This window comes from Miniopterus natalensis, chromosome 5, assembly GCF_054644295.1.
Source record: "Miniopterus natalensis isolate mMinNat1 chromosome 5, mMinNat1.hap1, whole genome shotgun sequence".
Taxonomy (NCBI): domain Eukaryota; kingdom Metazoa; phylum Chordata; class Mammalia; order Chiroptera; family Miniopteridae; genus Miniopterus; species Miniopterus natalensis.
Window position 1 is genome coordinate 34,920,467 of NC_142085.1, and position 288,358 is coordinate 35,208,824.

General features: G+C 35.7%; 1 long non-coding RNA gene and 1 pseudogene across 1 annotated transcript; both read left to right on the forward strand.

Annotated features, from left to right (window-relative positions):
* The first annotated feature begins 43,745 nt into the window (after positions 1-43,745).
* Positions 43,746-234,719, forward strand: LOC107532858 (uncharacterized). Its single transcript, XR_001602792.2, has 3 exons — positions 43,746-43,821; positions 167,897-167,968; positions 234,694-234,719. It is a non-coding gene; the product is annotated as an uncharacterized LOC107532858 (long non-coding RNA).
* LOC107532805 (protein SPO16 homolog pseudogene) lies at positions 123,528-124,072 on the forward strand (annotated as a pseudogene).
* Positions 234,720-288,358: the final 53,639 nt, after the last annotated feature.

The following is a 288,358-nucleotide window of genomic DNA, read 5'->3' on the forward strand; positions in this document are numbered from 1 at the left end:
ACTGGTTCAAAAGGCAGCTCCATTTCTAATTTTTTGAGGAACCTCCATACTGTTTTCCATAGTGGTTGCACCAGTCTGCATTCCCACCAGCAGTGTACTAGGGTTCCCCTTTCTCCACACCCTCGCCAGCACATGTCGCTTGTTGATTTGTTGATGGCAGCCATTCTGACAGGTGTGAAGTGATATCTCATTGCGGTTTTAACGTGCATCTCTCTGATGATTAACGACTTTGAACATTTTCTCATGTGTCTCTTGGCCATCTGTATGTCCTCTTTGGAGAAGTGTCTATTCAGGTCCTTTGCCCATTTCTTAATTGGGTTGTTTGTCTTCCTCTTGCTGAGTAATATGAGTTCTTTGTACACTTTGGAAATTAGCCCCTTATCAGATACATCCTTGGAAAATATGTTTTCCCAGACCATGGGGTTCCTTTGTATTTTGAAGCTGTTTTCTTTTGCTGTGTAGAAGCTTTTTAGTTTGATGTAGTCCCATAGCTTTATTTTTTCTTTTGTTTCTCTTGCCCTAGGAGATGTATCAGTGAAAATTCCACTATGTGGGATGTCTGTGATTTTACTGCCTATGTTTTCTTCCAGGATTTTTATGGTTTCATGACTTTCATTTAAGTCTCTTATCCATTTTGAGTTTATTTTTGTGTGTGGTGAAAGTTGGAAGTCTAGTTTCATTTTTTTGCCTGTATCTGCCCAGTTTTCCCAGCACCACTTATTGAAGAGACTGTCTTTACTCCATTGGATACTCTTGCCTCCTTTGTCAAATATTAACTGACCATAATGGTGTGGGTCTATTTCTGGGTCTCTGTTCTGTTCCATTGATCTATATGCCTGTTGTTGTACCAATACCAGGCCGTTTTGATTACAGTGGCTTTGTAATACAGTTTGAAGTTCGGTAATGTGATCCCTCCCACTCTGTTCTTTTTTCTCAAGATGACTGCAGCTATTCGGGGTCTGTTTTGGTTCCACATAAATTTTTGTAATGTTTTTTCTAGGTCTGTGAAATATGTTGTTGGTATTTTAATAGGAATTGCATTGAATTTATAAATTACTTTGGGTAGTATGGACATTTTAATGATATTAATTCTTCCAATCCATGAGCATGGTATATTCTTCCACTTGTTTAAATCTTCCTCTATTTCTTTTTTCAGTGTCACTTAATTTTCCAAGTACAGGTCTCTTACATCCTTGGTTAAGTTTATTCCTAGGTATCTTATTTTTTTATTTGCAATGGTAAATGGTATTGCTTTTTTAGTTTCTCTCTCTGAAGGTTGATTGTTGGTGTATAAGAATGCCATTGATTTCTGGATGTTGATTTTGTATCCAGCTACCTTGCCAAATTCGTTTATCAAATCTAGTAGTACTTTGATGGAGTCTTTAGGGTTTTCTATATACAGTATCATGTCATCTGCAAATAATGACAGTTTTACTTCCTCCTTTCCAGTTTGGATACCTTCTATGTTTTCTTCCTGTCTGATGGCTATGGTGAGGACTTCCAGTACTATGTTGAATAAGAGTGGTGAAAGTGGACATCCCTGTCTTATTCCTGTTTTTAATGGAAATGGTTTTAGTTTTTGCCCATTGAGTATGATGGTGGCTGTAGGTCTGTCATATATGGCCTTTATTAGGTTGAGGTATGATCCTTCTATTCCCACTTTGCTGAGAGTTTTTATCAGAAATGGGTGCTGGATTTTGTCAAATGTTTTTTCTGTGTCTATTGATATGATCATATGATTTTTGTCCTTCATTTTGTTTATGTGATGTATCACATTTATTGATTTGCGGATATTGTACCAGCCTTGCATTCCCGGAATAAATCCCACTTGGTCATGATGTATGATCTTTTTAATGTATTGCTGGATCCGGTTTGCTAGTATTTTAGTGAGGATTTTAGCATCTATGTTCATCAGGGATATTGGCCTATAATTTTCTTTCTTTGTAGTATCTTTATCTGGTTTTGGGATTAGGATGATGCTGGCCTCATAAAAAGTTTGGGAGTTTTCCCCTCCTCTTGAATTTTCTGGAATAGTTTGAATAGAATAGGTGTTAATTCTTCTTTGAATGTTTGGTAAAACTCGCCTGTAAATCCATCTGGTCCAGGACTTTTGTTTGCTGGGAGTGTTTTGATTACTGCTTCAATTTCATTAGTTGTTATCAGCCTATTCATGTTTTCTGCCTCTTCTTGATTCAGCTTTGGAAGGTTGTATGCTTCTAGGAATTTGTTCATTTCATCCAGGTTGCCTAGTTTGTTGGCATATAGTTGCTCATAATATTTTCTTGCAGTTCTTTGTATTTCTTTTGGGTCAGTTGTTATATGTCCTCTTTCATTTATGATTTTATGTATTTGGGTCCTCTCTCTTTGTTTCTTAGTGATTCTGGCTAAAGTTGCATCAATCTTGTTTACCTTTTCAAAGAACCAGCTCTTGGTTTCATTGATTTTTTTGTATTTTCTTTTTAGTCTCTATGTCATTAATTTCTGCTCTGATTTTTATTATTTCCTTCCTTCTACTTCCTCGGGGCTTTTCTTGCTGTTCTCGTTCTAGTTCTTTTAGTTGTTGTATTAGATGATTCATTATATCTTTTTCTTGTTTCTTGAGATAGGCCTGTAATGCCATGAATTTTCCTCTCAGGACTGCTTTTGCCATGTCCCATACATTTTGGGCTGTTGTCTGTTCATTTTCGTTACTTTCCATGAAGTGTTTGATTTCTTCCTTGATCTCCTTGGTAACACACTCATTGTTTAATAACATGCTATTTAGCCTCCACGTGCTTGAATATTTTTGAGTTTTTCTATAGTGGTTGATTTCTTGTTTCATGGCATTGTGATCTGAGAAGGTGCTTGATATGATTTCAATCTTCTTATATTTGTAGAGATTTGCCTTGTGCCCTAACATGTGGTCTATTTTTGAGGATGTTCCATGTGCACTTGAGAAGAATGTGTACACTGCTGCTTTGAGGTGAAATGTTCTGTAAATGTAAATTAAATCCATTAGGTCTAGTGAGTCATTTAAGGTCTATGTTTTCCTGTTGATTTTTTGTCTTGATGATCTGTCCAATGCTGACAGTGGGGTGTTAAATTCCCCCACTATGATTGTGTTGCTGTCAATCTCCCCCTTAAAGTCCCCCAAGAAATTTTTTATATATTTAGGTGCTCCTATATTGGGTGCATATATGTTTATAAGGGTTATTTCTTCCTGTTGGATTGATCCCTTTAGTATTATGTAGTGACCATCTTTGTCTCTTGTTATGGTCTTTATTTTGAAGTTTTTTGTCAGAAATAAGAATTGCTACTCCAGCTTTCTTTTCCTTTCCATTTGCATGGAATATTTTACTCCATCTCTTCACTTTTAGCCTGTGTGAGTCTTTTGCTCTCAGGTGGGTCTCTTGTAGACAGCATATATTTGGGTCCTGTTTTCTTATCCATTCAGCTACCCTATGTCTTTTGATTGGACCATTTATTCCATTTACATTTAGGGTTACTATTGATATAAACTTATTTAATGCCATTTTCCCTCTTTATGCTGATGTACCTTTCTCTCACTATTCTTTCTTTTTCTTAAAGCAGTTCTTTTAGCATTTCTTGTAATGCTGGTTTGGTAGTACTGAACTCCTTTAGTCTTTTTTTGTCTGGGAAGCTCTTTATTTCACCTTCAATTTTAAATGATAACCTTGCTGGATAAAGCAATCTTGGTTGCGTGTTCTTGCTTTTCATTACTTGAAGAATTTCATGCCACTCCCTTCTGGCTTGAAGAGTTTCTGTTGAGAAATCAGCTGTCAGTCCTATGGGGGTTCCCTTGTAGGTCACTGCTTGTCTCTCTCTTGCAGCCCTTAATATTTTCTCTTTGTCCTTGACATTTGCCATTTTAATTATGATGTGTCTTGGAGTGGGTCTCTTTGGGTCCCTCTTGTTTGGAACCCTCTGTGCTTCCTGAACTTGTATGGCTTTCTCCTTCACCAGCCTAGGGAAGTTTTCCATCATTATTTCCTCCAACAAGTTCTCTACCCCTTGCTCTGTTTCCTCCCCTCTGGTACTTCTATAATGCGGATGTTGTTTTGCTTTATGTTGTCCCAAAGCTCCCTTAGACTGTCCTCATGCTTTTTAAGTGTTTTTTTTCTTTTTGCTGCTCTGATTGAGTGATTTTTTTCTACCTTGTCTTCTAAGTCACTTATTCTATCCTCTGCTTCATTGAGCCTGCTTTTAATTCCTTCCAATGCATTCTTGATGTCAGATACAGCATTTTTTTTCTCTGTCTGAGTTTTGTTTATGGTATGTATCTTCACTAAGGTCCTTGATCTTATCATCTAGTGTCTTCTAAAGTTCCTTGAACATCTTCATAATCAATACTCTGAACTCCATTTCTGATAACTTGCTTAACTCCATCTCATCAAAGTCTTTTCCTGGTGATTTTTTCTTTTAATTTTGGGGGTGGTTTCTTTTTCTCCCCATTTTGGTAGGTCTTAGTGTTTGTATTTATATATTAGATATATTTGCTGTCTCCCAGTCTTGTGGGATGGGATATTGTCTTGTGGGCCCAGTGGAGCTGAGAGGTGTGTTTTCCTTATACTTCTGAGCTCTTTGCTCTTGTGTCCCTCTTGTGGGTGTCCCTTTTGTGGTTTCTTTATGTTCTCCTGTTGTGGTTGGGTCTAGATTGTCGTTGACCAGTCCTTGGGAGGACCCTCCTCTCAGGTTGGCTGTGTTTCAGCCGCAACCTCATCATGTAAGCTATTGTACGGGTGCTGGCAAGGCAGGACAACACACAACTTCCAGGAAACAAAAGTTATCTTACAAAATATCTTGACAATCACAATGAAAACAACCCACATAAAAATAGAACTGGGAGAGTGATGGGAGAACACACACACACACACACACACACACACACACACACACAAGTGCTTAAAAAAAAGAGAAAGAAAAGTAATGCTTAGAGAGAGATGTATATTGTTGTTAATAGTGGTGAAAATTTAGAAAATAATAATAGACTAAAATGTAAAAAATAGAAAAGCTACTGGGAGATAACAGAAGCAGAGAAAAAATTCTGAAAGAAGGGCCAGCAAAAAATTAAGGGAGAGAATAGGGATAGGATAATAGTTGAAAATGAGAAAACAAAAATACAATAAAGAGAATAAGAGAAACTAAGAGTTGAACAAAAAGACAGGAAGGCAGAAGGGAGGATAACAAAAGAATGAAAGAAAAGTAGAAAAAGAAAAAAGAAAAAGAAAAAAAGTTATGCCAATGGATCAAGAGGAGAGAGAGAGATATAGCCCAGGCAGGGAGGGAGTCCAGTAAGAGATTTGGTGGAAACTATAGAGGAAAGCAGTAAAGTTGGTTATAATGATAAAGTCCCAGTCATTAAGTAGAGAATATCAAGAAAATTTTGATAGTAGAAGTAAGAATAAAACAAAACAAAGCAAATAAAACAAAACTAAAAACAAACTAAGCGAGACAAAATTCTTTTATAAAAAAGAGAAAAAAATTTAGTTAAAAAATGTTATTTAAAAAAAATTATTATAAAATTTAAAAAAGAAGAAAAAACAAATTTTCTCTCTCCTTTTTCTAAGGAAAACAGAGAAAAAACCAAACACACAAACAAAAAATGAACAAAAAAATTAAAAACAAAAAAAACACAACCCCACAAAAAAATCCAAAAAACAAACCAAACAAAAACAAAAACAAAAAAACAGAGGGAAAAAAGACAGTTAATCAGGTGAGTTTCTTCTGGGCATCTTATGTTGTCTGAGGCTCACTGTTTTGTGTGCTGGTTTCAGTTCTCCTGGGAGGTACTTGTGTATCAGCCACTGTGAGGAGCGTCTAGGTTTGGCTCTGGTGTCCTTAGGTAGATGGTTGATCTGAGGCTCTCCGTGGACCCCCCTCCTCTTGTCAGCTATTTTGCAACCTTGTAGTTGCCTGGACTTACTCCAGAGTCTTCTGTAGAGTCTTTAGGGTGCAGGGTGGCTAGTGTAGCCCAGGGTATCATTCCCCTTCCTTAGAGGTTTCAGTGTCAGGCACTCACTCTGCGGGCGTTAGTCTCTGCTCCACCGCCAGCTCCTCAGTCCCTACCCTGTCCTCTGATTCTAGTTCCCCAGGCTCTGGCCTGCTGCAGCTTCAGATTGATTTCAGCCTGTTGCCTTTTCTGTCTGGGCCGTTTCAGCAGCCTGGGCTCAGTGGGTTCAATTAAAATAACATTCTGGTGAGTCCTTTGCCTGCCCAGCCCCCAGCAGGGGTTTTCAGTGTTTCCTCCAGTTCCCAAACAACAATCCCTGAGAGTCTTATTCTTGTAAAGTCCTCCTGTGAGCTGCTCTCCCTTCCCTCTCAGGACTGTGCCCTGGGGTGTGTCTGGGGCTTCAGTGAGCCGGACCCTTTCCTTTCCTATTGGGTGCCGTGCTCCCGGCTGCGGCAGAGGCCTGTGGGCTCCGCCCCTCCCTGCTCAGCTCTGGTTGGCTGGTCGCTCCAGGCCCGCCCCTCAGACCGTCCACTGTGCAGACCCCAATCCTAGCCTCTGCTAGTCTGTGTGCAGTGCACGCCGGGAAGGTGGGAACCAGTTCCATGATCAGACTCACAAACGCACAAAGCAACGCACAGGCAGAGAGTCCGCCCTGCAGGGTCCCACCCACCCAGCACCGAGGCCCCCAGCGGGAGGGGACCCAAAGTCAGCTCCACGCAGCTCCCCACACCGCTGGTCTCAGCAAAGCTGGCGCAGCTTCATGCGCCACCACGGAGCCCCTCAGGGCTGGTCACAGGTCCCAGCCTCTCCACCTGGGAGCTCAGGGCGGGAGGACACCCTCAGGACTGGTCACCAATCCCAGCCTCCCGGCACCGGGAGCTCAGGGCGGGAGGGCTCCTCCCCTCCCCTGCACTGCGCAGATTCAGCGTTTTCTGGGGCTCAACACACTGCCCCACAGGGAGGCAGAGGGTCCCCTCAGTGTAGCCCTCTGGTCCCTCACCACTCGGGTGCCACAGACCTTGGGACAGCCTTTCCCATGCTCGGCACCCTGAGCATTAGATGCTAGTCGCAGCTGCCACTAGAAGCTTTGTTCTGCCAGGAAGGCGCCGTCCGCCATTAGAGGCCTTGTTTCCTAGGAAGGCGCTGATCCCTCCGGGACTCACTGCTCCCCGGGGTCCCTCTGCCCTGTGCGCGGGGCGCTCCTTCCCCTCTCGTCACTCTGGGTGTGAGACCCCGCTTTTGGATGCCGTCCGCACTCCCAAGGGGGGGAGCTTTGCAGCCTCCAAGCCTCCGGGCCTGGAGCTCAGCACAGGCTTCTGGGGGGATCCCCCTTCCTATGCCCCCCTTACCGGACTCCGGGATGTGTCTTCGGTGCTCCCCACTCGCACTCCGTCCACTCAGGTATGTTTCTCTGGTTTTGCCAAGCTGGCTATGTAGGATTTTAGGGGTAAATTGAGTCCGTGGCTGGGAGCGGGGGCCTCTGCTGCTTCTCACAGGGCCTCCATCTTCCCAACCTCCTCCAGTGAGATTTTTAAGTTATTTATTACTTCACCCTAACCTGGCCTGATATGATAGAATGGTTATAAAAGCTGCTTTGGGCTATTTATATTCCCTGGATCTATTCAGGTTCCGAGCATAATTTTTACTACACTACCAGTGTTATGCTGCTACAGTGTTAACAGCTTGTATAATAACTATTGTCAGTCGATATAACTCTGAAATGTTGACTGCTATATGGTTATGCCAGTCAGTTATCTCTTGTGATATAAGGCTTGGGAGAAACTGAACATCAGTCTCAGTCTGGCTAGGGACTACCTCAGAGAACAACACTCACTTTTTATTGTGAAAATAAGTTATCATACTTTTTATATGTTCTTATAAGGTTATTTCGCTGACTCTGGTACTTCTTAAATAGATCATAAAATTTAAGAATGCCAATATTTTAGATAAGGCTAATTCTTTTATATTATTTTCTGATATTATTTTCCTCTAAATTGTGCGGTTTTACTTTATGTACTTCCCTTTTTCATTCTCTGGTTTAGTAATTTTTCCTCAACATAATATAATAAATGATATTCTAATAAAAAAGTGGCTACATATTTCTAAGCTTTATCTTATTGGCAAGAACTAATTTAAGTAGCAACACATATGATCTAATTTGTTAGTTTGAATATTTATTGTAAACATTAGCCTTCTATGTGTGCTTCAGATGCAATCTGTTTGTCTGAAATATTGTTGAAAGTAGTTAAATTATTTGTAACAGTGGAGGTTTCCACTCTGACTTGCCAGAAATTAAAAGAAAAATGCTTTCTACTGCAGCCAAAGCTTATATCATTAAAAAAAGTTTCCCAATAAAAAAATTTTTGCATTTATCATATGACTTAATGTGACACAACATAATGAAATATAATTCCATTTTCTATTATTTATTCTACCATGTCACAGTATATCACACTAAACTGATTTATTTTGGAAGAAAAGCCAGCTTCTGAAGTATTTATGGTATGAAGCAATAATTACTCTGTGGCATCACAAAGCTACTTCTGTCCTGACTTTAGAATTTTGAGACACCCTTTTCTAAGTTCAGAGAGGCTAGACAGAGTTCTGTCTCATTTGAGGCTGGGAAACACTGAAGGATCAGCACCAGAGGAGCTTGTGATGTTCTGTGTGATGTCTAGAGTGGAAAAGAGATCATGTAGGCCTCTTGAGAGGCAAAATAACTGAGTATATAGTAAGAAAGTTCATGTGCACTCCCAGGTATTCTCATGCAATCTGCCCTGGTTCTTTGCCTCAATAACATCTTAGGTGGAGAGATTAAAGATATTTATTGAACAGAAGCATAAGTACATTTCCCTCTTCACATCAAAATGTGCTCTTGAAGAGCTTGTAATAGGTACTGTTTTAGGACACTGTGGTTTTGATATTTGGAACTTTCGAGTGTAACAAGGGGAAGCTATTTATAATTATGCCAAGTAACATGCATAAACCTGGACTTAAAAAAAAGGTAAACCGGGATGTATGTACACATTTTCTCATTGAGTTTTAAACTAATTAGATAAATAAACATAATTATGTAAATAATTCACACAAAATAATGCAAAATACAAAAATAATTACATGAATAAAATAACTGCAGAGGCACTTAAGCTTCATTGAACTTTACACTCTGATTTAATGTTTAGCAAACGTGTGCAAATACATACGGCATTTCTGTAATAGAGGCTGTCTAGTAACCGCTTTCTTATCTGCACCCCTTTCTCCTGCTCCCACCCACATACTTGTATTCACGTCTATCCTTAGCACAGTCCAATGTCAGTAGCAGAAGTAGACTTTCAGATTAAAGCTACTTTCTCCCTAGGGCCTCTGGGTTAAGTTCCTCTTTTCACGCCTTCTTAGGGACATTATTTGATTGTTTCCTGAAGGCTGGGGAGTCTTCCTGAAGGTATAAATCTTGGTAGTAGTAGCAAATATTCAACTAAAAATTGAATGCAATGTCTCTCTTTTCCTTGTTGCTTGATACTGAGACATTCTCTTCCTTCTCTTTCAACTCTGAAGGTCACCTCAAATGGACCTCTTCCAGGGCTCAGCTTTCCTGGAGCAGCTGCAGAAAGCAGTGCTCGGGATATGCACTTCTGAGCTATTGACAGTAGAGAATTGTCTATAGAGGGAGAACTGAAAGTTTCTTATCTCTTTTCTCATGGTCCCAAACACCATAAGAAATTATGAAATGATGCCATTTCCAATAACATGGATGGATCCTGAGAATATCAGGCTAAGTGAAATAAGTCAGACGGAAAAAGTCAAGAACCATATGATTTCACTCGTATGTGGGATATAAAACTGAAAGTAACATGAATAAATAAGCAAACAAGCAAACAAAAACTCACAGACAACAATATGGTGGTCACCAAAGGGAAAGGAGGTGGTGGGGAGGTAGTAAAGGGTAAAGGGGGTCAAATATATGGGGATAAATGAAGACTTGACTTTTGGGGATAGACACAGCATGCAACATACAGATGATGTATTATAGAATCGTACACTTGAAACCTATATAATTTTATTAACCAATGTCATCCCAATAAATTTAATAAAATTTAAAAAAGAAAAAATACTCTTTCTCTGAATCTGAATCTTGTTTTGAGTAAAACAGTATAATACAGAGGGGGTATAAAATAAGCAAGCAATTAACACAAAAGAACCACAGACTCACAAATTTGAATTTTACCCCAGTGATTCAAAACATGTTTTTAGTATTGTAAAGTAGTAAATTGCTTAAATAGATCTCACTGGAATTTAAAAGTAGGCTAATCTCATAAGCTATAATTGAGGAAAGGACAGCAGGTCACGCATGTAGCCACATACACACACACAAAATTATTATTTCCAGCAGGATCATTTTTGCATAAAAAAGAAAAACAATATTTGTATTGTAATTAAATCTAAGAAGGATAACAATCTCAGGAGGGATTTATTGTAGCCTGACACTTTTAGTCATCTTTCCTTCTAAGTATCAGTGAAAACAAAAGAACATTTTTTATTGAAATAAGAATAACCCTCAACACAGTGTGTGCATCAATAAACCAACAACAAACAAGTGTTGGTGAGGGTGTGGAGAAAAGGGAACCCTCATATACTGCTGGTGGGAATGCAGACTAATGCAGCCACTGTGGAAAACAGTATGGAGTTTCCTCAAAAAATTAAAAATGGAACTTATGACCCAGCAATTCCACTTCTGAGAATTTATCCAAAGAAACCCAAAACACTAATTCAAAAAAAATATATGCACCCCTGTGTTCGTTGGAGGGTTATTTACAAGAGCCAAGATTTGGAAGGAGTCCAATTCCATCAGTAGATGAGTGGATAAAACAGCTATGGTACATTTACACAATGGTATATTACTTGGCCATAAAAAAGAAAGAATTTTTACTCTTTGTGACAGTGTGGATAGATCAGGAGAAAATTATGCTAAATGAAATAAGCCAGTCAGAGAAAGACAAGCACCATATGTTTTTACTCATGTGGAATCTACTGAACTAACAAGCAAAATAGAGACAGACTCATAGATAAAAAGCAGGCTAATAGCTGTCAAGGGTCTGGGGGGGGGGGGTTGAGCAAAAAAGAAAAAGAAAGAAATAACTTATTGACACAGACAACAGTGTGGTGATTGCAGGGGCTTGGTGTGGGTGGAGGTGGAAGAGGGTTTAAGGGAATAAATGGTAATGGAAAAAAATAAAGAAAATAAAAGAACAACCTCAAGTGAAATCATAGTATATAGCAGGGTGAAGATTGTTGAAGGGAAAGATTGAGCAGGGCATTAAGGATGTTTGGAAAAAGAGCTTGAGAAGTTGAAGACAAGACCATGCAAAGAATTATTTTAGTATAATTTAGAGCTGGAATAAAAATACGAACAACTGCTCATCGAATACCTGATCTAGTGCTCAATTATACTTCTAGATGTTGTTTTCTTTAATAATCACATTAACCCTCCAAGGTAGATATTATTCTTTCCATTTTTATATTTGACAAGCTGAGATTAAGAGAGAGCAAACCCAAGTGACACAGCTAGTTGGTGGCAGGATTTGAGTCTAGGTCTCTGACTTCATGACCTGTGTCTCTTTACTTTCTCCAAAAGGGTAAGACAAACAAAGAACTAAAGGGGTAACCTCCAAGGTCCTTCCAGCTCTGACTTTATACTTGAAGTTTTATTTTTTTTTCAAGATTATCTAATCAATATTATATAATATAATACTATAAGGGACAATTTTAGATTCACTGACAGCATTTTAAAGGATTTCATTCGTAAGGCAGTCCCATTTTTAATTTTTTGAGAAAACTCCATGCTGTTTTCCACAGTGGCTGCATCAATCTGCATACCCACCAATAGTGCACAGAGGTTCCCTTTTCTCCACATCCTCACCAGCACTTGTTGTTTGTTGATTTATTAATGGCAACCATTCTGACAAGTGTGAGGTGATATCTCATTGTGGTTTTAATTTGCACCTTTCTGATGATTAGTGATGTTGAGCATTTTTTCATATGTCTCTTGGCCATCTCTATGTCTTCTTTGGAGAAGTGTCTATTCATGTCTTTTGCCCATTTTTTATTTGGATTGTTTGTCTTTCTGGTGTTGAGTTGTATAAGTTCTTTATATATTTTGGAAATTAACCCCTTATCAGATGTATCATTGACAAATATGTTCTCCCATACAGTGCGTTGCCTTTTCATTTTGTTCCTGGTTTCTTTTGCTATGCAAACAAAGCTTTTTGTTTGATGTAGTACCATGTTTATTTTTTCCTTTGTTTTCCTTGCCCTAGGAGATATATCAGCAAAAAATATTGCTAAATGAGATTTCACTGTCTATGTTTTCTTCTAGGATTTTTATGGTTTTGTGACTTACATTTAAGTCTTTTAATCAATTTGGAGTTTATTCCTGTGTATGGTGTAAGCAGTGCTATTTACAATAGCCAAGATCTGGAAACAGCCCAAGTGTCCCGCAGTAGATGAGTAGATAAAAAAGCCGTGGTACATTTACATGATGGGATACTACTCGACCAGGAAAAAAAATCTTACCTTTCGTGACAGCATGGATGGACCTGGGGATTATTATGTTAAGTAAAATAAGCCAGCCAGAGAAAAACAAGTACCATATGATCTCAGTTATCTGTGGAATCTAATGAACAAAATAATCTGACAAAATAAATCCGGAGACATGGAAACAAGGAACAGAATGACAGCTGTCAGAGAGAGGGCTAGATGAAAGAAGGTGAAGGGAATAAGCGAAAAGCAGCATATAGATGTAACAGAGATGCAGACCATAGTGTGGCATTAGCCAGAGGGAAAGGGGGCAGGGGTGGGTTGAGGTGGGCAAAAGGAGGGGGGGGATGGGGCCAAAAAGAGACTTTGCTTGGGGCAATGGGTGCACAATGCAGTGTGCAGATGATGTTTTGTTGAGTTGTACACTTGAAACCTGTATGGTTTTGTGACCCAATGTCACCCCAATAAATTAAAAAAATAATCATAAAAATAAAGAATGTCATTCAAATCAACAGTTAATACTATCAGAAAATCCCATTTCAAGTATAAAATACTAAAATAGTATCTTTAATACTGATAAATTGAGAATATCAAAATCAAAGAACTTGCACAGTTTTCTAGTGAATTAAGTAAGCTGTAGGTAGATTTAAAAATCCCCCTTTTTATAATTTTAACCTCATTTCTCAATGTTGATAATCATTACATTTTTTGCTATGCGTCTCAGGAACTAATTTATATTTTTAAAAAGTTTTGAGAGCCTGCATTTTACTTATTGAACACTAAGTCACATTTTTGCTAGGGAAAGGATTATGTAAGCACATGCTATTTCATTTTTCCAGCCCTTGTACCAGTGTTATTGGTGAGTGGATAAGGGAGATCCCCAACTGTAATATGAATGCTTGTGGCCCAGGCAGGGTGTATTGTTAGCATCTTCCGGGCAGAAAAGGGATACTGAACCCATGAGAACTTGCCCAAACTTTCTATTTTCTGTGATTTCTAAATAACTGGATTCTGCTTTAATTTAGCATTCCTGCAGGAGCACATCATGACATCTCTAATTTATTGATCATGCCTTTTATTCAAAATTTTCTAGACACTGAATAAGTTTCAGAAATGATTGTTTTTAAAACTTGTCTTTGGCCCTGGTTGGAGTGGCTCAGTTGGTTACTTGGTTGAGTGTCATGCTATGCACTGGCTGGGAAGTGGGAGAAGTTTGGTTCCAGGTTGTGGGTTTGATCCCTGGTTGGAGCACATGCTGTAGGCAGCTGATCCATATTTCTCTCTCACATCAGTGTTTCTCTATCTCTCCCTCTCCATTCCTTGTTCTCTGAAAAATCAATCAAAACATATTAAAAAACCCCACATACTTGTCTTTGAAAGCAAGCATAATATAAAATGATGTAAAAAGAACTTTGTGTCATTAGTTCACCACAGTCCTCTAAAGATAAATGATATAGTTCATTTTTGTGGAATTACATATGAGTGTAAACACATTTATTTTAATCTATATATTTGTACAATAAAAAAAGTACTCACCCATTGCTGTGGACACTAAAGGGCTGGGGAATTAATCTTTTTACTACAAACTGGGTGTGTGCCCTGAGCAGTTTAATAAAAGCCTATGAACTTAAGGGTTACATTCTGGGTTGTTGAAAGTATATGGGGCTGAGCCAAGGTCAATTTCTTGTCCTCCCCCCTCCTTTAGCATTGTCAAATGCTTTGCACTTTTCTATTTCTCTGTTTTGGATATCACTGATCCCTCTCTGTGGAATGTCTTCTCTCGCAGGAACCCTATGCATGATTGCTTTTAGAGTACCAATGAGAAAGGACATGCTCTGATGAGAAAATAAAAATTGTACATGGATCATTGGAAGATGATAATAAGTTAAGTAGACATTAGACCCTGAAATGGCTTCATTCAATTTTTGAATACTTGCCGAACAATTATCATTGTCATACACTGATCAGAAGCCACAACTGGAAAACCAAGCACTCTCCGAGACCTCATGTTGCTGACAGTGTAGTGTGGAGGACAACCAGTGAGTCAACAAGAAGTTTATGCAGTTTCCTTGATGGAGTCTTAAAGGATGGTATAAATACTATTTTCTGAAGTAATAGAAGTATCTTCTTGATAGTCAATTACAAATATTCAATGAATTCAACTAGGTCCTAGATACTATGTCATTACAGAGATTAGGTGATAAATTAATATTTGTGTCTCACCAGCCAGGATGACATGTTACCCTTAAAGTACATCTTGCTGTGAGTGAGGTAGACCACCTGACCAAGTACAGCAACTAAAATTACTTAAATTTTATCAAAGGGATAAATGCACAGAGTTTAAAAATCAAATGATGTTTCAAAGTTTATAATAAAAAACAGTAGCTCCCTACCAAACCCCACCCTAGCTCTTCCCACCCCCATCACCTAGCTTCTTTACTAACGGCAACCTCTGGTAGACACTTTCAATACTTTGAACTCTTGTAGTAGCTTATTCTGGTATTTATCTACATACTTATATTGATATTTACCTATCAATTTTAAGTATTATATATTGACTAATTAAAGTAAATACGGATTTACTTTTTTAATAACATCTTATTCTCCTTTGAGTTATATCACAGTTATTGATTAAATTAACATTCAGTTTTTACATTCTTATGACATGATAATCATATTATTTCTAAATGAAATGGTGTATTCTGATGATATTTGCTGTTTTTATACAGCTTTTGTTTTCTCTGGAGTTAATAATTGCTTCATATTTTCATTTGCTTAGTTTTATATGTGTTCTATGGTATATAAGTTCAGATTCAGATAGAGAGATGGAAAAAAAACTAGTAGCTTTAGTAAGGTAGGAGTTTATGTAATCTTTGGAAACTAGAGTCTGTAGGTGCGCTGTTCAGGGTTCTTATAGTAGTACCATGATTATTAGTGTTTAAGGCTTCTTTTATTTTACTGTTCTTCTGTCTTCAACATACACTTCTACCTGATGACTCAAGCTCCATCTATTTCCCCTCATTACATCTAGAAGCAGGAAAAATAAATAAATAAATAAATAAGAGCATACCTACTTTCTTTGAGTTTACTTCCTAGGAGTTTCAAACATCACTTCTACTTCTATTCTATTTGCCAGAGCTTAGTCACATAGCTGCCCCTAGTGACAAAGGAAACTAGAAAACTTCTTGTTTCGAGAAGCCATGTGAGTAAGAATGCGAGAAAATATATTGTGGAACACTTAGAAGTTTTGGTCACACTTCCCAAATCACCCAATAAAATTGTAAAACCTCCCCACATTATATTTAATGAGCTTGAACACATTAGGTAATGCATTAGTATCTTTATCTCCAAAGAGCTGCCTCTGGGAGTTTTCAACCCTTTCACTCTGCATTGACCAGACTGTTCTCTAGGCCTGGGGGGATCCTAAAACTTCCCTCCTGAACTTTTTCTGCTAATTCCCTATGTGAGAGCTCTTGTTTCCTAGATTCTATGTATTCTTCCTTCTGTTTTCTTGTTCATTTTGGTGAAGCATATCCTTCGGTAGTTTCCTGAGAAAGAGTAAATAAAAACATAAAAGGTACCTTTTTTTGAGATTTGACAAGAGTTAAAAATCATTATTCTAGCCTCAAACTTGATTTATACTAGACTAGGTAAAATATGAGATGTACCTGAATCCTCCAACTTTTGGGATTGTTGGCTCCTCCTTCTCTGTCTGCAGATGAACTGGAATCCTCTAATTCCTGAGCCTTCTAGTGCAGGATTAGTAAATAAGTTTCAATATGTGTGTGCCACATTCAATTGATAATGATTATTTTCAAAACTGTGTTGATATAGATTCCTTGGGTAAGGTTCATGATATGATAGTGTAGGACTGATGGGCATGGAACATAAAGGTTTGGAGGCAAGGGTGTCAAGGAGTTGTGGAGAGTAACCAGTGATTTGATGGTATCAATTGAGAAGTTGAGCAGTTGATGTGTACTTAAAGAGATTGTCAGGTAGATTTTGAAATTAATAGTACAGTTATTTGCAACTTTTCTCCCACTGGGCAAATGTTTCCTGGAGTAGTAAAGTCATGTTGATGAAGATGACCCAAGAATAGTATTATATTATTAAAGACAGAAAACTGTATGGGTGTAGATGGTTTCATTTCTCACTAATAATAGTAAAATGAGAAGAATTCAACAGCCATTCCAGGAGTCTGACAGAAAAATATTGATTCTTGCTTGTATTAGGCAGGATTTTTTGGGTTACATTCCAGTAATCACTATCAAATTTCAGTGGCTTAATGTAAGTTAGTGATGCTGCAGTTCTATGTGGGTTGGTGGGAGGCCCTGCTTTATATGGATCTTGGCTATCAAAAGCTCCATCTTTCATCTATTCCCTCCGAAACTCATGGAGAGGATAAGAAAGGGAGAGAGAGAGTTTTATACCCGTGATTAAATGCTTTGGTCAGGGATGAAAGCAAATCACTTCTGGTCATAGCCTAGCAGCCAGAACCAGTTACGTGGTCCTGCCTAATTACTAGGAAGCTAGGAATGTACTCTTCAGTGTACACAGAAGGAATGGTAAACAACGGTTAGTTTACCACATTGTTTAAGAAATTGCTTAAGATTAATGAGATAACAAAGGAAGAGAAGAAGAATAATTAAGTGTTTGTATTCTGTCACCAATAAAATAGCATTTAAATATTTTTACATTTCTTAAACACTGGGTTGTATTTTTTTATTGGTGGGCAATTCTCCTGGACAGATGTTCATATTAAAACCCCAGTCTTAGTTTTTATAGGCAACATTCTAAGAACACTTTACTTTCTTTTCATCTCCCATTGATGATGACACAAGGATGGTAATGTAGAGCTGTTATTTATTCATTTTTAATAGGGCTGTCTTTACTAAGCTTAGGAATGAGGTCTTTTGCAATAACTGGAAAGGTAGGACATGAAAAGAACAGTGAAATTTGTATTGCAAATTATCTAAGCTTGGTTTAGCCTCAAAGGAATCTCCTATCTCCATCTCTCATATTAAATATGTTCCTGTTGTGGCATTTCCTGCACTAGCCTAGTAAAAAATGTTTTTGCTTCCATCTGGACTCAATTCTGAGCTATGTCACTGATGACACTGTCCAGACTATAATGCAGATGGGATTAGAGAAAAGGAATGTCTATAATCACACACACTAATGGTCTTACACAACAGAAGACCTTTAATCCAATATAGTCTTATGTAATATGCTCCATGTGTTTGAATGGGGCGCCATGGGGATATGGGTATTACTAAAAATTTACCTACTTGTTTTTGGAACATTATGAACTTTGCATGCTGTTTGTTAACAGTGTATATTTTTGGAGTTATATTGTATTGGGTTTTAGTGTCCATTCTCCTAGACAAAATAAAAGATAAATTTCCCTTTTAAAGCAGAGCTAAAAGCCAAAACTTTTTGAGTACTTGTTATTAGAAAGCATACTAAGTTCTTTTTATGTATAACTCATTTCATTCTCAAAACAGCCTGTGATGTTGATTGTATTATTATTTATCCATTTGGATATGAGATAGAAAAATTGACGCAGGGAGACTGAGTAACCTGTCCCAGCCACGTAGTTGTAGCGAGGTTCTGACTCAGGCATCTGACCACAGAACTGGTGCTCTGAGCAGGGGCCAAACCTGCTCCAGGGTTTAAACCACATATACATTCTTGGTAGCTGGGTGTTCCGTTAGAGTTTTATGAAAAGTGGGATTAGTATAGACAGACCATGTATTTAAACATAATTGTAGGGCACACTGAATGTGTAATATTTCCCAAAGACTTATTTCAATATCTCACAGGGAGCCTAAAATGAATTTTTAAAATATCCAACCCTGATTCTTGGTAAAAAAAATAAAAGAAAGAGGTGTGGTTTGTTAGGGTAGTAGTTACATACTAGAATTGAGGTATAAAGTCCAAATGTTTTATTTGTTTGTTTGTTTTTTAAATTCTGACTCTGCTGTTTTAGAATTCTGACTGCACGTTTTAAGATTGTGACTCTGTGTAGTCTTTGGTAAGTTAAATTCATTCAGTTTTAGTTTCTGTGTGTGAAATATAAGGTTATAACTACTGTAAATGCCATATGGAGTTGCTGGAATAATCAAATGTGTTTACAAAGGCAAAAGCACACATTTAATTACCCTCCTTCTCCCATACCTGACCCTTTTCTCTTATTTTTCTTCATCATCATTTGTTCATGTTTATTTATAGTAGTGGTTCTTACCAGAATGGAGAAATGCCTTTTGACTGAATTTATATTGTGTTAAAGTGAACATTTGGATAGGATCTATGGAATTCCTACATTTTGTAAAACACTTAACAATGAATTAATTTGACGTGTTTTTAAGAATTGAACAGTTGTTTTGTTGACATGTCTGGATGTTTTGATTCTATATAAACATAGCCTAAAGCATCATAGAACTGAGGCAAAACTGAGGTTTTTAAAGATCACAGAATCTCTGTATTATACTCTGAGAGCAGCAGGTGCTAGGTCAATAGCTGAGAATCAATTAGTGTAAAGATACTGGCATAAAATCAGGCATATAGATCAATGAAACAGAATAGAGGGTCCAGAAATAAACCCACATCTTTATCGTCAGTTACTATTTGACAAAGGAGGCAAGAACATACAATAGGGTACATAGGAAAAGATGCTCAATGTCACTACTCATCAGAGAAATGTAAATTAAAACCACAATGAGATATCATCTCGAGCCTGCCAGAACGGCTATTTTAAAATTATGGAATGATATTAAGAGCTTATAATGATTCCTGAAAATTTTCCTTAATCAACAATTTTAGTAGAACATTCAAGTTACCAAAAGCTAAGATCAGAATGTTTTTATTTGCTATAAGTTTTTAATATTCAGGAAAGTGTATTTTGAAGTCAAAAGCAAATTTTCAGAGCTTAGTAAAGATTTTTTCAGTCTGTACTGATTGTGTTTAGACTGTATTTTTAATAATTTTTTATTTTGCCAAAATTTTAGCATTTTTACCATTTATCTTCAATTTCTTAAGTAGCATATTAATCTTGGATTATTATTTATAGCAATTAACACCTAAAATTTATTATTAATTTCTATTATAAGTTTTTGTTTATCCTTTTACCTTGGCAAATTTTAAAACAACTTATTTAAAAGATTTCCTTTATCATTTTATTTATGACTATCAGATATAAAATTTAAGTACCAATCATTTGATTAATATTAATAGCCCTTTCCTGGTTTTCCTCCTTCCTTCTTTTCTGTTGGGTTAATGGTTTTCACTTTTATTTATACTTTCATGTCTCTTTTTTACCAGTATACCCCAATTGCTCCTTGTAAAGAAGAGAAAATTAAATATTCTACTGTATGAGTATTTAGTTACTTCTGATTTATTTGGATGTTTTGAATGACATTTCCATTTTTCAGACTCTCAGTTTTTCTTTTCATCAATTCCTCATATAGCATATGAGTCAGAATCTCTGGAGAGAGATCCCAAGCATCTGTATTTTAAAAAGTTCTCTAACTGAGTCTCATTTGCAGTCAGGGTTGAAAGCTATTGGCTAGGATGATGATTTTCATTATATCCAATTTGCAAGGTCCTTTTTCAGTGGAACCTGGTGTCCTCACTCAAGAGACTCTGAACAGCTACAAGCTTGGCAAGGTAAGAGGCTGAGAATTCCTGTTAGAGAGACTAGAATCAGGTTACAGTCTACCACACCTTGAAATTTCCCAGTTATAAATATTAAGCTATGCCTGCAATACTTTTATTCCTATGTACCCCATGATCAATTAGCCATTGCCACAGATTCCTGCAAGTCAAAACACTGTGATTATTGCCCTAGCCCTACAGCTGACATAGCTCTGGTGGTTAGGCCTGCCCAGCTGGCTCCTGTCATGCCAGAATCTCATGACTGCCATTGAAATCAGAGAGCCTGACTCTTTTGACTCATCTCTCCCCATCATCTATGATTTACAAGAGACAGACTTCAAAGAGCTTTGCAAGAATATTGTTCCCTCCCTCACCAATGCCTTTCTTAGTGCCTTTGTGAAAGGGTGTCCCCTGAGCCTTCCCAGGGGTTATGTGATTAGAGTGACTGGGCAGACTGGGCATAAATAGATCAAGCCAAGCATTCTCATCTTCATGGGATTTTGGACTCCTTCCTCTACAGAATGTCAAGGATTTACCTTCTGGCATTTCAGTCTCACTCATTATAAACCACAGTTGAGTCCAAGCTTAATTAATCAACTTAATAGACTGTTACCATTACTCATATACATTAAATCCCCAATCCAGGGTGATTGTGCTGTATCAACTTATTTGCTCCATTCTAATGTAATATTAGAATTCATCCATTTTTATACACGCTCTTTAGATATTTGCTGGTACATATTGCCAAGTTTCTGCATTTCTTTAGGTGTGCAGGCTATCTTTCTGGGCTAGACTTTGTTCTTCTCTGACTGAGCTCTGCTGAGATCTGACTCTTATTATGAACCTAGAGAAAATGAGGGATAGCGAGAATTTCCTCAGAGGAATAGACACCTTCTTGTTAGTCAACTGCCCTGGGGAAGGTTGGCTCCTCTCTGCCAAGAGGGCTGCTTCTGCTAGTAGGAAAAGTACAGGGAGATTGGAGGACTCAAAATTCTCAGGCTTATCTTGCCTGTCCAACGTCTTCATCCCATTTGTCAAGGTTCCACTTCTCCAACAAAGCCTTTGCCTTGGTATAAAGGACATGTCAAGGTTACACAGTTATTTGGCATTGAAACTCCTAAATCCTGAACTTCAGGCTCTTAACTTGATCTTTGACCATATCTGCTCTCTACAGATAAGGGACTCTTTTAAAACTGCTACAGAAGCTTTCTGATTTCCGACTTGTGCTCTGTGTTGTGCATTTGAAGTTGTGAATTTTTCTTTTTTCCTGTAATTTTCTCTAGGATTATCCGAAGAAGCATTACATGATAGAGTTTTTGTAATCACCATTATCACTATAGCAATTAAATGCCACCTTCACTTGATCTCTCAATTTCTTTCTCTCAACCTGCACTCTCTTCAGTGCCACCATGGATAATTTGAGTGATCATGTGACTACTGAATGCCATGGATTACTAATATTTCATCTCTCTCCCACAGCAAGTAATAATGCTGTTTTTATGCCTTTTAAACATGTAAGCAATCTATCCTAGGATCCAATTTTAAGGTTCTGTTTCCTTGGGTCTGTCTTGATACCACTTACTATAAGTTTTAGGATCCTGAAAGAGAACAGAAGCTGTATGCAAAGAGAGTGATTATGCACTATGTGACCCTGGATTCAAACTTGGACCAGAATTTTTTTTCCCTGTAGGAGAAATTATTAGGTCAATTGGGAAGATTAGAATAAGATCTATAGGTTAGAAAATAGTATTGCATAAATGTTATTTTTTCTTGTTTTCATAATAATTTTATGGATAAAAGGGGCATCAGGCATGCATGCAACTTTCAGATAATTCAGGAAAAGTTATAATAATTATATATATATATAATATATAATATAATATAATATAATATAATATAATATAATATAATATAATATAATATAATATAATATAATATAATATAATATATATATAGAGAGAGAGAGGGAGGGAGAATGCCAATGTGTATGACATTAAACACTGTGACATCTGAGTAAAAGGCATATAAGGGATTTTTACATTATTTTGTTACTTTTCGTTACATTTCAAAATATATCAAAATAAAAAGAAAGGGTCAATTGAAGAGAATTTAGTAAGGGGGTAAGGGGACAAAGATATGTGCAAGGTTAAAGGTAACTAACAAGGGATGGTGAATGATGAAACATCCAGGGTTGGCATCAGGAAGAAGCTGCTATCTACTCTTAAGTCTGAAAGAATAAGTGGACTGAGAAGTTACCAGAACCCAGAAAATCCTGCAGCTGTTAAAGAGAGCAACCTAATAGGAGCTTCCAACCTGTGGCCTAACAGGAAAGAAGGCAGGGAAGTGAATACCCTTAACTTTTTATCTTATCCTTTATATGAATTCAGGCTCTCCAAGGAGATACCAAGATGGAATGAGACATGCAGTAATTTACTGGGAACAACAACAAAAAAAAAAAAAAGAGAGAGAGGGAGGAGGCTATGAAACTTGTCAGGTCACCATCTAACATCTGTAGAGAGAGGGGAGGAAGGAAGATTTGGTAGGACAAGTCAGGTTGTAATGCAGTTCTAATAATATTTGAAAAATCCATTGGGAAGTCCTCAAGCCAAAGCCATCCATTAGTGGAGTCCTAGGTCTTATGTGATGAATATTCTTAGTTTCTCTGCTATGCTCAATGATTGCCTAGGCGTAGCACATAGGAAGTGTGCCCTTGGCAGAGATGTGGTGATGGATTTCAGGATGCACCAACTGGGGCTGTCAGTTAATTATACTCCCTGTAGTTGGAGATCTAAGAGGTGCATCTCTGTTGCTGCCATACTCTCTATCACCTTGCCCAACCAGGTGAGTGCAAAGGAGTGAGGTTAATATGGTTAATAAAGGTCCTGTGTCCTAAAGAAGGATGGAGAAAGATGGAGTAGGATGGAGCTGAGTTGATCTGCAGAGTCCAACAGAGCCCATGAGTCAAAAAAGAGATATTTTCACACAGATGCAGGGCTCCTGACAACAGCCCTTGGGTAGCTGTCCTTAAAGGTTGAGTGCAGGTAAGAGGTCAGGCAAGGTATGACAAACGCTTTGCAATTGAGGCTTAAAAAGGAAAGAAAGAAAACTGTCCATTTCCTGGTAGTGATGAAAACTAGGAGGAAGTAAAGAAGACAAAGATTCCAAGGGTAATATGGGGAATAGCTACATGTGAAAATATAAAAAATTACTCAAGATCTAAGATTTGTGACACTAGAGCCCAAGTGAGGTCAGCTTACTTGAGTAAGCCAGACCTGCAAAGCAATGGATTGTCTTCCCTCAAACCCTGGAAATGGAAGATGGGACAATAATCCTTTACATTTGAGCATATTCTAAACCTATTAGCATCTTTGTTGCTAAGGGGACTAGCTTAAAACACTGGCATCCTTAAGACAACAAGAAGACATAGCAATAGTGGGGCCCTGGGTTTCTCACTAACTCTGGACAGCTTGTCCAGTGTGGGGACAATTCCAGGCCAACACTGAGCCCTTAAAATCTTCTCTAAAAAGTTTGAAAGGGATTGATAAATATGGGCACAAAAATGTTTATGTCTCATATTATGCTCAACTGCAAACAATGATCTCAACCCGTAGTTATAGACTAGCAAAGACATTTTTGGACTTTTTTTTGTTTTTCATACAAGGAGAAGGAAAATGAACAAGTAAGAAAGTAAGTTTCAAAGCCAGGTGATAAGCTAAGTTTCTTGAACCTTATACCACTAGTTGTTTAGGAAGGTCATGCGGAGACCCTAGGGGGATAGAATGCAATGATGAGAGGGAGAAGGGCTCAGGGGCAGAAAGGGGAGTCGTTGATTTTTCCAGTAAGATATAATGAAATAGCAAGGGGTGCAGGTTGAGAAAGACAATACATAAGATGTTGGAAGCTTTTTTCTTCCATGAAAGAAGCTGTGATTTAGTGTTATCAAAGCTCAACCCCCTTCTACAAAAGAAAAATAAATGTAAATCCTGTGGTCACTTTAGTTTTACCACCACTCTAATGACGTATTATCTAATTTCTAAGGTTTTCTACTTGCGATTTTTGGGGGAAAAGGTAGGGAAGTAAGCATTTCTTATATAACAAATTTTATTATATTTCAATAATTAATACCATTTTGGGAATTAGTACCATTTTGGCAGCTCCTTCATTAATGAAAAAAGGATTATCCAGTGAATATTTTCTAAGATTTATAACAGATGGAGTTGCAAAATATTAAAATAATTTAGTGTCCTAACAAAAATACCTATGAAAATTTATAGCTTTGATGTTCTGTGACATTTCTTTTGGAGGACAGGGTGTAATATAACACACATGCTTTTTATTATACTTATTTTAGATTTGTTTAGTAAAATTCCTAACCATAATTTTTCCTAGCTGAAGATTTCACTTAACTCAATTATATATTCAGATGGCTTTTCTGATGAGTTTCTTATTTTATGTGTTACAATTTTGTTGTTGTTATCTTCTCAGTTGCTCGTCAATCAAGGCTTCCTGACACTGGCACTCACCCATTTATTTCACTTAGCCTGGAGCATAGTAGCTGGCAAACAATGATTCTTGTTGGATGAATGACAATGTGAATAATCATAGAGAATGAATAATATCCTGGAATCTACTGAAATATTAGAAGTGTGAGTTTTAAAGTATTTTATGCCTTTGGGTTTTACTTTATTAATTATATTTCAATAATTAATCCACAATGTTTCATTGACATTATAATTCTATTTTTATCTATAGGCTCAGTTGTAATACTTTTCAGTATTTATAGATATACAGTTGCAATTTTAACTTGAATACTTCAAACCATTAAAAGTAAGACTGAAATGTCAGGAATCAAGGGATTTCTCTGATTTAATATTTTCATTACAAATAACAGTTACGTATACCATATAAAATAAAACATGGTTTTATAGGAACCAGGGCCATGGTAGTTGTTATCTAAATGGTTGAGTCTTTCTTGTTAGGCTACTGAACCAGTCAAATGAGTTTCATCAGCCAAACAATGGGTCTAGTATGTAAATATTAAGTTCAAATTTGTCCTTTAACTTTACTAAAGAATTAATCTTTAGTTGATTCTTTAATCTTTGCAGTTGACCTCTGTATTTTTGTGTGGTCTTAAAATTTCCATTCCTGGCACTATCCAGTAGTTAAATTATTGTGGAATTCTTGGGTATGTAGCTCTTTTGAACTATTATATTAAGAAGAAAATGTTGATAACTTATACATACTAATTTATCAGTATGATTGTTATAACTTAAGGTATTATTTAATGTTGACCTCACTACCACTACCATTATAAAAACATTAGGTATTATTCCTTTCGAGCTTTGTAACCATGCTAGCATTTACACAAATTATTTTAAAAAGATATTATATTTGCTCTTTGTGGTTTCTGTGGTCTTTAATCCAAACTGATGGTATTGACCAACAGTCTAAAATATTTGAAACTATTGACTTGACAGAATGAGGTATGTTGGTGTTCAAGTAAATATAAATGGGAAAAAACTCTCCAGAAAAAAATGGCATGGACTTTTTTTTTTTTTTTAAATGTGATTACTTCTTGATGAATTTGGGAACAGACTTAAGATAAATCACTGAATCCATATTAGAAAAGTTTCATAAACTGGTCTGTCATCTCTAAACTGAGGGGAATTAACCTTTGTTTAACCCCTGCTCTGTGCCAGAAATTGCACTGTGTTATTTGTCTACTTTATGGACTCTTTCTATCTGAGTTCATTTTTGCTGAGCATTTGTAGATAATTTATAGCTCTAAGACAATGAACTGAGGTTATATTCACTGTTTTATACAGATAAAATAATTTCATTTTTTACTTAATTATAAATCTTAGACTGAATTTAGATGGCATAGGCCTTAACACTAGAAGAGATAATTTTATGTAAAGCTAAAGACTTTTGAAAAAAAATATAGTCTTTTTTTTCACCTCCCTGGAGTGCGTGAAAACTAGAAGACCGCAGAAAAAATTTTTGAGGTCACCTTTCCTGCATCTGTTTAGCTTTAAACTGAAGTGAATTATAAAGAAAGTAATGTTAACCATTTACAAACAGGATTAAGTCTTCCAGGCATTAAACAGTGACTAGGAAAGGCAAATTACAGTTTTCATAAGAACTTGACTAATGATTATTTATATAAATGTAAAACATCTGAGAGAATTTTATTATTAATGTGAGGAAAATCTTTTGAAAGGTGATAATGTTTCTAGTATAGTAAAGTTCTCTGATCTATTTATTTGCAGTTCTCAAGAAAACATATATTAACTTTAAGGTGCTGCCACCAATAAAAGTCACTTGAGAGCATTTGACTCCTTCAACCAGAGTTTAATGTGACAGCATAAGTAAAATGTACTTGTTGCAAAGACTGGCTTATAAGAGACACCCCATGTTTATTGAAATTTTTGGAAACTCAGATTTGATTTGGTACATACTGCGTTTTTTAAATAAAGGGGACAAGGTTGCTTCCATGTTTATTTCTTCTGATATGTCACTCTAGCCATGGGTCTCTTCCAACATTGTAAACTACTCTCTTTACTTTATCTCTGCTAAGTTTAAAACTGCTTCAATCTTCCTAATCTTTAACACACAGACTACAATCTTCCTTTAATCCTGCCTCTCTCTTGAATTTATGTTTGTTTCTTTTTGTAATTTGCAACTGCTTGGTGTTCTTCTCCATCAACCATTTGTCTTCAAGCCAACAAACTGGCTTTGGACACCACCACTTGGTTGAAATGGTTCAACCAATGGTTCTCTGAAGGCCTGCAATGCCCTCCTAGTGGCTGTTTTTCATCCTCATACTCCTGACTTCTTTGAAACCTTTGAAACTCATGAGACTTTACTCTTTCTGGGGTTCTGCATGGCCTCAGTCTTTGTGACACCATGCTCCATGCTTTGGTTCTCCCATTGCTCCTTATTTTCTTTTGCTGTCTTTTATTTTGCCACTTGTAGGATAACCAAAGATCACATTTTGCTGGGGCCATCTCATGGTTAGCACTGAAAATCCCCTTTTCTAGGAAACCACTCAATCCTGCTCAAAGTAAGAGGGCTGGTCACCCAAACTTGGCCCTTAAATGTTGGCATTGCCCATACTTTTGTCCTTAGTTGTCATCTCTTTCTTTACTCAGTAAGAATTTTTGTCTTTTGCAGAGGCTTCGACGATTTACCATGTTATCATTGGTGACTAATCTTATGTCTCTAGTCATAAGTGATCTACTGAGCCCAAAACACTTTTTCTGAGGACATGGGCTCTTGGCTGGGCTCCTGAAGTCCCTAAAATCTAAACCATACAGGCTCCTAAGTGTGGAGCCTTGCATAATTTATTTAATCTCTCTGCATCATAGTTTTAACTTGAAATACGATAATGCCCAATAAAGGGTTGTTGGATTATAGCTAAAAATTTTACAGTTCTCAGTGCAGTGCTGGTCCAAAGGAGGTATCAGATAATATTCAGCTATTTTCACTTATTATCATTGGTGCTATATTTGAATCTTTTTGTTCCTGGCACTATTTCTACCCCAACTCATCTTAAGGATCTAAAAATCCTCCATTCAATAGAATGGCTCACTATGGCAGAGATTTTCAGTAGGTAAGAAGAAAAGAGATATGTGTAGTTTACAAAAGGTCCCCAGGTGGTCCTGGTATCAAGCTCTTGGGAGGTCAGTATCTCTCCAACTCTCCTCTTCCTATGCTCTTGATCTAGCAAGTTTGAAAGACTATCTACAAATGTAAATTTAAGTAACATAATGCAAAATAAAATTATAATCATTTCCTTGTATCCTCCTTACATTCCTGAATATTTTTAAAACCCCATTCAGACAATGTGTTTATTCAATCACCTAACACCCATTAATTAAATCCAAACTGAAGGTTAGTTATGTTTAAATGGCTTGAATTTAACTTTTGTTCTGCCTACTTTGCTTGACTATTTACAAAATGCTCTTTGAGTGAAAATGCTCGCTCTTTTATTTTGTAGATCTGAGCAAAAAATTTAAATGAACAGCTTCAAAGTCATACATGTAGTAATGGCAGCTCAAGGAAGAACATTCAGGGCTTCTTGGATTAGTACATTTCCTACTCTATCCCATCTTTCTTAATATTGTAACAATTCAGTTTATGGATGGGTGTATATTAGGTCACTATTAGTATAATGACAGTCCCAGAGCTATCTATGGATTTCTATATTATATAGAATTATTGACTATGCCTTCCGGTATAGAGACATCCAGCTAGGTAAAATAAAATAAAACACTGCAATTTTCCCTGTGATCCAAATGATTGATTTTTGGAAACTCATTATTACTAGTGGGATTTTTTGCTTTTTTCCTTGCTTTTCTGCCTGTGAACATAACCACTGTTTGTGTGTGTGTGTGTTTTAAAAAATTACTGCAGAGTAGAGCTGTGTGCAGAACGTGTGTGATTGTCAAATGGGGAACACAGAACATTTTAACCTAATGAGAGCTTTCACTTCCCAGGGTGACCTGTTTGTACTCTGTGCCAAAAGACCTCTAAGAGGCCTACAGCTGCTTTCATTTTGTTATTTCAGACATGAAGTGCAGCCCCTCCAGCAGCTGCAGAGCTCCCTGGACCCTTGCTCTGCATATACTCAGCAAAGTGGCTCTTTAATCTGGGCTTGAGAAAAGAGTTTATTGAGAAAAGAATGGGGCCACAGAATTCCTGGGGTGAGCCTTAGAAACACAGCAGGTGGTGGCCAAGAAGCCATGACAAAATTAAGAAAAAGGATTCAGAGTCTTTTCAAGGCTATGCGTGATTAGCAAAGTGCGTACATGTGGCATACAGCTGTCCCTTAGGGAAGATCACATTTTTCATCTCCAAGAATGAAGGGCGACTTTCCATCTAATGAATTTGGAAGATCTCTTGGCAGGTTGTTTTGCTCTAAGTTAGCTATCTCCAGTTATACTTTGTTTTTATTCTTTTGTAAAACCAACCCTGTCCAGACTAGCAATTCTGAAAGCCCTTCTAAAGTTTGCAATAGGAAATGAGATTTCTTTTCCTTCTTTCTTCTTATTATTTTATTTTATTTTATTTTGCTTTATTAAATGTGGTTTTTATTAACTCTTGGAAAAGGCCTCTGTCTGTGTTGCATCAATCTCAAGAAGACCTCCTGGTGGTGATGTCTGTCTGTCATTCTGCTTCCAAAGTAAACTCCCTGAGTATTGAAGCAGAGGCAGAAAAGACAGGGCAAGGGCTAATACCAAATGGCAGCAGGTCTTTAAAGGCTTTTTAAAATACCAACAACACTTGCCAATTTAATAGAGAAAAGTCGACCACCAGGTTCATTTCTGTACACACCCATTGGTGACTCCTTATGACTATGGCATCACCAATGGTGTGTGTGATTTCCAGCAGGTCATGTCTAATGAGAAATAAGGGGAGTTTGATTTTTTTTTTTCTAAATCAAGATCCTTTTTTCCCCTCTTGCCTGTGGGTATTTAGTGTGTTTGCATCCTGTGTATGTTATCTTCAGGGGCACCAGTTATTTAAAGTAAAATAAACATACCAACTTCTCTGATTGTAAAATGCTATTGCATTCATTAGTCACTGATGTGCTTTCCAGATATTCATAACGCTGATTTATTTGTATTCACATATCTGCCAACGAAAACAATTAGGTAGCATATAAAGATACAGATAAAAATAATTTGCAAAGTATGGTACATAAAAGAATATCAGAGTCATTTGAATACTTGCTAGAAATGCAGAGTCTCAGGCCCTACTCAAGAACTGCTGAATTCAAATCTTCCCTTTAGCAAGATCCCAAGTGATTCATATTCACGTTGAAGTGTAAGAAACAATACTGTATTATACTTAAAAGTTGCTAAGAGAGTAGATCTTAAATGTTCTCACCATTAAAAAATGATAATTATGTGAGGTAATGGATGGATTAACTAACTCTGCTGTAGTAATCATTTTACAACATATACATGTATCAAATCATCATACTGTATACCTTAAACTTACATAATATGTGTCAGTTATATCTCAGTAAAACTGGAAAAAATAATACTATCTTCCTTCAGACTTCTGGCTATGTGAGAAAAATAAACCACAATTGGTTAAGGGCCTGAGCCTCTGCATTTCCAAAAAGTGTTCAGATTACTCTGATATTCTTATTTTATGTACCATACTTTGTGTAGTAAGGGAATGAGTCATTTTGATCAGAAGTATTCATAGCTGAAACATCCTAATTGATTCCCTACTACTGGATGATGAAAGCTACTAAGCTTCCTACAGCAAACAATTTCTGGCAAAGAACAACACAATAAATTTGAAGAATTTCTTGACAGAATGTAGAGTTTAATGTATTTAGCTAAAGCTACATACAACAATGTGCTGGTAAAAGATAACATTCCTAGAACAAAACATAGGGATTGGTTTCGGGAGAGCTTGGATTTAAAAAAACCTACTGTCTCGGGAAATGAAAACAATGTCAACTTCCTTCATGTGAATACTTCCCCACCAAGTCTGATTTCAAGTTACTAAAGTGGCATCACTGAATGAGGAGTGGGAAGAGATGTGCACAATTGGATCTCATACCAGCCAGCTCTACCACACTGCTGGCTCCATAGACCACATTCCATTAAATTAACTACTTTTACACCAAAGAAAGTTCTGATTTAAAAAAAATATTCCTTTCTCTGATTATAAAATAACATATAATTACATGAGTAATAAACTAGTATAAAGAGGAAAGCAAAATTGACCCATAAACTTTTCAGATAACTTACACTTAACTCTTTAGTAAGTATTACTCTTAAGTCAGAGTTCTTGATTATGAGCAATAGAAGCTGATTCTGCTTCAGTTAAACATGAAGGAACACATTAAGCGAATGTTGGGTAGTTTAGAGAATTATTGGGAGTCTAGGAGAGTCAGATTTAGTAAGTATCCAAGGCAAATAGCTCAAACCCAGAACTAGTTCTTTAGGAGGAACTCTTCCTGCTGCCATAAGATAGAATACTTTGTCTCTCATCTCTTGGGACAGTAGCTCTCCAGCCAAAATCGGACAGTTACACAAACCAATTGACATGTCTATTCCTTAACTACAAAGGAATGTGGGAAAAGGAATATGGGCTCCTAGTATTTGAAGGCCACTCTTGCTTCCCACCAGGACTTAAAAGGCCCCAAATTCTCTACATATTGGAAGGATATTGAGCAGTCAAAAAGAATAACATATTTTCACTATTATATTAGAATTGGGATCATACAAAATATATAGTTATATATTTTGATTTTAAAATTAGCATTGTATCATTAAGTGTTCTTGTCATTAAGTGTTCTTTGAAAACATGATTTTAATGATTGCATAATAGTTCACCATACACTACTTCTCAATTGCACAAATTTCATTTTTTAAAAAAAATACCAATTTAAAAATATCTCTTTAGAGTGGAATGTTCTGTAAATGTCAAATCCATCTGATCTAGTGTGTCATTTAGTCACTGTTTCCTTATTGATTTTTTTGTCTGAAAGATCTTTCCAGTAAAGTCAGTAGGGTGTTAACATCCCCTACTATGACTGTATTCTGAGGTGGGTCTTTTGTAGACAGCATATATTTGGGTCTGGTTTTCTGATGCATTCAGCTACCCTGTGTCTTTTGATTGGGACATTTAATCCATTTATATTTAAGGTTATTATTGATAGGCACTAATTTATTGCCATTTTATTTCTTTATGCTTATGTTTCTCATTCTATTTCAACTTCTTATTACAGCAGTCCCTTTAACACTTCTTGCAATGCTGGTTTGGTGGTAAAAAATTATTTTAGATTTTCTTGGTCCAAAAAGATCTTTATTTCACCATCTGTTTTGAATGATAGCCTTGCTGGATAGAGTATTCTTGGTTTCAGATCCTTGTTTTGCATTACCTTGAATACTTTATGCCATTCCCTTCTGGCCTGTAGAGTTTCTGATAAGAAATCGTCTCATAGCCTTATGGGAGCTCCTTTGTAGGTAACATAGCTTTTCTCTTATTGCCTTTAATATTCTCTCTTTGTCTAGAATTTTTGGCATTTTAATTATGATGTGTTTGGGTGTGGGCCTCTTTGGGTTCTTCTTGCTTGGAACTCTCTGTGCCTCCTGAAATTGCATGACTTTTTCCTTGACCAGGTTAGGGAATTTTTCTGCCATTATTTCTTCAAACAGGTTCTCTAACCCTTGCTTACTTTCGACCTCTTCTGACACTCCTATGATGCAAATGTTGTTACATTTCATGTTGTCCCACAGCTTTCTTAAACTGTCCTCCTATTTTTTAATTGTTTTTTCTTTTGGTTCTCTGACTGGTTTTTTTCTACCTTGTCTTCTAAAGTGCTGCAGAATAGGCATTCTCCTTAAGTGCACATCAAACATTCTCAAAGAGACCACATGTTAGGATACATGTGGACACAAGTCTCTACAAGTTCAAAAAGACTGAAATTATATCAAGCATCTTTTTGGACATTTACACAATGGAATACTATGCAGCTGTAAAAATGAAGGATCCCTTACCCTTTGAGATAGCATGGTGGGACCTGGAGACTATTATGCTAAGCAAAATAAGCCAGTAGAGAAAGACAAATATCACATGATCTTATTCATATGTGGAATCTAATGAACAAAATAAATCAATGAACAAAATAGATCCAGAGACAGAAGCATGGAACAGACTGATGAATCTCAGGGAGAAGGCAGGGGTGGATGGGTGGATCGGGAGAGATTAACATAAGAATTTATATGCATATATGCATAACCCATGGACACAGACAATAGTGGTGTGAAAGCCTGGGGAGCAGGGGTACAGGAAAGAGGGAATCAATGGGGAAAAAAAGGGGACATTTGAAATACTTTCAACAATAAAGATAAATTAAAAAATATGTGTCTTTAAGCTTTTGCTACTTTTAATTTCAATGACTTACCAATATTTGACTTAATATTATTTATCAACTCTGGAGGTCAACTTTCTTGGTTTCTTCGTCTAACTTCTCAGAATTAAAAAAAATTCAGCCATCTTAAGTTTTTGGCATATGTATTGAAGGAGTGTGTTTCCAAGAAGGAAATAACTTTGTGGAATCTAGTACACAAATGATGCTATAATGTTACTTTATAGGTATGCATTAGCTGGCCCATGGGAAAGTTCTGCTAAACTCTAGATTTCTTCACCTATTATTGAGCAGTATCTCCTAAATAACTATCAAATCATTTGGGTTCTTGTTTCTGAATAGTTGGAAAGCAATCTTTTAATATTTCTTAGAACTATGGTCTCAAATTCATAATTTTAACTTTCATCTATATGTTGCATAAGTAGTAACTACATATACCTAGAAAATTATAACGTCAGCATAAAATGCGTCTACTGCTAACCAAACTGGTCTTGTGAGAGGTAAGCGTTCCTAGGTTACTAGTGTTCCCTGGAACTCTTTCCTTCTATTTGCTCACTTGCTTATGTAGACTAATTTATAACTTTCTCATGCAGAAATCAAATATTTAATTTCTTAAAATTTTATTATATAGCTATGCTGATTTGCCATTAAATTCCTTCAATTGCTTACAGAAAATGACTATTGAAGGTCTGAATTAATGTTAAATGATGAGAGAGGAAAACAGTTATTATAGGACTTTTGTTGAAGTTTAGCAAGTATATTTAATGTATGTTAAGTTGAATTTATGCATGTTTATGAATGTCAAGTTCATTCTTTCATACTTGCTTCAGTCTGATTTTGATAAAAATGTCATCATTTTTAATTTAGATATTTTTCATTTTAATAAGAAACCTTTTAACAAAGCCTTTCAAATTAAAAACAGCTTTTGTTTATTATCTATCCAATAAATATATCCTTCCCTTATTTGTTTGATCTGTATGTAATACTTCTGTAATATACTTTATATAATATGCTAATATTGATATTGGTAAAATGGTAAATTGTTTTAAAAACCATATAAAAATTTCTGGAAAATTTGAATATTTTTTCTGAGTTCAAGGGAAAAGAGTCACTTAATTGACAATCATTTCTATAAATTTTGATTTTAACTAAGGTGTTAAGGTATTTTATCTTAATTCAAGATAATTAAAGTATACTGTAACTGTTAAGTTTAGCATTAAAAATGTATTCATAAAAGTATAGGCCCAATTATTTAAGTAAGAAAATTGTTTTATTTTCAGAGAGGAAAAAATTTCAGAGAAGCTAGTAATAACAGTTCATCAATTTCTTTAACTCAGCTTCCAAATTTTGGTATTTTAAAAAATAGAATATTTTTATAATAATCATAAGCTGTCTATTATTCAACTTCTAGAATGAAAATATAAGGAGACAAATATGGAAAAGATTAAGACAGAAGTTTTCACATGATTAATTTTACAAGCCATTTCTTAGTGACATGGAAGTCCACAGAATCTGTTTCCCCAGTTAGCAACAGTGCTTGGATGGTGGCTGGCACCAGTTGACTGATGTGGTAGAAAACTGAATTCTGAGCTCTACAGGTCCAGATCTTTGTAATCAAAAGAGATGACTTTAAGTTTATTCCATTTTATAATGTGAAAGTGGCACTGGCCCACCATCTGCAGGACATGTGTTCTGAGATTTTGCTGACAGTGGAAATGAATTTACAATGATTGGGCCACATTTCTTGCCAAAAACCCACTTATGACCAACAAGTTGGCCAGGGTTAGGGTCTGCTGGCTACAGAAATAGATCACAGAAAAACTAACTGCCTTACTTGGGTTTGAGTGTTTTCCCCCAACCTAGTATTATAACCAATCAGAATCTTTAGAAATACTGAACTTGTTCTGAACAGTAGAGTCTATGGGGAAAATCCACAGCTATGGCCATGCAGGTATACCATGTCTGCTGTAGGCATAGTTTTTCTGGCATGACTTCTGAGAGTGGGAAGGTACAACAGGAGACCTCAGTGCTAAAATATTTTCAAGTCTCTGGAGGTATTTTGGGTATTAATAATGCCTGTCAGTCTGTCAACAACACAAATGCTTTTGGAAGAGTTTGACAACATTAAACAAATTATTCTTAAAAGAAAGGCACCTGAGGAAAATTGATAATAAAATATATAAAGAATACATGCACACACACATATATAAGCACATACATAAATAATATAGGCATGTGCTAAATATTCAGCTGAAAATAACAGCTAAGTACGGGAATTATTTAATTTTCCACAAATCTATGCCAGAAGTACTTCTCAGTAATTGATCTTATTAACCATTATTAGTCAAATTTTGGAAACTATTTTAGATAAAATTCAGACAGATAAAAACTAAATTGTAACAAAAATAAATTAAAAAATAAACTCATGGTCCTAACATGTAAACCTGCTGCTCACGGATTACCTTCTGTTTCATGGAAGTTGTACAAGATGCACTTCTGTCCAGTTGTTCTATGTGCTATATTTAGACTGTGATTTGCTGAAGAGTAAGAAGTTCTCTACTTGCTTTGTTCACACAGTTAAGTCTCCTGCAAGATTATATATATTCCCAGGGAAGGAGATCAACTACATAAAAAATTTGATGTCACTGAAAAACTGTGTTGTTTTTTAAACATATTTATTATTTTTTCTTGACCGGGGAAACTTCCAAGTAGGTTGAATAAATACCTAAGTAGTTTGAGTAAATATCCAGCATTTATATTTTTTCCCTGAGCATGTGAGCAGTGAACTTGAAATACAATTGCCATAAGGCTCATGTTTAGGAAGACAACATTTCATCTTTGCCACTTGCATTAATTTTACTCAGATACTATGGAGTGATTTCAACTTTTAACTGACTTCTTTATGATCTGAAAAATATGATTTGTTTCCTATTTGATTTCCTTTAGAGAGTTACATTACTCACCATATGGGTCAATTCCATCATAATTAGACTTTTTTTTTTTTTTTTTTTTAATATATCTTTATTGATTTCAGAGAGAGGAAAGGAGAAGGAGAGAGAGAGAGCTAGAAACATCAATGATGAGAGAGTCATTGATCGGCTGCCTCCTACACGCCCCCGACTGGGGATTGAGCCCGCAACCCTGGCATGTGCTCTGACCGGGAACTGAACCCTGATCCCCTGGATCTCAGGTCAACAGTCAACCGCTGAGCTACGCCCGGCCAGGCATAATTAGACTTTTTAGTTTGGTAATATATAATTTATTTTCTTGGCCTAGTAATAAGATATACTTTCACTAGGTGAATGAATTAACTCTATTATAGAAATTTTTCTGTCAAATAAATATTAAAATATACATTTATATTTAAACATTTTCTTCCATTTTATAATGGGCTTATTTTCTGCTCTTTGTATAACCAATTAATAATATCGTTGTTTTTTTTTTTTTAAAAAATATCTTTATTGATTTCAGAGAGAGGAAAGGAGAGGGAGAGAGAGAGATAGAAACATCAATGATGAGAGAGTCATTGATCAGCTGCCTCCAGCATGCCCCCTACTGGGGATCGAGCCCGCAACCCGGGCATGTGCCCTGACTGGGAATCGAACTCCGATCGCCTGGATCCTAGGTCGAAGCTCAACCTCTGAGCCATGCCCGGCTGGGCAATAATATCTTTATATAAAATTTTATTATAAAGCTATAAACAAAATCAAGCAGGGATATCTTTACCCTACAACCAAGTCCCACTATTGCAATATAAACTAGGTTGTTTCAATATTTAGCTTTATAGTGGTTATCTTCATAACTTCAAATAAATTTATGCATCTATTTCTATATTTACATATTTAATCAATAATTATAGATTCCTTCTAGGAAAGATGTTTAAGCTGATAGCCCTCCCTTCAGTTTATCATTGTCTTATTCATAGTTATTTTAAATTCTTTAATTATTTTAAAATCTCTTATTGATTCTTTTTAAACATGAAATAATATACGTAGAACTCAACTTCCTGCACCTGTATTTCTTGACTCCAAACTATGCAACAAGATGATGTTTTTAGTGCTATAATTACCTTTACTCCCCATCCACACTTAACTTCTGATAAGCCACTTTTTATGATTAAAGCTTACAGGTTTATATTTTCTCTGTTATACTTAGTCATTCTGGCTTATCTGTAGAGCGAGTTTATAAATTGGTAATAAGTAATCAGTGATTTTAATAATATAATCTTTTGATATTATCATTTATTTATAATATTATTCAGTGAGGGCACAAGTAGTATAACTTGACCTTAGAAAAGTAAATGTAAAATATTTTGCTCTTGGCTATTATACAATAGGTAGTTTGGACCAATTCTCCCACTTAAACAATTAGATAAAGTAGACAAAATTTTATTTTAGGGCTTAGAAAGTTAGCAAAGCGGTAAGGAGTTATGGGATTATTATCTAGGGGAGGACAGAACTATAGAAATGTGAACCTAGAATTTAGAGCTGCTTTTATCCTGAAAAATCTGCTGGTTCTGAAAGTGGTGGCTGAGCAGATAAGAAGCCGAGGAAGTCTTCCAACAGATGTCTTAGTCTATAAGGGCAAAAATGGAAATCAGAGCCTGATGAAGAAAAGCACTGGTGGGGCGGGGGGTTACCTAAATGAAGTTTTGGTTGGGTTCCCAAATAGCTTCCTTCTAAGAGTAAACCATTAAAATACTATCTCTCAAGGGATTTAAGTTCAATTTCAAATCATCTCAGCATCTAATTTAAGATGATTTAAAATTTCTATTTTTCCAAGTCTAGCTTCCTGTCAAAAAAAAGTAAATCATCTTAGGCAGATATAACATAATTCGGAGCCTAATATTATCTCTACTAATTTTCAAATACAGTGTTCCAAAAATGAGGTACCACTGTATATATATTTGAGCAACAAAATAAGAATAAAATTGGATTATAACCATGGATTATATCCATGAGCCCATACTGATATAACTAAATGATTGGATAAATAAATAAATGAGAAGGAAGAGATAAATCTCCCCTGCAGAAGAATTTCAAATAATTTATCTAGATACTCCATACTCAAGGAGTGATGCATAATTTAAGTATGAGGTGTGCGTAGTGACTTTCTTTCAAAGAATATAGCATGGAAAGAGTAATTTTATAGTGGAGAAATTTGACAAACATAATTTCAGCTAGGTGATCAAGGTCAACATTAACAGTGACAAGTCACCTTGATAGCGTATACCCTAGATATGATATCTTCTGTATTCTTCTACACAACCCATAATTCCAATTTAATTATGAGAGAAAATCAAGAGAAGTCCTAATAGAGGGAAATTCTTCAAAATATCTGACAAGTATTTATACAAATTGTCTCTATCATCAAAAAGAAGAAAAGTTTGAGAAATTGCTACACTCAAGAAGAACCCAAGGGAAAATGACAACTTAAATGTGTTGTGGTATAGTGGATGATATTCTGGAACATAAAAAGAAAATTAGGTGAAAGCTTAGGACATTTGAATAAACTATGGACTTTAGTTAATAATTAATCAATATTAGTTCATTCATTGTGACAAATATACCATGCTACTTTAAGATGTTAATAATAGGGGAAATTGGGTATGGTGTATATTGACACTGTACTATCTTAGCAACTTCTCTGTAAATCTAAAAGTATTCTAAAAACAGTTATTTTAAAAAAGTGATTCAGAAATGTTTGGCTTTGAATTGTTTTAAAAACAATTTAACACATTTAAAAATATTTATTATATATTTTAATATATATTATATAATAAAACTCATGTCTAAATAAATCTAAAAACCTTTAAAAACATTTTTTTATAGAACATTTAGAGCATATCCAGTAGACAGAAAAATATAATGGACTCAAATGTGTTTATTACCTGGATTCCAAAGTTAATAACTTCCTGTGATTTTTGTTGTTTCTATCCTTGCTCCTATATATATTTTTTTCCAGTGGAGTATTCAAAATCACATGCCAGATATCATTTCATTCTTAAATTCTTCATTTTGTATCTCTAACATAAAAAGAATTAAAAACCCATAACCATCACACTACTATTTCACTCACTACTATTAGTAGTTAGTAATTCTTTAATAAAAACTAATACCCCGTCAATATTCAGTTTCCTCTGGTTATCTGAAAAATTAACTTTTACAGTTGGTTTTTTGGAATCAGGTTTCAAACAAGATCTATACATTGCATCTGGCTAATATGTCTCAAGTTTCTTTTACTCTATAAGAGTTCATTCTTTCTTCATGCCATATATATATATATATATATATATATACTTTTTTTTTGGTTAAATAAATAGGTTTATTTTTTGTAATATAAATTTCTCACATTTTGTATTTGGCTGATTATATCTTCATGATGTCATTTAACATGTTCTTCTAAAACAGCTCTTTCATTAAATATAAAATTGTAAATAATAAGTATTGTTATAATTTAACTAGTGGCATTTTGTTTTATTTTTTAGTACTTTCACTATTGAAATTCATGTTGCTGGTTCTCCAGCTCATTTTATCTTTCTCTACTTCTGAGAATTCTCAGGTATTTCTCTATCCCTATATAATTTTTAAGCTGATAAATTTGTCACTCTTTTTGTCTTTGCACCCTCATATTAACCACACTGATTATCAAACAATCTACTCCTCTGGGAAGATAAGGGCTGGGGGCAGGTGGGAAAGTGGAAGATTTTCTTCATAGTAACAAGTAATATTTTACATATACATTTATACTGAATTCATGCCCTTATGAAGTACCTATTGCATATGTGCCAGGAATTAGGCTACCTTAAGAATAGTGACAAACAATATCTACTTACTTTTCTCATGAATTTATGGTCAAATTATTTACATGCATTAGTAAGATGTCAAGGTTATGTACAGAATGGAAGTCAGTGTGGAGTGGCTAAAAAAAGATAACACTATTCACAATTTAATGCACTTTTGCAAATTCGTGGAACATTTACATACTCCCTTAGGGTTTCTGGGTGAAAGCAGGCTGTAGTGAAGCCAGGACTCTCCTGCCAGGATTCCATCTGGAATTACAGGCTGGCTCTGTGTCCTAGTCTGCACTGAGAGCCAGGACAAGGAAACTTTGCCACAGGAAATGAGATAATGCATCCACAAACTCTTCTCAGGAAAATACGTTACCCCAAGATGTATATTAATGCCCTAGACATTTTAACAGATACACAGAAGTTAAACTCAGTTTTTCTTCTTTAGTATTACTAATTCGCAATCATAATTAAGACTGTTAAATATACCGCTATATAAAACAGAAGAAACTTTTTCCAGTTTTCTAGGTAAAACATTTCAAAATTAAATATTTTTCTATAAAAGACAGAAAGATGGGATAGAGCACACAGGCTAGGGTGCTATAGAGTTAGAAGATCTACATGGATCTTAGTCTTGATTTTGCCATTTAAAAGCCACATGACCTTGAGCAAATCCCTTAGCCTCAGTTTACTCATTAAACAGGAAAAAGGGAATCTCTGAAATTCGGAGAAATTTTGAGAGGATTAAACTAAGTGATATGAATGCAAAGGTTTCTGAAATTACAAAGCATGTGCAAACAGAGACTTGGTCCTTCAGTCTACTGGGAGCAGACTTTGAGCCTTAATGCCCCTCCTTCAGGTTAATACCCAACAAACATTAAAGAGGTAGTGACATCACTGTCTGTGTTGAGTCAGAACTCAGTTTCAATTCAAATTGGTCAACCTGTGTATATGTGGGAGAATTTCCATTCAAATGGGAATACTTCACTAGCCCACCAACAGCTTGGTTTCCTGTTTACCTTGAAATGGATGTTGTGGTTTGTTCTTAATGATTGGAGGAAGTTCCAGGTCTCACTGGAATGATCTCATTTAAACAGAGCAGGATATGAGAAAGGACAATTACCTTGTGCTTCTGATTGATGTTGTATATTTTCGACACAGCTGCATAGATCTACTTATGTAATAATTAACAATTTCTTTAGTTAATTTGTTTTTTCCTTCCTTGTGTATTTATTGAATACCTATTATGTCCCAGGCATTGTTGTAGGGACTAATAAAAACAATGACAGAACATAGTCCTTGCTTTCAAGGAGCTGATAATTTGGTTTAGTAAGCAGGCAAGGAAATTGGTGACTATGGTATAATGTGAAAATTATATTTTTGGAAGTTGGTGTGATCTGTTTGATATTAGATGTTTCTCCGCCACTGCCTCTGAGGTCATTTTTCCTGGTGATGCATAAGAATTATAGTGTTCAACAATGCATGCAATTGAAGGTTTACTTTTCAGCTCAGATTCTTTTATTGTTTTCCCATTCCACTATTGCCCAGCAAATACTTACTGGGTCCTTATGTGGCAAACAGTTTCTGATGCTGCTTCCCATTATAAATCATTTACAGTGTTCTTTCTCTTGTTCCATATTTTAAAAATTTCTGCTGGTCCAGGGAAAACTTAGTCCCCCAAAATACAAACATAGATTAGTTTAAATATTTTACATTAATTTAAATAGATAAGGATCTTGGAACAATGCATATACACAGCCAATTATTTTCTTGAGCAAAATGGAAGGAAGCTAAAACTTTCATAGAAACTGGCTATAACAATTCAACATTTAAAAATTGTACAGTTGACCCTTGAACAATGCAGGCTGTTTAGGGGTACCAACACTCACGAAATCGAAAATCCTTCTGTAACTTTTGATTCTACCATCTGTCCTTTGTGGTTGCAGATTCAACTAATCGCACATCAAACCAGTATTTTCCATCTGTGATGGGGAGTCCAGGGTTGGGAATTTGCAGCTGGAAATGTGAAAATACTGTTTTCAGTCTACCTTTTGGTTTGTCGAATCCTAGGATGCAAAACCACCAGTAGGAAGACCTGGCTGTATTAACTGAAAAAAATTTGCTTGTAAGTGGACCAGAGCAGTTCAAACCCATGTTATTCAGAGGTCCACTGTAATTTGAAAAGGTTCAAGGAAAAGGTGATTTCTTGTGAATAAAGGCCCTGAAGCAGCCATATCAGTGTTGACAGCAGAGGACAAGAGGGACACAGAGAGGTTTCAGAAGAGGCGAGCATCTTTCTTTGTCTTGGTTACCCTGGTCCAAGTCGTTTTCGTCTTACTTTCTTAGCCCTCATTTTCCTTGTTGCTAGGAAACTTTATCTAGTCAATTCCAGATGAGCTCAGGCATCTTTCAGAGTTTTACTTCCCTTCAGGAAATCATGTGAGGTCTAAGGGCTGACATAACGGGCTGACCTAGGGAAACCTCTGTGACCCATGTTGTCATCTAGTGAGATGCCCGCACTTGCAACAACCTGGGTTCTGCTCATTTGGCTACATGGCCTTTCCAGATCTCCAGATCATTTCTCAGGTGACTTCCAGGCTTTTGTGCTGTTTTGCTGATGGGACTATAAAAGGTTCCCTGGGAGCCCAGCGTGGGCCCAGGCTCTCCCACAGCCATTGATCCCCTACAGCATCACAGATAGATGGAGCTTTGGCTAGGTTGCTGTCCCAGAGCTTCAGACAGGCACACAGATATGCTCCTGGGCTCTGGGCGTCCTCAGAATGCCTCCCTCCCTGGAGCTCTGCCTGAGGAGAGGTGGGCATGGCCATCTCCTCTACCTTCCAGGCTCTAAGGGTTTTCAGCTGGTTTGGGCATGGGAGACAGTGATAAAAACTCTGTGCCTGATCGTGTCTTTTTTCAAATATTACTGTAATACAGCTGGACTGTGCTTTTGAAATAAAAAATCTGAGCATCTTATGTCTTGCTTGTGCTCTGATTCTGCTCTCCTTGAGGTGATGGAGTACTTATATCTAGTTCAGTCATGCGATGTGGAAAAACATATTATCTTCCCTTTCCATTAAATATAAATATATATCATGAACTGAAGAGGGTTCTCATTATAAAATGTGCAAAAAGTCATTCTTGAGAAATTCTACTGTTATTTTCAGAAAGTACTAAGTTTAATAACGCCTCTAGGTATCTTTACAAGTAAATATGTTCACTGGTTTCTTTTACATATGAGGTTTTAATGCCCAGGAAGGGTAAAACTGATGAGCACTATCCATGGTGAATTCTATTAACAGGTTATCTCTGTCTGGATAGTAACAGTTGCTCATATGAAATGAAGAATCATAGAAGAGGGATTATGTTAACATTTTAATTGAGGAACACAGCAAATAATGATTTATCTAACTTATTTTATTACCTGTGCCTCTTTGAATATGGCGCTAATAGAAATTTATACCTGCAAGATCTAAAATGACCACTCTATGGGACACTCCTAAAGAAAAGTCTATATATTATAGAATCCTATTAATTCTTACTGTTGAGGAATACATAATAGACCCTTAAATTATGTTGTGTGAATATAGTTTCAGGCTACTATAGTACCTAGTTGCCTCTAAATTTTGTCAGATGATGTTGATATTTTCCAAGTGCATTCCTTAGCACACAGTCCCAGGAAAAGCCAAATGACAAAAAAATAAAAATAAAAATAAGATAATAACAGAAGACTTTTTTGACAGGTATGTTTGAGAAATAGCTGCATATCACAGGCACCTTTGAGAGGGTCTTTTGATTAACATTGTTTCAAAATTCCTTCTCTTTTTCTTTCTGTATCCCCTTTACTGATACTCTACTTTCTTCCTTTTCTCACTTATTAAACATTGGAATTTAATACGCTAACTTTTTTCTTTTCTGTTAGCTGTAGCTGATCATAACCAGTCACGACCTACTCAGTCACAAGCTATGGAACTCGGGTGATAAGAAGAAAGCAAGGTAAGTTTTGTTTATCTTCAGTTGTTTCAATCATATTGCTTCTTAACCTTTTAAATAACAGTTTTTGTGTGAGACAATATTCAAGGTTGGAAAAAAAACCCATGTTGGAAATCCGTTCAAAGTCGTAAGAGGAGTTTCTAATGTATGACACAAATTCCAACAATTAAGCAGCTTAAGGAGTTTTCTTATCACTCTCCGATTTGTTTAAAATTTAAAAAGTAACCTCCCTGATTTTCTTCATGGCTATATTTGACTGCATGAAGTTGCTGTTACCTAGCCTTCTGTAAACATGTTATTTTTCATTTAGAGCTGCTAAATTAAAGGAAGGAAGATGCCATAAATTTTTAATAGTAATATCCTGAATGCTAAATATGAATCACCACTTAGATTTCAATAATTTATTAATTCTATTTATGTACCACCCTATTTTGAAAACAATTTGAAGGGGCTTATTATTTCACTACAGTTGTTTTTTTTATGAAGACCATAATGAATACAGTGAGCACAGCTGTAATTACTATTCCAGCCCCGAAAGCCACTGTGGTGAAGTCATGGAATTATGATCTCTTCTAAGCTTATAATTGTGTGTGAACATATGTACAAGTTTATATTACTGCAGTGGGATCCTCAGAAAGAATTACACTCTGGAAACATTTAAGACAAAATAAGTCTTTCTGATCTGTTAATAAAGTAAACAATCTTTGAATTAAAAAGAATAAATCATATGTTAAGGACCAAAATATCAAGTTCTTTGTGTGGGGTCATAATTTAGTGTTTTCTTCTCTTCAGAAATGGAAAAAACAGCTATGCAGTTGTTTTTTTATTGTTGAAATGTAAATAACTCACATCCCAAAAGGCTAAATCAGCATCATTTTAAGATAATTATTTTTAAAAAAATTTCTTTGACTTTGTACTGAGCTCTGAACTTATCTCTTAGAATAGGTAGGACTTTTCTCTAGAATAATTGGGACAGCAGTTACAAGTCAACCTTTTGGGCACAGAGTGGAAAGAAAACATTTCAGGGCTATTAGACACCTAACACCCACTTCACAAGAGGCTGTTCCTGGTGAGAAAAGGGCCTGGACATCCAAATGTCTGCACTTGGAGATTCTGCAAAGAGGCCTTCCCTTACAATGATGCCTTTATATAGTCCATGCTGGACTGTGCAAAGTGGCAAGACAGAAATGAAAACTGCGAATTGATTTACCTTTTCAGGAAGCCAGACTTATAAAAGAAAATAATTCATTTGACCTTCTGACCTCTTCACCTTGTCCGGGGCACCAAAAGTAACTTGGCCTTTTTCTCTTACCTTTTTTTATGCTTCTGCAACTTGTTATGAGTTGTGAATTTTGCAACAAAGTTGAGTCTCTTTTGGCATTAGACTTATTCAGGGAAAAATATATCCAAGGACCTGTAATTCTGGACTTACAAGGAAAAATCCTCAATGAAACAAACAATGCATTTTTAATCAAACATGAAAGCATGTATGTCATAAATTACTTAAATAGCTGAGTTTTACAACATTAAGAATTCATTTATTGAAATAACTTGTACTTTACATGCTTATTGTACAAAACTTGAAAAGTATAGAAAAATTTAAAGAAGTAAAACAAAATTAACCATAATTCTGTTAACTTTTTAGTCTTTTTCCTAAATAGATATAATAATAGGCACAAAATATAAATATAATTTTTATGTATTCTGCAGTTTTGTCTAACTAGTCATGATAATCTTAGCAGTTTATGTCAGAAAGAACCAGAACAAACTGAAAAATTGCTGAATGTCTATTATAATAAAGAATAAATGACATGGAGAAGTACATTGGCTATGGGGAGATCTGCATCGTTTAATATTCCTTCTAACAACTACATGAGTGAGCTTGGAAGCTGATTTCCAAATGCAGTTAAGCCTTCAGATGATACCTCAGCCATGGCCAATATCTTGACTACAACTTTATGAAAGACTTTGAGGCAGAGCGTAATTAAGACATAGCATAAAATGGTTAAATGAACCTTGGTCATTACACAGACTCTACCACTCAGTTTACCATGGAATGTTGATCCAGCCATTTAACCACTTAAGTGACTCTTCGTTTCTTTATTTGTAGGGTTTGACCAGATTAATATTGCCCAAAGCTGTCATTCATTTAAGAATTTCTAATATTTTCCATATCCACTTACAACCTCTACTGTTTTTTACTGAATTCTTTGAATTTTATCATGATGCAAAATTACCTTTAAGCCAATTAGGCCATTTAGCAAACATCTCTTTGGTAAATATTGCTAATCCTCCAGTGGTTAAAAACTGGTAAAGGATATTTTCCTCTACCTGACAATTTTCTTACCAGAAGATATATTACAATGAATGGAAGTCTCAGATCAAATTCTGTCAAATGTGCAAACGTCTACCATATTTCACCAAAATTAAGATACCATCTATTGTAAGATGCACAATAATTCTATTGACCACTGAGAATGACAGAAACACAGCTAATCCTAATTATAAAGTACTATTGATTGTAAGACACATCCAATTCCAGGCATGTGAAAATGTGAGAAAAAAGTACATTTTATTTAAAGAAGTAAGGTATTAGCAACAAGCACCAAAAGAGGCCATCCGTTTTACTCAGTCTTCTGTCCTAAGTACCTTAGACCTAACAAGAAAGTCTTACTCCAATAGGGATGTCACAGTGTTGGGATGCTAGTGTTTTGATCATAGTGTTCTTATTACAGCCATTTTTATAATAAGATCAGGCTACAGGGTCCTCTGTGAAGTGGAAGGGTGCAGGATATACATGGCTGAGTATCTTGAGTAAGACACTGTGGCTTTGCAGTGCCCAGGCAAGGGTAGGAGGGCCTGTTCACTATTCCCAACTCATCACCTCTCCTGAATAACACTCCTTTAAGCTAATAAAGATGATTTCTAACAAACCTCACACTAATTAACAAAGCATTTGGTATAGGTTTGATTAGGGACATGTTAGCTTTTAAGTATAGCTCTGTTTAGGCATTGAATCCTGATTAGGGCCTCGAATGGTAATTGACTGTTCCTGGTGTGTAGATTAGAAACTTGTTCAAAATAAATATCCTACTTTTTACACTAGAGCAATCTAAAATAAATTATCATATCCACAGTATAAAAACACTTTTATTTTACCAAAGTAAATTTATCTAGGTAGGAAACTACATATCACTACTGCAACTGGAAAATGGGTAGCAATGCTATGAATAGAAGTTACATAAACACATAAGAACAACACTTTGTACCATGGCCTCCCTAGTTAGGGCTCTAAGCTGAAGCCAGTTGTCTCTTTGTTAGAAAGGACCAGTAATTGAGATTCTTTTCCTTGACTTAATCAGGAGGGGAAAAACTGAAAAGAGAGTCATTTCCTTAGAATGTTATTCAAAGTTATTTAAAGCTCTGTAAGTGTACCACCAGGGTCTAGAGCTTTCATTTTGTGAAAAACTGGATGAGATGATTTCAAAGTCCCTGACAAGTTTAATATTCTTTGAAATGTAATTTTTCTCATTCATTTTTGTAAAGCTGTGGGTAGAAATATATGTCATCTCAGAAAATAGTACCTAATAGTCATTGACATCTTATGCAGATTAGTTGCTGTGAATTCTCAAATCAGTGAAGTATTTATTTTTCTAATGAGCTCATTAATAAATGAGGGCATTATAGGCAATTACGTATTTTTTCCTCATGGTGTTTATATTATACATTTATAATATTTATATTACAGAGTTTTAGGCTGTATTAAAAATGCAAACTCAAGCCTTCTGGTTTTAGAAAAATAAAAAACAAATGGTTTATTTGTCTGAAAACCCTCAGGATTTAATAAGCTGTTATTTTTCCTTCTATTTATTTATTTATTTTACCTGTCAGTAATGTACAACTTGGTTTTAGGCACCACTTTATTTTTACTTCATAGTTATAGTGGTCACATGCTTCATTGGATAAATACTCCCAACTGTCCCTTACACAAGTAATCATGATGTCAGCTGAGCTAAAACAGCCCACTGATAACCAATAGTTTGGTTTTCCATCTTCTTGGTGACCTGTTTGGCAGAATATCTGCATTCTTGATGACTCACTGCAGAAGAGTATTGTTCTTTGTATAACTCTTATAGGAAAATGAGAAAAAATATTTTATGACTTTGGGGATTGATATAGGTGCTGGTGCCTGGGATTAGTCACCTGTGGACAACTGTCACCCATACACTTCCAGTGGCATGAAGGGGAGTTCAGGAACACAATTACACATTTCTCACCATTTGTTTTAAAGCTTTTTCTCAACTATACATTTTATTAGCTGGACTAAAAGTTGGACAGAGATATCTGAGTTCTTTTTAAAAATTCTCTAGCAGTGTAACTGAATTTGACCAAGAAGAAAAAGTGGCCTAACATTGGTGTTTCTATACAGAGTTGTACTGACGACTAGTAAAAGGGTATCTCTTGATGATACTTTTTGATCTTCAATAGTCTTACATCTTATTTTAATATTTTATTGCATTTTAAATATTTTTGAAGCTTACTATTGAAATTAGTTTTTTTGTATCTCTTTAAAATTATAATCCTTTCAAGGAGGATTTTTTATAGTATTTTCATTAAGTATTAATAATTAAAAATAAGTTGTATTAGGGACAACAAATAAGAGCACAGCAACCAAAAGTAAAATTAATAATTTATTCTTAAAACTTTCTTCAGTGCTTTTGCAAACTCCTGGCAGCACTCACTCATTTTGTTTATTGATTCTCAGTGTTTCTAAACTCCCACCTATCAATATTCATATGCTCTATGTCTCACTTCCATATGTGATAATGATAGCTTAACCATCTCTACCAATTAGTATTGACAGCTACAATTTCCCTCAAAGGCAACAATGCGATTTGGCAACTGCTCCCCCGCCCCCTTTTTAAAAATATGTTTTCATTGATTTTTTTTTTTTAGAGAGGGCAGAGAGAGGGAGAGAAACATTGATTGGCTGTCCCCTGCACACCCACAACCTGGGCATGTGCCCTGACTGGAATCGAACTGATGACCTCATGGTGCATGGGGTGATGCTCAACTAACTGACCAGGGCTTACAACTGCCTTTTATTCAATTCAGAGCAGTAACCAACAATGACAATTTTGGCCTGAGGCAAGAAAGCGACAAAGGGCTTTTTGTTGTAATTTGTATAGGTTTTATTTGTTTGTTTGTTTGTTTTTGGAATGCATCAAACTAGACCAAGATGTGTAAATATGGCACAGACTCATAATCATTTATTATAGTTAAAGATTTTTCTCACTCTGCTAACAAAGCTTTTTTTTTTTTTTTGGCAAAAGAATTTGTTTCTCATTGAGATACAAGCATGCCAAGTCTGAATCTTAAAATCCAAAACATACTCTATTATCTAAGAGCAAATAAAGCTTTGGAAAAAATTATCTGATGGAAAATTGTTAGATTGTTTTTTTCCCTGGTGCCCAATTTCTTTAAACACTTATCAGCTAATCATTTTGTAGTTTTAGGGCAATTAACATTTATTTGGGAAAACTTATAGACTATTAAACTTATAGGCTATTAAACTCAGTAATGGCAAGAATTTCCAAAGGATAACCTTGGAAATTTATACTGCATAGCCATTTCAGGGACATTAATGTTGCCATAAATGTTTTAATTTCTAAATCCATGTGATTTATTGAGCTCCTTTTCTTTACACTGAGATATGCAATGGGTAAATAATAAACCATTTTGTAATGTAAGTCCTGTGCAAATTATACCAACTTGACAACTGTGCAGGTGGATATGCAAAATAATGGATTGTTGGGTGTATGTAGGTTGTATTGCATGTATATAGTTACATTTACTATAGCATTTATTAACAGTTGTACTTTTAACAAAATGTTGTTTAAATGATTCCTACCTTTTATTTTACTTGCCCTATGACCTATCTTGTTCTGAGGTATAACCAGTTTCTACACTGAGGACAGAAAGGCCTTACTGAGGGCAAGAGCAGACAATGTAGTGAGTAATTAGTGACATGGATTCTGCATTCAAAGAGCCAAACTCTGTCTCCACTGCTCCTTATGGAAGTTATTTAACTTCAGTGGCCTTAGCTGTAAAATTGGGATTATAATAGGCCTGTGATGGTGAAATACATACAGCAAATAACACTGTGCCTGGCAAATTGAAGGTGCACAACTAATGCTAAATTTTATGTACTTTTAATCTTAACAATTACAATTGTTCAGCAGTTGCTGGAGATTGAGGGTATGGTGGCTGGGATAGTGCTAGATAGAAATAATAATAATAATTTCAGTTTTACTGACATGAATTCTATATACATTCTCTTTTCTTAGTCAGATTCACTTTTTCAGAAATATTTTATTATTTTAGTAAGACCGAATTAGGTATGTGATCACCTGGCCTCTGGGTTCAGTGGAGTTTGTTTTCAGACATGGCTCTGCCACTTTTCTGCTGGGATTGAGGGTGGTCTGCTGTGAGATCTGTGACTACACCAAGTGTGGGGTTGGAGCACTGACCTAGGTAGGTCATCTATGTTGTCTCCTTTTTTCACTTCTCCTGGTCTGTTTCTTTCAGAGTCAGGAAAGATAGTGGTACAACTTGGAATTAAAGGACATTTGGTCAGCAAGGTTCTTCACAGGGGTGGAGAACCTTTTTATTGCCAAGGACCATTTGGATATTATAACATTATTTGTGAGCCATACAAAATTACCAACTTAAAAATTAGCTTTGAAAAAAGCTCCTAGATTTATTGAATTTCAAGACCCACCTATGGTTGTCTTTGCAGGGCCAGACCAAATGATTTCGAGGGCCATATATGGCCCGAGGGCCTGACACGGCCTGTGGCCAGACGTTCCCCACCCCTGTACAGTTAGAACCATCCTTAGTTGATTGTTGACCTCACTTTAGGATAGATTGTTTTCTGTTGCCATCTCCACAGCTGTTCAAAACTGTGGTTTTCTGCTTATTAGGTACTGCAGAAGTGCTTTCTAGCCCCTTAAATCTAATAAATGTCACATAGTACTTTCCACTCTTTCTAAGTACTATTCTATTTTAACTTGGACATCACAGCATCCATTCTGAGTCAGAGTCTCACAGATGATGCTGAAACCGTATGGTTCTCAAAAAGTAAAATGAAGCCCGGCCTGGTGTCACTCAGTGGTTGAGCATTGACCTAGGATCCAGGAGATCTCAGTTCGATTCCCCGTCAGGGCACATGCCCAGATTGTGGGCTCGATCCCCAGTCGGGGGCGTGCAGGAGGCAGCCAATCAATGACTCTCATCATTGATGTTTCTATCTCTCTCTCCCCCTTCCTTCCTCTCTCTGAAATCAATAAAGATATATTTTTTTAAAAAGAAATTAAAATCCTAAAAAAAAAAAAAAAAGGCAAAATGAAGCAATTAAAAAAATTACCTCCCCCACTAAACAATTCTGAAAGCCATGTTAAAATATACTCTTTGAACCTTCCTATAAGCCCAAGTCTGTTAGTAGTTCTCCAGGCTGGAGAAGTCTATCAGGGAGTCTGAACTCAGCACCAAAAAGTTGTCGTGGGTAGAGGCTTACTTCATTTTATTGTGCTTTGCTTTACTGCACTTTGCAGATATTGTGTCTTTTTACAAATGAAAGTAAGAGCCTCCACCAGCAAAAGGACTAAGACTCACTGAAGGTTCAGATGATGGTTAGGATCTTTAGCAATAAAGTGTTTCTTAATTAAGGTATGCACATTTTTTAGACATAATGCTATTGCATACTTAATAGACTATGGTATAGCATAAACATAATTTTTACATGCACCGGGAAACCATAAGATTCATGATTTGTTTTATTGTGATACTTGCTATAATGACCTGAACCTACACTCTCTCCAATCTATTGCCACATCCAAGACACCCTCTTCCCTCAGGTACATCTCAGGGGTATTTGTACATCTTGGCCCAGGGCACGCTAGCTTACCAGGGCTTTATCAGGGTTTGAGGTTATTTGGTTATTTTTGGTGTTTCTCTGGGAATTTCATCCTTTTATCCAATTCTTCCTCTCCACCCACTTTCCAAAGTGTCAAACAACTACTAGTATATGATTCATGAGGATACTCTAATGAAACTGATGACATTCACCCACTTTTTGGGAATGTGTCATTTTTGTCAGTGACCTTTTTTAGGACATGCAATGGATTGCCTTTGGTTTCTAAATGCAGAGAATGTCCCCCCTTTCCCCCAACTCCACTGTTTTGTTCTTTTTTTTTTCAAGTTTGGGAAGAAAGAGAGGCAGAGAAAATAAGAGATGGCATTGCTTTTATGACGTTTTAGAGATAGTCATCGACTTGCCTATTAAAACTTGCTCTGGCATTTTATGTTTTTCACTCTTTTGTATGATCATAAGAATTTTTGTGAGGATAGGTTTGTTTTATAATAATTGTCAGGGTCATGATATGGCTTTTCATTCTAAAAGAAAAATGAAAGTAGGACTTGGGGGAATATTACATTATTTTTTAATTTGAGAAAACTCCCAGGGGCAGTTCTGTTTACTAACACCTGGATTCCCCAGTTGTGGTGAGTTTAGCATCCTCCTGGCCCAGCTTGTCCTTGTTCCTCACTTCTAATGTCTATTCCCAAACAAATGACACTTCCAAACAGATGTTCTGGCTCTGCACTAGGATTCCCACCTAGCAGCTTTTGGCTTCTGCATCACTTGTTTCTCAACACAAGTTTCTCTCGGGGCTGAGAAAGGCCAGATGCCAACACCTGGGAAGGTCTTTTAGTGACCTTTGCTCTTATAATTTTCTACTTAATCACCATATAATTCACTTCTTTCTATTGATGCTACCCTTTCCCCACCTCTCATTCCAGAGACAAAGGCCCACCTGTCCTAGAAGACATAAGATTTTCTTGCTGCTGCAATTCAGAATCAGAGGCAATATTTTACTAGTTTTTAAATCTTTAATATGCAATAGTAACTAATACATAGTGGGTTAAATTTGTTAATAAAATTGAATAAAATCCACAATGTTGCTAAATGTACATTTCAGAAATTACCAAATTCTCTAAGAAAAATATAAGACTTTTATTAAGTTTATTCATTTCCTTACTAAGTGTCCATTTTATACAGTTTACTTTTAGTCATTCTCCTAATGGATTAGAACAGAAACCATATTCATTAATATGAAATTGAATCCCCAACCCATTTGCCTTTGGAATGTGTGCTGTGTTTACAGGCAGATTCATATGTCTAAAGCTGGGAGAGACACTGCTAATAAATCATATTTGGACATCTCCCAATTTAGGAGCAACTGGGAATATCTCCAATTCTCTCCTCTATTTTTCTTTCTCTCCCCCTCCCCATGCTATATCGAACAATCCTATCTCATTCTGAAGTGAAGAATGAGCAGAAGTGCCCTCTCAGACATTTACTAGAAAAGAGAAGCATTTAAATATTTGGGGTTAAAGGACTTCTTTGCATGGTACATTCAAAATAATTAGACTAAGAACCCCTTAGACAATCAGTGCTTCTGAGCAGTGTGCTACATGCCCAGGGTGTTAGGAAGATAATGAGAGAACCTGATCTTAATGCTGAGGTGGGGCAAACCACTACCCACAGGAAAAACTACTTGCAAGACAGTAACAATAGTCATCTGCTTGACACAGGTAATAAAAGCTATGAGCCTTCAGAGAAAGGATAAATCATTTCCCCTGGAGGCAAAGAGGAGTGACTATCAGATGGGGCAAATTTTACCTAGCCCTGAGATTATGGAATGATTTGTACTGGTAGAGTGAGTTAAAGGCATTCTAGATGGAAGGAATGGCTTGAACCAAGGTGTAGAGGCAAAACATAGCCAGTTGGGTCTAGAGAACAGGACCCATGCATGAGAGTGGTGACATGTCAGAGAGGAGAAGAGCATAAAGATTTTACAATATGTTTATCAATGTTGAATGAGCAAGAGAGTGAAAGACAGAATAACTAAAATGGAAGATACTTATAGGACAACTAGACAACTGGTGTCAGAAAAGCCAGCTAGATAGTACTTTTAGTAAGAGAAAAATATATAGTAAAAAGTCCTTGATTAGGGTGACACCAGGGCCAGCTTCATGATGTGGGACCTGTGGAGTCCCACATAGGGTCCCAGTCTGGAAGAGTTGTGTGCTTGGTTTAATAATTTGCTCTTGCTGTCTTGAAATTCTTAATTTTTGAACAAGGGACTCTACATTTTCACTTTGCACTAGGCCCTGCAGGTTAAGTAGCTGATATTGCTGTTGGAAATTGGAGATTAATGAAGGGAACATGAACAAGGGCATGAGGAAGGAAGAAGGGACATGAGTGGTGACAGAATGTAGAAATCTATAGGGTGAGAAATTTGGAGTCTCTTAGCACAGGCAATGGGTGAAGAATGGCATCGGGCCCGGGGGATTACTCTGAGAAGGTGATCTGGAACCATTGTGTTTCAGCATTGAAGCCAGAAGCAGGTATGCATGACAGAATGGCGAAAAAGGGGTAAGTTAGAAGCTGAGTAGAAAGTGAAGGAACACATGCATTGTAGAAATAAGGAGAGTCTGCTGACAGAGAAGAAAGTGAGTAGACTCGAGAGGCCCCAATGATGGTGACTCCATGGGGTAGAGCCTCCTGTGAAGGGTGGGAGAAGCTCCTCTCCTGCAAGAAGACATCTTCAAGGTTAGTCCTGATGGAGGAGGTTGACCCAAGATAGGAACCCAGAAACTGGGTTTTTGTCAGGAAATGGAGGAGCCACTTCTCTTTCTAGTCCGGTGCTTCTCAAAAGGGATGAAGCTTCTCTGGTTTTTAAGGCAACAGGAAAAGAGGTGCACATTCCTGAAGCATTCATTTTATGTGTAGATGTAAGGAAAATTTTACATTAAGACAAACATTGTTAAATTACAAAGTTGGAAGAAATATTCACAGGGATGTTTAATATAAACCTTAAGGCTTCCAAGACATTTCTGCTCTCAGCCACTTGCTTGCACCCCTCTCTCTAGTTTTCCAGGCACACATTCAGGGATCGAGTGTCAGAGCTCTCCACAGCGGCTGGGAGCTAGAGAACCGTCTCGGGAGTTTTTAAAAATTCTCCATTCCTGGAGATTCTAAGTCGAATTTGTATTTTTAAAAAGTTTCACAGGTGATAGATACATGACTGCTGTAGGGCTTCCTTTTCCCCCTCTTCCCTCTCTACTTCCCTCCCTCCCCCTCCTTTTCCCCTCCCTTTCTTCTGTTTCTTTCCCCATTCCCCTCTCTAATATGAAGGAACCTAGCTGTGTTTTGGGACAGTCCCAAACAGAATCTACCAAACAAGGGCCTTCAAGCTGAAGAAGAGTAAGCTACAGCTTTTCAATTAAGCCTAAGTCATTGAAAATATGCCGTTATTTCTGTTTGTGTTTTGTTATTCAACATGTTAATAAAATATTATGTAAAAACATTACAACCAACTCATAATGCTTATAAGGTATTAAAGGAAGAGTCATATGTTCCCCCAAACCAGGTCATCTCACAGAGCAATCTCTAAGGGAACCGCTAAGTGTCTCAGCTACAAAGGCCAGCTGCCCTCTCCACTAAAGAGCCTCCTGCACAGCTGACTTTGGAGAGTTTGGGAGCATTTCATCTTATTTAATAAAACAGGAGGTTTCTTTTCTTCTACTTTTTTTTTTTTTTGGCCTAAGATATAAAGATTTATCAACTTCATTTGTATATTTGTTTGCAGGTTTCAGAAACTCAAGCTACCTTAAGGTATTGAAAGCATACTGAGATTCAGCAGATACTTTTTATTTGTGGCAAATTAAAATTTTTGAGCTTCTTCCCTGCATGTTGGTAATTTATGAGTTTCAACTTCTCAAGAAAATTAGAAATCCCAGTGTCTTTTGTAGCTTGGAGTGGCCCTGTGTCCTGGTGGGAGTCCTTGGGAGAGCTTCCTGTGTCAAATAAAATCTCAGAGAGGAGGGTTTTGTGCTTTGTCCTGTGCCTGCTCTTCACCCTGCCTGAAATTCAGGTGCATCACCCTGCAGAGTCGCACCAAACCTAGGAGGTGCAGCAGCCTCTTGTGCCCATGTGCACTTGCTCTAATCTGAGCAGTGGAGCAGGGGACTGGGGGAGCCTGCGTCCTTGATGTCATCCTTACTTCAGCCCTAGATGTCCTGTAATCTGAGATAAAACAAAAAACAAACTGAAGCTACTATTGACTTTTCTGTTCCTCATAGCACAGTAGGTAATTCCTGGCTAATGTGTGACGTGTCTCAGAGAACCTAAGGTCAATCATGTGATTCTCAAGAACAACCAGAACAGAAATGAAGTCAGGGCTCTCTTCATTTCCACTTTCCCCCTCTACTTTGGCTTTATTCTTTACTTGCAGCAGAGTAGCTTTTGTGGTGGAAACCATGGCAACGTCTAGCTCCCAGTTTTACATGTTATAGCTCTTGCCACCAGGTCCTCAAATCTGGAAGAATGGTTACCTTATCTCGGCTCAGGTGAGATCCCATTTCTATATCAGTCAATTTTGGCCAGAGGATTAAAATCTTTTAAGAACTTACCAGTTCCTAGAAATACCAGAAATAAATGGAGAAAGTGCTGGGAAAACTCTCAGAAGGCATTGGAACTGAGGACATTCTGGGAACATAAAACAATAGCTCTCCATTATAATCTGCATTGGTAACAGGAGCAAACTGTATTGCGTATCTAATTGCCTTCCATGAGCTATGTATTTTATGTAGAAGGAGTAGTTGTCTCATCCTTTTTTAAAAAAAACAACAACAATTTTGTGGCTTATTTTTAGTACCCAGGCTTAATAAGGTTGAACAAAATAGGAGATATCAGATTTCCATGACATGATCAATTTTGGTAATTTCAGAAAGCAGAAAATACTGAAATCTTTTCCATCCAAGTGGTTCTGAATAGAGCTGTTCAATTTGTATGTTAACGAATTCTGCACTGCTGCCCATAAGAATCCATAATAAACCTCACCAACATTTGAAGATGCACCCCTCCCCCCGCCTTTTGTAACTAGTAATAGAAGCTTCTATCTTTCCACATCCCTTTAGTGATCTCACTGTTTACTGTTGAAGCTACATAGGGCAGCTGCTTATTTGCTTGTGTATACAGTGGTTCATTGGAATGTTCTCTTCAAATTGGAATTATTTCTGTTTCCAAAATTATATTCACTCACAATCTATGTAAAACTCTGCACAATTGTGTATTTTTTCCCCTGTGGACACTGTATAAATAATATTTAAAATAAGAAAGATGTGTCTCTTTCTCACATATGTTTGTCACATTATTATTACTCTAAGTCTGTTGATATTAGTTAGTGTTGCTACCTAGTAATGATAATCTTTCATGTGTGACACATTCTTGATGAAATCCAGCCTATGGCAGACTGTATCTCCTAAAAAGAGCCACATCCATGTGTAGCCCATCCCACATGCTATTCTTACAATGTGACATGCCACTCTCTATCTTAGGTTGGGGATAATGGTCCCTCTGTTTGAGTCTGGGTGGACTTTTGAAATGCCTGGACCAATAGCATGTGGTAGAGATAAAGCTGTGTGATTTCTGAGGTTAGATTATAAAATATAACATGGCTTCTTCCTCACTCTCTCTCTTGGGATGTTTGCCTTTGAGACCTAGCTACCATGTTGTGAGGCAACATGGAAAGGTCACATATTCCAGGCTACAGCTGCAGCTAAATTCTCAGCTGACAGCCAACATCAACTGTCAGTTTGTGAGTACACAAATCTTCATATGAGTTCAGAGCCCAACCTTTTAAGGCCTTGGTTATTTTATGCCATTAGGTTTGGGGATAATATTTTTACATAATATTAGAACTGGGCCAGGGTTCATTCTGTTTCTAAAAGACATTTAATAGTAAAAGTATTAAAAATAAATTATATCTTTTTCTAATAACATGAGATGCCTTTATTTGGATCACAACTAGCTCTTCCAAGAGGGATGTTTAGATACAACACCCATCCTGGAACAGCATCTGCTTACTATTAGATTATAAAAAATTATCTCAGGATGATCATTTTCTGTTGATTTGGAATGTTAGAACTAAAATAATTTAGAAAAAAAAAATATCTGGGAGAAAGATGACTGAAGGACATGTTCCTGAGATGACATACTGGAATAGGCTACTGATGGAGGCAAGGCCATGTTCAGCTCTAAAACTGCTTGAGAGTAAACAAAATTTAGCTAGCCTAGTTTTATCTGGAGAGTAGACATATAGACTAAAAGAATTTTTGAGGTCTTTTATTCCTTTATTTTCATGCTTTTGTAAAATCCTCAATTTACCCATTACTTATAATGGATGCTCAACTTGGTAATGCAGAGAATTGTACAGATTAGCTGTGCAAAACCTCTTGTAAAAAAAACACACCCAAACCCTTAAAACACAAATAGTATGCAATAAATGAAAATAAAACTCTTTTAAGAAAAGTAATTCGGAAAACAAGAACAAGTCACTCTGTGAGCTTGCTTTCATTCCAGCGGCTTAGTCACAGACTTGTTCGTTCTTCCTATTCCTTCACATACCAGAAAACTGACACTCTCCCTGGTGTTTAGTATGTCCCACAGGGAACCCATTTATTCCACTCCACCAAAATAAAAACTGCCCCCCCTCCTGTATATTGTCTCAATTATGAGACAAGCGAATATTCAATTTTGCAAGCCAGGGACGTATGGATAATCCTAGGCCTTTCCTTTCTCAACATCAATTCAGTTCCTTTCCAAATCCTGATAATCTATCTCAGTAACCATTTCTCAGATCTGCCTCTTCCCCGTTTCTATTTGACACTCCCCTCCCTGTGATCTACATACTTGTAGCATCTGTTTGATAGTCTGTCTCCCTGCTCAGCTCTTGCTCTCTTTAGATATGTCTCCACTAGGACATCAGAGGGATTTACATGAAGTGCAAATCGAATCCTGTTAGTGCTCTGCCTGTAAACCATTCAAAAGCTTTCCACCACCTGCAAGATAAAGTGGAATCTACTCACATGGCATACAGAAACCTCTATAATTCTGTCTTTCCAGTCTCTTTCTTAACAAATCATGGATACTAACCTTCCTGTGGTTCCCCCAAACACCATGAATTTTCTGTCTTTGTGCATTTGCTCATGAGGCTGCTTTTATTGATGAAACCCTGTCCTCTTTACATTCCAGCTCAGGTAGCACCTGTTCCAGGGGGACTTTTCCGTTATCTTTAGCCACAGTGTTTCTAATCTGGGAGCCCATAAAGTACAATGACTACTTCCTTCATAGAACTTACTTCATTATACTAATATTTTTTATTTAGATGTTGGTCTCCCTTATGAGGAGTGATTTTAATTTTTGGAGCCATGGAAAATTCTGTCTTTGTTCTACAACTCATGGTACAAATACTACACATTCAATAATTCTGTTGACCTGAGTAAACTGAATTAAAAGAAACATGCACTGTAGTTTGACTAATCACAAAGTCCTGGTTAGTAGAATCTGAGCATTCAATAAATGCTTGTTTTATCTAACTGCATGGATGTATTCAATTATTTTTTCTTAAAAAAATTGAATGAATATTATTTGTAACAGGCATTATTTACTGGTTGGGTTGAGATAGTTTTAGAAAGTAAAAATAACTCCCTGCTCCCCACAACCTCTACACATCTGTACTACCTTATGGAAGTGTCACATACTTACTGGCTTAAAAACAACAGAAGTTTATTATCATATCGTTCTGAAGCCCTGAAGCTTAAAATGCATCAGCAGTACTGTGCTCCTTTTGGACCCCCTCGGGGAGAATTGTTTCCTTGCCTTTTCCTGCTTCTAGGAGCTGCCTCACTCCTCGGCTTGCGGCCAAGCCGATGCATCATCACATCTCCTTCTCTGGTTCTCACTCTCCTACCTCCCTCTATCCCCTAATAAGGGCCCTTGTGATTACATTGGGCCTTCGTGTACAATTGGATAATACTTAATGATGGTAATTTTAACAAGAAAGAAGGATAGTTAGGCAAATTGTTATAGCTCCTTTAGAAACCAGTTTGGCAATATCTTAAAAAGTTAAAAATGCGCACAGGCTGTGACCCAGCAATTCCATCCCCAGGGTATATTCCATAGAGATGCTATTGTCTGTTTGAGCCAGGAGTGATATATGAGACCATCAGTTGCTCATAAGAGTGAAAACCAGAAACAATCCAATGTCTTTAATAGAAGAGGTGAAAAATAAATATTTGTATATTTATATAATGAAATTCTGTGCAGGAGTGAGAATGAAATAACTATAACTACACACAATGATATGTATGAATCTCAAAATCATACAATGCTAAGCAAAACAAACAAACAAAAAGGCAAATGAATACATTGAAATGACTCCGTTTACCTAAATGACAAAATGGGCAAAAGTAAACAATAGCAAGCATGGGTGCATCTGTGTCTCTGTGTGGTCAATTTATTTTTAAATGCAAAGGAATGTTTCTTTCTTTTGCCCATAAATTGTATACTTTTTGGAACCTACCTTTGGCTTGCTGCTCTCTTTCTCATTCCAGTAACTAACTTACCTGCCATGTGCTTCCGTAGACATATGTTTCGTTACACTAAATTGGGCTTAATTAATATGTTTGCATGGCTATTTTTCTCACTGGAATGCAAGTTTGTTCGGGACAGGGACTTCATTATATTCGTCATTGCATTCTAACCACTTACCGTGTCATGTACACAGAGAGGGACAATACACTTTTGTTGAACTGAATTGAAATGAACTAGTGTAGGGATAAGCCAGAAAGAAAAAGTCAACATTTAAAAACTTCCTATAGGAAAGAAACAAATTATTTCCACACAAAATATTTAAAAGCTAAAAATATTTTTGGGGAGAAATGAGTCCTAGAATGGGAATAATCCAATTTTGCATTCACGAGATAGAAATAGACCAACCTAAATGGATAGAATTATTTTGATTCAAGACAGTAAAACTTACAAAATGCTTCTCATCTTGGTTACTTTTTTCCCTCCTCTAAATATACACTCCTCTCTTTCAATCACTCTAATGAATTAGGAATATTTTTTAAAGAGTTGGGTTAAGCTATGATTTTGACTGTATGGAAATTTAATATTATACAACTGCGGATTTTTCTATGCCTGCATTACAGGGTAAGTGAAATATTGTTTTGCAGCTAGGACTTAATAGATTAGGTTGGTAATAGAAAGCAGTTTAGTGAATTTACACAAGTAAATTTACTCCAGTTTTTGGGGTGAAAATATGGGAAAATTGAACCAAATTCTCATTTTATTGTTCAGGATATATAATATTAAGTACACTTCAGATAAATAAGAATACTAAGCTTACTCTGTTGCTCTAAGTTGAAGTAAGTGAATAATAACAAGTTTTCCCTGTGTTTTAAGTACCTTTCTAAAATTACAGAATTTGCAGATAGAGATAAATTTAAAAGATAAAACAACAACAACAATAAAACAAATAAGTAAAAAAAAAAAAAGAGAGAGGGCCTCTGTCCTTCATTATCAAAGAACCTAGTAAATGAACTGGGAATGCAGTAGGGTTTTATTATCAAGGTAAAAATGAGTTCAACATCTTTTTAAACACAATTTTGGACACAGTTCACTAAGAGGCAAAGTAAGAAATCTATTTGTTAAAGAGAAGTCTTCATTAATTCCTGCTGGTTCCTTCATTGTTCCTTCTGTGTTCCTTCATTTCTTTTTCTCTCTCTTCAGGACTGACTCCTAGTATTTTCTACTTAACACAAAGAGCTAGGAATATAGAGCCTTGAAAAGTAATAAAGGAATCCAATTAATGTTCTTTTACTCAAGGGATAATGAACCAGTGTGTGAACTGGTTAATTTACAGTCCTTCACCTCCATTTCCTCTTTAGTCTAAATATTCTAAAAAGGTTTGGAAAATGTTCCCTCTTTCAGTGCTGATGCTATAATTGGAGTGTTGTGGGCAGCAGGAGCAGCACCGGGTGTTAGTCTGACGGGATCAGAGCAGACTTGGGTTCAGCAACCTAGGTACTTGGGTTCTGGTTAGGAAAGAATTCAGAGCAAAGACCCAAACTGTAAGAAAACATTTATTTCATTAATCACAGAGGTAGAAGAAGTAATTCCTAGAAGAAATGGGCTTCGGAAACAAGTTATAGAGGCAAAGGAAGGGCTCTTGGAGCTTGGGAGTGAGGAAGCTAATGGTAACGGGCTTTGGGGGGATGGGAGAGGGAGGGCGCAGGCATGCTTCCAGGAGGGAGAGCCCTGGGTCCTCGGTCCTAATTGTTTTAAGGGTGGGGATTTTAGAGAAGGTTCCAGGGGAAGATCTCATTGTAATATTCAGCAGCTTTATAGGTGTTCAGGGCTGTTGTCTCCATTGATTGATTGGTCAGCTCCAGGGTGGGGGCCATCATTCAGTGTGGCTGGTCCTGAGGTCAGCTGTGGGTGGTTTTGTTGCTCTTCTGGGCTTGGAGCTGAAATGCAACTGAGACCTAGATGTTATCTCGAGGGAGGAAAGGTCAGAGGGTCCAAACCTCATGACCAGTGATATGCTAGGGTAGGAAAGGCCACCCAGGGGCTGAGGTCCCACCTTACAATTGTCTGTTGCTAGGCACCTGGGACTTTCCACCCTGATGACCTTCTGTACCTGGCCCATCATCCCTGCTCTGCTTAAGTCAGTAGGACTGGGAATTGAACGTGATGGCATCTGATAATTCTATTTAGTAAATAAATACATAAAAAGTATGTGGAGCCATTTGAAGAAACAGGAACTGGGTATGTTGAGTCAACATGGGGGCAAAAACTCACCCAATCAGTTTATCAGAATACCCATGTTTACTTAATTTGATGCTTTTATTTTGGTTTTTAAATTCATCCATATTTAATGAAACACTTTTATAAAAATTATATTATTTTGGTTGCTCATAGAGAGGGATTTATTATAGCAATATTATTTAACTAGAAACAAAATAAAAGCAAAGGGAAGATAAAAATTTGGAATAGTAGCTATGTAGGATGGAGAGAGGGGGATCCTATCACATTAGGGATAGGAGTCTTGAAATCTATTATGGTGATATTCTATTTTTAAACTATAGTGGTAGAGGTATCTGGATATTTATTTTTTATAATCTTATTGTTTAAAATGAACATGAGTTATATATATATACATATATAGATATGCTTATGCATGACATATTTTACAATAAAAATATATATTTCAAAAAATTTAAAAGAACACTGGTAAAAAACTTTAGAAGCCCAGGTTCAAGTCTCAGCTGTGCATCTAAAAGACCGTTTACTCAGGCAAATGTTTGAGTCTGAGTTTCCTCATCTATAAAGATAGGATATGAAATAGACAATCTTGAAGGACTCCTCCAATTAAAGTTCTTGGTGGTTGTGAGATATTCTTTTTAACTTGACTGTTATGATTTTAAAAGGCAGAAGGATAAGAGTCCTCTTGGGAAAGATACAGTCTATTATGTGTCTCGTAGATGGCCCTAATGAATGTGAAGGCCACCAAGCGGTTCATCACATTTCGACCTGTCTCATTTACTAGTATCTTACTCAGTATTTTCACATTGGGCTATAAGTCATTCACATAGATTTCCTATATTCTGACTCTGGTTTTTTTGTAGCCTAAGAGGAAATTTAAATATATATGCTTATTTTGACTCTAGATTTATACTGATGCTAAGTGGAGGTGGTTGGAGAGTGATGTGATGGATTTATAAATGTCTTTCAAGAGTATATCGGGCAATTTACACTGGAGGTATTGTGGGAGGGGCTACCTATGATTACTAAAAGAAATTAAAAATTTACAAAGCCCAAAAGGAGAGTGTAGCTATCACATTGAAGGGGTTTTTGCTTTACTGGCAAATTCATCCCTGGCACCATCTACAAGCCATAGGCTTTGTTTATGCATGGTATCTGAAAACAAACTCTGTTATAAAGTGGTTTAACATGCTGTTCAGTAGTGTGCCATCATACTGGAGTTTAGCCACAAAATTATTTAGGGATGGGATACTGTTACTTACAATAAGGAAAACATTTTTTCCTGTGATTTCAGGAAACCAAGAAATTATCTTGCATACCATGCTACCACTCTGAATACAAAGCTTATAAAACATTAGCTGTATTTTTATGAAATAAAGTATACATAACAAAACATATCCTCCCTATATATCTCTAAGATCTTTTAAAAATATATGGAATGCACATAAAAAAGTAATGACAAGTTTGGAAAATAATTTAGGTTTCGAGGCAATACATAAATAAATTCGTAATTAAAAAATACATAGCCTGCATTGTATAGCTCCTCTCGTCTAGCTACTAAACGAGGATCTCTATTGTGGGATCCTTTCAATGATCAAAATCACATTTCAAATCTGAAAAAAGGAAATAAAGTGATGTTGCAGGCTGACTATATATCACTTGAGTTGTGAGCATTCTGTTCTAATTTTCCCATAAACCCAAAGTATTACGTGTCATGCTGACATCTGCGGCCTGAACACATAGTTGACGGAAATCAACTTTAATGGCTTTTCCCACTCTAAAATAATGTCTAGTTTCAATCTGGTATTAAAAATAATCTGGAGTGTCAAAGTAATATATGCCTCATGTTTCTGACCATGTTGTGTTTTCCCATCAAACATATTTTCACTGGAATCTAAGTTTTTTTAAAAATTTGGTTTATAGTGATGTTTTGTTTTCATGTGCTCTCAACTGTTCTTTATGTTAAAGATTCAGAGCCATGAGAGTTTTAACAGTCATCCAATATAACATTTTAGATTTATATCTGCCGAAAAAGAGCTTCCTTTATTCCATAGTGTCTAAGTCAGTGGAAAATGGAAACATTTTTCTGTATGTAAGCTCACATGTGGTGGTAGCTTGTGTTTGTATACTCTGGGCAGGTTGCTGAGAGCAGTAGGGTACAACTCGTATGGCTGATTATATGTGCATATATGTGTATAACAGGATTCTTACTACCATCTTTTGGTTAGACTTCTCTACTTTTGAGGGAGATCGCTTCCACAAGCCCACAGTCTTTTCCCTGCTTACTGCCGAAACTGCACTCTGAGATGTCTCTGATTTCTGATCCCCCCCCCCCCATAGCCTGTTCTTTGCGTTTGCTTTTGATTCCAATAGGGAATGAATGCCTTTTGATTCAACTCATCCCTCTTTGGTCCTGTTTCTTCTAATTTTGCTGTTTGTGGTCACATCACTTTGGTTTCCCATCCCACATTGCTACAGGGTTCAGCCATCGTCTCTCAACCACATACATACAGCAGAGCTCAGCTGAGTGCTGCAAGCTTGGTTTCTGGGCCACTACACACCAGCAGTCTGATTTGGTTCCTTGGGTACATTTTTTTGTCTTGATATTTGCTGTTGATGTGGTTTCTAGGTGACCCTAATGAAAATGTCCAGGAAGTTGTGTGTGATGTTGCTGACAGTTTCAAGCCTAACAGCTGCTTTTTAGGATACATGCCTGACTTTATCTGGTGCCTGATGGTTTTGTTGTGGTTTAGCATTCCACTAACTGGATTGTGTGAAGTACTGTTCAAACAGATACACAGTTTGGTCTCTGCCTTCTGGGAGCTGATGCCATCTAATTCACAGAGATTGAAAGGGCACAGGGCCACCCTCAGAATGTCTGGAAAGCCAGTGTAGTTTCCCTTAGCATTCTCTGCTTTTTGAATGATTTCTTTTTTCTCTCCTTGGTGGCATATATCTTAATCTCACACCCTTCATACTGAAAAAGAATAATGTACCCAAAACAATAAAGAATTATTCCTACTGAAGTTATTTGAATGTTAACACTGAGCTAATCTCAGTCAAATAAGAGTAAATTGTAATATTTGAATCTAGAGCATCGTATGTTAGCTAGGGCCCTCCTCTTGCCACGGAGTTTTAGCAAAGGCTTCAGATCTGGGAACGATGGATTTTAAGTGCTCTTTTGTTCTGAAGACCAGTACTGACATTTCCATTGGAATAGCTAAAAGGAAAATTAGCAATGATCTTATGACCATCTTAGCCCATGTTACATGAGATGATAAATTTGGAGCGAAGGAATCTGCTGGTGGCGGAAGTTGTTTTGAAAAGGATTGTTGGAGGGAGCTCTTTTCCTCTAACTTGAGACATGTAAGGTGGGTGTCTTCTTTCAGGGGATCCCTTGTGGTGAAAGGAAACTGACCTCTTGCCCCTGGCTGGTTGCTGGCTGTCCTGCAGAAATGCGTATGCCACCAGAGTGGAGTAGTTTGGTAAATTCTTAGGTGATGTTGGTTTATGTTCTCTGGCTTCAGCAGGCACTAAGCACAGATTTTAGATTTTTACTTTGAAAAATCTAAAATAAGAGAGGCTGCCTGCTGTCACTGCTGTAAATCAAGCGAGGAAAGAAGACTGCATTTGGGGCAACTAACTAACTCCACTAATCGGAGAGCAGGGGTGTGTTTCCCTGAGCCAGAGAGGGCACCTGGAAGGATGCAAAAACAGGGCCCTTTAGAGACAACATCTAGTGGGGCAAAGTGAACTACAAGTGGAAGGTGTATGGGGTGCCACTAGGAACAGAGACGGAGGGTAAGTACTGAGCGGAGAGGCTCCTGCAAAGTGGCACTGAGGGGCTGGCTATGAGCAAGAGGGGGAGGAAGCGTCTAATGCCGACTAACTGCTGCTGTGTTGTTGCACACACACTGAAATGCACAAAATGTTGCCTCACTGGTCAGGTGTGAACAGGTCTGAGCACACATGACAATAAATGATGACAAGTCAATAGGCAACGTTACGGATGCTTTTCTAGACACCATAACCAATAATAATTGACTGTGGTTATTTCTGATTTCTTGAAGAATCATTTGGAATATTTTAATCCCTTCAATCATGTTACCATTAACTTCTGGTATTTGAAAGTACACCTGGAACTATGGTTGTAGATAACAAAGAGCCTGAAGTCAAATGATATCCAAGAGGAAAGTACAGTTAAAATTGATGATGCTGGTCATAATAAACACATTACAGTTCAAGCTTGTTCTAAGTCTCTTTGCATTAATTCATTTACTTGGATATACTTGCTTTGTCATAAATTGGCAAAGATTTCCTCAACATTTTAATACATCTCATTTTATTTAAACATTTTCATATTTGTTCTGTCATAGACATCCCATTTGAACATAACTAGTTAAGATTTTTTTTGGAAAAGCCAGATTTTATTTTTATACTTCAGAATCACTATTTATGATACAATATTGCAGTTCAAACAAAATCTAAAATCTATTACTGTTCAAGTTTTTTTAAAAAGTGTCATATAGGCTCATTTCACAAGGAAAGGTAGAAAAAATTTCCTGCTTTCTACAGTTTTGCACTAAGAGCTCAGTACAGTTTTGCATGAATATCTTTTAAACATTTGAGACTTTTCACCCAGAGGGGGTGTTGTTTAATTTGAGGTTTGTGACTCACTCATTTGTTTTGATTAAACATACTTTACTATCAATATTAAGTATGCTTAAATGATATGGTTTCCATTACCATAAATGGTAGTTTAGTGTACGTACTAGTTATTTAAAACAGACATAGGAAAATAAAAGGACCTGAACAGGCACTTCACCAGTGAGGAAATACAGATGGCCAATGGCCATATGAAGGAATGCTCGATGCTCAGCATCCCAGCTCATCAGGGAGCTGCAGGTTAGGGCCACAATGAAAGATCACCTCACACCTGTCAGAATGGCTATCACCAATAAATCAACAAACAACAAATGCTGTGGAGGGTGTGGAGTAAAGGGAACCTTTGTGCACTGTTGGTGGGAATGCATACTGGTACAGCCACTGTGGAAAGCATTATGAGTTACCTCAAAAAATTAAATATGTAACTGCCTTATAACCCAGAGAGTACACTTCTGGGAATATATCCAAAGAAACCCGAACACTAAAAAAGCTGTGGGGCATTTACATCATAAAATACTACTCATACATAAAAAAAAGGGAAATCTTACCTTTTGTGACAGCATGGATGGACTTGGGGGGTATAATGCTAGGTGATATAAGCCAGTCCGAGAAAGAAAAGTGCCATTTGACTTCACTTATATGTGTCATCTAATGAACAAAATAAACTAATGAACAAAACTGAAACAGATTCATAGATACAGAGAACAGACTGAGAGCCGTCAGAGGGGAGGGGGGTTACAGGGCTGGGTGAAAAAGGTGAAGGGATTGAGCACACCCCCCCAAAACCTAAAAAACTCATAGACACAGACCACAGCATGGTGATGACCAGAGGGAAAGTGGGGGTGGGTTGAGATAGAAGAGGGTAAATGGGGAATAAGTGGTGATGGAAGGAGACTTGACTTGGGGTGGTGAACACACAATACAGTATACAGAAGATGTATTATGGAATTGTACACCTGAAACTTGTATAACTTTATTAACCAATGTTACCCCGATAAATTCAGTTATAAATAAAGATTTATTTGGGGGAAGAATAGGGTTCCTTCAGAGTACAGAATACAAAGACCAAATGGAAACATACCTACTTCACTGCTCATGGTTTCTGTACTTGGCTCTGTTGGCTTACCACTTTATGGTTACCAGATTTATATCCTTTGAAATTATGGACATTGGATCAAATTCTCATGTTGGAAAACACTCTAAGGCGACATTAAATGAGCATGTGATTTGAACGACTTACAATTTTTACACAGGTTTGGATCACCAAAGTAAAAACATTTCCCATGAAATTTTGTAAATTTGCTAAAATTTAACACAAACCTCCTATGATATAACAAGGATAGAGAAACTGAGTTTATTATTGAAATTTTTTTATATCTCTTCTGGATTTTATTTTAAACACCTTCTAGGGAGAAACATCTCACAAATATGAAAGAAATATATCATCAGTTCGATTCAAGAGGTTATTTTTAAACGAGTGGCTAACATGACACATTATCAAAAAAGATTGTTATTAAAATTACAGAATCTGAGTTGGAAAATGCTTAGACAATTTATATCCACTATTTTAGGGGGCCTATTTCTCAGATTAGTCATAACTGATCCAGGAAGTAGAGTTATAAATTTGTAAAAAAAATTTTATTGCTGTATAACAGATTATGACAAATTTAGTGACTTAAAACAACACTTATTTATTATCTCACAGTTGTGTAGGTCAGAAGTCTGGGAATAGTACAGCTGGATTCTCTCCTTAGGTTCTCACTAGGCTGAAATCAAGGTGTGATCCAGGGCTGCAGTTCTTACCTGGGGCTAAGGTTCTCTTCCAAGTTCACTGGTTGCGCGTAGAATTCATTCCTTGGGGGTGTAAGATTGAGCTCTTTGTCTGCTAGCTGTCAGCCAGGAACTACTCTCAGCTCCTAGAGCCTGCCCTGAGGTCTTGCTCCCAGATAATCTTCTTTTGGCCATATTGTGTTAGCATAATCAAAGGACTGATATCTCATCATATTTGTATTGCTCATACTCAAGAAGAGAAGGGTTTTTAAGGGCATGGGCCATTTTGGGGTAGGCGGTTATCTTAGAATTTGCCTACCACACATCTGTGTAGACACTAGTGACTACAACTTTGTATTCTGCGGGACTACATGTAACGGAAATCTGCACTCTGGACAGTGGTCAGGAACTCTGGCTTGTTTGGTTATTACTGTTGGTTGCCACTTGATTTTATTCACATATTCCTGGCCTTAAAGTACTTTTGGGGAAGTAGACAACATCTCCTTTTCCTTACTTTTGGCTTATTGGTGCCAGCATTCCAGGCTTAATCTTCTTTACCTAATTTCCATACCAGAGACTTCTTCAAAGTCCATGACAAATGGATAGTTTCTAGTTCCATTGTATTTAGAATAAAGTGCCCATAATTTTTACTCATAGAAATATTTTCATTTCAGAAATTTGTATAGAAGCACACTAAATTGGTCCCCTTCCACCCCACCTTTTTTTGGGTAATAAAACAATAATATTTGTCCCGTGATCTAGGATTCTCAGAAGAGTATATGCCTGAAATTTCCTGAAATAAGCTTGCTCAGCAACAGCACATACTCATTCCTTTATGTTAGTGTCCCACTAGTTTAGTGGAAGGTAAAATTTTGTTGACTTGTAGGATTTGCTTTGATTTTTTCACACACATTTTCTAAGAACATGCATATTGAGGTCGGTGGGGATTACTATACATAGTGGGTTTATACTTATGTTCTTTTCTGGCCTATTTTTATTGGAAAGAAGAAGACCGACTTGCCAAGGGTCTTTGATGCGTTTAGACAAATGCATCTGAATATTTTCCATTGAGCGGGAGGTAGAAAATTAAGCTTGGGTTTTTCTCTTTACAGTACTGCTGGCAAGAGGCTTTTGGAATAAAATTTATGTATTCCTTCTCCAGCCTGGTAACCACAACATCTGCTTGTCTTCATTGGCTTTTTGCCAACTGTCTACTGTCTTCTGTAGAAGACACCCACACTTTCTCTTAAGACCAAATGATGATGAGAAACAAGTTCTCAAATGATTTTAGTCATGGAACTAGTCATAGCCAAAGCGCGTCCTGGTTACATCACCTAAATTCACTGAAAAGGGGCTTATTTGGGGGACTGAATTATTAATAGTACCTTTTTTTTTTTTTTTGAGCTGAGAAAAGATGAAGAGATTTAGACTGGAATCCAGCAAACACACTCCCGGCTTATTCAATACAGTGCAGGGTGTATAGATTTACTTCTTAAAAAATTCTATATTGTTGAAAGTATTACAGGTGTCCCTTTTTCCCCCCTTGGGCCCCCTCCACCCCCTTCCGCCCCCCTCCCCCAGGCCTTCCCTGCACTATTGTCTGTCCATGGGTTATGCATATATGCGTATAAATTCATTGGTTAATCTCTTCCCGATCCCCCCAACCTCTCTGAAATCTGTCAGTCTGTTGCATACGTCAATGTCTCTGGATCTTTTTAGATTTACTTTTTGACCGAAAGAATTTAGTTGATTTTTACAAATTTAGAGTATGAAATTTTAACTAAAATTAAACATATATTCATATAATAGAATTGTACACCTGAAACCTATATAATTTTATTAACCGATGTCACCCCAGTAAATTCAGTTAAAAATAAAGATGTATTTGGGAGAGGAACAGTGTTCCTCCAGAGTACAGAATACAGAGGCCAAATGGAAACACACCTGCTTCACTGCTCCTTTTCAAAAATCAATACATTGTTTTGTCCAAGTTTTTTTAAAATGTTTTTTCTAATATGTAACAATAATAGCTCATAATTTTGATACAAAATTAGCGCTACTTCTAAAATGGTGATTTGCAACTCTTAGGCAGAACGAGGTGAAGTTCAGGAAAGGCCATTGCATATGAGGTTGGTGGTATCCCTACCTTCCAACAACAGCTTGGAGTGTGCCAAGCTGTGCTTTGGTCGAAGGACTCTCTTGCTGTTGGTACCTCTCGTTGGGTTACTACTCAGTTTTTCTCTGTCCTGGCCGGCCTGCCACGCCCGGACCACCTGTGACAGATCATTTAACTTTTCTTCCCTCTCCTCCTTTCCCTCCCCCTCCTCCACATTCTCCTTCTCTTGTGTAACTGAAACTGTTTAAATTGCCCTATAGCAGAAATAAACTGGGCTTCTTTAGAAGCACGAGGACTTGGACTGAGAATCCAGGCTAATGCTGTGAAAATTCCTTTTGAGGGTCTTGATCGAAGCACTTTCCTTTAGGCTTCTAAGGTGAGGTGCTCAGGTCCTCATTTGCCTCTGTCTCCAGTCTCAGCATTTTCTCTGGTACATCTGCTTCGCATTCTATGCTCCTGCTTTCTGCTGTGGCCACCTTCTGCTATCTCTTGTGCCTACTGACACCTCCCAATTTCTGGCTCATATTTCTCTTCTATGGTTCTTTCATATGACCTTGGTTTGTCTCTGGCCCAGTTCAGTCTGCCCCCTTGACCTCTCTTCCAGTTCGAGCTTTATCTTTTAAATTGCGCTAGAGCTGAGGAAATCAGGGGGAACAAGATAAGTGCGATATCCACCCTCAAGGAACCCACAGTCACTCTAGACAGTTTTGCTCAATGGTTAGAGCATTGGCCTGAGGACTGAAGGGTCTTGGGTTCAGTTTCAGTCAAGGGTACGTACCTTGATTGCAGGCTGGATCCCTGACCCTGGTTGGGGTATGTGTGGGAGTCAACCAACTGATGTGTCTCTCTCACATTGATGTTTCTCTCTCTCTCTCTCTCTCTCTCTCCCTCTCTCTCTCTCCCTTCCACTCTCTTTGAAAAGCAATGGAAAAAATTTCCTCGACTGGGAATTTGAAAAAAAGGGACCTATAGACTAGTTGGAACAGCAGACTTTAATTAGTTAATTAGAACATTAATCCTTCAATGCTCTAATTCTAAATTATCTAAAATTTTGCAACATTTTTTTTTCTGTTCAGCTTTCATGTTGCTTATTCCTAAATAGTCCAACACTCATATTTAAACTAAGGTTATTTTCTAACCTGGCTGCATCTCTGCTCCGGAGTGCTCACCATATCCCTAACTTTCCAGTCGATAGTAAGAAATAAGGCTTTGAGTAGGTAGATTTGCTCAGAGGCTGCCCTTTGTCATGAAAGTATCCTGATCCCTGAGCTTCAACTCTCAGTGGTTCTTTATACCATAAAAAGTTTCATCCCTATGAAAATTTTCCTCGGTGACTCCGCATGCTGACTGAAGAGAAATTAGGAAGAAAGAAATTTAAGTTGTTGAAGAAATGGGCGCTTTAGTATAGTGATTTTTTCTCCCCCTGTTTTTAACCTTTATAATTTTGCCTACATTATTTTCTGGAAAACATCTTAGAAAGTATGCAGAGTGTCTTAGTTACATTTATGGTAAAATCAAATATGGTGAGGTTAAAGAAATTGTCTGGGGCCCACACAAAGGGAGAGGTGATATCAGAATCCCCCACTCTTGTGTTCTGGCCATTGGGCTTCTTTCTTGTTCTCTCTTTGTTCTAACTGCCAAGGGATGACCAGGTCAGAAAACATCCTCAACCAATTAGCTGAGCTCCCCGTTTGGTGATTAACCTGGTTTTGAGAACATCTTGTGTATTATTACATTTGAGGCTCCAGTTGGAGCTTCATTCACTGTTGGGGGGTAGCTCTTTCCAAGAAACTGACCTTCTGGCTGAGCCAGGAGGAGCTGGGTTAAGCTTTTTTTCAGCTGGAAGTTACACGTTACATATTTGAAGTGTTTGGTCACTTTGCATGAGGCAGGGGCGGAGAAGGCTATGCCTGATGAACTCCTAAGTGTATTTCCAATCCTGTAAGTCCAACTTGGTGGCTACAAGAGTTATCCTCTTATAAACCTTTATCTGGCATCTTTGTACTGTCAATCTATTATAAAAAAGTACCATTTCAGTATTTTCACTTTTATTCTTTGAAAACCCAGACTATTTCAATCTGGTTATGTTTAGCTATCAAACCAAAACCAATTTATTACAGTGTTTAAAGATTTCAGATTGTCCAAAATCTGGCAACTATGAAAAAAATATTAGCCAAAAATGAAGTTTGTGTATTTAGTTTTTAGGTACTAACCTTCGTCTCGTATATCTTTTTTTTCTTCCTTGTTTTGTTTCTCTGTTAATTTATTGTGTATTGGTTCATGGCCTATGCAGCCATCAGTCTCTGAGTCTCTGAGTCACTGAGAGTAAATCAGTGACAGTAAAACTGATTTACACCTCCACACATTTCATCTAACTCTGTGATGACAAATTCCTGGTACTTATGTCACTGCCTCCCCTCTTATACCCATGACAGATGTCATCAAGAATGACAGTACTCTTTCCTACTGAGCTATGGGTTTGGCCTCAGAATCTTTCTTGGCACAGTGCTGCCTGAACACTATCAATCTTGTATCATATAAGCTTTAACCTGCTTGCCATTCCCGCTCCTTCAGCGTTCTTGAATACTGTTGAATAAGAAGTGGAAGAAATGAGAAATGAAAGATGGACTACATTCAATAAAACCTTGTCAACTTAGGATATCGTAGCCACTGATGGATGAAAAGATTTAAAATAATGCTTTAGAAATAATTTTTGTATTGGATGCTTGTACTAGACAACCTCTAACAGTAGACCTTTTTGACTTTGAGTATTTTCAGAAATAATTTACTTTTTAATGAAATAGCTTATTCCACATTTGAAAAGTTTAAAATTTCTTTATACTAGACTGAAATTGCTTTCCTTATACCTTCACCTGTTTTATTCCTTCAGTAGAAAGGTGAATTTAAAAAATGTTTTATATTTTTAAGATATAATTTACTGAAGATAAAATACATAGATCTTAAGTGTTCAATTTGATGAGTATTGAAGATTGAGTACACCCATAACTATCACCTAATATAAGATATAGCACGTTTCTGTCACTCCGGGGAGCCCCCTCAGTGCCCATTTACAGTCAATTCCATAACCCTCACACTCCAAAGAGAAACACTCTTTTTCACAGATTAGTGTACTAGTTAGGGTTCTTTAGAGAAACAGAATGAATAAAATATATAGAGGTACATATAGAAGACTTATTGTAGGAATTGGCTCTGGTGGTTATAGAGTCACCATATTTCTCTGAATCACCATTTTCACATCTATTAAATGGTGGTGGTATTATCTGTTTTGTCTACAACATAGGGTTGTTGTGATGATCATACTAGATGATGTGTATGAAATGTTTTATAACTGTAAAGAATAATACATGTATAATCTATCAAAAACTTTTATTTTTATATCTTCAGTATGTAGCATAATGTTTGTACCTAGTATGTGCTCAATAAATGTTTATTAAACAAATAGATATGTTGCTGGTGGGAATAGGGTTCTTCCACAGAGTCACAAGAAGAGCATTTTGGGGACCCATGCATGGGAGGGTGGTGTGTAGAGGTAAGATTTATTGGAGCAAAAATAAAGGACTGCTGCCAGGTACCCAGGGTCTCATATTACCCCCAACTCCGAGGCCTTCTCTTATTTCTCCAGCAGTAGTAGTTGACAGAGTCAGCCGCACACTTTTCCTCTAACCTCTCCTCATCGCTTCCTGGGCACCACACTCCCCTCCCACTTCTTTCACTGCTCTCTCGCAGTCTCCTTGGCTGCCTCCTTTTCATCTCCTTGTTCTCCGAGTGGTGAACACATTGCAGCTTAGCCTGGGGGGCCTCTGCACTTTCTATCTGTACTCACCAGCTGGTCATATCATCTAATAACAACTTTTAAAAGTATCTATATTCCAAGGTCTTCCAAATTTGTATCTTCAGTGTGGACTTCTCACCTAAACTCCAAACTCCTCTACCCCTACTTCCTTGACATGACCATTTGGATATTAACTAGGAATCTTTGAATTTCACATGTCCAGTATCAACCCTTGATTTTTTTTTAAAATCTAATTTTTCTGATCTTTATTATGTCAGTAAACAGTACTTCTTTCCTTCAAATTTTCAGTGCAAAACCCATAGTTATTCTTGACTGCTCTCTTTCCCTTCATCTCATAATCATACTGTCAGAAAGCTCTATGGGCCCTACCTTCAAAATAAACACATCCAGAATCTGAACACTCTTCATTTCCCTCAACATTACCACTTAGTCCAAGCTACCATTATTTCTTGCATAGATTATTACAAAACTCTTTTGATTGATCTTCCTGATTCTTTTATTACCCCATAGTGTCTGTATTTGGTGCTTAAATATGTGAAAACTTAAGTCAGATCATGTCACTCTTTTATACTCAGAATCCTCCAATAACATACTATCTCATTAAGAATCAAAGTCAAAGTCATTACAATAGTGAATACACCATTAACAGAAGTTCTGGTCCACTTCCCTTATACCTCAGGCTCATCTCTCTCTCTTGCTTTCTCTTTATTTTTTCTTCCCAGCTGCAATGGCCTCCTTGCCTTTCTGTATTCACTCACCTCAAGAATTTGTATTTGGTGTTTCCTATACTCCAGCTATCTGCAAGACTCACTCTCTTATCTCTGAGGTATCTACCCAAATATCCTCTCCTCAGTGAGGCATTCTCTGACATTTTGCTTAAAAATGAAATTTACTCTCCTCCCTGCCCCAGGCCAGCAAGCCCTTTCTTATCTTCTATTTTTATTTTCCTCCGTAATACTGAAAATCAAGTGACTAAATATTTATTTTTATTATTTATTCATTGTCTGTGACTTCCATTCAAATGTAAGTGTCATGATAATAGTAATTTTTGTCTGCTCTACTAAGGGCAGTAAGCAATGCTGGGCACATTGTCATCTACTATAATCAATGCATATTTTCTTATACATTTATTTATATAATTGCTTGAATGAACTCTTAGTATTTAGTATCTTAAGGGTGGTAAGAGGTCTTTAGAGGTCAATTGATGCAACTTTCCATTGGGATTTCCTCATTGGTATATGCAAATTTCCATATTCAAATGTTATAGCTCGCCAACTGTATTGTAAACTTTTGGGGGACATGGGCCTTGTGTGGCAATATTTGTATTACCTACACTACCTTAGGGCAAAAAATATATATATTTAGAATAAATGAATAGGTAAAAGCAGATAAGAAGTGCCTGTAATGTGCTATATTTTCTACTTTTATGTGATCCTGCCCCCCCAAAGCATTTGTATTTGGATTTGGGGGCAGGGTATAGCTATAGTTGTGTTTCTAAAAGTGCAAAGTAGAGCACATTTTTACACCTACTTTCCATTATATTTTATAAAAACACTTTTGAAATGCTAATTCACAAGTCTCTTCAATTTTCTAAGTAAATTAAAAATATAAAAACTCTCCATTTTTTCTAGCAGCATAAGCAATAATTATTCTATAACACAGATTTATTTGCACCTATGCCATGGTTTTCTTTATTTTATATGCCTTTAACTAATTTTAGAAAAGAAAAATAACTTTTTATGTTCACACATGTGCACACACACACGCACACACATGAAAATAAAGGACTTTGAAACAAATGTTGAAAGAAGCTGAAGAATTCCAAAATCAGTTTTAATCCAGAGGCCAGCCAAGTCTCACTTAAAAAACAACTTATACACTTAATTATGTCCCTAATAATGTGTCAAGAACTTATGAGAAATTGCTCACCATGAGAATGAGATCTGTTTTGCGTCAAGTAAAAATTCTTCTCAATGAAGTTGAAATATATATGTGTAAATGCGCCTAATATTAACTCAGCAACCTAAAATAGAATGACATTCTATTCGCAGTTATAAAAATTAGAGGGAGTTAAAAAAGCAAGCTTGTAGATTTAGAAATGAACAAGGCAAAGGATTAGTTTAAGAATTCCCTCTAACGCCCTCCTTTGTGTAGTACACAGCAGCTGGTGAGGGCTGTGACTCTGCCTTTGTTATTTCCAGCACTACCAATTTTCAGAAAGTATATGTAGAATAAATAAATAAATACAAAAGAAGTTGTAGGCTATGATATCTAGAGGGATTGTGAGTTTTCCAAGATCATACAGACATTGAATGGATTTGCTGTAACTAGCACCTAAGCTCTCCTGATTTCAACGTTAAGTAAAATAATTTTAGTTATATAAGTAATACAATACTTTAGTTCAAGAGGTTATAGTTTTGATGAATTTAACAGATTCGTTTAAAAACATATAAATAACAACTTTGGAAGTGTAAAATATCACTATTTTTATTGAATATGCAAAGAATTTTTAGATTAAGATGATGTTTAGATTAAAAAAAAGAAAAAAAAGAAAAACATTTAGAGTAAAATTTACATACGTAATTTTAATAGAAAAAATAGAATTGAACTTTCTTGACTTTTGATAAAATAAACTATTTAAAATATAAATTACAACTTCAAATTTTAACCCTGGTTTTTCTCAAGAATTTGACATGAAGTATTTTGAAAGAAAAAATCTTAATTGAGCATACCATTTTAATTTAAAAATTGACCATATATAAATAAATCACCTCATTGAATGTGAATTATCTTTATTAATGAAAGATTTAAAATAAATTTTTAGAAAATAGTTAATTTTAAAAGATTCTGAAATGTGAAATATACATTACAGAGTTTAATATTATACCTTCTGAGAAAAGAAAATTATAAAGATTATGTAACTGATTTTAGAAAATTAGTAACCTTATGGATATCTTTTTAAGGTAAGTCATATCCAGTTCCACTTTTTACTACAGTACATTTCCAGAACCACTTCTTTAACAAAATTTTCCCCATAGAATTAGTATTAAAACTGGAATTATTATTTCTGGCTGTAAGTTTGCCAAAAAATAATTTTAAAAATGCATTTTATGATGATTACATAGTGAAACAGAAAACTGATTATATACTTTTGTATATTAAAAAGTTTAAAACTATTCACCATTTCTATTGGATGGTCATGGATATACGTACATGGGCAAAGAGATATCAATTACAGAACTGCAAGAACTCTGAGGTTACGTGGAGAGAAGCTCTTCCAGTCACATTTTCTCTGAAATTAATTTCTAGTAATAATAACCATTAAACTATTTAATAGCCAAAAATTTGATGTGCACTTTTAGAAATTAAAAGAAATGGAGTATGGTTGGGTGGGGATTTGGATATTTGAACATTGTAAATCTTTAGTAAAGATTTGGAGCAAAGGCCTTGAAAGGTCATCCTTTCCTATGCTCTTCATTTCTCCCTAACCAACAGAGGCATTCTAAATAATGGCATTGTTTGTAAAGCTGCTTTAAGTTTTTGTACACAATAATTAACACTTTGTTGTTGCTATTAGAGTAATGGATATCTCTACAAAGCCTTGAAAATGTTTACTATGCTTTTGACATGATTTTTTTTTTAAAAGAGAAATTTAAGTTTGTATGAGATCTGCCTTTCTGGATGGCTGGACATTGATTAGAAGGGTGGCATTTTATATGTCAGCCAGTGGAATTCCTGTTAACTGTTACTTAATAGATTTGTCTATGAACAGCCTCTGGAAACAGGCTTGTCTTTCCTGGAGATGCTTGGAATTTTCAGCAAATGATAGTAAAGATAAAGAACATGGCTTATAGCATTTAGGATTTTAATGAATTAACAGCGTCCCACTGTGAGATCAAGTGGGCTTCATCCTCACTGCCTTGTGCTTTGCCATGTGAAACGGGGAAAGCCTTGGAGACCATTTTCCAGATTTCCTTAAAAATGTTCCAGTTAGATTTTGTTGATGGAAAACACTAGGACCCAGTTTGGAAGTCAAAAGAGAAGTAAAAAAAAAAATAAAAACACACCATCATTTTCTAGCAGCAGCTGTGGGCAGGTACACGATGAACAGAAGTGAGGCTTCTGGGAGAGCTCTCGTGATGGAGCTGCCCTGTGATTTGGACATGTCTTAATTTCATGCACTCTGCCAGCAGTCCCCCTGGTCCTTCTTTTGCTCCCCTAGTCCTTCTCATGATTGTGTAACCCCCTAATTCCCTATAGTCAACCCCTTCCTATTTGATACCTATAGGTTTTATATTTTCCAGATAAAATTTTGAGTGATAAGCCCCAAACTTTTGAAACAAGTCCTTGTTTCAGCAAATGCAATTAGAATTGTCTGGAAAGTACTTAGCAGACTGTGTGATAGGGAGACTGCATAGACGCACATTCTTTTTTTCTCACAGTTGTCTTTGGTTGTGTTCCTCCCAGAAGCACATTCTCACATGAGGATTTAGTATAGGTAGTTTATTTGGAAGATAATTTCAGAAAGCACTGGTAGGGAAATCAGAAAGTAACATAAGTTAGGAAAAGAAGATAATACAGGGTAAGGTTACTTAGCGTGTAACTGATGGGCTATTGAGGCTCAATCATGTTGGGCACCTCTGGGGAACAGTATAGACCAAGCCTCAGGGCTGTCCTATGAAAGGGGCAAGAAAGCTAGTGCAATAGTCACCAGTTCCCATCATTAGTTGAGAGCATCTTCTGGGGGCATATACTCCCTAGTAACTAGGATGTGCTCTGTGTGCTAATGGGCCAAGCAACCTTTGGTAGCCAGAGAAAGCTCTTAATCAGAGAGAATCCCAGGCCCTTGCAGTAAGAAACAATCAAATGTTCAAAAAGTTGTGAGTGTCAAAGGGCTATGGATTCTGAAAAGCTTCTGTTACAACCAAAAAGTATGTACATGGCTACATTTGAAAGCAGAAATAGAAATTATTGATGGATAATAACTTTGAGTAATCCCTGAGAAACTGAAAGCAGGCAGGATCCAATTAAAAAAAGAAATGGTAGCTAAGAACCTATTTGGGGTCTCTCTCAGGAGAACAATAGGATAAAGCAGGGTGATACCATGGCACTCCACCCACAGAGTTAGGGGTAGCCGAGCCGGGGGGGGGGGGGGGAGGGCAACAAGAGGGGTGGAATCCAAGGTGAAATCAACAAAGAAATTAAGTGGGAACCACAGCAGGAAATGCTAGGTGGCCTGACCCCTGTGGTTACCTTTTCTATTTCCCCAAGAGCTAGGCATCAGCCGTGGGGTTACCACCAAACAAAGCAATGCTCAAGAAAGGCAGAGAAGGCAGTGCCCAGTGTGGCTGATAGTGACCAAGGGACCTGGGAGTAGCCAAGCTCAGAAGGCTGGATAGAGAGGTACTCTGCCTAGTGCAGGTTTTTACCTCCGGGACATTGCTTGTTGCTTCCTCAGGCATAGTATCCAACTTATTCTTCTATCACCTATATTTTCTGTAAACTAGAAGTTAAATCTGAAGCCTTGAATACATTCAAGTTTTTTATTAGGATTTATCATAATTCCAAACTTCTAAGAGCCTACACTACATGAAAGAGAGAAAACAGAAAAAAAAAAAAATACACAAAAAGAACTTACATAGACCTCAGGGAAGGGCCAATAGACAAACCAGAACACTAAAGTAAATATATTTAATATTCTCAGAGACAAAGGGAAAATATAGCATCTATGAAACTGGAAAAGAAGTTATGAACATAAATTAATTGCAGATTTTGGAAAAAACATATTATTGTTGACATAAAAACTCAAGATTGGCCAAATGGCTGAATGAACACACCTGAAGATTGAATTAGTGAGCTAGGAAATAGAAGCAAGGGATTCTTTAAGAATAACACAAGGAATAAAAAGTATGAAAGCAAAAAAGACATTAAGAGATATGGAAATTAAATCTGAAAATACCAAGGTTTGCTCCAGAAGATGATGGAAAGAATAGAAGGAACTCCCTAGTTGAAGATGTAGAGCCTGAAACTTCCCAGAAACTAAGAAAGGTAAATATCCTGCCAATAGTATAGTTTTAAAATAATTAAAGAAAATAATGAACAGAAAAAACAATGAAAACACCCTGAGTGAAAAATAACACATTAAAGTAAGAGAGAAAAATACTAGAACCTATGATGAGAGAGAAAGAGAGGGAGAGAGAGAGTATTGATTAAAAGGTACAAAATACAGATTTAAATCAACTTTCTCAACAGTTGGCAAGAAGACAATGATTCTAATTTTTAAAGTACTAAAGGGAAAGGAATTTGGATTACAATTCCGTACCCAACCAAGCCAGCATTCAAATGTGAGGACGAAATAAGGGCCTTTTTACATGTAGGACTAGGGAAGTTAATTTTTCACAAATCCCCTCTTTAGTAGCAACACCTGAAAAAGAAAATGTCATCTACAAGGAAGGTGTGAGATGCAAGAAGCTATGGTGAGTAGTCAGATTAGTAAAAGCTTTGCTCTTTATGTAAAAAGTATTTAGAAGCTATCCAAAATTTTAAAGTCGATTTATGTTTTGAAAAGATTACCCCTTTTGCTTGTAGAACTCTCAGGTGATTGACCATATTTTCCATTGCTTTTCAACTGGTGGTTGTATGCGTACTGGGAAAAAATGTTAGCTTACATTTGTAAGAAATAAAAAAATTTTATAAAATTTCACCTCAACTTTTGAAACGGAAAGTCATAACTCAGACTTCAGATGAGAAGATAAAATGCTAAAAATGTGAAGATCTGTTTTACAGTTAAATCTTTCCTTGGCATTTCCTCTGTCTCCACATAGTCGTCAGACACTTGACCTAGTTTTTATAAATGAACATTACTAATATTCTTTCGTCCCCATGGGGGTTATGTATTTGCACCAAAGAGGAAAACCATGTCTGAAAGGTTAATCACAAAAATAGTGAGGTATATAGTTGAGGGTTAAAATATTAAATGCTTCAAAACGGTATAATTTGAGATTCTGCGTATGAGATTGAGTGTGGATGAATCGAAAAAATAAAGTAGTTTTCATTTGTTTCTGAAAAAAATGGAAGCTTCCTGTTCAAATGTTTAGCTTTTTTAAAAAAAATTGTTAAATTTATTGGGGTCACACTGGTTAAGATCACATAGGTTTCAGATATAGATTTCTATGATACATGATCTGTATATTGCATTGTGTGCCCACCACCCAAAATCAAATCTTCTCCCATCACCATATATTTAGCCCCCTTTGCCCTTTACTACCCCCCAACCCCCTTCCCAGTAACCATCACACTGTTGTCTGTGTCCATGAGTTTCAGTTTTATATCCCACATATGAGTGAAATTATATGGTCCTTAGCTTTTAATATTTTATCACTGCATTATTTTCATTTTATTATATAATACTTGATATTTTCATTAGCATTAAATTTTTTTGTTTTTTATTTTTGTTTAAAATATCACAGATGTCCCTTTTTCTCTTCAATGACCCGTTCCACCCCATCCCACACCCCTCCCCAGTCCCTCTCCACACCACTGTCTGTGTCCTTGGGTTGTGCATATGTGCATATAAATTCTTTGGTTACTCTCCCCCCCTCCACCCACCTGCCCTCCTCCATGCCTCTGACATTTGTCAGTCTGATCCATGCTTTTGTGTTGTCGAATCTATTCTGTTCATCAGTTTATTAAGTTCTTTAGATTCCGTATATAAGTGAGATCATGTGATGTTTGTCTTTCGCTGCCTGGTTTATTTAACTTAGCATAATATTCTCCAGGTCCTTCCATACTGTCCCAAAAGGTACGAGATCCTTCTTCTTTACAGCTGCATAGTATTCCATGGTGTAAATGTCCCACAGCTTTTTTATCCACTCATCTACTGAGGGGCACTTGGGCCATTTCCAGATCTTAGCTATTGTAAACTGTGCTGCTATGAACATAGGGGTGCATCTATTCTTTCTGATGAATGTTTCAGGATTCTTAGGATACATTCCTAGAAGTGGGACCACTGGGTCAAAAGGCAGCTCCATTTTTAATTTTTTGAGGAACCTCCATACTGTTTTCCATAGTGGCTGCACCAGTCTGCATGCCCACCAGCAGTGTACCAGGGCTCCCCTTTCTCCACACCCTTGCCAGCATGTGCCATTTGTTGGTTTGTTGATGGTGCCATTCTTACAGGTGTGAAGTGATACCTCATTGTGGTTTTAACATTAAATATGTTTTTAAAAAAATAATTTTTTTTTATCTTTAGAAGAGCCTTCTCTGAAATTATGTGGCAACCAGTTAATTTTAAAATCAAAGGGAGACCAGAACATTAATTTTCAAGTTATAGAATTCCTAACAAAGGTTATAGCTAAGAAAACACTCACTCTAAATATGTGATTAATAGAAAGATACAGTAAATATCAGCAGTAACAAGCTTATAAATTATACTTTCATTGTATAGTTTCATGATCAAATTTCTTGTTTTCTAGGAGTACCAAAAACATATAAAGCATGAAATAGACAGACATTTAGTAGTTGGTGAAAGTTATAATTCACACACACACACACACACACACACACACACACACACACACAGTAGAACTGCACAATGAAAAATGAATGACAATGCAAACAAGTGGGTGGTTTGGTGAAATGATTAGAATTGGAATAAAATGCTTACAGCATGATGTTAACAGTATTAGGTTAGTTACTGTTAAAATAAGAAAAATAAAAAATTGCTTTCTAGAGGTTAGCTAGGTGACTAGAAGTGAGGAACCAGCCTGAGTCAGATCCAGATTCAAGTCTTTGTGTGCAGACTCAATCTGAAAACTTCCTTTTTCTTTTTTTGCCCAGGATTTTATGAAAGAAGTAGCTATATTATATGTTAAAATATCTGTTATTCTTCCTTTAAAATGTGAGATTCAGAATAGTCCATTGCCTCTTCCACTCAGAAATAAACGTATTTAATTCACACCATTGCTCACGTTTGTGTTCAAAGGCAGATAAAGGAGAAACAAGGAGAAAAGCGTTTACATGAGCTGATAAATATCTCTAAGAAAACTTTAAAAGACATGTTCAAATTTACATGTAAATTTCATTAATTTTTCTTTGACCTTCAAATGTAAAAAATTCTGCTATTCAAAAATATTTTCCCTCTAGAATAAATAGCATTCAAGGATTTTAAATATTTACATTCTGAACTATAAAAATATTAGTCCCTTGAAAGATCTCTTTATTTATAGATATTTCTGTTACTAGTATCAGACATGCCAACTCTACAATTGGGAACTTAGGAAATTAGTTATTCATGTACAAATTCCCCCTCATAAATTCTGGCTGCCATCACAGAAGGCTTTCACCAAAAGTGCTATCAATTTCCACCTCTCTTCCATTCCCATACTGTTTTAGAAAAACAAAAGGAGAAAGAAAAAATAATCTAAAGATTAATTGACTATTCCACAAATTCAAACTCAAAATTAAAACAAGAACATTTGGAGCCACATAATATACCCTCCCCGCCCCCAAATCTCAAGAAAATTGGAAATAATTATTGTTGTGCATAAAAACACAGACCTAATTTCCTATACATTAGCTGGAACACAACTGGTTTTTTAAGAGAGTGAAAATAAATAGTACGTTTAGTACTACAGCCTCTTGGGATGCAAGTTTTATTGATGTATGTGGGACTCCCTTACCTCCCGCTGGAATGCTTCAATTACCCTCCACTTTGCTTGATGGATATTTATAATCACACTGTATGATTTTTTTTTCTGGTGAAGGTTCCTGGATCTCTGTGAATGAAAACAGAACATTGAGGGAGTTTGTACCATGTTCTTAGAGATGGACAGATCAATACAAGTATTAAAGTATTGTTGAGGAAAACATTCTTGCCTGTAGAAACCAGTCGAGAAAGACCTAATCGTTCACTTCCTTTATCTGTTACTTTCAAACATTTGTTTTATTTTACTAATAATATTGTTGATGCAATGTTAACTTTTAAATTTAATATTCAACTTTTAGCAAGATCAAAATAGCATGCCACAGTTTGGTAGGAGAGAAGGTATAAATTCATCAACAAGACAATTGTTACAGCTTTAGAGCAAGTTACCAGTGACATGTTCAGTCACCAATATCTAATGGGTGTCCTAAGGGGATGCTTTTAATTGCTCCATTTCATTTGTCCTGTGTAATTTGCTTTATGTTCATAGATTTAAGAAAAAAAACTCCCAAGGAAAACTTGAGTACATTTAGCACTTTTCCCCAATAATGATTAAAATGTTTCCTTTAGAACAGTAGGCTTTTATTTATTTGGAGAACTAATGACTAATATTCTTACTTTCTCTAGGTAGCTAGTGAAAGTGCTTAAATATGTAAAGATAGAACTACAAGGGAAAAAGTAAGTACTAAAATAGTACTTTAATGGATATATCAGAGCAAAACCAATTGTAGTCTTCAGTGAGACCAGACACCATGACCTTAAAAATTATATATTCCAACAATGAGAAAAACTTTAAATAAAAGAAAATATTCTAATTTTAATAAAAATATACCAAGTTACATCAAACCTTTTCTTCAGCCACACTTTATCTAGTATGTGTACTGAGCTATTCATCTTAAGATTATGGTAAGAAATCTTTTAATGCTTTGTCCTAATTACACAGAAAATGCATAAATTTTAAAAAATTCATTTCTCTAGTAAACTTAAATTTTTAATTCCTACATGGAAAAATAGCTAATTTCTTGAAAATTTGTGTTATCTTACAAATATTATTTGATATTTTTTTTAAAAGTTAAAAACTATAGCTTTAAATTTATTTTTACTGACATTCTATGCTGTTCAAATTATAGGTCTCAGGTATCTTAATAACATAAAATTGTTTAAGATAGAAGGTCATCTTTGTAGATAATGGTATTTCATGGTTTTAGAGGGGTTTTGTTTTATTGAAAAATGTGCTTATTTAGAGCTAACAAAATATGTGAAATCAAGGCTTACCTTTTACTGACTCTTTGATATGTTGCTTAATCTCTTTGGGCTCGAGATTTCTCACCTATAGAATGGAAATGGTAATAAGCAACATCATAAGGCTGTTTTTAAAATAAATTTATAAAGAAACAGTTGTGCTAAAGTACATAAAGTTAGACATTCTTCATAACAAAACTGCATATTACCATTTTAAGAATAGTGAAAACACATTAAAAAATTTGAGGTATTGTCTCATTCAGAAATAGAGGTAATTTTTCATAGTTCCAAAGACATCAAAGAATGGATGGAGTTGGGAGTAATATAATATATTGGTTTCTATAACAGGTAGTTATAGACCAGTAAAAGTGAGTCTGTATGATGAAGCAATTACATGGACATTTTCAAAAATTTAAAACTAATTTAATACTAAGTTCTCCTCTTTCTTATCTAGATATTTTAACTAAAAAATATACCTCAGCAATAAATTATCTAATGTTAACACATTGTTGATTCCATTTTCTTTGCTAATATAATATTTGGTTATTGTTTATTATTATTGAATTACTATTGAGATAATAGATAACATACAGACCTTAATTTATAATATATTTCAAAGAAAATATTTTAAAATTTTGTTTTTTTCATGTAGTTTCTTAATCATGTATTTTGCCTATTCCACAAAGGAAATAATAATTTAAAAAATACACCTAAGATTTTCAGTTTCTATTTTTTATTTTTTCCCTTATTTAGAACTGACCCTTAGCAACACCGTGGAGTGGATTTATTTTGTTTTCCTCCCAGTTTCCATTCCCGTATATGACACTATTTATCCATGGCGCCAGGGCATGTCCTTGGAGTTGTTTTTCAAGTAGCGGTGATGGATTTACATTGATCCATCTACACTCTTTGGCCCAGTCTCCTTTGTGGATATCATCCTGTGCTCACCGGACTCCAGGCCAGTGAGTGGGTTGCCTCACAGCTGAGGAAAATGAACTGTCCCACCTGGAGACTTTACTCAGTGGGTCCCAGGGAAAACAAAATTAGGGTTGTCCTTCTCTCAACCATCCTTCCTAACCTTTCTAACAAACCATCCATGTGCCTGAGCTCTAGGGATTCCAGGAAAGTTGTCTGTTTAATCCCATCCTCTTTGCAGGCATGACTAGGAGGCCAACACTTAAGGCAAAAAGCCCCGAGTGATGTATTTTAAAAAGACAGCCTACAAATTACAAACTCCAGACAAGTGGGTAAGAATATTTTTAATATTCTTTAGGTAACTGTACACTTCAGTTGTACCCTGCCCTACTAATGGTAATAATGCCTTCAACATTATAATAGAGCCACCTTTCATGCTGGCTTGTATCCTTTGACAATTAAAAAAATTCGTATTTTTTCATTCAATTAACTTTTAATTTCCCAACAATTTACTCATTGGAGAGCTCTTATATATTTCTAAATTCCTTGCTTAAACAGTGTTTAGTCAGCTGAAGTGTCCAATTAACTGACTTTATACAGGAGAGGTTAAAGTAGGCTTACAGTTGTCACTATGCAAAACACAGTTTATTCTTGTATTATTATTTATTAATTACTGTATTATTTTCCATAGGAACAACTGGAAGCCTACTTTTGCCCTACCCTGCATTAACTTCAGGTCACAAATTCTGAAAACAATAGAAGCATTATTAAATAATCCACTTCTCATCCCTGACAGAAGATATTCACTGCCCTACCTAAAAACATAGGCCTTTTTTAATATGTCAATCTTTGTATTTTCTTAATATACACATGTAGCTCATTTTTTACCCTAGAGAATTAGCTCTCTTGATTCCATCATTAGGGAATATATTTTCTCCTTTTCCCTAAGTACATTTTGCACTGTGTATATGTAATGCTGTTCGTAGAAAAGAAAGACCTAAATTTTTCTTTAATCTATAAAATATAGAAAAATATGTAATATTCAAATTAAAACCCCAACTCATGGTGGTTGTCAGGGGCTGAGGGTGCCAGAAATGGGGAGATGTTGGTCAAAGGATACAAACTTTCAGTTATAAGATGAATAAGCTCTGGAGATCTAATATACAGCATGGTGCCTACAGTTGACAATACTGTTTGATATACTTGCAAGGTGCTAAGAGAATAGATTTTAAATGTTCTCCCACAGTGAGTAATCTGACTAGCATTACTCTATGTAAATAAATTTACTTACTTAATCAGTCCCCTGTTTGGAACCAATCTTGCACTGCCAGTGCTGCCCCTCTTCTGCATAGATGCCCTCCTCACTCTGCTCTGGGCTCTAAGACAACACACTTGACCATACCCCCAATATGGGCCCCTACTCTTCACAGAGGCCCTCCTCACCTCACTTGGACTCTGATGCCCCACACTTGGCAGCTCTCCTACACAAGCACCTTCCTCCCCCAGGCTTTGGCACCCACCTCTGGAGCACTGCAGCTCCCCTGGCTTACCTGGTGCCCCCTGATGCTTTTAGGTCTGAATTTCCTGGGAAAGAAAGGGAACAAGAAGAGGAAGAGTCATCTTTGCATTAAAAAAATTCAACTTCATCTAAAAAAACACTCTTTGACATTCCATGGTGCCCTCTGGGATGTCTTGTTTATCTTGATCTCTCTCACTACTATTGGACAATTTAGACATATTTTCCTCATTTTTCTTTTGAAACACTTTTCTCTCTTAGTTTCTAAGGCAACAACAAGACCTGATAATTTTTCTTTGTTAATGACCACTTTTTCCTAATCTTCTGCGTTTATTTCTTTTCTTGTACTTATCCATTAAATAGTGATGTTCTCCAGATCCTCTCTCCAGTCCTTTTATCCAGGCGGGAGCCACTTGATTGGATCCACCAATGACCTACATACTACTCACTTGAAAATCTAGTTGCTGGGCTAGACTTAAACATCTCATAGCCTGGAGTTCACATGAGGCTCCTACTTTACCATGCATGGCCCCTGAACACTAAGTGCCCTTGACAAATGAGCTGCAGGTTTATCTGTGGTACAATGGGTAACCCAAGTTCTCGTGAGCATATGTATGGATCTCGTGTCCAGGCATAAAGTCAGAGCACCGCCTAGTTTTGGCAATGACTTAGCTACACAGACACTGGGTTTCAAAGTTGATGATTTGTAGCTCATGAGATGTGATTGCTATTACCATAGGTTACCTAGTGCTTTTCAGGGTTGAGAGAGCTGGTAGTAAGCAAAGTTGTGTGAAGAGGCTGTGGACCCAGATCAGGAGAGCCACAGACAAATGCAGGGGTCTGGAATAAATGGCAGGCAGGATGTCCAAGGAATGCTAAAGAGGACAGTTGCTGGCATCCTGGAAGGCGAGGCATCAGGACTGGGCATGTGAGTACCCAGGTCAAAAAATAAGTGATTATTTTACCCAGTCTTGCAGTTTGAGGTCAGAATATACTTTGTTAACATGACCTTGTCTCTGTTTCTCTTCATTAATTAGTGAAATTCTCTTTGTTTTTCTACAAAGGGAAAAGAAAACATTCCTCCCCCCCAATTTTAGAAATATACAAATATATCCTTTGTGCAATCAAAGGCTAAAACTGAGATGAAAGTAAGGAATTTCAGCCATATAACAAATTGATGTGTTAATCTCAACACAAATAAGAACAGAGAATTTCTGTGTCTTACATAGTCCTTGTCGCTGTTTTTGATTAATCAGTTTTAGATTGTCCACTTACCCTCAAAGGAATAGCATGTGGCCCATTTCTTTTGTATTTGTTTGCCTGTTTGAATAGAAAATGCTTTTAGAACTGCTTAGCACATGTAGAGAAGCAATTCTTATTCTCAGGATCAGGTAATTTAATTGTAACTTTACAGCAAAGGCATTAATGTGACTAAATAACATTTTTTAACAGAAGTTGAATCAACCAAAGCAGGAGTTTGCAAACCCTTCTGGCCTTGTCCTCATTTGTCTCATTTTGGACATAATCTCAATGATAGAGGAGTAAGGACAGGGTGAAAGGCCAGATGTAGAGGAAATAAAAGAAGAAAAACAAAAGAGGCTGAGCTCATCTCCAGCCTGGGCGGCATCTTAGCACTGATCGCATTTATCAGAGTTCCCAAGTGTGGTGGTGACAAATCCTTTTTCCTGGCTTCTTGCCTTACACAGGATTAATAAATAATGAGCTCAATATTTTAGGAAAGAATTATTTCATTATCATGTCTTTCTAAAACATTTACTTTGGTTACTAGCCATTATTGATTTATATTTAAAACACAAAATATTATGCTAGATATCCGTATAAATCTCAGCTGGAAGATAGCACGACACAGTATATATATGCATAATGCATGTTTAATTGAACACAAAGATATTGTTTTGACACGAATGATAATCAGTTTCTATTATCAGCTTATAATTATATTTTTAAAAATGTTTATTTTGATTTCATAGCTAGATTTGAAAAAGATACCTTGAAAAATGTATATTTCAGAGAGATTCTAGGAAGTTAAGTCTTCTGATTTCTCGCATCTACCAGCTGAAAGCATCGTTTCTGGGGTGGCGGGAGGAGTGGGCATAAGTAGATGGAAGCTAAAAGTGGCTCTAGGCATGCATGGGGAACTTGTCCCAGCAGGGTAGACCACAGACAGGAACACTGGTTTGATAGTCATCTTTTCAAATCAGTCTTTCCCAGAGAACAACTGCCGCCATTTAGAGATTAGTTATCTCTTTGCTGATTTATTATCTGGAATAAATAATCACAATTCTCTTCCTAATGAGCAGAAATATTATATATATTTTTTGATGTCAAAGGAAGAAAAGTCGCCAAAAGCATAGATGAATGCAATGGTGTAATATCTAGCAAATACCCCTGTGCATCATGGACACTAAATTCATGATAACTTTCATCCAAAAGTGGGATTAATTTGATCCAAACCAGATGAATGAGGAAAGTAGCTACTGTGTAAATAGTTCACTTGTTACTTGTCCAGATAGAAAACAAACTAGCTATAAATCCCTTTTGGACTTTTTAAAAGGCTCTCATAGTTTTGTCAGGATAACATTAATTTCTGGAATTTTTAGAGTGTAATATTTTCCAGAGATAAACTATGAAGGGTTAGATGAACAAATAGACACATAAAAATATTTTAAGTGATACAGCAGCGAATTTCTCCCCTATACTTTTTCAATTTTAGGCTGAGACTGTTTTTTCTAGGTAATGCTATTAGGGTGTTATTTTAAATAGGCATAAAGAAGCCAGTATTTTGTTTGTAGACCCAGTGTTCCATGACACATCCACAGTAGAAGAAGGAGTCTTTGTGGTGTTTGTCTTAAACCACCATTTCTTGGCCACATATCCATTATCTACTTCAGCAAAAAACAAGCCGTGAAGTTCTCTATGGAGAAGGCCACTATGTAACCACCTCTCAGCGTGCAAATGACCTGAGTTGCAGCTAGGCCCTGAGCCTGCTGTCAGCCCCTTTCCCTCCCATTCCCTTACTCTTGGGATGGCCAAGACCAGGGGAGAGGAAGAGAGGAGCAAAGAAGGGGCAGAACATCTCTTTAGATACAATTTGAACCCTTCCCCTCCAAAACCAAAATTCTTTTCCCAATACTTATCCCAGCAAATCGTTTTCCTTCTTTCCCCCATTGTCTTTGTACTTACCTTCTCTGTTAGGTTTAGTCTTGTGCTGAATTTTTAACTCCCTCTACTTTCTCTTCCTGTCTTCCCTTGGATTCCGAAGCCTGAGATTTTTTCAGTAAGTGATGGACTGAGTCAGTTCTGTTTCTTATCCTGAGGCTTCATATCCACATGCCTTGGGGATAGAGGCAACCAAGAGAGTGCAGCACCGTTTTATTGAATGTTAGAATGAGGTATTATCTTGAGACTCGGTTCTGTTTTACTCACTTTTATACTTCTCCCTCTGACATATGGAGCAGTTAGCACAGCGCTTGGCACACATTAAAAGGCGCTCAATAAATAATTGCTGGAAAGTGGAGTCAGCTACACTTGGGTTCTAGCTCTGGTTCTCAATAGCTGAGCCACAGGGAACTTTTGTTTCTTCTACTATAAAACAAGAAAAATGCAGACCTTATGCAGTTATTATTGTAACTAAATGAGATAACTTATTTTAAAAGTGCCTTGCAGAGTTCCTAGAACATAGTAGGTTCTCAATAAATATTCATTCCCTTGTCTTTAGTCTAGTCATTTAATTTTTCTGAACTGTACTGTCCTTATACGGAACTTCCTGACAGGGTTGTACTGAGGATTAAATAAGTTTAGATTTGTGAAACTCCTTTTATAATATCAAAGAAATATGTTATTATAAAGGTATTGAAATCCTCATCAATCAGAGGCTAATAAACGAATGAACTAAAAAATGCAAGAACAAGGCTATTGTGAGAGATTCTTTTCAAGAACAAAGTGAATATTTATACTCATAAAAATGTTTATGTATAACGTGTGTCTACAATGTATAACGTGGTGGCTAATGTCAGGGTTGTGAGGCAATTCTGTTTGGGTTTGAATTCTGGCTCTAACACTTTCAAGATATATAATCTTGGGCGACTTTCCAATACCTTAGTTTCCTCATTGGCGAGGGGGCAGCAGTAAGAAAACTGACCTCATGGGGCTGTGATGACTAAGAGACAATGGAGAGAACACGCTTTGAGCAGAGCTTGAGGACCATTAAGTACTAGTCAACATATGTCAGCTATTGCTTTAAATAGAATCATTTTTTTTGTGTGTGTTTTCATTTAAATTAGGAATATATCTTGACAACTTTAAATTGTTGGTCAACTCCTTTTCTCATCCCCCTTTATGTGAGAAATATTACACCATGTTTTGATCCAAACAGAAGGGATGTAAGGTAAAAACAAAACAAAACAAAAAAAGGGAGGCAACTGGGGATCCTTCACTTCAGTAAATTAATATTTTATATAAAGGCTAAGGTGTTGTTGTTTTTTTAACTTTTTAAAATCATTGTCATTTTTAACTATTGATGATCATAATAAAATTGAAGATCATTTTGGTGGGAAAAATGAAAATGTTTTGGACAATGTCTTCTTAGTTGAAATGAACAGAAATCAGAAATACACATCCAGTTGTGTAAGCTAGAAAGGGACTTTTGTGAACGAATACTGGGCATTTCACAGAATCCAAAATCAGCTAGGCCAAGGGAGCACTAATTCCAGGAGTAGATAGTATGCTCAGTCCTTTGTTTCTACTTTTCTCCTTGTGCTATCTTTTCTTACCTCTCCACAGACATGTTTCCACTGCCGTGGCTTGTGTTTGGTTCTTCTTCCAGGCTATGGTGTGGGGTCACGAAGGAAAAAAATGGTTGCCAAGGGACCACCACTACTAGGTGGTATGGGTCTTGAAATGAGAGTTGACTGTGTGCTGAGCAACACTCAGAGTTTTTTACCAGAGATTTTCACATAAAACAAATATATATTATAATGTCAAAACAGAAAATCTTTCAGGGTTATAACTTTAAAAAATTGTTTTCAGATACCCATAAGAGTAATAATAATACTGTACTGCAATCAGCTACATATATTATTCCAAAATGGGAAGTGCTCGTTTGTTTACCGACTGAGCATGTATGAGTGTCAATGTGCTTTTGACGTCTATTTTGAATGGAAAACTCAATGCTGTTTAATATTCATTTAAAAAGCCAAATAAAATATAAAAATTAGTTGAATTTTAACAGTGAGCCAGAAAATGATGTGTTGCAAAATTCCTACAAATTTATAAAACCTTTATATTTCAAGTTGATTATTTGGTTTTTCAAGTAGAATTTGTACTCAGGGAGTAGCTACGATAACTCACTCATGTAAATCACTGGTTGGCCACATCTTTAGTCTGCCCCTAAATTGTTTTTGGAGGCATCTTAATCTCTTCTAGTTTGATGGACGTTGGCAAACAAGGCTGCAGGGAGCTATTGTGTATTTGTCTGTTGATTTAGGGCCAGAGCCCCTGCTCCTGTCCTGAATTAGGTTTATTGACAACATTCCTCTCACCACCACCCTTTGTCCTCAGACTTTATTTTAAGACTTTTAAAGTTCCATTGGATCCAAAGAGCTTAGATTTGGGAAGTGAGTAGAGAAAGTCAAGATGTGGGAGAATGAGTGAGAGGAAGAGGCAGACCAGGAAAAGTCTATGAGTTTAGATAAGTTGTCATTAGCCTGATAACATCTCAGCACTTTAGCTTATAACCCAGAAATATGTTTATGTATCTATTTTGTAAAGATATGTGCATGTACTGTATGAAATAAAGCACATGACATTTATCTTCAGTTTTTAGTAGCACTTACAGTTTGCAACGAAATAACAATATATGGTTTCTCTGGCTAAAATTACTAATATGAATTTAGCAATGATTATTAGAACATGCAATTATTTGGCAAGTCCAGCATTGGACAAATTAGCAGATAATTTTAAACGTCTCTCCACCGGGCAGTCCAGGGTGGAAATAGAATTCTGTGTTCCATCATTCTGAGCCATCACCAGGGTCCATCCATAATCAACGCTGCCAATGACAGTGGAAAGACATGTGTGCACATGGCCACAGTAACAGGTTTCAGTGACATTATAACCGAACTGGCAAGAGTCCCTGAGTATAACCTGCAGGCTCTGGATGTGAACGACAGGTATCCATGGAAACTCAAAGTGCTGGGAACTATCACTCACCTTCTCCAAATGTTAATCCCAACTGGAAGAACATGCTTAAAGAGTTATCCTTAAAAAAAAACTAATTAGCAGACAGAGCCTCTCCAGTGATTTATTTTGCATATTGGTTTAATTGATGGTTGATGTCAAGGAGTGCAAATAATTGATGATGATGGTAAAATCAGCCGCCATGCCCTAAGTCATGAAAACTCTTTTCCTAAGCATTAAGAGAAATGATCATTTGGAAGTACACAGGCAGCCTTGGAGGAAGCTTGCAGTGAATGATTAGACCTCCTACTTCTTTATGACACAGCTTATTTTCAAAAAACAAGACGCTTCATAGTTTACTCCAAGCTGCTATTATCTCTTGTACCACACACATGACCTTTCAGAATTTTATAGATTGGGTTTCTTTAATCAAATCTCTGATTCTTCTTGGGCAAAAATTGAGTCCAGGAAGTTTTCTTTCTTTTCACCTATAAAATAAGTATGCAAAATGAGATGATCTATAATCTTAAAAGGTTTTTCTTCTAAAGAACATCTAAAGTGCCATGAATAGTAACTAAACCTGTCTGCAAAGATTAGTGGAAGGAGGCAATAAACTTGATTTTGAAAGCCAATAATTCTATATGCTTGAGATCCAGTTCGGAAGAACTGAGAATATAGCAGAACTTGCTAGAGGGGATCATGGAACTGGCAAAACAAAATGGGGCTTCTCAAAATTAAAACAACAATAACAACAAAACCATGTTTTGTTCTTTTCCCACATGTATTTACTTTTTAAAAAATTCCCTTTAAGATTTGCTACTGTTAAGAGTAAGCCAAACTATGGGTCTTAACTTTTCATTTTCATTTCAGGGTTTCTTGGACATGGGGTTTATGCCTGAAATTCATTTATATTTACCAAAACCAATATAGGGATGTTTTTGTTTTTGTTTTTTTAAAAAATATATCTTTATTGATTTCAGAGAGAGAAAGGGAGAGGGGGAGAGAGAGCTGAAATGTCAATAATGAGAGTCATGGATGGGCTGCCTCCCGCACGCCCCTGACCGGGAATAGAACCCCTATCTCCTGGACCCTCGGTTGATGCTCAACTGCTGAGCCACGCCCGGCTGGGAAATATAGGGTTTTTAAAAGAAATTTATGTGATTGAAAAAAAAAATTATAATCTCAACTATTTTAGCATATAATTTGCCCACAGCCTATAAGTTGCTCTAGCCATGCCTGTGTATCCGGCACGTAGTAAGTACTTTAAAAGGAGTTTATTAAATAAATTAATTCTGCCCAGAGATAATTCTCTCAGCATTTGAATAGAAAACAATTTCAAAAAGGACTGAGTAGGAACTTATTCTGAATACAACTGCCCACATGAACAATTGAGTTGCTAGATTTATTTATAGTAAACAAGACCGATTTGGCCCAAGTTAACTCTGTTTTAAAGAAATACTAAACTGTTTTAGCCCCATTCCCCTCCCCTGCTGTTTGTCTCCATTGTCTCTCTTCTTTATGTTCTTTCTCTCTTTTCCTCGGTGCTTTGCTTTCTCTTCATTCTTTCTCCTCTTTGTTCCCAATTTTCCCTCCCCTTTACTTAATGTCGTCCTTTTTTTTTTTTTTAAATAGTCATAAAATGAAGCATTTTTTTATATTTAAGCTTAATTTCTTCTAACATAACATTGCACTAGTTTTACATTTTGCCAATACAATGCATTTATGGTACTTCCTACATCTTAAAAAAAGCCTGTTTCCCCCCCATTTTTAACCATTTCCTCTTTGAATCATTCAAACTTTTCCAAAGGTACAAACATCTTGTTAGAACAGAAGTAGTTAATCAGCATATGTGTTAGGCGGGAATCTCTGTAATTTTGCACATTTAAAATGACTATTTAGAAAGAGATCATAGAGAGGCTCTTCAACTCCAGAAAGGCGTTTTAGAGAATCATAAGCCTAAACCACACGGTTTCCAAGCTACTTTACAAATAGAACAGTAGCAAATACTTTCCTCAACACCAGCTTACTACTTTTCTAATGAATCAGTTCTACGTGAGTAAACCCATCGCTGGTTGGAAAGGAAGATTAGCATTTCACTTTCTATAGTTCTTTTCAGTAAGCAGGTGGATGGACACACAGAGAACAGAATAGATGGGAGCAGGAGGCGAGAAATAATAGTTCCCCAAGAGGACAGAAGGAATATGAAGTATGTCCTTAGGTGCACTCTAGACTTACATTTAACTGGTTCCCTCTTCTCACAGCAGGGTCACACCTGCACAACTGCCCATGTTCCCAAGCTCAGTAACCACCTGAGGTCACATCTGATTTGAGCAGGATGGAGACGAGTCCAATTCCAGGGGAAAATGTCAGCAGGATAATGCTGACCCGCATAGTATTGCCCATGAGGCATTTAGATATCCTAAATGGGATTTCCCACATGGCAGATGAGAATCCAGCACCCATGACTCCAATTGTAGCAAATTCTTTGGAGGGACATAGTACAGCTCTTTTCCCCACACCCCCCACTGAGGTTAGGTGGGAAATATCATTTACTCTCGTAGCAGAAATTTACTGTAATTAACAGGCCGTCTTCACTCTTCCCTTGGCTTCTGTAACTCTTCATTCTCTTCATTTCTCTCTTGCTATTCTTTATATCTTAAAAAGAAATTCGTTGTTTAGCAAATATTAATTTTTATTTTATATGGATCAGTGATCCTCCATGAAGACTATTTTTCCCCATGTGATATTTGATGAACTTTATGTTGAATTAACTCAGGATACAGAGACAATGGGATAAAGTTGAAACTAGTCTGGGTTGGGGTGATTCTAAAGTGGTTCACGTTGATGTTGTATTGGGTCAGGACTGAGAACTGTTTAAATATTTCAAAGAAATAAAAATGGAAGTTTTATTTGAAACCTGTAAAATATTGTTTAATATCCTGCTAACTTCTTCTGGAGGAGGTAAGGAATCTGAAGGGAAAGCATTTAGGCAGAAGACATTGTATTATTTATTTTCTTTTGCTGACATAATCCTAAGAAAATAAAATGCAAATGACCACAAAGGATTATAATCTGAATACCAGTCACAGCATTTATCTGTTTGGATTAGATAAACATGAGCCAAAGAGCAATATTTCTACATGTTTTTGTCTGGGCGTGATTAAACTAAAGTACTGTATGATTTCTGAAATATGATTATTTTCTCGGTCTTTATCTATGCCTGCCGAGGGCCAGGTTGCTGTTCCCTTTCTTGCTGATTTACTCAACTGCTCTAAAGTCTTTCTGCACCTCTTTCTTGCTCCATAATAAAAATTGTTGCGCTTACACAAAATAACAGCTTTAAAGAATAGATATGTGATCAAGGAAATGGAGATAACATGTAGAATTAGACATATCAGATGGAGCAACCCTTAAGTATTTGAATAGTTGTGATTTGAAAGACAGGTTTATAATCCAGTTAGCATTTATTATTTGGTTATTATGTGGCAGGCATTAAGTTCAGTGCCTCCACACAAATTGCCCTATTTAAGTTCAAATAAACATTATTAGGCAGGCGCTATTGCCTATATTATCACATTTCCCCCTGTTTTTCAGATAGACAAATCCAGGCACAAAGTGACTCAGTAATTTTCCTGAAGATTCAGTAACTTTCCTGAATGGGGCCAAGATTCGAACCTGGCCGCAGGGCATTGACTTAAACACTCCAGCTCACAATTTCCTTTGCTTTGTATGCCACTGGCCAAGACAAGAAGCACTGACCAGTGGAAGCCACAGCAAGGCAGATAAAAGCTGAATATAAAGAACTTGCCAATGATGAGGTCTGTGTCAGGTAGAGGGGACTGCTTTAGAAATGATTGACCCTGCTTGTTCAAGATGTTTAGTTCAAGATGGAATGACGATTCACTGGAAATGTTGCAATGGATGTTTTTACTTCAGGGCAATGCTAAATTATTTTTAAAGCTCTTCTTCTTCTTGTCCTGGAATCTATGATACTATGAAAAAAAATTATGTGGTTATGTCTGTGTGTTACCTTGCCATCAGGAGTAGCTGTCTTTTAAGCATTTTGCACAAAGTGCCCCCCTTTACTGGATCTAGCTCTCAGTTTCTTTTACAAAGGTCTATATTAGGTTAGCAGATGGAGTCTGAGCATGGAAGAGGAAAGATAATAAACTTCAAAGCATGAAAAGAAGATGGAGAAAGAGAGGCCAAATGCAAAATAAATGAGAACAGATAAGCCTCTGTTCTGGTTAAATCAATAGTTTAGAATTTCTTCTAAATTTCTTAATTAAAGTGGGTATCTGTGTAGTGATGCTTCTTAGTTTATAAACATAACAACTTTCAAAAAGCTGTTTGTTAGTTCCATTTGTTTTGAAGTTCCAAGTGACTAAGTTAGATTCAAGTCCAGAATATATTTTTATAAAATAGGCTAGCTAGTGAGTTCTTCAAAGATTTACCATTTTGCATGTTCCATCCCAATATGTCTCTCTTGTTAAGGATTGCTTTACAAAGTCAGTATTGTGTATGTTGTTGCTAAGAGAAACCTACATCCATTACTTGGACCCATGATATCAGATACCAGTTATACTTTTGTAATGAAAATTTTTCAGTGGTATTTAACATGATTGGCCTTTAATTTCTCAAATTTCTATATTTCTCCTGAATTAATAGTAGTTTTTTTTATTTTTTATTTTGTGAATTGTCATCACTTGCTAAGTATCAGTTGCCTGGACACAAAATTTTTTCAAGTGAAATGATTTATTCTTTATCGTTTTGAAATATTATTACCTTTGAAGCACTCATTCTCTATGGTTTGTGCAATATTGTTTGTCACTTTTATTTAAAATATTTTTTTATCATAATCACATGTCCCTTTTTACTGACATGTTAAAGCTTCTCATTTCTTTTAAGTTTTATTGGAAAAGACAGTGTATCAGTCAGGATAGTTTCCTTTATGCTATAGTAATAAAAATGTCAAAGTTGCAATGGCTTAATAGGACTAAATTTTAGTTGCTCCTGTGGCATGTTCGTTGTGGGTGGGTGGTGCAGGTGGGAATTTGATATACCAAGCCATTCCTCACTATCTCTTCTGTTCTGGCTCCATTACAGTGTGATCCTTAAAAGTTCTCAGCTTCTGAGACAAAGGGGCAGAGTTTGGCAGTGGCAATTAAATGCTTCATTCCAGAATTGCGGGTGTGACTTCCCCTCACATTTTATTGACCAAATCAAGGCATATTACCACTCTTGACTTTAAGGAGGTGGGAAATAGCCTTTGTGTAGCTGAGAAAAACAGGTGATTGGTAAACATTGCTAATACACTGCGTTTTTACTTTTCTTAAACACTCTCAAATCCAAGCACAACCACCTAACACATGCCTCACCTGGTTAATATGCAAGGCGAGGGCGGAAACTAAAATGGCCACACTGAAAACCTGTGGCCGGGGCCAGAGTTGCTGTGCTCTGTTCCAGATGGAGACTGTGTGTACCTGTGAGAGCACTGTAGTTGAAAATACATTGATTTCAGTAACACGAATCTGGCACGAACTCATTTGCATTGACCTTCAGTGGTTTCCTACGATGCAGACCTGTTTCGGGAGAGGTGGTCAGCAGGTCAGCAAAATCTCAGAGAAACATCTGAGCTGCTTCCTGGGTACTGAGAACTATGACCCGATGCCTACTTTGTAAAAGCGATAGGGAAGCAGTGACGAAGATATTAACAATTTTACTAAATAATAAATACAATTAGCTCTCCATATCCACGGTTTTGCATCCACAGATTCAACCAAATGTGGATTGAGAATATTTGGGGGGAAAAATCCCAGGAAGCTTCAAAAAAATAAATAAATTTGAATCTGTTGTGTGCTAAGCACCTGTGTTAAATCCAGGTGGAGGAAGTGATGTGTAGGGATACTCTACTGAAGCCTAGAGCAAATATAGGTTATATGTAAATACTATGCCATTTCATCATTTTAAATAAGAGACTTGAGCATCAATGTGTTTTGGTTTCCTGGAACTAATCCCCTATAGATACTGAAGGACTACCATACTTGGAAAAGACATTAGCCTAGTGGTATAAGGTTAAAATTTTGCCATGATCTCCAAAAAACAAATTCAGAAATGGCCTTATTACCCTTTGTTAGTTTAAAATGAACAATCTTTTAAACCAATGTTTCAGGGGGTAGGTCAAAATGGTGTTTACAGAGCCTTCAAGGTCTCTGAAAACTTCCCCTACATGTGTTTATTTTAGAGGTACTTAAACTTAGACATTGTTTATGCCCCATACCCTTTTCCTAAGAATTCATACTCTTTACACAGTTTACCTAAAACTTGATGAAGATTGCTAAAAGTTAACAAGTCTGAAGGTGATAAGCCTTAGAAAGAAGCTAACTCACGTTTATTTCTCCAGCGATGTGAATGGCTATTGCTTATGAAATCCTTCAACAACCCCAAGGATGGCCAGTTAGCGTCAACCCCTCCTTCCCCTGTTCCTTACTTTCTCTCTCTTCTCTTTCACTTCCTCTCCATTTTATGTCTCTTTCTTTTGGGCTTTCTCTCACTTTTTTTTCCCTCTTGCTTTCCTTTATCTTTTCTTTCTTGAGCTAACAAGAGATAAATTGTTCTTTCCGAAATGTTTTGCTTAGCCTTAGCTGGTGTGCTCAGTGGTTAGAGCCTCTGCCCACCGACAGAAGGGTCCTGGGTTTGATTCTGGCCAAGGGCACTTACCTTGGTGTTTCTCTCTCTCTCCCCCCCTTTTCCACTCTCTCTGTAAAAGATATCCTCAGTGAGGATTTAAAACATTGAAATGTTTTGCTTAGCAGCCCAGCACTTACCCAAATATTATTTGACAAATATTCTCTTAGAGAACGATTTTAATCATTAGAGAGGTATATAACATACTCAAACTAAGTTCTTCTTGTCTTTACTTAGATAATTATTAAGAGTGTTTGGTAATTTGAAAGAAAATGAAATGTAAGCAGTAATTAATTAAAAGTTGTTTCTTTTTTCTTTCTCTTAACTTTCTACTTCTTGGGAAGGATATAGGACATAATTTTGTACTGTTGAATAAATCCTGGCTAGAAAGAAACTTAATATGATGGATGATCGCCTAGGTTAATCGAGAGAAACTGTAAACTCCTTTCACCAGGTTAACCCAGCATCACTGCTGACTAGGGAGCCCTTATCTATGATAAGACTATGCTCTCAATTTAGACTCTTGAACTTCCCAAACTTTCTGGCATAAAACAGATCTCACTTAAAGTTAAACACATAATTTCCTAAAGGAAATTTTTTATATCCACAATGGTAGAAATAATTCCTGTTCACTAACAGGAAGTAAATGACATTTTTAAAGAGAAAACAGATACAGCTACTAAATGACCCTGATATAAAAATTAATTCTAGCACATTTCCACCAGGTGGCGCCCCCTTTTGAGCTTTGAGAACTGATTCTGAAGGTGAAGGAAACCCACTCTCATTTTAGAAATGGAATTGGTTCTGGAAAAGATTCCTAGCCAATGGAGTTGAATCAATAGAAAATAATACATAATACTACTTTAAAAACTATTCTAACATACTCCCAAGTAAAATGCATAATTAATAATATGCTTAATTTGGGAATAATTCAGTCTATGTCAATAAAGCCAATCCTAGCTTAATCTGAACTCCCCAGTACTTAAGATCCACTAAATTGTAATTTTCATATGATCTTTCTAACTCGCTCTCATTTGAGTGCCTCTTTTAACTTATAAGAAAGCACAACAACTGTAGTGTATTTAGAAATTGAGTATCTTAAACGAAGACTTGATTTAATTTGTAAATCAACTATCAACTTGCCAGTCAAAAATTCCTAGGTAAAACCTTTAACATTCTGCCCAGAACCGTGGGATTGGCAGCGTACATCTTCCAAGTTAAACAATATGGGGCCAAGTCTGCTGGCTGCATACTTCTTGTCCATAAACGTGGCTCTTTCTGAATCTCTGGCTAAACTCTTCTATTATCCTTATTGCTCTTTTCGGTGGCCTTTTTGTGTGGATCAGAGCATAACGCTCCTTACCAGATGTCACCCCAACACAATCAGTCAGTGGGAAAGCATCTCATTCCATAGTCCTGTATTCACTAAAGACATTAAGTTTTACTAAGTAGAGTTCAAATTCTATGATGTCTTTGTTTTCCTTGGGTGATAAACAAGCATGCTGAGAACTCAGGAACAGAGCTTTGTCATTTAGCGAGAACAAGAACAAGTGAGAAAGATCCAACTAAAAATAATTCTTTGAGTCTGAAAGGCAAGGGTTCTTGTATCTCTTGCCACTCCTACGTGCTATATAGACTATGTCCTGAGCTTGGTGAATTTAGTAAAGTTATTGAGGGCTGTCAAAGAGGAAAGAGGGGTCCCAGGACAAGACTTACTGTCTTAGCTGGAACTAGGAAGATTTCTCAGAAATGCCTTTTATGACCCTTGCTTAAAAATGAGATGGCCATGGTTTCCCATAATCCCCTACATATGGATGCTCAGTTTGATAATAATTTTTTCTTACCTCTAAATTTTTTAAAAGACAACTAGTATTTCACCTTATGAGATAAAATGGAAAAAAAGGGAAATTTAAGAGTTTTGTAATGGTACTATTTCTTCAAATAGTGTTGCTTTTTTCCTAGTACAGCCTGTACTTTAGACAAATGTCACATTACTTGATTTCTAGAAGGAAAGTATCAATTGTAATATTTGATAGGTTTATAGAAATTGTATTTTTGATAAGGCACCTAAAAACTTCTATGGGAAAAGTAATTTGATTCAGCCATGATAAAATCATCTTAATCTGACTATAAAAAACATGGTTGCCATATAAACAAATAAAAATACAATATGCCCAGTTAAATTTGAATTTCAGATAAATAATACCTCTAAGTTTTTAGCATAAATATACCCCAAACACTATTTGAGACATATTTATGTCAAAACTATTTGTGCTTTATCTGAAATTCGAATTTAACTGGGTATCCTGTATTTTGTTTGCCAAGTCCACCTGGTAGGTGAATCTTGTAGATGTGACCTTCCTCACAGTTGCCACAGCAAGGACTGTGGAAAACCTTTCACAAAGACCCACCCCTTAAGACCTCTCAACCTTTCTGTCAACATCTTACTCTTCAAGTGTGAGCTCCTAGTCTTGAGAAGAAATGCGCCACTGTAGTTTGCTGTGCTTGCAGGAAAATTCCACACTCATTTCATTTGGAAATGCAAAGCCAATATGATAGAAAGCTGCTAGAATGGTTCCTGGATTCTCTGAAGAAAGTCTCCTGAATAAGAACTATGCCTGGAGTAGCTGTCCAAACTTCAGTTCACAAGGTTACATCAAATATATTCCCTGAGGACCCCTGGGTTGTGAGTATTCAGACTAACCCTCATCTTGATCTTACCTAGCAGGAAACAGGCCCAGGAATGAGTTATCTAACATGATGATCCTCATATTTTACCTCTGCCTTCCATGTCCCCATGCCTTGCAAGGGGGAAAAGCTGCAGAGGGCATAATTTATCATGCTAGTCACAGAATTTGTCTGGGAAGAATTATGAAACCAACCCCATGTTGTTTCTTTTCTTTATTAGTACAGGAAATGACATGGCCTTAGGCAAGTATTCAAAGGTACATCCTGGTTCACATATTTGTTTATCTCACTCAGGGTAACCTGATAACCCTTCTTTTAGAAATATTGCAAAATAAGTTTTTCTTGAAAATTTATAGCTTTAAAACCCTCCTTGTAACTCATTTATAAATAACTAATTTTGCTTTAATATAGACTTAAAATATTTGATAGTTATGTATATAGCATTATTTATAACCTGAGGTTATAATCTAACAGGGGAGGCTGATATATGCATATGAATTAGTTAAGCAATGATGCAAAGTAATATATGAACAAGTGCCAAAGTTGTTCAGAGAAAGAACAAATGTACAGTAGTTCACTGTAGTGGGAAATTCAGGTAAACTTGAGTAGACCTTGAGGGACAGGAAACAGCATGAAAGAAGGCTGACAAAGAGCAGCGGCACTTGAGGGTCAATGAGGACCAGGTCTCCATGGAGGAGAGAGACCCTGTTCAGGCGAATGTGTAGATAAATTTGTATAAGGAAAATGATGCAATATTATAAGAGGGAAGGAGTTTGTACTTGGTCTTATAGGCCATGGGGAGCTTTTGGAGAGTTTTGAATTACAGAATGATGTGATGAAAGTGCTCTGGCAACAATCTGTAAGCTGGAAAACAGGGGAAAAAGATGGATTTTGCATAGTGTAGGTGTGAGGTGATTGTGCACATTCATTCAGTGTTCATCTGAAAGCCAACGAAAGATTTTTTAATGCCTATAAATCACTAAATGTAGAGCACACTAAATGTACACAGAGACATGTAAAGCATATTCTCTGCTCTCACCTTCCCAAAGAGCTGCTCTTCACTGTGATACGCAATCCCCAGGAGAAGCACACTGAAAGCTGAGTGAACTTCTTACCCTACCCCTGTTCTTTGACCTACCTGCATCTAGGTTGTATTTGTGTTCATTCTGTTTCCTGGTATTCCATCATCACTGTATTGCAAAGGGGTAGGGGTGGGAGAACTATAGTTCTTGTATAGGAAGAGTTTCGTCTTATTTTTTTGAAGACTCTTCAAGGCCTCATGATTATAAGTACATTTAAATCAGAAACTGTTCTCTCTTTGTTATATAGTTTAAGAGTCTTTCAAATGACGTGGTTAAGTGTTAAAGAAGATCTTACCTGTAGTCAATTCCAGAACAATTTCTAAAGACCTTAAGAATGCAAAACCCATTTATTGTATGCAAATGAGAAATAAGTTGTCTATAAAAACCAAAACAAAAAACATACAACATATGCATTTTAAGAAAAAATCAAATAAATCTAGCATGTTGAGAAATCTGATGCTTTCAATTAAAAAAAGGAAGCATACTGTAAATAACACATGGGTTTGAAGATTGATTCTAACTAGTTTTTCCAGAATCTTGAGAAAAAACAGAATAGGAATAATGTTATTATTTCAAATATTTGAAGTTCCAAAAGATTTCCTGTTATTGTAGTACCTATAACTTCTTTTCATTTATTTATTGCTTGCAAGTTAATCTTGATTTTTATTGTTGCTTTAAGTCCAAAATCCTCTGGGCTAGATCTCTACAATGAAATAAAAATAGAGATGAAAACTAGATTGATTCACATATTTGCCTCAAGTCTCTGGTAGGCTTTGGCTAATCAAGAAATCAATCTCTGTGTTAGTTAGGGCTCTTCAGAGAAACAAGAAATGAGATATATTGACATCAGGGAGACCAATAGTATAAGTCCCAGCCTGAGTCCAAAGACCTGAGAACTGGAGCTCTCAAGTATGAGGCAGAAGATGGATGTCTCAGTTCAAGCAGAGAGTGAAATTGTCCTCCCCATGCCGTTTTTGTTCTGTTCATCCCTCAAGGGTTTGGGTGATGCTTATTTGCATTGTTGAGGGCAATCTTTTACTCAGTCCACCTATTTGGAATGTTAATCTCTTCTAGGAACACCCTGTCAGACATACCCAGAAATCCGAGCATCCCCTTAGCTCCTTTAAGTTGATAGATAAAAGTAACCATCACAATCTCAATGGCTTTAGTGTACAAGTAGGTAATTCAAATATGACTCAAATGGTGATCTTTCAGAAGATATTTAACTCCGCTTTTGTCCCAAATAGCATTCAACTTTATTCAAATTTATTTATATTTGGAAGTGGGAAGGAAGACAATGAACACTTCAGTAGTCCATTATTTATGTACTTAGTATTCTGATAAGTACTATAAAGGAAAATTGTAGCTTGATGTTAGATATAGGAGGAAAACTTGTGTGCATGGGAATTCCCTGAGGAAGGGCTATTTAAGCTAAAATTGAAAGATTGGTCAGTTCTAGATAGGTGAAGGAAGATGAGTAGCAGGGAAGAAGGCATTCCAACAGAGGGAACTGCGTTTGGGGAGGACCTAAAGCAAGAAGAAGCTGGCACACGAGAAATGGATAGGGCAATCCAGTGTTGTTGAAGCTCTGAAAGTGTGGTGAATTCTATACACACACATACACATATTTACAATTATTAATTTCCTATCTGTCCTTGGATGCCATCCTACCCACTGACTTTAGATTTGGCCATATGACATTCTTTGGACAATGGGATCATATGAGTGGACATGACAATTTTATGTATGAGCTAAAGCTTTAAATGCAATGGTATGGTTTAGCTGGGGCCTTCTTTCTTCTTCTCTTTGCCTTGATAGTACAGCATGCTCTAGACAGGGGTTGATCCTTTTGGCCTTCATACCCAGTGTGAAGACACTGGTGAGAATCACATTTCCCCCACTGCCTGGAGAAGAGTCACAGAGATTTAGTTGGCCCAGAGTTGACACATATTGTGAATGACAAATGACCCTTTGGGGTTACAAGCCATAGAGACTGGAGATTTTGGCGTCATGGATTCAACAAAAACTGAGTGAGACTGAGGAAGGAAAAATCAGAGAGATACAAAACAGCCAGCATATGTAGGGAATTATAGATGATATTAAGGATTTAGTTAATCTCAAGAATAGTGGGAAGTCACTGAAGCAAGGTATTAGTATAATTAGAATATTATTATTATTTTTAAATATATCTTTATTGATTTCAGAGAGAGGAAAGGAGAGAGAGAGAAACATCAATGATGAGAGGGTCATTGATCAAGCCCACAACCGGGCATGTGCCCTGACCGGGAATTGAACCCTGATCGCCTGGATCCCAGTTCCACGCTCAACTGCTGAGCCATGCCCGGCTGGGCTAATTAGAATATTATTATAAGAGAAGAGAAAAGAAATTGTTTTGGCCATACCTCCCCCCGCTACTTTCAAAACAAGGACAAGAATCCAAGTAACCTTGGTAAGTTATTGCAGTAAGGAAGACTACCTAAAATTTATCAAGTACTTAAAATTGCCAGGCTCTCTTTTAAGCACTTTACCTGGAATAGCTCATGAAATCTTCACCATGAGGTAGGCTATATTTCCCCTATTTTAAAGATGAGGAAACTGAGGCACAAGGAAGATAAGCAATTTTCCCTAGGCTCCAGATGTATTAAATGGCAGAGCCAGGAATCAAACTTCAGCACTATCACTTTACTGCCTAGTTGTCAGCCACAGAGAGCCAGAGGAGAGAAGAACCAGCGTTGAGGGAAGAGACATGGAGAAGTAGATGGAGTTGAGACACAAATTAGAAATATCAAGACTTGTTTTTTTGACTAGCTATGGGAGATGCAAGAAGGATATTTCAAAGATGATTTCCAGATTTGTGAAATGGCTAATAGACTGAGAGAAGGGATAATGAAGAGGATAAGTTGGGAGGTGAAAGTCTTAATTTAGACTGTAAACTGCTTAAGGGTAGAAACTGTGTTATCAAGCTTTTGCTTGCGTGTTGTAATGACTCAGTGATGACATAAATTAATGGATCATATATTTACAAAACTCCATTTTTGTATAACATTTTTCTTGCATGAAGATGAGTTTTTCTTAAGGGTTTCTGTTGATAGAGTTCACAGATTTGAATCAGAGAACATTCATGTTTGGCATGAATATTTCCCTCATACACACGAGGTCAGAGTCTGTGCTGTAATTTTGTACTTCATCACTACCTCTTTTTATTAGTAGAAAATGCTAATTCCTGAGATGTAACTACATATTATTTGGCAACTTTATTGGTACATTAGAGCAAATTTAATGTGATTCACAGTTTCAACACAAAACAGCATTTATATTGTAAATTTAGTAGTGAAGGAGCAAGCATGTATTCCGGGAGGCTCGGCGCCAACACTATGTTAACAGGTTATCGCGAGGTTATTTCATTTAGTCCTCACAATACTTCTTTCACAAATTGCAAATGCTCTTGCCTTGGCCACAGTTCCTTTGTATTGCATTACATTTCTGGATTATCATACTCATTAGATTATACTATTGTTTTGAGCAATTTTTAGTATTTTGTAGTATTCATTAAGCAGAAAAAATAAATGTAAACTTCCTCTAAACTCACAGAAATTCATATAACCAAATTATGCTGCTGGTTTTTTAAAGAAATCGATTAGGGAAGCTTGCGTCTCTTAGAATTAATACCACCAAATTATTCCATACATTATAGGGCCCAAGAAAGGCTTGGTGCCCTCACATTGTAATGACATATACTATCCCTTTGTCTGTCTCTCCCTCCTTCTTGGCTGGGGTTAGGGTCACCTAGTCGTCTTCTGCTGAGATACTTAAGCACAATATGGAAGCAATGTAATAACCAAATGCACAGAGAGCCATGGGGCTGTCAGGCTAGAAGGAAACAGATAACGGAGTAAGATTGATGTGGGGATGCCAGGAAAGAGATCTTCATTTGTGTATTGTCTGTCTGTCTGAGGTAAATATGTGTGGTCCAGGTGACATATAAAACATCCACCATCGGTGTGGCAGAACTACCTACAATCATAACAGATGCATCACCAATTAGAAGAGAAATCAATCACCAATTATAATGGATACCAACCACAAATAATTGCTAGGTCCTACAGGTGTTTTCTAGCTGAATATCAGTTTTGGGAGTAGTTTACTAAAGGTGGTATGTGTGCGTTTTAAGAAGGCTTGGGCTGCTTACACTTTATAAAATTATATACTTGTCTCTATAATGGGAAATAATTGATTTGAGAAGGAAAGCAATGACATGTTTTAACAGTCAAATAGTTCACCCTTAATAAAGGTATTTGTTAATAAAATTTAATTATTTTATTATCCCAAGACCTTGTGAATATATTTTTAAGATTCTATAATTTATGAAGCACTTCCATGTCTGCAGTCTCACCTGATCTTTACAAGAATCCAGAGAGGTAGACAGGGTAGAGAGGTTATTTGCCCAAGGCTACATGGTTAGTAATCAGTGCACTCATGAAGAAACATGGGTTCTTTTAGAAAGACGTGAAATTGTGAAGATTAACCCTTGGATTTCTAATAAAAAATTGAATGGCTTCTGAAAAACATAGGGAGGTTCAAAATTATACTGAAAAGTAAGTAGTAACTAATTTTTTTCCTTAGGAAATAATAGTGAAGTAAGATAAATTCTGACAATGGCTGTGTTTGTGCTTATGAAAATAGATAGGACAGCACATATTTGTTAGCCTCTCAAGATAATTGATCTTAATTCTGTGAAAAAAATCTATTTCTATCTACTGTCTAGCTGTTGATTTCTGAATACCATTTCTCCAATAAAATGAATGAGGAGTTTTGGGAGAAATGGTTGATTCTAGAGCTGGGAGGAGAATAATACAAGATTAATCTGGACCATTTTACAGAGGCAGGAAGTAAAGAAGTATGGAAAAACATACACACAACAGACAAAAAGACAAACAGAAACAAAAGGATGGGGCATGTACAAGGGACACCAGGAACCAATCTGAAAGGGCTCCCAACGACCAAAGTTGGAACAATTAGAACAATAAAACTATTAGATTGTAATATAAAATATAAAATAAATGTCCATGAGTTCATATTAAATAATCTAATGTTGAGTAAATAAATTGGTTCAAAGAGACACATCTTTGTTACAGAAAATTTCTAAATAAAATAATCCTCCCTCCAGGAGATAGAATTTACCCTCTTCCCATTTGAGCATGGGCTAGTTTTAGTGATTTGCTTTCAAAGAATAGTTTATGAAAAGGGAAAAAATAGTAACTTGACAGTAGAGAAACCTGGCAGACCCTGCCCTATCCAAATGATCCAGGTTAGCCTTAAGTCATGTTCATATCACGTACCCCGATATGGCCTGTTGCAAGGAAGGGCACTTTAACTTTGATGTAATCTTTCCAAAAACCTATACCCTTATCCTAATTATAAGGAAAATATCAGACAGACTCGAATTGAATGGCATTCTATAAAATATCTGACAGAACTCAGAACTGTCCAGGTCATGAAAAACAGGAAAGATTAAAAAACTTTCATAGACAAGAGGAGCCTAATTAGAGATATAACAAATAAATATATTGTGGAATCCTGGATTGGATACTGAAATAGAAATTGGACATTAATGGAAAAACTGGTGAAATCTGCATAAAGTCTGGGGTTTAGTTAATAATAATGTAACCATGTTGATTTCTTAGTTTTGATAAATGTACTATGGTAAATTAAGTGGTATAAGGGGAAACTGAAACCAGGTATATCGGAATTCTTTGTACTACCTTTGCAACTCTCTGTAAATCTAAAATTATTCCAAAATGAAAAAGCTTATTAAAAACAAACTATTCATTTTAAAGAAAGCCCTTGTGTACACATGGCTCTATGTAGGGGTCTGCATGTGTGTGTGTACATGAGTGTCAATCAGCAGAGTTTAGCATATTACTGATAATTCCATAATACTGAGTCATAGTGACAACTATTTTTAGTTTAATGTTTCTATTATACTTTGTCCATTTTACAAACTCACATGGCTTGTATGTGCATATTTTCATACTCACACATATGTTTATTTTCATTCAGCTGTGAAATGAAAGTGTTTTAAATGACAGCTTTTTTGATCACTAAAGATCCTTCTATCCAGGAAGAGGAGCCAGTGGGCAGCCAGAGAACATATATGTTTTTATTTCTTATGATTAACAAAAAGAATCACTGTTCTAAAAACTCAACACCAGAGGCTCTGTATCCACTGCTAATTCTGATGGGAGTCAAAAGCCTCCTGGAAGTTCTAATGGATAGGACAGGATTCCTGTCTTTCAGCAGCAGTGAAAGCATCAGATCAAAAATTTTACACCCCTCTGGAGCCCTCAGTCCTTACCCAGTTTTTCTCTCTGCTGACAATCAAATCCCGAAGTCATCATAATGGAAAAGAGTGCCTCTGGCTTGATGAGCAATAGCTTGGCATGTATCACCCTTCTGTAGTGATATGAATAGGATGAATAGAAAATTGTGAAATTTTATTAAAATGAGTGGAGAAATGTGGAATGCCAGTATTTTCTGCAAAGCTTTGTTGTTCATCAAGTTCAATTTGGTATTTATTGGATAGAAGAACAAGAAAGATGTATTGAGTTCCCTACTGCTGAACTTATTACTACATCAATACCACCAGCACATGGCTTTTATATATCTACACTAATCTGGCCTGATATGAGCAAGCTACTAATCCATTTTTCATGTCTAAATAATTTCCAAAATGACTCAACATTTTTGTTTATATTCCCAGATTTTCTCAGTCAATTCCCCTGTTTTTCTGTGTATATATAAGGTGCCAAGTCAAAGTAAATTCAGTGAAAAAACCCCAACACATTCATCCTGTTGGGTGTTGTTTTGACAAAATGACTTGTTGATTGATGACTGCTCTTGTTCCAATCTATTGAGTAGTTGTGTAAACACAGCCTAGAATTTCTTCTTGACTTGAATGATTTGTCAGTGTCCACTATGTAGATCTATTTCTCACAATATATATTTTTCATATATATTTCATATATATTTTCTCATATATATGTTTCTCATAATGCCATACTTCTAGATAATGATGAAAATATCACTCTAATTATCCTAATATATGGAAATATTACTTGATAATTTGTTGCCTTTTTTACTTTATATTCAATAACTTTATATTGATTAGCTGCCATTCTTATATAAAATTTTAGGTAAAATAAAGCTGTGAAATAAGCTAATTTATAAAAAAAAATAGAATAACCAAAAATTTTAAAAATACAGAAACTAAAGCATTAAAATCCATCATCACATCTACAGTGCTTCTCAGTAGTAAAATAATTACTAAACCATGAAAGGATGCATTCGTAATTGTTAATTATCTTACTAAAAAGGTTATTAACAAAAATTTCAACATTAGCAGCTTTTGGTTTCTGATTTTACATATAAGATTTCTTTTTTTTTTTTTTAAAGAAAAATAATTCTTTGGTAAAAAAATGTCTTCTCTGAAGAATATAAACTTACTTCTTGAGGGTATATTAGGCAGTTTTTACTGCTTTTTTCATTTCTTCCTCTTGGGTTATGGGCTCTCAAATCCGATCCTTAAGATTTGTGCTCTTGAATATGAGGCTAGTGAGATACAATTATTTCTTATCCAAACTCTCTGAAGTCAGTTCCCACTGAGCTTTTCGGGACATTTAGTGAGGCATCTATACACAGGATGGGGTCTTCTACTTCGAACTCTGGGAAACTGTCCACTCTCTCTAGGTTAGTGGTACCAATGCAATAAACATTTGGGGGTAAGAATAAGGGAAAAGGGATAGAATGGAAATTTCCAAAGCTTTTCTAGCAATAAAATGTTTAACAAGGATGTTTTCCAGAGTTATCTGATCATTGGGTGTAATAGTAAGATTCTGTGGAAAATTGTACAGTAATAAGCATTTGTGTTAATGGGCTCTGAAAGAGAGGCAACAAAATGTTCTCTTTTTTTTAAGTTTCTTTATCTTTACTGTTGAGACTATTAGATGTTCCCTCTTCTATCCTCACTGATCCCTTCCACCCCAGATCCATCCCACCCCCAGGCTTGCCCCATACCAATGTCTGTGTCCATGGGTTATGCTCATAAACATATAAGTTCTTTGATTAATCTCTCCCCACCCACTCCCCCCTCCCCACCTTCCCTCTGAGATCCCTCAGTCTGTTCCATGCTTCTATGTTTCTGGATCTACTTTGTTCATCAGTTTATTTTGTTTACTATATTCCACATATGAGTGAGATCATGTGGTACTTGTCTTTCTCTGACTGGCTTATTTCACTGAGCATAATATTTTCCATGCTGTCCCAAAGGATAAAAGATCCTTAATTTTTACAGCTGCATAGAACTCCATGGTGTAAATGTACCTCAGCTTTTTTATCCACTCATCTACTGATGGGCACTTGGGCTGTTTCCAGATCTTAGCTATTGTAAATTACGCTGCTATGAACGTAGGGGTGCATAAGTTCTTTGTGATTGGTGTTTCGGGTTCCTTAGGATATATTCCTAGAAGTGGGATCACTGGGTCAAATGGCAGGTCAATTTTTAAGCTTTTGAGGAACCTCCATACTGTTTTCCATAGTGGCTGCCCCAGTCTGCATTCCCACCAGCAGTGTACTAGGGTTCCCCTTTCTCCACACCCTCGTCAGCACTTGTAGTTTGTTCATTTGTTGATGGCAGCCATTCTGACAGGTGTGAAGTGATACCTCATTGTGGTTTTAATTTGCATCTCTCTGATGATTAGCGACTTTGAGCATTTTTTCATACATCTTTTAGCCATTTGTATGTCCTCTTTGGAGAAGTTTCGATTCAGGTCCTTTGCCCATTTTTTAATTGGATTGTTTGTCTTCCTTTTGTTAAGTTGTATGAGTTCTTATATATTTTGGATATTAACCCTTTATCCGATGTGTCGTTGGCAAATATGTTCTCCCATACAGTGGGCTCCCTTTTTGTTTTGTCGATGGTTTCTTTTGCTCTGCAGAAGCTTTTTATTTTGATGCAGTCCCATTTGTTTATTTTCTCCTTAGTTTCTCTTGCCCTATTCATTTATTTCTGCTCTGATCTTTATTATTTCTTTCCTTCTACTTACTCTGGGCTTTCTTGTTCTCTTTCTAAGTTTTTAAGTTGTAGGGTTAGAGAGTCTATTAGAAGTTTTTCTTGTTTTTTTTTGAGGTAGGCTTGTAGTGCTATGAACTTCCCTCTCAGGACTGCTTTCATTGTGTCCCATAGATTTGGAGTTGTTGTGTGTTCATTTTCATTTGTTTCCAGGAAGTTTTTTATTTCTTTCTTGATCTCTTTGATAACCCATTCATTGTTTAAAAACATGCTTTTCAACTTCCATGTGTTTAAATGTCTTTTAGTGTTTTTATTGTAGTTGATTTCTAATTTCATGCCACTGTGATCCGAGAAGATGCTTGATATGATTTCAACCTTCTTGAACTTGTAGACACTTGTTTTGTGTTCTAACATTTGGTCTGTCTTTGAGAATGTCCCATGTGCATTTGAGAAGAATGTATATTCTGCAGCTTTGGGGTAGAATGTTCTGTAAATGTCAATTAAATCCATCTGATCTAGTGTGTCATTTAGGGTCACTGTTTCCTTGTTGATTTTTTGGGGTGTTAAAGACTGTATTGCTGTCAATCTCTCCCTTATCCTCTAGAAGTTTTTTAAAATAAATTTAGGTGCTCCTATATTGGGTACATATATGTTTATCAGGGTTATATCCTCTTGTTGGATTGATCCCTTTAGTATTATGTAATGACCTTTCTTGTCTCTTGTTATAGTCCTTATTTTGAAGTCTATTTTGTCTAATATGAATATTGCTACCCCAGCTTTTTTTTTTTCATTTCCATTTGTATGGAAAATTTTTTTCCATCCTTCACTCTCATCCTATGTGAGTCTTTTGTTCTGGGATGGGTATCTTGTAAACAACCTATATTTTGGTCATGTTTTCTTATCTATTCAGCCACCCTATATTTTTTAATTGGGGCATTTAATCCATTTACATTTAAGGTTATTATTGAAAGATACTTATCTACTGCTATTTTGTTTCTTTATACCTATGTTTCTCCTTCTCTTTATTTCTACTTCTAATTATAGCAGTCCCTTTAACATTTCCTGTAATGCTGGTTTTGTAGTGATAAAGTCTTTTAGCTTTTTTTTCTTTTTGTCTGGGAAGCTCTTTATTTCACCGTCCAGCTTGATTGATAATCTTGCTGGATAGAGTAGCCTTGGTTTCAGATCCTTGTTTTGCATTACCTTGAATACTTCATGCCATTCCCTTCTTGCCTGTAGAGTTTCTGAAGAGAAGACAGATGACAGCCTTATGGGGACTCCTTTGTAGACAACAGATTGCTTTTCTCTAGCTTCCTTTAAGATTCTCTCTTTGTCTTGGATCCTTGGCATTTTAATTATGATGTGCCTGGGCATGGGCCTTTTTGGATTTTCTTGCTTGGGACTCTCTATGCCACCAGAACTTGTGTGCCTTTTTCCTTGACATGGTTAGGGAAGTTTTCTGCCATTATTTCATCAAACAGGTTCTCTCACCCCTGCTTACTTTCAACTTCCTCTGGCACTCCTATAATATAAATATTGTTACATTTCATGCTGTCCCACAGCTCCCTTAGACTGTCCTCCTGTTTTTTAATTGTTTTTTGTTTTGGGGTCTCTGATGGAGTGATTTTTTTCTACCCTGTCTTCTAATTCACTGATACTATCCACAGCTTCCTCTAATCTGCTGTTTATTCCTTCCAATGTATTCTTTATTTCTGCTATGTCATTCTTCATTTCTGACTGGTCATTTTTCATTGTTTCCATATCTTTTTTCATGCTGTTGAGCATCCTTACAATCAGTATTCTGAACTCTATGTTTGAGAGATTGCTTATCTCCATTTCATTTGACTCTTTTTCTGGAGACTTCTCTTGTTTTTTCATTTGGGGCTTGTTTTTTGGTCGCCCCATTTTGGCTACTTTTTTGGGTTTGTTTTTAAGTGTTAGGTAGATCTTCTAGACTCAGTCTTTTTGGAGGGTCTCTGGTACAGACCAATGTCAGATGCAGTTTGTAACTGGCCCTGAGTACCCTGTTTGGAGCTATGAACAACCCCAGGTTTGAAGTCTCCACTACTGGGGCTGGATGCATTTGGACAGGACCAAGATGCACACCAAAGGCTGCTTTTCTAAGGCTGGGGTCGAAGCTGATCAGGGAAAGACTCAAGCACCCTGAGGTCTGCCTCTGCCTGCATACTGATTAATCTGGTTCTCTTAATGAGCCTCAGGCTGTAGAAGCTCCACAGGGCAGGGCCAGAGGCTCTCCAGCAGGGTGGGGCAATTGCTTTCCCCCTCAGGCAAAGCCAAAAATTCACCTCCTAAGAAAGATGTCTCCCACAGTCTGGGGGAATGACTCTCCCCAGACTCTCCCCACACACCTCCAGTCCACTCCACTACCCCTCCGCCAGAGCCCAAGGCAAGTGGCTGCACACGAAATGTGTGTTGGCTCTCTAAGAGGGTGCCTGCATTTCCAGCCATCTCTCCCTGGCAGACAAAAAAAAAACCTAGCTGCTTTTCTCAGCCAGATGTTATGTGGGCACCTTTCTCAGTTCTGCTGCTCTTGGCTGGGGAGCCCAGCCTGGGGTTTAGGCCCCAGAGTCCTCAGTGGGAACCCCCCCAGCTGAGATCTCCCTTGTGACCTTCAGCTGCTGCCTGTGGGCTCGCGCCTCCGCACTTCCTGCCAGTCTCTATGTGGGCTCCACTTTTCCTCCTTGGTTATGAGGGTGCTCCCCAGCTTGTCTTCAGTTGGTTTTCAGAGTGGTTTTTCTATGTTTTAGCTGTAAATCCAGATTGGTCCCGGAAGAGTGTTAGTGTAGCTTCCACTCAGTCCACCTCCCTCTCTCTTTTGTTTGTCTCAAATGTAGTCCTTATTCAGAATTCTTGCTCCTGATTTCACCCCCTGAGTGTGTTTTGAGAGTAGGTTTAGTGAAAACTAATCTTTTTTGCTTACCTCTTTGACTAATGGAGATATCTTATAGATGAATATTTTTGAGGCAGTAAATTTTAAAATATAAACTCTTGGTTCCATGTGAGCAAGGTAACTTTTTCTTTACTTTTTTTGGGGGTATTCTCTACCATTTCTAAATCCATTCTGATTTTTCTCCAGAAACTGTTTTTTGAAAATATAGAGAGATCATGTCTAGGATCTTGTAAAGTCATGCCTTAGGAACTCAAATGTAAGTAAGTATCTTGATCCTGGCTCTTTGGGAACATGAGTAAGACAGGGAACAAAGGATGAGTCACTTCTGTCATCCAGAAAACGAAATGTACTGAATCTTTTGAGAAACAGCAAGTGTGATTAAAAGTTCTGAGGATGTGTAACAGAATTTATATGCTCTTGTTTTTGACGTAATATACATTTATTACATATATTTAGAAAATATAGGAAAGGAAAAAGAAGAAACTATTCAATCAAAATCTTGTAGAGATAAATAATGTTAACATTTTGGATTTTTTTCTTTAAAAGATTTTTTTTTACAAAATTCTTAAATAGTTTTAATACTTATACCTTTAAAATTCTGGAAGAATAATAATCTTAGAGTAATTTTATTTTACTTTTTAAAAAAGTGAAGCAAATACTTTTTCTTGTACCATTAGCTTTGGTTTAGTGCTTCTTTAAGAGTGATGCTTATTTATTTCTCTTAAAGGTTGACTTTTAAAGAAGAAACATACTTATGTTTTTCTTTATTTTATTATTTTATTTTATTTTATATTGAATTTATTGGGGTCACATTGGTTTGTAAGATTATATAGGTTTCCATAATACATCATCTGTATATTATATTGTGTGTTGACCACTCGAAGTCAAGTCTGTTGTTGTCAGACAACAAGTCACTGTTTCCACCCCCATTACCCTTTCTTACCTCTCCCTACCCTCCTTTCCCTCTAGTAATCACCATCCTGTTGTCTGTCTGTGAGGGGTTTTTAGTTTTGTTTTTTGGGTTTTTTGTTTTTTGTTTTTTTTTTTTGCTTAATCCCTTTATTCTTTCCACCCAGACTTGTTTTACTAAAGCATGCCATCTATTTAGATATAGACTTTTGAATCTCAATCCAGTCTTTATAATAAACTCAGAATGAAGAACACAGAATTATCTGATATTTGTCTTTTGATTTTATTTTTTATTTAATTTATTGGTGTAAGTAACATTGGTTAATTAGATCATATAGGCTTCAAGTGTAGATTTCTATGATACATGATCTGTATATTGCATTGTATGCCCACCACCCGAGGTCAAATCACCTTCTATTACCATATATTTGGCTCTTTTATCTTTTACTACTTCCCCCCCCCTTCCCTCTCGTAACCATCATACTGCTGTGTCTGAATTTCAGTTTTATATCCCACATATGAGTGAAATTATATAGTTCTTAGTTTTTTGTGACTGACTTACTTCACTTAGCATGATATTCTCAAGGTCCATCCATGTTGTCCCAAATGGCTGTATTTCATCCTTTCTTATGGCCGAGCAGTATTCCATTGTATATCTACCACATCTTCTTTATCCAGGCATCAGCCAAAGGGCACTTTGGTTGTTTCCATATCTTGGCCACTGTCAGTGGTGCTGCAATGAATATAAGGGTGCATATGTCTTTGTGAATAAATGTTTTCAAGTTTTTCAGGTTGATACCCAGAAGAGGGGTTGCTGGGTCATATGGTAATGCTATTCTTAATTTTTTGAGGAACCGCCATGCTGTTCTCCATAGTGACTGTACCAGGTTACATTCCCACCACCAGTAAATGAGAGTTTCTTTTTCTCAACAACCTTTCCAAATCTGTTATTGCTTGTCTTGTTGATAACAGTCATTCTAACAGCTATGATGTAGTATCTCGTGGTAGTTTTGATTTGCATTTCCCTAATAGCTAGTGAAGTTGAACATCTTTTCATATATCTCTTAAGTGTTTGTGTTCTTTGGAGAGTTGTCTGTTCAGGTCCTCTGTCCACTTTTTAAATTGGATTGTTTGTTTGGTGTTGAGTTGTATGGGTTCTTTATATATTTTGGATATTAACCTCTTGTCAGAGCTGTTGTTTGCAAATATCATCTCCCATTTGGTTGGTTGTCTTTTTGTTTTGTTGGCAGTTTCTTCTGCTGTGCTGAAGCTTTTTAGTTTGATATAGTCCCATTTATTTATTTTTGCCTTTACTTCCCTTGCCCCTGGGGTCAAATTCATAAAATATTCTCTAAGACCAAGGTCCACAAATCTTGTACCTATGTTTTCTTCTTTGTAATTTATTGTTTCAGATCTTATACTTAGGTCTTTAGCCCATTTTGAATTAATTTTTACATGTGGGGACAAGCTGTATTCTAGTTTCATTCTTTTGCATGTGGCTTTCCAGTTTTCCCAGCACAATTTATGGAAGAAGCTTTCTTTTCTCCATTGTGTGTTTTTGGCTCCTTTGTCAAAAATTATTTGCCCATATACATACATGTGGTTTTATTTCTGGGCTCTCAGTTCTGTGTCATTGGTTTGTGTTTCTGTTTCTCTGCCAATACTATGCTGCATGGATGACTGTTGCTCTGTAGTATAATTTGAAGTAAGTAGTGTGATACTTTCGGCTCTGTTCTTTTTTTCTCAGGGTTGCTTTGGTTATTTGGGATCTGTTGTGGTTCCATACAAATCTGGTGATTTTTTTGTTCTATTTCTTTAAAAAAATGATATTGGGATTTTGATGGAGAGTGCATTAAATCTGTACATTGCTTTGGGTAATATGGGCATTTTAACTATGGTGATTCTTTTGAACCATGAATACATAATATCTTTCTATTTCATTGTGTCTCTCAATCTCTTTTAATAATTCTTTTTAGTTTTCAGTATAAGGGTCCTTCACATCCTTTGTTAAGTTTATTCCTAGGTGTTTTATTTTTTTGGTGACAATTGCAAAAAGAATGTTTTTTTTCATTTCTTTTTCTAAAATTTTGTTGTTAGTATATAGGAAAGCAGTGGGGTTTTTGTACATTTATTTTTGTATCCTGCGACTTTATTGTATTTGTTTATCGTTTCTAATAGTTTTTGATGGAATCTTTAGGGTTTTCTATATACAGAATTATGTCATCTGGAAAAAGTGACACTTTTACTTCTTGCTTTACAATTTGGGTGCCTTTTATATCTTTCTCTTGCCTGATTGCTCTGGCTAGGACTTTCAGAACTGTGTCGAATTAGAATGGTGGGAGTGACATCCTTGGCTTGTTCCTAATTTTAAAGGAAAACTTTCAGTTTTTCACATTGAGTATGATAGTAACTGAGGGTTTGTCATATATGGCCTTTATTATGTTGAGGTACTTTCCTTCTATACTTATTTTATTGAGTGTTTTAATAATAAATGGATGTTGCATCTTATTAAATGCTTTTTCTGCATCTATTGATAGGATCAAATAATTTTTATTCTTTGTTTTGTTAATACTGCACATTAACAAAACAAAAGATACATGACATTTTTCTTTTTTAAAGGAAGACAGTGATGAGGCAAGTTACATTGGATGAAGATGAAATAGGAATACTCTGAATTCTGTGTAAACGTTGTTTACTCAGGATTATTCCATGGGCCCTGATATTTTGTTTAAAGTCATCACAAATCTTAGACTTAGATGGGGTATCCAAGACTTTAGCATTTTTGCCATCAAAATGAAGAATCATTGACCCAAGACATTAACTCACTTTTCTCTTGGAATAAGTTAGAGGAGGAGGTAAGAGGAGGGAGAAAGTGCTGTTGAGTCCAGCACTTTGGTCCACTTATCATCACTATTTTCAATAACCAGAGATTGAACTGCTAATTGCAGCCAACTCTCTCAAAATACTTGTTTTGGGTCACAAAGGGAAAGAAAATGAGGGCTCATGAGTCACTCTACGTTCTTTAAAGTTCCTAGCAAAACGATTTTCCTAAGGAGGGGCAGTAGTGCCATCTTTAGCTTGAAAGAACACACCTTAAAAACTGCATAATGTGTTGAATTTACAAAAAGATGAGGCAGACATTGTCAATTTATTTAATCAGAGGTTCCAGCTGTTATCTTCTTTTATAGCTAGGATCCACCACAGCAGAGTAGCAAGAGTTCTGGAATTTACTGGACAGCCCTGAGAAATACAGCTGACAGTGACAGCTTGAGATTACTTTACCTAAAGCACAGTTGCTGGTTGTCACCTTGAAGCAGTGGTTTCTAAGGTGGAATTATTGAAAGAAGGTTGTGCTTTTGACTAAGGCCAGAAACTTTCCAAGCCAGAGCCTGCCCCCTTCATGTCTCTGAAGAAAGAGCCTTCAAAGGAGAGGTGATCTTGAAGAGTTTAAGGTCTCTTTCTACACAGGCTCAGAATATGCTCTACAGGACAGATAATAGGTAACTTCATAGTAATAGATTAATTATCAGCCTCAGCTGATATAATTATTTATGTGGATTAATTGGGTAAAACAACTACATACCAAAGAGTAATATAATTCTGAGAATGTCATGAATTGATTAGAAAGAAGAGGTTTATAAAAATGAAACGATGGCACCCATTTTAGATTGTTTCTGTACAAAAGAAAGCAATGCAATCCAACGAAAGTGTTGTTGAAAAGTGTCTCAGGTTTATACAGAATGTTTCCTAAATTAGATGAAAATACATAGATTAATTTCTAATTTCTATTAGCTTAGAAAAATCAGACATCACAAGAAAGGAAGTAATACCTTAGGATAGGCAAAAACCCATAGTATTACAAATTAAAGTTTTATTTTGATATCAGTAATTTTTTAAAAGGAATAGGGAAAACAATAAAGCTGATTTTTTTCTCCTATAAAATAGGCTTTCCATACTATTGTTCATATTTTTAAAAAATTAAAAACTTTTCTAATATACAAATTTCTGCTCAAATTTAATAATGACAAAGCAGAGTCTTTTTACCAGACAGCTGTTTGCTATTAAAATAATGGGCTTTGAACTTCAATCATTAAAACATGTGCAAATATTTATTTATATGCAACTTAGTAAAAATATTTTTCCAACACTGCTTAACAAAAACTTTTAATCTCTGCTTTATATTTTTATATTATTGTAACATTTCAGGTGTCTCTTAAGAGACAGTTTAAGCTTCCAGCTTATAATAATATTGGTTATGTCAAGCCAAAATTCTGAGGTTATTTAGTAGTTTCAGATTATTTAGTCAAAGCTGACTACTAGGTATTTGTTCATCTTTTTTGGTCATGTTTTTTATATAGCTTTAGTTATTCCCAAATAATTATGAAGTGTTATATTATGAATTGAAAAATTCAAATTTTTATCTGAAAAAGAAGTTTTTTAATCACCTAATAATCTTTTTTTTTTTAAATATGTTTTTATTGATTTCAGAGAGAGGAAGGGAGAGGGAGAGAGAGAGAGAGAAACATCAATGATGAGAGTCATTCATCAGCTGCCTCCTGCATGCCCCCTACTGGGTGGGGATCGAACCCGAGACCTGGGCATATGCCCTGACTGGGAATCGATTCTCAGAGTCCTGGATCCTAGGTCATGCTCAACCACTGAGCCACGTCTGGCCAGGCTCACTTAATAATCTTGATTTGACTGGAGAGTCAACAGAGATGGTTCATTAGAATCACATTTTTGTATCATCTGTTGCTTAGGGTCTATCACTTCCCTCATTTATTAAACAGTCTGGAATGTCCACGAGGGACGGAAACTATGTTAGGTGGTAGGCTTACAGAGATAATAAATAGTTCTTGTCTCTAAGAAGTTGAGAATAAATTATAGCAATGCTGTGTTACATTAAGTATCTGCAGATGATGTTATTGGAGTTGAGGGGGAGACAGAATAAGGATATTTAGTTCTGTCTGGGTATAGAGGTAAGGACATACTTCTAAGAAACGGTGGTATAATCTGATATTTGGAAACTGAGTATAACAATTTCTGTTATGGCTAAAGGCCAAACTCAGGTTAATAGTTTCCATGCTAGAAGGAGCATTTACACATTTACACAAGTGTTTTGTATAGATCTGGGTACCCTTTGTCTAGGCTCCCCTGATTAGTCTTCCTGCTTATGTTTAATCATGTAATTAACTAATTTCAGAATTTTATTTATCATGTATCCCAATGGTTCTCAAATTTTGTTGTATCAAGATTACCTGCATGGATTATTAAAACAGAGATTGCTAGTATCCATCTCCAAGTTTCTGATTTAGTAGGTATAGGATGGACATAGACAATTGCATTTTAAGTTCCCAGGTGATGCTGATGCTTCCATGGACTATGTGGCCAATTATCAGAATCAAGTAGACATTTAAAAAATATATAGACTTTTGGGATCTATTCCCAGATATTCAAATTTAGTTGAACTTGGGTAGAAACAAGGAATCTGTATTTTTAATATATTTCTGCAGTTGATTCTGTTTATCAATAAAGTTTGGGATCCACAGACATAGTCCATGGTGTCTTATTTCACAAATGATAAAATTGAGATATAGAAAAATTATGAAGCTTGGGAGCCATCAAGTTGGCACCAGGATCCTACTGATCAGATTGTGGCACCATCAGAAGCTGGGTTGGCCCAAAGACAGATGGCTGAAAGCTCTGGAAAGAAAAAAAAAACAAAATGGACAACCACCATTATTATTAGCGCATCTCTTAAGAGTTGTGAAATTGCAACTGGCCTAGAAAATTGAAGCCACAACGTTCAGTATTCAGATTCAGTGGAAGATGGATCAATTATATTTTCTTGTACTGGATTTGCATTTTTATTGATGGATGCTAAAGAATGCTTTATGTCAGCTGAAAAAATGTTTCTAGCCAAAATTGAGAAGTTTATTAACATTCGCCAAAATAGTTCTTTGGTTCTGTCTTCTGCCCTCCATGGGCTCTAGAAATGGAAACTGATGCTCAGGATTCAGCAGAGATTTTTGGTAGTAATTTACAGATACTTCCAGTACACAGCACAGTAAATGCTATTAATCTTATGTGCACTATAGCCGAGATCACCTCCAAATCATGCATAGATAGCATCTGCTACAGAATGATAACAACTAAAGCTTACATCATTGAGTAAAGCCCTGTTTGGAAAACACTTCAAAAGATAAAACTCGGTGACTTATTTAACCCCAATTAGAGTATCAATTATTAATGTTCTTTAGGGAGAATATTAAAATAATTAGACCAGTTGAATTATAATGTTCAAATATATATTTACTTTGAAGATTTTACTTAAAATAATAAAATATATACAATTAAAAGTGAAAAAGGGGAGAAAAGTTATGAGAATTTATCAAAATTATACAACTTAAAAAGAGTAGAGCAAGGTCTCTTTCCCAGTCTACCTCATTTTTTCCCTTTCAAGGAACTTTAATGAGATTTTATTCTCTACTGAATCAAGTGAGTATTCTTACTGTGACATTCAGTGTTTTCCAAAATATCTTCCTTATAACATATTGTCCCAATAATTAGTCTTGGATATAATTAAACCATCCCCAAATCAATGAACGTGAAAAATATCTACTGTAGTCTACAGGAGGAGTAGGAGGATTCAGATTAGAATAACAGTCTCCTCTTTCAAGGAACTTCCAGACAGGTAACAGACACCACGTTCCTAAACATGCACCAATGTACATCCCCACATGGTAAAATCAACAGGTTAATAGTGAGTGCTAATGAAGAAGCACAAAGTATCAGATGAGCTTCAGCATGATGAAACAGATATTTATATAGATCTATTTCCAGACACTGTGCTAGAGTTTTAGAGAGGCAAAAAGTATTGACTTAATTTTCTTTCTGAGGAAATCATAATACAACTATGCAAAAAACTCCGTATGACTCTATACTGTAACATAACTAATCTATCATAATTGCATGAATAAAATGCTATCAGGAGATAGAAGTGGGAGTGATTAATTCAGCTAGAATATATGGAAATGTTCACAGAAAAAATAGTAGAAAAGGAATGTTCACATTTATAAATTGGTTTTGTTTAGATTTGGGTTCTCTCCCTTTAGTCTCTCCTCTTGATTTGTCCTTACTTTGCCAGATGAAGGAGAGGGCAGAGCAAAAACACAAAGGTGAACCTGCAACATGGACTTTTCAAAAATAGGTAATGGGCACAGAATTAGGGCTAGAACACAAAGCATGTGGAATCAGGATGGTATTCATGAAGGTAAATTTGAACTGAGCTTTGAGGAATGCATAGAATTTGGTAAATAATATTAACTTTTGTATGTTATTAATTATACTCTTTTTTAGAACTTTTTACCCTTTATTTCTAAATTTTAGAAAATTTTACCCATTCTCCAGGGTCAAATAAAGATCCTTACAAGTTCCTACATTGGTGTTTGTCAACCATGTCCCAGCACCACAATTATGTCTGGTGCTTAAAAAAATACAGAAGCCCTGGCCCCACTTAAGAGGTTTTTATTCTGGAGATTTCTATTAAAGATGTCTGATGGAAGAATCCTAGGATCACTTACTGATAGTTTTTCATGGCTCATTCTGATCTGAACCACTGGCCTGACAAATGACAAAACCTAATATTACTTAAATATATAATTGCTGAATTGAATGTTTCTTTGCAACCTAAATACTAAAGCAAGGCATCTCCACAATTTTCTTTATACAAGAAAGATTCTTTAATGTATGTATTTACTATGAGGTCCTCATAGGTCAAATCAAGAAAGACTTGCCTACATAAACATTTTGGGAATAAGAAAATTCAATCTGTTTATCCTCATGTTCACATACCTGTTTCAATCAAGAAATGCCATCCCACTATCCCATTTGGAGTATAACAAAACAAGGATTCTAAATTAACATGGTTTTAAAATCACTATTATTCATTCATAGCTCTAAGATGAATTTTAACCCATCAACCAAATTGAACCAAATTGTTCAAATTGCATACATATTACAGAAAAGCCAGGAAGCAAAAATGTCTACTTAACCCCTATTGGATATTGAAGAATTAATTATTGAGTATTGCTGTGTTTCTAAATTCTGTGCCTTGGCACTCATTCACTTTAGTCATAGAATTTTGTATATGTGGATAATGTGATTAGAGCAGCTGTTGATGACTTGTTTTTCTTTGACCACTTAGTAAGCATTTTTAAGAAATAAGTTTTGAATTATTTGTATGCCCTCACAGGTCATAATAAGTGCATCATCTCAAAATATAAATAAAGTATTTTTATTTCTGAGACATAATGTTCTAAAAGGTCACATCCCTTAGCTGTCTATTTAATTAGCTCTTGCTGGATTGGGATTTTATTTTTAGCATTCCATTAACTTAATACTCAAGGTCAATGTAGATATGACTAAGAAAATTGTGTTTTCTCATAGACAAACAATGTGACCTTGGAGAGCAAAGCAAAACATATTCATAATCTAGTGACATTTCAAAATAGTTTATAATTATTTTTTTTCTGAGTACTACAGATACTATACTCCCCCACCCCCTGTCCCAGCCCTTCAATGAGAGGAAATTTAAGCATACATGATACAAAAGGACTAATATTTTGGTACTTAACTTATGTAAAATTAGTAGAGTATAAAATACTATTCCAAAGTATAGTGTTTACGATCTGTATCATGTGTGTGAATCATTTCTTCTGTTTATTTTATTTTATTTTTTAAAAGTGTTTATTCTTTTTTATTTTTATTGATTTCAGAGAGAGGAAGGGAGGGGGAGAGAGAGATAGAAACATCAATGATGAGAGAGAGTCATTGATCAGCTGCCTCTTGCATGTCTCCTGTTAGGGATTGAGCCCAAAATCGGGGCATGTGCCATGGCTGGGAATGGAACTGTGATCTCCTGGATCCTAGATCGATGCTCAACTGCTAGCCACGTCCCCTCTGTTTATAGTATGTAATTTACATATATTAGGTATCATATTTCAGTGTGTTGGTTTAAAAAATGAGATTTAGTATGGCAAATCAACATAGGTAGAAATTAACAGAACCCAAGGTATTTTATAAAGTGACAATAATAGATACTATTGTTGTAATGTAAACTTGAAGTACTATCTGATATGTGTGTTGTGATGAGCATTGAAAAATAATGGAAGCATTCTATTCTGACCCAACTCAGGGTATTTATTAGGAACAGCTGATTGGATACTTGTCACTACTCTAAAGTAGTCATTATTATCTCTACCTTACAAATGAAGAACTTGAAGTAGAAAGTTTTTAAGTGATTAAGCTTCATAGTTGAATAAGTGACAGCTGGTATTTGAACCTAGGTAATAGAATTTCTGATCTTAATCACAACACTACACTGAGAGAAGAACTTGTATATATAACTCTTTACATTATGATTCAGGTTGGGAGTAAGGAAGCCTCTTATAAGATGAAGGAGTAAATTCTGCAGCTATGTAATGTTGAACAAATTATTATAATACCTTGCCTGCCTCATGAGAAAGTTCATTTGCTAAAGTAGAAAAAAATATGTTTAAATTAAAAAGAAATAAAATATAATGCCTATGAATTTTTAATATAATGGAAAGAATATTAAACTTAGAATCAGGAATTCTATCTCTATCTTTGTCTAGACCCATGGTTCCCTAACTGTGCACCAAATGACCCTGGGACATGGGCAGTGAAGTCATGGGGCTACTGAAAGACAGTGACACTTGACATGTGTTGGACATTGCACAAGCTAGCTCTGGGTAGTTCACAATTTTGGCATTATCTCACACTATAGTCCTTCAATTACATCATATTTTTGTGAAGCTGAGGTTTCAGCAGTTACTATGATAAAATAAGTAGCACGTGAAAATCAATGTGGAACAGAAAATGGGGATGACAGTATACAACCTGATTCCAAGAAATCTTGCAGAGCCTCGAAGAAGAAGCATATGGCCCATTAAAAAGTAATTATGGTTAAGAGTGAAGTAAAGATGGTGTTTTTTCTTTCAATGAACATGTATGATTTTGTTTAAATGCTCTAAGTTGTTAGAGCATAAATAATTCAAGTTGTTTGGGTGTAACTACTTAATAAAAGGAACTGTTTGGTGTTTGTTTTGTACTAGGAGCAGCACGGAAAACTTACTGAGAACCTAAGGGTTCTATGAACTGAGAAAGTTTAGGCAACTCTGGAGCAGAAGTTTGTTTTTTTTTAGTATATTGAAGTGGCTTTTTTCTTGGCTTCAATTTTCTTATCTTAGGAATAAATGGGACACGGAAGATGGTCTCAAATTCTTGTCTAATCCTAACAGGTAATGATTCTATGACAAGGTAGATGGTAATTTAGGTGACTGAAAATGCCATGCTCCATTCACCTATAGTACTGAAACTTATAGTATCTTAAGTTGAGAATAGCATAGAATGTAGCTATCCCATCTAATGATTTGCTAATATGTGTGTGTGTGTATATATATATATGTGTATATGTGTATATATGTATATATGTATATATGTATATATGTATATACATACATATTTTTTATTGATTTTTTTAGAGAGAGGAAGGGAGAGGGGGAGAGAGAGAGAAACGTTGATCAGTAGCCTCCCACACCCCCCCTACTGGGGATGGAGCCAACAACCCTGGGCATATGTCCTGATCAGGAATTGAACCTCTTGGTACATGGGATGACACTCAATCCACTGAACCACACAAGCTGGGTGATTTGCTAATATATTTTAAATAAAACCTTATAAAACAAATTAAATGTTGGATATAAATGACTTAGTCATTTTATAAATACATCTCACCAAATCTTTCATCTACAAAGCTTGTGGTTTTTGGTGGGTTTTTTGTTGTTGTTGTTGCTTTTGGCATTCAGGAGTTTTCTCTACTTGTTAACACATTGAATTAGAAAGTTCCCAGAATAAGTGAAAATCTGTATTTTGTAAATATTGGAAAATCTAGAGTGTCTGCCATACCTAAGAAAATATTGTCACATGAAAATTTCAAAGCAAAACAAGTAGCCCACTGTTTCCAATAAAAGCTCTGGCTGATAATCACACCACAATTGCATTCTTTCATATTGCCAACTCACACGAGGAAATGATCATTTAGAAAATCTTTGAATATGTGTTTATAAAATATAGTACTTGTTACATGGAACAGTATTAGATTCTTATTAGGCATTTACCAAATAATTACTTCTTTCTTTGAGGTACAAAAGGTTTGTATTTATTTGATTAGTATGTTTTTGGGGGGTGTTTTTGGCTAAAATTATGGGGCAAAAATAGGTGTTATGTTACATCCAGATGATTAACTCATTTGATTTTATTGGCAAAGCCTAAAAGAAAGAAAATTGCAAAATATTTGTAAGATATTTGTGCTCTTGGATTAGTGAATTTAGAAATACAGAAAGAAATCTTTTATTTTGGATAACTGCATAGTGATAGAATGGCTCTGTGAATGGAGTGTGAGTTCTTGCACAGTACATGTTTGCTGGGTGTTAGCTGAATTGAAATGACCAAAAAAAGCTCCCAAAATTGCCACTCATTGATTTAATTCTATAGTAAAGTGCATACATGGAAACAAATAAGAAATGGTTCATCGTTGATTAGTATGAATAAAAGCTGCAGAATATTAAAAATATATCAGTTTATTTTCTTTCTTAATAGTAATAAAGATTTCCTCAATGAGTGGATATAAAAATGTGATTTTACACACACACACACACACACACACACACACACACTGGAATATTATTTAGCCTTAAAAAAGAAGGAAGTCCTGCCATTTGTGACAACATGGATGAAACTGGAGGACATTATTTTAAGTGAAATATGGCAGACATAGAAGGACAAATACTACATGATACTGCTTATATCAGAAATCTGAAATAGTCAAACTCACAGAAGCAGAGAGTGGGATGGTGGCTGCTGGGCCTGGGGGAAAGGGGAGGTATTAGTTAAAGGGTACGGAACTTCAGTGCCTATAGTTAACAATATTGTACTGTATACTTAAAATTTTGTTAAGAGAACAGATTTTGTGTTGCATTCTTCTTACAAAATAAGTAATAAAGAGGGCAGGAGGAAATGTTCAAAGTGATGGATATATTTGTAGCATGTATCGTAGTGATAGTTTCCCAGGTGTATACTTATCTCTAAACTCATTAAGTTGTATACATTAAATCTATACAGCTTAGAAACGCTATAGGGTCTTGGTTGTATCATACTAAGGGTACCTATCTTAGAAACAAATTAGCAATTAGTTGTTTTTTTTTACAAATGAACAGAATAACAGTTCTAGCCATTTTTTTAGCAGTCTGTTCAAGTGTTTATGTTTGGTTTCAAATACTATTGCTATAATTTGAATTAATTAAGTGTATTAGTTTTCTATTGTTGCTCTAACAAATTATCATAAATTTAGTGGCTTAAACAACACAAATTTATTATCTTACAGTTAAGGAGATCAGAACTCTCAGTGGGAAGGAACCAAGGTGTTAGCAGAGCATTTGTCCTTTCTGAGACTCTGGGGAGAATCCATTTCCTCGCTCTTTCCAGCTTCCAGAGGCTGTTCTCATTCCCTGGCTGTGGTCCTCTTCCATCTTCAAAGCCAGCAATCGCCTCACTCTGACCTCTGTTTCCATAATCACATCTTCTCCTCTGACTCCCCTGCGTCCTCCTTTCCCTTATAAGTACTCGCATGATTACACCATTCCCACCCAGATCTACAAAGTCGCTTTTTCCAGGTAAGGTAACATCTTTGGGAGGGGGGTGGTGGCGCAGTGTTATTCTGCTTATCATATTAAGGCATACCTTGCTTTATTCTGTGGATATTCTATGAAGGCTTTAAATTGACTAGATTAATCCCCTCTTATTTGACACATAGAATGCAGGCTTACATTTGGTAGAATGATTATAAATCATACCCTAATCAGATAGTACCACATACTTCTTTAAATGCAGTTATAAGTTACAGCAAGAAAGTGAAATGATGAGACCTGTAGCATGAAAGATTTTCTACAGTTTGAAAATAGTTTTTAAGTCTAAAGTATGTATTAGGTTCATGTTTACTTGAAATAAGCCTAAAGATCATTCATCAATATTTTTATAGTAAATGAGCAAGCTGGATAAATTAGAAGTTAATTCTTATTTATAAAGATAGAACATCTTTAGCTTGTGCTCCAGAAAGAAAGTTCTTTACTACCAAAAAGAGCTTATAGTTTCCCATCAATGGCATCACAGGTAGAGCTTGTTGATTTAACAGATTTCAGCTGCCAACAGCACAATAGCATTAGAGAGAAACAGCAGTAACATCACACAACTCTTGACTTGCACAAGAAAATCTGCTGGCCAGCATTTTCTGCTACAGAGGTCCTCAAACCTTTATATAGATAAATATTACCTGGGGACTCTTGTTAAATTGAAGATTCTGGTTCACATCTGGAGATTCTGTGTTTCTTAGGAGGTTCTGAGTGATACCGATGCTATTGGTCTCTGAACCACACTTTGCATAGCAGGGTTGTAGAACCTTCTGTAAAGGAACAAAGGCTATGATAGAAATCACCAAAGAACTTATAAGCATGTATGCATAGCCCATTGACACAGACGATAGACAGGTGAAGGACTGGGGTGGGGTGGGAGATGGAGGGGGGCAAAAGGGGGAAAGTGGGGGACATCTGTAATACTTTCAACAGTAAAATAAATTTTAAAAATCACCTTATAAAAGCATGATTCTTATCACGTTACTTTGAATGAACACTTAACACCAAAATTTTTGATATGAGTGCTAAGGAGAAACAAGAAATGAACACCTCAGGAAAAACTGGGCAGGACATATGGTTATCACCTTTTCTTTAGTGAGGAAGCAGTGAGATTATCTTTTAATTAGAAGCCTCTGTATACACTTTCTAGTCAGTTGTGAGTGCGAACATATGGTAAATATGGTTTACATTATAATGCATGAATTTACTTATTCTCAATAGATCTTTTCTTTTTTGGTTTAAAGAATACCTTATATTATTGTTACGTATGCAGTTAATACCACTCACTGGTTGATTCTGTTTCTGGAATCAAGTCTCAATGCCCAGAGTGGGAAAAGCTAGGTGAACCCAAATCTTTAACAATTTTATTCTTATTTTTATAGGTTAGTTATTACAGAGCTCTATTTTAAACTTTATATTTGCTTTTTAAAATTGAAATAATATGATAATAAAGCAGCAAACAAATAAAAAATTAATACAATTTTGGGCAGTTGGAAAAATACAGGGGAAAAGAATCGAGAATTAGGGGCTTGTGTTGGACAGAGATCAAAGTCAGACAAAAGTCTGGTGTGAAAACTCTAGGCTGGAAGTAATAGCAGATGGAAAGACCTTGATTGAAAGAACACCCAGGCTTACCTGAGGAATGGGAAAGTCAGTGTGACTGGAGTGAAGCGGAGAATGGAGGTGATGACCTTGCAGAGTTTATAGGGCCGGATGATGCAGTGCTTTGTGGCCTATAAAGTTAAGAAGTTTGGATTTTATTCTTAGTGTGAGTAACAGAGGTAAAAGCAACAGATTAATGACTACAGATCTACAAGTCTCTTGTTATTTGACCTCCTCTTTCCCTGTTCCCCACCAGGGCACCTATCACTCTATTTCCTGATTGTTTATTTCTTGGCCTAATATGAAGTATAAGGTCCTTGCATTTTTATATTGCTCATCACTGTATCCCCAGTGACCAAGACACAGCTTGAACTGTGATAGCTTCATAGTAATTTGTTGTTTTCTGAAGGTCTGGGAGGTAAGACTTGGTTGATGAGGTCAAGGAAAAGTACAGAAGGAAAACTCCCAGGGAACAGTTATTAATGTGATTTAATAGGTTTTCTGCGAACAAGTCACAGGATCCTTTTTTCATCTCTTTCACAGCCTTCGTACTTCCCCACGTCTTCATTTAAATCTCTTAGCTGTTTTCAATATGTTCTTATAGCCAATTTTGTTATTATAACGATGATTTATTATAATAATTATCTCAGATTTTATATATTTTGTATTTATTTTAGTTAATTGTGTATATTTAAATTTTCAGCATGTTCTTTTAACTAATTTTCTAATTTCATTTATTTGAATTTTATCTTTTATTGCTGTTGTCCTAGAAAAAGCTAACATAGCATGGAGGTAGGTATATGACAGGTATTTGAGAGGAATACCTTAGGAATTACCATGCCCTAAAAAACAGTGGTGTGCTATTTGTAGTCATCCATCCCTATTATCAATTGGCTTTATATCGCTCTCTTAGCCTCCTAGTTCCAGACTCATAAAAATAAATATGAATTATCATAACAGTGCTTTTTTTAATATCTCACACAAATAATAAATAATAATACTGGGCATTATGGTCTGAATTGTGTCCTTCCTCCCCAAATTTGTATGTTGAAAACTTAATCCCCAATGTGACTGGATTTGGAGACAGGGCCTTTAAGGATGTAATTAAAGTTAAGTGAGGTCACCCTGGCCAGTGTGGCTTAGTTGGGTAGAGTGTCATCTTGCACCAGAAGGTCACAGGTTGAATTCCCAGTCAGGGCACATATCTGCGCTGTGGGTTTGATTCCCAGTTCGGAGAGTGTATGGAATGCAACTGATCTATGTGTCTCTCTCACATCGATGAGGCCTCTGTCTCTCTCCCCGCTTCCTCCTTCACTCTCTAAAATCAATAATAAATAAATAAATAATGTTAAATGAGGTCATAAGGTAGGACCTAATCCAATATGATTGATGTCTTTATAAGAAGAGAAAGAGACACTAGAGCACAGAGCTGAGGCCATGTGAAGACAGAAGAAGAAGATGGCCATCAGCAAGCCAAGGAGAGTGGCCTTAGGAGAAACCAAACCCGCTAACATTTACTATGGACTTCTAGCCTCCATAATGGGGAGCAAACAAATTTACCACACAGTCCATGATATTTTATTATAACATCCCTAGTAGGCTAATACACCAGGTTCTAAACTACACTGCTCTAAATCAAGCTTGCTTCCTCTCCTAACCCAATTGGCAGAGCTAGACACATGGCTCTGCCTGACACAAGGGAACCAGGGAGTGTAGTGTGCCCCGAGGAGAGCAGAATGGGGTATTGGGCTGTGCCTGTGATGTGTAACACATGCCTAGTTGTTGGTCGTTTCTCTTAATTGATTACATTACTTTCTCATCTTCTTCATATTGCCTCTCTAAGACTTGGTGCTCCCGTTGACTTGCATCCACACTTAATTTCACTCTTTCCACTTATAAAATTGATCATAACTGGCTATTCAGTGCTATTGTTACATAGGTGACTTGCTCTATTTCTCATCACAAAATAGTTCATTTTCAGAATATTAAAGTTAAAATAAATGTAAGAACTTGTGCTTAATTAATAAATGTACACAGAGCTTAATTAATAAAGATACAGAGTATTATATGTTATAATACACACATATAATACACACATATATCTCTGTTATGACAACTGAGAAAAACTAAAAGAAAAAGGGAGGGGAGGTTCTGCAGTCTGGTCTTCAAGAGCTCAAAGTCTGATAACCAGATGGCTAATCTTCTATGACGTTACAAACAGCTCAGCCCATTCTTGGGACTGGAGAATGGTCAGCATTCCTGAGGCAAACTCCTGGAGGGGGTCAGGGTCTGGGAACAGCAACCAAATCAAAGCATGTCCTATCCTTGGTCTGTTCTCAAAATGTATTTTTTTTCTGAGTAATGGGCCCACCGAGGCATCTTATCTTTTCACAGCCTCCAGTTTCCCAGGGTCTGTAAGAAAATGTCTCATCTATAGTTAGTAAGGTGAATGACAATTAAACAACTGTGGATCTATTTTTATTACGTGCCCTTTCGCACTATCAGTTTTACTTGCTAGTGAAAAAGAATAAAAATATGGAAACAATAAGAACAAAACAAGGCAAAATAATAAAAGAGGAATCTAACAGTAATTCTACAAATATCTAGCAGAAATTGATAACCACTATCAACACTGAAAATTCACAGGTTCATCCCTTACATTACAGAAAATCCTGTTATCTGAGAATTTGAATATCAAATATGAGTTGCGTTAAGTGATTTGTGGTGTCAGAATCCTTAGTAAATGACACAATATGATGCCTAAGTAAAGTCATATTCTAGTTTTAGTTTATATGCAACCTTTACAACTCATTTAGTTGGTTACTAGCAGGTAGGTAGCCCTTAGTCTTTTAATGCTTAGAAAGGTAACCAGTACTATGTACTCAATATATAGTTGTGAAAGGAATAAAAGAGAGAATAAATTAAAATGAATGTTTATGAAATTTTGAGTCTTACACTGGTAAGAACCAAAGATTTGGGTTGTACATGGATCTTATTTTTAGGCAGGCTTTAACTAAGTCAAGGAAAGCACTAATTTATTATGTTAATTAAAATGTCTCCGGTTAGGTTCCTTGAGAAGTAGACTCAGAGATGGGCTTTAGCATGCAGGATTTTATTAAAGAGCAGCCTGAGATCAACATTCACTGTACAGAGGGAAGGAAGGAAGATTAATAAGAAGGAAAAGTTAAGCTGTGAGGCTGGTTCAGCTACTTACATAGCTTTAAATGCCATCTGTATACGGACAACTCCCCAAGATGTTCACGTTCCAGCCTAGCACTGTCCTACATATCAGACTTTTACATCTGACTCCCTACTTGATAGCTGCACTTGACTGTAATAATTATCTCAAACTCATAATTTCCAAAACCAGACTGGTCTTTTTTCACCCTCAAAACCTGCTTCCTCATGTCTTTTTTCAAATTAAATTTATGGGGGTGACATTGGTTAATAAAATTACATAGGTGTCAAGAGTAGTTGGATGGGAGTCCTCATTTCTCTCTCTCTCTCTTTCTAATCCTCACCCAAAGATACGTTTTTATTGATTTTAGAGAGAGAGGAAGGGAGAGAGAGAGAAACATGGATGTGAGAGAGAAACATTGATTGGTTTTCTCCCAAATGTACCCTAACTTGGGATCAAATCTGCAACCTAGGTATGTGCCCTGCCTGGAAATCGAACCACAACCTTATGGTGTGTGGGGGTGACATTCTAACCAACTGAGCCACCTGGCTAAGGCAGGCCTCATCTCATAATAACACTACATCCTTCTAGTTCTTCAAGGAGATACAATGAAGTTATATCTAAGTGCTGCCTAAGTCTCACCTCACATTCAGTATGTCAAGAAATTCCCATTACCTTTATCATTAAAATATATCCAGAATTTGACTACATCTCACCACCTTCATTATAATCACCAAGATGAGAACCACCATCATCTCTTGCTTGGATTACTGCAAAAAAAAGTCTGTGTCTTCTTGATTCAACTGTGGCCCCCCTAGAACCTCTTCTCAATAGAGCAGGCAGAGTGATTGTTTAAAATGTAACAAATTTTGTCAATTCCTCTGCCTAAAATTCTGCAAACGTTTTCATTTTTACTCGAGAGCAATTCTTCAAATATATATTTGGGCCACTGAATCATCTGGGGTAGTTGTTTAAAAGTAAATTGCTAAGTCATATCCGGTGATCCCCAAAGGTTTTCTATGTATAAGGAGAAAAACTTGGGAAAATTTCAGGAAGGAGGTAGAACTGAAATGATGGACTGGATCTGAATCTGGAAAAAAATGAAAGATGATGGAGAGCATTGGCACTTTAGAGAAAACCATCAGGTTGTTGTTTATATTTTCCTGAGGATACCAATAGGTAGATGTATATGATGGGCAGTCCCAATCTGTGCTGCATAAAATTGCATTTGAGACCCAGTAAAGGTTGTGCATATGCCAAACCAGACTGCTAGGAAAACTGTATCTTCCCGACATTGACAAGAAATATCTATGAGGCAAGCCATCAGCATACCTGCAGGTCCATCATAGATGTTCTTTCTCAGCCTCACACTGGGGCAAAGCACATTGCTAAGGTTTTGCTCCCCTTGGCCTTGAGGACTTGGAGGCCCTACACAGCCCCTGCTCCAGCACCTATGTCACTTTATATTTTAATATCAACTGAATATAAACCAAAGGCTATTTATCTTCCCCCAGTTTACTTCCAAGAAAAATGCTATATAAACATGTATTTATAGTTAACTTACCATATGCAATTTAAATTGTGCAGTTTGTAAATGGTACATATTGCTTTCTGGTATATATAGATCGGACTATTGGATAGATTTGATATTATTTTTATTCCCTTAGCACTAGAAAATACAGAGATGAAATATGTTATGAAGTTTCCTTTCCTTCTCTTTCCCTTTCATTTCTTTTTCATTATTTTAAGAATATTAAAACTATTGAATTTTTGGCCATTACACACTCTCCAGTTTTATTTAGATTTGCCACAACCATAATGCACATGAGAAGCATATAATGTGTTGCTTTGAATGACAAGGGAGTGTAAATTCCGAATGTGGTTAATAAAGTAGTTGGAAGTCCTTTGCCAAGAGACATTAATCAGAAAAATTGTTCAATTTTCTTGAAAATACCTCCCAAAGAATGCTGACTTTAAGGTGTGCAAGACCCATTGACAAAGTCTATACCCAAGAATTCTTTAAAATAAATCTAATTAACATGTGTCCAGAGTAGTCCAATGTAGAAATTGTTGTAACTAAATAAATGTAGGAAGGAACAATTTTTTTAGCTTCTTTTTGTGAAATGTTTTTAAAGAATTAACTTGTTTTTACCAGTAGCGTAGTTCTATAGGGGAATTCTTCAAAAATTTAGCTCCTAGGTCAATAATTTCCTAAATTTTGGAAGTTGTATATTAATATAATGTTGTAGTAAATGAAGACTATGTATCTCATTGTAATGTGTAGTGTAGAATATAAACTGTATTTAGGAATACGCTTTCTAGTGCTATTGAAAACACTTAGCTTAATTATTTTTTCTATTCATTCTGCAGTGTTTCATTTAACATCAATTGTTTGTGAATCAGAGAATTTCTTAAAAATTCGAAACTGATTTAGAAGTATAAGCATTTTTTTCCAAATAAAGTTTGTGTTCAAGAAATTAAGTAATACCTAGTTTGTTTTTCTGTAACTGTGTATGTAAGAAATATTCAAAATAACTAAAGATTTTCTTAATTTCTTTGTAGATTTTGGAAGTTTAGTTCACTTGAGAGTTTTCTAGCCATTATAAAATATTTTATTTTGAAGGGAAAGGACTTTTTCTAACATATACTATAAGATATAGCAATGTATTAAGAAAAATGTTCTTATAGATTCTGAGAATGTTAGCTCTCCCAAGGGATCTTTCTTGAGCACCAGCAACTTTCATCCCAAAGCTAGAGCCAGGCTTTAATTCTGTAATCCCATAACCAGCCTCGCCTGCTTTTATCATAACTATTTGCTTTCAATTTATCACTTACTATGCCTGTCTCACATCAAGGGCAAAGACAGAGTTTGTTTCATCTCTATATGCCCAATCTCTAGAATCTCATCTGCCACAGAACAGACAATCAACTAAACTGACCTGAATTGTACTATATCTCCTCTCTTGCCTCATCAACAAATCAAAGTTGTTGGCCTAGGCTTTAGAAGATTGCTGGGGTCTCTTCTAATTCTAAAATGCTATGATTCAAAACATGCACTCCCCACATTTAGAAAAAATGCATGCTATCAATTTTAATTGATATGACTTTCCCAGATCTTTCCAATTCAATCAGGCAAAACCTTGTACCATTAAAAAAAAATTTTTTTTTTTTTTCCTTTTAATAGCCACATGTGGCTAGAGGCTGTTGTATAGGACAGTGCAGGAATGTACATTTGGGTAACTTGTATCATTACAATTACATTTTGGTATGACTAACAGAAGACAAAAATAACAATGATTTAAACAGGATAAAACTATTTTTTTCTGTTTCACAAATAAGTCCTGAGAAAGACAGTCAGAGCTGGTGTGGTTCACCACAGCGTCTGGGGCTCTGTCTCTTTCTACATTAATTTTTGCTATTTGTGGCCTTTGATCCCAGGATCCAAGGTAGCTGTTCAAAATCACATTCACATCCAGCAAGCAAGAAAGATGAAAGAGAGGAAGAAGGCAGGCCTCCAAATCCTTCTCTTCAAGGATATTCCCAGAAATTACACATACCATTTCTGCTTACATTCCATTGGCCAGAACTTAGGCACATGTCACACCTAGTTGTAAAAATGAGAGATGGAAAATGTAGTTATGTAGTTTTTATTTCTGGCAGCCAAATACCTAGTTAAAAATTGGAAGTTCAATTAGTGTAGAAGAATGAGAGAACGGAACGGATATTGGAGATAACCAGTATTATTTGTCAAACTCTCTTTTCTATCAATCTTATATGATGAACATTTGTCCATTTCCTTCGATATTCCTTTGAAACATTCCTTTTAGGGTGGGAATAGTACTTTATTATATGGATGTAACATAATTTGTTTATCACATCCTAAATCATTGAATATATAGGTCATTGCCAATGCTGTGCCCTTAGAAAATCTTGCAGGGATCATCCTTGTACCTGTTATCATTATGCACAGCTATAATCATTTTCTCACTTTTTTATCTTTTCTATTATTTGTAATTCCATCATCCTACTGAAAGATATTCTAGTTAAGATGCTATGTAAAGATGCTATAGTTCTGAGTTCTTTTCAAAGGTGCATGACAAGAGATAACTTGATTTGACGTCCAGCTTATCTAATTTTGAGATATCTGCCTTCACACATTTCATCTGCAGGGGAAATGATTCCAAACAATTGGAAGTGGATGTTAGCAGCACTTACATGGAAAATAACTGTAATCCTTCTAATGATATTAAAGTTGAATTTTAAGCTCAGACCAGTTGAAAGTTTAAAGATGCATCCTGAGCCAATCCAGGATGCAACTGTCGGTTTCCTGTAGCACATATACATTACAATGTGCATCCAGGGCCAAGTCCCCTGTTACCTCCTAAGTGATACATGAGGAACTTTTTCAGAGAGGCAGACACCTTGGTCTAGTGCCAACTATCAGGACATAGGAGGGATGTGTATTGTATGTAATCTCTCTCAGAGAGTTTGCAATTATGTGACCAAATAATATTATTGTCAGAGAAATTCTAAATGAGAGAGTATGGGACCAAAGCTAAGGCAAGTGCCATCCAAGGAGGATGGCTACCTTTCTAAGGCCTCACTAGGTGGCTTCTTATTTATTCAGTGGCTCTTAAATATGGGTTCCTGACTTATGTTGAGCTCCTCAAAAGTATCTACAAGGATTTATGGGAAATTTATATATTAAGAACTATACCCAGCTATACCCAGGAAAAACTGGAAATAGGCATGAAAGTGAGGAAGTGGGACCAGGGAGAGAAGATGACAAGCAAAGTCCTGTGGAGGGTCAATAGAATGAGACCATTCTAGAGACAGTGTGGGTTAAACCTTAGGCTTGTCCCAAACAGGGAGCAATGTAGCTAGAGAATTTATATTCCAGCACACAGGAATAAATGTAAATTTCCAGACACTTCTTGCTCAAGTGCCAAGCAAAGAGGATTCCAGCAACCTAAGAGTAGCCCACTCACAAACAGACACAGGATCTCTGGAAGCCAGTGTGCACAAAAATGTTGAGCAAATTTTTGATCAGCAATTTTTTGGTGATTCCTATGATTCAAAATGGGCAGGACATTGCTTCTAGCCTCTTTGCGCAAACCTTTCCTGGACTTCTAGATGATGCAGTCAGCACTCAGTGTCTGCATCCTGCTCTCCACCTTTGAATATAATATGGGAGAAATCATACTATATCATGTTTCTCCCTATTTTTAATCATGCTACTAGTGCTCATATAAAAATCTCTCAAATTTTCTTCTTAATAGTTGTCTCTCAGGCCAGTTGCCCTAGTTCATAGTCATAAACCTCTAGAACAACCATTTCCTTACAGATATTCCACCTTCAACTCCTCCTCCATTCAGTTTCCTTCATATGTCACAAAATAAACTCTAACGCAAGATTATTCCTCTTTACTTCAGACCCACTGATCCTACTATGTTCTGCAGCTAACAGGCAGGCAATGGAATTCCGCAAGTTATCAAGCACAATATTAGTCAAATAGTTGTGGTAGACCAGTAGGTGATTTTTGAGATGGGATTGCAAAAAGCTTGAATTTTGACTAGAGTATAAATGAAGTATCAACTAATTTTTCTAAAACAAGGAAATATGTAACAAATATCATAGGAGAGTTCAAGCAAAATGCTGTAGGAGCCTGCAAAGAGGGTTCATTTCCATCAAGGTGACCAAACAATGCTTCATAAATTACTTATTAATTGGGCTACCCCTGGAGAATCAACAAGTTTGTGGTAGGTGGAGATAAAAGGGAAGTGAAGGGCAGATATAAAAGAATGAGCTGAGTACAGAAAGACTTGGAGAGTAAGAAGCGTGTTACATTGCTAAGTAGCTTGATTTGCTTGGAACTGTACAGGGAAGCACCTGAGCTTTGGGTAAGCAAAATCGGTCAGAAGGGGATCACAGAGAGACTTCCATGGTTCAAACAGAGAAATTTAGAGTGTATTCAGGAAATGGGCTATACAACACTGATGAACTTTGTGAACTGCAGAAGAGAGTCTGAAGCAAGGCACCCTAGACTCTGAGTGGGAGACTAGTGGGAGGGCTTTAGACCCTGCGCCATGCCCTCTTGCTACATGGACAAGGGTATCCTTCTCTTCAGAGGTGAAATGCATAGTGTGCAGATTACATTTTACCAAAGTAAAGGGAGGATAATATTAGTATATTTTTCATCTGGTGATAGTATGAGTTAAAAGAGATGAGTCATATAAAGCACTTTGCATAATAACTGTCCATAATAAAATATTAAATGATCAGTAAATGTTTACTATTATTAAAGTATTTTAAAGATAACATGCAATTGCCTGATTTTTGTTGTTGTTGTTTATGCAGTGAATTTTAAGTACTACTCAGATTTGTCCAGCCACCCAGAACAATTACCTGTCATCTTTCCCCATTCCAAGTAATGTATTGTATATGTTAATATATGCATAGGGGAAAATTCTAGGAGGCAGATACACAAACTTGCTAATCTGCTAAGAGATGCTTCTCAGGGCGTGAGGTTATAGGGCGCTCTCACTTTCTATGATAAACATTTCTAAGATGTTTACATTTTTAAACAATCACTAGTTAATTTTATAAGAAAATAACAATGAAAAAATAAAAATATATAATAACAGGCAAATGGATGCTGTTTTAGTTATTCTCTCTCCTAGTAACAAAAATACAAATATGCATTGTTAGTATCCCATGCATGTGTGTGTGTGTGTATGTGATGGAGAGATAGGCAACTTCCTTTTAACAACACCAACATGACATAATTGTTGGTTGAACACTGAGTATTATATGTGGAAAGAAATTATGATATCAGTGCCATTTCCTGGAAGTGACTTGGCAATAAATGTAGGAGAAAGCAAATTTAAGTGAAGCTAGAAATGAATATATCATTGTATGTCTATCATCTTGAAATACCCAGAAATTCAGGATGTGGATAGTAGCTTATGACTGTGTATTACTACTGTATCTTCTATGTAAATTAGTAGAATAAGGAGATGGAATTTTTATTTCTGTAAAATGAGGAGAGAAATAAGATTGAAAAACACACAACAACAACACATTTACTCTTTTCCAAAGTACTTATGCATCTGAGAATACCTAATCTATTTTCTTTCCAGTAGAGAGCAGTCAAAGCCCATGATGCTCTCATGAAATCCATGCCTCAGAACTTCAGCACATGACTGTTAACAGGGGATCATCTCATCCAGGTCCCAGCTGAGTAAGGGCCTACCAGAACACTGGCCCAGTGTTCTTTCCTATATACCACATTCTTCCTCATACTTGTCCTTCATATTAAGTAAACATTTACATATAGATTTATATGGAAGTTTATTTGGACATGCATGAAGACATGTGTCAAGTTTGTGGTCAATTACCATGCTTTAAAAATTTGTAGGAACACAAACTATGGTGTTGGAAGAAGTTGTTACTATAGGGACAGACTCACAGCTTGAAGGGAGGGTAAGCTTAGAATTCCTGGAAAGAATACCCTAAGGACCACGAGGCAGACAAGTCTTGTAATTACCAGCAGCTAATATATGACATATTTATGGCAAAATTAGTGAAATACAGGGATTTTTGACTGAGAAACAAACTAAGGAAAAATTAAACTAAGAATCACCAAGAGAAGATTGAGTGATATAAAGGAATATGCATGTGGATGATCACCAAACTCCATCTTTGTCACCTTTCCCTTGTTCTTTCAGTGTCCAGAGGAGATTAAAATGCGGAGGGATGCTATCCGGGTATACAGCTAGAAAGCACATCTTATCATTTTTTTCTCTCAGCTGTCTATTTTGTTTGTTATTGTAGAAAACCTTTCCTTTGAGTACAGGTCATTTCTGCTTTTCAGACTCAATGTGTTACCAGAAAATAGTGCTGAAGGAGGGCTGCCAAGGGGCAGCATTTTGAGAATGTACACATTGTCCTAATCTCTGTTTAACCTCGTTGCCAGATTCCAATCTGCGACTGAGTAAATGTGACTAGAAAGAAAGAATGAGGTGTGTCAGGGAAGTAGCATCATGAAGAGTTTTTGTATATATGTGTTTGGGGCCCTGAACAATGCGTTCATCTTTTCTCTTTATAAAATTAATGTACAAGAAGCGTAGATTCACAGAGTATGTTAAAATGTCTTCAATATTGGTTCATCATCAGTAAGGCATAGAGTTTGAAGTAGTGTTTTTCCAGTAGTAATGTTGTCACAAGACAGCTACGTTCTTTGATTTGGTCATCCTTACAACCAAAGTCATGCACTGTAATTGGTAGACAAGATTTAGATGTGTAATTTGTGGCCATGAAGCAAACTGGAACTAACTATCCCACATGTGGTAAGCTTGAATGTCAGCCTGATCAGCTCTATTCTTGCCAGCTGAGCTAGCATATCACAGGGACCATTGTGAGGAATGATTTAATTACACTATTGACAACCTCTTGTACTTTCCTTTAAAATGTAAGCATTCATTGAGATTCAAAATTTTGGTTACCAAGGAATTAGCAATGTTTAAATTTGGTTGTTAAGGTTTATTTAAAATATCAAGATTCCTCAACAAATGAAATAGGAATATTTTTTAGTATGTTGGTAGGTATCTTTATTCACCTATTATGGAATTTACTAAAAATTTCATTTTCTTGGGCAGTGTTTTATGAATTAAAACAATTACTTTTAAAATTATAATTAAGTCATACTCTGGATCGATTTATAACCACATTAGCTTTATTTTAGAAACAATACAGAGATACATTTCATCATGTCTCCTCATCTTTACACTTGAATGAGGCAGTGTAATATAGTGACAAGAACTCGAAATGCAGAGTTAGGAGATCCAGTTCTTATGCTAATCCTGTAATCAAAGACCTTTATGCTATCAATACACCATGCTTTCCACTGCACAAATAAGAAACCATGCTTGGTATGTACTGAAATAGGGCAAATTGAGTCGTAAGTATCAGTGGCAACAGGGGTGACTTTGGTCAAGTTTAGCTCCCATCACCCCCATAATTGTCATCAGCCCTTCAACCTCCTCTTTGATTAAGATAATGAATATTTTCCCCTGACTTTATTTGAAATGCTATACATGTGAAGCCTCAAAACAAGTCCCGTAGCCCCACCTTCCTACATATAACTTCCCTGAGCCATTTCTACAAAGAAGTAATTCTGAAATAATAAAAATGATGATAGGGTTCAAAAGGCAAGGCCATATTCCAAACCTCAGTTGGGGTTTAGAGTCAAGGTTTGGGGAGATCAGCCCATCTGAATGTACAGTCTTGATGAAATGACATGGATCTAGGCCAGGGGTGGACTCTGAGACAGAGTTAAGAACTAGAGCCAATAGACATTTCAAGGAGGCAAGCTGGGTGGGATTTGTTACATATGAGAACATGTGACACAGTAAGAGGAAAACATGGAAGATGACTGCACAATGTCTGGTCTGTGAAGAGAATCATTTTGAGGAGGAGAAAGATGAATCTAATTGTAGCCATGCTGAGGCCTGAGTGGCCCTATGGCATCATAAGATGTTCTTTAGAAATCTTTAGACATGGGTTGAAATGCAGGTCAGAGGTTCAACTGGAGACATAGACTTAAGTGTAGATGAAAGACAAAATCACTTATCTTTATTTTTCCTCTTACTATCATAGTTGTAATTCTCTTTGAGCCTTTGACAATGTTGGGAGTTAGGATTTTTGCCATTACTTAGTTCAACCTATTTCAGTGTTTTGACAGTTAACAGTGATTTCCATAATTTTGGTCTCCTACACCTGACCATGTGGATGCCTACAGGTGATTCAAGGAGGTATGTTTCCACCACTTTCAAGGCTGTGCTATTTTCTTTCTGACCTCAGAAGGCCTTTCAAAGCTTCATGGCAAGTCTGGCTGGCACTGAAAATTTGATGGGAGTAAAATCCAAAAATACTTAACAAATCTCTTTTATACATTATATAGGCAAAGCAAGCATATAAAAGGATTAAGATTTTCCAATAGCAATTTATTTTACTAACCTGATGTGATTATATTTCATTTCCTCTCAGAGTTTGTATTTTGCGTTTAAGTGGTATGACTAGTGTGATTATTTTTTCCCAGCAAATATTTGATGAGCTTTACTATGCTCCAGATAGTCTTCTAAGAGCTAGGGAAATAGTGGGGATTAAGATATGTAATACCCAGATTTACATACCAAAGATGTAGACAGGCAAAATACATGTGAACCAATAAATGGAAGGTGATTTCAAATAAAATTATGGCTATAAGGAATATACAATGGGGCTTCCTAATACAGAGTTATAAGGATGTTGGGTTTAACTTGGAATGGGTAGTCAATAAGAAGGTGAGTTTTGCATTTAATGCTGAAAGACAAGGATGTATTACCAATGTGAGGACATGGAGTCAGCATTCCAGGGAGAGTGAAGAGAAAGTGCAGAGACTCCAAAGCTGAGACAAAGTTGACTTTCCGGGAACATAAGCAAGCACATTGTGGCTGAAATGGTGGGAAGAGAGAGGCAGGAGAAATGGCTGGTGAGGTAGCACACCATGCTTCAGACTCAAGCTTTCTACTCAAATAGTCCTATGAATGAGGGTTATTTCCAACTAAAGTGAATTATGTTTTGTTATTATGCACATGTTGGTTTTAATTTATAAATTTACAAGTCAAAATTATGTTTCCACCAAATTATTTCTTCCTAAGAATTTTCTCATGTGTTGTTCTGATAAAAACAATTGAATATGTAGTCTTGTAGATTTGTTTTTATTTTTTTGGTTTGGATCATTCTGAATTTTTTTCATGACTTTACAATGAAATGAAAACAACAATTTAAGGTCTTGATATTCAATTTGTGGTTTAAATGCTGACATTAAGAAATGAACAGATCTTATTTTTCTGAAGACTACTATTATGATGCAATTTCCTTTCACAGGGCTTTTAAAAAATGACCAACTCAAGCTTTTATTGATTTATAGAAGATGAAATCATGTTTGTATTTCAAGAGAAAAAAATAGCCACCAAGTTAAAAAACAACTCTTCAGTTGCTTTACATTCTCAGTAGTTATAGGTGGGCATTTAAAAATCAATATGCTCCTATTTCCTCCTGGAAAAATCTAATGGAGATATTTCTCTCCCTGGTTATAAGAAAAAAGCATACTAGGAAACTTTGATCATTTGCTGGTGGAAACTGATATTTTCTGGTGACTTTTGCACTGATTGTCATTTTTCACTGGAGCGCTTCCTTCACACTATGTGTTTACAACAATTATTATCAGTGTTACTCTTAAAAAATAATTCAGAGAAAGTGTCAAAACGAAAAGATTTCCCCCTCACATAGCACTAATGGAAAAATTGGATACAGTAGCAAAAATTATATGTGTATATGTATATACAGTCAATCATAGGCTTTCAAGAACTCTGTATTTGCAAATCCACCTCCTCTCTAAAACTTATGTGTTACAGCAAAATCGACACTGCCGGCATTTGGGGCATCATTTACAGCCATGAGCAGAGGCCTAGCCTCTATTTCTTCCATATATTTTATGTATACCTACTGTCTGATTACCCTATTTATTTCCCACTAACCCCACCTAAGGAATTCACACACCTGCACCTTGAGGACTGAAGCACCAATCATAGCACACTTGGGTGTGAACCAAGTTCAGTTTTCCTCCCATTGTTATCGAAGATGAGGAGTAGGTGGTCCCTAGCTGCTCCTGCCCAGTGCACTAACATTTTACGGTAAGCACCCTGTAAGATGTCCTGGGAACCAAGGTATTAGTTTCTCACATCAAAAAATAGTTGAGAAAAGAAAGATGATAGATTCTGATAGTCTTTAAGATCTCTGTGTACTTCATGTATGTCTTACACACAACTAGATAAGAAAGACCCTGGCATAAGTTATAACTACCAAGTGGAGTACCATCAAACCCATTAAAACTTATTTTAATGTAGTTGTTAATAATAATATTTGGTTAAATTTTTTTTTTTTTTTAAATCCTGGATGAACACTTAATCAGATAGGACCTCAGGGCACTAAACGTAAACCAGGAACACTGGCATACATGGTTATCCTAAAAATGACTGAGCTTATGGGAACTTGATCTTATTGGAAGTTTGATAACTGTAACGATCCTTAAAAGCAATTCTTTAATATTTTGCTTTTTGTATTTATATTTCTGTGTGAAGTGAATGTTGAGCATAGTCATAGGCAGAGGAAATGTAACAAATCACAGTGTCATGTCCTTCCAAGACTGATGTAAAAGTTGTATATGTAGGAAATCAGTAGTTTCTTATGTCTATCAGATTTTAAATAATTATTATTTACCTTTAAATCTTTCCACTTTGCTGATTATTTTCTTAAATTTTCAGCAATTGATTCATTTATTCAAATCACATTAGAGTATTATATCCTAAATATAACACTATACACTTAGCCATAGGCAAGACCAAAATTTACCAGACATGGACCTTACCTTCAAGAACTTTATATTCTGGAAGGAGAGGTATAACGTTTTGTTTTTACACATGAGTGCACACACCTTAGTATCTTGTTCATTGATGCTCTTTTTATCATTACTCATATCATCATTCTTGCTGCTGGCTACCTCCTTTCTGGTCTATCTGGTATCTTGGTCTCTCCACACCTGACTTCCTTCACTCCAGTGATGTTTTTTCCTTCAACTAACTCAGCCACCCACTCCCGTGGTCTTTCTGTGACTCTAGTCAGTAATGACTATATAAACTCCAAAATCTGTTTTAGGAACCTGATTTTCTAGGCACTGCTTCCTATCCATCTGGCTGACTTATTCTAGTGCTCTTACACCCACAATTTCTCAACCCCTGCAGGAACCCTAACCCTTTGCCTCTCTATTTCACTACATAGCATCCTATTTATAGTTCAATTTCTTCTTTACTCACATTGAATTCCTTGATTCTATGGTCCATCATTATAATCACTTTCTTATAAACAGCCTTTCTTCTATATTCTGGGTTACTATAATAACCCAGAAAAGCCTCAGCCTTAGACCCAACTTGCTGGAAAAAATAACTCTTGTCAATGGTCTCACATTGAATTAAAAACCATAAATCCCAGGTGCTCTGTCTCCTGCACTGGCTCTCCATTCTTTTACTGAGTTTCCATTCCCACATTCTAAGAAAGTTATTTTACACCTTCTCTTCTTCATACCACTTCCAACTCTGACATCACCTCAGACGATACATCACCGATCAGTTATAAACACACTGACAAGACCCATCTTATCTCACCACTACATCTACAGACTAAGCCTCATCCATTCCAAGATACTTTGCTCCACCTCCTGTTAAGATAAAGAGTTTGTGATTCTACCAAAAGACAAATACCCTACCCTTGTCTACTCAAGCACTTTGCTCGTGTTATTATTGCATCTCCCTCTCTTTTTCAATTTCAATTTCTCCCTATATTGAATGGCTTCTAACAGCATATAAAAAAATGCCTTAATACATTTTATCTAAGGAAAAAAACCCAATGCTTATTTTAAATCCTTCCATCATCCCATATCTCTACACTTTGCAGAAAACTCTTCTCAAAAAGATTGGTTACTCTTTTGTTTCCCTTTCTTCTCTCCTTATTTGTTCTTTATTTTATTCTAATTAGGCTTTCTTCACCAATCCACAAAATTAGTCATTTTCAAGATAACCAGTGGCTTCCATCTACCCACCGATCATGCTCTCTCCTCCTTTTACCTGATTGTTCGGCAACATTTGACACAATGGAATAACCTCTCCTTGTTGAAACTTTGTTTTGCCTCAGCTGACACCAGCGTCCCGTGTTCTCGTCTACTCCACTCACTGCTCCTTTTCATTTCCCTATGCTGATTTCTTGTTCTCATTCAAAAGTGCCCCTGGAGTTTAGTTCTAAGCCCTCTTTCTTTTCTTTGTCACAGAGAGAGTTTTTGACCATTCATCAGACTCTCCAGGAGCATTTGTCAAAACACAGAGGGATGGCTTCCAGCCTCAGAGTTTCTGATTTGGTAGTTCTAGGTTGGGACCTAAGAATCTGCATTTATAACAAATTTCCAGGTGATGACTGATGCTGCTGGTCCAGAGAAGGCTCTTTGAGAGCCCTTGGTTTAGAGAATTAACTAAGACAAACACTTTGGAATCAGCCTGGCTTTTAATCATACTTTCACCTTTTATTATATGTGCAACTCTGGGGACATTATTTAACCTTTAAGTTCCTTAATATGCTCATTTGTAAAATAAAGACAATACAGGTTGTTAGCTCAAACATTGTGAGATTTAAATGGGATGATTAATGGCTACAATATTTTTCCAAAATTTGTTCTTCCTGCTTGTACTCTTACCTCTCTCAAATTGATTTTCTGAAAGACAGCAACAATGTACTTTTAAAAAATAAATTATGTCAGAATCACACTCCATCTTGTCATTCAAGTGTACCCAAAGTAAAATGTCGGGGCCCATCCGAGACCATGGTGTTCTTGATTCATCATGTCCTGTCATGTCATTTTCTGCTCTAGGAAAGGTTACTATTTACTGCATACAAAACTTCTCCAAAATTTAGTGGCTTAAAATCACAACCATCTTATCATTTCTCACAAGCTTGTGAGTTGGGAATTCCAGTAGAGCTTGGCTGGGTGATTCTTTTGCTTCCATGGTGCATTCAACTGGCTGCTGGCCTGGGAAGGGGCTGTCAAAAATAGCTTCTCTTATTTGTCTGGAGCCCAGAGCATAGGCAGGGAAGGCTGGGCTCAGATGGGCCTCTTTATATCTGTCTCTGTTTGTAGTCTTAGGTGCTCTCCCTGTGTTCTCTACAAGAAGGTTAATAGAAGTTACATATCTGCTAAGGGCTCTAAGACCCAGGTGGAAGCTGCCAGTTTTCTGAGAGACTAGTCTGGAACTGGGACAGCCTCACTTTTTTGGTCAAAGCAGTTGCAAGTCTGCACAGATTCATGGAGAGGGAAAGCAGATGCCACTTCAAATCTCAGCCCAGCTATCACCACCTGGTTACAGAAAAGCTTTTCTGACTGCCTTATCTAAATGTGCTTCCTCCTACCATCATTATGTACTCCATCACCTATTTCATTTTCTTCTGAAATGGCCTGATTAATGACATGCTGCCTCCCACTAGAATGTCAGCTCCACAAGAGCAGAAACTGTCTTACTTGTCAACACTACAGTTCCAGAGCCCAGAATGGTGCTTGACATGTAGAGTTTTCCCAATAAACATTTTATGAATGAATAAATTAATTATGAATATATAATTTATTCATAGATATATAAAGAAAATATTTATAATTATCATAAAATGAGTTTTGGTATTACTATCTGTACTTAAGTTTTCTGAGTCTAAATATTTACATATATAAAAAACATTATTTTTCTTTTAGTTGATTCCCTTTTGAAACTGACCTATTAGATGAAATGATGGTATTTTTGAATAACATATGGTACCTTTTTCTTCATTACATTTTCGAGATGCATGTATTTGAATGACACTTTACCTAGAATTACTTTTTGGTTGGGGGATAGTATACAAACTTTTACTCTACAAAAACAATGTCATACATTTTAAACCAAGCTAAAATTTACATTAAGGGCCACCTATACCTACTAAGTTTTCAAATTTCTTCTTGCTATGTTAAAAAACACACATTAATTTCAGTGAAAAACAACACACTGTGGTCTTTCGTATAGTTAGTTCTTAAAAAGCAGTATGAATTAAATGAAAGAGATTAGAAAATGGTTTCATGTTTTTTCAATATAAACAAGCATTTGATGATTTCCGAGAAAATAAATTTAGATTTTTATAAAACCAAAAATGTTTGGAAAACATTTTAAGTTGCTTAGTCCAACATGCATCTGATTTCACCTTTCCTTTAGTACATCCAACATTTTCAAGATTTTCTAAACAACCAAGTAATAATTTTGAGAGTAAATTTATAAATAGGAATGTTTTTTATGTTCAAGGCCAAACATTGGTAAACAGAGGGATAAATCATTTTTTGCTTTGTGATATAGCCAAAGTCATGGCAAAACACAAGCCTTTTGTAAGTTTGTTCAACAAATAGATCAGGGTGGTTGTTTTTTTGTAATGGCTCCTCTAGCGGATTTTGCCTTCCTTTATTCAACCATTACTTCATTATAAGTGCTCTGCCTTCCAAATGAGAGTCTGATTTGCACATAGTTGAGACTCAGTACATATTAAGTCAATTGAATAATTATAGAAGTATCTACAAAGACTTTTATGTGCTTATGGCAAAACTTATCTATATGCTGGTGCAAATATTAGCCAATGTAGCACTATAAAATTATCTCATTTCCTCCACTTTTTTCCAGTCTTTATTCCTTTGGATTAGGAAAGGATGATGAAGTAAAAAGGTAGCAAACCAGGAAATACTACAGGGACAAATGTAGAATAGGAGAAAAAATTAAAGTAAGTGGAATAAAGGAAAGTATGTGATGGGCCTCTGTAGTAAAAGATGTATACTAGATTATTCAAAATATGGTGTCTTATTTTGCAAGTGAAGAAACTGAAGTAAGTATTCTTTAAACCATCTTCCTTCCTTACCCAGCCTGTGTTGCTCAGTGGTTGAGCATCAACCCATGCACTGAGAGGTTGATGGTTCGATTCTGGGGTAGGTACATCTCTCTCATAGATGTTTCTATCTCTCTTCCTCTCCCTTCCTCTCTCTAAAATAAATAAAACATTTTTTTAAAAGATCTTTCTTCCCGATGCACTCAATGTCATGATTCCTGAGTATGCTGGCCCTAAGTACTGCAGAGTTTTAAGACCCTCAAGAAGTTTTAAGACTGCAGTGATCATAGACACATCACATTAATTTTGGTTTATTAATTATTGAGAAATGGATGAGCTAGTTTATGCTAAGTACTGTACTCAGTTCTCTAGGAAAAGCAAAATAAAAACAATTGCTTCTTCCTCAAAGAGTTGGTAGTCTAGTGAGTAAGTAAATATTAGTAAATAGATAATAGATAACATAGAACATAGTTTGTGGATTGGCCCTATAGAAAAAAAGCATTAAGATTTATCTATTTTGATAATGGTATATATTACATTATGGGAATCAACAAGAGGAGAGCACAGTAGGGAGATACGAGGTACAGAATATTAGAGTCAGTTGGAGAATTTGGGGAAATAGAAAAAAATGAAGAGTGAGAGAAAGTCAGTAGGATCCTAGAAAATTAGAAATGGAAGAGACATTAACAGACGTATAACAAACTTTCACGCCCACACCATTTCTTTCTTACCAAATCGTAACATCCCAGAGTTGGAGGCGAACTAAGGCATCTTATTTTTTTATTTCTCTGACCTCATAAAGCACCCTCAGCAAATTGATACCTAGTTGTGTCAGTTTGCTAGGGGTGCCATATAACATACCACGGACTGGGTGGCATCAACAATAAAACTTTGCTTTTCTCATTAATCTGGAGGCTAGAAGTCTGAGATCAAGGTGCTGGCAGCATTGGGTTTTCTCTAAGGCTTCTTTCTGTGACTTGCAGATGGCCGTCTTCTTTTAGTGTGTTCACATGCTCTCCCCTTTTAGCCTGTTTGTCTCCTAGCCCCCTCTTCTTCTAAGGACACCAGTTATATTGGATAACGACCTCATTTTACTTCTTCAAAGATCCAACCTCTCAATATAGTCACATTCTGAGGTACTGGGGGTGGACACTTCAGCATATGGATTTTTTTTTTTTTTCAGCATATGGATTTTGAAAAGACAAAATTCACCCCATAACATATCTTAATTTCACTATGGGGAACTTTAACTCTTAGGCATGTAATTTCTAATTTTATCGAACCCTAAACTTCCTCTATGTAACTGTTACTCAATCACTATATCGCTACCATTTCTATAATGCCCATTTGGACCAGGTACACTGATAAATGTGTCTATGGGAGGAACTGTTGTCACAAGGAAAAAGAGTTTGCAGAACTGGGATAAAATGAATTGAGATAAGTAAATGAGTTATAATTAATATCCAAACTTTAGATCTGATTATAAATTACAGGCATATATTTTTTAATGTTTTTTTATTGATTTTTAGAGAGAGTGGAAGGGGGAAGGATATATAGAGAGAAACATCAATGATGAAACATCACTGATTGGCTGCCTCCTACTGGGGAATCGAGCCAAAACCTGGGCATGTGCCCTGACCGGGAATTGAACTGGTGACCTCTTGGTTCCTGGGTCAATGCTCAACCGCTAAACCACACAAGCCAGCTTTAAAAAACATGTATAATACCTTTTTCAATTTGTTAGGCTTATCTTCTCCCCTCTGAATCTTCTATTGCTTTTAGAGATTTTAAGGTAAAGAAAGTCCATGATGTTTGGAACTTATCTTAGGATATGTTCATATATGAGCAAATTAAAAAAAAAAAAAACACACAGCAAAAAAACACACAACAAAAAACAACACAAAAACACACACCACACAACACAGATCCTTCTTGTTCAGATGGTTTCTTTTACAGGTTTATGTTAGGTTCTTCAAATGACATATTGAATCGGCCTGAATTGAAGCCATAGATACATTCAGATTAAAATATTTAGAACTTGGATCAACCTCTATTTCTAATTTTGTGAGACAGTTAAATAGTTCAGTATTTAACGAGTGTTCAGCTATTAAACTAATTTTCTTCTGACTCATTTCACTTTTCTCTTGAGCTCCTTAGTCTACTTTTTTCTCTCTGCTGTTTTCCCCTTTTTACTTCCTTTATAATTTGTCTTTCTTCAGTAAGTTACCTTGATGTTTAAGTTTAGGTTTAACATTAAATCTTTATTTAACATTGAATCCTCCTTTTGGTGAGTCTGTGAATCAGTTTTGAAACATGACATAAAACTCTCCAAAAGCACACACCAAAAGATGAGGCTGTTAATATTTATTCAAGTACATGCTACATATAATCAGGCAACAGCTTCTTTTGGCTTTACTGAGAAAAACTACCTAAGCTGTGATTTTAAGTAAAGTAAAATTTGAAAGATAACATCCCTATAAATGCTCTGTTAGTTGGCTCAGGAAAGTATAGTATGCTTTAAAACATTCTAGATCTCTGTTGGCAAAATGCTTTTGCAATTGGGAAGAAATATATGGACTCATTCTTTCATCTATAATTTGGGGACATTAACTATTCAAACTAAAACTGGTCTCTTCTCGTGAAATCAGAGGGTCCAAATGAAAAGCATCGCTATGGGGGGGCAATGTTCTTACACCCAAGGGAAGGAGAAAGAAAACTAATATTTTTGGCAACATAACATGAGCTATCCCTGAACTAAGAAATTTCTAATACATTCATAATATTATATTTTTGCAACATTATTGTGATCAGTAGCCCATATTTAAAGATATTTCAAGTAACTTGCCTAAACCCTAGAAATAGCAAATGGCCAACCTTCAGTCTCCTTAGTTCCAAAGCCAGACCTTGTCCCATAAAACCAGTTATCTCCAATTTACTTTATAAATAATAAATCTTTTTATTATTCTTGTGCATGATTATTATTATTATTTTAATCCTCACCTGAAGATGTCTTTTCCCTTGCTTTTCAGAGAGAGTGGAAGGGAGAGAGGGAGACATCGATGTGAGGGGGACACATCGATTAGTTGCCTCCTTCACATGGCCCGACTGGAGCCTGCGGTTGAGCCTGCAATCAAGGTACATGCCCTTGGCTGGAATCGAACCTGGGACCCTTCAGTCCTTAGGCTGACACTCTAACCACTGAGCCAAACTGGCTGGGGCACTGTGCATGATGATTTACACAATTATTTATCAGTGAAGGTAATGACAAAATTTAAGACAATTTTCACCAAAAAAAATGAAGGACTGAGATTATTTTAATGCAAATATAACATTCTTGAGAATTATTTCTATAATGTTCAGAAATTAAAGCAAATTTTATAATGGTATTGAAAAAAGTTGTGTAAAAATAATAGTAAATTATACAGGAAAATCATCAACTTATATGAATAGCATTTTATAAAATGACAAACCGAAATTATTTTCTAAACTGAATGAAACTATTTTTCTTAGTACAGAAACTAACATGTCATGCTAAGTAGCATTTACTAAATCAAGAATTTGGTGCAAGATGATTTAAGCAAATGATAGGATTCTGCATTGGCTACTGATACTAGTTCATTTTCATAAGAGCTTTCTTGAGCCAAAGCTGGATTCCTTCTAAGTGCTGGGCCAGCCAGGTCTTAGAGAGTCTTTTCTGTTCTTGAGTTAATTGATATGATGTAATTGTATTTTAGGCAGAAGCCAAGATTATTTCCAAAACAGGGGAAAGAATTATGATCCCTTTCTTATGAATCATGGTTATAACTTTCTCAGCAGACTAAGGATTGGGAGGGTTGAGTTTCTATACTAGGCTTGTAACTACCTTCACAAATAAACCTAAAATACATATTCCCTGTATCTCAGTATTTTCATCTCTAAAATGGGCATATTTCTATAAGGAATGTCTTTTGATCTTTAAAACTGTTGAATGCAAAGTTGCTGAGGGAGTCATTTGTGATAAGTACTTAGAAATGAAATATAGGGAGGAAAGTAGGGGAAGAGAGAGAGAGATGATGGGTGAGTTTCAAGAGAAATTCATCTATGGAAATAGGCATTTCTCTATTGAAATAGGGATTTGCACGTTTCAGATAAATGTTACCTTTCTAAGAAATTAAAACATTTGCAATTTTTAGCTGCTACCATCAGAACACTCAATAATTGGATGAGGTGGCTTTAAATTCATGAAAAATATTTAGGAGGACACAAGGCAGGTAATATAGAGCTCAGTTTTAGGAATAAAATCAGATTAAGAAATAGTCTAACATTCTTTAAGTCAACTTCACAGACAAGTCCAGGACCATCCTTGTTCTTATCATTTTTTATCAGACTGAACTTGAACTGTGAGAGCTCCCTAAATCCAGTCTCAGAAAGAAGGGTGTCCCTGGGGCCCTGCAGGGTCCTCTGTAAGCACAAAGGCATGAAGTGCTTGAAGCATCAGAACCAGAAATTACTTGAATCTAATTTTCAGGTGTACAAGAGGCCAATGTAACACGAGCATTACAAGAAATGGAAAAAATGAGATGTACTGCAGAATTTTGGATGGACTTTAAGCATGTGATGGATGAATGGAGAAGGGCAGCCAAGGAGCTGTTAAGTGAGGACTGGAGCTGGAGCCAGAATCTTGGCAGCCAACAAGTGAAAGCATCAGCAGATTTTGAAAAGATTAAACAAATCACCATGAAAGGATAATTCTGGTGATAAGGTTTCACTGATAACAGGTTCTGAATGTCTAAATGAAGAATAGGAAGAACATTTGAAAACCTTTTATTGTTTTTATTACTTGTTTTTATTTTGTAATTTTTTAATTAACAGAGACCTGATCATTTTTCTGCTAAGAATCATTTTTCTTGGCTCCCTTGTCTACTAAATTAAAACAAACTTTTTAGCATGCAATTATAAGCCCTCCATGATCTGGCTGGCTCTGACCTGCCTTCCCAGTTCTTTGTCTACCACCCCGCGCAGTCTCTATTGTCTTCTGCAACACCGACCCAGTCACTGCTCACTGGAAAAGTCCCGCATTGTCCATCTGTAGGCACTTCTTTGCTCATAGGGTTTCCTTCATTTCTCATGTTTTCCTCTGTCTCCTTTTGTCTAAATCCTAGTTTGAGGCCTCTTGCAAGAAACCTTCCTTGATTCTTCCCTAAAGAAATGATTATACCTCCTTTGTTCAGTTGTAAGACTTTGGCTTCTGATTATAGCACCTTAGAAATGACCCCGGCATACTTCCTGCTGACAGACTTCGTGAAACTGTCAAAATGGGGTGGGTGTATTTTGCTTAAGACATGACTTGCTTTGTTTATTTCTCCATCTCCAAATGCATAATAGCACATCTGTCTTATTTTTGCATCAATTGATGTAGAAGATTTTGGGTTTAGGAGATGACAATTTAAGTTGGAAGAAGCAGCTATGGTTACTACTCTGGCTTTGACTTGTCATGCTCTAATCACAGCATGTGGCAAAATATTAAGCATGCATGGTGATATCAATGTTTCCAAAACCTTAGAAAACAGAACAGGCCATATGTATGTGTGTATAATCTAAAAAATTTATCTTAGCCTTTTTCTTGACATTTTATACAATGAAAATGGTCATTTAAAGTGTAAAAAGAGCTGAGCAACACAGGTTGACGGTGTTATCCCTGTTTCCTTCTTTACCCTGACTGCATGAATTTGAGTCAACTATTAATCTTTTTGAGATTCCATTTCCTTAGCTGTGGAATAAAAGCATTGCCGCAGTGATGATGTCCAAGGTTAGAAATACGTAACACCATCATTTTATTATATTCCACGCTAACATAAATAGCAATTTAAGGTTTACATTCATCTTTTTCAGTTTGCGTCATATATACACTCATGTCTACTGGTCATACTTGATTCGTTGGGGTTTGGTGAGGAAGAGGAATGGGCTGAACACATGGAGAAAGGCAACCAGGCGCCATCTGTTGGTCCTTGGGAAAATACAGGTCATCCCTTGGCTCTCCAGGCTCTGACTGAAAGACATTTAGGGTGCCCAAGCTGGGTAGGAGAAATGTTCTGGGCTATGTCTTAGTAGCTTAGGCTATGCTTTGCTATGACCAAAGACAATAGACTGAGCGGCTTAAAGAACACATTTATTTCTTACAGTTCCGGAGGCTGCAAAGCCCAAGATCAAGGTGCTGGCAGGTGCAGTTCCTGGTGAGGACATTCTTCCTGGCTCGCAGACAGCCCCTTCTTCCTGTGTGCTCACATAGGGAGAGAGAAAGAACTGTGCTCTCTCCTCCCTTTCTTCTAAGGGCACTGATCCCATCATGGGGCCCTATTCTCATGACCTCATCTAAACCTAATAACCTTCCAAATACCTCATTTCCAAATACCATCACATAGGGGCAAGGGCTTCAACATAAGAATTTTAGGGGGACACAAACATTCAGTCTGTAACATTCCGTGATCACTTCCTCTGGATGAGTCTGAGTCCCAGGACCAGGGGGCTGTCAGTAAGACAAACAAAAGGCAGGTCACTGAGGAAGTTTCATGTGAAGCCAAGAGCCCAGGGTGGAGATGTGCATCTTTCATACAGATGGCTACAGCAGGTAGATGCTCTAGCAGGGTTAGCCCCCTCTAATATCAAGATTTGTTGCTTTAGGACAGTGACCACTGAGCCTAAAGCCCAATAGGAATGTGGAAGCCAACTGTAGTTCCCAGACTCTGCGCTCACCTTCACTGCTTTGGGGCAGACACTCAGCAAGAAAGAGGCACCAGTGAACAAACCAAAGAGAAAATCAAAGTTATTTTTTATCAACTCATTTGATTTTTCTCCTGCTTGATTATTTATCTATTCTGGTAGCACTTAGGGATTGATGATGAAACATCACAGGGATCATTTTAAGGCTGCTTCCAACTCTAATTTTCTATGTCTTTAAATACAAATAGAATTTAATAGAAGAGAAGAGGAACACAAAGGGAACAGTTAGGCTTGTCAACATAATTAAATTTACTACAGCTGTGAAATTGTGACTTTACAAGTGCAGCAGAGTATCCAGGGAGGTATACCTGAGACAGTAGCCTTGTAATAGTCAAGAGTTCTTTATTTCTATATTCAGCAAAATGTACTTATGTAGAACATGAGTTTAAGATATATTTTTTTAAAGAAAGCTATGATTTACATTCTTGAAACATAAAAAGAACTAACTTTGAAGGGGAACAAATCACCCTATGCAATATACTATGCCTATGGTGAGTATGTTTTTAAAACTTAAAATAATAAACAGACTTCCAGGAGATTAAAGATTTAAGAGAAACTCACTTTCCCCCATAACTGTGCAGTGTCACTGTATTTTTCTTCTTGGTCCCATTTTTTACTTCATTTGTGATTTACCATTTGTTACAGACTTTAGATGTCCTTCCTGGACACCCAGAGTTGTTTCCATTTTCTATAGTCAGCATATGAAATGTTATTTAAAGCCCACATTTTGCTTTTAAATATTACCTAGTGGCTTCAGTTCTACAGAGGTCAAATTTCAACCCCACTCTTTGGACTTCCAGGCCTGGAAACCTTTTAGAAAGTTGTTTCTGTTTCCATCTCCTGAAAAAGTTGTCTCTGCAGACAGAGGTTTGGCATCTGCATGCCTCCCTCACATATTATATATTACTTATGAAACTTCAAAAAATATAAAATACTTCATAGATGGAAAACATAGGAGGTATGAAAATCCCTGGATATCTCCATTCAGATGTTCAATATTTCCCCATTCATGAAGTTAAAAATAGAAATTAAAACTTGAAATCAGATGTTTTAAAGAGGGTTAGAACACATGCCTTTAAATGGGTAGTGAGATTCGTTGTGGATGTTCAGAAGCAATCTTGAAACCTGGGCTACAGTGTATTTTCTAAGTGATCAGATTTTGTTTCCTGGTCATCCTACATCTCTTCTGGTAGAATGTGGTCCTATATTTTTGCCACATTAGGTCAAAACTAAATTTATTATTGCTCTCTCAGCTGTCTAGTGATAAAATGCTGCTTACAAAACTCCCAGGGTCCAAATCTACTCATGGTTGAATATCTGCTTCAGTGTGGATAGGTCCTATTCGGTGTATTGTGCAGCGTGGTTTGGTGACCTGAGGATAAGCCCTGAAAAAGTCAATCATGTCTATGATTGGAAAGGGAAATAGCATTACTATTTCAAAGGAAATAGTCAAATTTTTAAAAAGACATAATCCTATTTTCATTCTGTCTTTATTAAGTTTTGTTATTTAAAATTTTATCTATCTTTAGAATTCTTGAGAAAGATTTCAGAATTACTATGAGTCTTACTTTTAGGAGAAAGAAAGCAATGAGCAGATAAGTAATTCGAAGGCTTTCTGTTTCCTTATTCTGCAGTAAAATACTTACCCAAGGGTTTTGGAAATATTAAATCTCTACCTCCTCTTCTGATTTATTATGGTTACTGTTTACATTGTTACAATGAGAGTTAGGGTGACTACTAAAAGGACTGCAGAATAAGTGTCTATTACATTTAAAATTTTATAAATGTGTATAAAATAATGCATGCTTAAGACAATATACATAGTACTTTTTGGTAATTTTAAATTCCCAGTATCTGTATTTTTTATCCTTTCTTAGTTATGTTATCTTTCTTTACTCTTTTTCCAGTTACATTAATTTAAGTTTGTGCATGTTATTGTAAAATTATTTTTGTTCAAAGTCTGTGTTCTCAAATTATTTATATATTTAACTATTTTGGTTTTAATTCATTTATTCAGTTATCTTTTCTCATTCCTACTTTATCTTACAGGTTTCTGTTTTATACTTATATTATCTAACTCCTCATATTTTTAATAACAAAAATATTTAAGGCTATGAATTTGATTTTGAGAAAATCTGTGACTGTACATTGTTTTTAATAATTATTTTCTCAATATTATATAATGTCCTTTTTCTCCAAGAGCTCTTTGTGTAAGAATTTCTTATTTTTGAAATTTAATTTCCATGTGGTTAGTTCTTTATATTCTCATTTATTTTTACCTACCTATTCTGTGTACTGCTGCTTTGTTTCTACTGATATTTCTTGCATTTCTAAATCTTTTTGTTCAATTTTAATACTATATTCTTCACAATATTTGATCACTACTGTAGACATATTTATAGATTTTATATAAAGTGATGTTTTAAAAATCTCATCCTTGTTTATTTCTCCTGAATTCTACTTTACCAGCAATTCCTCTTGAGATTTTTGTGTGTGTATATTTTTATATAAATTTCCATAATCTTTTAAATTTTCCATATAACTTTAGATGTGTTTGTTTTAAAAAGAATATGGTTGGCCTGGCTGACATGGCTCAGGGGTTGAGCTTCGACCTAGGATCCAGGTCGAGGTTCAATTCCCTGTCAGGGCACATGCCCCGGTTGTGGGCTTGATCCCCAGTAGGGGGCGTGCAGGAGGCAGCCAATCAATGACTCATCATTGATGTTTCTGTTTCTCTCTTCCTCTCTCTGAAATCAATAAAGATATATTTTTTTAAAATGTTACTAAAAAAATAAAATAAATAAAATAAAATAAATAAAAAAATATGGTTAGATTTTTTTTTTTTACTCAATCTAGGAATCTTTGCCTTTTTGGTAGAGAAATTAAAACATTTGTATATATTGTGGACAGATTTATCAATATTTACTTATATAAATTTATCCATTCTTTTTATACTCCCTTTTTTGTTTTCTGTGTTTTGTATCTTTTATTTTATGAGTTAAGTTTGTCTTGTTTCTCTTTAAAAGTTTTCAAGAGTAATGCAGAAGTTAATGTGTTTTGCTTCTATTCTTTGTTACCATGTTTGAAAATGCATTTTATTAATCTTTCACTGATTTGATTCTTAATTCATCTATTACTTGAGGCTATTTATCATCCTTGTACTTCTCATCTGCTTCCTGTTCTTCTTAGTCTAATCTCACATTTGAAATAAGGTGTTAAATTATTGTGTTTCGCAATTTACGTCTTCTCTCATATGTTTAAACATTTGAATAATTTTGTAATTATATTTAGAGAAACTATTTTAACTCAGTAATTAAGTGGACTTTTTTAATGGTCCGTTCATCTTTGAGACTATTTTCAGCTTGGGATCACAGGTAGAATATTGCCTTCATCTTTATCCATCTCTGATAATGCTTATTCTTTTCTCCAGAAATAAGAAAACAATTTCTGAGTAAAAAAAAAAATCTTGGTTTATAAAACATTTTTACTCAAAACTCTGTAGTCATTGATCTGTTTCAATTTATATGTAAGAAAGATTAAATAAGAAGCAGTCTTAGATTTATTTTTAAAGATTTTTTTAATTGACTTTTAGAGAGAGAGAGGAAGGGAGAGGGAGAGAGCGAAACATCAATCGGCTGCCTCCTACACGATGACCTTTACTACAAGCCTGAAAATGTGTTAAGTTAGTCCAGGAGAAGAATTAAGAAACCAATCTGAATTTTCTTCCTTGGTTTATTTGTGCACTCTGGAGCGCAGCAGGTATTGAATCACATGTGCTAGGCTGTGTGCCAGGTGCTGGGTAGATGTTTGTTTACTCAGAAAGCTAATAACCTAAAAGAGGGAGAAACACCTATAAGCATGTGTAACAAAGAAGAAAAAGTGTTGTCAGTGTGATGATAAGAGCCTTCTCAGGATATTATTAGATCAAAAAGGAAAGAGCATGGTCAATTCTGAACTAGGAGGTCATCAGTCTCAGGGACACTAGTACCGTGCCCGAAGTTTATATACCAGTCCCATCTCCTTAACAAAAACTTACTCCTGATGAAGCCCAGTGCTTCAAAGCTGAAACCAGGAATGTTTATTCTCTACAGATTTAAATAATACAACACCGTGGCTGAGGGATTGGGTGACACAATTGGGAACAACATGTTTTCTTTTTTTGTTGTTGTTGGAAACCAGTTGTATCCAAATTTCAACAAGCACAGAAGGCAGAGGAAGGGTGGACTTGTGTGCGCCATACGAAACCACAAATAAAATAATTTTAAAATGTTGGTTTTGTCGTAACTTTTGGCTTTATTTATTTTTTATTGTAAAAATCTGCCAATTGTAAAAAAACCCAAAACATTTATTGGAATTATTAGTGAGAGGAGAAAATAGCTCATTGACGTGTTTCTTAGTGAAAAGGAGCTCAGCAAACGAACATCAACTGGATGAGCTCACATAACAACGGATACTGATGGATTGAGCCCATGCTCGTACAAATATGGGAAAAGTGTACAGATAATTTAAAATTTGAAATTATCCTTTTTGTTTTCATAAACTTCATGCCCAATGACCTAGCCCAAAAGTTAAACCACATGTAAGCATCTGTCCCTTTACTCTGTCTTCCTCTTGCTCCAGCCATTCCTCAATCCAGGGCCACTGATCTAGGGTCTTCAGTCCTGACTGTGAGTTCTAAGGCCCGGGAAATGTAAATACCAGAGCCCCTCTGACTCACCTCCGTAGAACAAACAAGCAAGAACGATTCCAATGAACAGGCCTGCCCGGGGGTTTAACATCAGTATTAAAATTATTCTTATACTAGAGAAGAGAAACTATACTAAAAATCTCCATGTAGGCAAACAGCTTTTAAAATTCCCTTTTCTATATAACTTCTTATTCAATGAAATAATATTATTTAGGTCTCCGTACAAACTGTAGGAAAAATTCACCTAGAACTGATTTTCATGCCAGTTTCTACAATAAACTTAAAATAAATAGTATTTTGAATTATTTTTTTTACTTTAAAAAATGTCCCTAGTGTTGTATTGGAGTAGATTAACTCTTTGAAGAAACAAAGACATCCATTTACTTAAAATGAGAAAGAGAATATGGAACAGAAATGATCACTATCACAGAATTACTTGTCGAATATTTGAAATGAAGTGTGTATACTCTGGACAGGTGCATTATGAAGAATAGGTTTGGTAGCTGCTCTTTTGATGGTATTTGAGTTTAACTCTCAGATTCAACACTTTCTCAGTGAACCTGGATGAGCATTTAAAATTTCTAAGCCTAGCCCGGCCAACTGTGGCTCAGCAGTTGAGCATTGACCTAGGATCCAGGGAGATGGAAGTTCGATTCCCGGTCAGGGCACATGCCCGGGTTGTGGGCTCGATACCCAGTCGGGGGCGTGCAGGAGGCAGCCGATCTATGACTCTCATCATTGATGTTTCTCTCTCTCTCTCCCTCTCCCTGAAACCAATAAAGACATATTTTTAAAAAAATTCTAAGCCTACCTGCTCATCCTTAATGATAATTATATACTGTTGTTTTGAGGATTTAAATTTGTGCCTAGCACATAGTAAGAACTTAGAAAGATCAGCCATATAAACGCATGTTTCCCTTCTCCTTTCCTTTGTCTTCTGAGCAGTTTTGCAGTTTAACTTTCCCAAGGTCAGTTAGGTATCAGCCCCCCTGCCCAAAGTCAGAGCTTTTAGGGTATTTCTAGATTGTAAAAACTATTCTCTGTGTCTTGTAATGTTCTCTCTAAAAAAAAAACAAGCAATCATGGACAGTATGCATGGAGGAAATCGGAGGTGACGCAAAAGACTGAGTCAGCCAACTGCTATTTTTCCTAAAATTGACCCCAGATGTAGATAAAGATTCAGAGTTTCCATCAAAATAGTATTTTAAATTTAGATGGTGGTGAAACAGTATGCAAAATCAAATCAGTTCTATTGATTCCCTTTTTTAAAAATCAAGATCAGAACATTTCTGGTTTTCTACACTTGATTTATTATCTACTAATAGCAGTAAGAGCACAATATTAACTTGTAACTTGTGGACTATTCCATTTTTACAAGAAAGATTCCAATTTTTTAGCCTAATGTTTAAATGCCAAATCAGTCCCTAGTAATGGAATTGTTGGCTGATGTAAGAAATTGCTTAATTAGTTTTATACAAGTTTTTTAAAATTTTCTGTTGCAATATAAGTTAATAAAACAAAAAAGATGATTCATTTAATCCTTTTGTAAAAGTCACTGTCATTATGCAGGTATTTATCTGTTTCAATCTTGTTTAAATGTACATTATTACAATCTTCTTACTGAGAGTCTTATTTGATTCACAATCATTAAAGATTTAAAAGATTAAAATTTTAAAACACTTGATTATTTCTTTGGCTGTAGATGTACAATTTTTTTGTCATTATTTTAAAATGAAAGCTATGTGTTTTCAATAATAATCACTATTTTAAAAGAATTATTTGGTTCTCATTCATGTACCATGATTTTTTTATATTCTGTTGAATAATTGACTATAGATGTATCACTGAAAGGATAACAATTAAGTATAACAAACACTCTTAAAGCAAATCTTAATTTTAGATATGCTAAATGTGAAAAATGTGTAATTTTAAAATGTGGAAAATATGATGTATTTTGCCTGAGGATTTTTAACAACTTTAAGTTGGCAAAACCTCTAGAGACTGACTCTCATTTTTAACACATATCTGAGATTTTCAGAATTAGTGAAAATCCCAAGTGATGGATATGTGTTAAAGTATACTCACATTCTATCTCGATCTACCACATGAGAAACATGAAAAACTTTTTTCTCCATTCTTTTATACCCTATTTACTTCTTAATAAATAATATACATAAATTATGCTTGCCCTTTTGCTCTCCACCTCCAAAAACTTGGTACCTTCTCAGCAAAGCATATCTTTATTTGAGAGGGTTCTGTTAGCTTTAATTTTCATACAATGTATAATGAGTATTACATAACCCTGAATATCTCCTCAGAATCCAAGCTTTGTGAAGGTATGGGCTTTGTTTTAAAAACTCCCTTGCCTGGAATACTGTGCAGCTGTAAAAAAGAAGGATCTCTTACCCTTTGAGACAGCATAGAGGGACCTGGAGAGTATCATGCTAAGTGAAGTCAGACAGTCAGAGAAAGACAAATATCAATGATCTCACTTATATGTGAAATCTAATGAACAAAATAAACCTATGAACAAAAAAGATCCAGAGACACTGAAGCATGCAACAGACTGATGTATTTCAGAGGAAAGGGGAGGGGGTGGGAAGAGATTAACCAATGAACTTATATCCATACATGCATAACTTATGGACAAATAATAGTGTGTGGAAGGCCTGGGGACCGGGCAGAAGCTGAGTGGAGAGGGTCAATGGAAGGAGGGGAAGGGAGACATCTATAATACTTTCAACAATAAAGATAAGTATAAAAACAACAAAATTCCCTTGCCGGTCACTAATGCTGTCTGGACAACCAGTAGGTATTTAATAAACATGGATTGAATTAATGAATTAAAAAGGAGTAATTGTATTCTTTTGTTATGATTAATATACATATTAATATTTTCAATATCAGCATAAAAGGAGCACTAGAAAGAGAGCAGAAATGAATGCAGATGGGGGCAATAATTTAGTCTTGTTCCTCCTAGTGAATTATGCTGTGACATGAACCTCCATTGCTATGTTTTTTTCTCTTCGTATTTGAGGTGTTGATGTTATTTAGTATCTGGTGGCATGCTTTGATTTCCAAATGCTTTGAAAATATTCTCTTCCCACTCCTTTGTACTCTATATAATAAAGCAATCTCTCAGCAATATAGTGATCAGAGTGTTGATGGTACTTACGACTGAGTCCAGGAAGAATGTAAATCAGAATGAGGCTTCAACTAGTTCCCCTCCCTCCAAACCCCTATGTTAACAAATTGGTATTTAAATTTTCTCTGTTCAAGTAACTGATATGGTTCCTGTCTCCTGACTCGAATCTGACTGACACAATGAATGAATTATATATAAACTACAATGCTGGTGACAATTCTCACATCACAAAATTTTATTGGAATGATTGCCAGGGAGTTCTTAGTTATTTCTATATTTATAAAAAACGTTTTAAAAACACACCTCAAGAAAATGAACCATTATAATGGTTCATTGCTTATTAAGATGTATATAGTACTCATAATTTTTTTTTTCTGTATCACTCTTCCGGAGTCAAAAAGGTAATTGTTTTCCAAAGAAGAGAATGATATAAGAAGAGCACAATAACCTCTGGTTTAATCAGTTTAAAGTGCTTTAAAAGTTCTCACACATGTTTCTTCTATTGTGTCAGAAAGAAATCTGACTTGACTAAGGGGATAAAGCTTTATTAAGTGCAATAAGTGAATGAAGTGTTTCTCCTCTAATTTTACTATTGTATACTTTGACAAAAGTGCTTGTCTTCATTGATGTCTGTGTGTGTGTATGTGGGCTCATCTTGACGCTCCATCAACCACTTCCTGGGGCCCTGGGCATTGAGCAGATCTGCCCATGAAGACCACTTAGCACAGAAACTGTACATTTGCTTGGAAGTGCCTGTTTCCTCTAGGCCAAAAATATGGAGCTTTCCCCCCCAAAGTAATGTATTATACATTTTTATACTTACATATTCTCATTTTCATCATGGATCATAAATAAATGTGTTATCTTTAGGAATCATAAGTTGCATAACATCTGGAAGCATTTTTTTAACCTAATCCGGGCATACAGTATTTGATTATTATATTCAAGATTGTGAAGGTTTATTATATTCAAAGTATGAAAAATTAGTAAGCAAATCGCATTTAAAATGTTACTTTATCTATTGTTTTGGAATACTTACCATATTACATGTAATTTTGGGATGCTTAGGAAGAAAATGCTAAATCATCATTTTCTTGCTTTGGAGACTATTAAAAAATTGAGACTGTTCATTTGTGCTGCATTATTTGCAGGTAGCTAAGTGTTTATATTTGTTTTATTAGGGATATTTTGAGTGAACTTGAAGTAGTTAACTGAATACCATCAGAACATTTAAACTGCACAGTTATGAAGGTGGGCGTTAATGGCTTATAAAGAACTTTCATTTGTAATATACTCAAATGTCTACAAAGATACTGTTGCCAACAAAACAAAGAATTTGGTAAAAATCCTACTGCATTATCTTGTTTCCCATTCTCCTACAGAAAACTGCTTTCAGAAGCCTCTTACTAATGGGATTTTGTTACAGTCATCTGTTTGGGGGATTAAAAAAAGAGGTGAGTACCGTTGTTTGAATTCTTTGGTACTGTTAATTCAGGCTTGATTTACAAAGAATGAAAGAAATCTGACTTGACTAAGGGGATAAAGCTTTATTAAGTGCAATAAATGAATGAAGTGTTAATAACCTAAAATATTAATGTTGAGTGGACAGATGTGCACCATGTGAAAAAGTTAACTACCAATTTGTATGTTTACCCTGTGCAAGGACAGTTTTAAATGCTTTACATTTAAGCCTCATCACAATTCTGTGAGCTAGATACTGTTATTATCCCCACTTTACAGCAAGAAAACTGTGGCACAAACAGGGCAAGTATCTTGCTCAGGCTTCCATATCTAATAAATGGTAGAGGCTAGGAGTTAAACCCATACAGAGAGGTTCTGGAATCCATGTAATTAAACACTGTGAAATACTGAGGTTTGAGAGGAAACTACTGTTCAATGATAGTTTACCATTTCAATGATATGTGGCATACTAAATTGCTTGTACTTTAGATATGTCATATTTGCTGTGAAGCCAGGCCTCAATTGAATTCCTTCAGCACAAGTTATTACCATTCATAGGACCACTGATGCTGCAAAATTAATACTACTGTAGTTACTATTATCATTAAGGAAAAAACCCCTTAGAATTTTAAGTTGTAAAACTTTTGGTCTCCACATTTTCAATCAAGAGAAGGGCTCAAATAAATTTCAGTCCTATGTCTCATCCAGAAAGGACTGGCAAGCTTTAGCAACCAAAATTAGAATCCACCCAGAATTCATAATGTTGGCATTTTGAAGAAAATGCAAATTTTCTGCTGTTTTATCCCATTCCCTTTGGCATAATGTGGCTTCCAGTCTTTAAAATAATTATCTTTGCCAACACTGCTTTCAAAAAGTAGAAATAAATAGAAATGACACACAGACAACATTGTTCACATAACTGAAGTGACTGTGGGATAATTATAATGAATATTAACAAGTATATTTTTAAAAATTTTAGACAACAGTCAGAATAGCCAGATTTTTTAGTTTTATCCTTTCATGACTTTAAATTTAAACCTTACTTCACAAAAATCTACAAGTCAGTAACCTGAATTAGAAGTAGTTTACTAAAGGGAATTTAGTATCATAAAATTATATATATATATATATATATATATGTGTATATATATATATTTATATTTATATATTTATATTTATTTATATTTATATATATAGTTTATATATATTCATATATAATTTTGTTTTAATTTTTATATGTACTATAAATATAGTGAAGAAAGATTGTTTTGAAAAGCAAATTAATTTAATAATCTGCTATGTAAGGAATTAACTTTTTGTCATAAAATATACATTACAGAATAGTTATCATTTTAACCATTTGTAAGTGTATAATACAATGGCATTAAATATGTTCACAAAGTTTAATAATCATCACCATTATCTATACCTAAAATTTTTTCATCATCCTTGCAAAAACTTCTGTACCCATTAAATAATAATTCCCATTTCCCCTTCCCACCAGTCCCTGGGACCTCTATTCTACTTTTTGTCTCTATGAATTTGTCTATTCTAGGTACCTCATATAAATTATATTTTGGAATATTTGTCCTTTTGTGTCTGGCTTATTTCACTAAGCATAATCTTTTAAGGTTTATCCATATTTTATATTCCAGTGTGTGTGTGTGTGTGTGTGTGTGTGTGTGTGACATTTTGTTTATCCTCTCATCTGTTGATGGACACATGGATTTTTCCTACCTTTGGCTTTTGTAAATAACCTTGTTATGAACATTGGTATACAAATACCTGCTGGAGCCCTGTGGACTCCAAGAAGAATATACCTGCCAAAAAGGACGCTTATGGTTAATTGGGCTCAAATTCGTAAGCAGAGTCTAGAAGCCATCCTTGTCCCTCACACATGCTGCATTTCAAGGAAAAGCCAGAGACTGGGCTGCCTGGGCTCCTGCTCTGTGCTCTCTTACTCCGAGCCAACCTTATAAGAGAGCTTCCAGGACCAAAATTCAACCAATGGGACTGAGGCTTTCCCTGTCCAATAGGAGCTGCACAGCTTTATCATTATTTGCATCTTCACCAATCAATCAGAGTGGCTTCATTCCAACCAATCAGGGTGGTACCATTTGGATCAATCAAACTGTGAGGATTTAGAATACTTACTGGCATAGAAATAAACCCATCAGGGATGAGGGATGGGCACTCTTCAGATATAACTCAGTATCTCCTCTGTCTTGGTGGAGTGAACCTTAGTTTCCATCCAAGACCATGTCTCCCCGGCTGGATCAGCAATATTGACTGGAGCTGTCTTGCTGGAACAGAGCAAAGCTGTCTCATGGGAGGGGAGCACAGCTGTATCCCCAGACCAGAGCTGTAACTCTGGGCTGCCCCTCCTGAGCTATTCTACAGATGTGCTGTTCCACAGCCATGCTGTAGCACAATTGACCTTTTTTGCACTTAATAGTCTTCCTCTTCACTGCACCCCAAATTGGGGACTCCTGTTTGTGTTGAATTGGTGGTGATGACCTTTGATTCACAGTCCTTATTTAGATTTATTGCTAAAAATTATATTGTTAACTTTTTACACACACACACACACACACACACACGCATATGAACCACTGTATCATTTTCCACAGTGGCTGCACCAGTTTACACTCCCATCAGTAATCACCAAGGGTTATAGTTTCTCTATATTGCCATCAATATTGTTATTTTCCATTTAAAAGTTATAACCATCCTATTAGGTATGAAGTGGTATCTCATGAAGATTTTGATTTGCATTTATCTAATTATTAATGATGTTGAGTATATTTTCATGTTTATTGGCTATTTGTATATCTTTGAAGATATCTGTTCAAGTCCATGGCCCACTTTTTAATTGCAGGTGGTTGTTTTTTTGAGTTGTAGGAGTTCTTTATAATTCTGAATTTTAATCCCTTACCAGATACATGATTTGAAAATATTTTCTCCCATTCAGTAAGTTGCCCTTTTGTTTTCTTGTTGATATGCAAAAGTTCTTAATTTTGATAAAGTCCAATTTTTCTTTTTTTTTTATTTTGTTACCTGTTCTTTTGGTCTTCTGTCCATGAACATGAGTTGTCTTTTTATGTATTTAGGTCTTGAATTTATTTCAGCAATATTTTGTAGTTTACAGTGTACCAGTCTTTTACCTCCATGGCTAGATTTATTCTTAAGTATTTGATTATTTTAGGAGCTATTACAAGTGCAATTGCTTCCTCAATTTCCTTTTTGGGTTGTACATTGCTGGAGTAAAGAAACAACTGACTTTTGTGTGTTAATCTTGTACCACACAACTTTGATGAATTTGTTTATCACTTCTAATAGTGTTCTTGTGTGAATCCTTTAGGGTTGTCTGTAGGTAAGATTTTACTCTGGTAACCACCGATCTGTTCTCCAACACCATAATTTCATCTTTTCAAGAATGTCATATAAATGGATTCACACCATATGTAATCTTTTGAATTTGGCTTTTTTCCCCTTCCCACTTAGCATAATGCCCTTGAGATCCATCCAAGTTGTTGTGTGTATTGGTAGTTAATTCCTTTTACTTAATGAATACTTTTCATTGTATGATGATATCATAGTTTGTTTATTCATTCATCTGTTAAAAAACATTTGTGTTTGTTTCCAGTGATTAGCTGTTATGAAAAAGCTGCAAAGCACATTCATATACAGATTTTTGTGTGAACCTAAGGTTTTGTGTGTGTGTGTGTATGTGTATTTTTAAGATAAATACCCAGGAGTTCAATTTCTGGATCTTATGGTAAGTGTATATTTAGCTTCATACGAAACTGCGTAACTGTTTTCTAGAATGACTACATCATTTTATGTTCTCACTGGCATTCCTAAAAGGTCCAATTGCTCCTCAACAGCACTTGATATAGCTAGCATTTTAGCTACTCTCATTGAGGTGTATCTCATAGTGGTTTTAATTTGCCTATCTCTAATAGCTAATGAAGTTGAACATATTTTCAAGTGCTCATTTGCCATTGGTATATGTTCTTTGATGAAGGGTCTGTTCAAGTCTTCTGACATATTCTAATTAGATTGTTTTGCTACTGTTGAATTCAAAGAGTTCTTCATATTTTGTGATATGTCTTTACCATATATATGATTTGTAAATATTTTTGTCTAGTCTATGGCTTGTCTTTAAATCACTTTTACAAGCTATTTCATAGAGGAAAAGTTTTTAATTTTGGTAAGATATAATTTTTCTTTGGTTATGTGTAGTGATTTAGATGTCTTAAGTATAGTGATAGTTATGTCTAAGAATTCTTTGCTTAGCTACAGGTCACAAAGATTTTCTTTCATATTTTCTTCTAAAATTTTTATAGTTATACACTTTTCTGTGAGATCTATGATCAATTTTGAGTTAGTTTTTACAAGATGTGAGGCTTAGATTTTCTTGTTGTTGTTTATGAAATTCCAATTTTTCCAACAAGATTTGTTGAAAAGTCTATCCTTCCTTCATTGAATTGCTTTTACACTTAAAAAAACTCAAAGTAGACCTACTTATGTAGGTTTATTTGTGGACTCTTTATTCTGTTCCATTGATCTATGTGTCTATACTTTTACCAATTCCACATTTTTTTGGTTACTATAGTTAAAAAGTAAGTCATAACATTAGATGGTGTGATTCCTCATTCTCTTTTCAAAATATATTTTAGGTTATCCTCCAATATAAATTCTAGAACCTGCTTGTCTATATTTCCAAAAATTATTGCTGAAATTTTGATAGACATAGTTTGCATCTAATAAATTTAGGGAAAATTCATATGTTGCTATGATGAGTCTTCTAATCTATGAACACAGTGTGTCTCCATTTAGTTAGGACTTATTTGATTTCTTTCAGTGGCATTTTGTAGTTTTCAGCATACAGACTATGCACATGTTTCATTAGATTTACAACTAAATGTTTTTATGGCATTATAAATGGCACTGTGTTTTAAATTTGGGTTTCTAGTTATTCATAGCTTGCATATAGAAATACACTCAATCTTTGTGGATTGACACTTGCGTCCTGTGACCTTGCTACAGTCACTTGTTACTTTTAGGTTTTGTTTTGACTTGTTTTGAGTTGTGGTAGATTCCTGAATAGGCAATCACATCATCTGCAAATAAGAATGGTTTTCTTTCTTTCCAATCTCTGTGTGCTTTTTTTCTTTTCTTGCTTTAATGAAAGTACTAAGACATCAATTACTATGATGTAATTCAGTATTGAGAGTGGAATCATTGCATTTTACAGATTTTAGAAGAAACATGTTCAATTTTATACCATTATGTATGATATTAGCTGAATGTTATTTTATAGATGCTCTTCTGTACCTAATTTATTAAGAATTTATATATGAATGAGTATTAAATGTTGTCAAATGCTTTTTCTACATCAATTGATATCCCATGGCTTTTATTCTTTAAGCTGTTTATATGGTGATTACACCATTTGATTTTCAAGTTTTGCATTCCTGGAATAATCCTCACTAGGTCATGTTGTATTACTCATTTTGTATATAGGAAGATATGACTTAGTAGTGTTTTGTTGAAAATTTTGTGTCTATGTTCATGAGAAATATTGTTTATAGTTTTCTCTGCTTGTTCTCTTTTCATCTAGATTTAGAGTCAGCATAATGCTGGGCACATAAAATCAGTTGGGAAGTGTTTTCTCCTGTTCTAATTTTGGGAAGAGATTGTGTAGAATCTATTTTATTTCTTCCTTAAGTGTTTTGTAGAATTCACCAGTAAAACTATATGGGCCTGGAATTTCTCTTTTTCACAATTTTAATTACAAATTTAGTGTATTTAATATATATAGGGTTATTAAAGTTATCTATTTCTTCATAAATGTGTTTTGGTGGTTTGTATCTTTCAAGAAATTGGTCCATTCATCTAAGTTGTTGAGTTATGGATTCTTCTTAAGTTGTTTGTAGCATTTTCTTACTATTCTCTTAATGTCTGTAGGGTCTATAACAATATTCTTTATTTCTTTTGTGATATTGGTGATTTTGTCTTTTACCTTTTTATTTTTATTTATTTTCTGCTAGAGATTTAAAACAATATTTTTTAAAATCAGCTTTTTGTTTATCAATATTTCTTATTGTTTTTGTTTCCAATTTAATTGATTTTGCTCTTACATATATTTTGCTTTTCTTTCTACTTACATGAAGTTTATTTTGCTCTCCATTATTTATCTCAATGAGGTGAAATCTCAGATTATTTATTTGAAAAAAATCACCCTTCTAATATAAACATGCAGTGCAAGAAACTAAAATTTCTTTCAATTCCCTGTTTTAGCTGTACCCCATAGATTTTGATATGCTGTACTTTAATTTTCATTCATTTGAATAAATTTAATTTTCTTCGAAAATTTCTTTTTGACACAGATTCTTTACAAGTATGTTGCTTAATTCTTAAGTATTTGGAGATTTTCTTGTTATGTTCTTGTCTTATAGGTCACTGAGATGTTCATTTATTTTCAATCTATTTACTTTCTATTGTTCATATTGAATAATATCTATTAAAATATCTTAAATTTCTCTCATTTTCATTCTGCTACTGAGTCTGAGTCAATTCAGTAAATTTTAAAATTATCTTCGAATTTTTTATTTCTATAATTTTCATTATATCTTCTATTTATTTCCTGAGACTTTCAATTTTTTAATTTTTTTCAACAGTGTTTATAATTGCTTACAGGAGCGTTTTTATGAGAGCTGCTTTAAAATCATTGTCAGATAATTCTAACATCTGTGCCATCTCAGTGTTTGTTGATTATATTTTTCATTCTAGTTGAGATTTTCTGGGTTTTGGTACAGTAGTTAATTTTGGATTGTATTGCAGGCATTTTGCATATTATGTTATGAGCCTCTGGTTCTTATTTAAATTTTCTACTTTAGTAGGTAGTCAACAAATTTAGGTTCAGAATTCACATTCTGGCCTACTCTATGGGCTGTGGTTCAAATGTTAAATCAATAATCAGAGGCTTTTCTGTGCTATTGTGGTCTGCTCTGTTTGTGTGCTATCCAGAGTCTAATTTGAAACCTGAGTGGTTTTACATACTGTAGTTCAGTCCTCAAGTCATTTGCTCTGTGGATTCTGGTCAGTTCCATGTAGGGGATGCTTGGAATCTCTTCAGGATTTATATACACAAGTTTAAAGCATCCTTTCCTTCAGTTCTCTCTTCTCTGTAGTTCTGTCTCACTGTCTAGTTCAAAGGGACTAGAGAGCCACCTATTTGCTCCGTGTGCTTAGTGCGGGCAGGGGCGGTTGACAGTGCTCCTCCTTACGGCTTCTACTGAGGCGGGTAGGGAGAAGGAAGGGCATGGCGCCTGCTCGCAGCACTGCAGTGAGTACGGTCAGCAAGGCTGTACCCCACACGCCTCTCAGCACCCTGAAAGGAGGGAGAGTTTTCGTTCACATTATGTCAGCTTGGGAGTGGTTAACAAGGCCCCATCTCATGGTCTCCACAATGCCCAGAGAGGAGTGAGGCAGCCATAAGTAAAAAGTTCCATTCAGCAAAGCTGAGCTCTTGCAGGTCCCGAAGCCATGTCTTTTGCATGACTCTGCCTATGTTCCTTACACCGCCCCTTGCTTCTTTACTTGACTATCTCCTGTTTCTCCTTCAAGATTTAGGTCAGAGTTTCTCTCTTCCTTCTCATACTGCACATGCTCTGGTGCTGTTGTTGAGGTTGAGGGTTGGATAATGAGGGAAATTCACGGAGGAAGTTGACTTGTGTCTCTGAATTTAACCACATAAATAAACACTGATAGGGAATGCTTGCTTGCTTCTAGCATGGACGTTTCTGAGGGCAGAGACTTGATAGGAGTAGAGAAATAGGGGCATCAATTTCTAGGAAGAAGAGGAAGGCTTGAAGCACTGACTCCAGGATTTTCTGCAGTTCAGGAAGTGTGCAAAAGAGGTCCTCAGATGTTCCTGTGGTTCCATTTGAAGGAGCAGGGAAGGTGGAGGGGCAGAAACAGTGGATGCCTGGACAGACACTGGAAGAGAATTGCTCCATACAGTGATGAGGCTGTAGGTGTGGATCTTCCACCGTGCCACTTTCCCACTTCCTTCACTAGGACAGCTCCATCCACACTAGCTATCTTCTGCATCTCAAATGTTCCATAATCTTCCAAGACTTAAGGCTTCTGTACTTGATATTCTCTCTGTCTGGAGTATTCTGGGCCTAAACTTTCACATGGCTTCTTGCATTCAGAATATCTCCTCTACATTACTTTCTAGAACATCCCCTTAATATTAGCTTTATTACACATATCACTATCAGTATTTTTATTGTCTGCCTCTACAGATTATTCATGAAAGTAGGAATATTGCCTGTCTTATGCACAACTCTAACTCCAGTGTCTAGAACACTGCCTGCAATAGTATGTTCTCAACACGTATTTGTGGAATAAATCATAGTCATGTCTCTTTTCAGGATTAAGTGCTATTTAAACTATTGATTACATGCATAATCTAGGCAACTATAAATCATTTTGTATATATTTAAATATTTTTTCAATATTTTTATTAATAAATTTTATAATATATTTTTCATTTTCAGGCATTCTCTCAGTTATAGGACTTGTGAACTGATCTTTGTGAAAGGGCCTTTTAGTGCAATGCTGTAAATAAGTACACTAAAATTATATCTGGATCACATCAAGAAAACTAACTAAAATATGACATACTAAGTTCAGTATATTTTATGGCAAATAACTCATTTGAAACACTGGAGACTTTTTTACAAATACAGAGTTAGCATAATTGACTGGATATTTAGACATCATATTGACATAAAATAACTGTAGATTCATAACTAACTTTATTCACCAGTTTAGTGAAATATTTGATTCATTAAATTGCCCAAATTAATTACTTGACAGGCATTTTAGTTAAACTTATATTCAGGGAGATTATGATTTCAAAGATTTAGAGTTGACAATGAAGTACAGTCACTTCTCATTACTCCCAGGAGTTATGTTCTGTAAAGTTACTTTGGACACTGACTTAGTGAATATTGAGCTATCGCTCTGAAGGGAAAATACAGGGTTAGGTTCCTGCGAGTCTGTCATTAAAATAATTTTGACAATTAATCAATACCTAATCTTGTTTTATGTGACACCTTCTATAATATATGTTGATTCATTAACATTGAACACGTAGCCCACAACACTATAACTCATGCCTGAACAAGCTTGTGTAATACATGTGCTTTCTCCTTAAGGCACATGTACAACCTTCTTGAGCTTCGGAACAATAACAGCTTCAGCAACATCCTTGGGGGCCATTTTAAGCAGCAAAATGTGACTCTAAATAGACCGAAAAAGGCACACTTGTTTACAGCATGAGATTTGAAATAAGTAGGGAGAGGATTGCCTTGTTTGACCTCAGCTGATAAAGTGTGTGTTGGGTGATTAAATTATTATTTTTTTTTTGCTGTTCTGTACATGTCTGTGAATGACTCTGAAACCACTGTGAGTATTGATTTAGGGGTTACAAAGAAATTTTAGTAAGTAGGCAAATTGGAAAATACAAAATGCATGTATAATGGGGACTGACTGTATTTAAGCTCTAAACCTAGGATCCTGAATACCACTGAGAAATGAAGACACATACTGACATATTACTTAAGAAAAGCATATAATTTGACATGTATGCTTGTACTTCTGTAATAAATATTATAGTAATTTTAGGGGTTAAGAACTTGGAAGAATCCTGTAAAGTCTCTAGAATTCTTCAGCTTCTTCAGCAAGTTGGTTTTTTTTTTTTTTGGCTTAAAACAGTACACATTTATTATTTCACAGATTCTATGGGTCAAGAGTCCAGTTATAACTTAGCTGGTCCTCTGCAAGGATGCAGAATGTCTGCAGAACTCAGTTCCCTGAGGTTGTAGGGTGGAGAGCTCTGGTTCCTTGCTGCCTGTTGCTCCGGAGGCCACCCTCACTTCTGCCTTCAGTTCCTTGCTACATGAGTCTTCCAGCATGGCCGCTTGCTTCTCCGGAGCAAGCAAAGGACAGAGTCTTTTCACAAGACAGAGGTCACAATTCTATGCTTTCACAACCTTTAATAGGACAGAATCCAAGGAATTCACAAGCAAGGTGGGGGTACCATTCCACACTCTTGTGTATGAGGAAAGATATTTTGAAGGACAGTAGAGTCAGGGTGGGAATATTTTAGATTTTTTACTGGATAATTGTTATCCAGTCAATGCCAACTAAGAAAAGTTAGTGAACACGTAGACTTTTTTCTTTCAAAATAAGAGTGAAATAATTTGTAAATAAAAAATAAAATGCAAAATTTAAAAAGCACAGATGCTTATGAAGAAACTGCGCGAACCAGTAACATAAGCCTAAAGTTGCTGAATAGAGACGAAGACAGTTTATGATTGCAGAGATTAACAGAAGGAGGCTCTGTTTGCTAATATGAGAGAGCATGGCTTTCAATGTTAAATGCCATAGCCTTTGTTTCTCTTTTTCCCGTTCTGGTTTCAACTGGTACAGCATGCCATCTGTAGGAACTACAAATGCATTTGACTAAAATTAGGACTCTGAAAAATGTTTTGTCTTGATTATAAATTTAGAAACAGCCAATCATTAGAAAACAGAAATAAGATCTGCAGGCAGAACTTAACCTTAGAATTTCCTGCACAATTTTTTGAAATGTTAATTTTTAAGTTATTTATGATTACTGGAAAAACAATAAGTCTTCTTTGAGGAAGAATGCCCCAAAAACACTTGGAAAAGGAATCAAAAGACTATTTGTCTAATGTTGACCAAACCACTTAGCTTCGTCTATAAAAGTAAGGGAGGAAATAAGAAATGCTAGTTTCACCGAGTAATTACAAAGTGCCAGACACTGTTTCAGTCCCTATGATATAGGTGCCTTTGTTATTCCCAATGAAGCTCAAGCAAGGGAGGTGCAGAGAGGTTAATGTCACAACTAGTAAGTGGCAGACCTGGCATTGCCAGCCAGGCCATCTGATTCCAGAGACCAAGCAGTTGATGCTGCCTCCAAGTAATGTGAAGTGCTGTTTCCATGAATAGAAGAAAAATGCATATGAAAGTATTTTTAAAATGATGACGCACTACACAAAAGAGAACAGGATGACAACAGCTGTGGGCTCTGTTATATTTGAGGTGACAGTGGAGATGGTCAGAGTCCTGTAAGGACATATAATCAAGGGGGTTTAATCTGGTTTTAGGTGAAACATTCAAACTGAGACCTGAAAGATAAATATTTAGCCAGGTAAAGTGTGTGCGTGTGTGAGTGTGTGTGTGTGTGTGTGTGTGTGTGTGTGTGTGATCCTGACAAACCTGTTGCAAGTCACTGCTGTTAAGGTAGTGATAGAGCAGAAGCAAACTCTACCTAAACTAGAAATATTTTTATTTACCCATATATTGATTTAGCCGATCCAGTAAAACACTAGTACATAGTCTCTCTTTGTCACCAAACACTTTGGTTGTTTTTTATGTTACAGGTGGACAAACTCAATGACTTTGGGTGCATGAATTTTGTTACCTTTTTATTTCTAAAACAAGTACCCAAGACACTCTCCACACTCTATAATCATCAAGTGTTTGGGGCTCAAATCCCCCAGTGAAATGAAATGGATAATGCTTGAGTCTCAAGATGAAAAAATGGATTTAGCTTATTCAGCTGAAAGCTAGCTGAGTGGTTTTGTTTGACCCTTTCCCCTGGATCTATACTTCTCAAACTGTGGTACTTATATTCCTTCAGTAAGTTTAATTCTATGCAAGATACACAAAAGTTTAGAAAAAGATGTTCTAAGTTTGCTTTTATTTAAAATATTACATTAACTTTATTCAGAAGTCCTGTGAGGACAGAAAGAAAATCAGCAGAATTCAACTAGTATACATGGATCAATCTCACGTTTATTTGTAAATGTCCAGAAAATTAATTTTATGTTCATTGAGCAATTAAAGAATTACTGTTTTGTTAGTGGGGAACCTACTTATAGCTTTAGCCCAGTAGTCAGCTTGTTTACAGTTGTTTACCATTGTCAACCCATGTAGTATTACATTAAGAAAAGCTCATCCTTAAAGTGTCAGAACTCCATGAAAAAAGGGTTTGCCCAGGAGAGCAGACAATAGCTATGAGTGTGAGTTCAGGGAGGAGTAAGCAGCCATGTTACTGAAATTTTAACTCTTACATGAGCACATTTTTTCCCTACAAGTTAATTCAATGTCCAGCCACAATTTTCCTCATCAGCATGTTTAAAGCATGCTTAAGGCTGGGAGTTTCCTGATGAGATAGATATAAATAAAAATTATGAGTACTTTCTACATGTGATTTTGGGGGGTTGTTCACTGATAGTTTTAAGATGTAGTCTTTATAAATTTATGGTTTCAATTGGGACCATGGCTCAGTAGCTAAAAACAGGAAGTTTGTACATAACTTTCAAATCAGTAAAATATGCAACTTAGTAAAGGATCAACTGAATCGTGGAGGGCTGTGGCAGGCATAGCATTCTTGTGATGGTGAACTTGAGGATTGTGGTACTCTAACCTTAACTGATAAATTGGTAGTAAGCAGCAAAAGTCAATGAAAAGATATATTATATAAGTGAATTTTTATTTGATTGTTTATTTTGTGTTGTTATAGAGATGAAAGTATATCTTAATTTTGTTTCCTTGCTTAAGGAAACATGAACAATCATATATGAAACCATCACTCTTTCAGTTGTTCCTAAATAACCGACCATGTAAATTTGAAAGAAACTCACTGGAAATCTTTAAAAGAAAAAAAAGACTAGTGTTGAGTAGTAAGAAATAAGATAAAAAGTAAAATTGAATAAAAAAATAAAAATATTTGAACCTTCTTTTGAAGTCATTTTAGTACATAATTACCTTGGACAATGAGATCAAGAAAGAATTAAAAAAACTGACAAAGCCATGAACTATAAATGTGAGAAACTGTAGCTTGGATTGATAATATTTTTAATATATTTAAAAGGCATGATCAAAACTACTTTGATTTATATCTTTTAAGTGCAAATCTTTTATTATTTTTATTAAAAATTATAGTGCTCAATATAAAATTAAAAACAATATCGAATACAACAAACAGTTGAGCAATAAACAGTTTTAGTCTTCATCTTCCAATTCAACTTTCTGTGTTTTATACACTAATAGAAAAATACATCTGTCAATATATAAAATATATGATAGATACACAGAACTATAATTTTTACTTAAGCAAATTAAATATATGTAGTAGAGATTAATTGATGAAAGATAACCCACCAAAAGAACTGGGCAAAATGTGATATTTGTTCTAGTAAGAATTCTCTAACATTAAGAAAGATAAAAATAATAAGTTGTTTATTTTAATTTTTCTTAAATAGACATTTAATGAAAATAGAACACATACATAGAGAAGTAAATAACTGATAAGAGGACAGTTCAATGCATTTTCACACATGAACACATCCAGATCACCTCTTCCCAGACAGATACATAATAAATGTCCGGTATCTCAGAAGACTCCCTTATGCTGTCTCATAGGAACTCTTTTTCCCCCAGAGGCAACATGATTTTCACTTCTAACATCACTGAACTCAAACCAGAGACTAGCTTTTCCTATTTAAGAACTGTAACAATAAAATCATGTTTTATATACTTTCGCATTTGATTTTTAACATTATTTTTGAGAAACTAAGCCATATTGCTGGAGTAGTATTCATTTTATTGGTCTATAACATTCTACTATACGAATATACCATATTATTTTAAAACTCCAGTCTTTCCTCTTACAAAAATTGCTACTATATTTCTGCATGTGTCTTTAAATAAACCTGTATCTGTGTTCGTGTAGGATATATATGTCATACATTTGTCATACATTTGTTCACCTTTAGGAGAGTCTGCCAGATGGTTTTCCAAGGTGCCTGTACCAATTTATACATCTGCCGAGAGTGTCCAAATGTTCCATGCCTTCACATCCTCATCAGTGTTTGATATTAATCTTTTTGCTTTCAGGCTCTTGTATGGATGTTTGGTGGAATCCTATTATTGTTGTAAGTTACATTTGCTTAATGATTAATGAGGCCAATATGTTTATTGGCCATTATGATATTGTATTTCATAAAGTTATTTTTCATGTCTCTTCCTCGTTTTTGAAATTAGTTGATTATGTTTTCCTTATTGATTTGTAAGAATTCTTTAGATATTTTGGATATAAGGCCTATCTTAGTTCATCTGGGCTGCTATAAAAGCACAAACTAGGAAACTTATTAACAATAGAAATTTATTTCTCCCAGTTCTGGGAGCTGGGAAGTCCAAGATCAAGATACCAGAGGAGTTGGGTGAGGGCCTTCTTCCTGGTTCACAGCAGGCGCCTTCTTTCTGTGTTCTCAGATGGTGGGAGAGGCAATTTCACATGGTGTAAGGGGATCTCTATGGGGTCTTTTTTTTTTAGGAACACTAAGTGCCATTCATAAGGGCTCCATCCTTATGACTTAATTAACTCCCAAAGGCCTCAACTTCAAATACCATCACCTTTGGGGTTAGAATTCAACATGTGAATATGAAGGGGATATGTTCAGACTATAGCAAGGCTTTATACTCATTATGAATTGCTAACATCTCCCACTCTGTGGCTTTACCTTTACCCCTGTAATGGTAAACTTTTATGAACCGAGAGTCTTCATTTTAATGAAGACTAACTTCTTAATCTTTTCTTTTATGATTTATACTTTTAGTATCTATTTAAGAAATCCTTAAATACCCCAATGACATGAAGATGTTGTTTTAGATATATTTTGTGAGCTATATTGTTTAAACTTTTACACAAAGGTATACAATTAATCTGGAATTGATTGTTGCATCTGAATAGAGGGCTCAGGATTCATTTCTTTTTTTTTCATATGGCTATCTGGTAGAGTTGTGACTATTTTAAAAAGCTATTCTTTTTCTCCGTGCAACGTAAGTTTTGTCAAAACATCTGTCTATATATGTGTAGGTCTGTTACTTTATTCTTTCTAATGTTTCATTGTCTGTTTGTCTAGTCTATGAGAGTACCACATTGTCTTAGTACAGGTTTAAAATGTCTTGATATTGGTTTGTGTATATCCTCTAATGTTTTTATTTTCAAGGTTGCTTTGGCAATCTTCAAATTTCCATATCAATTTCATAATTAACCTATTAATTTTATGAGAAAAGTTTCTAAAATTTTGAACAGATTTCATTGGATCACTATCATTCTGGAAATAATTGAAACTTTTACAATATTAAGCTTTTCAATCTATGAACATAGTATATTTCTCCATTTATTTAGATGTTGTGTAATAGATTCATTGATAGCCCAGGCAGACTACCTCTTATCTTTTCCTCACAGTGCACACCACCAGCCCCACTTCTAATTGCCAACACCCATTATTTTTATTGTTGCTGAGAGCATTTCTTGCCCCATTGGAGCCTCTTTGCTACCTGCAATACCAAACCAGAATTTCCAGGGAGTAAACTCAGGAGAACTCAACCAGTGATTGAGGGAAGTTGTTGTATATGGCAGTTTCTTAGTCTATCAGATTAGATATCTCTGAAATTAGTGTTTTGCATTAGCTCCCAGAGTTCTCCCATGAGATTCAACTTTATTTACCCAGAGTAGTAACTTTAGTAGATGCTTTTATTCAGATTAAGAAAGTTATCCTATATTCTTGTTATATTCATTTTAATTATTAATGAATAACAAATTTTGTCACCTGTTTTGGACCTCTGAAATAATCATAAGATTTTTTCCCCCTTTATTCAACAGTGTGGTGGCACACTGATTGATTTTCAAAAGGTAAAAAATGTTATTCCTGAAATAAAAACAATTTAGATGTGATGTATTACTCTACTCATGTATTCTTAGATTTATTTTATTCATATTTTGATTATGAGTTTGTACCTATGACTATAAGTAATTGGTGTATAATTTTCCTTTGTAGTAATGTCCTTGTCATGGTTTGAATGAGTCAGGAAGTATTTTCTTTTTTTTTATTCTTTAATTACACAAGACTTGTTTAAGATTGGTGTTTTTTCCCTTAAAGGTTTGAAAGAATTTACTAGTAAAAATGTTTGCAACTAGAGTTTTCTTTGTGGGAAAATACTTAGTGAATTTTTTTGATATATAACTACTATGATTTTTAGTATTTTCTTCTGTTAGTTTTATCAGTTGTGTTTTACTCAAAGCCTTCCATGTTATCAAAATATTTTTTTAATGTCAGTGGGATCTTAAACTTGTCCACTTTTTCATTGCTGAGGCTAGTAATTTATATATCACATGTTTTTACAAGATCAGTTTTAACAGGGATTAGTAGTATTATTGTTTTTCAATAAACCAATTTTATTTATTTCTTTGTTTATTCTTTTCAATGTACATTTCCTTTCTATTTCATTAATTTTGGTTCTTATTTTTTATAAATAACTTTCTACCTTCTACTTTCTTTGTGTATAATTTGCTGCTTCTTTCTAAAATTTTGACATAAATATTTAGATTATCGATTTCCACTGATTTCTTTACTTTAAAAAAAAAAAATGCATCTAAGACTACCTTTCTAAGTTGCTTTAGCTACATCCCACATGGTTTTATATATTGGATTTTCATTATCTTTCATTTAAAAATATTTTCTTTTCTTAAATTTTTATCTTATTTTGCCTGTGGGTTAATAAGAAGTTGTTTAATTTCTAAACATTGGGACTTAAAAATAACCTCAATATTGATTTCTAGCTTGGTTTCCTTATAATGAGGAATCTAATTCTCTATGATTTCAAGCTTTTGAAAATTGTGATTTAATTGTTGGCCAACATATGGTCAGTTTGGGGTAATGTTCATATGGACTTGGATAGCATATGTGTTCTGTGGTTGTTAAGTTCAATGTTCTTTACATATTAATTTGGTCAAGATTAATTATAGTGTTTAAACCCACCATATATTGTTCATGTGCTTATTCTATCTGTTACAGAGAGAGGTACATTAGAATCTTCCACTAGGATTTTGTGTTTTTCTATTTTTCTTTGTAACTTTTTAATTCTCACCTTATGTATTTATGTATTTACAGCCTATATTAATAGGTACATGCATATTTAGAATATGTCTTCTTAATAATTGAAATTCTATCATTATTAAATGTTTCATTTTGTTTTCGCTGTTTTTTCCCTTCAAGTCCACTTGACATGTTTGTTTATCAGCTACATGAATATATTTTAGTTTGTATCTTGTGTGATAGCACCATGTGACTTTTAAATCTGAAGATATTTATTTTTTAGTTCTTAAAATTTAAATCTGTATTCTTTGTCTTATAATTAAATTTAATTAATTGAAATTCATTATAATGCAATTACTGGTGTATTTAAATCTGCTGTCTTACTCTTCGTTTCTATTTGTTTCACACTCTTTTCTTCTCTCCTCTCTTACATTTTTGGAGTTTTTAAAATATTTTTATTATTCCATTTCTTCTTTCAATTAACTTCTTAGTTACAGATTTTTAATTATTATTAACAATTAGCCTAAAACTACAATCAGAATTCTACTTTCATCAATATTTAATTAAATAAGTACCTTTACCAATTCTTGAAAAATGAATGGCCCTTGAACACTTTAACTTCATGTCTATGCCCCATATTTTATATTTCTGGTTGTATATTACAATTCTGTGTATATGTTAAACCACTTCAGACATTATTATTGTTTTATGCAATCAATATAGTATTTAATTGCTCACATATTTATTCTTTCTGTTTTTTTTCTTTCTATATAAAAAAAAAAACAAAACACCCATGTTACTGTCTAGAATAATTTCCTTCAGTCTAAAAGAATTCCCTTTATTAATTATTTTTCATGCAGGTCTTCTTCCTGATTAATTTGGTTTTTGTTATTTATAATGTCATTTTGAAAGAATATTTTTGTAGGGTATAAAATGCTAAATGGTGATGATTATCTTTTTTTTCTGTACTTTGAAGATGCTAATTGTCTTTGGTTACCATATCATTTGTTGAAAGTATGTTGTAGTTCATATTGTTGCTCCTTTGAAAGTCATGAGTATTTTGTTCTCTGGATGCCTAAAATATGTCTTATTTTTCTTTAAATTTCATCAAGTTTACTATTTTTGTCTGGGTGTAGTTCTTTTTATTATACATAATAAATCTATGACTTTTGGAAATTTTTCAACCATTATCTATTCAAATACAGTTTCTGCCCAATTTTATTTTGTGTCTCCTGGAACACAATTTACACATATATTAACTTTTAACTATCTCTCCCTTCACATATTATAGTATTGGGTATTTCTTATTGACCTTTATTCCACTCAATTCGCTACTTTTCTCTATGTTGAGGTTTAATCTCACTAAAACCATGTATTGAGCCTTATTTTTAATTATTTTAAAGTTCTAGGATTTATATATTGAATATTAATACATTAACATATTGATACATTCATATGGATATTCAACTCTTTCTTAAATTCTCCATTTTGTTTTCTATTTTCTTGAACATGTTAATTACAATCATTTTATAGATGTATGATAGTTTTGTTTTTGTTTTTTTTAAAAATATATCTTTATTGATTTCAGAGAGAGGAAGGGAGAGGAGAGAGAGAGATAAAAACATCAATGATGAGAGAGTCATTGATCGGCTGCCTCCTGCACGCAGGGGATCAACTGGGGATCGAGCCCGCAACCCAGGCATGTGGCCTGACCGGGAATCGAACCATGATCTCCTGGATCTCAGGTCCATGCTCAACCGCTGAGCCATGCCCAGCTGGGCGATGTCTGATAGTTTTAATATCTACATCTTTTGTGAGTCTACTGCATTTTTTTTTCTAATTATTTATTTATTTTTTTAGTGATTTGGCCATAAGACATGATGTTCCAAGTAATTTTTTTATTAAATGCCAAAAAATATGATGAAAAATTACAGAAGTTATTTAAAGCTCTAGATGATGCTAACTCCTCCAGAGTCATTTATTTTGATTCTAGAAGGCAGCTAAGGAGATAAAAATAATCTTACTCCAACCTGATAGTGAGTTAATTTTAAGAGAAGCCTGTGTTGTTAAAAGGCTTGACTGTTTCTACTTTGCCATTGCTCCCATGTTGTAGCTCTTTAGCTCTCAAGTGGAATTCTGAAGGCTCTCCTCCTTAGGAAGTCATGAACTTAGTTTTGGTCTTTATATTCCTATTAAACTACCTGAAACCCTTCTCAACATCTTAAACACTAGGTGTCTGTGAATCAACAAAGGCTTGGAGGTGAACATGACCTCACTCATATGTGGAATCTAATGAACAAAATAAATTGATGAACAAAATAGATACAGAGATACAGAAGCATGGAACAGGCTGAGGGATCTCAGAGGAAAGGTGGGAGTGGGAGAGTGGGTGGAGAGAGGTTAATCAGGGAACTTGTATGCATGTATGCATAACCCATGGACACAGACAGTGGTGTGGAGAAGGCATGGGGGGGGTAGGGGGGGAGTGACAGGTGGAGGGGATCAATGAGAGGAAAAAGGGGGACATCTGTAATTCTTTCAACAATAGAGATTAATTTTTAAAAAAGCAAACAAGAAAAGTAGCATTGAATATTGAGCTCACTTCTGTACTTCCCTTCTTTCTGAGATCTTGCTACCTTAAGTTCTTATTGTTTTGATAGTTCTCTAGTGTGTCAAACACATTTTAAAAAACATTTTACAGTTTTCTAGTCATTCTCAGAAGGAAGTTTGATTTGATAGAAGCAATTCTACCATCACAGAAACAAAGATAGTGCTTTATTTAAACTCAATACCTACAAATTTTTCTTTATTTACTTCTGTGGTGTACCTTATCTTCATCTTTAAAAATGCTTGTTTTTTTTCTCTCTCTAAAAGACAAAAAGGGAAATTTAAAAGCAACCAGAGTGATGATACAGATTATATAAAAAGGAATGAGACTAAAAAGTTTTTGAACAACAAAAATAGGTCAAAAGACTATTCATTGGTGTTCTAGTTACTATGGTTGCATAACCGATTACCATAAAACTTAATGTTTTAACACAACCCTTTATTGTGCTCTCACAGTCTGTGGGCCAGGAGTTTGGACTGAGCACAGAGCAAATGGCTTGTTTCTGCTCCAAGATGTCTGGATATTAGCTGGGATAAGACAGCTGGGGCTACTCAACAACTGGGGACTGGAGTCATTTAGAGGTGTCTTCACTCATGTGTGAGTTGGATGATTCTGGCTGTTAACTGTAAACTCACTTGAGGCTGTGGCCAGAGCATGTGGTCTCTCCTTGTGGCCTGTATTTCCTCAGGTGGCCTCAGGATACTTAGACTTTAATAGTCACTCAGAGCTCAAAAGTGACTTTGTCATTGAACAAGATAAAAGTTGCATCATCCTTTCTGAATTTGCATTCAAAGTCATGGAGCCTCATTTTTTGCCACAATCTGTTAAAAACAAGTGAGTCACAACTCTGACAAGGTAATATTGTAGAAGAACTTGTAAGATGGAAGATATTTTTGTGTCAGGCTTTGGGAGATGAAGTATGCCATAGGTAATATTTATAAAAAACAGAATAGAACAAATGCAACCTAAAATTTTAAGACAAATTTAATTTTCAAATGACAATATAAAGACACTTTTATTCAAACAAAATATGAGAGTTGACCATGAGCAAACCCATATTGAAGGATCTCTACAAGATATACTTCAGGAAATTGAATCCAATACAAAGGCATGAGTTGCAAAAAGCAATTATGAGCAAAGAAATGTGTAAATATCTAAGAAAACCTAAACAGCACAGAATGCAAAGCCAATAATAACTACAGTAACTAAGGGGGGAGGGTAAAAACAATGTGAAACTAAAATTTTGGATAGCAATAAGTTGGGAGAGAGTTGTTGATCAGAGTTAGATGTTCTTATTATTTATGAGGAGGGAATTAATTACACCAGTTAAAATACAAAATTAAATTACAAAATACAATTTATTAGTGACATCTGAAAGTTAATGATATAAAAAGATTAGGAAAAAACAAGTGAAAGGATAGAAAAGATAAACTATGTTAATACTCCAAAAGAAAAGGTTTAGTTATTTTATTATTAGAAAAAAAGTTGATAAAATTGATGGCAGGAATATTTCATCTTGAGTGTAAAGCAATTCTGAACCTTTATATATTTAATGATATAGCTTTAAAGTACATTAAAGGAATTGACAGAAATATAAGAAAAACAAAAAATTCACAGTCATAGAGAGAGTTTTGCACATTTTGGGGTGGGGGGGAGGGAGAGTAGGAAGAAGGGTTGATGGATTGAGAAATCCAAAAATAAGTAAAAACATGGAGAAGTAGCTAGTTTGTTATAATGTTGATTTATGGGTTACAGCATGGACTTTAAAAAGTGTTGAGTGAAAAATGCTAGCACCAAAAACCTATAAACAGTGATTTAAAATGCTTTTTAGAGTAAAAGAGGTGCTATTAACATTTATGTTAGAACCAGACTATCCTGGGCAAACACAAAATATTATACTATTATTGGAAAATTTAAAATACATAACAAAAACTGTAGAAAAATATGTGTCATAAATATGTTGAAAAAGCCTAAAAGTATTCTGAGAGTGATAAGGAGAATGGGATGAGAGAACTGGAGGAGAATAAATAACAACAAAAAAGATTTATGTAAGTTACATAATGATAGGTATTTGTTATTTTAAAATTTTTATTTTCTCTAATTGGGTATACCTCATGGTTTAAAGGTTAAAAAGTTAGAAATATGTGTTTCCAATAGTTCAAGTGAAGTGATTCTTTTCCTTACAGCAGATGGAATGTCCCTGTTATGATACCAATGATAATTAAAGTTACTGTAACTAACATGCGAAGGTGGGAGTTGGGTTAATTTCTTTAAGGTCTTGCTGAACTCAGTCAAACTTTATAAATATTTGATCTCATCAAAATGATTCAAAAGTTTGAAAAGCATTAGCACACAAGAAGAAACAAGAAGCAATCAGTCACAAAACCTTATAATTCTAACTGTATTGAAAAATTGGCTGGATATGTCTTTGATTCATAGTTTTAGAAGAGTGAACAGCAGTGTCTACCTTCCAACCAGCAAAATGAGCTTTTGAAGGAAAACTTCTAATTACAGTTCATTCTTTCACTAATTAAAAGATGTTACCACCCCACCTAATCCCAAGTTTGCTGGAATATTTTTAGATAAATCTTGTTCTGTTCTCCCTTTGGGTCTTATACTTTTTATTAGTTCCTGGTCTTAGGCATGTAGTTGGTAATGAAGACTCTGGGCACTGCTTCTGAATCATGCAAGAAATGTTTAGCCTCTTTCTAGGAACTTTGTTGTCCTTGACTCCAACCACTCTGAATAAAAACTATTTCATCATTTGTGGTTAGCAAACATTCAATCAGCCAACAATATTTTAATTTTTTTTTTTCTAATTGCTGTTGACAAGTATTCACTTTCCAGTTCTTTTGCCACAACAAAATTTATGCAAATCGTGATCTTTACCACATTGCAGTCTTCTCAGTAATATTTTTAAATGTTAGCACTAAATACTTGCAGCTTAAAATCATTTGTGTTCTTTGACTAGACTTTATTTTTCTCTAGCATGTTTATTATCATTTTTTATCTTTTTTCCTCATCAGCAGTTTTTCTTCTTTATTATTTTCAGTGCAAACAATATTTTTAGATGCATATTACCTTTAACGTGATCATTTTAATAGAGAATATATGTATATTTAAAAATCATAAAATGGAATTTAATGAAATGTGAGTATCTCACCCACCCTGTACACTAGTTCACCTATTTAATCCCATCTCATAGTCAAGTTGTGTTGTCAATTTCTGATGCATCCTTCCAGAGATATCATATGAGTTTATAAGTGCATGTACTGCATATACACTTAAAATGTAGTTATAACTTTAAGCTGATATATTGTATAGTTTACTTACTGTTATAAAATAGAACTTTTTAAAATAATAACTCTCAATAAGTATTCCATATCAATCCAAATAGAGGTGCCTTGTGTTTTTCAAGTTCTGCATAGCTTTTCATTGTTTTGACCTACCCACATAACTCCATACTGATGGGCATTTGAGTTTTCAATATTTTGCTGTTATAAATAATGCTGCAGTAAATATCTTTGTTCATAAATCTTTGCAAAATTGTTGAAATACAGTTGCAAAATAAATTCCTAAAAATAGGATTTCAGTATAGAAGAACAAGTGTATTTGTGATAGATTGAATAGATGATTAGATAGATAGAAGATAGGTGATAGATAGATAGATAGATAGATAGATAGATAGATAGATAGATAGATAGATAGATAGATAGATAGATGATGATAGATAGATAGATGATAGATAGATAGATGAAAGATAGATAGATAGATGATAGATAGATGATAGATAGATAGATAGATAGATAGATAGATAGATAGATAGATAGATAGATAGATGATAGATAGATGATAGATGATAGAGATAATAGATAGATAGATAGACAGATGATAGATGATAGATAGATAGATAGATAGATAGATAGATAGATAGATAGATAGATGATAGATAGATGATAGATGATAGAGATAATAGATAGATAGATAGACAGATGATAGATGATAGATAGATGATAGATGATAGATAGATAGATAGATAGATAGATAGATAGATAGATAGATAGATAGATAGATGATAGATAGATGATAGATAGATAGATAGATAGATAGATAGATAGATAGATGATAGATAGATAGATAGATGATAGATTGCCAAATTTGCTCCATAGTGATTGATGACATTGCTTTTTAAAGAAAAATATTTTTTCTTTAGGAACCAAAGAGCTAAATATTAACAATATACTGTGCTCAAGAATATCAATATACTGCCTGGCTGGTGTTGCTCAGTGGTTGAGCATCAACCCATGAACCTGGAGATCACTGTTCAGTTCCGGGTCAGGGCACATGCCAGCGTTTTGGGCTCGATCCCCAGTTGGGGGAGTGCAAATCAGCTGATCAATGATTTTCTCTCATTGATGTTTCTACCTATCTCTCCCTCTCCCTTCCTCTCTCTGAAATCAATAAAAACATATTTTAAAAAAATAATAATATCAATATACCTCAGTGACAAGATGAAACTGCCTTATACTTTTAAAGTTACTATATAATTGTAACCAAAGTGGTTTAATTTCAAAATTCTACTTTGGGTGAATTGGGGAGAAGGCAAAAAGTTCCATGTGGTATCTTGGTTTTGGGGGTTTTTTTAGAGATTTTTGGTGGGGTCATTTAAAAATCAAATCAAAATAAAGTTTGTAACGAATGCAAGTTTCATTTGGTTTAAAAGAACCTAATTTATGTAGATGAAGGAGGAAAAAGGAGTTTGTGGCTAGACTTTCCATAGTAGTTTGCTTATATTTAGTTAGGACTTGCAAGATATGCAGAACATCACCACAGTCTGACTCATTCAGCCATTTGAACTTTAAATCTAAGTTAAAGGATGTGTTTATTTTATGCACTTTCTAATAGTGAAAGAGAGGGAGCGAAAGACATTCTATCTTGTGTTTGGAATTTGGGTATTTTTCCAGCTTTACGCCTCATCTACTTTCCTTGTCTAACTTTCCAGAAAAACAAATACTCATCTATTTCCTCAATCTTTTCTTCATACCCCGGTGTCTTAGAGCATATTTAAATATTTATTGGAATATTTAAGGAGTGGCAACACTCCTTGATGAATGTTTTTATGTATTAAATAAATATCGTAAACTCTGATTACCTACAGCACAATTTGGGTATTAACCCCTCTTTTTAAAAGGAAGAATTCCTTAGGAAATGTTGCCAAATTCTAATGACTTCTGTAAAAATTCACAGTAATTTTCCATTTCATGAGCAATGTCTTTCTAAGTACTTTAGAAACTTTTTTTTCTTTTATCTGCTCCAATGGCTCTGGTTCATACAATGTATTTTCATCATTTTCCAATTTTCAGTAGACCCTAAAATACCACAAAATTCTCGGTGCATATCTTTAGAAAACAACAAATTCACAGATGTATATGAGGAAGTTAGTAAATTTAAATTCCAGAAAGTCAAAATCAGACCCATAGAACCATGTCATAATAACTAATCATTTATTTCTTATGCCATGAAATAGCCAAAATTACTAATTGGAAAAGAACATGCGTGTATGTGCCCATACACATGCACACACACACACTCTGTTTTTAATTAACTATTTTTGTGTGTGTGTTTTGTCAATCAACTGGTGAATTAAACATTGTACATAGTTAAATCTCGCTTTTGATCAGCTTTGATTGTTATACCAAGTTTCACATCCACCATCCACTCAATTTTTCAAAGTTCTAATGGATGTAAACATAGCTTATGCAATGTATGTCTATGATAGATAAAAAACTTTAAACGTTTTGTAGCACATTAAACATTTTTTCCTTTACACACATAGTGGAAATAGGAGAAAATAAAAATTCTGTCCCTCATTTGATGGTGATATATGAGGTAAGCTGCCCAAAGTCAAACATTTCAGTCACAGCACCTCAGATATGCAGCCTCTATAGAAGGGTCAGTAATGCTGAATTTGTAATACTGAGTCAGTAATACTGGTGTGATATAAAAGCTAAGTTTTTTCTTTTTAAAAACTTTTGAAATTTTTGTTTTTATTTTTGGCATTTGGATATTGTCATAGAACCATTTGTTGAAGAGACTGTATTTTCCCCCATTGAATTGTGTTACTCTTTTATTGAAAATCAATTGACTGTATATGTATAGAATATTTCTGGACTTTTAATTCTTTTCTGTTGATCTATGTCTAATCCTATGCCAATACCACATTGTTTTGGTTATTATAGCTCTCTATAAGTCTTGAAGTCAGTAATTTAAGTCTTCTGACTTTGTTCTGCTTTGCCAAAATTGTTTCAGCTATTTCAGGTCTTTTACATTTCCATATAAACTCAGAGAATCAGCTTGTAAATTTCAGTAATACACTTCCAGAATATTTATAAGGACCTTGATGAATCTATAAATAATTTGGGGGAAACATGACATTTTGTAACTTTGAGTATTCCAATTCATGAGCATAAATCTCTTGATTTATTAATGTTTTCTTTAATTTCTCATCAATATTTTGTCATATTCAGACTATAAATTTCCCCTGCATTTTATTAAGTTTACATGTAATTATTTCATATTTTATGCTATTATAATATTATTTTTAAGCATCAGCTTTTCATTACTAGTATATAGAAATAGTGTAGATTTTTTACACTGAATTTTTAATTGTGGCTATGATAAACATAATTACTTATTCTAACACTGCACAGATGAACTCTCACATGCCTTTGTGCAGAACCAATTCTGGCCACACAAACTAAGAACAACAATAAAGTCAAAGTGACAGTCCTGCTTTTGAGGCTTCCATCAGTTGCTCTAGTCACTATTAACATTTTTGACATTCAGAAAAGTTGGAGCTGCTTTCCATCTTGATTAGACATGGAGGCCTTGGGATCCACTTTGGCATACTCTACAAAGGTCTACTCCCCACATGACCAAGCCCCAGTGGGTCTCAGATGTGATGAGAACTGCGATCTTTTAATATTTATTTATTTATTTATTTATTTATTTATTTATTTATTTATTTATTTATTTATTTATTTACTTACTTACTTACTTACTTATTCATTCATTCATTCATTCATTCATTCATTTAAAATATGTCTATTGATTTCAGAAAGAGGAAGGGAGAGGGAGAGAGAAAGATAGAAACCTCAGTGGTGAGAGAGTCATTGATTGGCTGCCTCCTGCAAGTCCTCCACCGGGGATCGAGCCCACAACTTGGGCATGTGCCCTGATCAGGAATCGAACCTCTATCTCCTGGATCATAGGTAGATGCTCAACTGCTGAGCCATGCTGGCTGGGCTGTGATCTTTTAAATATAGCTCTCAACTTACAGGGCAAAGAGAAATGAACCACATACAGTGACAGGCTCTAAGTCAATAAATGTTTTTACATACAAAAAAATAAATGTATTGCACATCTATATAGTTAGAATACAATTTGAATGGACATCAAATATCTACAAGTGTTACAAAAGTTATTATGTATGGGAAAGAGTGAGAGTGTTTTATGTGTGTATGTTTTATATTTCAAACCCCAAAGATTTAAAGTTTATTTTACTGTCCCCCACCACCCACCCTGTGAAACCAAGGGGTAATAGCCATGTATTTCGGTTTTCCTTATAGCTGAACAATACACCCAGCTGGATGTGGGTTAATTTTTTCATCCCATGGGCTGAGCACCATAGCACATTCCCAAGCTCCCTGGAGTTCAGAGTCCTTGTAAACACCAGCTACATAAACAGGAGGCTCAGCCAGAGTGGCACTTGTGGCCTTGTATCCTCAGAGGGACAGTGTTTAGCTAAACTCTATAATTTTAGCTTTCAAAGACCCAAGCCCCCAATTTTGTAATCTTTCATAGTTTTTTACTGAAATTTCTTCACTAGAGGAGGAGAGGAAAGAGGAGAGAGTTTCCTACTTCATTGTCAGGTTTCTCAGCATGTTATTAGTGTGATTCATGATCTATGACTCTCTGAAGACTCCACAGAGCCAGCCACATGCGGTCATTTCAAAAAACTACTGGTAGAATTCTTCTGGTGAAATTTATTGTTTTTCAGAGAAGAAACTTCTTGATCTGCAAACATTTTGCATTGTTGGGCCCATTTTTCAAGATACCCTTTGTAGTCATATTTTTTACTGATTTGAGTGTTTCTGGATAGATCTCTGTCTTGTCCCCCTTATTTTCTTTGGGATAAGGTTACCGAGTGATTGCAACATCCTACAATCTCACTAGCTTGTTATGTGTAATTGGAATTGAATAATCCTGATTCATATCAAGTGCTCAATAAATGTTGGATGAACTGAATTTTATTAGGGAATAGAAGCAAATATTACCAGAGAAGGTTTTATCCCTGTATGAACTTGGTAAAGAGTCTTTATCATGTTGGACCATTTTTTATCTTATGAGTGATATGAGGAGTTTGAAACAAACATTCTCTATAACTCCTTTCATTTCTAAAATTGAATTTTATGTATTGATAAATGGCAAAATTTAGTTAAAGTATGTAGACTTTATTTACATAAATATAAACATATTGCGATGCATCTTAAATTGTGTTCTGTTCGTGTTTATTTGTGTTGTATAAATAAAACCTATGATTTTGTTTGTTTCTTTTTTCCTACATGATGCAAAAATTAGTAGTTAAAAATGAAGATTCTATTACAACCATTTGTTTAGTCTACATTCTTAGCTCGCTGTTTTATGTTTTGCTATGTTAAAAAATTGACTAGTTGTGATGAGGTCACATATATGATGCATATTCAAAGATTTAAAAAAATAATTAAAATAAAATATGGTTACAGAAAATGTCATGTTTTATTGAAAAATAGTTACTAAAATGAAAAGATAAAGCTAAAATATACCCCTCACTAGTAGGCACAACTTGCTGAGTATCTTTATCTTAATGTGTCTAAACAATTATAATATTCAAAAGATGTTTAAGGCCATTCCTTCTATTCTGTTTGTGAAGTTGTTTTCTTGGTGAAAAGGCATTTCCCTATAAAATTCTATAGTGAATTAAGTTTGGAAAATACTGAAGTAAATATTGAACAGATTATGGCAGGACTGCCCAGAGACTTAAAAAGACTAATGTACATTATGAATATCCAATAGAGGGAAAAAAGCAAGTGGAAATTCCCAGACTTACTTGATCTTTGACCTCTTTTGACAGAGAAACACACCCTGTGAAAAATGATATTTTGATCTACAGAATTGTAAGTGGTTAGAAAATACTCTCACTATTTAAAAATACATTATTTTTTCCTTCCATAGCATACATATATTTGTGCAAAATACACAGTGTACCATCTAATGGGCTTCTTAGCAATAAGATATAATTCTCTCTTTTGATAGAAACACGTTGTTCAAGTAGACTTAAAATCTTTAGTATTTTGAAGTTTTATATATAAAACTTCTCTTTTTTTATGATCTCTTATAATCATGTCATGAAGTTTGTTTCGGCTGTTAGATCTGTAACTTTGGCACTTGAATAATTTCTGTCTAATCGATATTGATTTAAAACCATTTCCAAGTCTGCTTTATAAGTTTGCTCTGACTGTCATCTTGACATGTTTCTGTATGTGCAGCTTTGCACATCTGGACACCACATATTTCATTTTACAGTATTCAAATTTTTGATTCAAGCTTAAGCTGAATTGAAAGATTTATAAGTTACTTCCTTCATTAAAAGCTCTTCCAGGAAATTGTTTTGATCTTTTGAAAATGTATTTTACAATCTCTTTAAGGGCCTTTCCAAAAATTGATTTATTTAATGTCAGACACCCAAGTCAATCTAGGCTTAGTAGATGATCACTGGTTCACAGACCTAAACCATATGAATTACTGAAGGAGTTTGTTTAAAATTTGTGTTTTCTTTCCTTCAGATATTTTTATTTATTTTATCTTGGACCTTAAATGCTCCTGGCCTGATTTTGATGCATTGCCAGGCTTAGAAAACACTGTATTATACATTGTATGATAAATATTTTAAATGATGCTAAAGCAGTGATCCAGTGGGATGTATAAGATGAACTAAGGCCCTAGCCATTTTTACTCAGTGGTTAGAGCATTGACCCTCAGGCTGAAGGGTCCAGGGTTCAATTCTGGTCAAGGGCCCGCACCTCAGTTGCAGGCTCGATCCGGGCCTCTGCAGGAGGCAACTAATTGATGCGTCCCTCTCACATAGATGTTTCTCTCTCTCTGTCTCTCCCCTCCCTTCCACTTTCTCTAAAAATCAATGGAAAAAATACTCTCTGGTGAGGATTAACAATAACAACAAAGATGAACTAAAGGTCAACTTCAGAATTTTAAATAGTTATAAACTCATTCATATTATCTCATCAGAAATTAAAATCTCTAGAATTAATTGCTGACATATCTGCACCTCTTAATCAGAATCTTTCATATTTAATAGCTTATGGCAATTATGTGAGTAGAATAGAAATTCTGTATGATTGAGAAAATCCAGGTCAGCATTGCAATTGATTTGTCTTAACTAGGTATCGGCATATAAAAGTGCAAATAATACTCTGTATTTTCCTGATCCACTATATGAAACTAGAAACTAAACTTCTTAAGAAAAAAGCTTTCCTTTATTCATAGACTACATTAGGACTTCCTCTTTTTAATTGTTGTGTAACTCTTCTGTGTCTCTGTATCTTCTGTAAACTGAAGATAATACCTAACCCATAGGATTATTACTTAAATGAATCTATACAAAACATTTAGAACAGTGTTTGGCACTTACTAAGAATTCAATAAAAATCATTATTATTATTTCATTGTCGTTCCAGTGATCTCCTTGTCTCTAGTCAGAAGTAAGCCTAGATAAGTTGCTATTCTGTTGGGGATACTCCTTTAGGGCTTTGCCCACTCTGGCAGCCAGGATCTTGACTGCCATTGTCAGGGGTAATTCTTTCTGGTATATACTTAGAACAAAACTTAATGTAATTTTTATCTTGGAACTCTATAACAATCACAATTAATTGAAATTTTTAGTTTTTTTAGGGAAGAGTTTGTAGAGTTTACTGTGGAATGACATTACAACGAGCACCTCTATTTACCTCCAAATCTTTCACACACAAAATTCATGCTAATCTCTTAGTTAATATCATTGAGTGCTTAACAGATTTCTCTTCTTGCATAATTCATATCCTACCAATTTTTTTCTATGCAAGGCATTCATCATCTTCTCAAGTGCCATGTGTTCATGGTAGATTTTGTTTACTTATGTCAACTTTATTTTTCATACTGTTTGTTATGTGAGATATGCTTAAATGATCTTACAGAATCTGCAGTGAAAGACCACTCTTATCCTATGTAGCTACTTATGAACATGTTCCAAGTTTATTTTTTATCATTGGGTGCTGCCGATCAAGAATTTACTTTTTACACCAGAATTACCTTGCTTTATATTTGGGCCTTTTGAAGTCATCAATGAAAAACATGTCAATGTTTGTGTTAGCAGGAACACAAATACCATAAAACTTCATGCTTAGCAACATAAAAAAATACTCTCTTGGATACAGATAGGCTATATTTGCATACATTGCTGATTTTTCTTTTTTATCACATTTATAAGAAGGTAATATTTTAGGTTCTCAGCTCTGTGGTTATATTTTATCTTGTGGTTATATTTTATAAAATATAAAATGTTATATTTTATCTTGCACAGCCCAAGCTTTTCTTTTTATTTGTTCAAAATATTTACCTCGCTATTGACCAAGAACCAAGATGGGCACGGTTCTCACTGATCTCTTTGTTTAGCCACAGAGTCTATGGTATTGTGTTATCAAATGGATTTGACTTGTTTCTTCTCATTGCCTGGGTTTAATATGAGTGTGGTTCTAGAATAACTTGAAAATGTTTAATTAGTTATACAAGCATATGTTCTATTCTGTTCTACAAATTTATTTTTAAGTTTTTATTCAGAAGTTGAAGATTTATGCTTTTGTCATCCACATTTCCAGCTACTTGGTACCTTGCCTTTAGTGAGCTGCAAACTAGAGTATAGGATCATTTTCACTGAATCCTGCTCCTAAGAGTCGAGTCTTATCTTAGAAAACATTTGTAACCTTATGTATCTTTTCTCTTTTACAGTGTGCTCACAGAATTAATGAAATATTAACATTAGGTGATAGTAACCTATTCAAGATTCAAACTATATATTCAGTGAGAACTGTGCTCTTTTACTCTTCTTTCAAAAAAAAAATTCTATATGCAAGTTAATGGGCAAAGTTCATTCATTTGGAATGTTGAGGTTGAATATATTTTTAGTCATTTTCCCTAATAAGGTAAACCATTCATATTAGGTCATTTAAACTAAACTTAGAGGCTGATCCCATATTAGATTCACAGTGCCAGAGCAAGTCTCAAACCACAAGCGAAGACTTGTAATCATCAATAATATGTCACACATCTAAGATGAAATGTGATCAGGATATGTTTCTCACTCCATAAGAAAAATATGAAACACAGACTTCTGAAATTTCAGTGTTTCATCAGAACTATCAACTGCCAAAGACTACATAAACCGTTTCTGTGAGAAGACTATGGCTTAATTGCTCTTATCATCAACTAATTATGGGTGTACAATTATATATATTCGAATAAGCTCTGAATTTACCTTTTCCTCAGTAGAAAGTCCCATTCTCAGGGATTTCTGACTTTTGACACTTTCTGGGACACACCACGTTTTAACCATTATTTTATTCCAAAACTTATTTTAAACAGGCATGACTAAGTTATATACTTCAGTGGATTACATCTTTTGACTGGCCAGTCTTTTACTGGTAATAAAATTCTGCTGCAAGTTCCCATGTCAAGATGTATAAAATAGCTTGGGGGTATATATGTGTGTGTGTATATATGATTTTCAAATAATACTTATAATTTAATATTTTAAAATGTCTGAGGCTTATTGTCAAAAGAATAGGGGAATGTTATTTCTACAAATAAGAGAACTTAAGGGAGGAAAGCTAAGAAAACACTATCTAAAATTAAAATTTTAGAAATAATTATTTTCAATAGATTAGTTAATTATGAGATTTCATTCACAGGCACACACACACATACACACCCAAAACCGAGGGTAGTGAGTTATGTTAAGTGGTTATTTCTAGTAAAGTAAGAGACAGATTCTCTTTGAATAGAAGTAGAGATAGAATGCCACTACCATCCTTCATGGTCTTTTCTCAAAGTATTTTATACAAGTCCACACCTTTCTGCCTGACCACATCTTCTCAATCCATGAGAGTATGGAGATTATGATGTCTGTTAAGGTTGGAACATGTTGATATTGGGATGGTAGTCCTTTAATCAATAAAATATCCCTGAAAGATCATTTTTGTTTTGTTGAGGAAGAAAATTCCCATTTTCTTTATAATTTTTGGTCTAAATGAGATTCCCAAATCTTTCAGTCAACTTTTATGCCAAAGGTTCTGAAAGTAGAAATGTACTATTAAACTTGTGAGGTCACTTTGTATTTATGGAATAACAAATTCATATGATACATGATGTTCTCTAGATTCACTTTGATGTTGGTAGTATGTTGTTTATCTATATATTAAGTCATAAGCAACTTATCTTCAGACAGCTATTCAAATGTGGAAATACATCTTCAATCTCTTTTATTGAAGGCATATTTTTTCCCTATTTAATTCTCTTGTCTGATTGACCAGAAGCATGGGTTAACAATAGTCCATTGACAACATGAGGCTTTACTAATAAAGCTGTGATTTGACCAGCTTCTGCGATTGCTCTTTCAATTTCACATATATTGTTTAAAATTTTGGGTTAAATTGCATCTATTATATATTTTAATAACAACTTCAATGAGATAAAATTAATATAGCATACAACTTACCTATTTACAGTATACAATTCACTAATTATTAATGTATTCACAGACCTGTGTAACCATCTTCCAAATCAATTATGGAACAGTTCTATCATCCAGAAAGAAACCCTGTACCCATTAGCAGCCACTCATTTCCTTCTACCTAACTTTCCTCATCTCCATCCCTAAGCAACCCACCTATCTACTTTCTGTATTTGCCTCTTCTGGACATTTTATATTAATTGAGTCACATAATAAGTAGTTCTTAGTGACTGGCTTCTTTCATTTAACATAATGTTGTAAGGTTCACCCATGTTTTAGTATGCATGAGTAGTTCATTTCTTTTTATTTCTGAATAGTATTTCATTATATTTATTATATTCATTCATTATATATATTTATATATATTATATTCATTTATTATATACACCACTTTTTATTTATTCATTCATGAGCTGATGGACATTTAGATTGTTTCTACTTTTTGGTTATGAATAAAATTGCTGTCAACATTTGTGCACAAGTTATTAGGTAGACATGTTTTCATTTCCCTTGGCTGTATACCTAGAAGTGAAATTACTGGGTCATATGGCAATTCTATGCTTAACATTTTGACGGGTAGCCAGACTATTTTCCAAAGCAGCTGCACCATTTTGCATTCTCCATAGTAATATATAAGTATTCTGACTTATCCATATCCTCATCAACACTTGTTATTATCTATTTGATTATAACCAGTAGACCTGAAGTTCTATTTGATCACGAATTTTTTAAAATATCTTTATTGATTTCAGAGAGAGAAAGGGAGAGGTAAAAAGAGAGATGAGATAGAAACATCAATGATGAGAGGGTCATTGATCAGCTGCCTCCTGCACACCCCCTACTGGGGATGGAGCCTGCAACCCGGGCATGTGCCCTGACCAGGAATCGAGCTGTGATCTCCTGGATTCTAGGTGGATGCTCGACCCTGAACCACACATGGCCGGGCCTGATCATGCTTTTGATTTGCATTTCCTTGATAATAATGACATTGATCATGCTTTCATTTGCTTATTGGTCATTTGTTATCTTCCTTGGAGAAATATCTATACAGATACTTTGCGCATTTGAAATAGGGTTATTTCTCTTATGATTACTGAGTTATAGGAGTTCTCTATTCTAGGCCTGAGTCCCTTATCATATATATAATTTGCAAAGATTTTCTCCCATTTTTGTGTGTTGTTTTTAGCCTGAGTCCTGGAATAGGAAGCCTTGTGGAGCAGAGTGATAACAGTTGATCCACAGCTATTGATACTTAAACCACTAAATCTACCGCTATAGCAATTTATTATGTTTTACAACTGTTTTTGAGATAAGGAGACTGTAAATTAAAGATAAAAACTAACATTAGATGATTGAAATCTCTCTAAGTCAAAATATAGCTATAAAGTTTATATGAAAGCAAATCAAAAGATAAGGTTTGCTAGAAATCATGTTCACATTTCCATGTCATCACAAATAGGATCAGCTTTAAATTATGAATTTGGCAGTTTTTCTCCCAAGAGAACTCATTATCTTTTTATAGTCCCCTGTTTTTATATATGTAAAATCCTACTTTTCAATCATTGCTAAAAACCCTAAATCTTACTGACTTTAAATCTGTCACTCTCAGCTTCTTTCTTGCCTATCACCATTTCTTCATCAAAACTATTTGGATATGTCACATTTACTCAGGAAGTAAGTCACTTCTTTCTTTCTAAGGAGGTCAAAAATTTAAGAGATTTTATCTACATATAATTGATGGTGCTGAATTAATGGGAAAGGACTGGATTCTTGAAACTTCATTCTCTCTCAAAAAATATTTGCACCCTAAATTATGCTGCATACTTGCCCATCACTTGTCTGTGTTCAGAATCAATCCTGGCTGAGGAAGTACAAGCAGTAGTCAACAAATGTCATGTAAAAGAGATCACCTAGATTCTGCCACTGCAATGATTCCCCAATTATTTATTAAATCAACAAATATATAGTCTACTTTTAATTGTCTAAGGAATTGCATTGGACAGTTTTGGAGTCACAAAGGTAAGTTAAAACCAAACACAACTTATAAAAAGATTTTATCCTATCGCAGGCCCATAGAAAGCACCAATTTGGCTACGCTTACTTTGTAGTCATGCCAGTCAGAAAGTGAATGATTGTATGTCCATGTGTAGGCACACCATGGCACATTGTGGAGATGGTTAAAATAACTTTACTTTTCAATTCTGCATACTATGAAATATGTAATTCTCTGGAGTAATTATGTGTTACTCCCTATAGTCCTACCATGAGTATGGCAAGAAATAAAAGTAGCTTAAAGAAGAAATCTCACTTAAGTGATAGGGCAAAATGTTTCCAAAGGACAGAAGGATAACATAAATAATGAGATGATCACCCAACTACGATCAACAGTTTGAAAATAAGTTCTATGAGAAACAATGAGCATCTTGCTGGCGTGACTCAGAGGTTGAGCATTACCTATGATCCAGATCCAGGTTCGATTCCTGGTCAGGGCACATGCCCGGGTTGCCAGCTTAATCCCCAGCAGGGGGCATGCAGGAGGCAGCTGATCAGTGACTCTCTCTCATCATTGATGTTTCTATCTCTCTCTCCCTCTCCCTTCCTGTCTCTGAAATATATATATATATATATATACACACACACACACACAATGAGCATATTTATACAGAGAATGTTGACATATATTTGTCAGCTGTCCTGGCACTGAAAATTTTGTACTAAATATTACTTATCAAGTTCTGTTCTAGAGTTTTCCATGCCCTATGGATGGGTCCATTTTTTAGGTAGCAGCATGGTCTCTAAAAATATTTATTCTAGTTTCTTACAAATCTGTTCAGCAGCTTTCACTTGAAAGAGCAGAGGCCTACTTTAGATGAATTAAATTATTCTTATGAATATAATTTAAAGAAGTACATTCCTTAAATATTATTTTTATCATTAAGATATAAAAATACCTCTCCTGCAATGTCATGTAAGTGTATATTCTCATAAAACTTATAATTCTGCTGCTTTTAGTTTTGTTTTCATGAAAATACCTTTGGTGAAAATCCTTTGAAGTACAGCCTGTATCATTAGAAGTTATAACTAAATATCTTTTATTTATTATAAACATCAGAAATACCATTTGAATTTTGGCAGAGAGATACTATAATATTCTGGGTAGACAGAGTGTTTAATGAATGCTTATGAGCACAGGGTTGCTAAAAACATTCCTGTGAAAGCCATACCCTGCCCAAAAAGTGTGCAATTCCTTCTCTTTTGAAATTCTGGTGGAGTCAGCAGCTAGATTTAAATAACACTTTTTAATAAGGTTATTCCTCAGTGACTGAGAATTCAGACAGACAGGTATGTTCTTGAGTATGACTTTGGCTTTAATTAAAGGATTGGTCCTAAAATATTTTGGTCACACATCGTTTGATAAATAATAGTTTCTAAAAATGTTCAGAACAAATTTTATAGAGGCTTATGAAATCCCTGAGATAAATTTTCCACAACTCACCTGCATTTGAAGAAGAGGTGCCTTCTATTCAATGAGGATAACTGAGTAAGCCTTACAATCTTTATAATCACATGCTAAATCTTTTTTTTAAATTAGGGTAAGAACATTCCCAGCCCCAGTCATTATCAGAAAATGTAACTTTGAATAGCTACTATTCAGATATAACCTCAGCAAAAAAAAAAAAAAAAAAATGTTTTTCAGATCTGATAATCTATGAAATTGTTAGTTGTGGTTATTTGTGAGGTGCTATAGAAATAGGAAATTTAAGCCTCAAATACTTTGAATTAATCTTGAATAAAAATTTAAAAAGCCATAAATGACAATCGAATCTAATATAAAATTTTAAGAGTAAATCTTCTCTATCAAAGTACTATACCAGTCAATGTTTATGCAAAGGGGAGGGAGAAAATTGGAGAATATTTTTACTTCAATGTCCATAAAACTATTAGCCAGCTGGGACAAAAGTATTTTTTTTAATTAAGTTTTTGTTTTAAAATAGTTTTATATTCATAGAAAAGTTGAAAAGATAGTTCAGAGAGTTCCCGTATGCCCTTCAATCACCAAGTTTCCCCCATTATTAACATGTTACATTGCTATGGTTCATGTGTCACAACTAAGGAGCCAAAATTGGTGCATTATTATTAACTAAACTCCACATTTTATTCAGGTTTCACTCGTTTTTATGTTCCAGGATCTAAGCCAGGATATTATATTTAGTCATCACGTCTCCTTAGCCTGCTCTGCTTTACCACAGATTCTTAGTTTTCACTTATTTTTTTATAACTTTGACTAGTTTGATGAGTGCTGTTCAGGTATTTTGTCTCTTAATTTGTGCTTGTCTGATGCTTTTTTCCGGGTTAGACTGAGGTTACGCACTTTTGGGGAAGGTGACCGCAGAGATGAACTTCCGTTCTCATCACATCATATGGGGGTGTGCTGGGGGTGCGTGCTCTCAACATGGCCTATCACTGTGGTGCGCTTGGCCTTCATCACCTGCCCGAGACAGTGTTTGCCAGGATCCTCTACTGCAAAGTTAAAATGTCTCATTTTTGATGTTAAATCTATCCATGTTCTGTGTAATATATGTCACTCTTTTCGGCTGCCCCGTTCGTTGAACCCTTTCCTAAGGGAAGAAATGGCTTACCCTGTGAGTTCTTGTTTTGCTGGAGTACAAGCTGAAATGCCTTCCCGACTCCTTGCAGTAAGAGTGAAGAGCTCTTTCTGTAGCGATCAAGGGCGTCACATCTCTAGACAGCGGGGCAGATGTCATGTGGGCCCCATGGCAGAGACAGCTAGCTTCAGAAGGAGCATGATGTTAATGATTAGTAGTAAAAAGCCTTCGGATACTGGTTTCAGCTTTCTCTGACAGGCCAGGAAACTCATGCTAACAGCCACTTTCTAACCACCTCAAAAAGAAGAGTTCCTCCACAGTGTGCTACTACTTATTTTTCAGCAACAAGGAAGTCCTGAAGTTGACAAATAATTTATGTTAAAAGTAAATCAGAGCAAAATCAAGATTGACCTAATGAGTATGCTGATCTTATGCCCTTGCACCCCATTATCTTTCTCTAGTGGCAAAGTCGCATCTGATACATATGGGAGTGTGCTGTGCATTTGAGCATTATCTGGTATGAATCAAAATGAAAAATGTTTGAAAATTGCTCGCCTGTTATCAATCCTCTTTTATTCGTTTGAAATCTAGTCTTCATGAGGCTGACCAAATAGAAGTTCATGCTTTGGGACTCTACCACATTAGGTCATCATCAAATCTTTACCAAATAATGCTTCAACTTTTGTTGCCTTCCAGCTTTTATGGAAAGTAACTCTAAAAATTAGACACGATTTCCTTTTGGGCATTTTGTACGTTGTACATACTTATTCATGATACAAATTCATCATTTTTAGCTATACAGTGAAGGATTAAGAATAATAAAAAATTCCTGAATGTTTGATATAATTTTTATTCTGTAATCAAAGAAAAAATTTAAACATTTTATTATTTTGAAATAATTATAGATATACAGGAAGTTGCAAATAAACTCACAGGAACATTTGCTACTACACTCTTTCCCTAGCATCTCCCGAACTATAGTATGATCGGGATATTAAGAAACTGGCATCGGTAAAATCCTAAGACCTTACTCAGATTTCTCAAGTTACGCGTGCAATCATTTGTGTATGTGTATGTGCATGTGTATTGGAGTAAAATTCTTAACTTTTAAAATTTCTCTTTGCCTTACTGAATTAGCTATGGCAAGTAATGCTGGTTGTTGTGATAAACGAACTCTAAATTCACATTGGCCTAACACAGTAAAAGTTCTTTCTCACTCATGCAAAAGCAAATATGGGTGTTTCTGCCTGTGGATCTCCTTTCATGTGGTCAGTTGAAAACTGAGGCTCCTTCTAGCTTGCTGATCCACCCTCCTGTAAGTCCTAGAGTGGGTGCTATTCAACTGACAGATGGGGAAAGGCCAGGCAGGGACGCGCTGCACATCTCTGTGGCCCACGTTTCTATGGGCTGGACTCAGTCACAGGACTTCTTTAGGCGCAAGGATGAGTGGAAAATACATTCTAGCTATGTGTGCAGGAGGGAAAGAAAATAGGTGTTGGTTTCTCCTATGCTTGAGGTTAAAAGTCTGGTTTTATGTCTTATCATGTCTCGTTTAATGTGCTGGTTACCATTTTTAGTATCTTTTTCTCTTAATCTATTTTCAAATTTTCTTTCTCAATCTAGTTGTCTTAAATTCTATATATCTGTTTCTTACCTTTTTTTTTGGCAAAGTAATGAAAAATGAATAAGTGCAATAAGCTCAAAAGGAGTTAAATTATTTATGTCACATTTCAATTGCAAAAGTTGATTTATTTTTATTTTTCAAAATCTTTCCTTCCTTATTCTTCAATGTGCTAATAACTAATAATCAAAATTATACCGTGACTACATGATAAAACTATTTGGAATAAAAATAAAAATTTGGTCAATGATTCACATGAGAATTATTGTAAAAGCCAAATATAACGACATTTAAAAATATAAAAATAGTTTTACTTCCTTTCATAGACATAGACTTTGTCAAAGTAGTTTATATTTGAAATATGGATCTTAATAAGAAAACATAATTTTCTATTAATTTTAAAAAGGAAATAATTTTTACATAGATAATTACCTGAAAGATTTTTTTCTAGCTTTGCTCAATGTAATATTGAAAATAGAATGTGCTATTGTTTGCAAAAGTAGTTCAATAACCTTATTCCATTAAACTCTGCATTTTTATGAGTTCAGTGAGTCTACCTTTTGTCTTTAGACACATAGACTCTGATGGAGACAATGCTACCTTCCTTGCAAATCTGCAAAAGGGATTTTTACAAGCCCTAATGATGACAGCATGCTGCAGTGCAGGACTGAGTTTAATCATAAGAAAGAGCCCACTTTCCCAACTGCAATTTTCCCATGAAAATCTTACAACAGAGGAGATAAGAATTTAATTTAAAAGTCATCATTCCATGGAAAGTCCTTAAATAAACATAAAAGTCAGTTCTGCTCTTTAGCAATTTTTTTGACTCTCTAATCATCATTTCCACTGTAAAGTATTGTGGTCTTTGTTATTTGAGCTATTATTAGAAAATAAAGGCACAAGTCTAAGTAGGTAGAAATCAGTGAATAGAAGGAAAATGTGGCATTTCTTTTAGAAGCATTTCCAACTGAAATTTTACATTATTTGTGGATTTGTCAAACGTACTGAAGCAATACTAAAAAGAAATCCTAAATTTAAATTTTCAAGTCTTTCCACAATAGTGTACATACATGTAATTAAGGGGAAGACTGGTGATCTATCTTTGGTGTGAGTTAACGTCTTGAATATGTATGATGTAAAACCCAAATCCCTGAAGCCCATCAGGCCTTCCTGTTCCTCCCCAGCCACGGACATTCCTTTTCTGCCTTCCTTTCATCTTTTGCTGGCATGACAAATATAGATGTGAATATGGAAATCAGCTATGGAGTTTTAAGGGACAAGCACTTCAAGCTGTTTTCCAGAGCAAAAAAATTTTCCCATGTAACTTTTTTATACTCTAATACTTTTTCAAGTTCAAATTAATAACATTTATTAATATTCTCTAACTTATTTTTCTTGTTCATTCCAGAGACTTGTTCTCAAGAATGCTTTAAAAAAAACTTAAGCAGTTTTCTTCCAGACATCTGATATGAATTTGCCATGAGTCAATTTTTAATTATTGGTTGACAGGGGTATTATGCTATGAAATTTTCATCTGGTCATTTGTCGATTTCAGCTATGGGATATATCAATATTGACGTATGAGTCCTCATCTTGCCATTTAAGTGAAAGACTAAAGTTGCAGAATGAAAAGATGGCACTTAATCTTTCGTGTGGATATTTTTGGTTTTGTGAATTAACGGGTGAATTTCACTTTCCTGTTGTGATTTCTCCCTCACAGTCCTGGGCCAACTTCTGCTTCCCATGTTAGCCCACATGTGTTCAGTAGTTCCAGACTGAGGTTCATTTGAGCCTGAAAGAACAATAATTAGAAGAGATATCTTCCACTTTAAAAACATGTACAATTAAACCAAATACTAAAGATATTTGGAATTTTTCAATACCTAAAATCATAACTACCTTTTTTTTGGGCAGGTCATTAGTAGTTTATTAGTTATGGTTCTATATTGAATTCACACTTGTAACATCCAAAGAATAAAATATTGTCATACCTTTCCTGAAACCTACAAGTTATAGTTGCTATGCTCCCTCTTACAAAAATGGCGAATATAAAAAGAAATTCTCAGTTCTTCATAAAAGGATACAGGAAACATACAGGGTGGGGCAAAAGTAGGTTTACAGTTGTTTGTATGGAAAAATAATATAATGATTAAAAACTAATAGTACAGGAATAAACTATATTTCACGTACTCACAATTGTAAACCTACTTTGCCCCATCCTGTATATTCAGGTCCCAATTATCTGCATTATTTATGTATAAGGAATAGAGAGAGCATAAAAGAAAAAGTGATTAACTGAATATGAGGATTCCGAGTAGGCTTCTGAGAAGAAACCACCTGGGAATTAAATTTTGATGGGAAAATAGAAGACTGTAGTTGGAAAAAGAGAAAGAACAGTCCAAGAAGAGGGAACATTTGTACAAAGGTAGCCTGAAGCAGCAGGGCATGTTCTAGAGCTGTAGTTGTATATTGTTAGGCAGGCTTATCAGGGTGGAGATTAAGTTATGAGTAAATGTGAGGAAGGGTTGGTTGGTTCCTAGTTTTGTCAGAGTTGTACAGGTTCATGCCTGTTTTTCTGGCATAATTATTAATTATTGTGAGCCTCTTTCACTTTCAAAAGTGTCCCGACTGAGATGGTAAGTTATACCCTGTAAGGGTGGGGGCTTTTATAAACTATATAGTGCTATTTCTCATTCCCCCAGCACTGTCAACACTGCCTCATCTTTTCTACAAATATTATAATTAGTCTTCCAGTCTCTAGGAAGAGGAAGAGTTTGGCAGAGGCCAGATCATAAGAAGAATTAACTTGAAAGTGTAAGTAAGGGTCCAAAGAAGGGTTTTAAGCAGAATATATATATATACATATATATATATATATATATATATAGTCATATTTTTATTTTGCAAAAAACACCATGGTGATCATGTGCAAATTACTTGGAGGAGACCACAAATGGAAGTAGGCCCAGTTGACAGCAAGCACCAATAACCAGTCACATGACTGAAGGCTTGTATGTCATCTACTTCTATCAAGCTACCAGATGACCTCAGTTTACTTCAGTTGCCTAAGTGACCCAGGTAGGTGCAACAGGACAGCTGCCAAGCTGAGCGCAGCCCATATGGCAGACCCACAGGATCACGAGAAAGTGAAATGGTGGTTCTTTTAAGTTACTAAGTTTTAAGTGGTTTGTTATGCAGAAATAAACAATTGAGACACCAGTCTAACTCTTATTAGAAAATCTAATAAAATAATGTTGTATCAAAAAGTTGCCAGAGAAAGACTAAATGACTTTATGAATAAAGAGCAAAAAATAAATTTACTTAATGAAGTTCTGTATCCACTCATGATTCAAAATGCTTAGAAGATTTTAAATAGGAGAATACTTTTTAACCTGTGAAAGAATATTATTTTCCAATTGTTAGCCAGTTTTATGCTTAATAATATAACACTACAGAAATTCTCATTAAAATCAAGTGTAAGGCAAATAGACCTACTATCAAATATCATTATTTAATTATTTTCCTATAAGTTCTAGACAATGTGATAATATATTAATCAGAAATATGAAACTTAAATATTGAAAATGAGTAAATAAATTATTATTTTAGATATGATTAACTATCCAGAATTTTAAAATAATTTATGGAAAATTAAGCAAAATTTTAAAAAATTACAAGTTCAGAAAACTGGCTAAATGCAACTTATGTTGTAATAAAACATGTGTTAAGCAAGAATAAATAAAAATATATAATTGAAAATAACCTAAATGACCATTATAAGACAAAACAAAACTGAAAATCATCAAAAAAAATCCACTTATAAATAATATAACCAAATTAATATAAAGAAAACTATAAAGATTTCTTAGGAAGATTTTAAAGCACTTTGGTATATGGAGTTGCATGTCATACACCTAGACAGGAGGACTAATCATTATAAATATGTTCTTTCCTCTCAATTTAAATCAAAGATTATTTTATTATTTTTTTGGAAAATGAAAACAAGGTAATGGGATATGTCATCTAAGATACTACAGGACAAGAAAACTAGAATAATTGCAATTATGAGAACATGTAAAAGTATAGATAAACTGAAGAATGAAACAGAATAGATAACCAAGAAACAAACCGTAGGACATATATCAGTAAGTGTTTTAAAACAAATAAAAAATTACAAACCATGAGTCAAATTGTCTTTTGTTAAAAATGTCTTCACTTCATACTTATATCAAAATAAACTGTTCTTGTGTTAAAGAGATAAATATTTAAAATTAAATCTAGGTAAGTATTCTATTTAGCATGAAGAACAATTTTCTGAGTAAATTCTAAGACCTTAAAAGAGAAGAAATAGCTATATTTTGACTAGGAAAAAATTTTTAAATTCTGTATGTATTCAAAAACAAACATAATGAAGAAATAGTTATGTTTCAGAGAAAAATTTGAAATGCTTTACATATGTAGTTATAAAAATTAGTTTGGTTTCAAAGTATCAAAATTTGTGAGTATTAAAAAGTATAAAATATAAGCACCAAGGGGGGAAATTAGCTATAAAAAACATTACTATCCTTAATATGTAAATAGCTCTAATAAATCACTGAGAGATAAACTTTTCAATAGAAAAATGAAGTCAAATTATATAACAGGCAATTTACAAAAGTAAACTTGAAAATATGTTCAACCTTACCAATTACATAAATAAAAATTAAATTGAGAAATGCCATTTACCTCTTACTAGAGTATTAAATTTTTTTTTTTAAATGCACTAATATCTAGTATGGGACATCCATCCACATGAGTGTTGGCATATTCAGGGGTGATAAACAAAATATTTGCAACTGGTACACCAGGGTGTTGATCAATCAGAATAGACATCCAATCTATCAGCTCTGTTCTGATTGGAATATAAACTCTTACAAACTTTCTGGTGATTAATATGTCAAAATAAGTCATATTCTTTAACACAGAAGTTCTTCCATGCATGTATTAAATATTTTGAAAAAATTTCCAAATTGCTTTCCAGACAAGTTTTTGTCAAATTACACTTTTACCAACAGTTAATGAGAATCTGCTCCCTCATATCCTAAACAATGCTGAATATTTGTAATTATTTTAAATTCTTTGCCAATATGATAGGTGAAAATACCATTTGATTATTGGCTTGATTTGCATTTCTTTGGCTATTAATATACTTGGCTGTTTGTATTTCTTTCCTGTACACTGACTGTTCTTGCCCTGTTACTTTTTTGTACTACATATTTGAACGGTTAGTGCATGAGTAGAAGAAAAGAGATTTAAATAATTTTCCTTTCATTTACATGGTCATACCAATTACTTTTCATGGTGGAAACTAGTCTTTTTTAGAACACAGTGTTCTGAATGGAAAACAGGAATGAAAGAACATACTTTGTGGCATTTTGGTGAAAAACAAATCACTAAATTTAAAAGATAATGCATTACAACAGAAGGGGGTGGATATTGGCTAATGTGTTGGTGTCATAGTTGCATTTAGTTCTGTAGGTTTGTCTTCTGTGTCTCATGCATTGCTTCAGTTTTCCTCTAGCCCCTGCCAATATAGGACCACCCAAGCTCCTGAATGCAGCTCTTTCTGTAGGACCTTAAGCAAAGCCCAAATTGCAGGGTAGAAGGCCTTTACTTCGCTGTTTGAGGCATGAATAATGTCTTTGCCATCTCTTTTACCCCACTTAAGTTACCATGTGGAATGGCATTTTGGGTAGCTTGGAAATGGTTCTTTACTCGTATCATAAAAAAGACTCAGATATTCTTTGTGTACTTTGTGAAGGCAGAGAGAAAATAAGGAAAGGACTCCGGGTTTGATCTAGAAGTCCCATCCAAGTTGGTTGGGGTTTGGGGTTTCCTGAGTTGTCGTGTCTGGGAGAACCTTGCAAATAAGGGTGGTAACGAGGCATTTTAAGGGCTGCTGATTCGGAAAATGGATCAAATTGTCTTGGGTACGTGGCAACCCGTCCTCTTTTACACTCCACTTTGTGTTTAAAGGATAAACCTGGTGTTGTGGGGTTGTTGACATTTAGGTATAATATTGGTTGTCATAGAAAGGGTCTAGGAGAAACTTTAGAGCCACATTTTAATCATGAAAAATCAGATAATTATTATGATTCCCTGAGGAGAATAATTTTTTTTGACCTAGTTGTGCCCAGAAGGTTTTCATCTGCCTGATTCCTTGTTTGCCAGTGACTGGTACTTTGGAGGGCTTTAAAATAAAGTATTCATGACAATAAAAGACAGCTATTATGTTGTAGTAGATTTGTCAAAGAGGCATCAGAAAGTGGCTTGCTGTATTTCTCTGCAGTCTGGGGGCAGTTACTTACCTTCTCCAAATGAATCTGCTTCTATATAAAAGGAAGGTTACATTCCCGATCATGCCTAACTCACAAGGGTATGATCAGAATCAACTGAAAGACTGAATGTTAAAGTACTGGGAAATAGAAAATATTATAGGATGGCAAGGTAGTATTATCAACTGATAAATATCATGCTATGAGTTACATTGACTTTTATAGATATTTCTTGAATGAATGACCATTTTGACAGAAATTATGGGAGACACCAAAAGATCATGTGATTCTTAAAATTCTTAAGGGGGTGAACTCACATAAAAGTATTTGTATACTTTTAGCTCTGCATGCAAACGCTCTCGCATGTGTGTGTGTGTTAATTATGTATTTTCTCTCTTGGGTTATTTTATCCATTATTTACTCTTATAATAAAAAATTATTTTCAACTTTGTGGTCACTATAAACATTTATAAGTTGTATCTTTTCTTAAGATAACAAAACCATTGATTTAAATTCAGTTAACCCTCAAAATATTATATTTCCCTAATGTGAAAAAAATTAAGTTGAAAATAAAATATACCCATGTATACATCTCAGTATATGTATATCTACCTCTGTTTCTATACACAGATACAGAAGCTGCATTGCCAAATATGGCAGTAAATCTAGATAACTAGGACAAAAAGTACATTTTTCAGCTTTAAAACTGTGGTTGCTAACATCTAGTCTTAATGTCACTGTCTTATTCAGTGTTCCATTTGAGGGAATTACTTTATGTTCTGGTCTGGCACAGCTTGTTCAGATTCTAAATGACGGATTAGACTAAAATTAGGAGGAAATGTCTATGTTTCAATTTCTCCATAAAGGTGTCAGATGGCTTAAAACTAGTTTTACAATTCTGTCTGTTTTATTCATGCTTTCCTTAGTAGAAACTGTTTCACAATATACTAAGTAACGCTGAAATTTCTTCTAGAATCTCAAAACTGGCTCTTGCACAAACTAATGTACCACATGTAACTGAGAAACAGAGTGCTTCATATTTTACAGATTGAGAAAGTGCACAGACAAGCATTAAAATAAATTTGGAGATTAGTGTTACTGATTTTACAAATTTAAAGTTGAGACCATCAGTAAGTTAAAAGAAAAGAAAGAAGTGGATGTGCCCAGATGATGCCAAAAAAGTCAAAAGATATGGTAACATAGACTAAAAAGCAAAACAAAACAAAAAACCCCAAACAACAATAAATTCAGTAAATAAAGAAGTTTAGCCATTTTGATTGTATTTCAATCAAAAGGGGATACCCTCAGTCCCCAAAACTTGTAGACTTACTTTCCTAATGTTTCCAGCAGCTCTTAACTTTTAAATATGAGAATTTGCCTTATAGATAAAATAGATAATTGACTATTTCCTTAAACCTTCACATTAATTAAACTACTTCTTCCAGTTGGAATATCCTTCCTTTCTCACAGCTTTCAGTTGAAAATCATCAATTCTGTGTCCTTCAAACTGACATTACATATATTGTTTGGTCTGTATACATTAACTTGTACTGAAATGTGAAGAATTTATATCTCAGATGTTTCCCCTAAGCTCCAGATTTATATTCAAATGTGCATAATTTAATTCATGATCTGAGAGATTAAGAAAGAAGGGACAAAACTCAAAAGCACATTTGCAATGAGATCCAACCCTATAAAGAACTTTTCCAGATTGCAACAGCTTCTTCTTACATCTTATTGGTCACATCAATCTGCAACTGAGGTTGGGAAGTTTATATTTCTACTCAGGTACATTGGTGACCTTTGACAACATAGGGGAGAATGGAGAGTGGATTTCCAGTAAGCAATTAGTAGACTTTAATAGAAAAACAAATAATAATAAAAAAGAACCTAGAGGGAGCCTGCTTATGTAATCTAAGGTCAATTCAAGCTCAACCTGTCCCAAACCCAGCTTCTTCTCTTTCTATACCCGCTCCTTTTGTGTGGTTCAATCTCCCTGAATAGCACCATTCTCTCAATCACCCAAACCGGAAATATTAGCAGCATCTCGGATTCCAATCTCTCACATAAACTCTGAGTTAATCCATTTAATGCAGCTTCAGTTTCTTTAGTATTGCTCATATCTGTCCCTACTCACAATTCCCATTGCCAGTATTCTAGAGAGATTTCTTGATGGTTGGATAGTAGTCATTTTTTTATTGTCTTCTCAGCTTTTGTATCCACCCCATCCCCCCCCAACCCCTTACCCACTCCCACCCAATTCCTTCCCAGTAGCTCTCTGTTTTCATTTGAATTACAGAGAATCTGGCCCCAACTTTGATTTTATAGATGGAGCATGTGACTAAGGTTAAGTCAATCAACATCTTTCATCATCCTGAATTCAGAGACTGGTTCAGAGATGGTCATATAAATTTAGCTAATATACACACTGTAATTCTAAGGACTTTTCTGTGAATGCTGAAACAATAACACTCTTTCCTACTTGAAGCAAGTGCAGAAGCATGTAGAGTTGACAGCTGATGGAAGCCATCTGGGGGATCATAAGGCATACTTGGCTGTGATGAAGCTTGCACCAAGTGTAGAGTGAAGACACAGTGCAAAACCAGGTCCTTGGTATTATTGTTGAACTATAAGATAAAGCCTCTACCTGGGCCAGCTCTATCTTTAGACCTTTTAAGAATGTAAAATATTAAATTCCACTTATTTAATAATCTAGTTTGAATTGAATTTTCTATTTCTTGCAACCAAAAGCTTCCTATTGACTCTATCTAGCAATTTCTTGTTTAATTGAAAGAGGAGAGTAGTGTGTTCATAAGTTCCTAAAATACACAGTGGGACAAAAGAAGGTTTACACTTGTTTGATGAAAAATAATACAATTGATAAATAATAATACAAGAATAAGTCTGTGTTTCTCATACTCACAACTGTAAACCTACTTTTGTCCAACCCTGTATAGTTATCTATATGAGGATTTTGAAAATGAAGGTCAGAATTTTGAAATAATTATTATACTGGAACTTTAAAATAAGAAAGATTATATACTCTAGTGTTCTGCATATCAAGGGACTCCTCATAAGACAGTGACCATTAGTCTTGGTTTACCTATGATAGTCCCCACTTTATGCCTCTTGAAACAGCAGAATTGTTAATAGCTCCCCATTTCATAATCCAGTGTCTCAGTTTGGTCAATAAATTATATGATCACTGTACTAATAAGATATCCCAGGCTTACGTAATTGTTTAGCTTTGGTACTAATTACCTAACATATCACAATATTCATCTCTTGATGTCCAGATTGAAAAGATCTTTACCCTAAATAACCACTTATTTATGAACCTCTGGGCAGTGTTTCTGGCTTTCTGAGCTGTCTCAGTACTCAGCTGTCTTCACAGCATTTACGCAGCTGACAACCTCAGTAGCATGGAGGAGGGACACATATGATTTGGAAGAATTGTCACATCCTCAGTAAAGTAGTTCAGTGGGTTGGAAGGAACTTGTTATCTTCCTGCCAATAGACATTACTATAATGGTTTTTAAGCATGCTGTTTTTGTTTGTTTATTTTTCTGCCTTAGAACCTTAGCTTATGTAAGCCTGGGATACCTTATTAGTACAGTGATCACATAATTTATTGACCAAACTGATATGATATTGGGTTGTATTTAGATGTTTAGAGTAGGGTAAAATGCTCATCATCACAATGCTCTTTCTTTTCTTTTATTTTATTTTTTTACCAATTCTCTATAAAAATCCAATAAAGCCTGGAATAAAATTTGGAAACTATAGTTTAAATTAAAATCTTTTTTATAAAATTATTTGGTCAAAGTAAAGAGTCCATGTGGCCTAGTTGATAAAGTACTGAATAAAGTTAGGAGACATAAGTTTAGTAACATTTTTTATCTTGTTTATTGCCATATCCCTATCGCTTAGAAGAGTGACAGGAACATAGTGGGAACAATGACCATTTGTTGAATGAATCTATAGTGCCAGTGAGCATGATTTATAATACCTTAATCCAAAGCCATATAGCCTCTCTAGTTTTAGTTTCCTAATCTGCAAATGGAATTAAAAGTACCTACCCCATCTACCTCACAAGTTTGTTAGATGGATCAAATGAGCTAATTGTGTGAAAAGCTAGTAAAGATACAAAATTATATACAAATGCCAAGTTTGATTATATACAAAAAAGTAACAAAATCTTTCATCTCATATCCAAGGAATAAATACACATAAATTTGAATTCGCTTACACTACTGTGTTGCTTCCGTATATATTATTATTATTATTTCTCTTTTTTTCTTATTTTAAAGTACATTGAAAAAGATCAAATCAGCATATGGAAAATTTTCATGAAAAAATACATTAAAAAACTTAGAATCATTACTGTAACTCAAATTAAAATTCTATGAATTCTCAAACATGGGAACAATTAGCAAAGTCTATTTTCCTTAGGTATTAGAAAAAGAAAATATTGATTTGTCACTAACTCTAGTATTTAACAAGATGTTAGGAAAAGAACTTATAAATTCTTTTACAAAACACACTTCAATATATGGGAAGCACAAACACATTAACAAACAAGCAACACCCTTTGTGCTTATGCTTTTGGATCAAAACCAAACACAAGATTTCTAGTGGTGGAATATTTCACTTAAAATTCCCTTTGGGGGGCCCTAAATTTTAAAAGAAAAATTCAAACAAAAATAGCATAATATATTTATAGAACCAGAACATATGCAACACTGAATAAAAAAATGATTGTTGGCAGTCTGACCCTGGCCAGTTCCAGTAGCCTCCTACACACACACCAACTTCTCACATAGTGACTTCCTGTGGTTACCTTTTACTCTGTGCTAACCACGCTCTTAGAGCATGTTTGAACCTCTTGCTAACAAACGTCCTAAAGGAACTGGTTTAGCAACAGGCAAAGGGTTTCTCTAGAGCGCCAGGTCCCAGTCAAAGCACTATGGGCAGTCGGGCATTTTCCTAGGCTGGGAAAATGGAGTGGGGAAAGGGTGTCCAGCAGCTGGGACACGTGGAACTTGGGTGAATCGAAAAGTGAGGGCGAAGAGTCCATGAGGGAATGAAGCATCTAGGGCCCCACTGTCCCCACCCAGCCTTTGGTCATTTTACAACAGAGAGGAAGGGAAAAGAGAAGGTTTGAAGTGAGGTTTAATGACTGTAAGAGCTTGAATAGAAGCAGAACAAACCTCCTGGTTGTAGAAACACTGGCTATGAAGAAAATGTAAAGATACAGTGGTGCCTCAGTTTTCGAATGTCTCAGTGGACAAACATTTTGGTATACAAACGCCCAATGCCGTAAATCCCGAAGGAAATGCTTCGGTTTTCAAACACGCCTCGAAAGTTGAACATGCCACATGGCTCCCGCTGAGGGCAAGATCCTGAGGCCCAGCTGTCCGCTGTGGATCCCTTGGTTTTCCGTTTCAGACCTTGAACGGAGTACATTCGAAAACTGAGGCACCACTGTACTTTTATTAAGGGCTTCAGCTGAGAACTGGCTTAGAAACCAACCAAGTAATGAGAATTCTTACTGTTTTTTGTTATTTTGGTCCAGTGATCAATGTGCATAGTTTTGACAAATAGTTTCTCCTTGCCTTAAAACAGGAACAGTTTATCCCATGTGCCATTGCAATGGGAGATAGTATTAAAGCTCCATAAAAATCCTCCACATCTAAGAATGACTTTGTTCATTCAGTCACTGGATAGCGAGGGCCAGAGGTTAGACGGAGGCTGGACCCTGCATACTGGGACTGGAGCCTGGATTGTGGTTTAAATTTCCAGGGGGATCATCAATACTACTTTCTGTAACCAAAGAGACCACAGGTTCAGCAGCAGGACTATGGCCCACAGAAGAATCTGCAGCTCACAGCAAGACTCTGTAGCAAGGGGAGAGTAGTAAATAGCCTACCCACCAGAAACAGGAAAGGAGACAGACTGGTGCCCAACAGAAAGTACAGCTGGGCAGGTCCCTGAGGACCTGGAGGAAGGATGTCTGGAGGGAAGACTGGGGCAAGCAGTGAGGATAGCAGGAAACACTGAAATTAGGAATGGACATGCAATTAGAATATTTCTCATTTCAGTATTTCCCAGGGGGGCTGACTATTTCATGCTGGCTTTGTGGTAATTAGAGATGCAGACTGGTGAAATAAGTGGGCTCTGTGGGATTCTGGTTATTTTATTAGTCAAGAAAATGTATTCTGTGAACAAATGTATTTTTTGAATTTAAAATGTAATTGTTAGATACCAATATAGGAATTCTGTGCATCGTTCCTGACTAAATTTCTGTATCAAGTTTGACTGTTTTAAAGGATCAGAGTATGTAATTTTATTTGCGTAAGTTTAGAGAAGGAACTAAACAAGCTTGCCCATTTTGTCTAAAAAAGGCAAAGGCTCTGGAAGACCTAGAGGAATCTTATTTCTCTTAATCTCCTAAAAGTAGGGTTTTATCAGGCTCTTGGACATTGATCAGAACCATTTGACAGTGGTAAGTGGTTTGATTCTTAGCTCTCTTCCCCAGTTCACTGTCTGTTAACACAATGAAGTACTTCAGGGCATAAGCTTCCTAAGGGACTCATTTTTAGTTTTTCTAAAGGCAATTACACATGTGCATCAATGGAGTAACAGTTGGGCCTTTAATATAAGGATCTGTTCCACACAGAATCAATAATATAGGCATTGTTTGTGATCTTTCAAGAGCAGTTATATTGAGCAAGATTTTCTTCCCCTTCTGTGAAGCGTATTATTATACATCACTTAATATTTCAACTAGTTCTTCAGACTACAATTCAGGGATTTTCTGGTGTTTTATTTAGAAATACCAGATATTGGACATAAGCAGTTATGAAAGATTGTGGATGACTATTGAAGTGGAATGAACTAGAATTATTTGTTCAGGGGAAGGAATAAGCATTTTCTCAATAAGATAAGATAACCAAAAGCAGAAAGACTTTAAAGCCTTAGTAGAATGCAAATAATATCATGCAAGAGAAATTGTTTATTTGGTTAGTACATAAAATTCCAAGTAAAAATAAGCTAACTGTAATCTTTCCATGTCCGTTTTAGTCCTTTCTGGTAAGAGCAAATGGTCACTAGATGATTTCTGGCCCAATAAAAATAGATTTGTTTCACTTTAGACTTTTTTAGAAGAATATATCTGAAGGATGGTAAATGTGTATTATTTAAAATAACTTCTATCATTGAACTATGTAGAGATATAACTTTTTTTCCTAGGGAAGTATATTCTTATGTTCTTTGGACTCTCTGGCATGCACATATAATCCACTTATTTCCACTATGTAAATAAATCTATGCCGTGTGTTGAATCAGTAGTAAGCAGAGTAATGAAAACATCACTGTTGCCAGTGTGCAAAAGCCTTCAAATCACGTACTGCCAGGCTATATGGAGTACTACTTACAGATCTTAAAATCCAGGAAAATTCTGGTTTAAGAGTGACTATAGTATGCACTACTTATAAGGTAGCATCACTCTGGCTAGCACATTCAGTTAGCATCTAAAGGAGGCAGATTAGTACAGCGACTAGAACCTGGACTTGGAGTCAAAGACGTCAGAGAAGATTACCCAGGAGCCCACCGTCAGCTGCTTACCAGTTGTTTGAATTGGGCTAGCTGCTTACCCTCTCAGCCTCATTTTCTTAACCTGTTATGGGGGTAATAATGGGTTTCTTGAATGATTGTTGGAAGCCTTAAGTAAAATAAGCTGTCTAGAACATATAGGCTACTTAATAAATATTATTTCCTTACAGATTTTCTCTACTGTTTAGATACAAAAAAAAAAAAAAGGCCTAAAACTATATTCTCTTGGTTAACTCTAGCTGCAGAGAACAGAAGAGCATAAAAGTAAAAAAACATTTGGTAAGGTAGTACACCTAAATACTGCTAAAGCAATGTTATTATTTATTCATCATCTTTCAGATCAATACATTTAGTTCAAATTACAATAGAAATAGTGGCAGAGTAATAAATACTCATTAAAAGGTAGAAGAAATAATACAGGTATACCATTCTCTTAGAGTTAGTTTGTGACTTTAACTCAATTGTTTAAAATGTGGTGTTAAATAAGTTGAAAGGTTGATTATGACAAATCAGATTACCTTTCCCCTTTCATAGGTGTTGAGTGTAAAACCTTAAACCTGTCCAGCACGGCAGAGAGAGGCCTAGGGGAGGCTCTAATTATCTGAGTTCTTTCTACTTGTCAAATATTTTTAACCACCTTCTGCTCAGTAATTTTGTGGAAATATTGCCAAGGATATGGCTTTTTGTATGTGTCAAAGCTATAGAATATGAATTTATATTTGTCAGACTATATGAAAATATTTGTCTATCAATATAGATATCAATCATATGTTTACCTGTTAATTGACTAAGATTATGACAGAACAAGGTTTTAGCTAAATATGTTAAGTATTATTTGGGGGGCTAAGAAAGTGTCAGAAAGGTGTAGTGTACTAAGAAAATGAGTTGTCCAACATTTATTTCAAATTCTACCACTTTGTATGTTGAACTACACCAAATGAGGAGACACAAGCCTTCTCAAGGCAGAGCAGTCCATGGATTAGTCTCACGCTGCTCTTCTCCAAGAAACATGCCCACTAATTTGTTCACCTTTCTCAGAGTCCAGGAAAATAATTTGCATTTAAGCAAACGTACATGGAGGACTTCCTTCTTCCACCCTGGAAAACACCATGAGCACTAGATCAAAGTTGGAAAACCCATTCTGAGCCACTCCTTATTTCCTTCTCTCTGCCTTCAGCCAAATAATGTTGGGGAATAAATAGTCTTGCAAGTAACTCAGGCACCTGGGCTATTTTTTTCCTGGTTACTATGCCTTTCCCCCTGTGTTCCAGACATCCTTGTAGGAGCTTCACCTGCTTTCTCATTTGATCTTCCCATTAACCCCATACAAGGTAGATCTTTTATCATGACCATTTTACAGATGAAGAAATTAAAGTCTAAGGTTAAGTGTTTTAGTGAAGGCCATGCGGCCTATAAATGGTGGTACTGGAGTTTCATCCTAGGTTCTCTAATTATAGGGCTATACTTTTAACCACTAAGTAAATGATCAGGTATCCTAATTACAGCTTTTCTATTAAAAAAATTAAAAAGTGAGTACTCTAGCTCTCAAACAAATTAAACCTTTATTCTTCAGGTACACCAGATGTAAGGGTGACTCAGGGTCAGTCAGTTTCTCTATGGGAAAGTTCAACTCGGTTTATTTAACTGTACATAATTTGATCCTTATGTTTGGCAGAATACTAGCTTCCCAAACATGGCCAACTAATAATTCCTGGGACCTGTGAATATGTTAGGCTACATGACAAAGGGGAATAAAAGTTGCAGATAAAATTAAAGGTGCTAATCAACTGACATTAAGAGAGATTATTTTGGATTATGCACATATCTTCACACAAATGACAAATTAATAAATTATGATCTCTTTACACAAATGACAATATTTATTTCACCTTGTTTTGGTAATTACGCTTCCAAAAATCTCTCCTCCACTGGATATAATGTAGTGAGATTAGGTGCCCCATATTCTTTTAGCCACAGGATAGTCGTTTGACCCAACATAGACAAATGGAGTCTGTCCTTAAAATATGAATATTTTCAGATTGGTAGAAGGGAAGAATAAAACAATTGTGGTTTATTCATTTCATTGCAGGCGCCTACACAGGATTCTCGAGCAGTGTCTGCTAATAGGGCTCACCAGGATTGCCTGGTCCCTGCCATGGTTGACACCCAGTAGGGTACGCTGTTCTACCTTTCTAGTCAAAATATTTCATTACCTGTATACTCATTGGTATACACTCCCTCCAAGAGTCCTTCATTGCCCCACTGAACTCAGCCTGTCTTCCAGAACAGTGTGGATGCCCCAACAATTGAGTGAATATAAGGCTAATAGCTGGCCCAGAAGCTTCCTGGCTGACATAGAAAGATAGTTCCCATGCCATTCAGGGTTTTGAATATTTCGAATATAATTTATTCTTCCCATCCTTACTATGTACATTTGATCTTGTATATTCACTAATATTTTTCCTTTAATTTTATATTTGCTGTGTTAACTCAGTATTGTGGCTGGCAAAAGAACTCTAATTGATGTACTCTTAAGTCTTGTTTTTAAATACATCATGTTTGCCTAGACAGCGTTGCTCAGCCGTTGAGCTTTGCCCCGTGATTCAGGAGATAATGGTTTGATTCCTGGGTCAGGGCACATGCCCTGGTTTTGAGTTTGACCCCCAGCAGGAGGCCTGCAGGAGGCAGTTGATCAATGACTCTGATCATTGATGTTTCTATCTTTCTCTCCCTTCCTCTCTCTGAAATCAGTAAAAACATAAAAAATAAATAAATGTTTTAAAATGCTGAAAAATTCTTAATGATAAATTGAAAAAATTAGCACACAGAACTATTTTAAGCCCAAATTTATTTAACATATATTTTGAAATATTGGCACTTATAATATCAAATATTGAAATGCATATAAACATAAATGTCAAATGTAACGAAATCTAATAATGCGCATCCTTTGGTATTAGAGTTCATAGGAGATACTTATTTCTTTTTAATATTTTTTTTTATTTTCATAAATTTCTGCATTTCTGTGTTGTATACTTTAAAACAACAGCTTGAAAAATAATTTGGATGAATTATAGTGCTGTCATGGGTCTTCCCTGTGTTGCAGGTGAATTTTCATCCTTATGATTAATGGTGACCATATGTAATAGACGTTTTAAACATCTGTTTAGAAGAGAAATAATTAATTTCCTTAAGATCACAGGTTATAAACAGTTGAATAGCATGAAAAGCCAAGTACTCTAAAACCTATATTCTTTCCATTAAACCACGATGCCTAATAAATGAATGAGATTAAAGGTACAAATGATTCTCTGTTACTATTTTAACTGTACAGGTTGATTTTCTTCATTTTGCATGTCTATATCATACCGTAAATTTCACAATGTGTATTTCTTGCTAACTGTGTTGATAAAGTGATTAGATGTTAATTTGCACACATCGTCTTACAGGATGATAAATTATATGGTTACCATATTTTTAGAGGTTATTCTTATTCTGAGTATACACAGTTGTTTAGGAAACTATTAGTTTTTCAGCTATCACTGACCTTCACTATATTACTGGAGTGCACCTGGGGACAATTTCTACCTAATGGGCTTGGTGACCCAAATGCATTTGCTTTTTAAGGCAAAAATTGGGAAACATGGAGGTAGTGTCATAAAGTGTTTAGCTTGGCTTTTTTGGATGAATGCTTTGAAAAATACCACATTTTCTTAAAATTCTGGGGGGAAAAAAATCTCACTTTAAAATGCTGAATTAAGTTTATAAACCAGAAGACAGAAAGTGTTGTGTTCAACAGCCAAACCTCCTGGTGACCCGTAGCTAGCTCTGGCCCAGGGCTGCACTTTTAACACAGGGAAGAAACATCTCTTGGACACCTCACTGCTCAGCATGAAATGTTCATGATGGTCGTCTACCAGACATGAATAAATATTACACAGAAACATTATTGAGAAGACTATTATGAAACTTTCTGAACTTCTTTTTTCAGAGAAAAAATAATGCTAAAATTATTGTAAATAAATATATTTTAAAGTACATTACAGTTACATTAGAAATTAATAGCCTTATTAAGTTCACAGTTTGATAATAGGTACAAGTTAATTGGGACCTTGTGTCTATCTTTGGCCAATTGAGTATGTGTGGCACTGTAGCTGGCCTTTAAAATTGTCCCTTGATTCTCTGCTGGCTATTTCTCTCCCTTCATCTAATGTCCAAGAGCACTTGGAGATAAATTATGATATTTATGAGATATATAGAGAAATAAAGTATTCACTATATATATATATGGGAGGAGCCTGGGTCCCTGAACCACCTGGTTGGCCACCTGCCAAACAATTAATTGACATGAGTAAGGAGCAAACTTGATCGTGTTAATAAATAAACATATATACGTATGATATTTTAAAAAACATACTACTTTAATAAAATGCAGAATTCCACAAATGTCATAAGCAAAAAGAGTGTCCTATGGTTTTAGTAAAAAAGAAAATGCATCCAGAGTGGACGTAACTCAGGAAAAGCATCTCCTTTAGGAAGCATCGTCCGACAAATCAGGCTTGAGCGGAGCCTCTCATCTGACCCAGTGGGAAGCCCTCAGAGCTTAGTTGTCCCATCCCCATCTGTACAGTTGGCTCCCTACAGCAGGGCAATGTCTTATGTATCTTTGAATTCCTTGTATTTGCTTAGTGCCAGGGACTTAGCAGTCTTGCAGTAAATGTCTCTTTAAGAAGTGACATGTATCGCCCGGCCAGGGGTGGCTCAGCGGTTGAGCATCGACCTAGGATTCAGTTGATCCAGGTTCAATTCCTGGTCAGGGCACATGCCTGGTTGCGGGCTTGATCAATGACTCTCTCATCATTGATGTTTCTCTCTCTCTCTCTCTCTCTCTCTCTCTCTCTCTCTCTCTCTCTCTCTCTCTCTCCCCCTCTCTCTCTCTCCCCCTCTCCTTTCCTCTCTCTGAAATCAATAAAGATATATTTAAAAAAAGAAGTGACATATAGCCCTGCCAGGTGTGGCTCAGCGGTTGAGCATCGACCTAGGATCCAGGAGATCGGGGTTCGATTCCCAGTCAGGGCACATTCCCCGGTTGCGGGCTGCAGCTGATCAATGACTTTCTCATCACTGATGTTTCTATCTCTCTCTCCCTCTCCTTTCCTTTCTCTGAAATCAATAAAGATATATTTTTTAAAAAAAGTGACATGTGAAAATGAGAAACACTTCAAGGTTAGGGAGGACAGTAGAAATGAAATTTGTTGGATAATAAAATTTTGATGGATGGAGACTGAAGAGAATGTTCCAAGAAGAGGAAACAGCGTAAGCAAAGGGCATAGAAATAGGTAAGCAACGCTGTATGATATAGGATAAATTTGAGGTCTCTGTAGATTTCATAGGAAAAGGGTCTTTGGTATTTTATTATGATATCAAAATTCACACTCTCTCATGATTACTAGGGGGATGAGTAAAAGCCTTGGTCTACTTGTATTTGCCTCCATCTTTCATGTGTGTATGGCTGTGTGCATATGTAAATTTATATAAGCACAGAGATCATGGAAACAATCTAGAATATAAAACCATGTAAAAGTATAGTTTCAAAATAACAATCACATAAAGTATCATAATGATATTATAGATATCAAAATAATTTACCAAAAAAATTAACATTTTGTATATTATAAGTGTATATTATAAGTTAAGCACTGTTTTGAATGCTAGTTATGCTTTGGGAATAAAGTAAACATGGTCTCTGTCCTATTTTGAGATTATAGTATGTAGATATATAAGTAAATAAGCAAATGTGTAAAATGATAGATCGTGACGAGTACTATGAGAAAAAGTTACAGAGTACAGAGGTATAAAATAATTGTGAAACCGACTTGTATATAATTGGTAGAAAGTCTTTTCAATCAAGGTGACATTTAAACTATGACGTGTGAGGCAAGAGCCAGGCCAGTAGAATGGTGAGGTGTTTTTCTAAGCATAGTTGAGCACAAATGTCATTTAGCCCAGATAATTATCAGAGCATATGTCCTACATTCCTTCTTTTCTTCCCCAAATATTTAGATTATGGCTATACTAAGTAAATCGGTATGTTTAGTGTTTAAAGTGATAGAAGGATGGACCAGACAAATTTTTTATCTCCAAGAAGCTTTGAGTCAAGGCAGGGATTATAAATTTGAGGTTATGACTGACAAGGTGTGCTGGAGCCAGCTCCTATGGACTTGTCAGAGTTACTTGTTAAATATTCAAAAATTTTGAAAGCTGGTGACACTACAATAATTGGTGATTATTATAATAAGGGTGCTTTTCTCCCCCAAGAGTTGGTGGTTAAAATTTACCAGCACTCCACTGGTTTTGAGCAAAACTTACTTAGAAGAGGAACTGGAACTGTTCCTCAATTTTAGGCCCTGCTGTATTCTACTATCAGCTCTTTAAATGGGGTGTAACTTTACAAGAGTAAAGAAAGGATTTCTATCTCAATTTTGATAATGCAAAGTGCTTTCAATAACATTTAGGGTTAGGAACCTGAGAATGTAAACTTGATAAGATCACAGATAATATGACTTATTTTCCACTCCACTCTCAACCTCCGCCATGCCCGTGACCGTCACTCACCCGTGTTTGCTCTCCCTGGAGCACTTTCTCCATCACAACCTCCATTTGTGCAATCAGACTGCCTTTCTTATAAGCAGGGTGTACTATCTCCCATGTCAGGAGAAAAATTCTGCCTTTACCTCACATGTGCATCCTGCAGCAGCTCCGTTTCTTCATTCCTCATTCTCATAAGTATTTTACTCTCTGTCCCAAAGTTCTTATTTCCTATTCTCTTTTGAATCAGCGATAGGCAGCCTTCATCTCCACCACTCCACTAAAGCGTTCTGTGGAAGGGCACCGAATACAACAGGTGATTTTCAGTCCTCATCTTCCTCTTGCAGGGGCATTTGACACAGATGGTGAGACATGCACAAAAAAATTGCAATAATTTCTGGAGAAATTGTATAAAATCTGCACAGCAAAAGCCTCAACATTTAAAAATTCTTTTTGTAAGATGAATTTCTCCACGCACACATGCAATCACACATACACACATGCATACTTCACAACAACTTTAAGTAAATGGATACTTGATATTAAATTTTCTATTCTTTGAATAAACTCCAGGGCCAGATATAAGTGCAGAAACATCTGACCTCAGCAGAAAAATGATCTCATCTTCTTTGTCAAAACTTGAGCATCTAAATCAGAAGTCAGACTAGGAAACAGCAGTTTTAATTGAAGGCACCTCTACACAGTTCTTGCCTTCAAACGAGAGTCAATGGAAATGAAAGGCAATGGCATTTTTCATTATTCATTTTTTCCAGCTTGGAAAAATTTTTAATACTTGTTCTTCCCTCTGGATATCAGCCATTCCTTTCACTGACTTGCATTATCTTTCCATATACACATTTTTTCCAGGATCATATTTGGCCTGAGAATGACCTCACAGGTAATTTATTTTACAAGCAGTTCATGTTTGATCTATGTGGCATGACAAATAATTTTCATTTTATTTAGCTGACTAAGATGGAAGCTTGAAAAGGAAATTCTATTCAACAGTTCTTGTCTGTGAGCTGCTAGTGTGTTTAATGTGTTGGAGTGCTAAGAGCAGAGACTGTCTGGGTAAGTCATACCACTGGCATTCCAAGTTTTTCAAAGGCTATTACATTCTTTCATCCTATTATGATGCTAACTATATCTTAATAAGCATGGTGTTGGCAAGTCTGTCCTTAAAGATGTTAAAGTGGGTGTAAGTGTTGATTAGATAATCTCAAGCACTCAGTACTGCACTTTGTAAGAATTTACCTCAAAAAGATGTAGGGGCTTGAAATTGGCTTCATTCAAAAAGCACTAAAAGCTTTTATTGTAAAATTTAATATCTAGCCCATAAAGTCTATGTTGTAATAATTTTGGGGGGGGGGGGAAGTTAACATTCTGAATACAGAATAACATTGAGGATTGAAGGTGATGCCGCTGTAATAACCTGGCTATTATTTAACAGGAAAGGAGTGAAAGGGGAGACCAAATAGTATAGGCACGCCATTTATACAGCTTTGCCAAAAAGCTACATTTAACACTCCAAGTCTGTTCCTGCTCATCAATGGGGGAAGAGGCCGGACAAAGGCAATTTAGATGCAAGCCCGGTAAGGTCGGAGTGACGTGGGAGGCTAACTGTCTGTCAGTCACACCTGGAAACATAATTGGCCATGACGGCTGTGGCCACTGGAAGCCTGGGGTAGTCTAAATATATAAACTTCCAAACAAAGGAAGTTTGGCCCTTCCTCTCTCTCCTGGCTCCAGGGCACCAGGCCTTCTTGGGACTCCAGCTGCAGGGGGTGCTCTCCCCTCCACCCACATCGCTCAGGGCCATGTTGGACTCCACACATGGACTAATGGATTTTAATCTTCTCTCAAAGCTAAACCACACCCAGTTGCAACATGGAGCAGAAGCTCTGGACACTGGCCCTGCTTCTGACTCTGCTGAACTCCCAGCTGCCCCTCTTTCAGGACTGGCTTGGGAGAAATGGGACATTGAGACCAGAGAAATGTAACTTCATGCCAATAAAACCTTCTTCCACATTCCACCCCCCTGTGGGGGCTTCTAAAAGTGCTTCTTTCAGCAGCGCCCCAAGAACCTCACTCCCTCAAATGACAGAAGGGTTTCATCCACGAGCAACAAAGGTTCAAGAGACTCTCTTCATTTAAAAATGTAAAAATAATACTAAAACAGTAGTGACAATAATAATAGTTAATTTATTTATAGCATCAGGTACTCTTTTGCAACTTTGAGGACTTTAAGAAATCCTTTGATCAGAGTTATATGAGATAATATGAAATTTAACACAAGTAACCAAAATTTCTTATGTTACATCAGCATGTACATTTTTTTAAAAAAGAATAATAATTATTAGTTCTTTGTGGAATTCTCTTTGGAAACAAAAACTATTCTCACATTCACCCCCAATGACTTGGGGAATCTACAAGTGTATCTCATGGATGTGCTACACAGTAGTGTCCTTGGCCACCAGTTAACACGCACATATTTCTGCTTGCTGTGGTTGAATTTCCTGTCATTGCTGATGCCAAAGAAACAAGTCTTCTGTCAAATCTCATGTCTGTAGGAAAAGAGAGAACCCCTATCTCTAATTACAAAAGAAAACTGATGAAATCACAGTAGTTTACAGTATGAACTCTCAAAGTGCTGTAGAAATTTTACTCAAAGACCATCAATTCTTTTCTGCCTTTTTTTTTTTTTTTTTTGCAGTATAAGACTCAAAAAGTAGACCATCTTTAGAACCAACAGCCTCCTCCAACCCTTACCCCCTTGAAACAAACTTATGCCCTTAAAATTAACAAGAAGGAAGGTCATACCAATGTTGTTTGATATATTACTTTTCTAAGAAAGAATTAAGTCAGGATGTTTACTTGCAATCTACTGAGTTTTAAGTCTTGATAGCTAATTTAAATTTAGTGAATAATGTTTTTACTATAATGTAGAAAAATATCTGAGATGCTGTGTTTTATAATAAGAAATATATATCTTGGTCTTTTTCCATGGTTCTTGGCATAGAGTTCTTACATCCCTTGTAATTTCTTAGGTGCCAAAAGCCACAGAGGCATCTTTTGTTATAATATTTAATCTTTGCTCCCAGTTGCTGAAATAGCTCCAGAGTGATAAAAGTGAAACGTGTCTCTTGTTATTCATAATAATCCCCTTTTAACCACCCCTGAGGTTACATTAGTTGAGTGGTTTTCTGAAAGCTTCCAGATAACTATAAGATGGGTGTTGGTTGCCAGGGGAACCAGTCAGGTAATTAGAGGGTTAGAACTTTCAACCCCATCACCTGACTTCTGAGGAGGGAAGAGGACCTGGAGATTGAATCGGTCACCAGTGGCCAATGATTTAATCAATCATGCCTATGTAATGAAGACGCCATACAAATTCCCTAAAAATGGAGCTTAGAGAGTTCTGGGCTGGTGCACATGAGGAGGAGCTAAGAAGGTGGCACCTAGGTAGTGCATGGAAGCACATACCTTGCTCTTTGCATATCTTCTATCTGGCTGTTTCTGAGTAATATCTTTTGATAACAAACTGGTGATCTAGTAAGTAAACTTTTCCTGAGTTCTGTGAGATGCTTTAGCAAATTAATGAAACCCAAGGAGGGAGTGGTGGGAATCTCTGATTCATAGCGGGTGGGTCTTAATAACCTGGACTTTTGATTGTCATATGAAGTGGAGGAATGGGGCATTCTTGTAATGGAGCTCTAGGTAGGTAGTGTCTGAAATGAATTAAATTGTAGAACACACAACTGGTGTCACAGGATTACATGGTGTGTGTGTGAGTGGGGGACAAAACAACCACACACACATTTGGTGACCAGAATTCTGTGAATGGAATGTTGTAATGGAGGAAAACAGAGGCTTTTTTTTTTTTTTTTTAATACCTTAATTATTATGCATCAGGTGGGAAGAAGAGATTAGATGTCTACAGAGAAGTCTACTGTTAGGCTATGTCAGTTCCAGAATATTATTTAATAGTTGGGAGAAAATCTAGAGGAAAAGTTACATCACATCAAATTCACAACACTATTTAACTGGTATACAAGCTGAATTACCTTTTTCTCATTTTCAGTAAATATTCCTGAATAGAACTATTGTGTGGTCATCTCTGTGGGTACTGATGGGTGCATATTCAGTAGAGATAAGCTTCCATAAAACCTGTGTGGGATAGAATTTCCTCCTATTCCCCCTTTTTACCTTAAAGTAAAGCAAGAAGCTCTACCATGTACAGAAAATAAGGAGCATGCAGGAAATTGTCAACACTTCCTGTGTGGTGTGGCATGAATAATACGGTCTCTGTGTTAGAAGACTGTGGATGGCATAAGGACTTTGGGGAAATGAAAGAGCTGGAAGGGATAATGGTGAAGATAAAGGGTAGCTTGGGAGACCATAGATACCCCATGACCTCCATCTGCCTCACCAGCCACCTCACAGAGATGCACCAAAGAGAATGAGTTCACTTGCTATGCATTTGCAGCTTTAAGACAAATTCACTATTTGATTCTTCAAAAAAATTTAAAAATTTGCTGCCCATAAAGTCCCCTTTTAGGATAAGTTCCAAGCACTACTAGGAAGGGTAGGCAAAACAATTAATAGTACAATATGACTGTTCAAGTCATTATGATCCAGTAGCTATTAATAAAATTTCCCCTTTTGGTTTACTATGACCAGCACATTTGTCCAAAGGTAAGGTAGCTACCCCGGGCCTCTGGAGTCTTGAAGTAACATGAGGGTAATAACAAAGGAAACAAAGGAAACTTTAGGATTTTCATGTAAAGCAGGAGAAAAAAGGTTTTATAATAAACAAATTTCAAAGTGAGCAATTCAGCTTAAAGCTAATCGCAGAGAATATTTTATTGTTCTTGATGTGAGAGTAGCTGTCTGGCATGAAAACTCAACAATGCAGGCCTCCATCAGGTTCCATTCTAGGGTGGAGACACCAAGTTTGCCTAAAATGCAGAACCCCTTGAGGGCTCAATGGCATAGTTCCCATTCTATGAAGTTCAGATTTGAGTATGAGGTGCCAATTTAATAAAATTGCTAATTTAAGTTGGTTAATGATGAATCACAGCCATTGTGTTTACCTAGTTCTTTTAGACGGTCAGTATACATAAACTGATTGAATTTTGTTTTGATTGAATATTTTTCCTCCACAGTTTGAACAGAATTCCATGTGATCATACCTAATTATAATTGATAGCACAAAAACTCCCCATAGGAAAATAAACTGATTAGCAAAAATATAATCAAATTTCAAAAAGTTTTGTACAAAACTCAGATTAATATAGCTGTATTAACTGCACCACACCATTCAAATAGCTCAGGCTTTCATGTTTTTAACTCAGGTGGGCCCAGCAAAGTTTTACAGTGAATCAGAAAAGCCAAATCCCCGAAGACTCCCTTCACAGGAAAATTTGTGCTGCATTTCAGTAGCGGATTTCATTTTGTTGTAAAATGCAATGTACAGGGATCTCCTGAATCCGATTTTCCTGATGCACCCTAGCATATGATTTGAACATCTGATTTCATTTGCAATTTAGTCAACAAAAATGATTAACAGACATAAAATGGTAAATGCCATCCCACACAAAGGATGACTTGTGAATGACGTGATTTAAAGTTTATGAGGTTTGCCTACCAAACCAGACATTTGGAAATTACCTGTGGAGATCATTACACTGCACTCTATCTCTTGACATAATTCATTTAAAGATTGTTAGACACATACTTGTATTGTAATTTTATTTTCTTAAAATTAATCCATTTGCCACTTTACCCCACAGTTGGGCAAACTATACCTATTGGCCAAATCTGACATAGTTCCCATTTTTAAAAAAATATATTTTTATTGATTTCAGAGAGAGGAAAGGAGAGGGAGAGAGAGAGATAGAAATATCAATGATGAGAGAGTCATTGATCGAGCCCATAACCCGGGCATGTGTCCTGACCGGGAATCGAACACCGATAGCCTGGATCCTAGGTCCACGCTCAACCACTGAGCCACGCCCGGCCGGGCATATAGTTCCCATTTGTATAAATAACGTTTTATTGGCACACAGCCACAGTCATTCATTTCTTTGTTTTCTATGGCTACTTTTGTGCTACAACAAAGTATGGCAGAAACTGTTTGATCCGAAAAACCTATATATATACTATCTTGCTGTTTATAGAAAAAGTTTGTTAATCTCAGTTTTTGTCTTTAGTATTTATAAACAGATTTAACATTTATCATGATGAGCATCATCTACCATTTCTTATTTGCCAGGAACTGTGCTAAGCCCTTCTTGTATTTCTTTTATCTCGATACAGTCCTATGAAGTATTAGTACTTCCATTAAATGTATGAGAAAGGAGAGGCTTTGGAAGTTTAAGGGCCTTGCCCATGTAAACAGCTGAGCCAAGATTCAGCCTCAAGTCTGACACAAAACCCATGCTATTTGATCTATCTCTTCTTTGATAAATGCATGTTCTTTCTCTTCCAGGCAACCTGCATAATTTAAACCTATGAGAAACACGGCCAAAGGATTTAAGGTAAGCCTCTTAGCCAACTGATGTGAAGTTAAGTCTAATACAGAGCAGAGGGGGGGAAATAGCTTTAAGTTTCCTTGGAGTGTAAAGAGTTCAGCCTAAGTACTTAGATTAGTTCTGCCACATTCTGTGATTTTTTTTTTTTTAATTTATCTTTATTGTTGAAAATATTATAGATGTCCCCTATTTTCCCCCCACTGATTGTCTCCACTCCACTACCACCCCACCCCGAAGTCTTCACTGCATTATTGTCTGTGTCCGTGGGTTATGCATACTGTATGTGCATATAAATTGTTTCATTAATCTCTCCCCCCACCTTCCCTCTGAGATTCCTCAGTCTGTTCTATGCTGTTTTACAGCTTTCAAACCACTGTGCATCTGGGAGTCACAGTTTGGTCATTAATTAGTAAGCATCTTTTGGCAAACCATTTATGTGACTTCTCTGAGTTTCTGCCTCTTCATATTTTAAGAAAGAAAGAGCTACAGGGAAGCCGGGTTATCTCTAGAACGCTTGTATGCATGTTCCATGCTGTCTTCTCAGCAGGAGCCTCTCTGTAGGGTACACTATATTCCCAGTGCTTGATGCCTGATTTCCCCTAGTGAGTGAGATGATACCAAGACATGAAGGCCCAGGTTATTTAACTGGTGGTAGCACATTTCATTTGACTGCAACCTCTGGGCATTTTGACACCCTGTCTACGTGTTCGGAAAAAAAGAATGTGTTCACTAAAAGCAGACAAGCAAAACAGGGTCAACTGTAGCTTTTGGTAGAGAATTTTTTTTCTGGGTTCCTAACTCTGCTGCAGAATGATCCCAAAAGACTGATCACAGATGACCCACTCATTGTGCTACCTGGCAAGGCTGCCCACCTTGGGCGATTTATTGTGAAGCAGATATTCCTCACCTGGTCTCCAAGTAATTTCACATATTCCCTGGGGGTTATCAGTAGAATATCTAGACAGGGTCTTACTCTTCCGGTCAAAGATTACAGCTTTAGCCCAGGCTCTTTATCCCCTAGTAAACTGGCAAAGTAGGTGTCTTGATTGTTTATTTTTTAATTCCATCTTAACCCATGAAGAATTGGAGATAGTTATAAGAATATAGTCAAGCATTTACAGGCTGTTCTATCTGAGGGAGCAACTTGATTCTGTTCTGTCAACTTCCAGAATCTGGATATTTACACACAGAAGGATACATCCCTTGGTATGGAAGGGGAAAAAAGGAGGAAGGTTAAAGACACATGTCATTATAGTTTCATAAAACTGCAGAATTTTGAAAGAAAAATAATCTTGAAAGACATTTAGTTTAACTCCTCAGTTTTATGAATGGATGAATGGAGGACCTCATCCCAAGGTAAGATGTAAGGCATGAGCTCCTGACTCCACCTTCACTCCTATAGCGCACAATACATAGACCTCCCTTGGAAGGAATCAGGTTATCCTGTAGATCTGCTGGTCATCCCAGGATACTCCCTTTAGGGTTTTAACATTGTACATACAAACAAATACTTCTAGCTAACAAAGGGTAAAATAAGATTGTCAATAATAAAATTACTTTGAAGAGTTAAAACCATTATATTACCTGAGGTGATATTATTTGTAATAATCCACTCTTTCCTCCTCCCCAAATAGAATCTTAGTAGTTAAAAAAAAGGAAATGAAATTGTATTATTTTGACATAATCATGAAATTGTTTTTCTCCAGCCATGATGTCAACTTCAACGTATAGTAAAAAATAAAGTAAAATAAAATTTAAAAATCACTTCCTAGTGAAAAACCTAGTAAAAAAACAAAGCTTGTTTATGGGAACTTGTTTCTTTCATCTTTTCATCTTTCTTCACCCCTCCCTCCAACCCCAACCCTTGCTCTTCCTCCCTGTGTCTGGCTCCCTTTGTGTCTTCACCCAAGAAGGAATATTTCTGAAGCATGAAAATGGGAAGACTGAGGTCAAGGGCTTGCTGGAATTGTTGAGTTTCCATGCTTGAGGATTCTTTACAATGGTGGCAAAAGTTCAAATACTAAATGATACATTTAAAGTTACATTGACAGGACTTGGGAGCATTTTTTCACTAAATGAAAAGCATGGGTCTCTTAAGTACCTATTTCCTCATCTGGTTCCATTCCTTAGACTAAGTTCACAGAGTTTCTAGCCAGACTGAGACACCCCACTTGCATGTTCCTTCCACAAATTAAGCCATTAAGGACATTTTTATAGTCATATCCATCATTTACATGTCCTCGTGGTATTGCTTTTGATAGTGGAAAATATTATCAGCATATTATTCTGGGTTCTTTTGCAAAGAGAATTCTCCTTAATAGTGTCCTATTACGTATGCGATGTGAGACCAAGAGACTTGCAAACTTTTTTCCCCTGTTCTCCTTGAGTCATCTTGTCTGGCATTTCACAATACATTCCAAAAGGCAAGAGGGGGAGAGTAACCACAACAGTAGCAGAGGCAATTCTTTGAGAGGAAACGCCTTATTTTAGGGAGGGGAAGAGAAAGAAAAAAAGGAGAGGCAGGCAGAGAGAGGGGGAATCAGTGCAGTCAGGGATTAAGACAGTAAGGAATATTAACTTTTTTGTAGGGTTGTTCTGACAATTCAGTAAGTGAAACACAGGAAGGCGTATAAAGAGATTCAAGGAAAAGAAATTACAATAAAAAACTTAGGTCTTGGTCTTGATACTGGTCTGTTTTCTGTCCCTTTATACTGGGATCCTCTTATGGGATAGGCCAAGAAGGTTTAGGACACTTACCAGATTGGTCCACTGACTGTGTGTGTGTGTGTGTGTGTGTGTGTGTGTGTGTGTGTGTGTGAACATCCAAGCTTAAGTTTTAGTAGTTGATATTGTGATAATATTCAGCCTAAGGATCTCCCACTGCTTTTAAGGTCATTATATATAAATGCAGTTCGACTTTTTAAAACAACCTCCAGGATGGGCAGCCACAATTTTTTTGTTAAACTAGGAGATATTAACCTAAGTTAACCTTGATTTTAAAGGAAATCAAGGACCCAGCTGGAGTGGTTCAGTGGATTGAACACCATCCTGGATACCGAAAGGTTGCTGATTTGATTCTAGGTCAGGGCATTTACAAAGGCAACCGATCAGTGTTTCTCACATTGATGTTTCGCTCTCTCTCTTCCTCTCTCTCTAAGCATCTCTTCTGGTGAAGATTTTTTAAAAAGGAAAATCAAGGATGGCTTTTTTCTCACCTATCAGCGAAGCTACCATTACTTAAATAGAGAAAGTCTAACCAAAAAGGCATATCATAACTGAAACAAAGATATAGAGTTTGCAAATATATTTAACCTGCTTGTTGAATTTTTTAAATAGTACATAGCTATATGGTAGGATGGGCAGGAAAGATAAAGGATGTATGAGGATCATGGAGCAGATGCATATTCTCGAGCTGTTCCATGCTCCCCAAAAGATGTCCAAGAATTGCACATACTGGCCAAAATATTTTTCAGACTATTATTCTGACATCTTTCTGATCTTATATTTCTACATTTTGAGTTTCACAAAGACAGCATAGTTAGAATTTCACCTACTTTAGATTAGATACACTTTGTACAAAAATAATATTACCTTGCAATGAAGTAGGCAAAAGGCTGGAACCAGCTCCAGGGCAACTGCTTAAATGGTTGCATTGGCTGTAACACTCTTACATAGGGTCAGGAAAGGGGAGCTAACTTCATCCCCTGGCTTCATTGCCTCCCATAGTTGAACATTCTGATTGCATCTGTACTGCACTCAGCTGTGATGAAAGAGTTCAGTCCTCTAAAAATTTCCCAGAAATATGGGGCCTGAGACCAACAGGAACCAGTAACAATTGAATGCACTCACATGGATGGGGGCCAGAAATGCAGACAATTCTCCCATACTTTCTAGTTTATTCATCTGCTTATATTCCAGAGTGTGGGGCTAAAGAGAGGCTGGTTAATGAAGTTTCAACAGGAGGAATATGTAATGCACTGTCTTTCTGCTAAAAGAATGTCCAAGCATTTGCGTTGAGTTTTTAAGTCTAACACCCAATCTACGTAGAATTGTGGAGAGGCAGAAATGTATAGTCTGCTAATGACCATTAGGCTGAGTTAATTCTCCCAGCCTTTGAGGGGGGAGGGGGAGGGGGAGGGAGATGAGAAGGGGTAGAATGTTGCAGCCTCGGGGAGCCATTATGTGAGGTTGGGGGCCGGGAACATGGTCCACTCTTTCTAAATCCTGCTTGCTTCTAGGGCAGAGCAGAGTTAAGAGTTTTTAATGGAAACATTGTAATTAATTCGGTAGGAGACAGGAATAGCTTCAGCAGCACCCTACTGGCAGTTGATAGAATGCTCAACTTTGACAGAGTTTATCAGGTTCTTATAACCAAATAGTGTTGGATTACAACCCCCCCCAAAATTCAGTGGCTTAAAATAATAGGCATTTAGTTAGCTTGGGGATCTATAGGTTAGCAATTTAGGTTGGGCTGAACCAGCTCTCCTCCATGCCTCTCATCCTTCAGCAGGCTGGCCCAAGCACATCGGTAGGGTGGGGCACAAGCTCGAGAGAGAAAAAGTAAAAACAAATACACGCCTGTTATTCTCTTCTAGTATCATGCTTGCTAACATCCCGTTAGCCAAAGGCAGTCGCACAGCCAAGGCACGGCCAAGGGCATAAAGTGGATGAAAATTTGGGGCCATCAGTGCAGCCTTCCATTCGAGGCAGACACCTTTAGGCGGTTGGTGGGCCCTCAGCTTACCCAGAGTTACAAGATGCTGACATGAGGACAGCAATGAGAGATGGAGAGTTTAGAAGGGAAGGAAATGCTTTTAGTAGAATCACAAGAGCCCTTGGCCATGTCGGAGCAAACCATGAAGGTCAGTGTGAAATCACCTGGTATTTGACTGGCAGGGCACCAGCACTCCGCGGGCTATTTAGGGAAGAAAAGACATATGTTTTCTTTGCACTTTATATATATGTATATGTATATATGTATATAACCATGTAAGGCTATTATTATTTATCATTCAGTTAACCCTTTTAACATTTCTAATGTTTTAGTAAAATGGTCTTCGTGTTGTAAATGAAGAAATATGGCCAATTTCTTGAAATAACACTGCCAAAATGGTAGCATTGCCTTTTTCTGACTTCACAGCTTGCCCCCTCTATTGTACCTTGCACCCTTTCATCCTGCCGCCTTCTTTGGTTATCATTTTCTGTCTCAGTATTCTCTCACTCTAAATATTTAAATATTTGGAAGAGGCATCTGTACATGTTGCTCTACTTACTTATTTCTGATTCACATAGAATCAAGTTCTGGTCAAACATGGGATGAAAACATGTTTTCTTATGCAATACTAAGAATTTCACCAAGTTTTCTAGTTGCAGAAATTTGGGTTTAGTCCTAAGATAATACTGCTTATTATTTGAGTTTTGTGATTATAATATATCTCAGAATATGTATGTATATCATGTTTAATGAGTTACATGTAGTACATTTATTTTCTTCTACTCCTTTCATTGACTCCTAAGTTAAAAATCATCTCCCACACACACCTGTCTAGATATTGCTGAAGAGTGGTGTCTGAATCCGGCAAGACCCAAACCACCATTGAGCGACCATTCCACAGTCCAGAGTGGGCTGCTATGAAAAACGGCTCCCTTTAAAGAATTCTCTCTTAACAGATATTTTCCTGTTCAAGTGGGTCATGTGTTACAATTAAAAATTAATATACCCATCTTTTAAAATGTAATGCATTTGTGACAGTTAAAGACATTTTATAAGGTGTCTTTTGGTTTGTAAATTAGATCAGTAATTTTTAAATCAAGTAGTCCCTGCTTTGGGCTAATTCATACCATTAAAAAACACTAAAAATATTGAAAATTATGATTTTTTTTTTTTGCTTGTTTTGTTGACGAACTCCTAGAGCGTATTTGTTTCTCTGATATGGGAATGATTTTTATTACATGAGAGCTCACTGAAACAGAAAGATTTTGTAATACCTCTAAGGGATTTCTCTGGGATTCTGACTAAAGATTAACTTTAATAAATAGATGTATGTAATATACACTACATGTCAGAAAAGACAAATAAATTAAGTCTGATTTTTTATTTATTTTTTAGCTTATCTGGCTTTCTTTGGCCTATTAAACATACAGCTGCTAACAAAGTTTCCATGTCAAAGAGTTCTAGAAAGTTTTATGGCAGTCATTTAAAAAAAGGATACATGATAATAGTTTTTCCCCCTCACTTGTCTTTTATGTTGTGAAACCCCTGTTTTAAAAAAGAAGCAATTACAGCATATTTTATTGCTGTCATTTATCTAAACACTGCCCAAGTATATTCCACATTTAGCTTGTAAAATTTTATGCTTCCCAATACCATAGTTTTTATTTCATTGTTATTTTCATACAGATATCTATTTTAGCATGCTAACATTCAATTACATTTGGTGGAATTTCTGATGTAATCCATCGCCTCCAGATAAAACATTTTTTATTAACTATCATTCTAAATTTATAAAATATTCTATCATTAAAAATGAACTTAGTAATTTAAATTAACATAATTAAATTGAATTTTATTCAAGTATTAACATTATGCGACTTAAAGTGCTTAATAATAAATAAACCAAAACTTACACAAAATTGTGAGGTGATACATAAATAGGAAAAAAAGAGATATCAAGTAAAACTATGAAACTGGCAGCATTCACCTCATAATTGACTCATAGTTACCAATTTTATAACTATATATAAATTAACCTAACTTCCTTGAAAATCAAACAAGATCCAGCATTAGGAAAGTTTACTTATCTTTCCAAGTAGTCAATATATTAGTAAGTCACATTTAATTTTCAATTAATTCTCCCAATAATTTTTTGAGTGTTCTTAATTAAGTTACATCTAGTTTATGAAAGAAGTAAGCTAATTTTTATTTTGTTATATGAAAAATTTACTATTTCCTTTTACTAAGTGATACAGTTCTGTTGCACAGTAGAGGTGCTCATCTTCTGGGAAGTATGAAACAATGTCATTAATACAACTTTGGAGGTGACTATTAATTATGCTCATACTCTTCACTTAGAGGCATCTCATTTGACAAAATATGTTAGAAACAGTTGGGGAAATGTAAATGTTATTAATTTAGGTGTGTTTTCGCCAAGGTAACATTTTAAAGAAATCTTTTTGTATGTTGAATCTCCTGAATGAGGCCTATAGCTTTGTTTAATATTCCAACTCCCTCCCAACTTTTATTTTTTGTTTTTGTATCACATATCACCTTCTAACAGACTACATAATTAACTTATTTAGTGTACTATGGTTTGTTGTCTGATTTCCATAGAATGTGAGGGCTATAACCTCGGTTTTATTTTTTTAACTGATATGTTACAAACCCTTAGAATAATGTTTGGCATATAACGGCTCAATAAAGTGTTGAGACTGCAGATATACTTCATTCAATTATGGAAAATATCCCCAAATTATCTAATTGCTGTCCAACCCATAAATTACACAATATCAAGAGTGAATTCTAATGTAAACTATGGACTTTGGGTGATAATGATGTGTTAGTGTAAATTTATCAAAAATGTACCATTTTTGTGGGGGATATGGATAGTGGGGGAGGCTGAGCATGTATGAGGGCAGAGGATATATGGGAAATCTCTACTTTCACTCAATTTTGCTGTGAAACTAAAAGTGTTCTAAAAAATAAAGTCTACTAAAAACAGAAGTCAGACATATCCCAATAGCAGGGTATCCTATAAAATACCTGGGCAGTACTTCACAACACTGTCCAGGTAATCAAAAATTAAAAAAGTTTGAGGAAATGTTGCAATCAAAAGGAGCCTAAGGAGACATAATGATTCAATATCATATGGTATCCTGGGTGAGATCCTAGAACAGAAAAAGGACACCAAGTAAAAACTAAACTAAGGAAATCTAAATAAAGTATGGACTTTTGTTAATAAAGATGCATCAATATTGGTTCATTAATTATAACAAATGTACCATACGAATGTAAGATGTTAATGATAGGAGAAACTTTCTTCAGTTTCTCTGTTGATTTACAACTAGTCTAAAAAAAATAAAGTATATTTTTAAAAAATCTAATTTCCCAAGCCAGTCCCAATTATCAACCAGTCAACTAAATCTGGCTTAAGTTCTGACCCAAAATTGTGATTTTATCTTACCTTTTAAATGATTGTGTTAATTCTCAACCTCAAGGCAAGCATCTTAATTCTGAGTTCAAATTCCAAAACAGCTGGGTAAAGGGGAGGGGGGCAGATCAATAGGTAGCGGCTGGGGTAGGAGGATAAGGCTCAGAGTCTTGCCCAGAACTGGTGACTTAGATAGACTTGGGTGCTGCCCTCTTTAGTATTTTTTGCTGTTTCCTTTGCTTTGTCCATATAGGATCCTCCTCCAGAACACCTCATTCTTTGAAGGAAGTCCCAGGATGAAATCAATGAGGGCAAGAATAAGAATTCTCATAACTCTAGGCATCCAGAACATTTACACAGAGAACACAATCCCAAATTACTAAAATCAAATTTTGACCTTTAAGAGAGATGTGTGAAGCAGAGAAAAACAAAGCGTCTTGCTTAGGCTTTCATCTGTAATTTGCATTGTCCCTTTATTTGCTGCCAGATGGTGTTTACACTCTCCATCTCCTCCCTTCTCCAGGACAATGTATTTAGTGAGATTGATAAGTGAAAGGTTCAGCTAGCTTTCTTTTCTAAGTGGGAAAGTGCTACTGGGAAAAGGAGCGGGACCTGGGTGGTGCCTGAATGCAAGACAAGCTACAGAATTTCTGGGACCCACTGCAAAATAAAAATGCAGCGCTCTTTCTGAAAAAATGAGTAAGAATTTCAAGATCACGACGGCAGAGCATTAAACCAAGTGTGGGGCCCTGTTCTACCGCACAGATCGCATAAGCCCAGGAAGCCAGCCCAGCCTAAATGCCCGCATCATAGACATTTCAGGGGCAAGTCCGTTTTAGGAAACACGACCTAAGGTGAGGACTTGGAAACTGATTTTCCTCTTACTTTGGGTATTCGCTAGTCCCTTAGACAGTCTGTGTGTATGTGAACCCCATCTTGTAAACATGGTTTTGACTGGGTTTTAAAACCAGTTTTAACTAGTCTGAGGTTCCCTACTAAATCCTCAGTGAAGTTCAAGACTCAATGACACATAGAGTGTTTATTCCAGTAGACATTTTTGAAATCATGACTTTTTTGAGAAAATATGCTTTTAGTTCATTATGTCATAATCATTTCTTCACATCAGAAAACTAAAAAAGATTATTTTGTTTTGAGCTACCCCTGTTACCTGTGTGAAAAGTTATCACTCTGGGCAGCTTAGCATGCATTCCTTCTTTTATATCTATGAAACCTACAAGCTGGGAAGGCCAACCAAGTCTTAGCAGATAGCAAAGAAAATGGAAAAGCAATAGATCTCAAGTTATCCTATAAATATGGCACATGTGTGATTCAGGCCTTTGAATTTATGACCATTATTAAAAACTCCCAACATTAAAAATTGCTTTAAAAGGAATGCCACATGTCTGAAATCTTTTAAAAGAAAATAAAAAAGTAAAACTAAACAACACAATAAAAATAAAGCTATTTGAGACTGAGATCATGGAATAAAACTGCAATTATAATGGTCTACTTTGACCGTGACCCAGATTTTTTAAGAAAATTGGAAGTTCCAAGAGGTTTACAGGGCATAATTCTGCAAGCTGATATCTCTGTATATTTTAAAACATGAACACTAGGTGTCTGGGGTTGTACATTGAACAGTTGCTGCCCTCAGGTCTCCAGGACTATCCAATAGTCTGTGCAAATTAATTTTCTTCTGTCTGTCCCAACAAATATTCTACTGAGTTCATTTAAATAAAAGAAGCATAGGTTGAGGGTCTTGTGTGTTTAGTACTTTCAAACTTAGAACGTCAAAGGATCAGGTGTTGAACATTTTCTCTGAGCCCTTTTAAAATAGGCTTCTTCTCTTTTTTATTATGGTCATGAGTTTTTTCCCCCCTTAGAACATATATTTTGTATGGGTAATATTAGAGCTGTCCTAATTATATCCTGAACTTCATTGAAGCTATTTTGACTCAAAGAATTCAAAAGGCACCATAAATAGTAAATATGCCAACTTTCTCTTATTTTACCAATGAGTAGGCTCAAAAAGCTTATGTAATTTATAAATATTTGGTCAATACAATAAATATCTATTGAACATGAAAATCATGTGTTAAAGCTCAAGACAACCATGTTGGTTCTGTTGTCAACTGATGGCTTTCATTAGGAGAACATGGTCAAAGCTGTTTTATAGCAAGATTAATTAAGAGTTAGGATGATTTTAAAAGAAGTATTACTTGTTTTATTAAAATTCTCATGGTTATTCATTAATAAGATTTTCTATTCATGGGACATAGTATAAAAATAATGAAATAATAGAGCTGAAAGAAAATTTACAGCTTTTCTATTCCATATTCCTTGCTTTATTACAGTTATTTGAAGGGATCTGCTCCCAACACCCACATAGATTATAATTTCTATGATGCAGAGAATTTGATCCCTACCTACCTTGCCACCTATAACTCCCCTGCCCTAATCAAAGCTTATGTTCCTACCAAATGGGGAGGCATAACATTACCAGGATGTGGTCCCCAACATCCCACTCTGTTCATGTTACTTTCTGATCCTGGAGTGTCCTTGCCTCCGATCTATACTCATTCAAGTCCTTGTTTTGTTTTGTTTTGTTTTGCATTGTTTTGTTTTGTTTTACATTGATGGTAGTATGTCTCTAAATATCTCTCTCCTTTCTCCTTTCTCTCTCTGACTAATCATTTCATTTGATCTTGTTTGGTACACAGAACATGGTCTTTGGTATAAAGATCGAAATTTAAGGCACAGTTCTGAGAATAACATCTCTAAATCTGAAAAAATTATGCTAAACTTCATAAAATGTTGCTGCAAAAATAGAATTAGGTGATGTGTATTAAAACACCTTCTATTATGAGAAGCTCTTCACATATACAAGTGGCAATCTCCAAAATGGAGACCCAGGAGAACCAATGGGATAGTTCTATTACAATCCAATAGCCAGGGGTGTTGATGGTGCAAGTTTCAGTCTTATTCTGAATCCAAAGGCAGAAGGCCAGTGTCTCAGCTCAAAGACATTCAGACAGAGTGAATTCTTTCTTACTCCGCCTTTTTGTTATAGTCAGGCCTTCAGTGGATTGAATGAGGCCTACCCAAAATGGGGAGGGCAGTCTGTTTAACTTAGTCTACCAATTCAAATGCGAATCTTATCCAGAAAAAAATGCTCATGGACACACCCAGAATAATGCTTGACCAAATTTCTGGGCACCCTGTGGACCAGTCACATCTCATAAACACAAGGAAGGGTCTTTTTTATCTGTGTATCTGTGAGGGCAAAGACTTTGCTATATATTTTTTAGAATCACTAACACCTAACACAATTCCTGGCATATTTAGTATTAAATAAACTTTTACTGATCAATTGATTGACTGAGGGATTGATTGAATTAATAAATGAGCAAATCACCAATTGAATCAAAGAATGGAAAGGTGTTTAATAAATAAATTTTTAAAAATGTTTTCTTTCTTCCACTTCATTCTTGGCCATTTTGATAAACTGTTTTTGTTTTGTTTTGCTTTTTTACTTTTACTTTTTCTGAATAATTAACAATACCCTCATCTGTATTTCCATAGTACTTTGGAAAGTAACTTTAGACATGGTTTTAGATTTTATAACTTTTCTTGGCATGATTATAAGACTGATTATACTGAATAGTAATTATCCATGTTAGACTGAGATTGACTTTTTTATTATTATTATTTGTTAACCTTAGCACTTTCACTGTATCAGGAACAAAATTTGTGCTCAATAAATTTGTGCTGCATAGGCCATATTAAGTGTGCTTCTGCACTCCCTTATCATCATTCTGCTCTCTCTGTTGTGAGGAATCCATTCAGTTCCCATGCCCTTCTTCAGTTCCCATGCTTCACTTCAGCCCCAGTGGTTCTGAGGACTGAAATTTGTGTTCCAAAGCACATTTCTGTATAAGGACATATGAGGTGTATGTGTGGGAATGGGGTAGAATCAGGAAAGGAAAATGCTCTCTTTCTACATTTATGTATACTATTCTGTGATGTCCATTTCACTTTTTCTTTTTTTCTTTTTTTACCTCATTTTAGTTAAGGACACAGTTTTTATTAACTGGCTTCCTAGAAGATCAAACATCTGGTGTAGGAAAATCTAGTCATGTACATCCCTGGTCAATACCCTTCCAGTGGCCCAGGGGATAAAATCCAAATCCTTTAACTCTCATCTTTAGGCTCTAGTCACCAGCAGCCTCTAGCAGACCTCTGACCCACTAGTTTCTCCTACCTGGCCTCTGTCTAGAATAGTCCATATGTCCCTTTCCCTTGCTTACTCCTTTCTGAACTTTACCAGTTTCTATGGACTCCCAGTGGGGGACTTAGAAAGCAGCTGAGATGAGAACCAGAGGCCCAGAATGAAAGCTCTCTAGCAAGATGATTAATTACAGAAAGTATATGTGACCCAAATTGCTTACATTCTGAAAGTTATAACAAACTTATTCCTCGGATATTGGCAGCTAGCTCGTCAATGTCATCAGCAAGCTAATGAACATCAAAAATGTTTTTTAATTATGCTAGCCTTCATGGGGAGAATCCTTAACTGAATTTTCCTCCTAAATTTATTCTTGAATGAAAGTCATTCTTTCCTTAACCTATTTCTTTTACACACAAAATGCAAGTAACCCAAAGTTAAATAAGCTTGTGTATCAAAAACAAAATATTGACACAAAACACCATTTTTCTTTTCATAAATATTTTTCACGTCTTAAATTCACTGGAAAATGCTGAGGGGAGAGAGAGAGAGAGAGAGAGGGAGAGAGAGAGAGCCTCACAGACGAAGCTTTATGACTGACCACATATCAAAGAGGCCCTGAGTCTCTCAGTTCCTTCTTGGTAAACCAGACCTGCTCCCAGCCACACTTTCTTTCAGTGTTGACTCTACTCCTGGTTACCAGTTGGAGACTTTCATGCCACTTTCCTTTGAATTCGCTTGCCATTTCTCACTAAGACTTGGCAATGAGGACTTGGATCACCCGGATGCCAAAGGCAAGCCCATCATTTGGAACCCATGTAGGAATGTGGAAAGAGAGGCTGGGGTTAACCTCAGGTCACTCAAAGTGTACCACTTTCAAGTATAAGAAGGATCCTTGTTGCGGAGAAAGGGAAAATATTAGAGCATAATGGTGTCCTTTAAAAATGTAATGTGTACTGGAAGTTGATCTTTTAAATGACCTGCCTCTTACTGTAAACAGAACTCCCTTTTTGACAGCCCAAGCATGTCAGAAAAAATTCTTGCTTCTTGAAATAAAAATAACATTTTTTCACTTTTCTCTTTTTAAAATGTATGTATATAAAACTTTTCTGTATTATTCTCATCTTTAGTATAGTATAAAACTTTGATTTTCATTCAAATGACCTTAATTATTTATTTTTGTAAGTTACTTATTGGCAACAACTTTCAGCTTAAAAACTCTTGTCTCAAAAGAGCTATACTACCACAGTATTCAAAGGGTAAGTAAAATATCTTTGCCTTGAAACTTCTTAGGGACGATCAGGTTATTTCTTTATGTCCTGCTCAAAATATGGACTTAATCAAATCTAAAAAAAAATAAACAAAACCAGAATTGTTTTGAAAGGAAATGAATACACAAGGAAGAAATCCTTAAGGAATGAAGATGATTTTACTTAGAGATTTCTTTGTATCAAACTACCAACTGTAGACCAGAAATAAACACAATGATGAACCATTAGTGGGTGAGCAAATAAAATAGCAGGCATTTTTACATTGTTATAGAAGTACAAAAGCTTTTGTGTATGTATGTGTGTAGGTGTGAGTGTGTGTTTCACAATAGCATAGTTAACATCTCTATAGTCCTCAGCAATTTACAAAGGGTTTTCAGATACTGTATCTGATGAGCCTTATAACAAAGCCTGCTTTTGGGCCAAAGATGGTGTCTCTCATAAGACATTTTTAATGAAAAAGTTCTGTTATTCCATTTCAATTTTACTCAATATACCTTTCTGTGATAACTTAATTTTCACCTTCTTTTTAAAATTTAGTCTATTAACTAAATTATTTATTAAACACTTTTATTTATAAATCACCTTGTTGGTTCTGGAGTTGAAGTGTATATAAGATAGTCTCAATCTAAAGGAGTCTGTGTTGTATTTGGATAAATAAGAAAAACTAAGTATTATAAAACTATAACATATTTAAATAAAAGTTTATATCATATAGTGAATGTAAAATACTCAAGGTATTACATATAAGTGAATTTATCAAATGAATAATTGAGGAAGGGGTTCCAGTCTGATTGCTCTCAGACCAAGGATGTGCAATGCTTATACTTGATAATTTGAAGTTTTAAGGGCCAACACATAAATTAGAAAGTTTCACATTGACATTTCAGAATTCTTTTAATAATCAGAACTCACAGCAACATCGGGCCCATATTTCCATGTGGCACATGTGAGTGAGTTGGAGAAGAAGCAGCTCTAGTTAGATGAGGCAGATTTATCCAACATTGGGGTTCCATGTAAGGGGCTACCTTGTTACACCCAACCTAGCTCATTCATTAAGATCCTGGCCTCTGGATGCAGCTACATTTGCAACTTCTGTGTTAAACTAATAACTGCTATGGACCATTGGAAGACAAAGATACTACAAGCTTAGTTTCTAAGGTCCTAAAGAAGATAAGGATGGGAGGCACTGGGTTTCAGGGGATAGACAACAGGAAGTCATGAACAAAAGGACCAAGACAAGAAAGCAAGCGTGTTTCTTGAGACACAGGTAAACCAGTTGGCTAGATCACTGTGTCAAGTATAGCAACTGAAACCTCCTGAGAAGGATAGTAACATTGGTATTCTTTTTACCTAATCTAACCTGCTACCAAAATAATTACAATCTATTTTGCAGTCAGGACTTGTTTTTCCTGATAATCCACTTCACCTTAAAAATGGCAGTCTTCTTTGATTTCCACCCAGGGTGATTTATCTTCAGCAGATGTGATCTCCCTGATGTGGCCAATGACTGGTAGTCAGAGCCACCACTAGAATAATATACATAGGCTTCTATAGGAGATAAATAAAACAATAATACCTTTTCATGTGGCTGCTCCCATAAGCCCTTTTGATACCTAGTTGTCAAACACTGCTCTTCTGAAAGTGAAAATGTGTGTTTCTGGGTCATACTAACATTGAGACCACTGCAACTAACAAGTCTGAGTTTTTGTTTAAAAAATGCGTTGGGGTTATAGAGCAGGAAAAATGGAATCTATAACAGAAAATTTTAAGTGAGCTTAACTGTTTGCACTTTTTAGAAAGTTATTTTTCAGACTTAATTAATTTCCCCTGAAACTAAAGGATTAATATGAATAAAGAAAAGCAAAATACAAAAGGACTATTCTTTTGTGTAAAGAAGTGGAACATTTAGAGTGGAAAATGTAAAAACATGACAAAAGGGTACCTATAAAATTTCTGATTGTTATTAATTTTCCCCAAATACTGAACGATGTCAGGTTATAAAAATGAATTGCTTTACTTTTGAGGTAATTCAATTGCCCTATGTAAATTCAGTGAATACAACGTCTTTATAAGAGACAGTCCTTGTGGAAAAAGTTCAGTGTGCACTTCGGAGTGTCCTGCACCTCTTCCCTTTGAAATGTTACCTGGTCTCAGTTACCATCTGCTCCTAATTTGATTCAGTGGCAAAGAACCAGCTGAGCTTGTGTCCTCAAGCTGAAGGAGGCACACTGCGTCAGGCTTCCTTCTGGTGGTGTTCTTTATATGTCTGCTAAAGTTTATTGACTCAGCAACTTTATGAAGTTTTGTTAAAAATACATAAGGCTAAGAGCATATATGCATAACCCATGGACACAGACAACAGTGCCGAGAGGGGGGGCAAAGTGGGGACAGAGGAAGGGAGGACATCTGTAATAGTGTCAACAATAAAAAAATACATAAAGCTGCATTTAAGTAATGTATTTTTGAACTCTTAGTTAGCTATCACGTTCATTCAAAGCTGTTATGTGACTTTTTAGCTAGTTAAATAAACAAGAGTTTCTGCTATAGCTCTTATTTTACATTATTCTACTTTTTCTTTCCACATCAGAATCTTTATCATAAAGCAACTGACTTGGTTCATTTGGAATAGACTGAGTATATGCCCCTTAGGGTCCTTTGGAGCTCTCTGGTTTGTTTAGTTCAGTTCATCTAATACATGACGATCATTGCTATGTGCCTGACACTGTGATAAGTGTTGTCCTAGAGCAGCAAATATGATTGACAGTGCCATTGCTTTCTCTGAGTTTCCAGGCTTTTGGAGAAGACAGACGTTAACTATGGAGACTGAAAAACCAAAACAGACTTTATAGTTCAAAAGAGTTGTTTTTTCACTGCTTGCCACTATCTTGTACCCACAGTGTCCTTGGGTGCTGGTCAAAACAGAACTCGGTGTGATCTGCTCTGCTGTGTTCACCACAGACAACGAGATGTGGCCTGTGGATGTTCCCCAGGTAGCAACTCCTGTTCCTGGCCTTTTTCCATCCAGACAAAAAGCCTTCCATCCATCTAAGGCAGGGGGTTCTCTGTGGATAGAAGGCCAGATTTGACGTGTTGTCTCTTTTTGTGTGGTCCAAAAGCTAAGAGTGGTTTTACATTTTTAAATAGTTGAAAGCAAGTCAGAATACTTCATGACACATGAAAATTATATGAAAATCAAATTTGAGGGTCCATAAATAAAGTTATATTAGTATATAGTCATGTTCATTCATATATTAGATTATAGTCATATTATCTGTCTGCTTTCTTGCTACAATAGCAGAGCTGAGTAGTTACAACAGAGACCAGAATGACCTGCAAAGTCAGAAATATTACTATCTGACTCTTTCCGGAGAAGTTGGCCAATCCCTGATGAATATTATCTCCTTTCTGATCTTCCCCCCATTATTCACTGTATAATTCGGGCCATATAACATACCATCCCCTCATCTATCCTTCTAGTTCCTGAATCTTTCCTCCAACAAGAGCACAACAACGTCACTTTACAAAAACTCCATAACTCATATTCAAAATAGGGAGGGGAGATGATAGACCTCTAGCAAGCCAGAGGCATGGCACCCCTTTAAATTTAACCTGAGCTCTTTAAGCCTCATAATAGCATGACACAATTTATGCCTCTATGCTTAGGGTGTTTCAATTTTAAGGACAAAAACTCATTTCTCTAAGTAGCTTTCCCATGCCACTGCTTTGAAAAGGCTGATTCTATATGATTTAATAAGAAACCGGCATTCTTAGTTTTCTAAAAGTATCTAGAATTAAGTTACATAATCTTAAATAAATTTGGCTACCAGCTTTATTTTGTAATACATCTTCTCCTCTAACATTTATGAGAGTTTTATAATCAGGGATATCTAGATAGTTGATATAGTCTCCAAATGACAAAGTTTAACCAGTATAGCTCTCACTAGTACTTATTTAGTTATCTAGTTATATGATGTACTTACTGAAACTCCCAAATATATGACAGATCATGGGAGTGGATTATACTACTTAGAATAAATTTCTTCATGTTCCATATTTATCTCCACAAAATAGGCATAATTAATTGTAGCTATCTAATATTTTCCATTTTAATAGTTTCCTCACACAGAGAGTCATTGGCAATATTTCCTTATGTCATAATTTCACATGCCATTAAAATGCTTACTTTAAAATATAGTGAAAATTTCTTTTGATTCTCTTAATTCGAGATAACATTGGGGCAAATTAAATAAGTTAAACCATTTTTATTAGATTATTATTTCTGATCATGAAGTAATACAGTTTGGAGCCAACAAAAAATTACTATGTTTAACCTAATTCTTTCACCACCTTTCAAAGACAAGTCTCCAAATGTTAATACTGAATGCAATTGTATATTTAAATAATATGTGTTAGCATCAGGCATCTTATATTTGGCTTATGAGGAAAGGAAAAAATAAGCTGTAAAATTGTTCCTCAGAAGATGAAAGAAACAAAGTTATAGGTCTTTTGATGACTTTTATAGTATAGAGAGCAGGGGCTAGGTGAAACTGAACTGGAGCCTTTGCCTCAAATATTATTCATTCTTGAAAGAACCATAATGATGGGTCTAATTTCTGACAAGCATCTTAGAAAACCAATGACAACATGCTAAAAAGTAGAGCTTTTTGATCTGTGCTTTTGCCAGGTAGTTTCTGAGACCAAAGTGGGCAGTGACAGTAACAGTCTGGCCATGCTTTATGAGACAGCTGACCACTTCTCAGTTGAGCAGAATTGATGCTGACACGTCACAGAGACAGAAATTGAAACCCAAGCATTTATGTGCTTTTCCCACAGTCTGTGGTTAATGGGTATTTGAACCTAGGTCTCCAGGATCTTCTTTTGCTAAGCCTGGGACTAGACCAAGAGGATACACGGCACAGTGCTCTTGACCATCTTGCAGAACCACAAAGTACTGGAAATGTCTCAGAAAGGGATATTCTCTAGTGATTTCCAAACCATAGGTATGTCCTCTTAGGTAATGGCTAGGAAAAATATGATGCCTCTAAAAAAAGTTTCCAAGCCACAGAAACGACAAAGAACTGAGACAATGTTCAACCTTGTGCCCACCTAATTTGTGAAATATTGCTGCCTATGTTTTACTTTGCAGCTATAAATAAGAACATACTTTCTTTGCCCTCAGACACCTAAAGCACTTCCGTATGTAATTTCTCTAGGATGGAATAAAAGGCAGAAATATTAACAGATTAACTAGTTTCTTGAGATTTTAGTGATGACTACCCAATTGCAGTATTCAGCATCTACTTGACTTGTTCTTAATATACTTGAGCATTACTTTTCTAGAGCAAGACATTGACTCTAAACTCATTTTAGGTAACTATCAGTTCAGTTTGATTCCTCAGACATTTATTGAGTGCCTGCTCTATTTCAGAACCATGCTAAGCACTGGGGTAAATAAATCATGAGTTATAGCTCCTGCTCTCCAAAGCCTTGTAGTTTATTGGAAGAAATAAATTTCTTCGTAAATTAATTTAGTATTATATAGTATAGGCTAACTGAGAAACATTAGGGGCTATGGGAGAGATACTTAGTCAACTTAGTCCTAATGAAAAGAAGGTTCCCAGAAGGAGAAGCTACCCTAGTTGTAAGTTATAGTAGGAGTAAGCTTTATTCAGAGCATATCAGGCAGGGGAAATAGCCTAAGCAAAACCTTAAAGTATGAAAATTCATAATGTTTACATTTTATAGACAGTAAAATAAGGGAGAAAGAAGATGAGGCTGAGGAGGTAAGTCAGAACTAGAGTACAGAGGGATTATTTTATGATGAACTAAGGAACTTTGTTTGATAGACAACAGGAAACACCTTAGGAGAGTTATGTGGTAATATCTTTACTTGAACTAGATTTCTTAAGTTATGGCATGGAGAGTGGTCTAAAGGAGGCAAGACTAGAGATAGGAAGAAAGGGTAGGAGGCTGTTGCGCAGCCCAGATGAGAGCGAGAGCCTGGTGTAAGACAGTGACAGCAAGGACGGAGATGGAAAGAACAAGATATGATAATTATTTAGAAAATAAAGTTCTTGGGGTAAAGTAATTGAATTTGACATGATTGGGAGAGAAATAAAGTCTAGGGCATGCTTCTGTGTAGAGAGAAAGAAGTTGGGAAGTTGGGTCATAGACAAAAAATAATAATAGAGAAAAATGAGATTTGAAGATACATGAATAAAAAGGTAAAAAAGATTTGTCATAGTTCCATGTGAATAGCAACCAAGCAACATTATGTTTTAACATACTTTTGTCTTTATTTTTCATATCTTTTATACATAGTTTATACTATACTTAAAATGATTTATTCTCCCTTTTATTTTATAAAAATATCATTGAAAAAAGCATAATTTCATAATATTAAAAATTCTTTGAAAACATGCTTTTCAATAACTGCATAATATTTCTGTTGATGGATTTACCATAATTTTCTTAGTATGAAACTCATATGAAATAAAACACTTTTCTAGAAAATGATGAGAATTCCTTGCAAAGGCAGAATCTATAAACCTCATATGAAAATTGAATGAATGCTACCTAAAGATTTCATTAGTTTGAAGTACTTATAAAATGTTCCACAAGGAATGAGATCAATATTTCTTAGAAACAAATAGTCAAATTCACAGGGGTCCATCAAATATAGTATCTCAGGATAAAAATATAAAAAGTCTTCCTCTTGTTTGTCATCTGCATTAACATAGTAACAATATTGTATTCTGTTTAAAATATGGTTTTGGAGTTAAAGAAGATATATATTCAAGAACAAAAACAGTGAGGATTGTCATCCATCTTTTTCTTCTCTCTAGTTAAATGGTTCAGAAGAACAAGTTCTTCAGATTTTAAAAAAATTACTTCACCAGAGCTAGCCTTAGGCAAATCTACATTGTCAATCACATGGGTAAAATGTAGGCTGGGCTGCATAGTATTTTTCAAAGTAGATAATAAATGAAATATGAGAAACCAATATGACCTGTATTTATAATTCTCACTTCTTGGTTGGCATAGTCTAGAATTATTAAATATACAGACAATATTTCCGTTATTTTGGAGTATCTTCTCTTTTTTCCCCATCTTCTCAACAAGGAATTTTGGTATACATTTTTGCCTTTTGGTTTCATCTTTTGGTAGTTGAAAGACGATATGTAGGTGGTTTACACTCAGCGCCAGAATCAACACTCCTTCTGTTCTGAAAAGCTGACGATTTGAAAGCGTTTTTCCTTCTCTCAAGGATTTACTCAAGTATTTATGTATCTTGTGATAGTTGGCGTCAGTAATATTATTCCTTCATATTTTTGGATACTTTTATTTAGAATACCATGCTTCACAACCAAGGAAGCAAATTACCTATAAAGGATTGAATACAGCATTCTTTCCAATTATTTCTCTTCACATCACTGTGGAAGTTGCATTTAAATATATTTCATGCATATGTCCTATTTTCCTCAAGTGGAAATTATAGTCATTCAAGGGGAATAATGATGATATATTTAGAACTGCTCAATCTTTCACTGACTGATGAAGACCAAGTTCAAAGAACATTCTATGTATACAAAATACTGGTTTACTGTATCTTTGGAGTTAGCAACTTAGACCTTTAAAATTGGGGGTGAAATCAGCTGTTAAAAGTGGACACTTCAGGTACTTTCTATGCAAAAATAAGCAGACAGAGAAAAAAGAATTTTAGCTCCTTAATGGTATAGGAGTAGAGCTATGCTGTAGAGTACACAGTGTTTCTGCAGGTTTTAGCATTTAGAAGCTATATGATCTACAGAATTTTCTGCAAAATAAAAAAATTAAGATATTCCATAATTCCTTTCTCGGTCAAACAATACTTTCTGTGCATAAAATTAGTATGCATGACATAACAAAAAATTGAAATGTATTTATGGGGAAATCAGACAGAGTATTTGAAATGGAAATGGTACCCTCATAGGAAACTTTAATATAAACCATCTGCAGAATCAGGCTATATCCAGTATAGATTAAAAACACTCGCATTCTTAGGTACAAAATGGCGAAAGGCATTGGAAATGATTAATAGTCTTTGATATCTGTGAGTCAAGCATCAGAAGAAGGTGAAGTCAAAATTCTACAACGCAGCACATGGAGTTTGCACAGATTGGACTGTTGCTTTTCATTAGATCATGTGCTGCTGACATGCACGATCGGGCCATAAAACTTGGGAACGTGTATTAGCCATCCAACTGGTCTACCTCTGCCAGCGTGAAGGAAATACATGAACCACAGACACACTCAGAGTCAGGAAATGGAGGAAATGATGGGAAATTACTCTTATGGGTTATCAGCATGAGGCAATTCTTTGATGCTTTCTGGTTACCTAGTGATATCAATATATAAGCATATAAACATTAAATGTGCATTATTATTTAAACCTTCTTTGTTTTAATATGGTTTGGTTAAAGGACATAGTGCTTACAGCATCCATCATGTATGTGTTTACAAGAGTCATCATTAGCCTATGGCCTGGGCTCAGCTCCACGGACTCCTCCATTCTGGCAAAAACACATTGAACACTGCGTAAGAGGAATTTCAATTTCTCGCTTGACTAAGTTAGCTTCTGATTCATATTTTAAGTGTTTTGTTCTTTTAAGGGATAAAACATACATCTCTCAGTCAGTATAATATAAGCATCATCTTGAAGATATATTTATTAAAGAAAAGAGTGAATTATTTTTTTAAAGTTCTGGCAGATCTACCCTAATAAAATATATGTTGGACCACAAATGACAACACTATCTAGTGTTCCCTTGATGAATAATGGAATGTGTGATGAGGTCCTGTGATGGCATAGTTGATTTTGGACTGCCAGAAAGAGTGGAGTTTGACTCTCAAAGCTAAGTCCTATGCAAACAGGCTACTTTCCTCTTCAGCCTGTCTGAGCATGACAGAAAATTGCCTCTTCTACCCATCAGGCAAAGCACAATCAATATTAGTGTCATCAGTCAGAGGGCAGCACTGCTCTACTTTCCCAGGCTGTTATTGTTTATGGAGCTAACCTATGCTCAGAGATCTGTTTTCAATTATTTTACATTTCAAGAAAAACAAAGTGTCCTTCATCCTGTGAATCCTGAGGAGGCAGGGGAAGAAGACACCTAACAAAAAGGGCTCCTGGTGGCTAACTGGGCTCAGATAAAGAAAACAAGGGCCTAGCAACCACTTCTGCAGAGGGGCCCGCTCATGCAAACTGCCCTTCACGGGGGAAGCCTCTGCATTGACCGGCCTGTGGCAGGGTTTCTGCCAGCTGAGCCCGCCCTTATAAAGGAGCGCCTGGAATTCTATTTTAACCAATAGGACTGAGGCTTTTGCCATCCAATCAGAGCTGTGCAGCTCTGACCAGTCGGAGCAGTTCTGTTCAGACCAATCAGGATAGTGCCTTTTGGCCCAATCAAACTGCAAGGATTTGGCACCCTCATTTCCATGAGGACAGGCCAATCGGGAGCCAGCCGAGGGAGCTTCTGTCTATATAAGCCGGTTCCCCTCTCGCTGCCCCAGAGCATTTTCCACCAAATGCTCAAGGCTATGGTTCGCTTGCTGGAGCTGGAGCTTCTAAGATGCAGGGCAGAGCACGTCCAGAGAAGAGCTGTGCTAACTGGAGGAGAGAAGGGTGGAGCAGATGGTCTCAAAGTGGGTTTCACAGCCGTGGTGCATCACAATTGGACTGTTTCACAGCAGTGCTGTCTTCACAGCCATGCTGTATCACTGTTTCCCACTTCACCCCACCCCAAATTGGGGATCCCTGTTGGTGTTGAATTGGCATGAAGTACGATTGACAATCCAAACCAAAGGGAAGTCACAAGCCAGGGGTGCAAAGCTGAAAATGGGCAATTACTTTAGCATGCTCTTTGTACATGTGAGTAGAAAGATCCTAATAGGCAGTGCGTGAACAGGGGGTCCATTTTAGATAATATTTTAACATGATTATGAAAACCAAAATACTTTGTATTTGTAGGCAGGGACATATGTGCAAAATGACTTTTGAGTACCAAGAATGTGTGCACCTTTTGAGTAAGGAAACAAGAAACTTGCATGGTGTTTGTACTTAACAAATAACACTCATTAAATAGCTGTTGAACAACAAAATAGATCCAGAGACAAGGAAGCATGGAACAGACTGGCGAATCTCAGAGGAAGGGGGTTGGCCAGGGCAGGAAGAGACTAACCGAAGAACTTATATACATATATGCCTAACCTGTGGACACAAGACAGTAGTGTGGTGAAGGCCTGGGGAAGGAGGTGGAAAGGGGGTAAAGGGGGGGGAGGGGAAAGAGAGGCATTGTAATACTTTGAACAATAAAGGTAAATTAAATGAAAAAAATAGCTATTGAGCAAATTAATGTAAAAATAAATGTGAAAATATGAACTGTACAAAACTAAGGAAATTTGTGGTTGTTTTTTTACATTTTGTATGTATGTGTGGGGTTTTTTCTTGTTTTTTTAAAAAAGTCTAGGTTTGTATGGTGAAAATATATATAAAAAGATATGAAAGTCTCTTCCATACTTACTGGCCCCATTCCTATCTCTTATTCTCTAGGGTTGCTACTAAAATTTTGTTCATTTTTAACTGTTGGATCATATTTTATGTACCATTTTTCATATTGTTTTATTTAATATTTTTTGGAGATTTTTCACATTTCCCCAGATGACCATCATTACACACATATACCTATTTCATTCTTTAAGGTTGCCTCTATATATTACAGTCTACTACATGGCATAACAGTAATTAATTTCCAACTCCCAGCTCATAGGCCATATGATTGCTTCCGGTTCTTTTCTTTTTTTTAATATGTTTTTATTGATTTCAGAGAAAGGAAGGGAGAGAGAGATAGAAACATCGAGAGAGATGTTTCAGCCCCCTACTGGAGATCGAGCCCAAAACCTGGGCATGTGCCCTGACTGGGAATCAAACAGTGATTTCCTGGTTCATAGGTTGACAGCCACTGAGCCATGCTGGGCAGACTCCAGTTCTTTTGATAATTACAAGTAATAAAATGAACATCCCTGTGCATATATTTTTTGTGCAATTACAGTGATACCTCGGTTTTCAAATCTAATCCATTCCGGAAGACAGTTCGAGTTCTGAAACGTTGGAAAACCGAGGGACCCACAGCGAACAGCTGGGCCTCAGGATCTTGCCCTCAGCGGGAGCCGCGGGGCACATTTGACTCCCGAGGCGGGTTCAAAAACTGCAGCATTTCCTTCTGGGCTTACAGCGTTTGTAAACCAAAATGTTCCTCAACAGAGATGCTGGAAAACCAAGACACTACTGTATCTCAGAATACATGTAGGCTAAAATTGAAATAGATGAATTAAAAGAATATGCATTTTAAAATTTGGATAACTGCTGCTAAATTGCAGTTCTTCCTCAGGCTTATGAGCTTTCCAGCTTTTCCACATCTTTGTCAAACTGGACAGTAATAAACTTTTAATCTTAGCTAATCGGATAAATGACAAATACTCATTTGTTGTCTTAATTTGAATTTCTAGTATAATTACTCAGGATGAGCATTTTATGTTTATTGACTGTGTGTGTGTGTTTTCTGTGAATTACCCAGGAATGATTTCTTTAAAGATATCAGACATCAGATTCATAGATACAAAGAACAGACTGACAGTTGACAGAGAATAGGGGGGCTGGATGAAAAAGATGAAGGGATTAAGAAGTACAATTAGTAGTTATAGAATAGTCAAAGAAATGTAAATTACAGCATAGGGAATATAGTTAATAATATCATAATAACTATGTATGGAAACAGATGGGTACTTGAAACATAGGGGGGACTACTCTGTAAAATACATGATTGTCTAACCACTATGGTATATATCTGAAACTAATACAAAATAATACTGAATGTGAACTTTAATTGAAAAATGAAGATATCAGACAATTTTTGCTATACGTGTGATAAGATGCTATAACGGAGAAGAAATCACCTTCAAAACCAAATAAAAACACTTCCTTCTTCCCTTTGTACAAATATTATGCATTGTGAAGCCAATTTAGGGAATTCTGTCTGAAAGTTACAAAGAAGTAGAATGTGAATTTTCTCCAGGACCATTTGCAATGAAATACAAAAAAGGGAAACTTCTCTTCACTGGATATATCTTTGCTGATTACTAACCCCCAAAAGATGAAATTCCAGAAATTACATTGTACATTTATTATGGTATATGTCTTTTATTAGTTCATTAACTTTTAGTTATGTACAAAAGCATCAATACAGGCTTTAGCAAGACAAGTAACTTATAAAATAAAATAAGACAAAGAAACAAATCGTTCCTCTTAAGACATTTATAATGTTTTAGGGAACAAACAGGAGAGAAAAGTAAATAATAAGTTAATGATCATACTTGAGTACTAAGGAATTTGGGCTTCACTTTGGGCAATAAGAAATGACTGCAGGTAAGTGACTATTTAAACTTCTCTTTAAGCAAATTATTCTGAAAGCACTGTAGATGAAGAGAAGAGGGAGACTAGAGGTAGAAACACTAATTAGGAGGCTATTACCTTTTATACATGTAATAGATAATAAAGATCAGGACTCCCACAGAGGCAATGGGAATGGCAGGCTGGGAACTACCAACGGAGATGCTTGGGTGATGCACAATTGTTAGGAGCAGACCCTAGATGGGATAGAACCATCAAAGCCAAGGAAGGATGAGTTCCAAAAAGAAGGGCACATCAAGAATGTAAAATGCTACAGACTAGTAGAATCCTTTCCGTAGCCCATCTTTATTCATCGTGTGGGAATAAAGGCATGCCATTTATTATCTTCAATCAGTAAATATTTATTGAATTCCTGCTATACTAGACACTGTGTGCTATGTGCTGTTGATATGGTGAGCAAAACCAGTAAGTCCCTTACTTTTTTTTAAATTTAAATTTTATTTTTCAGTTACAGTTTACACTCAATATTATTTTGTATTAGTTTCAGGTGTACAACATAGTAGTTAGACAGTCTTATACTTTACAAAGTGGGCCCCCACCCCCATATTTCCAGTACCCAACTGGCACCATACATAGTTATTACAATATTATTGACTGTATTCCCCATGTTGTATCTTCTATCTCTGTGACTATTTTATTTTAAATATATTTTATTTGTTTTAGAGAGAGGAAGGGAAAGGGAGAGAAAGATATAAACATCGATGAGAGAAAAACACTGATTGGCTGCTTCCTATATGCCCCCTACAGGAAGGGGGATGGAACCCCAAACCTGAGCATGTGCCCTGACTGGGAATCTAACCAGTGACCTCCTGGTGCATGGGGGGACACTCAACCAACTGAGCCACACCAGCTGGGCCCTGTGACTATTTTATAACTACCAATTTGTGCTTCTCAATCCCTCCACCTTTTTCACCCTGTCCCCCAACCTCCCCTCACTCTGGTAACCATTAGTCTGTTCTTGTATCTATGAGTCTGTTTCAATTCTGTTTGTTTTGTTCTTTAGATTCCATATATAAGTGAAATTCTATGGTATTTGTTTTTCTCTGTCTGACTTGTTTCATTTAGCATAATACTTTCTATGTCCTTTCATGCTGTCTCAAATGGTAAGACTTCTTCTTTCTTATGGCCTTATAATATTTCCTTTTATATATGTACCATCCCTTTTTTACCCACTGATCTATTGATGGGCACTTGGGTTGCTTCCATATCTTAGCTATTGTGAATAATGTTGCAACAAACATAGGGGTGCATATATACTTTTGAACAGTGTCTTGGTTTCTCCAGATATATACCCAAAAGTGTAATCGCTGGGTCATAGGGCAGTTCCAATAAGTCTTTTGGCCTTCTGTATGTCCTCTTTGGAGAATTGTCAATTCCAGTCCTCTGCCCATTTTTTAATTGGGTTGTTTTTGTTTTGTTTTGTTGTTGTCAGGGTGTGTGTGTGTGTGTGTGTGTGTGTGGAGTTGTAGGCGTACTTTATAAATTTTGGATATTAACCCCCTATTGGGTGTATCATTGGCAAATATCTTCTTCTATTCAGTAGACTGTTTGTTTTGTTGTTAGTTTCTTTTGCTGTGCAAAAGCATTTTCGTTTGAGATAGTCCCATTTGTTTATTTTTTTTCTTCTACTTCCGTTGCCTGAAGAGATATATCAGAGGAAAATATTCCTAACAGAAATGTCAGAGATTTTACTATCTATGTTTTCTTCTAGGAGTTTTATGGTTGGTAAGATCCTTACTTTCATGTAGCTTAAAACTTATCCAGAGAGATCATCAAATCAAAAGCAATAATGGCACCTCTATTTTTCTCTAGGAGAACCACCCCTTTGCCCTTGTTAAATAATGTGCTTTAGGAAAAATTAACTCTCCCTCAACCCTTTGAAATAGTGCATTTGATCTAAGCCCAGACCTATAGGAGAAAGGGAGGGTGCATTCCTTCCTCTGATCACAATGATTTTACAAAGATAGCATAGAGTCCATGGTGGCTCATCATAGCTGTTGAGACTTCATTCTGGGTGTTCTATTTCAACTATCAGAAAAAAGAAACTCTCTTCCCTACATGGTCAGAACCTGGAAATGTGAAGTACCTGAGCAGTGGCAGCCAACTTACAACCATGAAGTCAACCTGGTCTGTGATTTGAACAATAATTTTCTTCAATATGTACAAGGCAGAGCCAAGAGTTACAGAGAAAACCCATGTCCTGATGATATCACTGAGTCTGGTCAAGCTCTGACCAAAGCTAGATTTATTCCTGAACTTTTGGGTTAGGTGAGGCAATAAATTCTATTTTGGTTCAAACCAGTTTGGTTTGGATTTTCATTCACTAGTAATCAAAAGATGTCTAACCATTACGACTCAGCTCTAAAAAAAATGCCTTGTCCTTTTACCCCAGACAGCAAAAAATTTGAAATTTCTTTTCTCTAAACATTTTATTGCAAAACTATGGTGTATTACAAAATTTAAAGCATTTGAAATCTAAGAAGAATGGCATTTTTGTGGAAATAATTAAATCACTATCTATGGAAAGTTATAGTACCTTCCAGTCTGTTTTAAATTACAGTATTAAGTTCACAGCTGAATGTTCTTCAATTACCAGAACTCAGAGAAATATGCTCTTTAAGCTGTTATAAATCTATGGTAATTTCTCTTTTGAAATAGCAAGAATGTTACTGAGTAATTATTTTATTGAAAAATAATTGAAGTTCACTATTTCTAAGTAAAAATATTTTAAAAAATTAAATAGCTCTTGTTTTTGAAAATCTACTCCTTTAGTGGAGGTGAACCGTAAACCACTAAATGCACTAAAATTATTGTATATGTTGCCTTAATCTTTGTCTTTACATTTTAAGCATTGTTCATTGCAATGTATTCTCATGTCTTTCATCTGGAAACAATGACAACACTGGTTGGGTATTTTGAGGAATTTTTTCACGCTATGTATGGTCATTATTCAAAATCAGCTTGGGAATGCTGTATTAGACATAATCAGACTTTCAGACATGAGTAAATACAGTGCTGCTTTTCTGACCCAGAGTTTCCCTCCCACACAATTATAATTTACATATCTTACTTGTGTATGCTTTTTGAGCAACCACAATGATTTCAGTTCCACTGTTCTGTATTCTTTCTTTTTGGGGATAGTTAGAAAAAAAAGATAGCAGTACTTGGCCAAAGAAAGGGAATATAAGTTTGTAGAGTTTTCTTTTTTCCCCTGATAATTTGAGAGATAAAGAAAATTGCAAATAATTACCCAAGTTTTTTGTAACCTAATTTTTAACACACTAAGTAAGAGGCTAAAAATACTACTGTTTCTAACTACCTTACTGGCTTATTAGGAAGAGTACATAAAATAATTTTTATGAAAGTGGGTTGTACATATTCAAGTGCTGTGCAAAGTTTCCTAGATGCAATGTGTGGTCAGGGCCAATTGGGCAAGCTGTATAATGCACAAGGGTGTCATAGAATAACACACAGTTTTCTAGATACATGTCAATGATTTTCTGGTAAATAGCAATAAAGAGAGTCTTGTTCCAGCAGGAAAGGAACCTTTTTAAAATTCTCTCAAAGATCCTTTGAATGGTGATAGAGCAACATTACCTTCGCCTCCTTTCTCTCCTTTTCTCCAGTCCAATATTCACACTATAGTCTGATAATTGCTCCTCAAATGCAAATTAAATAGTGTTATCCTTCTGCCAAAACCCCTACAATGACTCTCCAATTGCTTTCAGAATAATGTCCAAATTTTAAAATTTGACAAAGTCTGAGGCCCCTCCCCAACCCAGTCTCCTCTCTCCCTGTGCCCTGCTAGCTCCTCCCTATGCTCCAATGTGAAGAAATACCTACAGTTCTCTGAACAGCATTCACTTTCTTGCCTCTGAGCCTGAGGAAACACTCCTTATGCCTGAAACATCTTTCTACTCCTCCTTTCCTATGTGGAGTATCCATGTCACATGAGATAGCACCTCCCCCAGGAAGCCATCCCCAAGCTGCCCCTTCTACCCAATCCTGTAGGAATCTGTTTCTGTTCTCTCTTATGGCGACCTTGTTAGTCATTCAACTCCCTCAAGTAGGTGACAAGCAACTGTAGGACAGACAGTGTGTACCACTTAGATGTGTGCCTGCCACGTATTAGATCCCACCTTTGTTTGCTGAATGAATTGGGGTCTGGTTTCTAGTTTTGGGTGTGCTGCTTATTTGTTTTGTGACTTTGAGCAAGTCACTTAATCTCTCTTTATCCCACTTTCCTGCTAGAAAAATAAAAGTTGAATTAGTTAATCCATCAAGGAGCATAATTAGACTTGGGACTATGCCATCCATTTTTCACACATAAACCCAGAATCTTCTGTCTTTGCTACTGAAATGGAAAAGAAAAGGAGGGAGATTTTGGTTGTTGAAACTCAAATATATATGAAATATGTGTGTGTATTTCCTTCTTAACATTAAATTTCCCTGACCAATTTTAGGAAGCTTTCTAACAAATGATCATGGTAAGGAAAGTGCTTGGCAAGTGAAATTCATTTATTTTACAGCGGTTTAACATTTTCCACATGGCACATGTAATATAGGCTTTTGACATTGCACATAATTCACAGGATCTCTTTTTTGCTATAAATGTATAGATTAAGCTTCTGGGTGAATGGCTTCAACACACAATCTGTGACTATTCTGAGACTGTGAAATGGAGAACTGTACAATTATCTCAATTTGAAAGTCAATATGCAGAACTCAAGTGCCAACTCCTCCTGGACAGCAGTGTCATAATCCTAGCCATCCTGAGGATTTCAGACTGTGATCAGAGCAGAGTATTATTAGGACCTGGGAGAAAGTAGCAAAAAAGGAAAGGGGCTACAGGAATTGGAAATGATGGGGAGAGGGAAAGAGGTGAGTCAGAGAGAACAGCTGGGGAAAGATGCTAAAGCTCATGGTGCCTTAAGATTAACAGACTGAGCAATAAGATCATGTAGCTAATGTTGACCAATGTTTTGTAATATGTGCCTTTTGATACCTACAGGACATGAATACTTTCACAACCCCTGCTAATTTTTATATATTATTCTGGAGGGTGATTCTCAGAGGAATCCATTATCTTCTTCAATATAGTGTGTATTCCCACTATATCAGGTTTTGTTGAGCTTTATTTTCTGTAGGTTATATTATAAAAACAATCTTTTTCCCAAATTAAAAATTAGAGTATAACCTTGAACAATGCTTTCAACATATACATGTGCTCTTCCTACAACTATGAGATTAACATATGCCTCCTGGGGGATGGAGCCCTCTAATGTAGAATCATAAAAGTGTTGGGTGTTATAGAAGCAATATGTACTATAGAGAATGGCAACTGAAAAAGAAAAGTCTACTGAGCTACATTTGATTTAGAATTATTTCTGAGTATAACCCTTGAGTTATTGAGAAGTTCACCTCACATGAGAGGAACACAAATCCAAAGGCAGTGCAGAGTGGTCACGTATCTTTGTAAACTGAATGCTGGACTGAGAGTACCAATTGTGTTATATGTGACAGCAACAGTCATAAAATGCACCTGCTTCAGTACAGAGAAAGGAGCATATTTTACTACTGTGTCGCCCTTTAGGATCTGCACCCTTTAGGATCGCACAAGCAGGCACCTGCTATGTATATTTCAGTTGAATTAATCAATGATTTTTAAAGACCTGTCAGCAAACCACTGACATACTGGCTAGATAAGAATCACCCGAGGAGCTTGTTATAAATAAGTTCACCTGAGTGTCCCCCCAACACTCCTGAATTGTAATCCTTGTGAAGAGTCCAAGAATCTTTATTTTAAAACAGCTTTGGTGGTAATTCATATGACCAGAGTTTGGAACCACTTTAATAAATCTTATTTCATGTGAGTTAGCTATACAATGAACTCTCACCTCACCATGACATTGTATGGAAGTACAATGTATATTTCCTCTTCTGGAAAAATAACTGAAAAGTTTGATTGTGTCAATTCTCTGAAGAAAGTAAACATTCACGGATGATGAAGCACAGGATCAGAACTGGGGCATCCGTTGCCCATCCTCTACAGATGAAGCAATTTTTATCTCTGGAATCTTAATTGCCCTCTTGGCTGGGTCACGAAATTGGAATCTTCCTGAAGTGGAAGTACATTAGTAGACTTTTACTCATTTTCTGGAACAAAATGAAAAAGTCTGTATTCATTCACACCAGAAAAAAAAAATGCTCTCTTTAAGTCAAAACGTCTTAACACTTCAAACTAGGCCAGACTTTACTACTGCATAACACAACTATTTTTGTTTTTATTTTATTTATTTTTTAAGAAGTAGTAGGACTTACAGTAGCTCATACATTGCCAATGATTCACCCAAACACCCATGTTTTTAGTTATGCAGGGCAAGTAAATTGTAACAAATAAAAGAAGTATGAATTTAAAGGTGAAACTTTTACCCAGTTTCTTGATATCAAAATTGTGGGATTTGGAGAGAAGCTGAAATGTCGGACTGTTTCTATCAGGAAAAAAAACAACGCTGTTAAAGTGAAGCTTTATAAATGTACATGAAAAATTATTGAATAAAAAGTCTTTAACAGGAATTGCCTTGTCTTTACTTCATGAGAATGTGAGCTTTACCAGAAAGGTCACTCATTCATTCACCCAACCCAACAAATCTGTACTGAGGTCTTTAAAATAGTCACCTCTACTATGGACCGAGCACCCTGGTTAGCCTGAGCATGTGACTATGTAGTTTGCATTTAATTAAGTCTTTCCTTCCCATTAAACAATTATTTACACAACCTGGATAGAACTAAAAGATATATTTGTTATTCATTCATTTTAATACTTTTTTCTTGATTATCTTGGATAGCACTGTGTTATGCTTTACTAAAAGATGATTTTTTAAAATTATATACAGGGCTTCTCTTCTAACAATTTACAATCCTTAACAATTCGTAAAAATGACAGCATAACATGTTTCTCTAACAGCAGAAAGTAAATGTTTATACTTTCAACTTCCTTGCTTTTTCACAAGAAAGATAAAGAGAGTTGTAAGGGGAGCCAAAGAAATACAGGTACAAATTTTTTCCCAGTAGAGTTCTATGGGGATTGATAAAGTATGTTTTTCCCAGTAGAGTTCTATGGGGATTGATAAAGTATGTTGTTTCTTTTAAATGAGCCAAGAGGTCATCTTATAAGGTAATATTTATTTATCCATGAGATGGAATTTCATGGCCATTCATTATAATATGCCAGCTGGACGTTCTCTTGATGAATGGAGCAAACTTGGTCATTCCAGATGAATTTTATAGTTTTGTCATTTCTGCATAAAATGTTTCATTGTGATTTTTTTAAAGTATTATATCATCTTTCTAGTTGGAAAGAATTGTTGATGTTCTTTTCAAATAAGAACATCTTATCATTGAATTTTCTTGTAAATGATCTACTAAAGTATAGCTTTCTTTAATTTGGTAACATGTTTCTCATTAGAGGTAAGATTGGGTATTTGTATATTCATTGCTATTGTGAATAAGAGCTATTTATCATTGTGCTTATGGGTAATACATGGAATAGTATGATCTGTGTTTGGGAGGGTAGGGGAAGAGCAAATTTATTTGGCATCTGGGAATCTTTTAAAATTATTCATTATAAAAAGATTTTAAACTAATATTCTGGATTATTATGTATATGATAATTTTGTCTCTGACTGTGCTTTGTTTATCTCAGCTATATAAGGGTATTTTTTATAACAAAGAATTACATAACAAAGTATTTTTTATAACAAGAATAACATAGAATCTTGTTAAGATTTCATAGAAACATGATTTTAATAAGAAGTATTCTAAGATTTTATATGTTCTGTGTATACATTTGTCCACTGGTCTAAATTGTGAGACATACCTATGTTATTGTTATTCCATCACCTCCTCCAATACTACATACTATCCCCATATACAAGGCATACTTTATTTAAAAATTTTTTTTAGTATGTTTTTATTGATTTCAGAGAGAAGGGAGAGGGAGAGAGAGAGAGATAGAAAAATCAATGAGAGTCATTGATAGGCTGCCTCCTGCATCCCTCTACTGGGGATCGAGCCCACAGAGCAAGCATGTGCCCTGTCCGGGAATCGAACCCTGACCTCCTGGTCAACCACTAAGCCACGCCAGTCTGGCTGTAAGGCATACTTTAAATTAGAAGTTAAAAAATTGAATGATTCCGTGAAAACAGGACTTGGACTAATAACTACTTTTTTCACATGACTGATACATTTTTCTATCACTGTGTCAAGACATATACTTGGGAAGTGTGCAGCCTTTTCGTGGAGCACTTGGCTGCATGCTCTGAGTAAGGGAAGCCTCAAAGAGCTGCTTTGAGATAGCTCTGAAGAGGTGGAACTAGCATCAATATATTGCTCCAAAGTTGAGAAATTTTATAACTTTTTGTAACACTCGAGATGGAAGTAATAAAAGTTGGTGACAGAAAAATAGCCAGTCCCACAGATTCAGTCCTTCTCTCTCAACTCGAGACCATTGGAGAAAGATTGGTGCTGTCAGAGATAAACTCATAATCAGAATATCCCAAATAGAAATGGGACTGCCCACCAGAGGATTTCCTCACTAAACAATATAATTCTAAAAGCATAGTTTTCTAAGTATGGAGAAACAGACTGAAATTAAGATCCATTAGGAGGCTTTTATAGGAAACATCCCTGGTTCACATGCATACATGTGCATGTGCACCCACACCCACACTCATATCTTGATAATTCCGCTTTCATTAAACTAAGAAAATCGCATTCTTTAAACACGCAACACTTGATGATAAAGCCAGATGTCAAAAAGCCTGTGGAGTTGGACAGGGATGCATTAAGATTGAATATTTGCCATGGAAAATCTAAATACAGATCAAGGAATATTTTTTAAAGTAAAACTTATAACAGTCTATTGTTCATAGTCAATTAAGAGAAAAGATATATGCTGTGAAAAGTCATTGATCTGAAAATAATATTGATTACAGTATCCATTTATTCCTTAAGACCACTTTTATTATCATAATAATCAATTGTACTTACATTCATATTGTTAAGTTAAACATATCCACAATCCAAACCCTTTCCCCAGTCCTGATCATGTCATTAAGTCCACTCTCTACAAAGTCTAACATCACACACTGAGGCTAAAACATTTGACAGTTTCACTGTAAGTAGTCTATCCATGTAAAATTATGTTATTTTTTTCTTCTCTGAGTACAGCTTTAGTTTGGGGAAAACATAGAGGATTTTTTGGGTTGTGTGTAAAGGAAGGGACTCATTAATAAGCACACTTTGTTTTAAGATTTTAAAGAAAGCTATCCAAAAATTACAGCGCAATGATAAGCTGACACATTGTTTTGTCTAAATAAATCCATGTGTTGAAACACAGATTCTAGGATATCTTCCAAAGCTACAGACCTTTGGTGCTTCCCTTGTTGCGTGCATGTGCATCTGCTGAGCTAGCATGCTACACTGCTTTGCCTCAAAAGAATTGTCTATATCCAGGCATTAAGTCACTATACCAAACACGCACCACTGGAATGCTGTGACCTACATACGGTGTATGTGGTTTACATTTTCAGTAACTGGGAGGCAATTTAATTGTCTGACTCAATTACAGTAAGTGAGAGCCAGACTGCCAACTCTTCATTCACCTCGCTGAAAATGGACCCCTCCAAGTCAAGCCAAATTCTCGAAGGAGAAGCTGGGTCAGCAAAGCTGCTGCTGAAGCGCATATGTTCCAGTCTGTATCTTGAGAAAGCTGTTGGTTTTTCTTGATCTTCTACTGCCAGCTCCAGCTCTCTGAAACTGGTCAGACTCTAGGATCAACAGCACAATTGAGTTTGACTCTAGCAGAATGAGGATCCTATTTTGGGCAACTGCTTCTTTGATTAAAGCCAAAGGAAATACTGCTCAGTAGGAGGAACCTTAATAAAGCTGGATTTTGATTAAATTGGAAAGTGTACATTTTCCAAGCAGCACTGATATGCTTGGAATTCTACATTAGTCTTAATCTTTGTTAGAAAGGGTAGCCTGGGCTCTTGGGACTAGACTACCTCATATCCTCTGTGGTCAACTGCCTGAAGATTGATTTGTCCAGTGACTAAGTCTTTGTCCTGCCCAAACTGACTTCTGACCAGAAGGTGCAAAGTGTGCTCAGCCAGAGAACAGCCACTTAGTGAGAAAGCCCAATCCACTGAGAAACAACTGATCTCACTCTCAGTTCCTAATGAAGAAAGGGAATCTGTTCAAGACTCTGTCTTTGGAATGCGCCAAGCTGTAGGCATTAGATTTGAAGTCTTGCCCTCTTTGGTAACTATGTTAAAAGAAAATGGAGCTAATCCCAGTAGGAGTGATGACCAAGCCTGATCTGCTATAAGAAGCTAGAGTAAGAGGGGATCCTTTTCTATTCATCAGCTCTGAAAGCAAAAAAATCTGCAGTATTTATACTATGAAAATCCATCCCCAGCCGGGCGTGGCTCAGCAGTTGAGCGTCGACCTAGGATCCAGGCGATCGGGGTTCGATTCCCGGTCAGGACACATTCTCAGGTTGCGGGCTCGATCCCCAGTCAGGGGTGTGTAGGAGGCAGCCGATCAATGACTCTCTCATAATTGATGTTTCTTTCTCTCTCTCTCCCTCTCCTTTCCTCTCTCTGAAATCAATAAAGATATATTTTTTTAAAAAAAAATCCACAGAACTTGATATAAGCAGGTGGGCCACTGACACTACTTAAAACTACTAATAATTTTGTTGAAAACTTGTTTCTCCTTCCCTCACAAGATAAGTTTATGTAGTAAAAGGCAGGCCCGACATGAGGCAGAAGAGGCCACAAGAGAACAATCTGACCTGTGGCTGATGCTTTTTTGTTTTTATTTTATTTTTAATTGTGGTAAAAGACACATAAAATTTACTGTGTTAACCCCTTTTAAGTGTACAGTTACATTTTAAGTACATATCCACTGTTAAATATTAAGTACATTTACACCGTTGTGCAACAAATCTCTAGAACTATTTTCATCTTGAAAACCTGGAACTCTATACCCAGCAACGACTTGCTGTTTTGTTTTTAAATTGTAGTTATATCTTAGTGAGAAATCTCAGTGAGTACAAAACAGAATTTTTAAGTTGTTTAACCTGGTAAGATACCAACTGGTGCAGTGAAGGTTTTATAAAATGTAAGTTCAAGCAGTGCATTTTTTGTTTATATATTATCAGCCTTCAGGGTCACATGGCTATATTTGAAAGACCAGTGGGCCAGGAGTTACCATCACTTAGGTCCCATGGCATTACATCCATTTAAAATATGGTATGGAGAGAATGTAATAAAGTGCATTACCTTGGTAAAGCAGATATGCATTATCATCAGCATCAAATCACTGAAAGGTGTTCTGCTTTAGGAGGCAGATGTTAATCAATGCTGGCTCCTTTGGAGTCTTCAGTTGCCTTTCCATAGAGCACATTTTTCATTAATATTTCTTAATTTGTTAAAAATTCATTGATGTGCCTGGCTGGCGTGGCTCAGTGGCTGAGCATCGACCTATGAACCAGGAGTTTACTTACATTCAATTCCAGGTCAGGGCCACATACCTGGGTTGCGGGCTCGATCTCGTCAGGGGCATGCAGGAGGCAGCTGATCAATGACTCTCTCATCATTGATGTTTCTATCTCTCTCTCTCCCTCTCCTTTCCTTTCTCTGAAATTAAAAAAAAAAAAAAAACACACACACAAAAAATTTTTTTTAAATTTATTAATGTTAAGATTTTTTTTTGAAATTTTATACCTTGAAATATATTCTTAAAATAAATGGGTCCACACAGTTGTTGGGGAGAGTGACAGGGAGTGGGGGATGTGGTTGAGTGTAATGGACCCAGAACCAGATGAGTCTGGTTTTAGATCCAAGCTCTGCCAATTTGTAGCCATTGGCTAAACCTTCCTATTCTATTCTTCAGTTTCTTCATCTATAAAATGGGAGGAAAAATAATTAATGAAGTAATGCATGCTATATAGGAAATAGTTGACAAAAGTTACTGATGATTATTATTATCTTAAAAATAAGCGAGTCAGAAAGCACAGACATGCTCTCACACAAACACACATTATTCTTTATTTGCCCATTTATACTAAGGCCCCCATGTACTTCTTTAGCATAAGGACTTATAACATTCTTGTTCTTAATATGTTAGAAAATACTGAGCAGGTGAAGTAAGGGACCATCTAAAGCATGTCATTTCAGGGATCTTGGAAGACCCTTCCTCATGTGTTGAGGGCTGATGTTCCAGATACTGTTAGCTTCATCTTATTCCATGTTATTCAATAGTATGTTTAAACTAAAGCTCAAACAATCCCTTCACCTATTCTTCCTTTCCTCTTCTTTCCCACTCCTTCACCCTCTCTCTTCCCCTCTCTGGGCTGTCTTAGGGGGCTTCCCAAAGTCCCTGTCGATGGTATGAAGCTGGTACAAGCTGCCCAGAGCCCAGATTTGCTGAGCAGGCCTACAAAGTAAGCGCTACCACATGTCAATCATTATTTAGTTTAACATGAAGATGAAAATGTTTTCAGGAGGATATATTTTAAGCTCTGGGTGATAGCAGTATGTTTTTATTTTCTTCATTATTTGTTTTTTATTTTTATTTTTGCAATCAACATGTATCATTTTCATAATCAGAAAAATAACTGTTTAAGAAAAAAAGAAAGAGAAAGAAAGAGAAAGAAAGAAAGAAAGAAGGAAGGAAGGAAGGAAGGAAGGAAGGAAGGAAGGAAGGAAGGAAGGAAGGAAGGAAGGAAGGAAGGAAGGAAAGAAAGAGAAAGAAAGAAAGAAAGAAAGAAAGAAAGAAAGAAAGAAAGAAAGAAAGAAAGAAAGAAAGAAAGAAAGAAAGAAAGAAAGGGAAAGAAAGAAAGAGAAAGAAAGAAAGAAAGAAAGAAAGAAAGAAAGAAAGAAAGAAAGAAAGAAAGAAAGAAAGAAAGAAAGAAAGAAGGAAGGAAGGAAGGAAGGAAGGAAGGAAGGAAGGAAGGAAGGAAAGAAAGAAAGAAAGAAAGAAAGAAAGAAAGAAAGAAAGAAAGAAAGAAAGAAAGAAAGAAAGAAAGAAAGAAAGAAAGGAAAGGAAGAAAGGAAGAAAGGAAGAAAGAAAGAAAGAAAGAAAGAAAGAAAGAAAGAAAGAAAGAAAGAAAGAAAGAAAGAAAGAAAGAAAGAAAGAAAGAAAGAAAGAAAGAAAGAAAGAAAGAAAGAAAGAAAGAAAGAAAGAAAGAAAGAAAGAAAGAAAGAAAGAAAGAAAGAAAGAAGAAAGAAAGAAAGGAAAGAAAGAAAGAAAGAAAGAAAGAAAGAAAGAAAGAAAGAAAGAAAGAAAGAAAGAAAGAAAGAAAGAAAGAAAGAAAGAAAGAAAGAAAAATTGATAGCGTGATGTAGTGAATGCTACAGGAATCAGTCAATCCAGGGCAGGAATCAATCATTTGTTCCCTTTCTGCTACTTCTACCACAATGTCTCAGGCTCTTGAGTGTATGGAAAGTGTTGACTTGGGCATCTGGGTTATGTACTTTATTGTTCTTGTCTTTTATCATGACATTTCTGACAGTTTTGCTCAGGTATGAAAAAGTCTGTGAAGTACCTTATACATAACATATATTTTTTTCCTTCCTGGGGTGTGCACAGCTTATAAATTAGATTGCAAATGTAAAATTATTTGCTATCTTTATCCGCTTTTTGGCTTCAGAGGTTTCCTCACACTTTCACCTTTTTCTTCTCAGCATATGGTAATTCTAGTATGTTACGTGCTTTGACTTTTCCCTCATCTTCTTTGGAAGCCTTCGGTACCTCAGACCAATTCCTCAGGTTCATATGGAAGCATATTTCAGTAGAGCGACACTTCACTTTATGTGATGAGTAAGAGTAAACACTAAAAGCATTCTCTGAAAATAACATGCAAAAATAAACTTTACAAATATCTCTTTAGAAGTCAATTTAAAGTAACAATTTCTCCAGTACATAGACACATTTTTCTCCCTTGGAAGTTTTATAAATTCACATCTATTCATTTGAAGAAACTGACAGAACAGTTATTATTTTTTCCCAGGGAGAAAAAAAGAAATTACATACATCAGTTGTTCTGTATGCCTGTGGTATATCAAAGTCTTTAACATGTTATTGACTTTTTTGGTCAGATGTCTCAGGAAACACATCAGCTGTGACACAGATTCAATTCTTAAATCCATTTTCGCACTCTGTCTTGAATTGACTTTTCCTTTGTGAGACAATAACATTAACATCTTAATTAGCTTGGCATCAAAGAGAATGAGGATGCTATCAGTGCACATGCGGGCCTTCACATCACACAGGCATTAGGGATCATAGGAGAAAGAGTGGGTGTGACTATAAAGGGTATCGGGGGGATATTTTTGTGGTGATGAAATAATTCTACATATTGGTTGCAGTAGTAGTAAAACAAATCTACACTTAATAAAATGGCACAGGACTGTACACACTTATTGCATCAATGTGCATTTCTTGGTTTTGATACTTTACTACTGTTATGTAAAATGCAACCATCAGGGGAAACTCAGTGAACTGAAGCACAGGATCTCTTTCTACTATCTTTGCAACTTCCTGTGCATCTATAATTTGTTCGATATAACAAGATTTAAACCAAAACTTGTATCATCTATCAACATCTATTAGTTGGTAACAAACTAACTTTTGTGAATAGGCTCAGAGTGAAGAGACTAAATATATTTTTCCCCACTGAAGTTTAGGAAGTCTTTTTTTTTCTTTTTCTTTTTAATATATCTTTATTGATTTCAGAGAGAGGAAGGGAGAGGGAGAGAGAGAGAGCCATCAATGATGAGAGAGTCACTGATCGGCTGCAGCCCGCAACCCGGGCATGTGCCCTGACCGGGAATCGAACCCTGGTCGCCTGGATCCTAGGTTGACGCTCAACCCCTGAGCCACGCCCGGCCGGGCATGAAGTTTAGGAAGTCTTAAAGCTCAACAAGATGGAGTCATTTCAGGAAGGGTATTGCCATGTAGAACTAGATTAGACTGAATTTAGTCACTCTATCTTGCTTTCAAAGAAATAATGTACTTTATTTTATATATAAACATGACTATGGGAGGCAGGGTCAAAGTCAAATAAAACATAGTGCCTACTCCCTGCAAACCTGAAGACTAGTAGGGAAATATAGGCATGTAAACAAAGTAGGAACCTGAAGTGCTATAGATCATGTGTTATTTACAAAATTAAGAATTCAGGAGAACTGTAGCCTTATCAATGCCACCTAGGGATCTCAGAGAATGCTTCCTGAAGAAAAGAAGCCTCCAGCTAAGACCTGAAGGCTGAATAGTTCTCCAGATAGAAGGGAGTGGGGAATTGTAGTAAAGATTATTTTTCTTTGTGAATCCAGAACCTAGAACCAATGTGTAGTATTCAAGACATACTCCATAAATGTGTGAAACTTTGAGCAATCAGTACTCTGTGGGAGAGAGGGAGATGAACTTTAAACATGAAAGGTAGGAAAAAAAAGGAAAAAAAAAAGTTTTATTATTTCCCTGAGGGAGGGCTCTGCCAGGTTCTGTAAAAATTTATAAAACCTACTGGTGGAAATAGACCAAACTTAAGATACTTCATCTTTTTCATTCACACACAAACATGTAGATATCTTGAAGATGACTGTATCTTACATATTCTTCTGGTGCCTTCAGCCAACACATTGACATGGAAGTCTATAGTTACCATAATTCCTTTTTGGAAATACAATAAATTTGCATAGGGATTTAGTAAGTGCATTGTTTTTAGTACAATTCAAAGTTTATAGATGAAGATTTTAAGGTATATCCAATGTTTAGCTTTTTCATTCTGGACTTAAACTAAAAAGGTTATTTGACTGCAATGAAATATTACACTGTAAAATGTTTAACATAAATATTATTGAGTAACATAAATAAAATTTGCCAAACTTAACTTTTCCATTGTTTTTTATTAAAACAATTTCCCTCTTTTTATTTTATTTTATCATAATTGTTGTATTATTAAGACAATTTTCTCGCTTTAAAAATGTTATTCCTATTATTGTCCCCAAATCAAATTACATTACTCATAAGTTCCCCTCTAATTCTCTGTAGATTCAGTTTACTCCCCTTTTTACTCACATGGGTAAACCCAACAGTTGGAGGGAAGGAGGAAAATAAATAATATCTATGGTTGACCCAAAAGGAAATATACTCCTCTTCTACCCTATGAACTTAAGTTAGAGGAGAATATATTTTGCTGGTATTGGCAGAGTTGGTGGAGCCTAAGTATCTTTAGCTTTTATATTTACCATGAGCCTTGGGCCTTCTAGTCAGGTATTATGTGGACATTCCAATGTTATGAGATAAATTTATATTCTTTTTCCTCAAAGTAGACTATGACTTGTTTAATTTGGAATTTACCTAGTTATTATAATCCATTAGATGAACAATTCAGATAACTTACATTACAAACTGTAAAAGAAGCGACTTCTGAAAGTTTCACTTGTTTGGAATTACCCATATGAAATAATGAGACATACAAGAGCAACACATTCAATTTCATTGCTAGAAATGACTGTAAATGTACATAAAAGTACATGCATGCATGACAAATGTGGTATATATGTATACATGTGTGTGTGTATATATATATATAATAAATATATATGTATATATTATAAATAGGTGTCTTTCTTATGTGTGTTAATAAGTACTTCTTCATGCCAAGCACTCTACTCAAAAATGTGCTCATTTCATCCTCATAGGAACCCGATGAGATATATAACATTAGTATCACCATTTTATAGAAGAGACAACTGAAGATCAGAAAAATTAAGTGACTTGTCCAAGATCCCCAGCTAATAAGGAGTAGAGCTGAAATGTTAAAAAAATTAAACCAAAAAACTGGCTTGACTTTGTAGCCCATATATTCAGACATTAGGTGCCCACACAACCCCACTGAAGCTCTCTAAGCATAGCAATATGATGGAAGTGCATGTTTATTAAGCTTGTTTACCTCATTTTTTGAAAACACAGTCTATATTTCTCAAATGGTGTGTTTAAATTAATTCATTATTGAGAATTCTTTATAAAAGTCATTTCATAGCAATTATTCAGAATGGAAAAAAAGTGACATTTTCAAGGAATAGAAATTAAGCAATCCATATGGCCATGTTTCCACTTGAATTGACACAGTTTGGCTCAGTGCTGGACCATGCATCAGAACTGGGCAGGCTCTAGCACGTGTCTCAGAGCCACTTGATGATTGTTTTAGCAGGAGGCACCAACACTTGAGCAGAGTTAAAACAGGCACTTGTGCAAATGAGTCCTGGCTCCTCCTGCACGAACAGCTGACAGGAGACAGGCTGCATGTGTTCTAATGTGGAAGAACTTCAGGGCATGGCGTGGTCTCCTTGGTCACATGTTTACACATGAGCTGCTTCACAGAATGATAGAACTGGAGCTATCAGAAAGAATGCCTCACCTAACTTCCACATTTTGCGGTCAGGTCTAGAGAATAAAGTGATTGGCTTCAAAACACAGCTAATCAAAGACAGAGTTAGGATGAGAACTGAGGTCTCCTGACTCAAATACAATGATTTCAGCCTTTAACATCAACTGAGAAGTGTTCTTTTCATTGCAAGTGTGGAATGTCTATTTCAAAGTAGTTGGAGTTTGAAGGAGATATTGCTGGTTTATGTCACTGAAATGGCCACAAGACTCCATTCTCAGGCTTCTCTCTGTAGCAAGAGGGCTATTACAGCTATAGCTTCAGTATCTTCTTAAGTTCAAGTGCAGAAGAAATGAGAATTTTTCTTTCTCCAAACCATTTCAAACTAAAATCTTGGGCCTGACTTCCACTGGCTAGAATTAGATTTGTCCCTATTCTTGAAAAATTATCAATGCCAGGGCAATAAACTACACCAACTGAGTAACGCAGGGTCTAGGTCATATGCCCATCCCAGAGCCCTTTTAAAACCACAAGACCTTATATGTATAAATGCATAACCCATGGACACAGTAGTATGGGGAAGATCTGGAGGTGGGGTGGATGCAGGGTAGAGGGGATCAATGGGGGGATAAAAGAGGGAACATCTGTAATACTTTCAACAATAAAGATAAATGAAATAAACACACACACAAAAAAACCCCTACAAGACTGAGAGTGTGGCTGGGGTACTTGGGATATTTTCAACAGAAGTGTAAATGATTGCAGAATGCCAAAACAATGTGTGTCTGTTATTAAAATGGAAATATGATGTATATAACTCTTGTAATAATTAAATATCTTAAAAAGTGTAAAATGCCTAACAGAGTGGCTGACACAAAGCAAACTCTCATTGTATGGTATCTGTAACTATTAAGGCAATTAGCTTTGTAGAAAAATTATAATTAATTGATTACCATAAGAAAAGTGAGGTTTACTAGAGCAAATATTTGTGCCAGTAAATTGAGAAATACAATTTTTTAGAGTTTTATGTTTGGGTAACTGTCTGAAATAAAATTTCCTACTTTTTCCTGGCTCAGCCATTGAGCATCTACGTATGATTCAGAAGATCGAGGGTTGATTCCTGGTCAGGGCACATGCCCTGGTTGTGGGCTCAATCCCCAGCAGGGGGCCTGCAGGAGGCAACCGATTGATCGATGTCATTCTCTCATCATTAATGTTTCTATCTCTCTCTCCCTCTCCTTTTCTCTCTCTGAGATCAATAAAAACATATTTTTAAAAAATTTTCCACTTTTAATATCAGTTTTTGCCTGCTCTATAGAAGAGTAGTTGACTAAGTTAATATTGGTGATATTTTGAATGCTAAATTTTATAAATACAAGATGTGCCTTTTGATGACCACAAATCACTCAAATCTATCTCTTTAAACCTCTAAGGTATGAACTAGGAGGTTTGTTATAGTGGGTAAAAACCAGTCTCAGAACAACTGTTGAAAAATGCCTCCTACCAACACCTTCCCTGGACTTCAGGCAGCCCCTATTATGAAATATCTGGCCTCTGTCCAATTATTTGCTTTGGCAGATGTCCTCTCATCTCTGCAAGATGTTAACTGAAAGCTTAAACTAGAGTATTTGATATAGTGTAGGTATGACCCTTCTAAGATAGCATTTGAATAATTCATATGTGGCGAGTGCTAAGAAAAATAAGCAGAAACATTGGGCAAAAATCTCATATATCTTTATATTAAAAGGATCAGGAGACCTCATGCTTTCTGCAGTAGAGATATATGGTTGAGACACACACACACACACACACACACACACACACACACACAGTATCATTGAGTAACGCTAGTTGTAAACTAAAAGAATTCTTCATAATATTCCATGTGTCCACTATTCTCACTTGAGCTTACACATAAATAACATCCTTACAAACCATTAAGATGTCTAAACAGTCTAAAGACATTTATGAAGAAATCACTATATGGTTGACTCTTTATTGATTATAAATGTGTATATATTCCTAGGTTTAAATAATATTAATCAAAGATACCATCAGTTGAAATAGACAAAATAATTAAAGCAATAATAGTGACATTTTTTTATTTGGCCAGAAGACCTTTTGTGTTTGAAGGGGTTTGTGTTTGAAGGGGTTTGTGTTTGAAGGAAGGAGATGGACTACAGCACCTAGAAATCATGCAGAACTTAATCTAGGAACATAGTCTGAAAAGTAGAAAACGATTTTCCATGTAGTTTTACTAAAAGAAAACATAGTGATCATATGAATATATTAATGTAAGTAGTCATAAAACCATAAAATGAGATGAATTGAGATTGCAGTGGAAAAAAACTCTGAAGACTAAGATTTCACTCAAAACTGATGATAAACTTCTAAATAAATTAGAAATAACAAGGAACATAAGAGAGCTGAAATATAATTACTTCAATAGAGGAAAAGGTCAAGATAACCACAATAAATGCAGAAGAAAAATAATCAATATGAAGAAAAGATCCCTGGAATGAAGGAAGCAATGCATCTGCAGAATGGAAGAGCATACTTTCTTCCAAGAAAAATTAATATGGAGCAATCAACTTTCAGACATATCCTGAATGAGTTATGGTACCTCCAAGATAATAATTCTTCAGGCATCCATGCATAAAAGCAACTTACTTAGAGGGAAGCTGGGGGCCAAAATAGGCTAGCCTCAGACTCTGTTTCAGCCACATTTAATGCCAGAACACAATGGAGCAATGTCTACAAAGTGTGTGGGAATACTCCAACAGAATTATGCTGTTTTCATGCTGTCATTCAAGTAGAAAGGCAAGAGGCAGACCCTTTTAAGTATAAAAGAACTAATGAACTAAAGCACTTTGAAGCCCTTTTTTGGGAGGGGGGAGGAAGTACCATACAATTAAATCAAGCCAATAAAGTCATTAATGGAGAAGCCTCAGTGAAAGGCAGAAAGTATGAGACCATAGAGCAATGTCTATAAAACTCCAAGAGAAAACATTGTGACCAAATTCTGTACTTTGCCATAGAATTCTCTTAGGAAGTCAATAGAGAGACATTCTCAAGCCTGTAAGGACTCAAGGAATGCACAATCTTGGAGGCTCTCTTCGACAAATGGTGAAATTCAGTGAACTGAAAGATTATTTAAACTGAGGTCAGAAACGGAAAAGCCACAGAAGGTTTAAATGCAATGAAAAATCACCTATACACAGCAGTATGTAAATTATTGTTCCCTTTACCAAGTTAAAAAATATCTAAATAACAAATTTTAAGTTTAGAACACAAAGGGTGGGTCTTAGTGCAAATTCACTGTTTTCTTCACATCAATAGCTGTGAACTAATTGTTACCATTGAAAAGCAAAATGAAGTTAAAAATATAACTATTTATGTATCTTTCATAATGTCCTTAGACTTGGAGGGTCTTTTACAGATTAACATCTCTTGTGCAGAAATACCTATCTGAAGTCTTAAAATTAATTTAATTTCCTCATATAAAAATGGTATGCATGGTGTGATATATTAGTATTAATGTGTTTATCTTCCTTGTAGAGGTATATATATATATACACATTGAGATGTCTGGAATTATGTTCATCTAATATTAATAATGTTTATTTCCAGGTTGTGTGATTTTAATTTTTTTCTTTTGTGTATTGGTTGAAGTTCTTGTAATAAGCATGCATCATCTTTATAAAAATAATAGCATCATTATTCTAAAATATATATTTCTAAAGGAACAAGGAAAGATAAATAATCAAGGGCAGTCAGGGACAGAGTTAAACCAGAAGTCCCAGGTCTGAAGGCGTCATTTCAGATTAATCATTTCATTTACTTAGGACTTCATTCATCAGAGTACAGAGCCACTCAGTACACTGCCTCCACCGCTGCCAGCTCTCCGATCCCAGCGAAGGGTCAGTCCCTCCTCACCGCCATTCCTGGGAAAACAGGCAAAGCCCGCTTTCACTCTGGCATCCAGAGAAACGTTGCATAAAGGCAACAATGCCACCTCGGTGCTCTTCATCACATGTGTCTCACGACATGTCTTTCCTTTGTTTAGGATTATTATTTGATTTGATTTTCGCACCCAGAGAAGATTAATTCATTCTTTTAATAAACATCTAGAGTGCTTACGAAGATTAGATACCGAATAGTGAATTCTATTGTCATAAGCTTATAGTCTTATAGTCTTATCAGGGAGACAAACATATGGGCAGCCCTAACAACCATTAATGATTTGCCAGGCAACTGAGAAATCACTGCATTTTCTCAACTTGCGCTACCAAATTCTTAGCCCCAGAGTTGTTCCTTCAAATACATTAAGTTCAATGCCAGCTGGATGTGATGAGGTTTTGAAAAAAAAGTATTTTGAATGTTTCTATTTTGAAATGTGTTGGGAGCATATGAATAAGTTTTATATTAAGCATTATTTAATTTTTCTTTGACAAAACAAAATTAAATTTTAAAAATAATAAATGCTGTGGTTTACCATATGGTCTTTCAGAGTCTTTTTTGCTACTTGTGTTCAGTGCTATTCAGTTTATTTTTAAATGGACTTTCCATTGAAAGCTTAGGCTGATGTCTAATGGAATTAATGCATGAAGTTAGGGTCAGACAGCATGAATTATTCATTGGGTTCTCACACTTGCCTTTATGGTTAAGTCATCATAATATATCATAGTTACCATAGAGAATGTTAAATTTCCAAAATCAAAAATTACTAGTCTTTTTAAAGTGACTTTTATATTTCATATAAATGTATGTGTTTTAATACCCATTGTTGGGGACTAAGGATTATTATATAGTGGTACCATAACTTTAAATAAAACATAATTCTTATTTTTAATAAACTCAGACTTGTGTATATAGTTTCATAAAAATAAAATAAGTTTAAAACTTTTATCTTCAAGTACTGAGTTTTAATATATTTATTTTAGCACATTAGTTTATAACTAATTCTGAGTTTTATATCCCTTAAGATTATGCATGAACACAAAGTGAGGAAAATATCAGATCTGATCTGCAAGACAGACACTACTATTATTTTTAGGTATTTCTCTTTTAACTTAATCATTTTAATTTGAATTAGTACATCTTAGAGTGATGATATACTGTTCATTCATTTCTAGGGCATGTGTCTAAAAATGGAGTTTTCAAGCTAGGGGTACTATTGCACTTAGAATAAAATATAAAACTCCTCCTGATAACCAGTCCAGGTTTGCAAGATTTGTTCTCTGACCACAACTCCTCTAGTTCTCTCCCTACTCTCTATGTTGAACACCCCAAGCTCATTCCTTACTCTGGGCTTTTGCCTTTAATCTTCCTTCTGCCTAGCAAGATCTCCCCAAATCTTCATGCTATGGCCAAGTTGTGCATTTAGAGTTTAGTTGAAATGTTATCCTGGGAAAGACATTTCTTTTTTATATTTTCCTTGTGATACATTTAAAGTTATTGCTTTGATGTATCTGCAAGGTCACAATGATAATTACAAGTTAATTGTTGTTGATCCCACATGGAATGCAATCCACATGAGACTAGACACTGGGTTCTGCCTTTTTTGGCCCCTGTGTCCCCCATCACCAGTGCCTGCCTGACAAACAGTGAGTTGTCATTAAATACTAGTAGAGTGAATCAACCAGGACTATCTAGGGCAGGGGTTAGCAAACTTTTTCTGGGAACGAGCAGATAATAAATATTTCAGGTTTTGTGGGACATATTGTTTGGTATTCTTCCTTCTTTCTTTTCTTTCTTTTTTTCTTTAACCCTTTAAAAATGTAAAAAACATGTTTAGGTAGACTTAAGAAAGACAGACATACCATGGAACAGATTGCCCACTGGCTAGATTTTGCCCATGAGTCGTAAGCCATGGTTTCCTGACCTCTGATCTAGGTGACTTGTTATACAGTAGATTGCTACTGGAGATGCCTGACTCAGTTTCTAGAGGTGGAGCCCAGGAATCTGCATTTTCTCCAAGGTTCTCAATCAATTCTCAGCCACTGATAAATTTGAGAACTAGGGGATTAAAATGAAGTGAATAAGTTTCATATGAGTCTTAGGAAAGAAAATAATAAAAATAAAATTCCACTGAGCAGGAAGTCTTTTTGGTAAAATGTTAAATAATGGTTTGATTTTTGCAAAGATTATCTTATTAATTTAGCTTAAGTCTCCATAGCTAATGAGGAACAACACTTTATCTATTTTTCTTAGATGCCAGGAAGCAGAATTTGTATATTCTAATTCATTATAGATGTGGTAAATAATTCTAAAATTTAAATGAAAAAACAATGCAATGCTTTGTTACATCCATTTTCAGACATTGCAGTTGGCATCAGTGCTGGCTACAAAGTCAGACTCTTTGCTTAGTAGAAACTTGACATGGAATTGGGTCACTGAGAAAGAGAAGGTTTTAACAGGACTTTCTTCAGAAGGCACTTAAATTATATTTTAGTCAATTGGTGCAAATCACAGCTGTGCTTTCAACATAGTAATCTTCCAGTACAGGCTTTGAAAACATTTTTTCTTCTATAGGTTTTGTTGTCAAATTGATTTACCGTTTACCAGATGCGAGGAGCAATGTGAAACATAGAAAGAAAAATAATTAAAAGTAACAACTGCAACCTATTTTTAATCATTCAGTGTGTTTTTCCTAATAATATTCAAGCCTGGACTATATTTCCTTGTGATCTGACATTCAACATGTCTGGTCCAAAGCTTTGTGATTAATATAATCTATCATTTTATTATTTATTTTTATACTTTTATTTAGTGGTAATTTTATGCCTTTGTTGCTTATGGATAATGCGTCTTTTAAACATCAACAACGTTTCGGGCACTGTACTAGACACAGCCTAGACGTGACCCACTTTCATCTTCTCTCCCTGCATATCCTGCCCTCCTCACTTTAAGGGTGAAGAAGCCAAGGCTGAAAGAGGGTCAGGAAGCCAACCTGGGCCCCCCGGAAAGTGACTGGGGTAGGTCTGAGATATGCCCGCAGAATAAGAGGAGAGAGACCAAGGGTCTGCACAAAGCAAAAAATAAAGAGGATAAGCACAGGGGGGAAGGAGAAGTAGAGAAGCGAAGAGTTTTCTGGATTCATATCACTTAGTAAGACTTCTCAAGACATCTCAAGATGAGCAACGGGGAAGAGCACTTCTCTGCAGCATCTTCTTGGTTCCCTGTCTTTTTACCTTCTCTGGGGAAAGTATTATGATGCTGCCGAATATGTGGTGCATCTTATCATTTTTCTTCAATTGTGTGTATTTTGAAGAAAAATACCAAAACAAAAGGGAAATCTTACCCAAATCATATTTATTAAATTTCTATCTATTCAAGCTAAATTTTATTTCAGAAAATTACCAACTAAAGGCCAGATGGATAACCAATCTAGACAAAAAGTTTACATTTGATAGTGAGGAATTCGGATTGAACATCTTCTCTGCAACGGAAAGTTTTCTCAGAAAACAAGTCGCTCGTAATAGACTCCCTAAAGTGGAGTCATGGCAGGCTAAGAGGCCAGGACACAATGTGGAAGGTTGATTAAAATATGGAGAGACGTACCTACACATGATTCTGCACGCACGTGCACACACACATACAAACACACCCAGCTTTCTCTCCAGGAAATGTTTGAAGTATTTCTTGTCCTGTTACCATATAAATACATAGAAGCATATTTCTATGGTTATGTCAGTGTTTTAAAAAACTATTATTTTATATTCAATGCCAACTTTCTAAAACATGAGGTGCTTATTATAAGATATAAATAATCTTAAATAATTGAAGTTTTCTACCTCTGAAATTTGTTTACTTCAATTAGGAAGAACTTTTATATGATAAAGAGGTGATAACAGACACCTAAGAAACCATGGCCTACAATTATCATGTTAAAGATTTTGGTATGTAATAATCTCAAAAGCAAAGATATATGTGGACATACTGTGTCTCCCTAAAAGCCATACACATTGAACATTTTCAAAGCACAGTGTGATGCCATGATAATTTTATTCTATGCATTTGTGATGTTTAGTGAGTACCAAAACCTGATCTGATTAAAATTCTGTGAAGCAACCAAGGATCAGAGGGTAACAGGTGATCTCTTCACAGTGTAGCTGTATTATTCAATACATTGGAATGAAAGTAATCACTTTTTCTGGGGTGGTGGTGAGGGGGGTTACTAAGTAAAAAGGAAAATTATATATAGTATTAAAAAATAATTTCAAAGCATCTTTGACTTCCATAGTAGTTTGTATTATTATTACATTTAGAACTAGAAATTGTTTGAATTATTTAATGCCTTCATAAGATAATGATAATCAATTGATAACTATAACTCTAAAATGACTTAGCACAAACATACAGACTTTTATTTTTGGTAATATAATAGACTATAAATCCTAACATTTTTATCCTCACAAAATCTTCAAAATATTAAGATACCTTTTTTAAATGGGTAGCCAAGCTTACTAGAAAGTAAAGAGAATCTTCAAAAGGCAAAAATAAAGTAAGCATGCCAATCCACAGTGGTTAAAAAAGATGTCCAAAGCCAGAAGCTTGTCTTGGGACATTTGCTGATTTCCAGGGAGCTGTCAGTCTTAATGGAGCACACCAAAGACAGGACTTAAAAGTGAAAGTTCCAATTAGAGGTCCTTTCATTAGGCCAGAGTCTCCACAGGGTGCCTACCTCAGGAAAAAGAGAAAACTAGGGAGGAAATTGTCCCACAGGTGGAAACAGCAAGGAAGCCTGCCTGACAAAGCCTTGACCCTCAGGAAGGTGTGGGGGTGGGGAGGATATTAAGTACTTGGGTTAAAATTACAGTAACTTCAAGGTAACAAAAAACCTCACAAATCTTTAACTGGTAAATTAATTTATGGTATCTAGGCATACCTACATATCTAACAAAAGAAAAGCAATTATTTTCTTAAAAAAAGGAAGAAAGAGCATCTTCAACTCAGATCACATTGATTTCTTACAGATAAGTTTTCAATAAACTTGAAGTCACACAAAAATATACAAAAAAAAGAATACTAAAGGTAATATTTTCAAAGACTTAACATATTAGTATTGTTCTTTAACTGTAAAATTAGTGTGCTTACTATGCTTATGGGAATAAAGGGGGGAGTTAAAAACATGCCTAAAAGCTATCAAAAATGGTTAGACAAATGTAAAAATAAAAATAAACTATTACAAGAAACTACTATAAATGTAAAATATAATAATTAAACAGCAGATTGGAAACTGCTCAAGATACTTTACAAGTTAAAAGACAATTCTGAAAAAATCACTCAAAATGTATGAAGGAGAAACAGAGAAAATTTTTAAAAATTATAAACATAAAGTGAGACGCTCTAACATACATCTAGCCAAAATTCCTAAGAGAGGTCATAGAATTATGGAGAGACTTAAAGATATAACCACAGAAAATTTTCCAAAATTGAGAAAGACACATATTTTTAGATTTAAAAGTACAAAGTCTTAAACAATATAAATAACATAAAATCCACACCTAGTAATTTTATTGTGAAACTGTAGAACCAATGACAAATCAAGAGAGGAAACACAGGGTAGGTACAAAGTAACAATAGACAGCCAACTTCTCAAAATAAGAAATGGAAGCCAGAATGCTTCCTCAGCTCAAGGTCCATCGTGGAAAGCCTCGGCCAACAAGCTTGTCTCCCATCACGTCAAAAACGGCTTCTAATTTGTTTAGGTTTCATGGAATTTTGCATAGCCATGGCACTACCCACATTCATTGTTGTCAGTAGCCTTTCGTCCCCCTTTGAAATGTGTTCCCCTCAAGGACAGTGACTTCATAGAATTTAGCATTGCACCTTCAGTACCAACCACCATAAAGAGTATTAAATTAATGTACTGAGTGAAGAAATGGATACTTCTGACCCTCCCCATTCAACTTCTCCTCTCCCAAGCACTTTCCCACTAACTTTCTGGGAAGAGGGGTTGCTAATCCAATTGCTCAGAATATGAAACAGCTGGATCACATTCCGTG